Source organism: Salmo trutta, chromosome 12 (assembly GCF_901001165.1).
Source record: "Salmo trutta chromosome 12, fSalTru1.1, whole genome shotgun sequence".
NCBI classification, from domain to species: domain Eukaryota; kingdom Metazoa; phylum Chordata; class Actinopteri; order Salmoniformes; family Salmonidae; genus Salmo; species Salmo trutta.
Genome location: NC_042968.1, coordinates 142,152 through 430,509, shown reverse-complemented (window position 1 = coordinate 430,509; position 288,358 = coordinate 142,152). Strand labels below are relative to the sequence as shown.

Here is a 288,358-nt window from a genome sequence, read left to right as displayed (position 1 = left end):
AGGAAGTGTTATAAAAACATAAGGAAGTGTTCAAGGATGAGTTGGGCACGTTGAAAGGATGAAAACTAAGATAGAGGCTTATTTAGATCATTGCCAGGACAACAAAATCATGGAACCAGTGAAGTTCTCAGACTGGGCAGCAACATTAGTCCCAGTGTTGTAACCAGATGGTACTGTAAGATTGTGTGGTAACTATAAAGTAACTGTAAACAGAGTGTCATCACTAGAATAGTAATCCCATTCCTAAAATGGAGGACATTTTCACATCCTTAGCTGGAGGAGAACATTTCATCAAACTAGACATGAGTCATGCTTACCAGCAGATTGTGCTAGATGAAGATTCAAAGAAATATGTCACAATGAACATGCACAAGGGACTATTCACCTATGCCAGTTTACCCTTTGGCATCAGATCCAGTCCCGCTATCTTCCAGCGCACTATGGAGAAGATTCTACAGAGGACTACACAGTGTATCTCAATGATATTTTCCTGGCAGGAAGAAATTATCAGGACCACATCTAAACACTGGACAGAGTTTTACAGCGGGTGGAGGAGTCTGGCCTACGCTTGAAATGGAATAAGTTCAGATTCATGGAGAAGGAAGTGACATTCCTAGGACACAGTGTGGACGCTACTGGACGGCTTCCAGTGCCAGAGAAAGTAAAGGCGGTGCAGGACGCACCAATGCCTACCACAGTCACAGAACTGAAATCGTATCTGGGCCTATTAAACTACTATAATAGTTTCCTCCGAATCTGTCGACACTATAGGCTCCTATGCACAAGCTGCTGTGGAAGGACAAGCCATGGTGTTGGGGATCAGAACAAACAAAAGGCCTTCAAACTGTCAAAAGAACTGTTGCAGTCGAGCAAAGTGTTAGTGCATTATGATGATGGAAAAGAACTGATACTTTCCTGTGATGTCTCTCGCTACGGGGTAGGGGCGGTATTGTCTCATCGCATGCCAGATGGGGGAAGAAGCCAATAGGGTTTGCATCACGCACTCTCTCACCTGCATAGAATAACCACAACTTGATAAGGAGGGGTTAGCTATCATTTTCGGGGTGCAGAAGATTCATAAGTATCTATATGGGAGAAAGTTTGAAATCTGTACAGACCATAAGCCTCTTATCAGTCTGTTGAATGAAATGAAAGCAGTGCCACAGATGGCATCTCCTAGAATAATGAGATGGGCAGTAACACTACGAGCATATGAGTATGTTATTACTTACAGAGCACCCACTGATGACCTCCCAGCAAATCCAGAGCTGAACAGAGAAAGATCCAGTCCTATCGAGGGTCCATGAGTACACACTGAGGTGGCCAGATCACAATGTGGGACCCGAGTTTGCTCCATACAAATAGAGACAACACGAGGTCAGTGTCCAGGACTGTGGGGAGCCCGTGTGCTGTGGGGAGCCCATGTCATCGTTCCAGAGAGAGGACACACAGCGATGATGGAGCAGCTACATCAGAGTCATCCCGGCATGACCAGAATGAAAGGCTTGGCCAGGAGCTACATGTGGTGGTCTAATATGGACTCTGACATTGAAAGGAAGGTAAAGTCATGCACCACATGCCAAGAGCAAAGGAAAACACCTGCTAGTGCACCAGTCCATCCATGGGAGTGGCCCAGTAAGCCCTGGAGAAGGCTACACATAGACAATGCAGGTCCTTTCATGGGGAAGATGTTTTTGGTGATAGTAGACGCTTACTCAAAATGGCTGGATGTATATCTAGTGAGCTCAGCTACATCTGCTGCTACCGTGGAGTGCCTCAGGAACAGTTTCAGTATGCATGGCATTCCAGAGATGATTCAGACAACACTATGTGTTTTGTATGTGGGAACAGTAAGGAGTTCATGACAAAGAATGGAATCACACATGTCACTACATCACCACACCATCCTGCACCGAATGGTTTGGCAGAGAGAGACGTTCAGACGTTCAAAGAGCTAATGAAGAGTGCAGGCAACTTGATGGAGACACATCTGAGTAGAGTGTTGTTTAGCTATCATGTCACGCCACAGTCAACCACCGGACTTTCACCGGTTGAGATGATGATGGGGAGGAAGTTGAGGTGCACGTTAGACTTGATACACCCAGACCTAAAGAGTAAGGTGCAGGCAAAGCAAGCAGGACAGAAAACTTACCATGACAAACATGCAAAAGCTCGCTGTTTTGCAGTCGGAGACTCAGTGTACATTATACCAAGAACTTTGGGTATGGACCTAAATGGATACCTGGGTTGGTTCAAGATATCACAAGGCCCGTATCGTACACTGTGCTAGTGGGGGATGGTAGAGGAGTACGTAGGCACGTTGATCAACTGTTCAGCAGACAGGAAACAGATTATGCAAAGCCAGTGACAGGCAACAGAGACGAGGACAGCAAACAGGAACAGGACTATGCAGAGCCAGTGACATGCAGCACAGAGCTCAGTCCAGCAGGCGAGAAGTTAACACAGGACACAGGTACTCCACGGTCACCAATGGACAATGTACTTGTTAAAACCTCTTACATCTAGATGTTCCGCTAGCGGAACGTCTGCTCCAATATCCAATGATGGGCGTGGCGCGAAATACAAATTCCTCTAAAATCCGAAAACTTCCATTTTTCAAACATATGACTATTTTACAGCTATTTAAAGACAAGACTCTCGTTAATCTAACCACACTGTCCGATTTAAAAAAGGCTTTACAGCGAAAGCAAAACATTAGATTATGTCAGCAGAGTACCCAGCCAGAAATAATCAGACACCCATTTTTCAAGCTAGCATATAATGTCACAAAAACCCAGAAGACAGCTAAATGCAGCACTAACCTTTGATGATCTTCATCAGATGACACACCTAGGACATTGTTATACAATACATGCATGTCTGTTCAATCAAGTTCATATTTATATAAAAAACTGCTTTTTACATTAGCATGTGACGTTCAGAACTAGCATACCCCCCGCAAACTTCCGGGGAATTTACTAACAATTTACTAAATGACTCACGATAAACGTTCACAAAAAGCATAACAATTATTTTAAGAATTATAGATACAGAACTCCTCTATGCACCCGATATGTCCGATTTTAAAATAGCTTTTCGGATGAAGCACATTTTGCAATATTCTAAGTACATAGCCCAGCCATCATGGGCTAGCTATTTAGACACCCACCCAGTTTAGCCTTCACCAAAATCATATTTCCTATAAGAAAAATGGTCTTACCTTTCCTGTTCTTCGTCAGAATGCACTCCCAGGACTTCTACTTCAATAACAAATGTAGGTTTGGTCCCAAATAATCCATCGTTATGTTCCATCAACGACGTTTTGTTCATGCGTTCTAGACACTATCAGAATACTAAATCACGGTCACGAGCATGGCGCATAACGTTACAAAATTTCTAAATATTCCATTACCGTACTTCGAAGCATGTCAACCGCTGTTTAAAATCAATTTTTATGCAATTTATCTTGTAGAAAAGTGATAATATTCCGACCGGGAATCTGCGTGTCTGTAAACAGAGGGAAAAACAGAAAGGCGGGGGCGGGCAGTGCCCGCGCCTAAGCCTTTTGTCTGCTGATAGACCACTTAGCAAAAGCGCTCGTGTGTTTCAGCCAGGGCTTTGAATTACGTCATTCAGGTTTTTCCCGGGCTCTGAGAGCCCATTGGAGACGTGGGAAGTGTCACGTAACAGCAGAGATCCCTTGTAATAGATAGAGATGACAAAGAAAGGGAAGAAATGGTCAGACAGGGTACTTCCTGTACAGAATCTTATCACGTTTTGGCCTGCCAAATGAGTTCTGTTATACTCACAGACACCATTCAAACAGTTTTAGAAACTTTGGAGTGTTTTCTATCCAAAGCTAATAATTATATGCATATTCTACTTTCTGGGCAGGACTAATAATCAGATTAAATCGGGTACGTTTTTTATCCAGCCGTGAAAATACTGCCCCCTAGCCATAAGAGGTTTTAACCTGTTATGGATAGGGGGCAGTATTTTCACGGCTGGATATAAAATGTACCCGATTTAATCTGATTATTACTCCTGCCCAGAAACTAGAATATGCATATAATTATTAGCTTTGGATATAAAACACTCCAAAGTTTCTAAAACTGTTTGAATGGTGTCTGTGAGTATAACAGAACTCATTTGGCAGGCCAAAACGTCACCCCGCTCCTCCGCTCTCTCCACTGGCTTCCAGTTGAAGCTCGCATCCGCTACAAGTCCATGGTGCTTGCCTACGGAGCTGTGAGGGGAACGGCACCTCCGTACCTTCAGGCTCTGATCAGGCCCTACACCCAAACAAGGGCACTGCGTTCATCCACCTCTGGCCTGCTCGCCTCCCTACCTCTGAGGAAGCACAGTTCCCGCTCAGCCCAGTCAAAACTGTTCGCTGCTCTGGCACCCCAATGGTGGAACAAGCTCCCTCACGACGCCAGGACAGCGGAGTCAATCACCACCTTCCGGAGACACCTGAAACCCCACCTCTTTAAGGAATACCTGGGATAGGATAAAGTAATCCTTCTAACCCCCCCTTAAAAGATTTAGATGCACTATTGTAAAGTGGTTGTTCCACTGGATATCATAAGGTGAATGCACCAATTTGTAAGTCGCTCTGGATAAGAGCGTCTGCTAAATGACTTAAAATGTAAATGTAAGATTCTGTTCAGGAAGTACCCTGTCTGACCATTTCTTCCCCTTCTTGAATCTCTCTATCCATTACAAAGGATCTCTGCTGTTACGTGACACTTCCTACGGCTTCCATGGGCCGTCAGAGCCCGGGAAAAAGCTGAATAACGTAATTCAAAGCCCTGGCTGAAACACACGAGCGCTTTTGCTAAGTGGTCTATCAGAGGACAAAGGGCTTCATGCTCGTGCCCGAGTCGACCCCGTGATTTATTTTCTTTCGGCTGTTTACCTAATTGCAGATTCCCGGTCAGAATATTATCGCTTTTTTACGAGAAAAATGGCATAAAAATTGATTTTAAACAGCGGTTGACATGCTTCGAAGTACGGTAATGAAATATATGGAAATCTTTTGTCACGAAATGCGCCATGCGCGCGACCCTTATTTACCATTAGGATAGTGTCTAGAACGCACAAACAAAACGTCGCTGATGGAACATAACTATGGATTATTTTGGACCAAACCTACATTTGTTATTGAAGTAGAAGTCCTGGGAGTGCATTCTGACGAAGAACATCAAAGGTAATCAAACTTTTCTAATAGTAAATCTAATTTTGGTGAGTGCTAAACTTGGTGGGTGTCTAAATAGCTAGCCCTGTGATGCCGGGCTATCTACTGAGAATATTGTAAAATGTGCTTTCACCGAAGAGCTATTTTAAATTCGGACATATTGAGTGCATAGAGGAGTACTGTATCTATAATTCTTAAAATAATTGTTATGTTTTTTGTGAATGTTGAAGCCAGTTGAATCCCGTGGCGCGTCATTCAAATACCTTAGAAATGCTATTACTTCAATTTCTCAAAAATATGACTTTTTACAGCATTTTAAAGACAAGACTCTCGTTAATCTAACCACACTGTCTGATTTCAAAAAGGCTTTACAACGAAAGCAAAACATTAGATTATGTCAGCAGAGTACCCAGCCAGAAATAATCAGACACCAATTTTTCAAGCTAGGATATAATGTCACATAAACTCAAACCACAGCTAAATGCAGCACTAACCTTTGATGATCTTCATCAGATGACAATCTTAGGACATTATGTTATACAATACATGCATGTCTGTTCAATCAAGTTCATATTTATATCAAAAACCAGCTTTTTACATTAGCAGGTGACTAGCATGTGACTAGCATTCCCACCGAACACTTCCGGTGAATTTACTAAATTACTCATGATAAACGTTCACAAAAAACATAACAATTATTTTAAGATTTTAAAATAGCTTTTCGGTGAAAGCACATTTTGCAATATTCTAAGTAGATAGTCCGGCATCACAGGGCTAGCTATTTAGACACCCAGCAAGTTTAGCACTCACCAAAGTCAGATTTACTATAAGAAAAATGTTATTACCTTTGCTGTCTTCGTCAGAATGCACTCCCAGGACTTCTACTTCAATAACAAATGTTGGTTTGGTCCCAAATAATCCATTGTTATATCCAAATAGCGGCGTTTTGTTCGTGCGTTCAAGACACTATCCGAAAGGGTAAATAAGGGTTACGAGCACGACGCATTTCGTGACAAAAAAATGTCTAAATATTCCATTACCGTACTTCGAAGCATGTCAACCGCTGTTTAAAATCTAATTTTATGCCATTTTTCTCATAAAAAAGCGATAATATTCCGACCGGGAAATCGTTTTTTATTGCAAAGAGAGTGAAAGTAAAAGCATGCAATCCCCTCATGCACGAGCCTCAGTCTGATGGCCCTCTGATAGAGCACTTGCCAAACGCGCTAGTGTGTTTCAGCCTGGGCCTTGAATTACGTCATTCAGCTTTTTCCCAGGTTCTGAAAGCCTATGGGAGCCGTAGGAAGTGTCAGGTCATGCCAGAGATCCCCTGTTTTTGTTAGAGATGATCAAGGAGGGCAAGAAATGGTCAGACAGGCCACTTCCTGTACAGAAACTTCTCAGGTTTTGGCCTGCCAAATGAGTTCTGTTATACTCACAGACAGCATTCAAACAGTTTTAGAAACGTTAGGGTGTTTTCTATCCAAAGCCAATAATTATATGCATATTCTAGTTACTGGGCAGGAGTAGTAACCAGATTAAATCCTAGGTGTGTCATCTGATGAAGATCATCAAAGGTTAGTGCTGCATTTAGCTGTCTTCTGGGTTTTTGTGACATTATATGCTAGCCTGAAAAATGGGTGTCTGATTATTTCTGTCTGGGTACTCTGCTGACATAATCTAATGTTTTGCTTTCGTTGTAAAGCCTTTTTGAAATCGGACAGTGTGGTTAGATTAACGAGAGTCTTGTCTTTAAATAGCTGTAAAATAGTCATATGTTTGAGAAATTGAAGTAATAGCATTTCTAAGGTATTTGAAAATCACGCCACAGGATTCAACTGGCTGTTACATAGGTGGGACGATTTGGTGCCACCTGCCCTAGAGAGGTTAAGAGAGGAGGCAAGGGTCTGGTCAATAAAGTTCCCCGCGGCACCGGAATCCACTAATCCTGTAGACATAGTAAATGTGGGACAGTCAACTAGTGTGATCAACATCAAAAAGGGTTTGGCAGAAAGGGATGAGGGGATACTCATACCTGCCCCTGGAGGTGGAAGATCACTTGACCGTCCCTCTGCTCTCATGGATCCCAAATTTGAAAATATCGGACACTGCTAGAGTTGGTGCCCTCGTTGACCACAAAAAAGCCTGAGCCCCAGCTGTCTCCATCTGCATCGGAGGGAGGCATGTGACCCCTACCTCTATGGGTTCAGGCTCTGATCCAAAGTGTTCACTGAGGGAGGGAGAGAAGCGATGAGAGTGACGATGCTCCCGAAGAAGGTTATTGTGGTGGAATTATTCTAATCAAATGAGACATTTAGATTTCCTCAAAAGAATTGAACTTTATTATTTAACCTGTCTGGGAACCGTGGGACGTTTGCGTCCCACCCTAGTCAACAGCCAGTGGAATCGCGTCGCGCGAAATACAAATACCTCATAAATGCTATCACTTCAATTTCTCAAACATATGACTATTTTACACCATTTTATAGATACACCTCTCCTGAATCGAACCACGTTGTCCGATTTCAAAAAGGCTTTACAGCAAAAGCAAAACATTAGATTATGTTAGGAGAGTACCCTGCCAAAAATAATCACACTGCCATTTTCAAAGCAACTAGCATGCATCACAAATACCCAAAACACAGCTAAATGCAGCACTGACCTTTGACAATCTTCATCAGATGACACTCCTAGGACATCATGTTACACAATACATGCATTTTTTGTTCGATAAAGTTCATATTTATATATAAAAACAGCATTTTACATCGGCACGTGACGTTCAGAAAATATTTTCCCTCAAATGCTTCCGGTGAACAGCGCTACAATTTACAAAATTACTATTCGAAAACACTGGTAAAATATAAAATTGTCATTCAAAGAATTATAGATTAACATCTCGTGAATGCAACCGCATTGCCAGATTTAAAAATAACTTTACTGGGAAATCACACTTTGCAATAAACGAGGTGCTATGCTCAGAAAAATAGGCTAGGCGATACAGGTTAGCGCCATCTTGGAGTCATCTAAAATCAAATATACTATTGTAAATATTCACTTACCTTTGATTATCTTCATCAGAAGGCACTTCCAGGAATCCCAGGTCCACAACAGATGTAGTTTTGTTCGAAAAAGTTAATAATTTATGTCCCAATAGCTCCTTCTTGTTAGCGCGTTCTGAAGGCTACTCATAATGTACGAAGCGCGCGGGACTTGTCCTCACGAATGTGCAATTTTTTTTTTATTTACGTTTATTCAAACATGTCAAACGTTGTATAACATAAATCTTTAGGGCCTTTTTCAATCAGAACTTCAATAATATTCAAGGCGGACGATTGCATTGTCTTACGAAAGAGTACCCACGGGCACGCGCATCATAGTAGTAATGGCCCTCCCTCTATGACAAACTTTCCAGGCCTCTCGTTCGGTCAGTTTTTACCGGAGAAGACTCAAACCACTTTGTAAAGACTGTTGACATCTAGTGGAAGCCTTAGGAAGTGCTAAATGAATCCTAACTCACGGTGTGTTTCATAGGCAAAGTGTTTAAAGTGATTCCACAAATCAGATTTCCACTTCCTGTTAGGATTTGTCTCAGGGTTTTGACTGCCATATGAGTTCTGTTATACTCACAGACACCATTCAAACAGTTTTAGAAACTTTAGAGTGTTTTCTATCCAAATCTACTAATTATATGCATATTCTCATTTCTGGGTAAGAGTAGTAACCAGTTTAAATCGGGTACGTTTTTTATCCGGCCGTGAAAATACTGCCCCCTATCACCAACAAGTTAATTACTGCAGTAATGGAGTTGCTAGTTAACTACCCTGGAGGGGATCACTGGGAACTCAACTAGTGGGACTAAGTCAAAGCATTTTATAGCAAGTCCATCCTCCTGGATGTTCATGACAAATCACAGATGAGAGAATTTATACAAAGGTACATCGTGCTCTCATGCAACAGACATCAAGATTACGTTGCAACAGGTTTCTGTCTCTAGGTCATTTACTGCTTGTTTATACAGAAATACTAATGTAACAGACACTAGGTCATTCCCTAAAAGTATTAAGTTCAGTGTTCATCTGCCATATGGGAGAGGGAAATGAGATTGGGTCTCCCTGGCACTGACAGACAGGCACACAGACACCAATCATGGAATGAAATGTTGTCTTATCACCAAACCATTGTAAATCTACTGTCAGCATTAAAATCTCAGCGGCTCCTCTCAATTCACACAGACTTCTAAGAACAATATTCTGTTGCCTATTATATATAGCAGACAGTGTGAATGTATTAATATAGGGATACACTCTGATATAAAAGTAATGTGACTAACATAATGTTGTAATTCCACGACAGTTATCCATCGCAATGATTGAGTCCAAGAACAGGATGTCATCTCGACAGGTCAGTTCCGTCTGAACCTCCTTGCGCAGTCCTCTTCTGAATAGCGTACAAAGTGCCAGCTCATTCCATCCGCTGGATGCTGCAACTGTCCGGAAGGTGTATGCTGCTACTGTCCTGAAGGTGAGCGAGTACTCGGCAGCAGTCTGGTCCTCCTGCCATAGTTGGAGTAGGCGCTCACCCTCCTCTCTGCCCGCCCTTCGGTGGATGATCAAAGATACCTCTGAACCAAACCATGAACCCCTCAAACGAATCCAGCTCCTCCTCTCCTCTCACCCAGACGGCCGTGGCCCATTCCAAGGCCCGTCCAGTCAGAAGAGAAATAACCGTGCCAATCTTGGACCTCTCGGTGGTAGGAGCTCCCATCTGGTGCGCAAAGTAGAGGGAGTGCAGTTGTGCCAGCTGGTCGTGGTGATGATGAAGTAGGTCTCCCTGCTCGTCGACCGTCTGGGAGATTTTCTGATTTCCTGCTGCTTCCCTTTTGTGAGGCAGTATTCTGTAACGTAGACGCTGGGAGTCGAGAAGCAAGTGCAGGTGGTAAATTTAATATAACAAATGACATTGACCAATACAACATTGGAGTAGCATCTAGACATAAAAAACAGAAACAATACTGCCTGGGGAAAGAACCTAAGGGGGCGCCAGATAAAGGGGAGGTAATGAGTGAGGTAATGGAGTCCAGGTGTGCTTAATGATGAAGCTCAAGTGCGCATAATGACGAATGCCTGGTGCGCGTAATGATGGCCAGGGCCAGTGGTTAGTAAACCGCCGACGTTCAGTAGACGTGACAAAGTGACTGCTTTTTCAAACTATTTAAATACAGACCTCAGAAGGTAACTACATTTTACAAGTGACATCTCTTCATAAACTATTGAATTGGTTGCCATCAACTAATGGCAGGGCTTTATCTAGAACTGCATGTTACAGATAGAAATGTAATTAATAGAGCACACACAATTTCCTAGACTATTTAAATCTATATTTGATATTTGATCTACACAATGAATGTATATATCTAAATGTCCGTTCTCCAATGTATAGATAATCAGGTCAAACCAATTAACCAATGGTGTTATGTACAGATAGGTATACATAAGTCGTGCTTCTACACCTGCATTGCTTGCTGTTTGGGGTTTTAGGCTGGGTTTCTGTACAGCACTTTGAGAAATCAGCTGATGTAAGAAGGGCTATATAAATAAATTTGATTTGATTTGTGACACTCAATTACTGTATGACGCCTTCAACATGCCACTGAAAAGTTCGAAATCTGGACTTCATTTTATGATACCTGAAAATACTGCCAAGAAATTCAAAGCCATTTGAAAAAAAAATGCAAACAGCAAGTTAAATGCTCAGAAAAAAACATTGAACCTCTTTGTCCATCTGAGGGTAAGTGTTCTGGTTTCAAACACTGTACCATCTGTAAAGGGAGAGTTTATTTGGAATACAAATGAAAATGATATTCCATCTACCTTGGCTGCAGTTGGCAGTTTTGGGATATTTACAGTGCATTCGGAAAGTATTCGGACTCCTTCCATTTTTCCACATGTTGTTACGTTACAGCCTTATTCTAAAATGGATTAAATAAAATACAAATCTCATCAATCTACACACAATACCCCATAATGACAAAGCAAAAACAGGTTTTTACAAATATTTGCAAATGTAAAACAGATACCTTATTTACATACGTTTTCAGAACCTTTGCTATGACACACGAAATAGGGCTCAGGTGCATCCTGTTTCCATTGGTCATCCTTGAGATATTTCTACAACTTGATTGGAGCCCACTGTCAACTGTGGGACCTTATATAGACAGGTGTGTGCCTTTCAAATCATGTCCAATCAATTGAATTGGCCACAGGTGGACTCCAATGAAGTTGTAGAAACATCTCAAGGAGGATAATAGAAACAGGATGCACCTGAGCTCAATTTCAAGTCTCATAGCAAAGGGTCTGAATACTTATGTAAATAAGGTATTGTAACGGCTGTCTGTGGAAGTAGACCAAGGTGCAGCGGAGTTAGTGTTCATCTTTGAATTTTAATTAACGAACGAACACTATACACACAAAACAAGAAAACCGACACCTAAACAGTCCTGTCAGGTGCAAAACACTAAACAGAAACAATCCCCCACAAAACCCAAAGGAAAAACAGGCTCCTTATGTGTGACTCCCAATCAGCAACAACGAACTACAGCTGTGCCTGATTGGGAGCCACACACGGCCCAAAACAAAGAAATACAAAAACATAGAACGCCCACCCAATGGAACACCCTGGCCTAACCAAAATAAAGAACAAAAACCCCTCTCTATGGCCAGGGCGTTACAGGTATTTCTGTTTTTTATATTTAATACATTTGCATCAATTTGTAAAAACCTGTTTTCGGTTCGTCAGTGTGGGTTATTGTGTGTAGATTGATGAGATTTTTATTTAATCCATTTTAGAATAAGGCAGTAACGTAACAAAATGGTCTGTAGGTTCTGCCAAGCGTCAAGCGCTATCGATGAAATGATCAGGGCGAAAAGGAAGGTGAACAGGGAAGGTTTCCTCTAGAGAGCACCCAGACATTTTCATCTTATGAAAACATCACACATCTGCCATGTTTAATACACCTATTGAAGTGATAATCAGCATATCCCTACGCAGGAGAAACGTCGCTCAGGTGCTCATTTCCCTGATGCAAGCCAAAGTGAATTGAGATTCTAACTGTTTGCTCAGCTCATGCCCTTATCCAAAGAACCTCCCATTGATTACATTTGACACCTCCCGCGTCTTCACAGCTTGATTTTATCTTCGCAGGGCAGAAGTATGTTGGCTTACACACGTAGTGACAAAAAGCACACAATTCCCCTATGGTTCAACACCTACTCACTTGGATGACTCTCATGCACCCCGACATTCATTGTGCTTATTGGCAAAGAGCCCATCTGCAAAATAATCTTATGAAATGCAATACATTCAGCTATGAGTCAGTAGGACGTCTGAATCAATACGGCCCCCAGAATATCTGATTTGCATAATACAAAGCGAGCATCTGCTTTGACTGTCTCTTATTACTGCGGTTAGTAAACGTATCTTATTACCCGCTAAATTAGGAGGAGGTAGGACAAAGAGAAGTTCATTTTTGACTCCTACAAATGTAGGATCTTAATTTGATTTACCTTTGAGGACATTTAAGACTTGTATTGTATTTGAGGTTTAAAAAAGCATCTAAAGTTTCTGATTTCCACGTTGAAATTTCAGACTTGATTTTACTTTACGAAATACCCCTACAAATATATGCATTAATTATAATCCACATAATAATTCACATTTCCTATTGTTGGAAAATGGCTCAAATTAAGATCCTACATTTGTACATTATACAGTCCTGTCACTGTAACTCCCAGTTACCTTTGGCTCGCACTGAGAAAAACAAGTTACATGCTCAGGGGTACAGGGGGGGACGGACAACAATACTGTCAAATTAGTTCATACTGTAACTTAGTCCCAAAGCGACTTCTCTTCAGAAACTATTGGATTGGCTGTCATCAATTTATGGCAGGGCTTTATCTGGAACTGCATGTTGGATTGGCTGCCATCAACTAATGACAGGGCTTTATCTGGAACTGCATGTTGGATTGGCTGCCATCAACTAATGGCAGGGCTTTATCTGGAACTGCATGTTGGATTGGCTGCCATCAACTAATGGCAGGGCTTTATCTGGAACTGCATGTTGGATTGGCTGCCCTCAACTAATGGCAGGGCTTTATCTGGAACTGCATGTTGGATTGGCTGCCATCAACTAATGGCAGGGCTTTATCTGGAACTGCATGTTGGATTGGCTGCCATCAACTAATGGCAGGGCTTTATCTGGAACTGCATGTTGGATTGGCTACCATCAACTAATGGCAGGGCTTTATCTGGAACTGCATGTTGGATTGGCTGCCATCAACTAATGGCAGGGCTTTATCTGGAACTGCATGTTGGATTGGCTGCCATCAACTAATGGCAGGGCTTTATCTGGAACTGCATGTTGGATTGGCTGCCATCAACTAATGGCAGGGCTTTATCTGGAACTGCATGTTGGATTGGCTACAATCAACTAATGGCAGAGCTTTATCTGGAACTGCATGTTGAGGATAGAAATACAATGAATAGAGCACATACAGTTTCCTAGAATATTTAAATCTATCTGACATATTTGATCTACACAATACATTGATATATGTACATTTCCATTCTCCTAACCAGGCCCAATGTGTAGATAATCAGTTCAAACCAATCAACCAATGGTATAAATAAATACGTATAAATAAGTTGACACTCAACTACTGTATGACACTTTCAACATGCCACTGAAAAGGTCAACATCTGCAATTCATTTTATGATACCTGAAAATACTGTTGAGAAATTCAAAGCCATTTGCAAACATTGCAAACAGAAAAAACATTGAACCTCTTTGTCCATCTGAGGGTAAGTGTTCTTGTTTCAAAGACTATGCCATCTGTAAAGTTTAAACAGAATACCACTGAACATGATGGGGGTGGCAGGTAGCCTAGTGGTTAGAGCGTTGGACTAGTAACCGAAAGGTTGCAAGATTGAATCCCTGAGCTGACAAGGTTAAAATCTGTTGTTCTGCCCCTGAACAAAGCAGTTAACCCACTGCTCCAAGGCCGTCATTGAAAATAATAATTTGTTCTTAACTGTCTTGCCTAGTTAAATAAAGATATATATTTATAAAAATCCCATCTACCTTGTCTGTAGTTGGCAGTTTTGGGATATTTACAGTTCATTAGGAAAGTACTCAGACTCCCTTTTTCCACATTTTGATACGTTACAGCCTTATTCTAAAATGTATTAAATAAATATACAAATCTCATTAATACCCCATAATGACAAAGAGAAAACAGGTTTTTACAAATTTTTGCAAATATAATACAAATAAAAACAGATCAGATGAGACCCGTGATCAGATGAAGATGTACAGTGCATTCAGAATGCCTTTGGAAAGTTTTCAGACCCCTTGACTTTTCCACATTTTGTTACAGCCTTATTTTAAAATGAATTAAAATATATATGTTTTTACTCATCAATCTACACACAATACCCCATAATGACAAAACGAAAACAGATTTTGTTGCACACAAAAAGAAAAGTACCTTATTTACATAAGTATTCAGACCCTTTGCTATGAGACTTGAAATTGAACTCAGGTGCATCCTGTTTCCATTGGTCATCCTTGAGATGTGTCTACAGCTTGATTGGAGTCCACCTGTGGTAAATTCAATTGATTGGACATGATTTGGAAAGGCACACACCTGTCTATATTAGGTCCCACAGTTGACAGTGCATGTCAGAGCAAAAACCAAGCCATTAGGTCAAATGAATCGTCTGTAGAGCTCCGAGACAGGATTGTGTCAGAGCTCAGATCTGAGGCACAGATAGATCTGAGCAAGGGTACCAAAGAAATGATGAAGCATTGAAGGTCCCCAAGAACACAGTGGCCTGCATCATTCTTAAATTGAACAAGTTTGGAACCACCAAGACTCTTCCTAGAGCTGGCTGCATTGCCAAACTGAGCAATCGGGGGAGAAGGGCCTTGGTCAGGGAGGTGACCAAGAACCCATTGGTCACTCTGAAAGAGCTCCAGAGTTCCTCTGTGGAGATGGGAGAACCTTCCAGATGGACAACCATCTTTGCAGCACTCCACCAATCAGGCCTTTATGATAGAGTGGCAAGACAGAACCCACTCGTCAGAAAAAGGCACATGACAGCCCACTTGGAGTTTGCCTAAAGGCACCTAAAGACTCTCAGACAATGAGAAACAAGGTTCTCTGGTCTGATGAAACCAAGATTGAACTCTTTGGCCTGAAAGACAAGCGTCACTGGACGCGTCATCTGGAGGAAACCACCGTATGCTACGGTGAAGCATACTTTTGGATTTATTTTGTTGCTACGGTGAAGCATGCTGTGGGAATTTAGCAAGTCTCTTCTTCTTATTGGTGTCCTTTAGTAGTGATTTCTTTGCAGCAATTCGACCATGAAGGCCTGATTCACTCAGTCTTCCCTGAACCGTTGATGTTGAGATGTGTCTGTTACTTGAACGCTGTGAAGCATTTATTTGGGCTGCAATTTCTAAGGCTGGTATTTTTTTGTTATGTGACTTAATCAACTCTCTGGGATTAACTGGCCTTATCAACTTGATCTGTTATTAGCTAGATAGCCAATTTGATGTAGTCCATCAATCAATCAATGTAACCTATCATGTCTGTTAGCAGAAATCATGATTAAACACTCTTAAAAACAATGTTGAAAAGGGGATAATGTTAGCTACCTTCGCTAGGTAAACCTATGTTCATTGGAGAAAATAGTACATGAGGTCTATTAATCATTATTTTTAGCCAATTGTTCAAAGATTCTTGCGGTAAGCTTGCAAAGTAAAGATTATCATCTAAGAGTACATCTGCAAATATACCCTTCTATTGACAGGCAGAGCCCACAAACGTTGGGAAATGAACTTAAACCACTCATACTCGTCAGGTATAGTTACCTTTTATTTTATATTACACAAATATCCATTTAATGGTGGCCAATATTGAGAGATACCGTGACATGATCAATTGATGTTTACTTGTTATTAAAAGCATGCAGTTACTTGCTGTATATCTCTGATGGTAAATGTGCACAATTGTTTTGCATGGAATAATCTGACATTTGTGATGATATGACAAACAAATAGTTAACATTTATTTAACAATAATGAAAGCGGCATGTAGTTGTCAACTGTTTTAGAGGAGCTGAGGGTGTCCTTGCCCCCCAGCAGGCAAATCGAATGGGCTGCACCTTATTGTGATGTTTATTGATAACGACCTATTGGTCTTGACCACCTGGATACTAACCCACCCTCGCTTGCCTTAATCATTATCCTGTTAATTGGGAACATTAGCTGGTTCTGATCACAGCCGCAGGTTTTAATAATGTAAATTAAGCCAAGAACAGCAAATGGCTGTTCTCCAGGAATACATATTTACCTCGAGCCAGCACGTTCAAATCGGCCTAGTACAGATTTGTCGTCATGGATATGCTAATTAGCACAACTCTGTGATTTGATCCAAAATTACATTTTGCATCGTTGATTTGTCATGATGACCTACATTGGATTATCTCTCATTCAGAACTGGCTGGTCTAGTCTGTACCAGGGGTGAAAGTAGAATACATGTATTCCCGGTATGCAACTTCCTATATGTGCACGCACTTGCGTGTATGGGCCTAATCATAAAATAACATATAGAATCTGTATTAATTCAATAGGATCTCTGTGGGCCTAGTCGTAAAGATTTGCCATTTAACTTTTATTGTGGCATAAAAACAACCAGTAATGATGTTTCCATCTGATTGTCAAACAATCACTTAAAAAGTGCTCCTTTGATAGGCTACCCTCACAAGTTCATCCAATCTCTGCCTTGGCAAAATGTCATTGTTCTCGTGGAACCATATCACATTTTGGAGCATAGGCTATACCACCCATTTTCAAGTCCAATTGGTATTGTTGCATGTCTCTGACATGTGGTAATGATAAAACGTGGTGTAATAGCCTTCAGTTTTCTTGACATTCTTAGTAAAAAAGTCACCACAAATACATGCTTTATTGCTATGCTGACAATTCTGTGAGAGTTTATTTTAATGTACACATATTAGCCATTTATTTGTAGTTCATACATGTGTATATACACTCAGTGCCTCAGTTTATTAGGTACACCATTAAAACTCGATTTTCAACCACTCCACACATTTCTTGTTAACAAACTATAGTTTTGGCAAGTCGGTTAGGACATCTACTTGTGCATGACACAAGTCATTTTTCCAACAATTGTTTACAGACAGATTATTTCACGTATAATTCACTGTATCACAATTCCAGTGGGTCAGAAGTTTACATACACTAAGTTGACTGTGCCTTTAAACAGCTTGTAAAATTCCAGAAAATGATGTCATGGCTTTAGAAGCTTCTGATAGGCTAATTGACATAATTTGAGTCAATTGGAGGTGTACCTGTGGATGTATTTCAAGGCCTACCTTCAAACTTAGTGCCTCTTTGCTTGACATCATGGGAAAATCAAAAGAAATCAGCCAAGACCTCCACAAGTCTGGATCATCCTTGGGAGCAATTTCCAAATGCCTGAAACTACCACGTTCATCTGTACAAACAATAGTACACAATTATAAGCACCATGGGACCACACAGTCATCATACCACTCAGAAAGGAGACATGTTCTGTCTCCTAGAGATAAACGTACTTTGGTGCAAAAAGTGCAAATCAATCCCAGAACAACAGCAAAGGACCTTGCGAAGATTCTGGAGATAACAGGTACAAAAGTATCTATATCCACATTAAAACGAGTCCTAGATCGACATTACCTGAAAAGCCGCTCAGCAAGGAAGAAGCCACTGCTCCAAAACCGCAATAAAAAAAGCCAGACTACGGTTTGCAACTGCACATGGGGACAAAGATCGTACTTTTTGGAGAAATGTCTGGCCGTAAGAACTGTTTGGCTTGTAATGTCCATCATTATGTATGGAGGAAATAGAAAATAGATGGCATCGTGAGGAAGGAACATTTTGTGTATATATTGAAGCAACATATCAAGACATCAGTCAGGAAGTTAAAGCTTGGTCGCAAATGGGTCTTCCAAATGGATAATGACCCCAAGCATACTTCCAAAGTTGTGGCAAAATGGCTTAAGGACAACAAAGTCAAGGTATTGGAGTGGCCATCACAAAGCCCTGACCTCAATCCTATAGGAAATTTGTGGGCAGAACTGAAAAAGCGTGTGCGAGCAAGGAGGCCTACAAACCTGACTCAGTTACACCAGCTCTGTCAGGAGGAATGGACCAAAATTCACCCAACTTATTGTGGGAAGCTTGTGGAAGGCAACCCAAAACGTTTGACCCAAGTTAAACAATTTAAAGGCAATGCTACCAAATACTAATTGAGTGTATGTAAACTTCTGACCCACTGGTAATGTGATGAAAGAAATAAAAGCTGAAATAAATCACTCTCTCTAATATTATTCTGACATTTCACATTCTTAAAATAAAGTGGTGATCCTAACTGACCTAAGACAGGGAATTTTTAGTAGTATTAAATGTCAGGAATTGTGACAAACTGAGTTTAAATGTATTTGGCTAAGGTGTATGTAATCTTCCGACTTCAACTGTACATATGTAATACTGGATCAAATAATGATGTAGTAATAACGGCTTACTGTACCTCTCTCCACTGATCTCCACAGTGACCTGCTCAAAGGTTTCCAGGACAAAGATTTGCACACCTCCTACACCACCTCCCATTGGTCTTGGGTCAGAGCATCAACAGGCATCTCTTACAATCAGGTTGATTGTGTGGGCAAGACATGAATGATGGGTCCATTTAAAAAATGTCATGGCTTTGGTTATGTTAGCTGCATTGTCGCTAACACAACAGACCATTTTCCATCTACTTGCCATTCTCTGGCCACTCTCAACAGTTCCTCTGCCAAGTTCTCTGAGGTGTGTCTGTTGCTGAACTCAAAGCAGTCCAGAAGACAGACATCGAAAAATAGACATCGAAAAATCTTCAATGAATTGACATGTAACCGACATGTAAGAAGTGGTTAGCCTTGATGTCAAGAAGTCAGTGGTAAGGCAAACTGCACTAGCTTTTTAGACTCTTTCCTGCACTGAAGCCTGTGTGCTCTCGTACAGTTGTAGAATAAGTGCTTTTGAAAGGGTTTTCCTTCTTGGAATTGTGTACATTGGATTTAGACTATTGCTATAATTTCTAAAACCTCTGTCCTCGATCGAAAATGGCTGGAAATCATTTTAGCCAATGCAATATCAATTTGGCACTGTTTTGCTACAGACATAGACTTTGGCATAAACTGGTCCATAGAAGACTGAGTTGCTGTGGGTCATGGAGTAGGCCTACTTGACTGAGTGGATACATATCCACGTGTGGAGGTGCTGCCTCCACCACTATCACTATCACTATCAGGGCCGCTAGTTTCTCGAAGCTCCACTACAGCTAGCTTCACAGTTGGGTGCACAGTTCGCATATGCCGGGTTAGGTTGTTCGTAGAACGGCTTTATATGAGATGTTGTTTTGTGAAATTCTACACTTTGCTCTAACATTGTCTACATTATTAAAATGCATCCAAATGCTACTGTGCTTCTGACTCATTTTCCAGCTGTTGTTTTCATAGCGGTTCTTCCTCTCTCTCCTAGGCTGCTAAGTGTGTGACTGTGAGTGAGTTGGCTTGGCCCTCCCTCATGCATCTTTGGTTCATTGGTTGACACTGCGTGTCTGATTGACAGAAACAACAGGTGAGGCTGTTAGTCTGAGCAGACAGTCAGAACGAATGTGTATGCGCTTGATCATTTAGGACTATATTCTTTTGTTCTTTGAATTAGTTAATTCTATTCATTTCAATCGTTTCATTATTCATGTCTTTATTTGTTTTATTATTATAAATAGATACGACTCTTCTGATATGCGAGCTGGCTCCCAATGTTCACCTACAAGAGCCGGTTCTTAGAGCCGACTCGTTCGTGAATGACCCATCACTACGATGAGTTACTAAAGATACACCTAACTGCTGTCCGTATATGTCCCTGCTAAAAAAAAAAACAGCATAGACCAACAAATTTCAAACTGGTCCATGCTGGTCCATGGTGGACGGATACTGGTCAAGCTAGTCTGACCAGCCTGGTCTAGCTGGTCAAGCAGGTCTGATCAGAATGGTCTAGCTCAGTGGTTCCCAACCTTTCTCAGTTACTGTACCACCAACCAAATTTTGTTCTGCCTTTGAGTACCCCTGAAGTACCTATTCATGTGCATTTTACCAGTAGACCTCATGAGTCTTCTCAGTAGGTAACTTAGTGCCTAGTGCCTAGTGCTTAGTGCCTAGGCATCACCAAATATTAATGACAGTTACCTGCCTTTTCGAAACCCTGGGTCGCGGCCCTTTTACATCAACACTAATGGCTTTCAAACATTGTCACGTCTGATTTGGACTGGCGGATAGGCGGAATCAAATGCAGGAGACAGAGGTGCTGGAGGTGAGTGTATTTTAATACAACTGACACACACAAACGCCGAAAAGCACAGGGCGCTATACAAAGTTCACGTATTTTTAACTGCGCCCATAACACACAAAATATAATTCCAAGGCGCAAAAAGGCAAGGAGCGCAGCCCGGTAAATCCCTCGACAAAACTGTCGGTAACACAACGTAGACAATAAACAATCCCGCACAAAATCCCAACTGCAAACACACATTAAATAAGTCCCCACTAATGACATACACAAAACAGGTGCGGAACAGACAGACAAAACTAAACGACACAGAAACAACGATCGGTGGCAGCTAATAGGCCGGCGACGACGACCGCCGAGCGCCGCCCGACCGAGGAGGGGCGCCACTCTCGTTGGAACCTGTGACAAACATGGTCTGCATGAAATTAATGACCCAACCGCACAAATATGCCTTTTTAATATTTAACCTGTTATGAAATGCCATTTAACATCGATAGAGTGGTTTCCATAGTCTCTTCAGGAGACCTTTACTGCTTTTTTCATCAAATTTGCATGTTTTTCAAAAAAAATTCAGTTAATGAAATACTGTAGTAGCCTGTGTTTCCACAGCGAGCTTTAAAGGGGCAATGCCCTCTGTGAGGCAAACTAAAAGGGGAGGTTGATAGTCCCCTTGGGCTGTTATCTACTGGGGGTTCAGGCTTGATTAACTATGTTCTGTGGAGACTCCTGAGGTAGACCGTCTAGCACCACTGCTGGACTATGAGACTCCACCAGCTCTAAGACCAGATACTTTTGTATATATAGTGTATGTGGACACCCCTACAAATGAGTGGAATTGGCTATTTCAGCCACACCCGTTGCTGACAGGTGTATACAATCGGGCACACAACCATGCAATCTCCATAGACAAACAGTGGCAGTAGAATGGCCTTACTGAAGAGCTCAATTACTTTTAAAGTGGCACCGTCATAGAAAGCCATCTTTCCAACAAGTCAGTTCATCAAATGTATGCCCTGCTAGAGGTGCCCAGGTCAACTGTAAGTGCTGTTATTGTGAAGTGGGAATCTCTAGGAGCAAATCTTGAAGTGGTAGGCCACACAAGCTCACAGAACGAGATCGCCGAGTGCTGTAGCGCATAAAATCATCTGTCCTCGGTTGCAACACTCACCACCGAGTTCCAAACTGCCTCAGAAAGCAACGTCATTACAAGAACTGTTTGTCGGGAGCTTCATGAAATGGGTTTCCATGGCCGAGCGGGCTAAGCCCCTTACTGCCAGTGAAGGGAAATCTTAACACTACAGCGTACAATGACAATCTAGACAATTCTGTGATTCCAACTTTGTGGCAACAGTTTGGGGAAGACCCTTTCCTGTTTCAGCATGACAATGCCCCTGTGCAGAAAGCGAAGTCCATATAGAAATGATTAATCAAGACCGCCGACTGCGAGTCAGGCCTAATCTCCCAACATCAGTGCCCGACCTCACTAATGCTCTTGTGGCTGAATGGAAGCAAGTCCCCGCGCAATGTTCCATCATCTAGTGGAAACCCTTCCCAGAGTAGTGGAGGCTGTTATAGCAACAAAGAGGGGACCAACTCCAAATTTATGCCCATGATTTTGGAATGAGATGTTCAACGAGCAGGTGTCCACGTACTTTTGGTCATGTAGTGTATGTAAAGCACGTGCTCTCGCTTTTTAGGACTTAGAATAACTTTCAGGGAGGGCTCAGGGAGGTTGGATGGTTTGAATTTCTTTATTTTCAGTCAGGTACAGATTAAAATCATGTATGTCAGTACTTGTGGACAACAGCCCAATACAAAATAGCTTATATCGGTGCATGTATATGGTGCAAAACTCAAGAAGGTTGGTTCTTGGTTGGTTAAACGTCTCCATTTCATCATGTGTTAGTTGGGCCATTGCTGCAGTAGCTCACCCACCATTGTAATGAGAAGATTGCAAGGTTCTGAATCTCAATTAAATGTCAACCATTTTCCAACTTCAACATTGATTCCTATTAGGGTTACATACTTATTCACAACAGTATCTCGCACCATTAATAGTAATGCAGCAACCTGCATTCATATAGCATTTAATACGCAGTTAATTTGATGTATTCCTCATGGCTCTTTCTCAGACACTATATATACAAAAGTATGTGGACACCCCTTCAAATTAGTGGATTTGGCTATTTCAGCCACAACTGTTGCTGACAGGTGTATGCAATTGACTACACAGCCATGCAATCTCCATAGACAAACATCGGCAGTAGAATGGCCTTACTGAAGAGCTCAGTGACTTTCAACGTGGCACCGTCATAAGATGCCACCTTTCCAAGTCAGTTATCTTAACGCTACAGCATACAATGACATTCTAGACGATTCTGTGCTTCCAACTTTGTGGCAACAGTTTGGGGAAGAACCTTTCCTGTTTCAGCATGACAATGCCCCAGTGCACAAACGAGGTCCATACAGAAATGATTAGTCAAGATCGCCGACTGCGAGCCAGGCCTAATTGGCCAACATCAGTGCCGACCTCACTAATGCTCTTGTGGCTGAAGGTAAGTAAGTTTCCACATCAATGTGGAAATCCTTCCCAGAAGAGTGTTATTATAGGTATTAGGCTGTTATAGCAACAAAGAGGGTACATGCCCATATTAATGCCCATGATTTTGGAAAGAGATGTTTGACAAGCAGGTGTCCACATACTTTTGGTCATGTAGTGTATGCCATGCACAAGCCATTATATCATTGAACCTGCTTTAAGCTCACATATCTCCATGGAGGATGGACAGTTTGGTTAACAACTTCCCCCAGTGTGTTAACCTTGCTCGTATACTCCAGATACAAGCCCCATATAGAGACATGGAGGGGACTGCCAGGATGACAGTCATTTGACGCCTCACACATCAATCTCTGGGAAAAGGCACGACGAAAGGAGGGTACCGTGATTGATTGCACCGCTGATGTATCAGGGACCACAAGGAATTCTGGGTAACGTATTAACAGCGAGGTGAGAAGTTGAGAGGGGGAGATGTACGGAACAGATAGAGGAGAGAGAGGGTGAGAGGAGGAAGGCGGCGGTCCGCTACGGTAATGGCATGGGGGCTAAGTCAGGCGTGAAGGGCTCCTAACACGAGTCGCAGTGGATGGGAGCGGGGGCAGGGATGAAATGTGGCAGGATTTTAAGACAGACGTGGGGGAGTAGTCAATGCTGATGGGAGACCAGCCATTGGAAACAGCTTGATTACAGAGGTTGGTAGAGGTATACTGGTGTGGGGAGTGTAGAGAGTTGGATTGTAGCCTAGTGCATGTTGGTTACCAATCAATGTGGACATTGTCTTTACTTTAGTGCCCTTGAGCGAGATATCTGACCTTAAATGTGCCAGTAATATAGTGGACAGTTTTAACTGCAATGCACACTACATTTTCAGTCATAAAATGCATATAAAATAAAAACACATGAATACTGTATGTGTTATTTTTTTTTAAAGCTGAAGGGTGTGTGGAATATATCCTGATGATATTAATCCAATCGCGTAAATCAAATTGCAGTGACACAAAAGATATGGGACATTTTGTAACTAGCTATATTTATTGGAATTGTCACACATAATGGGGGCAAAGAGCCATCATGAGGGGCTTGGTCCAATGCCAAGGCATAGATTTACACTATAGAATGACTCTGGAGGGTACAGGTTGTTCTCGGTGCTAATCCGTTCACACAGGCTTGTCGGAGTGAGGATTGGACAGCCCTGATGGAGAGAAACAATTTGTTCGCACCTTCAGGCATGGTCCCTAGTGTCTTCTGCTAATGCTAATTTCATAAAGCAGCAGGAGTAGTTTAGCCTTTTAATGACCACACTGGATTATCAGACCACGTCGAGTGATGTCAACCACATTTTATTTCAAAATACTTTCAGAAGAGTTTTGCATGTTCAATTACCCAAACGTCTGTGTGGCAAAAGTTACATGCCTTGCTATAGATTACACATGGAGTTATCCCATCTGAGATGTCTGCATGTAACAAAATACTTGACATAGGAAGTATTTAGTTCATATAAATTCTTTATGGAACGAGCAAATACTTACTCAAAATCATGTATAAAAATTATTTAACATATGGTTAGATGAATGTCATGTATCCACATTGAGAATGGGTTGATTGATGTCTTCTATCAAAGAGCAAATTAATCTTGCTGTAGTATTTTAATCACAAGCAAGCCATCTACAAGCCATCTACATCAGTAAACCAGCACAACCGTGATAGGATTAGGGTTGCTACAATCTACAATTTGATTATTTCCTCCCAGAGCAGAGTCCATGTTTTTTTTTTCAATTAAATGAACCACTGTCTATAATGATTAACTGACACTTAAAATACTGCATGAGCTCATAATAGCAATAAAGCATAACAACCAGTATGGAAGCATGTAAAGCCACCCTCCATAACCTGTTCAAGAACGGATTTCTGTCCTGATTTTATATTATTTATTGTTTTTCAGATAGATGGTATTGTTGAACAGGGATGAGGAGGAACCATTTTTACATTTACATTTTAGTCATTTAGCAGACGCTCTTATCCAGAGCGACTTACAGTAGTGAGGGCATACATTTCATACAATTTCATACATTTTTTTTCTGTGCTGGCCCCCCGTGGGAATCGAACCCACAACCCTGGTGCTGCAAACACCATACTCTACCAACTGAGCTACAGGGAAGGCAAGGGGCCATGTGTAGTCCGGAGTAGGCTGTGTTCCCAGTTGACCAAAGTAAAGCACAGGGGAGATTACATCTAGTGAGGGTCATATCTTCCAGCCTATACTCCTACTCCACAGGGCCGGTCTGCCACTACAGTTCACCGTGATGATGTCAGGCAGGTTTATAGGCAGCCATCACTCTACTAGAACAAACGGATCAGAGGTCATCTGAACCTTTCTCTTGGCTGTGTCCCATATCACCTGGAGTACCCTCACCCAATCCTTATTTGCTGAAATATTTGCTCTCTTGTGTACTTTTGACATGTAATCTATCGCCTGCAGCAATGGGAACATATGATAAATCTTCGCTGGAACCTTCCCTGAGTGTGTTTTATGTGTTTCCTCATCTCCACAACAAAATATGCTTGGATTTCCATTTAATACTGGGCTTCCATGATAAAACAGGAATACAGGATACAGGAAGCATGGAGGAGTGCGATCTTCTTGAGCTTTAAGGCCCCATTCTCATTGGAGAACTTTCAATATTGTGGTGTGCATAACCATTGTGAGGCATCTGGGACTAGAAGCCCTATAGGGGAAAAACAGGCTATATGTACTGAAATAGAATCCAGAGGAGGCTGTGTTCAACACTGAAAGTGAGCACCGTAGCAGTGTTGGTGCAAGATTTGGGCCCAGGTCCTTATTTTTCAAGTACTCTAGAGATTATTTGCAGGTGCTCTGGTAATTTACAACAAAAGTTAAAACTCAGAGAAAGTCCTCGAGACTGGATTTGCTTCCAGGGGTGGACTTAGTGATTTGGACAACCCAGACAGAGGCCATTTTGAATTTTGAATGTTACCTTTATTTAACTAGGCAAGTCAGTTAAGAACAAATTCTTATTTTCAATGATGGCCTAGGAACAGTGGGTTAACTGCCTTGTTGAGGGGCAGAACAACACATTTTTACCTTGTTTGCTCGGGGATTCAATCTTGCAACCTTTCGGTTACGAGTCCAACGCTCTAACCACTAGGCTACCTGCCACCCCATCAAATGAGTTTTTCCTTTCCATAGAGGGGTCATATCAGTGTGCAGCCCAAACTTCTCGGACGCTACAGACGTTTTCGTGTGATGACCGATTTTCGGGACGCCTCCTGGTTTGACAAACATTGCTGTAGCTCAGCCATCAGATGTGGAAGGACGACATTGGCGGATGCAGTGAATTTAGACGCGCCCATGCAAAAAAGAGTCATCTCTAGCTTAAACAGACGGATCGTGATGGGGATATTTTGTATTATTTATTTATTATGCCTGGGGGGGGGGCTCAAGCGTATAAATTATTCATTAATTTATTTTTATGCCCATCTCATGAGGCCCCTTGATGATGTGAGGCCTGAGGCAATTGCCTCTTCTGTCTAATGGTAAGTCAGCCCGTGCTTGTTTCACACCACTTTTTTTGTGCGAGTATTTCAACATTTCGACCTTTGTCATAGCAAGAACATGGGTAAGAATATATATTATATATATATATATATATATATATACACACTACCATTCAAAAGTTTGGGGTCAACTTAGAAATTTTCTTGTTTTTGAAAGAAAAGCACATTGAGAAACAGACCCCTCACAAGTTCTCAACTGGCAGCTTCATTAAATAGTACTCGTAAATCCCCAGTCTCACCGTCAACAGTGAAGAAGCGACTCTGGGATGCTGGCCTTCTAGGCAGAGTTGCAAAGAAAAATACTTATCTTAGACTAGCCAATAAAAAGAAAGATTAAGATGGGCAAAAGAACACAAACACTGGACAGAGGAACTCTGCCTAGAAGGCCAGCATCTCGTAGTCGCCTCTTCACTGTTGATGTTGAGAGTGGTGTTTTGCGGGTGCTATTTAATGAAGCTGCCAGTTGAGGACTTATGAGGTGTCTCTTTCTCAAACTAGACACTCTAATGTACTTGTCTTCTTGCTCAGTTGTGCACCGGGGCCTCCCACTCCTCTTTCTATTCTGGTTAGAGCCAGTTTGCGCTGTTCTGTGAAGGAAGTAGTACACAGTGTTGTACGAGATCTGCAGTTTCTTGGCAATTTCTACCATGAAATAGCCTTCATTTCTCAGAACAAGAATAGACGGACGAGTTTCAGAAGAAAGGTCTTTGTTTCTAGCCATTTTGAGCCTGTAATCGAACCCATAGATGCTGATGCTCCAGAAACTCAACTAGTCTAAAGAAGGAGAGTTTTATTAGTTCTTTAATCAGAGCACAGTTTTCAGCTGTACTAACATAATTGCAAAGGGGTTTCTAATGATCAATTAGCCTTTTAAAAGTATAAACTTGGATTAGCTAACACAATGTGCCATTGGAACACAGGAGTGATGGTTGCTGATAATGGGACTCTGTACGCCTATGTACAGTTGAAGTCGGAAGTTTACGTACACCTTAGCAAAATACATTTAAACTCAGTTTTTTCACAATTCCTTATATTCAATCCTAGTAAAAATTGTCTTAGGTCAGTTAGGATCACCACTTTATTTTAAGAATGTAATGTGTCAGAATAATAGTAGAGTGAATGATTTATTTCAGCTTTTATTTCTTTCATCACATCACCAGTTGGTCAGAAGTATACATACACTCAATTTGTATTCGATAGCATTGCCTTTAAATTGTTTAACTTGGGTCAAATGTTTCGGGTAGCCTTCCACAAGCTTCCCACAAAAAGTTGGGTGAATTTCGGCCCATTCCTCCTGACAGAGATGGTGTAACTGAGTCAGGTTTGTAGGCCTTCTTGCTCGCATATGCTTTTTCAGTTCTGCCCACAAATTTTCTATAGGATTGAGGTCAGGGCTTTGTGATGGCCACTCCAATACCTTGACTTTGTTGTCCTTAAGCCATTTTGCCACAACTTTGGAAGTGTGCTTGGGGTCATTGTCCATTTGGAAGACCCGTTTGCAACCAAGCTTTAACTTCCTGACTGATGTCTTGAGATGTTGCTTCAATATATATCCACAAAATGTTCCTTCCTCACGATGCCATCTATTTTGTGAAGTGCACCAGTCCCTCCTGCAGCAAATGACCCCCACAACTTGATTCTGCCACCCCCGTGCTTCACGGTTTGAAAGGTGTTCTTCAGCTTGCAAGCCTCCCTCTTTTTCCTCCAAACATAATTATGGACATTATGGCCAAAAAGTTGTATTTTTGTTTCATCAGACCTGATGACATTTCTCCAAAAAGTTTGATCTTTGTCCCCATGTGCAGTTGCAAACCGTAGTCTGGCTTTTTTTATGGCAGTTTTGGAGCAGTGGCTTCTTCCTTGCTGAGCGGTCTTTCAGGGTATGTCGATGTAGGACAAATTTTACTATGGATATAGATATGTTTGTACCTGTTTCCTCCAGCATCTTCACAAGGTCCTTTGCTGTTGTTCTGGGATTGATTTGCACTTTTTGCACCAAAGTACGTTCATCTCTAGGAGACAGAACTCGTCTCCTTCCTGAGCGGTATGACGGCTGCATGGTCCCATGGTGTTTATACTTGCGTGTTTTTGTTTGTACAGATGAACGTGGTACCTTCAGGCATTTGAAAATTGCTCCCAAGGGTCAACCAGACTTGTGGAGGTCCACAATTATTTTTCTAAGGTCTTGGCTGCTTTCTTTTGATTTTCCCATGATGTCAAGCAAAGAGGCACTGAGTTTGAAAATAGGCCTTTAAATACATCCACAGGTACACCTCCAATTGACTCAAATGATTTAAATTAGCCTATCAGAAGCTTCTAAAGCCATGGCATAATTTTCGGGAATTTTCCAAGCTGTTTAAAGGCACAGTCAATTTAGTTTATGTAAACTTCTGACCCACTGGAATTGTGATACAGTGAATTATACGTGAAATAATCTGTCTGTAAACAATTGTTGGAAAAATGACTTGTGTCATGCACAAAGTAGATGTCCTAACCGATTTGCCAAAACTATAGTTTGTTAGCAAGACATTTGTGGAGTGGTTGAAAAACGAGTTTTAGTGACTCCAACATAAGTGTATGTAAACTTCCGACTTCAACTGTAGATATACCGTTAAAAATCTGACGTTTCCATCTACAACAGTCATTTACAACATTAACAATTACTACACTGTGCTTATGATCAATTTGATGTTATTTTAATGTAGAAAAAATGTCTAAGTGACCCCAAGCTTTTGAACAGTAGTGTATATATATATATATATATAAAACTTCACAAAACCTTACACTCTACATAGTTCCTCCAAGGGATAGCAGTGTTGTGGTGAGGCCGATGGACAATCTGTCCTGAACCTGCATGTATCTTCACAGCAAACATCTCAAATTTGACCTCTAGCAAGAATACACAGTACACCTCAAGGTATGTTCTGATCTTACCACAGGTTATCAGGGAAGGCGAGAAAGGTGGGAACAATTGGAAAGTGGAAAGCAGAAAGGAACAGGAGGGGAAGTACTAAACAACCAAGGGCAGAAAGTACTAAGGATCTCCCTTGAGGAAGAATGGATGTAGCTGATTTGAAATGGTGTAGATTGAGGACTCACTCTCTCTTCCTGGCCCTCCTCAATTCTTACAAGGAGAGGTATCAGGATGACGTCTAGACTAGGCTCTAGTGTAAGGATACTTCAGTGCAGGGGGGTGTTTTGAACTATGACCTCATTGTGAGACAATGGTTGTGGTATGTTTCTGAGCTCTCCTAAACGGGGACTGCTTGTTGCTCCTTCTTGGTTATAGGACTAAAATAATTTGTACCTGCATCCAAGCGCCATACAATTGGAAAGGAAACCTTTGGCTTTAGAGCAATCAAACGATGTGCTGACAGCTCAATCTGGAGGTGATTGTTAATGTTTGCAAAACAATTCAATTAGCTTATGTAAGCTATTCTCCAAAGCTCTCAAGCTGAAATATAATGATTGAGATTGAAGAATGTTTGAGGTCTTATGGAGCTGGGTGAAGTCGAGATACAAAGATACATAATAAAGAGTTTATGAGCAGAGAAACATCTACAGATAACAGAGATAGTGATAACATAGTGAGATTGGTTGACTCATCTGTTTCTGGTTGCATATCTGAAGATGTATTGTGAAGGTATTTTTAGTGCCTATTAATTCCGGTATTGGGGTTCCATCCTTTCACTGCAGTACATGTCAGTCACCCTGGCCCAGTTTCAGTCTACTTGAACGACAGAAGTCTCATTCTATTTGAATCATTAAAAAAATTATAATAATACATGGCTTATATAGTGCTTTTCAAGGACCCAAAGTTACCTTACAATTATATAAATGAAAAAGCAAAACAACAAAACATCAGACTAAACAAGACATGAATAATGAAAGGGGTGGGCTCAAAGAAGGGAAAGAGTGTGATGTATCATTGTGTGGGGAGGGTTGGGATTAGGATATGGGGTAGGCCTTGTCAAAGATGTGGGGCTTTAGGAGGGACTGAAAGATAGTGATGGCTGGACAGAGGGAGTTCCAGAGCCTGGAAAAGGCCCTGTCACCGAAGCTCCGGAGCTTCGAGCTGGGGATGACACGATGGACTGTTGTGGTGGACCGGAGTGTGCGTGTGGGTTGGTGGGGGAGAAGAAGGTCTGAGAGGTACAGGGCCTTGCAAAAGTATTCATCCTCTTTTGAGTTTTTCCTATTTTGTTTTATTACAATCTGCAATTTAAATTGATTTTTATTTTGATTTCATGTCATGGACATACACAAAATAGTCCAAATTGGTGAAGTGAAATGAAAAGAAATGACTTAAACTAACTAATAAAAATTCAAAAAAAATGGAAAAGTGGTGCGTGCATATGTATTCACCCCCTTTGCTATGAAGCCCCTAAATAAGATCTGGTGCAACCAATTACCTTGAAGTCACGCAATTAGTTTAATGTGTGCATTCCAAGTGACACATGATCTGTCACATGACCATAGTATATATACATCTGTTCTGAAATTACCCAGAGTCTCCAACACCACTAAGCAAGGGGTACCACCAAGCAAGTGGCACCATGAAGACCAAGGAGCTCTCCAAACAGGTCAGGGACAAAGTTGTGGAGAAGTACAGATCAGGGTTGGGTTATAAAAAAATATCCAAAACTTTGAACATCCCACGAAGCACCATTAAATCCATTATTAAAAAATGGAAAGAATATGGCACCACAACAAACCTGCCAAGAGAGGGCAGCCCACCAACACTCACAGACCAGGCATGGAGGGCATTAATCAGAGAGGCAACAAAGAGACCAAAGATAGCCATGAAGGAGCTGAAAAGCTTTACAGTGGAGATTGAAGTACCTGTCCATAGGACCACTTTAAACTGTACACTCCACGAAGCTGGGCTTTACGGAAGAGTGGCCAGAAAAAAAGCCATTGCTTAATGAAAGAAATAAGCAAACACGTTTGGTGTTCGCCAAAAGGCATGTGGGAGACACAAACATATGGAAGAAGGTACTCTGGTCAGATGAGAGTAACACCTCTCATCACCCCGAGAACACCACCCGACCACAGTGAAGCATTTTATCGTCAGGGACTGGGAAACTTGTCAGAATTGAAGGAATGATGGATGGCGCTAAATACAGAAATTCTTAAGGGAAACCTGTTTCAGCCTTCCAGAGATTTGAGACTGGGACAGAGGTTCACCTTCCAGCAGGACAATGACCCTAAGCATTATGCTAAAGCAACACTAGAGTGATTTAAGGGAAATAATTTAAATGTCTTGGAATGGCCTAGTCAAAGCCCAGACCTCAATCCAATTGAGAATCTGTGGTGTGACTTAAAGATTGCTTTACATCAACGTAACCCATCCAACTTGATGGTGCTGGAGCAGTTTTGCCTTGAAGAATGGTTAAAAATCCCAGTGGCTAGATGTGCCAAGCTTATAGAGACATACCCCAAGAGACTTGCAGCTGTAATTGCTGCAAAAGGTGGCTATACAAAGTATTGACTTCGGGGGGTGAATAGTTATGCACTCTCAAGTTCATTTTTTTATTATTTATTGTTTGTTTCACAATAAAAATATTTTGCATCTTCAAAGAGGTAGGCATGTTGTGTAAATCAAATGTTACAAACCCCCATAAAATCAATTTTAATTCCAGGTTGTAAGGCAACAAAATTGGAAAAATTCCAATGGGGTGAACTTTCGCAAGCCACTGTAAGAGGGGGCAAGGTGGTGAAGGGCTTTGTAGGGCAGAAGGAGGATCTTGTCATCAATGCATTGGGAGACAGGGAGCCACGGAGGACAGGGGTGATGTGGTGCCAGGACTTAGTGTGAGTGAGGAGTCGGGCTGCAGAGTTTTGAACCATTTGGATTTTTTGGAGGGAGCTTGAGTTGATGCCGGAGAGTAGTGAGTTGCAGTAGTCAAGACGGGATGAGATGAATGCGTGTATGAGAGTTACAGCGCCAGGACGGGAGAGGATGGACCTGAATTTGGCAATGTTGCGGAGGTGGAAAAATGTGTTGTGGTCAAATGAGATATCGGAGCCCAGGATGACTTTAAGGTTGCGTGTATGGAGGGAGGTCATTACAGCAGTGTCGTCAATTGTGAGGTTGCCAGCTTTGGTGAGGGTGGATGTGGTGCCTATGAGGAAGAGTTCGGTTTTATCACTGTTGAGCTTCAGAAAGTTTTGTTGGATCTATGTCTTTATTGTAGAGAGGCAGGATTCAATGTGGGTCAGATATGGGTTGAGGAGGGATTTGGTGCTGAGGTAGATCTGGGTGTCATTGGCATAGCAGTGGTCAAGGTTCAAGTGACGGGAGATCTGACCAAGAGGGAGGATGTAGATAATGTAGCCAGCAGCATAACACTGCTGGCTTGCTTCTGCAGCTAAGCAGGGTTGATCCTGGTCAGTCCCTGGATGGGAGACCAGATGTTGCTGGAAGTAGTGTTGGAGGGCCAGTAGGAGCCACTCTTTCATCTGGTCTAAAAAATATCCCAATACCCCAGGGCAGTGATTGGGGACACTGCCCTGTGTAGGGTGCCATCTTTTGGATGGGACGTTAAACGGGTGTCCTGACTCTCTGAGGTCATTAAAGATCCCATTGCACTTATTGTAAGAGTATGGGTGTTAACCCTGGTGTCCTGGCTAAATTCCCAATCTGGCCCTCAAACCATCACAGACACCTAATCATCCCCAGCTTACAATTGGCTCATTCATCCCCCTCCTCTCCCCTGAAACTATTCCCCAGGTCATTGCTGTAAATGAGAATGTGTTCTCAGTCAACTTACCTGGTAAAATAAAGAAAGAAAATGAAGAGTAAGGGACCAAGCACAGAGGGGACACCCTGTATAACTGCAGCTGAGTCTGAGGTGGGGCTGTTGAGGGAGTTGAAGTTGGTCCAGTTTTTGAGGAATGATTGTAGCCAGGATAATGCAGTTCCATCAAAACCCAAGCCCTCTAGCCTGGTGAGGAGGATCTTATTGCTCACTGTGTCAAAAGTGGCACTCATGTCTAGGGGAATCAGGATGTTGAATGCACCAGCATCAGCGTTGGTGAGGTCAATGAAAACTTTGAAGATTGCTATGTCACTACTGTGGAGGGGGTAGAAACCAGACTGGAGGGGCTCAAACAGGTTGTTGATTAACTACATGAAGGTACGGTGTATGAAACCATAGTCAAAGGAACATTTTGTAGAAGTACTTGGAATTTTGGATTGGTCTCATGTACCAAACTGTGATGATGTTGATCAAGCTTGGTATCTTTTTAAAGATCTGTTTCTGTCTGCACTTAACTCTCTGGCTCGGATGAAACAAATTCAAATCAAACAGCAATCAGGGAAATTAATAACTTCCGAGATCTTAGACCTTATAAGGAAAAAAGATCACTACATGGCCAAATTCAGAAGGACAAATCTACAACAATGTTATGATGGTTATATTAACTGTAGAAAGCAGGCAAGATGCAAAATGGACAAGGCCAAATCCCAGCATTACATAGACGTTAATGACAATTTACATCAGCCTCATAAACTGTGGAAAACGTTAAGACATTGGCTCAAAAACTTCCCATAAGGTAATATCCTGTAGTATTGGCCTGGATATTGATGCTGTTTTATGCTATGAGCAGGCAAATGTTGCAAATTATTTTAACACATGTTTTACTACTATATCCTAATCTTTGGTTAAGAAGTTATCGACCTGCTGTGGACATGATGGCTCGTCTTTCATTAACAACTTTTGCCATAGCAAAGGTATCACAAAGGATTTGCTTGAGCTGTGCATGGTAACAGAGGACAAAGTTTCCAATCTACTATGCTTAATCAGCACAAACAAAATAACTGGGCTGGATAAACTTCCTGCAAGATTCAGAAAGGATAGTGCTTGTGTCACTGCTAAAATGATAACCCATATTGTAAACCATTCTATTACTAGTGGTACATTTCCCAATGATCTCAAAACAGCCTGGGTGGTTCCGCTCCACAAGAAGAGCAGTAAAACAAATGTAGAGAACTACAGGCCTGTGTCAATCCTCAGCACCTTATACAAAGTTGTTGAAAGATTTGTTTTTAATCAACTTGAGGGATACCTTCTTGAGCACAAACTTCTTTATGAACACTAATCTGGCTTTAGAACAACTCATTCCACTGGTACTTGCCTTATTCACCTTTTTTACCACATCAAGCAGGAAAGTGAGAAGGGGAACTATACAGGCATGGTCATGTTAGACTTGCAGAAAGCTTTTGACACTGTGGACCATGATATTCTCCTGATGAAACTGAAATGCATTGCTCTAAATGATGTGGCAGTGAATTGGTTTAGGTCTTATCTGACCAACAGAACACAAGTATGTAATGTTGATGATGTTCTGTCAGAGGCCAAAGAAATATCCTGTGGAGTACCGCAGGGATCCATTTTAGGGCCTCTCTTATTTCTTATATAGGTTAATGATATGCCAGATACAATAAAGTGCAATCTCCTGCTTTTTGCTGATGACTCAGCCATTCTGGTATCAGGGAAGGATACAGTTTACATAGAGGAGACCCAGAGTAAGGAATTTTATTTTGTTAGAGATTGGTTGACTGACAACAAATTGTCACTACATTTGGGAAAAACGGAATTGATTTTGTTTGGAACAAAACGTAAATTGCTTAGGACTCACAAGATAAAGGTAAACTGTGCAGGCAAAGCAATTGAATCTAAAACAATTGTAACTTATCTTGGTGTGTCAATAAATCAATCCCTTTCTGGAGACCTGATTGCTGCTAAAATAAAATGGCGAATAAATTGAAATTTTAACATCAAAGTTAAGAAACTGCTTGTCTCAACCTTGATTCAGTGTCATTTTGATTACGCCTGCTCTGATTGGTATAGTGGGCTATCAAACATGCTGAAACAGAGAATGCAGGTCATGCAAAACATTGTTATCAGGTTTATGCTGAATTTCCCCCCTAGGACGCACATACGGGTACAGGAGTTCCGGGAGGTGGGCTTGTTGCCTTTGGAGTCCAGAGTGGACCAACTTAAACTTAAGTATATGTTTGACATCTTAAATGATCGTGCCCCAGGTTATATGAAAAATCACATACGGTCTTTAACCACCACAGTTACAATTCCAGAGCTAGTGTTATGTCTTGTAAAATCCCAAGAGTAAACAGTACTGCGAGGAGAACGTTTTTCAATACAGGCATTTGTTTATAGAATAGCCTCCCCTTGGAGATCAAGCAAAGAAAAAGTAGAAATAGCTTTAAAAGCAGGCAAAGGTTTTCATTTGGACAAGGTTGTCTAAGTAAGAGAAACCACTCTACTGTCCCTTGTGCCCCCTACTGCTGGTCATGTGTATTTATTTGAATGATAGGTATGATGTGCAATTAATATATTGTTTTATTGTGAAATGAATATGGTTGACTTTTAAGGTTAGGGAGACGTGCAGTGAATAGTACCACATTGTAGGATGTCAATATAGATGAATGTATTTATGGTTGTTTGTAATTTTGTCTTCCCTTTTTTTATCATTATATGTGTTATTGTTTTTACCATCAAGGACCACTTTGGGAAACAAGCATTTTAATGAATACTTTCTAGTGAGGGGTCCTCTGGGTCCACATTGTCCTTTTTTTCTTCTATATGTCTGTTACCCAAAATTAATTAAATTCAATAAAAAAAGAGGACAGAACACAAGGATTGTGGTCATGGAGCAAAATGTTTTGTAAGCAATGTATTCAAATGAGAAGACAGTAGGGAAAGACACTTCAGTTATTTTGATTTTGGAGTTGTAAAGTGAGGCCGCCACACGGCCGGTGGAGCGGGGGTGACCCAGGTAGCCATAACCAGTGGAAGGAAGAGAAAATATATCACCAGGTTGTTTCCAAGTTTCAGTTAGGAGAAGGAAGTCTAGCTTGTTGTCAGATAATAGTTAATGGAGCAAAGGGACTTTGTTGTTCATTGATCGAGTGTTGAGGAGACCAAGTGTTGTGAGACAGGTGAGTTTATGGATAGTGGAATGAGAGGGTGAATGTGATGAAATTAATAGAAGGATTCATGCACTGCTTTTGTGTATTCGGAATAAGCGGAAGAGTAAATATCCAGGTCTACAATTAAGAAAAGTTATCAAAGCTCAAATGGAAATCGGATAGAGCATATATTAAGCTATATTAATGCCATACAACTCTCCTTCCGTGGCCTCCAACTGCTCTTAAATGCAAGCAAAACTAAATGCATGCTCTTCAACCGATCGCTGCCCGCACCACCCCCCGCCCGTCTAGCATCACTACTCTGGACGGTTCTGACTTAGAATATGTGGACAACTACAAATAACTAGGTGTCTGGTTAGACTGTAAACTCTCCTTTCAGAATCACATTAAGCATCTCCAATCCAAAGTTAAATCTAGAATCGGCTTCCTATTTCGCAACAAAGCATCCTTCACTCATGCTGCCAAACATACCCTCATAAAACTGACTTCCTACCGATCCTTGACTTCGGCTATGTCATTTACAAAATAGCCTCCAACACTCTACACAGCAAATTGCATGTAGTCTATCACAGTGCCATCCGTTTTGTCACCAAAGCCCCATATACTACCCACCATTGCGACCTGTATGCTCTCGTTGGCTGGCCCTCGCTCTCGTCGCCAAACCCACTGGCTCCAGGTCATCTATATGTCTTTGCTAGGTAAAGCCCCGCCTTATCTCAGCTCACTGGTCACCATAGCAGCACCCACCCGTAGCACACGCTCCAGCAGGTATATTTCACTGGTCACCCCCAAAGCCAACTCCTCTTTGGCCGCCTTTCCTTCCAGTTCTCTGATGCCAATGACTGGAACGAATTTCAAAAATCACTGAAGTTGGAGTCTTATATCTCCCTCATTAACTTTAAGCAGCAGCTGTCAGAGCAGCTTACCGATCATTGCACCTGTACATAGCCCATCTGTAAATAGCCCACCCAACTACCTCATCCACATATTGTTATTTATTTTTTTGCTCCTTTGCACCCCAGTATCTCTACTTGCACCTTCATCTTCTACACATCTATCACTCCAGGGTTTAATTGCTAAATTGTAATTATTTCACCACTATGGCCTATTTATTGCCTTACCTCCCTAATCTTACTACATTTGCACACACTGTATATAGACTTTTTTATTGTGTTATTGACTGTACGTTTGTTTATCCCATGTGTAACTCTGTGTTGTTTGTGTCACACTGCTTTGCTCTATCTTGGCCAGGTCACAGTTGCTGGCCTACCTGGTTAAATAAATGTGAAATAAAAAATAAATAAAAATGATGCAGTACCACCATGGTTGAAAATATGAATAGTGGTACTCATTGATGTGTTTTATTGGATTTGCCCCAACCATAACACTTTGTATTCAGGAGATACTTAATTTCTTTGCCACATTAGAGACTATCTAATGAGATCAAAACCTGTCAGGTCACATGAAGGGGCAGAGGGAGAGAGAGCAAGAGAGAATGTACAGACAGACAACTGAGAGAGAGAGACAGCGAGACACAGAAAGACAGATAGAGAGAGAGAGAAGGGGGTGACAGAAATGCAGAGATGATAGAGGGGGAGATAAAGAGTGACAGTGAGCGAGAGGAGAGAGAGAAATAATAAACAGACGGGAGACAGATAACAACAGAGGAATAGAGGCAAAGAAACAATGACAGAGAAGCAAAGAGAGGGAGAGAGAGAAGCAGATGTACCCACAGACAGAGAAGTGGGGTAACTAAGAGTTAGAGTGTGGAGAGAAGGAGGGAGTGATAAAGAGGGAGTGAGAGATGGTGACAAGAGTTATTTTCCACCAAGGACACACTCAGGTTACAACATCCAGTAGGCCATTGAGTAATCTGCAGCGTTCACCTTTTTATATACTTAATACAGTATTTGGTATTTTATTAGGATCCCCATTAGCTGTTGCAAAAGCAGCAGCTACTCTTCCTGCGGTACACACAAAACATGAAACATTATATAGAATGACATAATACAGAACATCAATAGATAAGAACAGCTCAAGGACAGAACTATATACTATAGATAGGCACACATAGCCTACATAGCCTACATATCAATGCACACACACAAACTATATAGGTCAAACTATCAAAAAACAGATAAAGCACGAGATGTTGCTTTATCTGTTTTTTGAAACCAGGTTTGCTGTTTATTTGAGCAATATGAGATGGAAGGAAGTTCCATGCAATAAGGTAATACTATACGCTTTCTTGAATTTGTTCTGGATTTGGGGACTGTAAAAAGACACCTGGTGGCATGTCTGGTGGGATAAATGTGTGTGTCAGAGCTGTGTGTAAGTTGACTATGCATACAATTTGGGATTTTCAACACAATGTTTCTTATAAAAAGAAGTGATACAGTCAGTCTCTCTTCAACTCTTAGCCAAGAGAGACTGGCATGCATAGTATTTATATCAGCCCTCTAATTACAATTAAGAGCAAATCCTGCCGCTCTGTTCTGGGCCAGCTGCAGCTTAACTAGGTCTTTCCTTGCAGCACTGGACCACATGACCGGACAATAGTCAATATTAGACAAAACTAGAGCCTGCAGAACTTGCTTTTTGGAGTGTGGTGTCAAAAAAAGCAGAGGATCTCTTTATTACGGCTAGACCTCTCCCCACTTTACAACCGTTACATCTATATGTTTTGACCATGACAGTTTACAATCTAAGGTAACACCAAGTAATTTAGTCTCCTCAACTTGTTCAACAGCCACACCATTCATTACCAGATTCAGCTGAGGTCTAGCACTTAAGGAATGATTTGTACCAAATACAATGCTCTTAGTTTTAGAGATGTTCAGGACCAATTTATTACTGGCCACCCATTCCAAAACAGACCTTAACTCTTTGTTAAGGGTTTCAGTGACTTCATTAGCTGTGGTTGCTGATGCGTATATGGTTGAACCTAGAGAGCTGTCCTGCGGTACGCCACACTTTACCTGCTTGACATTAGAGAATGTCAAGCATGCCTCAGCTTCTATTCTATGAGAGAGAGAGAGAAAGAGAGAGAGAGAGAGAGAGAGAGAGAGAGAGAGAGAGAGAGAGAGAGAGAGAGAGAGAGAGAGAATTACAATAGCGATGCTATATACAGGGTTGCCTGTACATGCAGGTAGGGTTATTAAAGTAACTATGCATAGATAATAACAGAGAGTAGCAGCAGCGTAGAAGGGGGGTGCAAATAATCTGGGTAGCCATTTGATTAGCTGTTCAGAAGTCTCATGGCTTGGGGGTAGAAGCTATTTAGAAGCATTTTGGATCTAGACTTGGCGCTCCGGTACAGCTTGCCGTGCGGTAAGCTCCCCTGCCACTAGGGCCTTCCCCTGACACCGCCTGGTATAGAGTTCCTGGATGGCATGAAGCTTGGCCCCAATGATGTACTGGGCGGTACGCACTAGCCTCTGTAGTGCCTTGCGGTCAGAGGCCAAGCAGTTGCCATACCAGGCGGTGATACAACCCATCAGGATGATCTCGATGATGCAGTTGTAAAACCTTTTGAGGATCTGAGGACTGGCCCCGTGTTGATGATCAGCATGGCAGATGTGTTGTTACCTACCCTTACAAACTGGGTGCAGCCCGTTAGGAAGTCCAGGATCTAGTTGCAGATGGAGGTGTTTAGTCCCAGGATCCTTAGCTTAGTGATGATCTTTGAGGGCACTATGGTGTTGAATGCTGAGCTGTAGTCAATGAATAGCATTCTCACATAGGTGTTCCTTTTGTCCAGGTGTGAAAGGGCAACGTGGAGTGCAATAGAGATTGAATCATCTGTGGATCTGTTGGTGCGGTGTGCAAATTGGAGTGGGTCTAGGGTTTCTGGGATAATGGTGTGGATGTGAGCCATGACCAGTCTTTCAAAGCATTTCACTCACGCTACAGACGTGAGTGCTACGGGTCGGTAGTCATTTAGGCAGGTTACCTTAGTGTTCTTGGGCACAAGTACTATGGTTGTCTGCTTAACTTCTTGGGGCTATGTGGGATGTTAGCGTGCCACCCGTGGCGCACCCTATCAAGAGCAGGTGCATTTCAAGAGCGGCAAATTTGAAACCAAATAAATGTCAAAATTCAAATTTCTCAAACATACAACTAACTTACAGCCTTTGAAAGATAAACATCTCCTTAATCTAACCACGTTGTCCGATTTCAAAAAGGTTTTACGGGGAAAGCATAAAGTTAGGTTATGTTAGGAGAGTACATTGACAATAGCTGTGTGTAATGTATTGTCGATTCAAAGACAGGCGTCACCAAAACCATAAAATCAGCTAAAATTATGCACTAACCTTTTACAATCTCCATCAGATGACACTCCTAGGACATTATGTTAGACAATGCATGCATTTTTAGTTCTATCAAGTTCATATTTATATCTAAAAACAGCGTTTTACTATGGCGTTGATGTTCAGGAAATCGTTTCCCTCCAAAACCGGCAGTCAAGTCATGACAACAAAATAATTAATTAATATTAGAAAACATTGGTAAAATATTATATTGTCATTGAAAGAATTATAGATTTACATCTCTTGATCGCAATGGACTTGCCAGATTTAAAATGAACCTTACTGGGAAATCACACTTTGCAATAATCTGAGCACTGCGCCCAGAAAAATACGCATTGCGATACAGACTAACCGCCATGTTGGAGAGATCTAAAATCGAAAATACTATGTAAATAATCCATTACCTTTGATTCTCTTCATCAGATGTCACTTCCAAAGAATCCCAGGTCCATAACGAATGTAGTTTTGTTCAAAAAAGCTCATCATTTATGTCCAAAAACCTCCGTGTTGTAGCACATGATCTAAGCCAGCCGGACTTCACTTCACTTCAAGAACGGAAAAAATATATTTTCGTTCGTTCAAACATGTCAAACGTTGTATCGCATAAATCATTAGGGCCTTTTTTAACCAGAACATGAATAAAATTCGAGGCGGACCATTGGGTTCTCTTTTAAAACGTTTCGGAATGAGAGTACCCACCATCAACTCGCACGCCAGGTGTCTAATGGGCCATCACAGTTCCAATGCTCTTATTCGGTCAGATCTCACTGTAGAAGACTCAAAACACTTTGTAAAGGCTGGGGACATCTTGTGGAAGCAATAGGAAGTGCCAAACATTCCTCACCCCCTTTGTTTTTCAATGGTATAGGCTTAAAGTCAATTCAACACATCAGGTATCCACTTCCTGTCAGAATCTGTCTCAGGGTTTTGCCTGCCAAATGAGTTCTGTTATACTCACAGACACCATTCAAACAGTTTTTGAAACTTTAGGGTGTTTTCTATCCATATATAATAAGTATATGCATATTGTAGTTACTGGGTAGGATTAGTAACCAGATTAAATCGGGTACATTTTTTTATCCAGCCGTGAAAATACTGCCCCCTATACCCTAACAGGTTAAAACATGTTGGTATTACAGGCTCAGACAGTGAGAGGTTGAAAATGTTAGTGAAGACACTTGCCAGTTGGTCAGCGCATGCTCGGAGTACACATCCTGGTAATCCGTCTGGCCCTGCGGCCTTGTGAATATTGACATGTTTAAAGGTCTTACTCACATCGGCTGCGGAGAGCGTGATCACACAGTTGTCCGGAACAGCTGATGCTCTCATGCATGTTTCAGTGTTACTTGCCTCGAAGCGAGCACTTAAGTTATTTAGCTCGTCTGGTATGCTCGTGTCACTGGTCAGCTCTCGGCTGTGCTTCCCTTTATAGTCTGTAATAGTTTGCAAGCCCTTCCACATCCGACGACCGTCGGAGCTGGTGTAGCACGATTCAATCTTTGTCCTGTATTGACGCGTTGCCTGTCTGATGGTTCGTCGGAGGGCATAGCAGGATTTCTTGTAAGCGTCCAGTTTGAGTCTCGCTCCTTGAAGCGGCAGCTCTACCCTTTAGCTCAGTGCAAAATGTTGCCTGTAATCCATGGCTTCTGGTTGGGGTATGTATGTAGTGTCACTGTGGGGACGATGTCATGGACTTATTGATGAAGCCAGTGAGTAATGTGGTGTACTCCTCAATGCCATCAGAAAAATCCCGGAACATATTCCAGTCTGTGCTAGCAAAACAGTCCTGTAGCTTAGCATCTGCTTCATCTGACCACTTTTTTTATAGACCGAGTCACTGGTGCTTCCTGCTTTAATTTTTACTTGTAAGCAGAAATCAGGAGGATATAATTATGGTCAGATGTGCCAAATGGAGGGCAAGGGAGAGCTTTGTACCAGTCTCTGTGTGGAGTAAAGGTGGTCTAGAGTTTTTTTCTCTCTGTTGCACATTTAACATGCTGATAGAAATTGGGTAAAACTGATTTAAGTTTCCCTGCATTAAAGTCCCCGACCATTAGGAGCGCCGCCTCTGGATGAGCGTTTTTCTGTTTACTTATGGCGGTATACAGCTCATTAAGTGCAGTTTTAGTGCCAGCATCGGTCTGTGGTGGTATGTAGACAGCTACAAAAAATACAGATGAAAACTCTCTAGGTAGATAGTGTGGTCTGCTGCTTATCATGAAATAATCTACCTCAGGCGAGCAAAACCTTGAGACTTCCTTAGATATCGTGAACCAGCTGTTGTTTACAAATATGCATAAGTCCCCGCCCCTTGTCTTACCAGAGGCTGCTGGTGAGATATGTTCCCAAATCAGATAATGTTTGTATTAGGGTGCACAAAACATTCCTTTGATGTTCCAAGAATGTTGAAAGAACAGCCTTATTTAAAGGTTCCCAGAACATGTAATTAGGTTGTGGGAACAATGTGGGTACATTACAAGAGATAGGTTCCCAAAACACAAAATATGCTCAGTTGTGATGACATTCACACAATGTTTAAGTTAGGTTGCAGAGGACATTGCTACAATGTTGTAAGACCAGAACACCTGGTCTAAGTTCTTTAAAGGTTCCCAGAACATTTAATTAAGTTATGGGAGTTATCTTGAAAGAATATTCTTGTGATATTCACATAGGTTACACAGAAAATTCACACAATGTTGCACAATGTTCCAAATAAGTAAATTTTTATGATGTTCATAGCATATTTGTTTTGGTTTAACATACTATTTGATTGATGTTCACGCAACTTACATTTTACCTTGTCTTGGAGGTCCTCGGAACATTTCAAGAACATTTAGAGAATGATATATTTAAGTTTGACCTAATATTACCACAACATTCTCCGCATGCAAATCTGTAGCTCCTTAAAGCATAAGAAAGCAGATTGGAATACATACCTGCTATGTTTCTCTCCAGATTTAACCTGTTGAGGATCTTATCCCGATCTTATCCCGGTATTGGGATTCATTGTCATGTGACCATGGCGGGGAATTCAAAACTGCAAGAGTAATCATTTCAAAAAATCAAATAATCAACTATTTTCCTCCATTTGAAAGATATATCTCCTAAATCTAACCACGCTGTCCGATTTTCAGAGGCATTACGGAGAATGCATAAAGTTAGGTTATGTGAGGAGAGTACATTGACAATAGCTGCGTGTAATGTTTAGCCAATTCAAAGAAGGGCATCAACAGACAGAAAACTAGCTAGAATTATGCACTTACCTTTGACAATCTGCATCAGATGACACTCATAGGACATTATGTTATACAATACATGCATTTTTAGTTCCATCAAGTTCATATTTATATCCAAAAACAGCATTTACAGTCGCGGTGAAATTCAGAATTTTTTTCGGCTCAAATGCACCCAGTGAATCCAGCATTACAAATCACGGAATTACTATTCGAAAACATTGGTAAATTATAATATTGTCATTCAAAGAATAATATATTATCATCTCGTAATTGCTACCGAAGGGCCAGATCTCAAAATAACTTTACTGGGAAATCACATTTTGTATAAACTGGGTACTATGCTAACAACAATAAGCTATATGCTAAGCTAAGCTAAGCTATACCGTTAGCATTAGCATCATCTAATATCGATAATAACATTCTAAATATCCCCTTACCTTTGATTATCTCCATCAGAAGGCGCTGCCAGAGATCCCAGGTCCAGAACAAATGTGGTTTCTTTTGACAAAGTTCATAATTTATGTCCAAATAGTTAGCGTTCAGTAGGCTCCCACAAAATGAGGTGGGCAGTGTAAAGTCACGTCGAAAAACTAAAGAAAACCTAGTAAATAATCTATTTACGTTTGTTTAAACATGTCAAACGTTGTTTAGCACTAATCTTTTGTTCCATTTTTAACGTGAAACATCAGTAAACATCAGTAATATTTTCACACAACCTATCAAGTGTCTAGAATAAACGATAATGACAAAGGCACTCTTCTCAGATTCATGCGCAGGCGCAAAAAATTAAGTGATGACGTGTCAACTTGTAAGCTTTCTAATTCGGTGTGTATTTATCACAGATGCTTCAAACAACTTTCTAAAGATCGTTGACATCTAGTGGAAGCAGTAGGAGTTGCGAACTGAATCCTTTCTCACTGTGGTATCTTTAAAACAATGACACTAAATAGTACAGTCACAAAATTCTCTTTTTTTTTTATCTATTTTTCACAGGTTTTTGCCTGCAATATGAGTTTTGTTATACTTACAGACACCATTCAAACTGTTTTAGAAAATTCAGAGTGTTTTCTATCCGAATGTGTTAATAATATGCATATCCTAGCTTCTGAGTTGGTGTAGGAGGCAGTTAAAAATGGGCACATATTTCTTTCAAAATTCTCAATACTGCCCCCGTGGCCCGTAGAGGTTAAAGGCAATTCACATTTGAGGGTGATATATTTCATTCATAGGACATTTGAACAGGATTTTTTAGACTGCATATGTTGACAATCTACACATGGGATTGATTTGAACCGGCAATGTCTGGTTCCCAAGCCAGGTCTTCTATCCTCTGCGCCACCAGTGTAAATATGGGTCCAGAAGTACGCAAAATATAAAGATGATGGGTGAAGTGATAGTGAATGACCCAGTTACCAGTATATACCTGGGTTAGTTATGTCCGTGAAGGCTAAAAAGGAAGCACGGAATTCCTGATTGATCGTACTGCTATGTCTATATACTTAAAAAAGAAGATGTAAGGGAGCTTCCCTGGTGTTGCAGAGGCTTAAAGGCCTTGCTTGAAAATACTGCAGGTTCAAACCTCACGTGTCGATTGTCAACATATGAAGTGTAACATAAGTGTTTGCATGATTAAATGCCATCTGAATTACATTCAAATGTTGTGTGTCTATGTAACCCTCTCGCCAGGCTCGAATTTGTCTCTCACAATATTAACTTACGTAGAGTATCTCAACAGCATGGGATGTTAGGTGAGAAGGACATTTCCAATAAGAATCCCTATTGTAAACTATCTAGGGTGATGACAACTAGGGTATTAACTTCAGATAGAATGATTACAGATGTTTGTTATTGTATAAGAATATGCTTTAAATGCATTAAATTCATTAAATTCTTTGCCACATTAGAGACTATCTAATGAGATCAAAAGCTGTCAGGTCACATTAAATTCAATTTGAAACAGTAAATGACTCCACCAATGCAACATACATAAGATTCAAGATGTGTATTATTACATTTACAAAGCACCACATGAAAATAAATACAAATAATAAACCCCAATGAGTCGTGCACAACCCATGTCCAAATTATTTCAAGCTTGCTAACCCCGTTAGTGCGCGTTGGAGCTAAAAAAAAAATTACGACACACATAAAGTCCAGAAGCACCCCACCGTTGTGGTTTCTCACTACTCGTAGAAAGTCCCTCGGGGAAGTATGGCAGTTCCTTGCAGATTTCCTCACAAGATCCACAGCAAGCACAGCTATCAATGCAGACAGTACTCTTTAGCTGTAACCGATATCCCATGGGAACATGATATCGTTAATCTTTCCCAAGCAATTCTCTCTCGGTTTAACCTCAAGGCTGTCCAATACCTCCACGATGAGACAGTAACTTCAGTCTTTACTAAGTCTTTCTTAACAAAATTATAACAACTCTCTTATAAAATAAAATCGGTATTTCCCTTCATGTCTTAGTAGGTATGGGTTTTGTTCTATGTTTATCGTCTTCTTTTATAATTCTTCTTCACCAACGGTCATAATGTAATGTCCATCCTTTTCTCAACGTCTCCCTCCCTCTCTTTTTTTCCCAGGCCTCCCGTTAACCAGGTCCACTCTCCCATTGGCCACAGCTTAACAAGCAACCTTATTGGTCAAAACTTAAACTTAAAAGTAAACCAACCTATTCACTTATACATTAAAGAAATATTTCTCCAAAAGAAATGCATTAACAACATTACAATTCAGGAGCAATTCAATCACCTTTTAAATATAATACCAATTAATTATAACAAATAAACTCAATTCTTGGTTCTAACAAGGGTATTACATCTATATCACCTTGTACTACAATGGTCTTCAAATACAAATTGCAATTACAGTAAATCTGGAGAGAAACATAACAGGGATGTATTCCAATCTGCTTTAAGGAGCCACAAATTTGCCTGCTGAGAATGATTTGGTAATGTTAGGTAAAACTTCAAAATAACATTTTCTAAATGTTTTGAGGACATTCAAGACAAGGTAAAATGAATATTGCGTGAACCTCAATAGAAAATTATGTTCAATCTAAAACAGATACAGTGCATGTGGAAAGTATTTAGACCCCTTGACTTTTTCCACATTTTGTTATGTTACAGCCTTATTCTAAAATGGATTAAATAAATTGTTTTCCTCATCAATCTACACACAATACCCCATAATGATAAAGTGAAAACAGGTTTTCAGAATTTTTGCAAATGTATTAAAATAAAAAACAGAAATGCATTATTTACATAAGTATTCAGACCCTTTGATAGAGCCTCGAAATTGAGCTCAGGTGAATCCTATTTCCATTGAGCATCCATGAGATGTTTCTACAACTTGATTGGAGTCCACCTGTGGTAAAGTCAATTTATTGGACATGATTTGGAAAGGCACACACCTGTCTATATAAGGTCCATAGAGTTGAAAGTGCTTGTCAGAGCAAAAAGCAAGCCATGTGGTCGAAGTAATTGTCCGTAGAGCTCCGAGACAGGATTGTGTCGAGGCACAAATCTGGGGAAGAGTACCAAAACATTTCTGCAGCATTGAAGGTCCCCAAGAACACAGTGGCCTCCATCATTTTTAAATGTAAGAAGTGTGGAACCACCAAGACCCTTCCTAGAGCTGGCCGCCCAGACAAACTGAGCAATTGGGGGAGAAGGACCTTGGTCAGGTAGGTGACCAAGAACCCGATAGTCACTCTGACTGATCTCCAGAGTTCCTCTGTGGAGATGAGAGAACCTTCCAGAAGGACAACCATCTCTGCAGCACTCCACCAATCAGGCCTTTATGGTAGAGTGGTCAGACGGAAGCCACTCCTCAGGAAAAGGCACATGATAACCGTTTGGAGTTTGCCAAAAGGCACCTAAAGGATTCTAAACCATGAGAAACACGATTCTCTGGTCTGATGAAACCAAGATTGAACTCTTTGTACTGAATGCTAACCGTCACATCTGGAGGAAACCTGGCCCATCCCTACAGTGAAGAAGGGTGGTGGTGGAAACATCATGCTGTGGGGATGTTTTTCAGCGGCAGGGACTGGGAGACCAGTCAGGATCGAGGGAAAGATTCACGGAGCAAAGTACAGAGAGATCCTTGATGAAAACCTGCTCCAGTGTGCTCAAGACCTCAGACTGGGGCAAAGGTTCGCCTTCCAACAGCACAATGACCCGAGACAAACAGCCAAGACAAAGCAGGAGTGGCTTTGGGACAAGTTTTGAAAATCTTTGGAGAGACCTGAAAATAGCTGTGCAGCTACTCTCCCCATCCAACCTGACAGAGCTTGATAGGATCTGCAGAGAAAAATGGGAGAAACTCCCCAAATATACAGTAGGTATGCCAAGCTTGTAGTGTCATACCCAAGAAGACTCGAGCTTGTAATCGCTGCCAAAGGTGCTTCAACAAAGTACTGCGTAAAAGGTCGGAATACTTATGTAAATGTTATGTTTAATTTATTATTATTTTATTTCTTTACAATGTCTAACACAAAGTATTTTTGCTTTGTCATTATGGGGTATTGTGTGTAGATTGATGAGGGAAAAAAAAATACTTTATCCGTTTAGAATAAGGCTGTAACGTAACAAAATGTGGAAAAATCCAAGAGGTCTGAATACTTTCCTAATGCACTGTATGCTATTAATGTCATAATAACTGACTCATTTGGAGATTGTGGAACATTGTGCAACTTTGTGGGAATGTTATGTGCAACCGTGAATATCACAAGAATATTCTGGCAACATAAAAGGAATGTCCTCTGCAACTTAAACATTGTATGACTGTCATCACAACAGAGTATATTTTGTGTTTTGGGAACCCATCTCTTTTAATATATCCACACTCTTCCCACAACTTAATTAAATGTTCTGGGAACCTTTAAAGAACTCAGAAAGGCTGTTCTGTCAACATTCTTTGAACAACAAAGGAAAATGTTTTGCACCCTGATACAAACATTATCTGAATGTCAGAACAACTCTTCCCACAACCTAAAGAAACATTCTGTTAACCTTTATAGAACAGACAAAATGTGTTTTGGGATCGTTCTTGTAACATCAGGTGAATATTTTTTTGCACCCTAAAAGAAACATTGCATAATCATCTGCACAATCTGGACAGCATTTGTGTTTTGGGATCATATATTTTGTGATGTCTCCACAATGTTTTCAACAGACTGTTCCCACTACCTAATGAAACATTCTGAGAGCCTTTAAAGAACAGACAAAATGTGTTCTGGGAATGTTCTTGCAGCATCAGGTGAATGTTTTATATTAAAATTGTATCATCATCAGCACGAATGGACAGATTTTGTGTTATGACAACATTTGCTGCAACCTAACGAATGTTCTGGGAACTTTTACAGAAACAATTTTTGTTTGCTAGGAAAAAATTACTGGTGCATTGTGTTAATATATTATCTGCAAACCTAATGAGAACTTTTAGGGAATGTTATGTGGTGGTTGTTACGGAGGTTCTGCACACCGTTGTAGTGAATGTCCTATATCGACTTAACCTGAAAGGCCACTCAGCAAGGAAGAAGCCACTGCTCCAAAACCACCATAAAAAAGCCAGACTACGGTTTGCAACTGCACATGGGGACAAAGGTCACTATTTTTGGAGAAATGTCCTCTGGTCTGATGAAACAAAAAAAAGAACTGTTCGGCCATAATGACCATTATTATGTTTGGAGGAAAAAGAGGGAGGCTTTGAAGCCGAAGAACACAATCCAAACTATGAAGCACGGGGGTGGCAGCATCATGTTGTGGGGGTGCTTTGCTGCAGGAGGGACTGATGCACTTCACAAAATAGATGGCATCATGAGGTAGGAAAATGTTGTGGATATATTGAAGCAACATTTCAAGATATCAGTCAGGAAATTAAAGCTTGGTCGCAAATGGGTCTTCCAAATGGACAATGACCCCAAGCATACTTCCAAAGTTGTGCCAAAGTTGCTTAAGGACAACAAAGTCAAGGTATTGGAGTGGCCATCACAAAGCCGAACTGAAAAAGTGTGTGCGAGCAAGGAGGCCTACAAACCTGAATCAGTTACACCAGCTTTGTCAGGAGGAATGGGCCAAAATTCACCCAACATATTGTGGGAAGCTTGTGGAAGGATACCCGAAACGTTTGACCCAAGTTAAACAATTTAATGCAATGCTACCAAATACTAATTGAGTGTATGTAAACTTCTGACCGACTAGGAATGTGATGAAAGAAATAAAAGCTGAAATACATAATTCTCGCTACTATTATTCTGACATTTCACATTCTTAAAATAAAGTGGTGATCCTAACTGACCTAAGACAGGGAATAAAAAATAGTTTAAATGTATTTGGCTAAGGTGTATGTAAACTTCCTACTTCAACTGTAGTCTCATTATTGTTATTTTATTGTGTTCCTATTTCCTATTTTTTTGCAAATTGTTCGTACTTTTTAGCTCTGCATTGTTGGGAAAGGGCACATAAGTAACCGTTTCACAGTAAAGTATACACGTGTTGTATTTTATTTATTTTGTATTTATTTAACATTTATTTAACTTGGCAAGTCAGTTAAGACCAAATAGTTTTTTACCTGATGTATTCAGCCCATGTGACAAATACAGTACAGTTTTTAGCAAAAACATTCTTTAAATGTTTTGAGGATGTTACCATCCTAAATGTTGGATAAAACTCTATCTAGAACTTAATGGGAATCTTAGCAAATGCTCTAGGAATGTTTCCGTTTAGCTGGGATTGCTATAAAACCCATTGAGGGTTCAAGTTTATTTTATAGTCTGCTATGTACGTGCTATTAACTTCACAGGATTACATGTTAGTGTCATTGGGATTCATTGAAACATGCATTTCCTACCAGTTAGTACCAGGTACAGTAGTAACCACTTCGGTTGAATTACTTCAGTTCAGGGTAAGCACCAAAACATAATCCTTCTTACCACACATTTTCCTAGTAATTACCAATTAAAAACCAGTTGAAACATGCCTTAAATGAAATGTCACCAACATAGAACAGGTAGTTATCAATTTGGTTGAATTACTTGAGGGAAAGTACCATTTCCTTTGCAAATACTAGCTGAAACAAGTCTGAAAAACAGCCAATCCTCTCTACCCTGTGAGCCCTTTCCAACTTTCCAGAGCACTATATAGGTAGCATTTAGCATATGGGCACAGATGCATGTCGCATTGCAAACCAATTACAGGTCTAATGTGATTAGCCCTGCCATTATAACGCTTCCTAGATTAGCCCAACCCCGCAGACACAAGATACGGGCGGCAGAAGCACGATGACAGCCACCGCTAGCATCCTGTCAGCTCCCACTTCCTTAACATTCAGCAGCTGGCCTGGGGAGTGCCGACTCACAAGGACCCAATTTATTTATTCACTTAAGTAACCACACACACACCACCACCTACTGTGACTTCACCTGTCTTCTTGTGGGTGACACACACGCACACACACCATCCACGTGGGATGACAGTTACTGTCAGTCGTGTTTTCGTCATTCATATCGTCCCTACACTTGTCTTCTTATTTAGTCCACATTTTGATTCCTTAAACACTATTAATTTATGTCAACGTCGCTCAATTTGACACTTAGCCTGGCATATTGACAGTCAGTGCTGTTTCTATTTTTTCCTGTGTCTTTTAGGCCTAAGGTTAGGGATGGACTGTGTCTCTGTATGGGAGGTCTAGGAAGAATTGACTCATACCCTTTTCGCAATAGCGTGCAGACCTGAACCATTCTTTTCTGGCTCAGATATACATTTTATTATGAATTTTCATGCTTCCTCTCTACACCCACCATAGTTGCTCTAACTTTGCTGGAAAGGACAATGCCTGTACAATACCTTTCTGGTGGATGTGTAACCAGGCCAGCACAATACTGCTGAATTTGACTGCTCAGTAATGTGAAAAGGGTATCATATTGAAGCCATGTGGTTCCAGAAACATGAGATGGAACCCAAAGAGACAAAATGGCTTGGTCTTGAAAGGTTTTTGTCAGTTGTGACATGGGGGTCTACTTGGAGCTCAATGGAAGTTTAGCCTCTCCTCATCTTCCTAGGGCTTTCAGAGCCTACAAATCTCTCTCCGTCCTTCTCTCTGTCTCTCTTACTATCTCTCTCTTCATATTCCTCTCTCTCTCCTCGATCTTTCTCTCTTTCATTTTGAGCCAGGCTGGCTGTCTCACAAGGCATGAATCAGTTCGAGAGAGTTGTGAGAGAGGTTCATTGACTGTGTGTTCCTGCCTGTCTCAACGCTTGCTGTGCTTCTGTTGGTGTTTCTAGGGCATGTGAAATTGCCACCCCAACACAAATCCCTCGCCTCACTAGTAGTGTGAGTCGCTCCTTTTTTCCTTCCTGGTTTGTTTGTTTGTTTGTTTTGCTTCCATTTCATCCTCTGTAAAAAATGTATACAATGAAATAGCTGAGGGTTCGCTTTGACTGTTGCTCTCTCACACTAGCTAATTTGCTTAGCATAGAAAGGCGGGACAAATCGCTTTTGTGACTCACCTGTGAACAACTTTGCTAACGCTTAACCTTGAGTGAAGCTTCATAGTCCCGTGTGGCTCAGTTGGTAGAGCATGGTGTTTGCAATGCCAGGGTTGTGGGTTCGATTCCCACGGGGGACAAGTATGTAGAAGAAAAAAAAATGTATGAAATCTATGCATTCACTACTGTAAGTCGCTCTGGATAAGAGCGTCTACTAAAATGTAAAAAATGTATATGCAATAGTGGTCAGTAAACTATGTTATTTTCATGAATTCTGGGAAATAAAGGTCCATAGTTCAACGAGAGATGTGATTTTAGATGCTGCTCGATGTCACGACCACAACAAACAGTCAAAACAGTTGTACTCACCTTTTACCTGAATGAAACTTTGAATGGAAGATTCAGTTATTTGCAGAACTTTGAGTTGAGCATGTCAGATTTAGCATTTTCTATTGGTTTCCCTTTGACCACACAGAGCAAACCCAACCATCGCATGGCCCTCACCTTTTCTCATCCAATCACATGCCCCGGTTATAGGATGGGCGCAGCAGGTTCCCAGCCCCCTCGACAGATAACATTCAAATGTGTCCCATTTCATTTTGAGGAAGTAGCATTCACACAGTCTGGCTTGTCAAAGCGGTTGATCTTATCAACGGTTTTCTCTGCACGCCGGGCCCCACTTGTTGTTCAGTATGCTATTGGACAGTCAAAATCAATGTGGCTTTAATAGATACCCTGATCCTGGAATCTCCAAACCACCTCCTCTACCTCCAGACCTCTTCCAGCCACATCGATTTCAATCGATTTCATCTCAGGGATATAAAAAGCCAATGTGATGTTAGCCATCCACAGTCCCTGCATGATCAAAGTCTGTTTGGCTGTATGTGTGTCTGAGGGAAAATCCCATTATAATATTAAGCCATGTCTCCATACTAGGCTATTATAATCCTCCCCTGTTGCTAAGGATACATACTGGGACTCTACTGGGTAGTTAACCCCTTTGAGTTACTGGGACTTTAACCTAGAATGGTTGTGCTTTAACCAATTATATTGTTGCTGTCATGGACTTTAGTGTGGATTTAGCTTGATTCTGCCAGACTATAAAGTTTGCATTATAATAATTGCTATACTGTATAATGTAAACTGCTGTACAGTTTACAGTATAATTCACATTTGATTGATTGATGCTACATTCAGTGTTGCATGAAGACTGCCATTGGCAATACATTATGCTTACATGTTGAAGTAGTTTGAGTTTATTGATTCTTGCTCACAGATAAAACGGCAGAATATACATCATAATGAAATTGTGTGGAGAATAGCAAAAGAAAAACAAACTTAAAATATAATATAATACATTTCATAAAATAGAATACAGGACACTTAAGACATTGCAGGACATTTTTCACGATGGAAACTGAAATGTTAAATAGGGATTGTTAAACATTGTTTTTGGGGGGGAAAAACATTTGTGTTATTGTACAGTCTGACAGCAATGGGTAGAGTGGCGGTTCGTATGGGCAGTGATACAGGACAGTTCGTGGCTGTTTCTTTGGAGCCTAGTCGTGCAGTCGAACTAAACGACAAAAAAAATGTCATGATGTCACAGCTACCATATGATACAAGGTAACCTCAGTATCACAGTGTTTTTAAAATAAACGCAGGGAAATTATAGAAGGATTACCTGGGGGAAATGTTATTTTACCTGACACGGAAACATTTTGGTTCCGATTTATTTCCCTGTCAATTTATGTTGTTTGGATTGTTGTACTAGGACTGTTCATTATTTTCATAATCTACTGATAAGATGGGAATGGAGAATGATTGTTTTGCACGTCGGAGCAGTTTGCATGTAAATCATGCTGTGACAAGGCAATCAAGTCCTGAGAAGAATAAATACATTTCACACAGGGGGAAGAGTCCATTAAACTGTGACCCTGATAGTCCTGCAGTGCTGCAAAACACACAAACACTCTCTCTCTCTCTCTCTTGCACTCTCTCTCTCTCTCTCTAGCTCTCTCTCACACACACACACAAAAACACACACCCACACAAACAGTGCAAAACAAGGCTGCCTGGAGTGACAGGTCTATCATTATGTCCTGTTGACTTCATGATGGCCTCTGAATGAAACATGTCTCTTCAAGGTAGGAAAAGTCTGTGGGGACTTCACTGTGATGCCAGTGCTGCAGTGCTGCCAGCTGAGACAGCAGTGTGTGTGTGTGTACAGTTTCAAGACAGTGGCCAACAGCACGCCACATCTATTTAAAGCTTCCAGACATCCAAATATATTAACATTGACCTGATTATTTACCTTATCTACTATAACCTACTGTACCAGCCATATACTATACTGTTATTACCATAGACAAAGGATGGTGGGCAAGAGTTCATCTTGCTAGCACATTACAGTCAATGACATTGGATGTATACACTGTAAACTAATGTGTATGGATAAAAAGCTAATGACAAACAAACATGGCCAATCCGATTACGACCTTAACAACCCACCAAATGAACACAAACAGAGCGAGAGCGCATTATCCAAAATAAACCCCCTCTAAAAATAACTAAATTATGAATAGCATGATGAAATGTATTAGATTAATTGGAAACGGGCAGTAGTCTAGCTAACTGAGTCTTCCGTCTGTTTTTGTTTCCGTACAATGAGGGTAAATTGTGGTCTGTGGATGGGCTTTGAGAAACGCAGGACTACACAAAGCCGCAAAGGTCCGTTTGTTTAAGCTCAGTGACAGGTCGTTATCATTACAGTCCCTTTTGAGACTCCGTTCCAAATTGCACCCTATTCCCTATATAGTGCACTACTTTCTACCAGGGCCCATAGGGTAAAATGAAGTGTGCTACGTAGGAATAGGGTGCAATTTGGGACGCATCCACTGAGAGTCTAAATGAGATTTATAAAACGGTTGTTTGGATCCTGGATGCTGATTGGACAAGCAGCCCATACAGCTGTGCTGTATTTGCCGTCACAGACACACTTTTGCCTGGTAAAGCCTGTTGCATGCCTCCCAGTCGAAGCAGTTCACACATAGAGTACCAGTAAACATTTTGGACACACCTACTCATTCAAGGTTTTTCTTTATTTTTACTATTTTCTACATTGTAGAATAATAGTGAAGACACATCAACACTATGAAATAACACAAATGGAATCATGTAGTAACCAAAAAAGTGTTAAACAAATCAAAATATATTTTATATTCCAGACTCTTCAAAGTAGCCACCCTTTGCCTTGATGACAGCTTTGCACACTCTTGGCATTCTTTCAACCAGCTTCACCTGGAATGTTTTTCCAATAGTCTTAAAGGAGCTCCCACATATGCTGAGCACTTGTTGGCTGCTTTTTCTTTACTCTGCAGTCCAACTCATCCCAATTGTGTTGAGGTCGGGTTATTGTGGAGGCCAAGTCATCTGATGCAGCACTCCAAAAAAATAAAAATTATAATCACTCTCCTTCTTGATCAAATAGTCCTTACACAGCCTGGAGGTGTGTTGGGTCATTTTCCTGTTGAAAATCAAATGATAGTCCCACTAAGCGCAAATCAGATGGAATGGTGTATTACTGCGGAATGCTGTGGTAGCCATGCTGGTTAAGTGTGCCTTGAATTCTAAGTAAATCACCAGCAATGTCCCCATCATAGCACCCCCACACCATCATACCTCCTCCTCCATGCTTCATGGTGGGATCCACACATGCAGAGATCATCCGTTCACCTACTCTGCGTCTCACAAAGACATGGCGGTTGGAACCAAAAATGTCAAATTTGGACTCATCAGATCAAAGGACAAATGTCCACCTGTCTAATGTCCATTGCTCGTGTTTCTTGGCCCAAGCAAGTCTCTTCTTATTGGTGTACTTTAGTAGTGGTTTCTTTGCAGCAATTCAAACATGAAGGCCTGATTCACGCAGTATCCTCTGAACAGTTGAGGTTGAGATGTGTATTTTACTTTTATTTGGGCTGCAATTTCTGAGGTTGGTAACTCTAATGAACTTATCCTCTGCAGCAGAGGTAACTCATGAAGCTGGTTGAGAGAATGCCAAGAGTGTGCAAAGCTGTCATCAAGGCAAAGGGTGCCTACTTTTATGAATCTCAAATATAAAATAACACTTTTTTGGTTTCTAAATGATTCCATATGTGTTATTTCATAGTTTTGATGTCTTCACTATTATTCTACAATGTAGAAAATAGTAAAAATAAAGAAAAACCTGGAATTAATAGGTGTGTCAACCTTTGACTGGTACTGTACACTAAATTAAGAATTCATTTTGAATTAAGAATTGAAAATCATTCTGTCAAAAGACATGCAATGTTAAGACTGAGTTTTAGTTACGATATTAAAACATTAAGATTTCAATTGATTAACTAATGATTCATCTGTATTTTAAACATTAAACAACAGTGATGTCACTAAAAGGGTAAATTATGTACAATGCATGGGAAACAAGAGTTAACCATATACATCCATTTAAGTACCTACAGTAAGTGTGTGTGTGTCTGTGTGTGTGTGTTGTGCGTGCATGTGCACGTTTGTAATTGAGTGTTTACCGAGTAGCCACGTCCACAGCTACTGTACTTCCTCATGTTGATCCAATAGAGAGGGGAGAGGCCACATGTGTCATAGGTAAATATTACAGGAAATGCACATGGTTATGGTAGATGACTGGACAGAGAGAGGGGAGGAAGGAGAGAGAGAGAGAGAGAGAGAGAAAGAGGGAGGGATAAATCATTGGTCAGTAGCCCGGAGCCAAAGTGAAATAAGCCGCAATTTGCTTAATAAAATTATGGACCACGTTGAACTACACAAAGGCAGGCGGTGGCTGGCTGGGGAGAGCATTCGCTTCAGGATCTCCTCTGCCCCTAACTTGCACACAGGAGCTAGCATTGGTGTGTGAAGTGTGCACACATCCATTCTGACTCTGACACACACACACACACCTGCACACTCCATTTCAGCCACCTCTCGCATTGAGGTGCAGGGTGTCATCTACGCACGCCACCTGTCAGCTTTAGAAAGAGTCTCCACCAAAAGCTTGTCCACCCATAACCCGGCGGAAAATACCCAGGGGTGGGAACTGAAAAGGGGCATGCACCACCAGGCTAAGGAAGAGGGGGACCCTCCAAAATTGCAAGGGGAGGAGGAGGGGAACTCGAACCCCACAGGCTCTTCAGGAACCCAGTCTACCCCCTCTCCCCCCTCTCCTGAGACCACTATGGAGGGGGAAACTCAGCTGGAGGAAGAGGGGACCCCTGCTCTGACCCCCTACCCCAACAGTAGGCACGGGGGATCCTGTCGCCCAGGGTGTCTACTAGTGGCCCTGATCTTGATGCTCATCTCTCTCCTCGGCAGCTGGGCGGTGGTCCACCTCACCCTAGGATCTCGCGGAACAACGCCCTTCCGGATCCAGGCCAGTTACGACCAGCCGATCGAGCAGGACGCCACCGCCACCATCGAACCGGGCTTCACCACTACCATCGGACCGGGCTTCACCACCAACTGCACAGTGGGTAAGTGAACGTCTAAGCTAGCAATTGCTGTGTTGTGTGTCTGCACGCTGTGCTGTGGAGTGGGTAGAAGTTGAGGCTGAAGACTGATCCAAGATCAAATATTTGGGTTCTACTAATAGATCCTTATAGAGAAGGTTAGGATTTGGAGTTGTCTAATCTGGTCCTGGATATGTGGTTATATGGGCAGTGTCTACCTCAAATGGGTGCTCTACATCCACATCTATGTAGATAACATAGCTGATTCTCTGTAAAAGTGCTCATCTGCTGTTTCCCCTACTTTATTTAAATCAAACAAAATGTTATGTGCCGAATACGACAGGTGTAGACTCTACAGTGAAATGTTACTTATGAGCCCATTCCCAACAGTGCAGATTTAAAAAGTTAGACACATATTTTTAAAGAAAAAAATGAAACAATAGCACAATCAAAACAATAAATACATGTTAATTAAAACCAAAATGCCTGTCTTTGAAGGCATGTGAAGTATACATTTAATTATTCTGTAGCCTTGAATCGAGTGTCAAAGGTTCCTTGCTCACATCTTTACACTTCCTTTTTGTTCAATTTACTTTTGTGTTCCAAGCACAATGCTCTCAGTGATGTGTTGAACATTACTAAATAAAATAACTGAATAAATAGCTTAAATGTAATATTTACGTAATATGAATGTTATATGTTATTATTTCATCTTATTATCATTATTTCATGTTATTTGTCTTTGGAATGAAACACTTAGTTCAATTAGCTACTACTGTATTTGATTCTGGGGAATACAGTGAACTTTGGAAACAGTTGTTGCTTTCATAGCTAAAGTTTTGATGACACAGCTATGGGTGTTTGAAATGCCTTGCAAATGTTTTAAACTGAAGATTTTAACGGACGCCGTTCTGGATGCTAACCCAATTACTGTATGTTGCGGAATTACATGCACGGATGGCGTGCTACAGGGGAGAGTATCGCTCTATTTGAACCTTGGGAGGTCCTTAAATTAGGTTAATCCTGCTGATTCAATTTCCTCAAAACTGAATGCAGAAAAGTAGGGACCCTTGCTTTGAGGTTTCGAGGAAGTGTACATTATTAAAGAAATGTCGTCTAAGATGTGTATTTCAAAATTGTAACAAGTTGAGTTATGGTTTTCCACTTTGGGTTATTAGAACAGGCAAATCACTGTTACAGCAGCTATTGTATGTCAGTAAAAGCAGAGAAACAGAATGTGGACAGGTACTTGATGGGATGTCCGCACTAAATTGATATGCTCAAGTGACCAAGCGTCACCATGGAGCTCGACTGTTTAGGCACAGACTTTAGACAAAAGTCAATTGAGAGAATGTCCCAAACTCTTAAGTTAACTATGTTTTTCAGAAATCTGTTTACTGAGTTACTAGATAGAAGCTGCAAACAGAGTAGTCTGCAAGTACTAAACTTTAAGAACCATTGCACTACAAAGTGCAGACAACTTATCTTCTAACAAGCAGTGACAGAAAAGTTTAGGAGGAAGTCGCAACCTTCAGTTTGATACACAGTTTCCCCTTTAAATAGTTCTACTGCATCGCTCTGAGTCTTAACACCGACAAGAAGAGATACAAGTTTACTGTGGAGAACTATATCTATCCAAGAAACAATGGTCCTAGAAACGTGTAAATCCAAACCCCTTTCAACTCTAGGTTTTTACAAATGCTCGAACACCACAGACATTTTATCGAACTGTACTTTGTATCATCTTTTTGGAAAAAGATGAATGTCTCCCTATAAAGGCCATTATTGTCCTCCATGTCTTCTGTTTGAAGCGAAAGGAAGGTACATTTAAATCTACCAGCCTTTATTGAAAGGGAACCATATCACTCTATGGACAGGCTGAGACTGATTGTTCAAGCAGAATGTTTCAGTGTTTTTAGTCCAGAAAATAAATATATTTCTTTGACTCTGAAGTCTTAAGGCTCCAATTTTCTGATTCAATTTCAGAGGTGCTTTTATATATTTTTTGTTAAAATCAGAGCAGTTCAATATTTCTGTCAGAAAATCTACTGATTTATAATGTTTGAAGTGATATTATTTCTGGCAGCTGTCTAATTAATCCCGAAACTCACAGATGTTATCAAATGAAATGCACCTGACTGATCCATTGAGTTATCAGAGATGCAAACATATTGAATGCTCACACACATCAATGCAAGCAAATGTATTGTTGTCTGTATTACTTCCTCATTTTTCCACATGCAGCACTTTACATTCAATGCAAAAATCTATTTGATGATCCCACCACACACACACACATACACACACACACACAAAAGCAGCCACCCGCTCCACACATAAAACTCATCCCTACTATTTGCGTAACAGTGCCTCTCAGACCAACAACAGAAAAGAAAAGATTGCTGTTGCTCATGCAAATCCAAGAATTAGACAAGACTCTAATTGTTCTCCTGTTGGGTAGCTCACAACGTCCCCATTCTGGGGCCAACAACACACACACACTATGTTCTTTCCTAAATCAGCACCTGGGTACATTTCAACAGTACACCAACCCACCTCCGCATGTCTCTCCAAGCTAAACCTTAATCCATCGCACTAGCTCTCCACAACAGCTATCAGCTGATCAACAATGGAGGCGAACGGTGTGCAGTGTACTGCTCGTCCCTCGAGCACCTGCCGGTAGCCCTGGCTCGAATTACCTGCCTTTGCTTTGTGTTTGATAAGGCCCACTCTCAAACTCAAATCCCTTGTGGGGGTTTGCTTGTTTGCCTTATTTGTTCCAGTCTCTGCTTCCGTAACGAGTTAATTGGGACAATTAGTGATCACTATTGTGAAGCTTCGGGGGGGCTAAGGCTGATAGGAGCTTGTGGTTTTTGTCATTGTTTTAATTCTGTCCCTGTGGTTTTGTCACGTATACTCCCTCTCCGGCGCATGAGGTTGTCAGGCTGCTCATTATTATGCATACCTGTCACCATCGTTACACGCATCAATGCCTCATCAGACTCACCTGGACTCAATCCCCTGCCTGATTACCTTCCCTATATATGTCACTCCCTTTGGTTCTTTCCCAAGGCGTTATTGACTCTGTTTGTGTTTCATGTCTGTACACTACTCGTGTTTCTTGTTTTGTCCATGTTAGTTTATTTACCAAATTATTCACGCCCTGTACTTGCTTCCCAAATCCCAGCGTACATGTTTGTAGTACGTTGGGGTTAAGAGTTGCACAACAAAACTTGTATTTGTGCCTCATTCTCGGTGTGTAGGCCACGATAAATACAATATTTGATCTAAAGAATTTATGTAAATTGAACATGTAGTTTACAGCAGTCTTTTGAATTTGTGACCGTGCCTCAGATCAAATACGTTACAATTTGAGAGAACCCGCAAATGCTAAGATCTACAGATAGTTCTTAAATCTGACACGCTCCTTCCTTTTGTGGCGTTTTCCCTGCATAGCGATTACTGAAGCCGTGGCTTGGTGAGATATTCGTCAGCTAACAGCCACACAGGCCAAATTAATCAAGCAATGTGTCCTTAAGCTTTTTTTCATCCTGCAACGCTAATTAACTCATCTGCCAAGGGGCCAAAAAGTGATTCCCATGCATTACCCAAAAAGCAACTTGAGTGCTGGCGCATCTATCGCTTAGGCTCATTGTTCCCTTTGACAAGTCAAAATGTCTCCGGTGACACGTCTGCATTTCTCACCGGCTGTTGTATTGGCATACAGATGAGCTTGTTATTCAGGAGAATCGCAGCCTCCCAGTTTGTCTCTCACAAAGCAAACAGGAGTGTTAGCGAAAGAAAGGACTGGCAGATAAGTTCATTAACAGATTGTGTCAATAATAAATGTGTTTAAGTTTGTGTCTGTCTGTGCCATAGTAAAGCACAGGGGCATATGACAATGACCCTGGTTGCTTATGAACACTGGATCATCACTTGTCATACCATATGTTAAGTCCTGTTTACACTCCTGTTTTTACACTTCTAGTTTTTTCGCTTTGCAGATATTTCTATTACTTACACATTGTCACCAGTCATTTTCACAGATGGATAAGTACACCAGATAAGGCAACAGCAAGTCCCTTCGGGGGACTTGAAACTCTAACCTCCTCTACCCTGGCCCATTTCCCTAACCATTACAACATGCTGCTGCAGGCCTCTAACGGGGCGTTACTGCAAGTATATACTCAGTGATTTGCTACACAGTGGCGGGAGGGTTTCACCTTACCCATCAATCACTTCTATTCTGGGGAGCCGGGGGAGTGAAATTAGTTAGGAGACGGGTGGTGGAGTGGATAGAGTGTCGGATATAGGGATGAATTGATGAAAGGGCAGGTTGTGGTAGAAGGGTAAAAGGCTGGACACATTGTTGGAGAACTGTAGACTCATATCCATTGAAGCATAGTGTAGTAACAAAAATATTTCTCACATAAGGTATGTGCACCATGATATGTACTCTTGTACTGTTATGTGGAATTGTTCTACATTGGATAACAACAATGAGCTCCAATAGACTGTTACTGCACATACCACATATTTTCACACATCAGACTATTCTCGATTTAATCTTGTCTTTACATCTATTAGTATATAATTACATTTGAAAAATGCCAGAGATACAGTATTATTATTATTATTTGTTTTATATATTGTAAGGGCTGTCGTCGGAAGAAGACCAAAATGCAGCGGAGTTAGTGTTCAACATATTTAATTATTGCCGTAACACTATTCAAACAAAACAAGGAACTGACAGCCAACACAGTCCTGTCAGGTGAAACACACTAAACAGAAACAATTACCCACAAAACCCCAACGGAAAAACATGCACTTATGTGTGACTCCCAATCAACAGCAACGAACTTCAGCTGTGCCTGATTTGGGAGCCACACACACGACCCAAAACAAAGAAATACAAACACATAGAAACAGAACATAGAACGCCCACCCAACGTAACACCCTGGCCTAACCAAAATAAAGAACAAAAAACCCCTCTCTATGGCCAGGGCGTTACATATATTAATAAGGGGGTAGATCAACTTTAACATTGCAGATAAATTGTGGGTTCTATCAGTAAAATGTTCTGCATCCCCCATATACTGTAAATATATACAGTACCAGTCAGAGGTTTGGACACACCTACTCATTCCAGGGTTTTTCTTCATTTAAATGTAGAAAATAGTAAACATAAATAAAAACCCTTAAATTAGTATGTGTGTCCAAACTTTCGATTGGTACTGTATATTATTTTAAATCTATATATTTTTTAGAGATACTGTAATAAAAAAAAATATTCACATGACACCAAAAAGATGACATTGGCGATTCTAGTGTTAAGCACCCTCTATCAATTATCAGTTTTTTTCACAATACTAGCATCTTGTTGAATTGCTCTGGAATCAAAGCTACCGGTCTATTGTAAACAAATGAATCACCTAAGAATGATGGACACAGAATAGGTATTTATCCTCTTGCTGAGATCGAGTACAGACATAGGTAGTGTCCCAAATGGTACATTATTCCCTACATAATGCTCTGGTCAAATGTAGTGCACTAAATAGGGAATAGGGTGCCATTTGGGAAACAAGCATAGATGAGAATGAGATAAAATAAATGAGTGGTAGGGACGGAATTTAGAGACCCAATTGTAATCCAATAAGGATTGATTGACAATTGTTGGCGTAATTGAGATTTTATTGTCTCTCATGTCAATCAGCCTAGTAAATGTTAGGCCCAATAGCTAGCTAGTGAAACACTCATGAATAAATACATGCATTGGGTTTGTAGATATAGCCTTAGCCAAGTGGAAAGAATATAGTGATCAAGGGACCTGAAAAAAATCACAATACATGACATGGGTATTGCTGAATGGAAATAGTAAGAGGGAAACACAATGTAGCACACAGAAACTATTCCAGTGTGTGTGTGTGTGTGTGTGTGTACTCCTGCAATTGTAACATACATACATTTATGTATGTTAAAGCGTTTTGTGCTTTTTTAGGATTAAGATATATCTTACCCCACTGAAAATTGTATTTTTTTAACTTACAAAACACTTTAATAGCATGAATTAGTGATGTTTTGCTTTTAATCTCACTTATCCTCAACTTGCTAAAATATCCACCCTCTGTCTATATCTTGCGGCTCTCAGCCTCATCTCCTCTTCTATCCCTCTGATCTCCAGCCTTAGGCCCTTCCACAAACAACTTGTGAGAAATGTCCCTCTCTTTACCAATACAAACCATATCCGTATTACAAACCCACCCTCTCAGATGTAATCATAGCTGCGGGTCTTATTTGATAATATTGAGGAAGTCTTCAATTGCCCTGGGCTAGTTGGGTGAAATGTTAATACAAAGACGGATCCAAATAATGGAGACTGAAATCATTGATGTTTATTTAACGACCTCAATGTTTTGTTTTGCTGTCTTTATTAGGTGGTAGAACTAGGCCTACACTTAAATGATCTGAACTTCTGAGGTGTTTTTGGGTAAATATTCTGTCTTCCATTGACTCTGCTTGATTGTAAGGTGGTGAAGGTGGCTTACTTCCTTCCTGCATGATTCAGTTACTGACAACCACACATTATGCATGGTGCTAGAATGCCTTAATAAATCTAAAATGAAAATGAAAAATAACCTTTCATATTTTCATGGTCATCAATGGTCCCACTTGACATTAAGTGTCGTTCAAACCTATATAATAACATGGTGATAACATACATGATGTTAAGTAGTGTGATTACAGTGTCGGTACATATTGTTACATAGATAAAAAAAAAAACTCCATTCCTGTATGTCTTCTGGCTTGACATGACCTTTGCAACAGAAAACAACTAACAATTACATGTCACATGCACTCAAAATATACACAAAGAGGTCATGCTTGTTCATAATAGTATTTCATCATAATAGTATTTCATCATAATACAGAATTCAAGTGCAGTGTTAATTTGATAACGTTGCTTTGGTGATTGACTATAAACCGTGAAAATCAGTAGACTAGATAGTGGATCCACCCCCAAATGCCCCCATACTTTAAAATCACTCCACATGTGTGATGATTTTCATTTGAAAGGGAGCGAGGAGCATCGCTAGCTCCTCTGTGACCCAACAGAGAAAAAAACTGTACATCAAGGACAGGGGACCACCAATGTATCAAAGCTGACTCAGTGTAGCACATGGCTTTACAAAAAGACAGAGAGCCCACCCCGTCACACTCCCACCACTCTATGGTGCTTTGATGTACCTTGCCACTCTATACACTTTGGTAACTTCATTGTTTTTTGCTATACCCTCACTCTCACAGAGGGCTAGGTGTGTCCACGTTAACAGTGAGTCTCACCTCGAAGGCTTCAAAGAAGGTGAGAAAAGACAGAATAAGACAGTAAAGATGTCTCTTTGCACTGTATCTGCAAGACACTGAGTATGTCTCTTTCAAATGTATTTCTGGCCAAGGCATGCATCTGACATGTGACGTATGTAATGAATAGGATAGATGGAGGACAAAGTCAACAAGGTAAACCAAAAAATGGGTACAATCAAAATGTGCAGGGACATGTCAATTTAAAGATAAATATTTTATTCAGTTGATTGAAAATGCACCATTGCATATTACATAATTATTACTGTTATTTTCCCTTACTTGAATGAAGTGTTTTAGTGGGCAAAGTTCTTCATATACTTGACATTGCTAGCAGTTCATTGTTGTACTAATTAATTCCATTGTAATCTTGCTTATTTTACATTGCCATAGAACTAAGTAAACAGTCATCATTTCAATCCATGAACATCATTTCTGAGACACACTGTACACAAAAGTATGTCAAAATGAAACGAAGATGCTTCTTTCCATTTATTTTCCATTTTGTCACATTGGTCTCCACACTCGCAATGCACCCGGAATAGATCCCCTTCTTCTCCTACTGAGTGGCTTCCTCTGACAGAGATGGATCATGATTGGGCTGTAGTCTGACCAATAGAGCGTGGCTCTGGGCAGTTAATTGAATTCTTGAGCGAATGCATCCTGTCCTGTCCACTGTCCAGAGGGAGCGTCAGGGGCATCCATCTTAGGATTCCGCCGACTGTAAATCTCCATGAATATCTCCCCATTCTGCCACCAGAGATTTGTGTGATTGAAGTGCTCACCCTTGTGTGACCCCTGAGAAGCCCCCAGAGTCTCCTGGGTGAGAGTGGACAGCCCAGTATGAAAACAAAGCAGTCGTGTAGTGGTAGTGCTTAATTTAACTGTCCTGATTTAGTAGGTATTTGCTAGTCTTTATAGGGAAACATTGTGGTACAAATGTGTACTTTCTGATACATTCAACACAATTGGTAACTACCATGTATCAAATGGAGAGTCCACTATTGAAACAAGGCAGTGGTGTGTTGGTAATCAGAGCCATAATATAGACTACAGTATATGTGGCTCTGGTTGTAGTTCTCAGTTTTACTGTCCTGTTTCAGCAGGTGTTGTGGTACGAATTGGTACTTTCTGGTCGTTCTTTCATCTTTCAACAGAATTGGTCACTACATAGTACAAAGTGCTTGTTTCCATAAATCCCAAAGAAAACCTACTATTAAATAATTATTGGATTATTACTATGTGTCACGTCCTGACCAGTAAAGGGGTTATTTGTTATAATAGTTTGGTCAGGACGTGGCAGGGGGTATTTGTTTAGAGTGTTTCGGGGTTTGTTGGGCTATGTGTTTAGGTAGAGGGGTGTTTGTTTAGAGTCTTCCGGGGTTTATGGTTATGTTCTATGTTAGTATATTTCTATGTTCTGGTCTAGTCTTTTTAGTTCTATGTTTAGGGTTATTGGATGGACCTTCAATTGGAGGCAGCTGTACCTCGTTGCCTCTGATTGAAGGTCCTATATAGAGGGGTGTTTTTGTAATGGGTTTTGTTGGAAGTTGTTTTTGCACTGCTGTGTTTGGCCTGTTCGTTATCTTGTTTTGTTATTTAAGAGTTCAATAAAAGTTAAAATGAGCACTCAACCCGCTGCGCCTTGGTCTACTACATACGACGATCGTTACACTATGTTACCATGAAAATATTAAGTACAATACCAGATAATAGGAGACTGTAAATTAAACCGTAACCATTGTCCATATTGGCAATAAGAGTTGTGGGATAATGGCTTAAAACAGAGAAATAGATAACTTGGATGGGATCGTAAAGAATAAGAAAATAATTCAAATTGTTTAGAGATATATTAAGACAAGCAATATATTACATATGGGAATTTATATAGAATTACAACCGCACAAGAAAATAAATTGTCCAGTTCTGTTCATAATATACATGCAACTCTGGAGTACTTCTACTCATTGACTCACGCAAATGTTTTAAAGTCATTATAATGACAAACACAATTAGGGATGTCCAAAGCATTATTATTGGTGTAATGTTGTTTGTAAGGAAGATAACTAAGGTACCTTATTAGAGGCTTGTTAAAGAACAAACGTCATCCCTAGAGTACAAGCTAGACTTGATGGAGTTGTGTACAGAAAACCTTTCAATAGTTTCTCCAGATGTCGGGCCAGACAATAATTGTGATTAGAGGTGACTCACCCTCTCATGCCAAATTACAAAAACAGAAATGCATCACCCCAGAAGTTAACTTTCACATCTGCCATAGACTTGTTGTTGTACCTTAGTTTATGACGTATGCTACAATAGACAAACTTACTCAGTTAGTATTCAAATCACTGTTAAATTCTTAACCCAGCCACAGTGAAAGTTGAATTACATTCACATTTACATTTAAGTCATTTAGCAGACGCTCTTATCCAGAGCGACTTACAAATTGGTGCATTCACCTTATGATATCCAGTGGAACAACCACTTTACAATAGTGCATCTAAATCTTTTAAGGGGGGGGGTTAGAAGGATTACTTTATCCTATCCCAGGTATTCCTTAAAGAGGTGGGGTTTCAGGTGTCTCCGGAAGGTGGTGATTGACTCCGCTGTCCTGGCGTCGTGAGGGAGCTTGTTCCACCATTGGGGTGCCAGAGCAGCGAACAGTTTGGACTGGGCTGAGCGGGAACCGTGCTGCCTCAGAGGTAGGGGGGCCAGCAGGCCAGAGGTGGATGAACGCAGTGCCCTTGTTTGGGTGTAGGGCCTGATCAGAGCCTGAAGGTATGGAGGTGCCGTTCCCCTCACAGCTCCGTAGGCAAGCACCATGGTCTTGAATTCAAATGAGGTCTCGGAACTTCTTGTTTTTATGTGATCTTGCAATGAAAATATTTCCCCCAGACGTACTTACCGGCCTGATCTCAATCTGTCTCTTTTAATTTGTCATATTGAGCATGTCACATGTAAATCTTTTGGCAAATGTGGGTTGGTGTGCTGTTCTGTATTTTGGTGGTCCATCCATACAGACTTAGAGGCTGTCCTAATATGGACACCTTATATCCATATTGGCATCATCCGTGTATTATTCCTAGTTGTTTAGAGTGGGTTCAAAAGATCTTGATGTTACTAATATATTACACTTTTCTTAATAGGACACCAGTAAGGTCCAAGCCGGCATGCCTGACTAACATTCTTGACACAATATGATATTAATAGAGTTTAATATTGTTGTTCATTACTTAGCTGTTAGTTATTTTGGCACTTTTCAAAGAGCAAAAACTACTCCCCACTGACACTAACTTCATCAAATCTATCAAAGACAAATTCTTATCATCATTCTTCTTGACAGCTTGATGATGGCTGCAGAAATCATAAGGGGGAGAAATAAGCTCTAGGCTACTAGTATTCCATCATTCCTTGTCTCGCAGTTTATTTTCACAGTGCATCATTACTTTAACAGAGCCAGACAATCAGCATTTCATAACAGAGCCAAGCTATCACCATTCCTTATCGGCACATACATTTTCCCCTTGTGGCTTCTGTATAATATACCAGCAAGAAATAAGAAATCAAATGGCAGGACCAAAACAGTGGCTTCCTGATTCTGGGCGGTGATACGGGAAATGTCATTATAAGGTGAAACTTGTTTGTGACCTGTGAAATGTCTAAACCTTGAGACGGTATGAGAAAGAGTGATTCATATCCTGTTTTCATATTGTACGGTGAACCTAGGGGGCAAACCAGCCTTAATATTGTTAGAATATTTATAGTAAAGTTTTATTGTCACGTGCACAAGTACAGTGAAATGCTTTTTTTTGCAAGCTCTTTCCCAACAATGCAGTAAGCAATACCAGTAGTAAAAATATGATACTATAAAATAAAGTACAGTAAAACAACAAGAACAGGAGAAAGTAAGTAAGTTATATAAAAATAAAGTAGAGTAAAACAAAAACAAGAACAGGAGAAAGTAAGTAAGTTATATAAAGGGTCAGTTCCAGGGTCAGGTCCATTACCATATTTACAATGTGAAGGGAACTGAAATGGTAGGGGTAGATATTACATTTACATTACATTTAAGTCATTTAGCAGACGCTCTTATCCAGAGCGACTTACAAATTGGTGCATTCACCTTATGATATCCAGTGGAACAACCACTTTACAATAGTGCATCTATATCTTTTAAGGGGGGGGGGGGGGGTAGAAGGATTACTTTATCCTATCCCAGGTATTCCTTAAAGAGGTGGGGTTTCAGGTGTCTCCGGAAGGTGGTGATTGACTCCGCTGTCCTGGCGTCGTGAGGGAGCTTTTTCCACCATTGGGGTGCCAGAGCAGCGAACAGTTTGGACTGGGCTGAGCGGGAACCGTGCTTCCTCAGAGGTAGGGGGGCCAGCAGGCCAGAGGTGGATGAACGCAGTGCCCTTGTTTGGGTGTAGGGCCTGATCAGAGCCTGAAGGTATGGAGGTGCCGTTCCCCTCACAGCTCCGTAGGCAAGCACCATGGTCTTGTAGCGGATGCGAGCTTCAACTGGAAGCCAGTGGAGAGAGCGGAGGAGCGGGGTGACGTGAGAGAACTTGGGAAGGTTGAACACCAGACGGGCTGCGGCGTTCTGGATGAGTTGTAGGGGTTTAATGGCACAGGCAGGGAGCCCAGCCAACAGCGAGTTGCAGTAATCCAGACGGGAGATGACAAGTGCCTGGATTAGGACCTGAGTGGCTTCCTGTGTGAGGCAGGGTCATACTCTGCGAATGTTGTAGAGCATGAACCTACAGGATCGGGTCACCGCCTTGATGTTAGTGGAGAACGACAGGGTGTTGTCCAGGATCACGCCAAGGTTCTTAGCACTCTGGGAGGAGGACACAAGGGAGTTGTCAACTGTGATGGCGAGATCATGGAACGGGCAGTCCTTCCCCGGGAGGAAGAGCAGCTCCGTCTTGCCGAGGTTCAGCTTGAGGTGGTGATCCGTCATCCACACTGATATGTCTGCCAGACATGCAGAGATGCGATTCGCCGCCTGGTTATCAGAAGGGGGAAAGGAGAAGATTAATTGTGTGTCGTCTGCATAGCAATGATAGGAGAGACCATGTGAGGATATGACAGAGCCAAGTGACTTGGTGTATAGCGAGAATAGGAGAGGGCCTAGAACAGAGCCCTGGGGGACACCAGTGGTGAGAGCGCGTGGTGCGGAGACAGATTCTTGCCACGCCACCTGGTAGGAGCGACCTGTCAGGTAGGACGCAATCCAAGCGTGGGCCGGAGATGCCCAACTCGGAGAGGGTGGAGAGGAGGACCTGATGGTTCACAGTATCAAAGGCAGCAGATAGGTCTAGAAGGATGAGAGCAGAGGAGAGAGAGTTAGCTTTAGCAGTGCGGAGAGCCTCCGTGACACAGAGAAGAGCAGTCTCAGTTGAATGCCCAGTCTTGAAACCTGACTGATTAGGATCAAGAAGGTCATTCTGAGAGAGATAGCAGGAGAGCTGGCCAAGGACGGCACGTTCAAGAGTTTTGGAGAGAAAAGAAAGAAGGGATACTGGTCTGTAGTTGTTGACATGGGAGGGATCGAGTGTAGGTTTTTTCAGAAGGGGTGCAACTCTCGCTCTCTTGAAGACGGAAGGGACGTAGCCAGCGGTCAAGGATGAGTTGATGAGCGAGGTAAGGTAGGGGAGAAGGTCTCCGGAAATGGTCTGGAGAAGAGAGGAGGGGATAGGGTCAAGTGGGCAGGTTGTTGGGCGGCCGGCCGTCACAAGACGTGAGATTTCATCTGGAGAGAGAGGGGAGAAAGAGGTCAAAGCACAGGGTAGGGCAGTGTGAGCAGGACCAGCGGTGTCGTTTGACTTAGCAAACGAGGATCGGATATCGTCAACCTTCTTTTCAAAATAGTTGACGAAGTCATCCGCAGAGAGGGAGGAGGGGGGAGGGGGAGGAGGATTCAGGAGGGAGGAGAAGGTAGCAAAGAGCTTCCTAGGGTTAGAGGCAGATGCTTGGAATTTAGAGTGGTAGAAAGTGGCTTTAGCAGCAGAGACAGAAGAGGAGAATGTAGAGAGGAGGGAGTGAAAGGATGCCAGGTCCGCAGGGAGGCGAGTTTTCCTCCATTTCCGCTCGGCTGCCCGGAGCCCTGTTCTGTGAGCTCGCAGTGAGTCGTCAAGCCACGGAGCAGGAGGGGAGGACCGAGCCGGCCTGGAGGATAGGGGACAGAGAAAATCAAAGGATGCAGAAAGGGAGGAGAGGAGGGTTGAGGAGGCAGAATCAGGAGATAGGTTGGAGAAGGTTTGAGCAGAGGGAAGAGATGATAGGATGGAAGAGGAGAGAGTAGCGGGAGAGAGAGAGCGAAGGTTGGGACGGCGCAATACCATCCGAGTAGGGGCAGAGTGAGAAGTGTTGGATGAGAGCGAGAGGGAAAAGGATACAAGGTAGGGTCGGAGATTTGGAGGGGAGTTGCAATGAGATTAGTGGAAGAACAGCATCTAGTAAAGATGAGGTCAAGCGTATTGCCTGCCTTGTGAGTAGGGGGGGAAGGTGAGAGGGTGAGGTCAAAAGAGGAGAGGAGTGGAAAGAAGGAGGCAGAGAGGAATGAGTCAAAGGTAGACGTGGGGAGGTTAAAGTCACCCAGAACTGTGAGAGGTGAGCCATCCTCAGGAAAGGAACTTATCAAGGCGTCAAGCTCATTGATGAACTCTCCAAGGGAACCTGGAGGGCGATAAATGATAAGGATGTTAAGCTTGAAAGGGCTGGTAACTGTGTCAGCATGGAATTCAAATGAGGAGATAGACAGATGGGTCAGGGGAGAAAGAGAGAATGGTATGTATAGGGGTAAGGTGACTAGACATCAGGATACACTATATATACAAAGTATGTGGACACCCCTTCAAATTAGTGGATTCTGCTATTTCATCCACACACATTGCTGACAGATATATAAAATTGAGCACACTGCCATCCAATCTCCATAAACAAACATTGGCAGTAGAATGGCCTCACTGAAGAACTCAGTGACATAGGATGCCACCTTTCCAAGAAGTCAGTTTGTCAAATTTCTGCCCTGCCAGATCTGCCCCAATCAACTGTTAATGTGAAGTGGAAACGTCTAGGAGCAACAAAGGCTCAGCTGCGAAGTGGTAGGCCACACAAGCTCACAGAACAGGCCCGCTGAGTGCTGAAGCACATAGCGTATAAAAATTGTCTTTCCTCGGTTACAACACTCACTACCAAGTTCCAAACTGCTTCTGGATGCAACGTCAGCACAATAACTGTTCATCGGAAGCTTCATGAAATGGGTTTCCATGACTGAGAAGCCTAAAATCACCATGCGCAATGCCAAGTGTTGGCTGGAGTGGTGTAAAGCTCGCTGACATTGGACTCTAGAGCAGTGGAAACGCGTTCTCTGGAGTGATGAGTCACGCTTCGCCATCTGACAGTCCGACGGACTAATCTTGGTTTGGTGGATACCAGGAGAACGCTACCTGCCCCAATGCATAGTGCCAACTGTAAAGTTTGGCGGAGGAGGAATAATAGTCTGGGGCAGTTTTTCATGGTTTGGGCTAGACCCCTTAGTTCCAATGAATGGAAATCTTAACGCTACAACATACAATGACATTCTAGGTGATTCTGTGCTTCCAACTTTGTGGCAATTGTTTGGGCAAGTCCGTTTCCTTTTTCAGCATGACAATGCCCCCGTGCACAAAGCGAGGTCAGTACAGGAATAGTTTGTCGAGATCGATGTGGAAGAGCTTGACTGGCCTTCACAGAGCCCTGACCTCAACCCTATCGAACACATTTGGGATGATTTAGAACGCTGACTGCGAGCCAGGCCTAATCGCCTGACCGCACTAATGCTCTTGTGGCTGAATGGAAGCAAGTCCCATCAGCAATGTTTTAACATCTAGTGGAAAGCCTTCCCAGAAGAGTGGAAGCTGTTATAGCAGCAAATGGGGGACCAACTCCATATTAATGCCTACATACTTGTGAATATTAGTACGGGCATTTTCAGCCCTTTCCTATGTAGTTTATTAGAGATATACATAATATGGAAAAGGTATGAGAGAGCCAAGCCTATGAACCCATAGGCTTGGCTCTCTCATCCATTCCAGGCTTTTGGGAGGGAAGGTGGACAATGTCCCCAAACGCTCTGGTAGCTTTCATAGCTTGGATTAGTTATTTCCTCTTTTGGCGCATAGCTTTAGAATAGTCCTCGTTTAGGATAATGTATGTTCCTCTTAAGTTCTTGGCTCTTTCCAGAACAGCTACCTTGTCCTTGAACCTCAGCAACTTGACCACTATCGGCCAGGGCCTATCACCAGGGCCGGTGGTAGGTTTTCCAGTCCTGTGGGCACGCTCCACCTCAATCTTCCTGTGGTCCATCTTCAGTTTCTCCGAGATCATTTCCCTCACTTTGTCCTAAGACTCCGTCCAGGTCTCATGTGGAGACTCTGCAATTCCATCTACAAGATGGAGTGGGACAACATTCCACAGGCCACAATCAACATCCTGATCAATTCTATATGAAGGAGATGTGTGGCGCTGCATGAGGCAAATGGTGGTCACACCAGATACTGACTGGTTTTCTGATCTACCTTTTTTTAAGGTAGCTGTGAGCATCTGTATTTCCAGTCATGTGAATTCCATAAATTACTGCCAAATGTATGTATTTCAATTGGGTGATTTCCTTATATAAACTGTATCTTAGTAACATCGTTGAAATTGTTGCATGTTGAGTTTATATTTTTGTTCAGATCCCTCCCAGTTTCACAACATGGTAGCATATCATATGTACAGTGAGGGAAAAAACGTACAAAATCAGGGGATCAAATACTTTTTTCCCTCACTGTATATAAAGTATATGTGTGTGTATATGTATACAATGTATACGTTTTTGTTGTAAATGGTAGGGGAGAGTGGGGTAAGTTGAGCCATCCTTATTTCTAGGAAACCCAAAATCAATCATTTGAACAAATATTTAGGAAGAGGTCATCATTTCATGAGGTCTGTGAAGGAAGAAACCACACAGAAAAAGTGGTAAGCAGGTTAAGTCCAAATAATGGATTTTCACCAAGTCAAATGAATTTATTGTGTTTAAGCAGGGGTGTCAAACTCATTCCATGGAGGGCCTAGTGTCTGTGGGATTTATTTTTCCTTTCAATTAAGACCTAGACAACCAGGTGAACGGAGTTCTTTACTAACTAGTGACCTTATTTCATTAACCTCTCTGGCGCATGTGGGACGAACTCGTCCCACCTACGTAACAGCCACTGAAATCCAGTGGCGCGATTTTTGAATCGTTAGAAATACTATTACTTCAATTTCTCAAACATATGACTATTTTACAGCTATTTAAAGACAAGAATCTCGTTAATCTAACCCCACTGTCCGATTTCAAAAAGGCTTTACAACGAAAGCAAAACATTAGATTATGTCAGCAGAGTGCCCAGCCAGAAAAAATCAGACACCCATTTTTCAAGCTAGCATATCATGTCACATAAACCCAAACCACAGCTAAATGCAGCACTAACCTTTTATGATCTTCATCAGATGACACACCTAGGACATTGTGTTATACAATACATGCATGTCTGTTCAATCAAGTTCATATTTATATCAAAAACCAGCTTTTTACATTAGCATGTGACGTTCAGAAAAAGCATAACCCCCGCAAACTTCCGGGGAATTTACTAACAGTTTGCTAAATTACTCACGATAAACGTTCACAAAAAGCATAACAATTATTTTAAGAATTATAGATACATTACTCCTCTATGCACTCGATATGTCCGATTTTAAAATAGCTTTTCGGATGAAGCACATTTTGCAATAATCTAAGTACATAGCCCGGCATCACAGGGCTAGCTATTTAGATACCCACCCAGGTCAGCCTCCACCAAAATCACATTTCCTATAAGAAAAATGTTCTTACCTTGCTTGTTCTTCGAACAATACACTGCCAGGACTTCTACTTCAATAACAAATGTAGGTTTGGTCCCAAATAATCCATCGTTATTTTTTTATTTTTTTATTTTATTTCACCTTTATTTAACCAGGTAGGCAAGTTGAGAACAAGTTCTCATTTACAATTGCGACCTGGCCAAGATAAAGCAAAGCAGTTCGACAACATACAAAAACACAGAGTTACACATGGAGTAAAACAACATACAATCAATGATGCAGTAGAAAAAAAATAAGACTATAGACAATGTGAGCAAATGATGAGAGATAATGGAGGTAAAGGCAAAAAAATGCCATGGTGGCAAAGTAAATAAAGTATGGCAAGAAAAACACTGGAATGGTAGATTTGTAGTTTGAAGAAAGTTAAAAGTTAAAATATAAATAATATGGTGCAAAGGAGCAAAATAAATAAAATAAATAAATACAGTAGGGGAAAAGGTAGTAGTTTGGGCTCAATTAAAGATGGGCTGTGTACAGGTGCAGAGATCTGTGAGCTGCTCTGACAGCTGGTGCTTAAAGCTAGTGAGGGAGATAAGTGTTTCCAGTTTTAGAGATTTTTGTAGTTCGTTCCAGTCATTGGCAGCTGAGAACTGGAAGGAGAGACGACCAAAGGAGGAGTTGGCTTTAGGGGTGACCAGAGAGATATACCTGCTGGAGCGCGTGCTACAGGTGGGTGCTGCTATGGTGACCAGTGAGCGGAGATAAGGGGGGACTTTACCTAGCAGGGTCTTGTAGATGACCTTGAGCCAATGTGTTTGGCGACGATTATGAAGTGAAGGCCAGCCAATGAGAGCATACAGGTCGCAGTGGTGGGTTGTATATGGGGCTTTGGTGACAAAATGGATGGCACTGTGATAGACTGCATCCAGCTTGTTGAGTAGGGTATTGGAGGCTATTTTGTAAATGACATCGCCGAAGTCGAGGATTGGTAGGATGGTCAGTTTTACGAGGCTATGTTTGGCAGCATGAGTGAAGGATGCTTTGTTGCGAAATAGGAAGCCAATTCTAGATTTCACTTTGGATTGGAGATGATTGATGTGAGTCTGGAAGGAGAGTTTACAGTCTAACCAGACACCTAGGTATTTGTAGTTGTCCACAAATTCTAAGTTAGAACCGTCCAGAGAAGTTATGCTGGATGGGCGGGCAGGTGCAGGCAGCGATCGGTTGAAGAGCATGCATTTAGTTTTACTTGTGTTTAGGAGCAGTTGGAGACCACGGAAGGAGAGTTGAATGGCATTGAAGCTCGTCTGGAGGGTTGTTAACACAGTGTCCAAAGAAGGGCCAGAAGTATACAGAATGGTGTCGTCTGCGTAGAGGTGGATCAGAGATTCACCAGCAGCAAGAGCGACATCATTTATGTATACAGAGAAAAGAGTTGGCCCAAGAATTGAACCCTGTGGTACCCCCATAGAGACTGCCAGAGGTCCAGACAGTAGGCCCTCCGATTTGACACACTGAACTCTGTCAGAGAAGTAGTTGGTGAACCAGGCGACGCAATCGTTTGAGAAACAAAGGCTACTAAGTCTGCCGATGAGGATGTGGTGATTAACAGAGTCAAAAGCTTTGGCCAGGTCAATGAATACGGCAGCACAGTAATGTTTCTTATCGATGGCGGTTACGATGTCGTTTAGGACCTTGAGCGTGGCTGAGGTGCACCCATGACCAGCTCTGAAACCAGATTGCATAGCGGAGAGGGTGCGGTGGGATTCAAAATAGTCGGTAATCTGTTTGTTGACTTGGCTTTCGAAGACCTTAGAAAGGCAGGGTAGGATGGATATAGGTCTGTAGCAATTTGGGTCAAGAGTGTCACCTCCTTTGAAGAGGGGGATGACAGCAGCTGCTTTCCAATCTATGGGAATCTCAGACGACACGAAAGAGAGGTTGAACAGGCTAGTAATAGGGGTTGCAATAATTTCGGCAGATAATTTTAGAAAGAAAGGGTCCAGATTGTCAAGCCCAGCTGATTTGTAGGGGTCCAGATTTTGCAGCTCTTTCAGAACATCAGCTGAATGGATTTGGGAGAAGGAGAAATGGGGGAGGCTTGGGCGAGTAGCTGTGGGGGGTGCAGTGCTGTTGAATGCAGTAGGGGTAGTTAGGTGGAAAGCATGGCCAGCCGTAGAAAAATGCTTATTGAAATTCTCAATTATAGTGGGCTTATCGGTGGTGACAGAGTTTCCTATCCTCAGTGCAGTGGGCAGTTGGGAGGAGGTGTTCTTATTCTCCATGGACTTTACAATGTCCCAGAACTTTTTAGAGTTGGAGTTGCACGAAGCAAATTTCTGTTTGAAAAAGCTAGCCTTGGCGTTTCTAACTGCCTGTGTGTATTGGTTTCTAACTTCCCTAAAAAGTTGCATATCGCGGGGGCAGTTCGATGCTAATGCAGAACGCCACAGGATATTTTTGTGTTGGTTAAGGGCAGTCAGATCTGGGGAGAACCAAGGGCTATATCTGTTCCTGGTTCTAAATTTCTTGAAAGGGGCATGCTTATTTAAGATGGAGAGGAAGGCATTTAAAAAAAATAACCAGGCATCCTCTACTGACGGGATGAGGTCAATATCCTTCCAGGATACCAGGGCCAGGTCGATTAGAAAGGCTTGCTCGCTGAAATGTTTCAGGGAGCGTTTGACAGTGATGAGTGGAGGTCGTTTGACCGCTGACCCATTACGGGTGCAGGCAATGAGGCAGTGATCGCTGAGATCTTGGTTGAAAACAGCAGAGGTGTAATTAGAGGGCACATTGGTTAGGATGATATCTATGAGGGTGCCAGTGTTTGCGGCTTTGGGGTTGTACCTGGTGGGTTCATTAATAATTTGTGTGAGATTGAGGGCATCAAGCTTGGATTGTAGAATGGCTGGGGTGTTAAGCATGTCCCAGTTTAGGTCGCCTAGTAGCACGAGCTCTGAAGATAGATGGGGGGCAATCAGTTCACATATGGTGTCCAGAGCACAGCTAGGGGCCGAGGGGGGTCTATAGCAGGCGGCAACGGTGAGAGACTTGTTTTTGGAGAGGTGGATTTTTAAAAGTAGAAGTTCAAATTGTTTGGGTACAGACCTGGATAGCAGGACAGAACTCTGCAAGCTATCTCTGCAGTAGATTGCAACACCGCCCCCTTTGGTCGTTCTATCTTGTCTGAAAACGTTGTAGTTAGGGATGAAGATTTCACAGTTTTTGGTGGACTTCCTAAGCCAAGATTCAGACACAGCTAGGACATCCGGGTTGGCAGAGTGTGCTAAAGCAGTGAATAAAACAAACTTAGGGAGGAGGCTTCTAATGTTAACATGCATGAAACCAAGGCTATTACGGTTACAGAAGTCATCAAAAGAGAGCGCCTGGGGAGTAGGTGTGGAGCCAGGCACTGCAGGGCCTGGATTCACCTCTACATCCCCAGCGGAGCAGAGAAGAATAAGTATGAGGGTACGGCTAAAAGCTATAAGAATTGGTCGTCTGTGACGTCCAGAATAGAGAGAAAAAGGAGCAGGTATCTGGGGGCGATAAAATAGCTTCAAGGTATAATGTACAGACAAAGGTATGGTGGGATGTGAGTACAGAGGAGGTAAACCTAGGCATTTAGTGATTATGAGAGAGATATTGTCTCTAGAAACATCATTGAAACCAGAAGATGTCATAGCATGTGTGGGTGGAGGAACTGAGAGGTTGGATAAGGTATAATGAGCAGGGCTAGAGGCTCTACAGTGAAATAAGCCAATAAACACTAACCAGAACAGCAATGGACAAGGCATATTGACATTAAGGAGAGGCATGCTTAGCCGAGTGATCAGAGGGTCCAGTGAGATTCAGACAGCTAGCCGGGCCATAGGTAGCAAGCTGGTGGAAGATGGGAGGGAGGTCTGTTTTTAGCCGCCTCGTGCGTTTCCGTCTGTGGGTTAGTGGGGTTCCGTGTGGAAGGGGGGACCTGTCCAAGTTGGCAAAATAGTTAGTTATAGTGGCCCAAGAAAAGTGTCCGACAGACCTATTCAGATCGCAGCCGAAAAGACAGCTAACGATTAGCCGGCCGCAGATGGGCGATCAGGTTACGTCGCGACGGAGGGGCCAGTTGGACAACTCCCTCGGGCAGATAACGTCGGTGATCCAGTCGTGAAGACCCAATGGGGCTCCGCATCGGCAGTAAAACGGGTCAGGATAGGTGAGTTGTAGCCCAGGAGACACTTCAGCTGGCTAGCTCAGGAATAGCCCACGAGTGGCTGACGGAACTCTTCAGCTGGCTAGCTAGCTAGCTCCGTAATAGTGTGTGTTAATTCCGAGACCGACGTTGCCAATAGTCACTCAGGTAGCAGCTAGTTAGCTGCAAGATCCAGGTGTAAATGTCCAGAGCCTGCGGTAGAAATCGAGGAAAGGAGAGAGAATAGGTCCGATATGCTCTGGTCTGAGTCGCGCTGTACAAAAACTGGCGATAGCTTTTCGAGCTAATGGATAGCTGAGGACAGCTAACCGTAGCTAGCTGAACTTCAACGTTAGCCAGTGAAAATGGCTAACCTCTGGCTAGCTTCTGTCGTGGAATTCAGATGAGGTAAATAATACTTTCTTTTTTTTTTTTAATTGATGAGGCGGGTTGCAGGAGAGTGCTTTGAGGTTGAGTATTTAGAATAAAAAAAATGTAAAAAGATAAGTGAAGAAAAAATATGTAAATATATATATATATATATACGGGACACGACAGGACGTCTGAACTGCTACGCCATCTTGGAACAAGACGCCATCACAGCGACGTGACAGCGACGTTTTGTTCGTTTTGTTCGTGAGTTCTAGACACTATCAGAATGCTTCTTCACGGTGTCGCGCATGGCGCATTGGCGTGACAAAAATGTCTAAATATTCCATTACCGTACTTCGAAGCATGTCAACCGCTGTTTAAAACCAATTTTTATGCCATTTATCTCGTAGATAAGTGATAATATTCCGACCGGGAGTATGCATTGAGCCTAAACAGCCGAATAAAATTTCTCCTCAGGAGCGACTCGTGCACGCGCCTCATTCAAAGGTCCTCTGAGCAGCCACTAACAAAAGGTGATAATGTGTTTCAGCCTGAGGCTCCCTCGTAAACCTTCAGTTATTTCCCGGGCTCTGAGAGCCTATTGGAGCCCTGGGAATTGTCACGTTACAGCTAAGATCCTTACTTTTCAATAAAAAGACGCACGACTCCTTGTCAGACAGGGTACTTCCTGCTTGAAACCTTGTCAGGTTTTTGCCTGCCATAGTTTTAGAAAATTCAGAGTGTTTTCTATCCAAACCTGAACAATAATATGCATATTCTAGCTTCTGAGTTGGTGTAGGAGGCAGTTAAAAATGGGAACATATTTTTTCCAAAATTCTCAATACTGCCCCCTATCCTCAAAAGGTTAATCAAGTACAAAGGAGGAGTGAAAACCTGCAGACACTCGGCCTTCCATGGAAGAGTTTGACACGTGCGTTAGAGGTTTAATGATGCTTATATCTAAACCAAGGTAGATCTTTTTAAGATTGTTCTGTACATAAGTTGGGGTCTCAAAAAGCTTCGATATGTGGTCATAAACCTAGCATGAAAGTGAATCCTTGTAGCTGTGTGGGCTAATATAGTCAAAATGTTTGCCAATGGCCATGGGGAATGGAAAAGGAAAGGGGATACCTAGTCTTTTGCACAAGTGAAAGCATTCAACCGAAATGTGTCTTCCGCATTCAATGGTTGAGTCAATGGCAAGTTGAGCAAATTGAAGTGTTCTTTCCAGGCGTAATGCAAGTTATTTTCGCTGGGATATGAAGTAATAACAGGGCCAATGTTAAAAGTGTTTAAAAAAATAGAAAGTGTATGTTTGGTGTTAAGACTCTGTTAAAGGATGCAAAATTATATTGCAAAATTGTTATTGTGTTGAATTGTGTTTGGGAAATAAAGATAGACATGGTAATATTTCATTCAGTAGAGAAATGTGTAGGCGACTTAACTTACCCTGTCCTGTCGCTCAACTTATCCTATATGTTTTGAAACTGTAATGTTTACATGAATTCTGATCATTTCCAGGGATGCAGTATATTTCAGGATGTTGTGTAACAGTCAAAAGTTTTGACACAGCTACTCATTCAAGGGTTTTTCTTTATTTTTACTATTTTCTACATTATAAAATAATAGTGAAGACATCAAAATGATGAAATAACATATATGGAATTAAGAAAATGTCTTAACTTACCCCACTCTCCCCTACATAGTACCAGTTTGGCATACGTGTCCATTTTAAGACAACCTAAAGCCTCAATCATGTCATTCTGATGATGATTCATTGCTCTCTGTTGACAGATATGTTTCTATCTCTGTCTTTGCTTCTCTCCAGATCCCTACCCAATCCACAACATCACCCTCCAGGGCCAGTACCATTGTAACCAGGGCCCAGGGGTCCCTCTGGGACAGCTGTGTGACTTCAAGATGGACTGCCCGCTCGGCGATGACGAAGGGAACATGTGCCGTGAGTACAGCCTATCTACTGGTGTATGTGGGGGGGGGGGTCAGCATGCCTCTGCCATGCTTCGCTAGTGCTTCTCACCCTTGACATTTTCTGCGGTTGTAATTTTTGATTCTGTAACACATTCGTTATCTCAAGGCTCAGGAATAGTTGTTCTGCCAACGTTGGGTTAGAAAGTCCCCTTGCCCTGGATAATTTGGTATATGTGTGTGGCTGGATATGTTTGTGGGCAGGGTTGTCATGCCCATTGAAATGCACAGTCCTCAGTTTTTTTCATTTGTACACTGAAAATATAGAAAATAGTGTTTCTTTAAGGCATGATTACTTGTGTGTGTGTGTGTGTGTGTGTGTGTGTGTGTGTGTGTGTGTGTGTGTGTGTGTGTGTGTGTGTGTGTGTGTGTGTGTAGTTTACCATTTATACATATATAATTGCATGTGTGTCGATACACATATCTCTGGAAATACATTTGAAGGGAATTCCGGAAAAGCATACAGAATGTTAATTTATACTAAATGACTGACCTTCCATGTACATACATATGAAGCTGACCAGAATTAATATGCCCCCACAGTGCATGATAAGCCTCCTGTGTGCCACTTATTAGCATGATCGCTGCTCCCCTGTGCTTATAGGTTGACAAACTGGGGGGGCTAGCGAGACAAGAGGCTTTTTCCCACTGTACCCGCTGGGCACAGACGTCAGTTCAATGTTTAGTTTTGATTTACATTTGGTTGGATTGTCAACTAACGTGAATTCAACGTTAAACAAAAATAAAAGAATCACCACGTCATTAAATTTAGGAAAAAAGTATCAATTTGCCTTAAGTTGATGACTTTTTTCAAATTCAATCGTCATCATATTCAATTTTCTGGTGGAAACTAAGTTGATTTAACCAGTTTTTGCCCAGTGGGGAATAGCTGTCAAGCTATCAATGCTAATTAGCCTAGAGTGCTAACCCAGGAGGTAGTGTACATTTGAATGTGCTGTGTGTTGGAGATGCCCCAGAGAGACAACCAATTCCATGAAAGGGATTCTGAGTAGAATTTGTTGAATTAAGCACCACTTAAAACATGAAATGCATGGAAATCAGTATATGTGAAAGCCAGAGGTTGCACAGCCTCATATTCACTGGAATTGATGATGCCATGGTCTTTCTACAGTGAGTGACTTGAGAGGTGTGCATAACATGATTAGGACGCTCGTTACGCATCCAACACACATCCAATATCAAATGTTCGCTCACGCTTTGTGGCAAATGCTCTGCTGTATCTTATCTGCGAATATTGCCAGTCAACCTTGTCAAATGTGGAGTAGTTATTTGTCCATGGTTACGATAACACTAGTTACATCATTGGTCTCATTTATTGGATTGACTGTATTTGACATGAGAAGTGGGTAAAACCAAAACATGAAAGAGAAAGTACCAAATTATATTACTCTACTTTTGTAAAAGCAATGGATCACCAGCCCTTTTCCTGATGATTGCAACATGATAGTAAGGACATAAAGGCTGAATGAACTGTGTTGGGAACCTAGAGCTCTCCCCTCTCTGTCTTTGTCTGTCTCTCACTCTCACTCTCTCGCTCTCAATCTGTCACATCTGAGAAGGAATTACTTACATTTTTTATTTTCTATTAAACAGTGATTCATGTGTTTTTTGTATTTCTCTCCATTTACTCTCCTCCCATGATCTTTTCTCTCACTCTTTCTCTTCTTCTTTCCTCTCTCTTTCTCTGTCACTCACTCCCTCTCTCTTTCCCATTTCTCCCTCCTTTCTAGGGAGAAATGGGAAAGAGAGAGGGAGTGAGTGCTTGCGTCCCACCCTAATCAACAGCCAGTGGAATTGCGTCGCGCTAAATGCAAAACCTCATAAATGCTATAACTTCAATTTCTCAAACATATGACTATTTTACATAGTTTTATAGATACACATCTCCTGAATCGAACCACGTTGTCCGATTTCAAAAAGGCTTTACAGCAAAAGCAAAACATTAGATTATGTCAGCAGAGTACCCAGCCAGAAATAATCACACAGCCATTTTCAAAGCAACTAGCATGCATCACAAATACTCAAAACACAGCTAAATGCAGCACTAACCTTTGACAACCTTCATCAGATGACACTCCTAGGACATCATGTTACACAATACATGCATTTTTCGTTCGATAAAGTTCATATTTATATATACAAACAGCATTTTACATCGGCGCATGACGTTCAGAAAATCTTTTCCCTCAAATGCTTCCGGTGAATTAGCGCTACAATTTACAAAATTACTATTCGAAAACATTGTTAAAATGTAATATTGTCATTCAAAGACTTATAGATTAACATGTATTGAATGCCATCGCTTTGCCAGATTTAAAAATAACTTTACTGGGAAATCACACTTTGCAATAAACGACGTGGTATGCCCAGAAAAAAAGTCTAGGCTATACATGTTGGAGCCAACTTGGAACGATCAACCATCAAAAATACTATTGTAAATAATACCTTACCTTTGATTATCTTTATCAGAAGGCACTTCTAGGAATCCCAGGTCCATAACAAATGTAGTTTTGTTCAAAAAAGTCAATAATTTATGTCCCAATAGTGTTAGCGCACTCCGAAGGCTAGTGAAAATGTACCGTGTGCGTCTGACTTGTCGTCAGGAATGAGCAAAAAATCTATATTTAAGTTCGTTCAAACATGTCAAACGTTGTATAACATAAATCTTTAGGGGCTTTTTCAACCAGGGCTTCAATAATATTCCATTGGGACGGTTGCATTGTTTTTCAAAACGTTTCGAAAAGGGAGAGTAGTCATGGGCGCCGACGTCACAATGGTAATGGCCCATCCCCTGTGACCAAGTGCCACAGCCTCTCTTTGGGTCAGTTACTACCATAGGAGATTCAAACCACTTTGTAAAGACTGGGGACATCTAGTGGAAGCCATAGGAAGTGCTAAATGATTCACAAGCCCCTGTGTGTTTCAATGGCAAATGTTTGAAGTGATATCCACACATCAGATTTCAGTTTCCTGTCAGGATTTGTCTCAGGGTTTTGACTGCCATATGAGTTCTGTTATACTCACAGACACCATTCAAACAGTTTTAGAAACTTTAGGGTGTTTTCTATCCAAATCAAACAATTATATGCATATTCTAGTTACTGGGCAGGAGTAGTAACCAGATTAACCTCTCTAGGGCAGGTGGCACCAAATCGTCCCACCTACGTAACAGCCAGTTGAATCCTGTGGCGCGATTTTCAAATACCTTAGAAATGCTATTACTTCAATTTCTCAAACATATGGCTATTTTACAGCTATTTAAAGACAAGACTCTCGTTAATCTAACCACACTGTCCGATTTCAAAAAGGCTTTACAACGAAAGCAAAACATTAGATTATGTCAGCAGAGTACCCAGCCAGAAATAATCAGACACCCATTTTTCAAGCTAGCAAATAATGTCACAAAAACCCAGAAGACAGCTAAATGCAGCACTAACCTTTGATGATCTTCATCAGATGACACACCTAGGACATTATGTTATACAATACATGCATGTTTTGTTCAATCAAGTTCATATTTATATCAAAAACCAGCTTTTTACATTAGCATGTGACGTTCAGAACTAGCATTCCCCCCTGCAAACTTCCGGGGAATTTACTAACAATTTACTAAATTACTCACGATAAACGTTCACAAAAAGCATAACAATTATTTTAAGAATTATAGATACAGAACTCCTCTATGCACTCGATATGTCCGATTTTAAAATAGCTTTTTGGTGAAAGCACATTTTGCAATATTCTAAGTACATAGCCCAGCCATCACGGGCTAGCCATTTAGACACCCAGCAAGTTTAGCCTTCACCAAAATCAGATTTACTATAACAAAAATGTTATTACCTTTCCTGTTCTTCGTCAGAATGCACTCCCAGGACTTCTACTTCAATAACAAATGTTGGTTTGGTCCCAAATAATCCATCGTTATATCCAAACAGCGGCGTTTTGTTCGTGCGTTCACGACACTATCCGAAATGGTAAATAAGGGTCACGAGCATGGCGCATTTCGTGACAAAAAAATTCTAAATATTCCATTACCGTACTTCGAAGCATGTCAACCGCTGTTTAAAATCAATTTTTATGCAATTTATCTCGTAAAAAAGCGATAATATTCCGACCGGCAATATGCGTTTAGCTAAATAGAGGAAAAAAAAGAAAGACGGGGGCGACCAGTGCACGCGCCTAATGCCCATTGTCTACTGATCGGCCACTTGACAAAGGCGATAATGTGTTTCAGCCTGGGGCTGGAATGATGACATTCAGCTTTTTCCCGGGCTCTGAGAGCCTATGGGAGCCGTGGGAAGTCTCACGTTACCGCAGAGATCCTTTGTTTTGGAAAGAGATGTCAAAGAAAGCCAATAAATGGTCAGACAGGCCACTTCCTGTAAAGGAATCTCTCAGGTTTTTGCCTGCCATATGAGTTCTGTTATACTCACAGACACCATTCAAACAGTTTTAGAAACTTTAGGGTCTTTTCTATCCATATCTAATAAGTATATGCATATTCTAGTTACTGGGTAGGAGTAGTAACCAGATTAAATCGGGTACGTTTTTTTATCTGGCCGTGTAAATACTGCCCCCTAGTCCTAACAGGTTAAATCGGGTACATTTTTTATCCAGCCGTGCAAATACTGCCCCCTATCCCCAACAGGTTAAATATGGTCATAGAGGACCAGCAGGGTCAATCCTTGTCATACAAAGAGAAAAAATGAAGAGCAAATATTGATGAAATATATTGGTGCTCATCAGCCATTGGACATAAACATTACACAACAAGTTGGAAATCGCAAATTCAACAATGTGGTTTGAATGGTTTGGATGGAATAAGTGGCTAACTGCAAGCCTTGCAAAGCAATCACGGCCTAATAATTTGGTCTATTTTCTCCTCTTAATTTTGCATACTTTTCTGACTTGGTGGTGTACATGTAGCCTATGAACTGTTTTGGAGAAGTGTAATCATGAAATATTATAAGAGCTTTCATTGTTTGCTTATATGCCCCCTTTATATATCCTACAGTTCTGACTTGGTGTACAGGGAGAACACTGTAAGAATGGCCCATGTTCGCTGTACATTTAAAAAGTGCTGAACAAATAGTTATATTGACTACGTCCGTCCTAGCATGCTCATTAATGTCTTAATCGAAATTACGGATTGCCTCTTCTCCGCTTGTCGTCCCCTTATGCCATAGTTTGTAAATCTCAATTGTCATTTGTTTAACCTCTCTGGTGTATGTGAGACGCTAGCACCCGCGGGACACACTATTCAACAGCCAGTGAAATAGCAGGGCGGCAAATTCAAAACAACAAAAATCTCATAATTCAAATTTCTCAAACATACAGCTATTATATCTAATTTTAAAGATACACTTCTCATTAATCCAACCACATTGTACGATTTCAAAAAGGCTTTACGGCGAAAGCATAACATTAGATTATGTTAGGACAGCGCTGAGACAAGAAAAACCACACAGCCATTTTCCAAGCAAGGCATCTCAAAAAACAGAAATACAGCTAAAATTAATCACTAACCTTTGACGATCTTCATCAGATGACACCCCCAGGACTCAATGTTACACATTACATGTATGTTTTGTTCGATAAAGTTCATATTTATATCCAAAAACCCCATTTTACATTGGCACGTGATGGTCAGAAAATGTTTTGCCTCCAAACCCCCGGTGAATGAGCACATCAATTTACAAAAATACTCATCATAAACGTTGATAAATTTACAACAGTTATTGAAAGAATTATAGATACACTTCTCCTTAATGCAACCACTGTGTTTGATTTCAAAATAGCTTTACGGCGAAAGCACATTGTTCAATATTCTGAGTACAGAGCTCAGCCCTCAAAGCAAGCTATACAGTTACCTGCCAAGTTCTGGAGTCAACAAAACTCAGAAATAGTATTATAAATCTTCACTTACCTTTGCTGATCTTCGTCGGAATGTACTCCCACTTCCACAATAAATGTTCATTTTGTTCGATAAACTCCATATTTATGTCCAAATACCTCCGTTTTGTTCATGCGTTCAGAACCCTATTCCAAAGGCACAATGCGCGAGCGCAAAACCATAGACGAAAAGTCAAAAAGTTCCATTACTGCTCGTAGAAACATGTCAAACGATGTTTATAATCAATCCTCAGGGTCTTTTTATCATAAATATTAGATAATATTCCAACAGGACATTAGCGTATTCATTACAGAGGAAAAAGTAAAAACAGCGCTCCTGCATGACAGCGCAGTAAAGACCTCATTGGTCTTAGGCAGTCCACTGGTTGAATGGGCTCTTATTCTCGCCCCAGTAACAGTAGAAGCATGAAAAGGTTCTAAAGACTGTTGACATCTAGTGGAAGCCTTAGGAAGTGCAAAATGAACCCTAAGTCACTGTATACTGTATAGGCAATCACTTGAAAAACTACAAACCTCAGATTTCCACACTTTCTGGTTGGATTTTTCTCAGGATTTTGCCTGCCATATGAGTTCTGTTATACTCACAGACATCATTCAAACAGTTGTAGAAACTTCAGAGTGATTTCTATCCGAATCTACTAATAATATGCATATCCACCCTTCTGAGCCTGAGTAGCAGGCAGTTTAATTTGGGCATGCCTTTCATCCAGACGTCAAAATACTGCCCCCTACCCTAGAGAAGTTAAGCAAGTCAGCCATATCAGCTATATATTTTTTTAAAGGCAGTAAATTAGCTTGAATGAACTGTTTCGCTGTCAGATAAGGCTCTGCTGATAGCCAGGTGTACCAGTGGTAAGGTGTTGGGACTGCTGTTCGGTCTTTGCTGTTAGGACAGCTTGATGTAGGCCCTAACAGTTTGTGGGCACCATTTGTCACCGTTATAGTGCAATTAATGTATTATCTAGTGTTGTGTTGTGTAGTGGCTTTGCTGGCATGCATCCCAATTCTATTTCAATTGGGATGCCCCAAGATTTACATGCTAAAATCGCCACTGGTTAACAGCATGCATCCTTGCTGAGATAACTTGGCAAATTCTATGTGAAACATGTCTAATGGTCCTACTAGAAACCTTGGACAACTACCTGCCACCTATGAAGTGGCTTTTAGGCAGTTATATACTGTATACAGTACAGACACCCCCATTCGCAGCAGGCTTGAATCACCTCCCCTTTTTCTCTTATTTTGATTTCTCAGATTTTCTTTCTCCTCCCTCTCTCCGACAACCCAGCCCAGAGGTCTAACTCAGAGGTCTAGCTACATTCATGTCTTTCAGACTTGTGAAAGCTAGTTGCTTGGATGGCTCCCCACTCTTTCTTGCTCTCTCGCTCGCTATCTCTCTCTCCTAGGTCAATTCATCTGCAGCTACAGCTCGTTTGAGGCTACTCACTCTCTTCTCCTCTCTCTACCGCTATCTCTCAATTTCAGGTCAGTTTCTCAATGGCAGCTATTGCTCCTTCGAGGACGGTGAGTGCGGATGGCAGCCAATTGCAGCCAAGGGATCCTCCTGGAGGCGTGTTCGCACCCTTCCAAAGAAGGTGTGGCCTAGCTGTCCATCATCCTCAGGTGACTCATCAGTGCTTTTTAAAGACATGTCGTCACTTAAATCTCTATATATATATACAGTTGAAGTCGAAGTTTACATACACCTTAGCCAAATACATTTAAACTCAGTTTTTCACAATTCCTGACATTTAATCCTAGTAAAAATGTGCTGTTTTAGGTCAGTTAGGATCACCACTTTATTTTAAGAATATGAAATGTCAGAAAATAGTAGAGAGAATGATTTATTTCAGCTTTTATTTCTTTCATCACATTCCCAGTGGGTCAGAAGTTTACATACACTCAATTAGCATTTGGTAGCATTGCCTTTATATTGTTTAACTTGGGTCAAACGTTTCGGGTAGCCTTCCACAAGCTTCCCACAATTAGTTGGCTGAATTTTGGCCCATTCCTCCTGACAGAGCTGGTGTAACTAAGTCAGTTCTGTAGGCCTCCTTGCTCACACACACTTTTTCAGTTCTGCTCACAAATGTTCTATAGGATTGAGGTCAGGGCTTTGTGATGGCCACTCCAATACCATGAATGTGTTGTCCTTAAGCCATTTTGCTACAACTTTGGAAGTATGCTTGGGGTCATTGTCCATTTGGAAGACCCATTTGCGACCAAGTTTTAACTTCCTGACTGATGTCTTGAGATGTTGCTTCAATATATCCACATAATTTTCCTACCTCATGAAGCTATCTATTTTGTGAAGTGCACCGGTCTGTCCTGCAGCAAAGCACCCCAACAACATGATGCTGCCACCCCCGTGCTTCACGGATGGGATGTTGTTCTTCGACTTGCAAGCCTCCTCCTTTTTCTCCAAACGTAACGATGGTCATTATGGCCGAACAGTTATTTTTTTGTTTCATCAGACCAGAGGACATTTTTCTAAAAAGTACGATCTTTGTCCCCATGTGCAGTTGCAAACCGTAGTCTGGCTTTTTTATGGCGGTTTTGGAGCAGTGGCTTCTTCCTTTCTGAGCGGTCTTTCAGGTTATGTCGATATAGGACTCGTTTTACTGTGGATATAGATTATTTTGTACCTGTTTCCTTCACATCTTCACAAGGTCCTTTGCTGTTGTTCTGGGATTGATTTGTACTTTTTGCACCAAAGTGCGTTCATCTTTAGGAGACAGAACGCGTCTCCTTCCTGAGCGGTATGACAGCTGCGTGGTCCCATGGTGTTTATACTTGCGTACTATTGTTTGTACAGATGAACGTGGTACCTTCAGGTGTATGGAAATTGCTCCCAAGGATGAACCAGACTTGTGGAGGTCTTCAAGTGTTTTTTTGAGGTCTTGGCTGCTTTCTTTTGATTTTCCCATGATGTCAAGCAAAGAGGCACTGAGTTTGAAGGTAGGCCTTTAAATACATCCACAGGTACACCTCCAATTGACTCAAATTATGTCAATTAGCATATCAGAAGTGTATGGTGTATAGTGTATGTACATTTCTGACCCACTGGAATTGTAATACAGTGAATTATAAGTTAAATAATCTGTCTGTAAACAATTGTTTGAAATAAAGTAGATGTCCTAACCGACTTGCCAAAACTATAGTTTGTTCACAAGAAATTTGTGAGTGGTTGAAAAACGAGTTTTAATGACTCCAAACTATGTGTATGTAAACTTCCGATTTCAACTGTATATATATATATATATATATAAGAACACCTGCTCTTTCCATGACATAGACTGACCAGGTGAATCCATGTGAAAGCTATGATTCCTTGTTGATCTCACTTGTTGAATCCACTTTAATCAGTGTAGATGAAGTGGTGGAGACAGGTTAAATCATGATTTTTAAACCTTGAGCCAATTGAGATATGGAATGTGTACATGTGCCATTGAAGGTGAATGGGCAAGACAAAATATTTAAGTGCTTTTGAACGGGTATGGTAGTAGGTACCAGGTACAACGGTTTGTGTCAAGGACAGCAGCTGTTGCTGGGTTTTTCCCGATCAACAGTTTCCCGTGTCTATCAAGAATAGTCCACAGTACAAAGGAACTCCAGCCAACTTGACACAACTGTAGGAAGCATTGGGGTCAACATGGGCCAGAATTACTGTGGAATGCTTTCGACACTGATGAATTGAGGCTGTTTTGAGAGCAAAGGGAGGGAGTGCAACTCAATATTAGGAAGGTGTTCCTAATGTTTGGTATACTCAGTTTATTGTCACTAAACTCAGAAAAAAAAGAAACATCCCTTTTTCAGGACCCTGTCTTTCAAAGTTAATTCAGAAATATCCAAATAACTTTGCAGATTTTCATTGTAATGGGTTTAAAAACTGTTTCTCATGCTTGTTCAATGAACCATAAACAATTTATGAAAATGCACCTGTGGCACAGTCGTTAAGACACTAACAGCTTACAGACGGTAGGCAATTAAGGTCACAGTTATGAAAACGTAGGACACTAAAGAGGCCTTTCTACTGACTCTGAAAAACACCAAAAGAAAGATCCCCAGGGTCCCTGCTCATCTGCATGAACATGCCTTAGACATGCTGCAAGGAGGCATGAGGACTGCAGATGTGGCCAGGGCAATAAATGGCAATGTCCGTACTGTGAGACGCCTAAGAAAGTGCTACAGGGAGACAGGATGGACAGGTGATCGTCCTCGCAGTGGCATTCCACGTGTAACAACACCTGCACAGGATCGGTACATCCGAACATCACACTTGCGGGACAGGTATAGGATGGCAACAACAACTGCCCGAGTTATACCAGGAAGGCATAATCCCTCCATCAGTGCTCAGACTGTCCGCAATAGGCTGAGAGAGGCTGGACTGAGGGCTTGTGGGCCTGTTGTAAGGCAGGTCCTCACCAGACATCACCGGCAACAACGTCGCCTATGGGCACAAACCCACCGTCGCTGGACCAGACAGGACTGGCAAAAATGTTTTTCACTGACGAGTCGTGGTTTTGTCTCACCGGGGGTAATGGTCGGATTCGTGTTTATCGTCAAAGGAATGAGCGTTACACTCTGGAGCGGGATCGATTTGGAGGTGGAGGGTCTGTCATGGTCTGGGGCGATGTGTCACAGCATCATCGGACTGAGCTTGTTGTCATTGAAGGCAATCTCAACGCTGTGCGTTACAGGGAAGACATCCTGCTTCCTCAGGTGGTACCCTTCCTGCAGGCTCATGACATGACCCTCCAGCATGACAATGCCACCAGCCATACTGCTCGTTCTGTGTGTGATTTCCTGCAAGACAGGAATGTCAGTGTTCTGCCATGGCCAGCGAAGAGCCTGGATCTTAATCCCATTGAGTACATCTGGGAGCTATTGGATCGGAGGGTGAGGGATAGGGCCATTCCCCCCAGAAATGTCTGAGAACCTGCAGGTGCCTTGGTGGAAGAGTGGGGTAACATCTCACAGCAAGAACTGGCAAATCTGGTGCAGTCCATGAGGAGATGTACTGCAGTACAGGTTAACCTGTTGAGGCCAGGGGGCAGGATCTTATCCCGGTATTGGGATTCATTGTCATGTGACCATGGCGGGGAATTCAAAACTGCAAGAGTAATCATTTCAAATAATCAAATAATCAACTATTTTCCTCCATTTGAAAGATATATCTCCTAAATCTAACCACGCTGTCCGATTTTCAGAGGCTTTACGGAGAATGCATAAAGTTAGGTTATGTGAGGAGAGTACATTGACAATAGCTGCGTGTAATGTTTAGCCAATTCAAAGAAGGGCATCAACAGACAGAAAACTAGCTAGAATTATGCACTTACCTTTGACAATCTGCATCAGATGACACTCATAGGACATTATGTTATACAATACATGCATTTTTAGTTCCATCAAGTTCATATTTATATCCAAAAACAGCATTTACAGTCGCGGTGAAATTCAGAATTTTTTTCGGCTCGAATGCTCCCAGTGAATCTAGCATTACAAATCACGGAATTACTATTCGAAAACATTGGTAAATTATAATATTGTCATTCAAAGAATAATATATTATCATCTCGTAATTGCTACCGAATGGCCAGATCTCAAAATAACTTTACTGGGAAATCACATTTTGCAATAAACTTGGTACTATGCTAACAACAATAAGCTATAAGCTAAGCTAAGCTATACCGTTAGCATTAGCATCATCTAATATCGATAATAACATTCTAAATATCCCCTTACCTTTGATTATCTCCATCAGAAGGCGCTGCCAGAGATCCCAGGTCCAGAACAAATGTGGTTTCTTTTGACAAAGTTCATAATTTATGTCCAAATAGTTAGCGTTCAGTAGGCTCCCACAAAATGAGGTGGGCAGTGTAAAGTCACGCCGAAAAGCTAAAGAAAACCTAGTAAATAATCTATTTACGTTTCTTCAAACATGTCAAACGTTGTTTAGCATTAATCTTTTGGTCCATTTTTAACGTGAAACATCAGTAAACATCAGTAATATTTTCACACAACCTATCAAGTGTCTAGAATAAACGATTATGACAAAGACACTCTTCTCAGATTTATGCGCAGGCGCAAAAAATGAAGTGATGACGTGTCAACTTGTAAGCATTCTAATTCGGTCTGTATTCATCACAGATGCTTCAAACAACTTTCTAAAGATCGTTGACATCTAGTGGAAGCAGTAGGAGTTGCGAACTGAATCCTTTCTCACTGTGGTATCTGTAAAACAATGACACTAAATAGTACAGTCACAAAATTCTCATTTTTTTTAATCTATTTTTCACAGGTTTTTGCCTGTGGTAATAATATGCATATCCTAGCTTCTGAGTTGGTGTAGGAGGCAGTTAAAAATGGGCACATATTTTTTTCAAAATTCTCAATACTGCCCCCGTGGCCCGTAGAGGTTAATGCAGCTGGTGGCCACCAGATACTGAATGTTACTTTTGATTTTGACCCCCCCCCTTTGTTCAGGGACACATTAATTCATTTCTGTTAGTCACATGTCTGTGGAACTTGTTCAGTTTATGTCTCAGTTGTTGAGTCTTGTTATGTTCATACAAATATTAACACATTTTAAGTTTGCTGAAAATAAACGCTGCTGACAGTGAGAGGACGTTTCTTTTTTTGCTGAGTTTATCAATCATATGGGCCATATCCACAAACCCTAGCTATCCCAAATCACTCTGTTACCCCTTAAGGCGTCTGCATGCTTCCCAGCTGAAACAATTTGGTTGAGTTTGTGCATATATGACAACATTCTGTGACGTTTTTTTTCGCTTTGGACTTCGGTGAGGGTTTTTTCGGCTGTTAGGGCACACATTATTTTTCTGGAGGCAAACCCGAAGTTTGGAGCCTAAGTTTACGCCTCTTTGTACTGTGATTGGTCAACAGTACGTAAATTTCAATTAAGTCTGTATTGTCGTTCAATGAAAGACGACTCATTTTCATTCATAGAAAAATCCTGCACCAAATGTCTTAGATGTAAAATTGTGCGACTAAGAACTCTTCGGCAAAAATGTAAAAATGTATGACCGACTTCGTGAGTTATCTTCGATTAATGTGTATACTGGCTATGGAGTCTCAAAATGGACAACCTGTACTATTGTTGCTTTTTTCTCATTTTCCAAGCAAAGTTATTTTAAGTGAGTATGCGAGCACACTTGTTCGGTTCAGCTAGCCGAGTTCGGCTAAGGGCCAGCCGAAATGAAAGCATGCTGAAGCCTGTACTTGTGTACAGATGCTGTATCTTCATTTGACCCAGTTTCTCACAGCAGGAAAATAATCCTGCAGCAACAGGACATTTTTATTATTATGTGGATTATAAATGAGGCGTCTCTATAGACCCGGGTTCGATCCCAGGCTGTGTCACAGCCGGCCGTGACCGGGAGACTCATGATGTGGCACACAATTGGCCCAGCACTGTCCAGGTTAGGGGACAGTTTGGCCGGCCAGGATTTCCTTGTCCCATCGCGCTCTAGCGACTCTTTCTAGCAGGCCGGGCGCCTGCAAGGATGACACATCGGTGTGGCTGGCTTTCGGATTAAGCAAGCAGTGTGTCAAGAAGCAGTGTGGCTTGGCAGGGTCGTGTTTCGGAAGATGCATGGCCCTCGATGTTCGCCTCTCCCGAGTTCGTAGGGGAGTTGCAGCGGTGGGACAAGACTGTAACTACCAATTGGGGAGAAACAGGGATTAAAGTAAAAAATGAAAAAAATATGCCCAACATATATCATAGAAGCTTGTAAAATCTTCTGTTGTTCAAATTACTTTTTTTTCAAAGCACAGATATTTAACAGATTTATGTGTGATTGTTTATTTATTTGTGTGGTGTGTGATGTGTGTCTTCCAGGTGCCATGTTCAGTGTGGATGGAGGACAGTCCAAGGGTCAGCAGGGGTCCGCGTTGCTCAGGAGCCCTCTCTTCCCTCCTCCCCTACGGAACTCTCCATGTGAGGTGAGAGCAAAGGAGTGTTCTTTCTCCTACACACACACACACACACACACACTCACAGACAGGGAGACAAAAAGAAACACACACACACACGCTAAGCCCTCCTGTTGTGTGCAGATGTGGTCTTTTAAGTCTAAGCGAACAGACTTACACAACCTCTGTGTCCCAAATGGCACCTTATTTCCTTTCCAGTACACTACTGTTGACCAGAGCCCTATGTAGGGAATAGCGACAAAGCGACAAAGTGTGTATTAGCACATAGAGAACAAACAAAACATGAATGAATGGACAGACAAATTATGTAAGAGAGGAGTGTCTGGAAGCAAACAGGCACACTGTGAAGAAAAATACTGTAGTGTTTCTATTGAAACTGGTTTGAAAAACTAAGTTATTGATAATGGCAGTATTGCTGAATGACTGAACATTCATTTTTAGATATAATAAGAAGAGTTCTCCTTACTTAATACATCTAGATGTTCCGCTAGCGGAACACCGCTAGCTATCCAATGATAGGGCGTGGCGCGAATTACAAAACATTTTTCAAACATATGACTATTTTACACCATTTTAAAGACAAGACTCTCCTTTATCTAACCACATTGTCCGATTTCAAAAAGGATTTACAACGAAAGCAAAACATTAGATTATGTCAGGAGAGTACCCAGCCAGAAATAATCACACACCCATTTTTCAAGCTAGCATATAATGTCACAAAAACCAAAACCACAGCTAAATGCAGCACTAACCTTTGATGATCTTCATCAGATGACACTCCTAGGACATTATGTTATACAATACATGCATGTTTTGTTCAATCAAGTTCATATTTATATCAAAAACCAGCTTGTTACATTAGCATGTGATGTTCAGAACTAGCATACCCACCGAAACTTCCAGTGAATTTACAAAATTACTCACAGTAAACGTTAACAAAAAACATAACAATTATTTAAGAATTATAGATAGAGAACTCCTTTATGCAATCGCTATGTCAGATTTTAAAATAGCTTTTCGACAAAAGCACATTTTGCAATATTCTGAGTACATAGCCCGGCCATCACGGCTAGCTATTTTGACACCCACCAAGTTTGGCACTCACCAAACTCAGATTTACTATAAGAAAAATTGGATTACCTTTGCTATTCTTCGTCAGAATGCACTCCCAGGACTTCTACTTTACACCCAATGTTGTTTTGGTTCCAAATAATCCATAGTTATATCCAAATAGTGGCGTTTTGTTCTTGCGTTCAAGACACTATCCGAAGGATGACGCGTCGGCGCATATCGTGACAAAAGAATTCAAAATATTCCATTACCGTACTTCGAAGCATGTCAAAAGCTGTTTAAAATCAATTTTTATGCGATTTTTCTTGTAAAATAGCGATAATATTCCGACCGGGAGACGTTGTTTTCGTTCAAAGACTGAAAATGTAAAATGGACTCTTCACGTGCATGCGCGTACCCGTGTCATTGTTCTCAGATCGACCACTTTCCAAATGCGCTACTGTTTCTCGCCAAGGGACTGCAGAGTCATCATTCCCCGTTCTGGCGCCTTCTGAGAGCCTATGGGAGCCTTAGAAAATGTCACATTAGAGCAGAGATCCTCTGTTTTCGATAAAGAGGCTATAGAAGGCCAAGAAATGGTCAGAGAGGGCACTTCCTGTATAGAATCTTCTCAGGTTTTGGCCTGCCATATGAGTTCTGTTATACTCACAGACACCATTCAAACCGTTTTAGAAACTTTAGGGTGTTTTCTATCCAAAGCTAATAGTACACGGAAACTCTCTTGAAACTGTTTCAGCCTTCCAGAGACTTGAGACTGGCACGGAGGTTCACCTTCCAGCAGGACAATGACCCTAAGCATTCTGCTAAAGCAACACTCGAGTGGTTTAAGGGGAAACATTTAAATGTCTTGGAATGGCCTAGACAAAGCCCAGACTTCAATCCAATTGAGAATATGTGGTATGACTTAAAGATTGCTGTACACCAACGGAACCCATCCAACTTGAAGGAGCTGGAGCAGTTTTGTCTTGAAGAATGGGCAAAAATCCCAGTGGCTAGATGTGCCAAGCTTATAGAGACATCCTCCAAGTGTCTTGCAGCTGTAATTTCTGCAAACGGTGGCTCTACAAAGTATTGACTTTGGGGGGGTGAATAGTTATGCACGCTCAAGTTTTCAGTTGTTTTGTCTTATTTCTTGTTTGTTTCACAATAAAAAATATTTTGCATCTTCAAAGTGGTTGGCATGATGTGTAAATCAAATGATACAACCCCCCCCAAAATAAATTTGAATTCCAGGTTGTAAGGAAACAAAATAGGAAAAATGCCAAGGGAGGTGAATACTTTCGCAAGCCACAGTATCTTACATACAACAGGCTTTTAAAGGACAAAAGAGTTTGGCCAACACCATGTTTTCATTTTTGTCATGGAAAATATTTGGCGATACGGGTATCGTCACAGACATAGGATGCACAAGGAGAGAATCTATGGGAGACAGAAAACGGAAGGGAAAAAAGAAAGTGAAAGAGAGGAGAGAGGGGGACATAAAGTGGGCCTCTGAGCGACAGCTACTGAGATATGTCTGAAGTAAAGTTCAGTCCTATAACAGTGCCTAAAGCTACATTCTAGCTAGCCGAAGTCAGCAGTTCCTTGTCACGGGTCTAAAGATTAGCCATGATTCCAGATTAGCACCTCAATCTCTCTTTACATGACCCTGAGCTGTCCAATGTATCCTACCTGTCTGCTTTGTCTGCCGCAGCACCCAATCTCAAGAGTAGATTGGCTTGGGCATTAGTAGCAGATCATGTCCATCTTCAAGTAATGCCGGACATACACGGTTTGACTTCTATAATCTTGATGTCAGGGAACTTCTCACAGTTTTGCAAAGGTAAAATCTGTATCAATGACAATTAAGTGAGGGAGTACACTGTGATAGAAGACCTTGTACTACACATAGAAATTATAGTTTACATTTTGATTCGAGGGAAACCATAGTCAGCTCTGCATATTGGAGAGACAGAAATATAGCATTTAGACGGGAGTATTGTTGTTCCATTAGATTGAGAAAAATATGAGCAATATGAATAGGGAAATTTGTACGACCTGGTGTACAGCTGAGACAATTTATGAATCTGTAGGTGTAACTATAACTTCCATTTAAAGAAAGATACCCTCAGACTACCTCTACAGTTTTATCAATTGCAATGTTTAGACCCAAATGTCTTCCATGAAGGTCTGGCTGGAGTAAAACCTTTCCGATCAAAATATTACACTGCTTCTAAACTAGTAATTATGACAGTATAACATCACAATCTGATGATTTGAGATGTCAATGTGTGTCTCAGTCAAGTCCTATTCAGACTCATAATATAGCTTGATTTCCCTAACAGGTAAGGTTCTGGATGTGTTCCGGAGGTGGCCAGAGGTGGGCGCTATCTTTGTGGCTGGTGGAGAACAGCACAGGACCAGAGGAGCAGCGCAGACTGTGGCACTCTGCCAGCGAGCCCAAGACCGAGAGAGGCTGGAGACTCATTATGCTTCCTCTCTACGGACTTGTTGACTGGTACGGCGAATCAAGTTGCTCCATTGACAGACTGAAAAGTGATTTGGCCAATCACGGCCTTTGGAAAAACAGAGTGCAGTGTATGAATATGTAACACGGTCAAAATGGGGCACTGCTTCCTTAGATTGTGAGATCATAGAATCATACTACAATTGAAACATGCATCACGTCAAATCATAAAAGAACCAGCAAACCACAACGATGCATGTGCTTGTGTTTTTTTGGGATGAAAGAAAATACATATCGCCTTTCAGGTCCAAAGACACAGTAATGAATAGCGTGTTTCTTCAGTTCTTCCTTCCGAATGCACATTTTCAGTATTTACATTCCATTTTAAGATGAGCCTCCCTTTCAACATGGGTCCCAATGGGTTTACTTGCCCTATACGATGGGCCTGCTCACTGTATCACCCTGTGGTTTTAAAACAGGGTAGTAAAAATCGATAGAGACCTCCATTCATCCACCTTTTCCTATAATTAGCTATGGCACTTGATTTTTCAGTTCTTCAGTGTGAAGAGCTGAAATAAAAAATTAAAGAAAAAGAAGGAAAAAGGTTGGATGACTTGTTTCATCTCGGCGTGCTTGATTGAGCTCTCTTTATCATTGGAGCCAAGCTAATCATAGTCTTCAGAGACTGATTCAATTTCTATTTACGGTTTTATGGAGTTTGTTCTGCTCACGTTCTTAATTAAAAGGCATGTCCTTGCACCTTATGAACTCAAGTGGATTTTCTCACAAGCAAACTCCCAAATGAGTCTTAATTTTGATAGGATTTTGTTCCGTAACAAAATAAAAGGAAGTATGTGGATGTCTTCAGATTTGGCTCCCAACAGTAGTCTGCCATTTATATTCTCTCTCCTCTGTGTTCTGCAAATGGAAGAGAAAAGAGCGGTAGGTGAAAGTCACTGTTACTCAGAAAAATGATGTTTTTTAGAAAATGGGTTATTCTACCAACTCTATGTGGCGCACATGCCTGGGAAAATAGGTAATTCATTGTAGTAGATTCGTACATTCAGTACAGGGTCACAGTAATGTAAATTGTGGTCTTTGTGGTCATCCATCAGTGTTCTATTATTTCCAGTTTCTAATAGCACACTATTATGACATATTCTACTGTAGTACTGGCGTAAAACTCATTATTCAGGTTGCGATCAACAATGTTATTTTTGAAGTATGTATTTGTGCTAGTAGAATACTTGAGTTATGTCCTAAAGAAGGATAAGGCAGTGATATCATACATCTCAAGATACTGTTTGGAAGTATATCTACACTCATTATAAATACTCTATCTTTGGGTTTGATTCAATTCGTATTGCCGAAGTTCAGCGCTATAGCACGCTTGAAATTTTAACGTAATTTCCATTTGAACCAGCATATGCAGCTTTTACCGCGGAACAACTGCCATTAAATGTAAATCGTGCTACAACGCTGAACTTCAGAGTTATGGATTGAATCTAGCCTTTTTTCTTATCCTAGACTTGAATGATACACTTAATTAAGGAAGTGTATCACCACCGGAAGCAGATATACTTCATCTTCCCCTAATCTCAAGGACTTGAGTGATGCAGCTTGTGGTCATTGATGTTGTGTTCTAAATCCAGATTGTCTCTACTGTTCAAAGATCAGATTTGGTTTCTCCTCAGGTTCTGGCTCCAGTTCAGCGCTGACAATGGACTTGGTCCAGGATCAGCCATTTGTCTGGATAATATCTCCTTCAGTATGGACTGCTTCCTGGCCTGTGAGTATTTCATTGATGTTCTACAGCACACAGAATTTGTTATTTGACTTAAGCCTTTATTTTTTTATGACAGACAAAACAAGGGCTTTAGACCCAATCAACACATAACAAGTAATACATTCATATCTCCTCAACTTATCCACAATACCCGCTTACAGATGCCGTATCCTGCACAGCAGTAAATGCACCCTTCTAGTGTATTCAAGGTTTAAAAAGGATTCTAGAGTTTAGAATTTCCACTATAAAATGTTAAAATTGATTTGCTCTAACGAGACATGTATCAACCCCTACCAAAAAATGCCATTAATTATAATCCAAATTATAATTCACATTTCCTATTGCTGTAGGATGATTTTACTGCTGTGAGAAACTGGAAACTATACTGGACAAAAACATAAATGCAACATGCAATAATTTCAACAATTTTACTGAGTTCATATAAGGACATCAGTCAGTTTAAATAAATTAGGCCCTAATCTATGGATTTCACATGACTAGGTAGGGGTGCAGCCCTGGGTGGGGATTGGAGGGCATAGGCCCACCCACTTGGGAGCCAGGCCCAGCCAATAAAATGAGTTTTCCCCATTAAAGGGCTTTTTTAGACAGAAATACTCCTGTCCGGGTGACTGGTCTCAGACAATCCCACAGGTGAAGAAGCCGAATGTGGAGGTCATGGGCTTGCATGGATACATGTGGTCTACGGTTGTGAGGCCGGTTGGACGTACTGCCAAATTCTCTAAAACAACGCTGGAGGTGGCTTATGGTAGAGAAATTAATATTAAATTCTCTGGCAACAGTTCTGGGGGAAATTCCTGCGGTCAGCATGCCAATTGCACGCTCACTTAAAACTTGAGACATCTCTGGCAAAACTGCACAGAGTGTCCTTTTTTTGTCCCCAGCACAAGATGAACCTTTTTTTACCTTTATTTAACTAGGCAAGTCAGTTAAGAATAAATTCTTATTTTCAATGACAGCCTAGGAGCAGTGGGTTAACTGCCTTGTTCAGGGGCAGAACAACAGATTTTTACTTTTGCAGCTCGGAGAGTTGATCTTGCAACCTTTCGGTTACAAATCCAATGCTCTAACCACTAACCTGTCTAACCTGTCACCCCATGTAATGATTATAATGTTTAATCAGCTGATGGATTATCTTGGCAAAGGAGAAATGCTCACTAACAGGCATGTAAACAAATTTGTGCACAAAATTTGAGAGAAATAAGCTTTTTCTGCATCTAACATTTCTGGGATCTTTTATTTCAGTTCATGAAACCTGGGAATAACACTTTACATGTTGCATTTATATTTTGTTCAGTATAAATACGGCGTCTGTAAACAGAGTTTACTTGTTTAAAGCAACAATTCCAGACTTTCAATAGCAGAAGACAATTAACAATTTATTTAAGTAAATTAAGAACATATTATTATTTACATTGACAATCTGTCACAATTATAGTGAGAAATTAGAAATCATGGCTGTAAGCTTCAACTATATGTTAAAATATCTACATTTTTGGCCTGTTTTATTTTTTGGGCTGCAGTGTATAAATTCTTCATGATGTTTACCAAAAATACAATCAATCATGCACAAATAACTTGTCTGTATATGCCTTGATATCTGAGAAGGATTTTCTCCTACTATGTCCATACTTTAACGATTTTTATGTTCTGGTTATGTATTTGAACAAAATACATAATAAGCACATAATTTTATATATCTTACCCTCTAGCCCAGCTCTAGACAAAATACATATCTTGAATTATGACTAAAGTCAAACATTGACATTATTTACTTATTTCTTCACCTCTGGTATCCGTGGTGATATATACACTTATCTCTCCTACAGTATATCAGTATAGACAATCTCTCACTGTCCACGATATGGGTGAATTCCGGGAGCTTAAGTGTCCACATATTCTCATACATATTAAAGGTCAAAACTTGTCTTGCCTTTCCCGCTTTATCCATAATGATAATTGGGATGTTATATCAGTGGAGAAACAAGAGCGTCATGACACTTGCATCTCACATTTGGAATAAAGAAAAGAGAGAAAGACATGCTCTGTATCCCTCTGTCTTTCGCTAACTCTCTAAAGTAACTGCTCTAACTGCCCAGAATAGCAAGCTGGGGAGCTCTGCCACTGATGCCGCTTCGAAGACGGACAGTGAGTCAGTCATTAAGGAAAAACAGGTGTAATTTAAATGACGAAACCTATCTGCTTTGCTTTATCTTGGCCAGGTCGCAGTTGTAAATGAGAACTTGTTCTCAACTGGCCTACCTGGTTAAATAAAGGTGAAATAAAAAAAATATAAAATAATGCTCAGTCAGGTAGGCAGGAAGTAAATTATGAATCGAGCTCTGGCTCTGATAAGGATATGAATTCATATTGAAACAGGAATGGGGTGATTGTGTAGTTCACTGTTATTCATATAGTATTAAAACAGGTGTAAAAATGGGCCACAGTACCATTGCAATCTCCCTATATCAACACTACCTCATATGTCCCACTTTATATGTATATACTTTATTCTAGTCATGGCTCATCTTTTATAACTACTGCTGTACACACCTTTTCAGTTCACATACTGTCCATACTGTCTGTCTATACACCATTCACATACATATACAGTATATTTATATTCCGGACTCTGGTCCAGAATCTACTTTTCTGCACTTCTATCCGTTTTGCGATGGGGTTTAGTACCATGTATTTACATACTGTAGTTGTTACACTGTTTATACACACTGCATATTTATTTATATTCTGTGTTCTTGACATAGCTGGCTCCCTCGAATATATCTTCTGCTGTACCTATCATTCTTAGTACATCTTGTATAAATGAATCCTGTTTATATACACGTATAGACCGCATTAGGATTACTGTTGGATAATGCTATTTGAGCTGTTAATTGGATTCATGCCGACATTTCTTGATTTCTTGTTTTAAAATCAAGAAATGTTTTATTATTTGTGCACTGGTTTGACATTTTACTGCATTGTTAGGAGCTACTGTAGTAACACAAGTATTTTGCTGCACCCACTATAACATCTGCTTGTCACGGCTGTTATAAGGAACGGACCAAGATGCAGCGTTTTCGTAGTTCCACAAATTTATTGACCGTGAAACTAAATGCCATACATAAATAAACTTGAATTACAAAAACAACAAACCGTGACGCAGAGAGGGAAAAAACACACTACTCAAAATATAATCACCCACAAGGACAGGTGGGACAAACATCAACTTAAGTATGGCCTCCAATTAGAGACAACAACAACCAGCTGCCTCTAATCGGAGGTCATGCCAAACAACAACCCACATAGAAATACAACAACTACAACCTGAACATAGACATACAAAAACAGATCAACACCCCTGTCACGCCCTGACCACTCTACCATAGAAAATAACAACTTATTATGGTCAGGACGTGACACTGCTAAACTTTGTACATGACCAAAATAAATGTTGATTATCTTTGATTTTAGGATCAGTCTATCTACAGTGCCTTCAGAAAGTATTCATACCCCTTGACTTTTCCACGTTTTGTTGTATTGCAGCCTGAATTCAAAACTGATGAAATATTTTTTTCATACAATACCAGATAATGACAAAGTGAAGACATGTTTTTAGAAATGTATTCACACCCCTTTGCTATGACTCTCCAAATTGAGCTCAGGTAAATCCAATTCCTTTGATTAACCTTGAGATGTCGCTATAACTTGATTGGAGTCCACCTGTGACCAATTCAATTGGACATGATTTAGAAAGAAACCCACCTGTCTATATAAGGTATCACATTTGACAGTGCATGTCAGAGCAGAAACTATACAATGAAGTCCAAGGAACTGTCCATAGATCTCCAAGAATTGTGATGAGGCATATATCTGGGGAAAGGTATAAAACAATTTCTACAGTGTTGAAAGTTTCCAAGAGCACAGTGGTCTCCATCATTGGGAAAAGGAAAAATATGAAACTACCCAGACTCTGCCTAGAGCTGGCTCTGAACAAACTGAGCAACCAGGCAAGGACCTTGGTCAGGGATGTGACCAAGAACCACTGACAGAACTACAGAGTTTCTTGATTGAGATGGGAGAACCTGCCGGAAGGACAACAGTCTCTACAGCACTTCACCAATACGGGCTTTATGGGAGAGTGGCCAGACGGAAGCTACTCCTGAGAAAAAGGCACGTGACAGCACGCCTGTACATTGCAAAAAGTCACATGAAAGACTGAGATCATAAGGCAAAAGATTATGTGGTCTGATGAGACAAAAATGTTACTATTTGGTCTGAATGCAAAGCGCTATGCCTGGAGAAAACCAGGCACAGCTCATCACCTGTCTACACAATCCCTACCAATGAGAATAGTGGTGGCAGCATCATGGTGTGGGGATGCTTTTCAGTGGCAGGGACTGGGAGACTGGTAATGATAGAGGGAACAATGAATGGAGCCAAATACAGGCAGGAAAATCCTTGATGAGAACCTGCTTCAGAGTGCAAACAACCTTAGACTGGGGTATATTGTGTAGATTGGTAGATTGCATTTAATCCATTTGGAATTTGGGATGTAACACAACAACATGTGGAATAAGTCAAGGGGTATGAATACTTTCTGAAGTAAATGGGTTGACATTTTCCAGGAAATATTTGTGCACCAGTTTTGTTTTCGGAGTAATTTGCACATTAACACAGCACTGCAGCATATCTATCTCCTCCAGATGGCATCTAATCTGGCCTGGGTATCCACTACAAAAACCCATACTTGTTGTTGTCAAGTTTTTATCACCTATCAATCAACTGGGAACGATATTGGGATAAAGTGACGCTAGGCTAATTGCAAATATTTTTTTTAAGAGTGTCAATACAGGACTAAGATCAAATCGTACTACACTGGCTCTGGCGCTCGTTGGATGTGGCAGAACACAGCCGAGAGCTGCCCAGTGACACGAGCCTACCAGATGAGCTAAACTACTTCTATGCTCGCTTCGAGGAAAATAACACTAAAACATGCATGAGAGCACCAGCTGTTCCGGAAGACTGTGTGATCCGCAGCCGATGTGGGTAAGACCTTTTAAACAGGTCAACATTCACAAGGCTGCAGTGCCTGACGGATTACCAGAACATGTACTGCGAGCATGCGCTGACCAACTGGCAAGTGTCTTCTGGCAAGTGTCTTAAGTTTAATCCACCTGAAAAGACAGAACAAAGAATACAACAAATACTGTGGTTAAACTCAAATATACTAATTGATAAAAAAAAAATAATTGATGAAATGTTTAAAAAAGGTATAATTTTAGGGAATGATATCATAAATAGGACTGGTGGAGTTATGACACACATGCAGTTAACACAGACATATGGAAAATATGGAAATGTCTGCTCTACCCAAAATTACAACCAACTAATTGCAGCATTACCACAAAAATGGAGGAGGCAAGTTGAAGGGGAAAAAAGGAACTTGTCTGTCGGCCCTGCATTAAAGAACGTAAATGGTTAAAGAAAAGTGTGATAAATAAAAACATATACCAATTTAATTTAAGGACCAAAAAATGTACAGATGTGCCATATAAATTGCAAAATAGTTGGGAAGAGATTTTCCATGGCACATGGTTTATGAATTGACACGCAAAACGTCGGATTCAAAACGTTGAATTGTTCTATTTAAATTACATACAAAATTCTTGCAACCAATAGAATGTTATATATATATGGGGGATACAATCTTCCCAGCTCTGCAGATTTTGCTGTGAGGAGGCCGAGTCATTAGATCATTTATTTTGGTATTGTCCATATGTAGCTCGTTTTTGGTCACAGGTCCAGGAATGGCTGAAGTATTGCAACATTTGCCTAGAACTAACGCTGCAGATATCAGTACTGGGTGATTTTGAAAAGCCACAGTCAATCAATCAATAATATAATAATTATTTTCACAAAAATGTTTATATTTAATTTACAATCTGTCGAAGCTATGAGAATAGAAAGGTTCAGTACTTTTGTGAAACATCACAGCACAGTTGAAAAATATATGGCAAATAGAAATCCAAAATGGATGGTGTTAAGAGATAGATGGAAGGGGTTGAATGGAGCTGAAGGGTGGGACTAAAAACAAGATAAACAATGTAAAACATACGGGGTCTGTAAAATGTATATAGGTTCAGAAATGTTGTGAAATAGCACCGTTACAAATAGAAATCAAACTGGATGGACATCAGAAATAGAGGAAGGACAAACAAACAAAATATAACTATTGTAAAATACATTGTGTCTGTAAAATATGTATAATATGTATAAACTGAAGGTAGAAGCCTAAGTGTTATTGTTTATTAGTTTACTCCAATTGGGGGAAGGGTGGTAAGGTTTGCGGGAATAATAAAGGTATAGTCTAAAAAAAGTATGTATATCTATACAGGTATGTGTATGTATGAATGTTTATGTATGCATATGTATGGGTATGTACGTGTTTGTATATGGACATGTATATTTACCCCAAAAAGATATGGGGGATTGGAAATGATGCAGACAATTACATTGATGGAAGCAGCAATCTTTCCGCAATATTACGCTGATCCACCCCTATATATATTAAGTCTTCACTGACATTTTCAATCTCTCCCTGTCCGAGTTTGTAATACCATTAAGCAAACCACCATAGTCCCTGTGCCCAAGAACAATAAGGTAACCTGCCTAAATGACTACCAACCTGTAGCACTCACGTCTGTAGCCATGAAGTGCTTTGAAATGCTGGTCATGGCTCACATCTACACCATTATCCCAGAAACCCTAGACCCACCTGAATTTGCATACCACCACAACAGATCCAAAGATGATGCAATCTCTATTGCACTCCACACTGCCCTTTTCCACCTGGACAAAAGGAACACCTATGTGAGAATGCTATTCAATGACTACAGCTCAGCATTCAACACCATAGTGCCCTCAAAGCTCATCAATAAGCTAAGGACCCTGGGACTAAACACCTCCCTCTGCAACTGGATCCTGGACTTCCTGACGGGCCACCCCCAGGTGGTAAGGGTAGGTAACAACACATCTGCCATGCTGATCCTAAACACAGGGGCCCCTCAGGGGTGTGTGCTCAGTCCCTTCCTGTACTCCCTGTTCACTCATGACTGCATGGCCAGGCACGAATCCAACACCATCAATAAGTTTGTTGATGACACAACAGTGATCACCGACAACGACGAGACAGCCTATAGGGAGGAGGTTAGAGAATAACAACCTCTCCCTCAACGTGACCAAGACCAAGGAGATGATTGTGAACTACAGGAAAAAGGGCACGCCCCCATTCTCATCGACGGTGCTGTAGTGAGCAGGTTGAGAGCTTCAAGTTCCTTGGTGTTCATATCACCAACAAACTAACATGGACCAAGCACACCAAGACAGTTGTGAAGAGGGCACAACCAAACCTATTCCTCCTCAGGAGACTAAAAAGATTTGGCATTGGTCCTCAGATCCTCAAAAGGTTCTACAGCTACACCATCGAGAGCATCCTGACTGGTTGCATCACTGCCTGGTATGGCAACTGCTCTGCCTCCGACAGCAAGGCACTACAGTACAGAGGGTAGTGCGAACGGCCCAGTACATCACTGGGGCCAAGCTTCCTGCCATCCAGGACCTCTATACCAGGTGGTGTCAGAGGAAGGCCCTAAAAATTGCCAGACTCCAGCCACCCTAGTCATAGACTGTTCTCTCTGCTACCACACAGCAAGCGATACCGGAGCACCAAGTCTAGGTCCAGGAGGCTTCTAAACAGCTCCAACCCCCAAGCCATAAGACTCCTGAACATCTAATCAAATGGCTACCCAGACAATTTGCATTGCCCCCCCTTTTTACACCGCTGCTACTCTGTTGTTGTCATCTATGCATAGTCACTTTAATAACTCTACCTACATGTACATATTACCTCAACTGACCGGTGCCTTAGCACATTGACTCTGTATCAGTACATTGACTCTGTACCGGACTCTGTAGCCCCCTGTATATAGTCTCGCTATTGTTATTTTACTGCTGTTCTTTAATTACTTGTTACTTTTATTTCTTATTCTTATCCGTATTTTTTAACTGCATTGTTGGTTAGGGGCTCGTACGTAATTATTTCACTGTAAGGTCTACACCTGTTGTATTCTGCGTGTCACGGTTGTCGTAGGAATGAGCGGACCAAAGTGCAGCGTGTGTGTCGTTCCACATTTTATTTATACTGTGAAACTATGCAATACATAAATCAACTTGAATGACAAAAAAAAAAAAACGTGACGCAGAGGTGAAACAGACACTACTCAAAACTAATCTCCCACAAACCCAGGTGGAAATATCCCTACTTAAGTATGATCTCCAATTAGAGACAACGAGGACCAGCTGCCTCTAATTGGAGATCATCCCAAACAAAACCAACGTAGAAATACAAAACATAGAAAAACACCCCCTGTCACGCCCTGACCTACTCTAGCATAGAAAATAACATCTTACTATGGTCAGGACATGACACTGCGCATGTGACTAATAAAATTTGATTTGATCTGATCAAATTTGATTTGATTTGATCAGTCTGCACGATCAGCATTAGATTAGCATTAGCTTGATGGATCTTTCTCACATTGTGATGCGACCCAAAATATGTTGGAGTGGGAAAACATAGGCTACCGCATGCACATTATGCAGAGTATCCACTGTAGGTCACTGTAGCGACTCCCAAACGAGTGTTACTGGGAATGTGGCTCCCACTGTTTTTCTTGGGCTGGCACACATGACTGGATCATCAGCGCAATGTCCCTCCCTAGGATTGGAGAGTGCCAAGGACTGCATTTGGTTGGGAACAATTGGCTGCTCCTGGCCAAAGGTAATAAAAAAAGCAGATTTCTGCAAATGGCCAATCTGTCATTTTAAGAGGTGCATTAGTCATGGTGCAGACCACCCACTTGAGACAATCCCACATAAACTGAGATATAATCATTGTATATTTTAAACATTACTCAACACAGACAGGTATAATGCTTTATCAAGGGTGTGCAAGGAATTCTAAGGAAATCTAATTTGACGTCCCCTCCCCACATTGCATTCCCTTACACACACCCTATCCGTAGGCGTTGCTGTGCATTATAATGCATCTATTTAACCCATGTATGATCAGCCATTTTGATTCAATTGAAAACTTTCTACATAGACTTATAATCCTTATAATAGTGCATTATAAAGGCATGCTTATAAAAATTGGTAAAACTGAATGGCTCTTGGCATTGAGGAAAGCGTTAAGAACAAATTATTTTTTACAATGAAGGCTTAGGAACAGTGGGGTAACTGCCTTGTTCAGGGGCAGAACAACAGATTTTTACCTTGTCAGCTCAGGGATTCAATCTAGTAACCTTTCGGTTACTGGCCCAATGTTCTAACTACTAGGCTACCTGCCTAACATAGCATAAATCATGGCACAAAGTGTATATTTTCAGGAAATCTGCTGTAAAACTGCACACAAAAAAAGTTATCTAAAGCAAAAGTATTTGTTTACCTCTTGTTAATAAAATACTTTTTCTGCTAAAGACCCCTCTGTGCCTATTAAATTATAGTTTTTAATCCCGGTGCTGTTCTATTCAGGATAAGTGTATCTATAAAATGGTGTAAAATAGTCCTATGTTTGAGAACTTTGAATTATGACATTTTGTGGTTTTAAATCTGGCGCTCTGGTTTTTCACTGGCTGTTGAATAGTGTGGGACAATTTCGTCCCACCTCCCCTAGAGAGGTTAACAGGTGTGCCTTGTTAAAAGTTATTTTGTGGAATTTCTATCCTTCTTAATGCATTTGAGCCAATCAGTTGTGTTTTTACAAGGTAGGGGTGGTAACAGAAGATAGCCCTATTTGGTAAAAGACCAAGTCCACATTATGGCAAGAACAGCTCAAATAAGCAAAGAGAAACGACAAGAAATGTGAAAGTTTCTTCAAGTGCAGTCGCAAAAAACCATCAAGCGCTATGATGAAATTGGCTCTCATGAGGACCGCCACAGGAAATGAAGACCCAGAGTTACCTATGCTGCAGAGGATAAGTTCATTAGAGTCACCAGCCTCAGAAATTGCAGCCCAAATAAATGCATCACAGAGTTCAAGTAACAGACACATCTCAACATCAACTGTTCAGAGGAGACTGTATGAATCAGGCCTTCATGGTCGAATTGCTACAAAGAAACCACTACTAAATGACAATAATAAGAAGAGACTTGGGCCAAGAAACACGAGCAATGCACATTAGACCCGTGGAAATCTGTCCTTTGTTCAGATGGTTGTTTCCAACCGCCATGTCTTTGTGAGACGCAGAGTAGGTGAACAGATGATCTCCGCATGTGTGGCTCCCACAGTGAAGCAGGGAGGAGGTGGCATGATGGTGTGGGAGTGCTTTGCGGTGACACTGTCTGTGATTTAGTTAGAATTCAAGGCACACTTAACCAGCATGGCTAACACAGCAGTTTTCAGCGATACACCATCCCACCTGGCTTGGGCTTAGTGGGACTATCATTTGTTTTTCAACAGGACAATGACCCAACACACCTCCAGGCTGTGTAAGGGCTATTTGACCAAGAAGGAGAGTGATGGAGTGTTGCATCCGATGACCTGGCCTCCACAATCACCTGACCTCAGCTCAAATGAGATGGTTTGGGATGAGTTGGACCACAGAGGGAAGGAAAGCAGCCAACAAGTGCTCAGCATATGTGGGAACTCCTTCAAGACTGTTGGAAAATAATTCCAGGTGAAGCTGGTTGAGAGAATGCCAAGAGTGTGCAAAGCTGTCATAAAGGCAAATGGTGACTACTTTTAAGAATCTCAAAAAATTGATTTGTTTAACACTTTTTTGGAGGGGGGGGTATTTGGTATTGCTATTTGGATCCCCATTAGCTGTTGCAAAAGCAGCAGCTACTCTTCCTGGGGTCCACACAAAACATGAAACATAATATAAAATGACATAATGCAGAACATCATTTGACAAGAACAGCTCACTACATACATAAAAAAGGCACATGTAGCCTACATATCAATACATAAACACAAACTATCTAGATCAAATGGGGGGGTTCCATCCAAGAAATGTTCAAGTTAAAGCTACTGCATTTCTATACAATTTAAAAACTCTAAAATGCTATTTGGAGAACAACAAAAACAAGCAAAAATGACCCCAGACATTATCACATTGGTTGCTGTAGCTTCATTCTCCTCAGTCGATCTACAAACACATAGCCTATTAGCTATACAATTAGTCGCTACACATTAATTGAAATGCATTCCAGGTGACTACCTCATGAAGCTGGTTGAGAGAATGCCAAGAGTGTGCAAAGCTGTCATCAAGGCAAAGGGTTTGCTACTTTGAAGAATCTAAAATCTAAAATATATTTTGATTTGTTTAAAACTTTTTTGTTTACTACATGATTCCTTAGGTGTTATTTCATAGTTTTGATGTCTTCACTATTATTCTACAATGTAGAAAATAGTAAATATTAAGAAAAGCCCTTGAATGAGTAGGACTTTTGTCTGGTACTGTATGTTAAAAGTTTGGTGATAAAAGGGACGAAGTGCCCTTACTTTGACTTTTTGCAAATCCAATCAGTTTTCCACATTAATTCAATATCATCACATACATTTTTTGGGTTGAAAGGGCGTGGAAACAACGATGATTCAGATTATGCCCAGTGGATGGCTACCGCCCTGCCTCCCATATGTACTGTATAAGCACATACAGTGCATTCGGAAAGACTCCTTGACCTTTTCCACATTTTGTTAGTTTATAGCTATTCTAAAATGTATAAAATCACTTTTTTCCCATCACTCTACACACAATACAACCATAATGAAAAGCGAAAACAGGTTTTTAGAAACGTTTGCACATTTATTTATTTTTTAAAGTACAGAAATACATTATTTACAAAAGTATTCAGACCCTTTGCTATGAGACTTGAAATTGAGCTCAGGTGCATCCTGTTTTCATTGATCATCCCTGAGATGGATCTACAACTTGATTGGAGTCCACCTGTGGTACATTCAATTGATTGGATATTATTTGGAAAGGCACACACCTGTCTATATAAAGGTCCCCAAGCCATAAGGTCAAAGTAATTGTCCGTGGAGCTCCCAGAAAAGGGTTTGTATCTAAGCACAGATCTGAGAAAGGGTACCCAAACAATTTCTGCATCATTGAAGATCCCCAAGAACACAGTGGACTCCCTAGAGCTGGCCTCCCGGCCAAACTGAGCAATCGGGGGAGAGGGCCTTGGTCAGGGAGGTGACCAAGAACCTGATGGTCACTCTGAAAGAGCTCCAGAGTTCCTCTGTGGAGATGGGAAAACCTTCCAGAAGGACTACCATCTCTGCAGCACTCCAACAATCAGGCCTTTATGCTAGTGGCCAGACGCTTAAAGGACTCACAGACCAGGAGAAACAAGATTCTCTGGTCTGACGAAACCAAGATTCAACTCTTTGGCCTGAATGCCAAGCTTCACGTCTGGAGGAAACCTGGCACCATTGCTATGTTGAAGCATGGTGGTGACAGAGAGAGATCCTTGATGAAAACCTGCTCCAGAGCGCTCAGGACCTCAGACTGGAGCGAAGGTTCCAACAGGACAATGACCCTAAGCACACACCCAAGAGAATGCAGGAGTGGCTTCGGGATAAGTCTTTAAATGTCCTTGAGTGGCCCAGCCAGGGCCGGGACTTGAGCCTGATCGAACATCTCTGGAGAGACCTGAAAAATAGCTGTGCAGCGATGCTCCCCATCCAACCTGACAGAGAAACTCCCCAAATTAAGGTGTACCAAGCTTGTAGCCCTAGGACCATGCCTCAGGACTACCTGGCTTGATGACTCCTTGCTGTCCCCAGTTCACCTGGCTGTGCTGCTGCTCCAGTTCCAACTGTTCTGCCTGCAGCTATGGAACCCTGACCTGTTCACTGGACGTGCTACTTGTCCCAGACCTGTTGTCCCAGACCTGCTGGAACCCTGACCTATTCACCGGACGCGCTACCTGTCCCAGACCTGCTGTTTTCAACTCTCTAGAGACAGCAGGAGCAGTAGAGATACTCTCAAAGATCGGCTATGAAAAAGCCAACTGACACTTACTCTTGTGTTGCTGACTTGTTGCACCCTCGACAACTACTATGATGATTATTATTATTTGACAATGCTGGTCATTTATGAACATTTGAACATCTAGGCCATGTGCTGTTATAATCTCCACCCGGCACAGCCAGAAGAGGACTGGCCACCCCTCATAGCCTGGTTCCTCTCTAGGTTTCTTCCTAGGTTTTGGCCTTTCTAGGGAGTTTTTCCTAGCCACCGTGCTTCTACGCCTGCATTGCTTGCTGTTTGGGGTTTTAGGCTGGGTTTCTGTACAGCACTTTGAGATATCAGCTGATGTAACAAGGGCTATATAAATACATTTGATTTGATTTGATTTTGATTTGTAGCGTCATACCCAAGAAAACTTGAGGTTGTAATTGCTGCTAAAGGTGCTTCAACAAAGTAATGCGTAAAGGGTCTGAATATGGTAAAACGATTTTCCCCAGCAATCTCTGGTGGGTTTAGGCCAGGTTGACAGGCCTGCTAATAACTAACTCTAACAGCCTGACTGGCCATGGTCCTGACCTGCAGCTCTGCAGTGCTCCAGAGTAAGCACACTGAGTCCCGGCCAGGCTGCAGTGGAATACCAATGTCCCAAGCCTCTATTGTCTACAACACCACATCTCGACATCATGCTTCATATGCTAAGAGTTTTGATTCTGCGGGTCTTGTTAATGAGTTTCTTAGACTTGATGAAAAATAGATTTATCTAATCTCTATGGTATTGTAGTTGTTTGGGTGTTGTGAAGTACTACTATGCCGTCCGTATGGACCGTCAATGCCTATGTTTGTTAGAATTAAGAGTTATAGTTGGAGCATCTTGGTTTGCATTCCCAGCAAACATAATACACAGCCCATTATGTACTAACTATTTACAAATAAACACTTCATATTTATTTGCATTTTGGCTACGAAGTAGTCAAATGTTTGGAGATCATATTTATTTGAGGGTCGGGGGAATGAGCTATTAGTGAGATTTCTCCACCCTGGAGCTGGGATTGCATAGTTCTGCCTCTCAGTCAAATTTGCAGTGGGTTTTGAATATGCAGACCACCAGCTAGAGCGATAAACATATTGGCCCATGTCAAAGCATCAGGATATTACATTTACAGAAACCTAATCTGTCAAATGATGTAATAACAAATTTACTTTTTAAGAGAATCATGCTATTAATATCAGCAACACATTACATTTACAAGTACTTATCAGGAGTGACCACAACCACATCTCACATTGCAAGTAAAACTTTCCTTAAAGCGATGTTAGCTGTTGAAACAATTAAGGTTTCCTCCCCACCACTGTTTTGGTAAAAAGTTGTGGATGTGGTTGGAGAAATGTAACTTAACAATTCAAAGACAGAGCTTTGGAGACAGGGAGTGACCATCCATGATATCCATGACATCAAAATTATAGTTTTAACCTTGTTTTTAGACTATACAGTGTTTATCTTTACTGTTAACACTTTATTTTAAGTGGCACTCCAGTCTCCTTTTTACCTCATTTAACTCCTGAATTACTTAAGAAAAGGCACGTCTCAATAGGTGGTCCAGGGAAGTCATGACATAGCACAAGTGGAGGGTGGTTCTTTCCTCGTTTGTTCTCTATTGCTCCTCTATTGTTCCTCAAGCAAGAGGGGAGACCAATGAGTTCAAAACGTCCCATCAAACCAACTCATTGAATGCCCTATTCCTTTACGTTTGCAGTTGTATCTAAAAAGCACTATTTTGCTCAAAACATATCGTTTTTTACCTTTTAGCATGTGTACTTTACTGTATTTATACTTGGGATAACAGGAAAAGTTAAAACATCAATGGAGTATGTCCAATTTATAAGGCATTTAAAAACCATTTGTAAGGCATTTACAAACAGTTTGCTCACAATTGATGAATCATTACTCACACATTTGTAAATGTTAGCAAGTTAGTTATTCACAAATGTATACATATTTCCTTAAATATCCTGTGTTGTGCGATTATTATTTTACAAGGTACTGCTGGAATGTCTACCAATGAATGGCATGTCCATGTTTTTTTGAGAAATGACACCTGTCATTCAAAACATTTAAAATATTTATTAAAGTATAAATAGCACTCACTAGATTCGGGGCTGCAAAAACATTTTACTAATGACTAGTAAATGATTTATAAATGTGGGAGTAATGATTAATAAATGATGGACACTTAAATAATTACTCTAATAAATGGTGAACACAATCTGGTTCTATCATTGCCATGGCGCCGGATTAGCAGCCTAGGCTCCTGTAAAGTATTTTTGATTAAATTATAATTTTTTGCTAATTTGTTAGTTTTTCGTATGGCATGATGGGCAAGTCAGTTGGTTTAGCCTAACTAATGGTTCACTGTCATAAAGAAGCTTAGCTAGCTTTCTAGCAAACTAGTTAGCTATGTTTTGATTCAAAGTAAGGGGATAGTGTTTGAAGTTGGCATGCTTGTTGCTGCTTCCTGTTGTCATTAATATTTTTATTCATAGCCCAGTGTCAAAAGACCGGTTTTAATGTCCAAAATCATAATCAATATAATAAGGTGTGACATGTTGAAGACAAGACATACAAATTACTCTCTACACACACGTCACACTTGTGTTCAGATAACTTGTATTTTGCTAAATCAGTATCTTTTAAACTGTTCACTCACCAATATTTACCAGGCGGTCACTCTAGACCGGAAATTATTAGCTTGTTCTTAATCACTCACATCGATATATATAATGAAACTGGGACAATAACTGCAGCGACATGTACCGTTTGCGCTTTTCTAACAGACACACCTCAATGTACTTGGGTATACTGCATACCAGTTGATAAATGAGGGCCTGTAGTAGCCATTTATTAACTCAGCCAATGCGAAGAAGGTAACAACACTTTTTTGACTGGATAATTTCAACGAATCATCATATCACATTGGTTTCTAAATAACAACAGGGGTTGGCTTTCATTGGAATAATAGCTTAACCCTCAAATCCACTAATTCATGTGATGCCAGAGACATTAATAGGAGGAGCGCCCACAATTTTTCTTACCACCGTTGTCTGAAAATCACAGCTACCCACTATGGACAGGCTCATATGACAAAGTCACTGGTACTAAACCAAAGATATTGACCTGTTTCATGCTCTTGAATTTGTAAGATTGTGATGAATAGAAACTTTTAAACTAACACCACCAATCTGATGTAAAAAATGTGTATTTCCTGTAATCCTTGTGTGGTGAAAAGGTTAGTTTGTTTAACGTACTGAGACGTTCAGTCTACCATAGGGAATTTAGCTTTTTTTTTTATACATATATATATATTTTATATTTTTATATATATATTTTTATTCATAACAAAGTACACATTTATTTATCGCCCTAAAGTTTTTTAAATGTATTTTATTAACCGATCCTTCGGGGACAAATATATATATATATTTGTTTTACAGGTTTTCTACTACATATACATACATTGTATATATACATTTTGTATATACATTTTACACATACATTTCACATACACATTTTGCATACATGGCACTTTTATATAAAGCAGTAACATAACAATAATACAAACACAAGCTCTTTAATTCCAACCCCGAAGCCACTCTCAGCCCATCCCACTGAGCAGTATAGACCACTCTCATTTGGTTTCCATGTGCCATATATTTTTCAATTGGGCTGTGATGTTTTACATATTTTTTTTTATTTTCTAATCGTATAGTATACACATTGTGTATATATACATTTTGTATATACATTTTACACATACATTTCACATACACATTTTGCATACATGGCACTTTTATATAAAGCAGTAACATAACAATAATACATTACCAAACACAAGCTATTTAATTCCAACTGGAAGCCACTCTCAGCCCATCCCACCGAGCCGTATAGACCACTCTCATTTGGTTTCCATGTGCCATATATTTTTCAATTGGGCTGTGATGTTTTACATATTTTTTTTACATTTCTAATCGTATAGTATACACAGATTGTGAGGTAAAGATGAAAACCTTTCTTATGAGTATTACTGCATTATTTATTGACTGACTGAGATCATGTGACAGATTATGTGACACTTAGATTGCACACAGGTGGACTTTATTTAAGAAATTGTGTGACTACTGAAGGTTATTGGTTGCACCAGATCTTTTTTAGGGGCTTCATAGCAAAGGAGGTGAATACATATGCACGCACCACTTTAATTTTTTTTTTTAAACAAGTCATTTTTTTCATTTCACTTCACCAAATTTGGACTACTTTGTCCATTACATGAAATCCAAATAAAAATCAATTTAAATTACAGTTTGTAATGCAGCAAAATAGGAAAAATGTCAAGGGGGTGAATACTTTCGCAAGCCACTGTATGTCTACTTCACCATCCACCCATTTTATTAGTAAACTATGAGGTAGTTTAAGCACAGTGTTTTTTAACGATCCAATACGTAATATGGTACACTTGTCATAATTCAGGTTAAGTCCAAAGAGGCTAGCCAAGTGATCAAGCTCTTCAATGAGACTGTGCAGTGTTCCAGATTGCGGACTTAAGAAAAAACTTGAGTCATCGGCCTACCTTGACACTTTTGTTTTTTTCCCTGGATTTCTAACCTTTTGATATTATTGTTGGATCTCATTTTAATAGCTAGCATTTCAATGACCATAATATATAGATATGGAGACAACGGACAGCCTTGTTTTACTCCTTTTAAAAACTCAATACTTTCTGAGAAGTAACCATTATTTATTATTTTACATCTGGGTTGCTATACATAACTTTAACCCATTGTATAAGAGATTCACCTAAATTAAAGTAACCCAGGCATTTATATATTAATTCTAGTCATACTTTATCAAGCAAAGGGTGTGAATACATACGCACGCACCACTTTTCTGTTTTTTAATTAACATTTTTTAAACAAGTTTTTTTTTTCATTTCACTTCAACAATTTGGACTATTTTGTGTATGTCCATTACATGAAATTCAATTAAAATTTAATATAATAGAAAAACACCAAGGGGGATGAATACTTTTGCAAGGAACTGGACTTGTCCTCTTGCTCATTTGTGCACCAGGGCCTCCCACTCCTCTTTCTATTCTGGTTAGCTCCCGTTTGCACTGTTCTGTGAAGGGAATAGTATACAGCATTGTACAAGATCTTCAGTTTCTTGGAAATTTCTGGGCATAGAATATCCTTGATTTCTCAGAACAAGAATAGACTGACGAGTTTCAGAAGAAAGGTCATTGTTTCTGGCCATTTTGAACCTGTAATCGAACCCAAACATGCTGATGCTCCAGATACTCAACTAGTCTAAAGAAGGCCAGTTGAATTGCTTCTTTAATCAACACAACAGTTTTCAGCTGTGCTAACATAATTGCAGAAGGGTTTTCTAATGATCAGTTAGCCTTTTAAAATGATAAACTTGGATTAGCTAACACAACATGCCATTGGATCATAGGAGTGATGGTTGCCGATAATGGGCCTCTGTACACCTATGTAGATATTCCATAAAAAATATACAATTTCCAGCCACAATAGTCATTTACAACATTAACAAAGTCTTCACTGTATTTCTGATCAATTTGATGTTATTTTAATGGACAATTTTCTTTCTTTTCTTTCAAAACAAGGACATTTGTTAGTGACCCCAAACTTTTGAATGGTAGTGTATATGGAGGCCAATTCGATGGTGGTCCGATCGCCTTCAGTCTCAGGGTTTTTCAGCCTCCATATATCCACCATTTCTAATGTATCCATGATCTTCATGATCTCCTTAACTTCTCAGGGCTGTGTGGGACGCTACTGTCCCACCCACGGTTCACACTATACAACAGCCAGTGAAAAATCAGAGCGCCAAATTCAAAACAACAAAATGTCATAATTCAAAGTTCTCAAACATACAAGTATTATACACCATTTTAAAGATAAACCTCCCCTTAATCCAACCACATTGTCCGATTTCAAAAAGGCTTTACGGCGAAAGCATAAAGTTAGATTATGTTAGGACAGTGCCAACACAAGAAAAACCACACAGCCATTTTCCAAGCAGGAGAGGGGTCACAAAAACCATAAATACAGCTAAAATTAAGCACTAACCTTTGACGATCTTCATCAGATGACACTCCCAGGACTCAATGTTACACAATACATGTATGTTTTGTTCGATAAAGTTCATATTTATATCCATAAACCCCATTTTACATTGGCGTGTGATGTTCAGAAAATATTTTTCCTCCAAAACTGCCGGTGAACCAGCACAACAATTTACAAAAATACTCATCATAAACGTTGATAAAATATTAAACTGTTATTCAAAGAATTATAGATAAACATCTCCTGAATACAACCGCTGTGACAGATTTCAAAAAAGCTTCACGGGGAAAGCACACTTTGCAATAATCTGAGTACGGCGCTCAGAAAAATACAACAGGCAATACAGATACCCGCCATTTTGGAGTCATCTAAAATCATAAATAGCATCATAAATATTCACTTACCTTTGATGATCTTCATCAGAAGGCACTTCCAGGAATCCCAGGTCCACAATAAATGTTTTTTTGTTCGATAAAGTCCATAATTTATGTCCAAATACCTCCTTGTTGTTAACGCGTTCAGTAAGCTACTCCAAATGTAGGAAGCATGCCCAAAATTTCACGACGAAAAGTCAAAAAAAGTTCTGTTTACGTTTGTTGAAACATGTCAAACGTTGTATAGCATCAATCTTTAGGGCCTTTTTGACATAAAACTTCAATAAAATTCCAACCGGACGATTCCAATGTCTTGAAAAACGTTATGGAACACACCTACCTCATCACGTGCGCCACAAAACTCATGTCATTTTCTGAGTCACCAACTTCCCGGCCTTCTTGTTCGCTCTTTGTTCACCGCAAAAGCCTGAAACTAGGTTCTAAAGACTGTTGACATCTAGTGGAAGCCTTAGGATGTGCAAAAGTTTTAGAAACTTCAGTGTTTTCTATCCAAATCTACTAATAATATGCAAATATTTGACTCTGGGCCCGAGTATTAGGCAGTTTACTCTGGGCACGTTTTTCATCCGAAAACGAAAATACTGCCCCCTATACCTTGACAGGTTAAGTTCTTGACGGTGTGATTTCCTTTACGATCCATCGAGGTACTGAAAACCGTATTATAATCTCCCACGATAATAATAGATGTATTCATTTGTATTAATTTGTAAAATCCCCCCTTTGAGTTTCTTTGCCCATGACAAAAATACATTTTCCCTCCCAGTCCTTTTACCACCCAACCGCATCTATATTTGTAGAATGAGTTTCCTAATAGATAGATATTATATTCTTTCTCTTTTTTACAATCTGCTGAGCCATTACAATTGCAATTGTCATTACTTATTTCCCCAATTACCATAATGATAGCCAAGTTTCAAATATACTTACCACAACGAATGTTTGTAAACTTAACATAAAAAAACACCATGTGTAATGACAGACACTGGGAGATGAGAAGCAAGTACAGGGAATGAATATTTAATAAAAAACAGACATGAAACAAAGGACGGACAGCGTCTGGACAAGGGAAACATAACAACATTAATGCTGACACGGGGAATGAACTGAGGAATAGACAGATAAAGAGGAGGCAATCAATAAAGTGATGGAGTCCAGGTGAGTCCAATGAAGCTCTGATGCGCGTAACGGTGGTGACAGGTGTGTGTAATAATGGACATACACACTATTTTGTGTATGTCCATTACATGTAATCCAAATAAAAATCAATTTAAATTACAGGTTGTAATGCAACAAAATAGGAACCATATCAAGGGGGTGAATACTTTTTTATTCTGACAAAAAAAGGAAGAAGGAAAAAGGAACATAGATTCTAACAGACGCTATTGACTGCAAGTCAAAATGAGTCTTAGGCATTACCCTACCCATAAAGTAGTACCCAAGTTTAACTTATAATCGACTCTGACACAGCCTTGGCACGATAGCCAACAATACATGCAGTACTGACAATCCAGAGCGAGTAAACCTGTAAAACCAACCCTCCCTCCACCCATACACATTTTGACTTTATTCCAGGGTCGTTTCTCTATCACCTTGGCTGTTTTACACCCATGTCTATATCATTAGGATCAACAATATAAAAGGTTGCATAAATAGCTTATATAGAAATATCTAATATACCTCTCGCTTAGAGAAGTGCTTCCTATAAGACAATTACTGTGTTAGTTCTACCATTAACTTTAATCAGACACTCGCTAATAGAGACAACAACCCTGTTGACAACACCTAATCCATTTGCCGGTGTGTATCAGAACAATAATAATCCTTTACATTTTTTATATTGAGATTTATTTTTTAAATGTAAAAGGGTAATGACACCAATTCTTTTAGGATCGGGTAGGCCTACTCCATTAAAGAACATAGGCAGGTTTTTAATTCTATAATTCTTTATCCTAGCTCTACATTAGATCTTGTCACGTCTGCTTCCGCTCCCCTTCTTTGGCGCTCATTGTCACCAGTTTACTTATTATTATTACGCACACCTGTCACCATCATTACGCACATCTGTGCCTCATGACACTCAGCTGGACTCCATCACTTCTATGATTATCTGTCCTATATCTGTCACTCCCATTGGTTCTTTCCCCAGGCAGTATTAGTTATATTTCTCATGTCCAGACGCTACTCTTGTTTTGTATTGTTCCATGTTTTTTGTATTATTAAATTCACCCCGTGTACTTGCTTCCTGACTCCCAGCGTCTGCGTTACAGATCTATTCATATTTATTAGGTTTTTATCTAAGGGCACACTATATAACAGCTTTTAAGTCATAATATACTCGACCTCTACAATTAGGCCATATCATATAACAACAACAAAAAATACTTTGTTATTTCTAATGTACAATCTTCAAATTAAATAAATTAACAATCAAAAAGAAAAATGGTCAGCCTTCCCCATCTTCTCCTTCCCCTAAATTAAAACCTGATATTACGCACACATAGTTCAAGTTTCTATACAGCATTAATAAAAATTACATCATGCAAAAAAAATGTTATGTAAAAAACTAATTCATCCATAATTGTACAGTGAAATGCGGTGCAAATATGTATCGGGGACTACTTCAGCAGGAGGTAGCTATCACTCTCAGCCACATTGTAATCTTTGAGCCCTTGAACATTTGGTTGTTTACATATAATTATCCACCAATAGAAGAACATTCTGCTTCTCTGCTTGGAGCCTTTTGAAAGTGGGGTACAGGGCATGTCTTCTCTCCACTATTTCATGGGGAAATTGTTCATTACCTCTTATGGCTAGGGGGCAGTATTTTCACGGCTGGATAAAAAACGTACCCGATTTAATCTGATTATTAGTCCTGCCCAGAAACTAGAATATGCATATAATTATTAGCTTTGGAGAGACAACACTCCACAGTTTCTGAAACTGTTTGAATGGTGTCTGTGAGTATAACAGAACTCCTATGGCAGGCAAAAACCTGAGATGCTTCTTTTCAGGAAGTACCCTGTCAGACCTTTTATTTTCTTTGTTTGACATCTCTCCCAAAAACTAAGGATCTCTGCTGTTACGTGACACTTCCCACGTCTCCAATGGAGTCTCAGAGCCCGGGAAAAACAGGAATGACGTAATTCAAAGCCCTGGCTGAAACAAAGGAGAGCAAAAGCTAAGTGGTCACTCAGTGGACTAAGCCTTACGCTCGCGACCCGCCCCGCCCCTGGCTTTCGGTTTTTCCCTCAGTATACAGACAGGCAGATTCCCGGTCGGAATATTATCGCTTTTCTATGAGATAAATTGCATAAAAATTGGTTTTAAACAGCGGTTGACATGCTTCGAAGTACGGTAATGGAATATTTAGAATTTTTTTGTCACATTCTGCGTCATGCTCATGGCCGAGATTTAGCGTTGGGATAGTGTCTAGAACGCACGAACAAAACGTCTTGATGGAACATAACGATGGATTATTTGGGACCAAACCTACATTTGTTATTGAAGTAGAAGTCCTGGGACTGCATTCTGACGAAGAACAAGCAAGGTAAGAACATTTTTCTTATAGGAAATGTGATTTTGGTGAAGGCTAAACTGGTTGGGTGTCTAAATAGCTAGCCCGTGATGGCTGGGCTATGTACTTAGATTATTGCAAAATGTGCTTCATCCGAAAAGCTATTTTAAAATCGGACATATCGAGTGCATAGAGGAGTTCTGTATCTATAATTCTTAAAATAATTGTTATGCTTTTTGTGAACGTTTATCGTGAGTAATTTAGTAAAATCACCGGAAGTGTTCGGTGGGAATGCTAGTTCTGAACGTCACATGCTAATGTAAAAAGCTGGTTTTTGATATAAATATGAACTTGATTGAACAGACATGCATGTATTGTATAACATAATGTCCTAGGTGTGTCATCTGATGAAGATCATAAAAGGTTAGTGCTGCATTTAGCTATGGTTTGGGTTTATGTGACATGATATGCTAGCTTGAAAAATGGGTGTCTGATTATTTCTGGCTGGGTACTCTGCTGACATAATCTAATGTTTTGCTTTCGCTGTAAAGCCTTTTTTAAATCGGACAGTGTGGTTAGATAAAGGAGAGTCTTGTCTTTAAATAGCTGTAAAATAGTCATATGTTTGAAAAATTGAAGTTTTCGGATTTTAGAGGAGTTTGTATTTCGCGCCCCGCCCATCATTGGATATTGGAGCAGACGTTCCGCTAGCGGAACGTGTAGATGTAAGAGGTTATTAATAGAGAATGGTGTGTTCTTCATTTCCCTACCCTGTTGTAAGAAGGCAATTTTCATTTTGTGTGTGCTAGGATAGCTACGATCGGATGGGGCCTTCCCTCTGCTCTGCCACCTGTTTGTCCATCATTTTGAACACCTTGACCTTTTCATTGTTTTATTATCATACCGTGCCCTCTCTGTAGTGTCTTTCAGGGAGTCCATGGTAGTTTTCAATATCTTATTTTCTGCTCGTATAACTTCCATCATTTTTGGAGACATAGTTATAAAAATGTCCCATTCCAATGTTAAATTTAGAATTTTAGACCGTGGCTTCCCTTCAGTTTCACTTGTAGAGCTCGAGGAAAGGTCTTCTCTTGTTCGCTTCGATGTATCGGATTCTTTTTCGAGAATATCAAAATGCTGATCAATAAATAGTTCAAGGTTCTCTATATTATCCAGAATGTTTGTTTCGCAGTTATCAGCTAATCCTCAGTTTTTATGATTAATTCATGGGACAAGCTCTGCCTACCACGCCGCCACCTGCCACGACATCAACCAGTCTGAAACCAGCGTGATCCAGTATGGATCGAATGGAGTACGCCGGGGCCCCCTCAATGTCCAGAGGGGGCAAAGGAACCTCCCGCACCTCAGACTCCTGGAGCGGGCCAGCCACCACCGGCCTGAGGAGAGACACATGGAACGAGGGGTTAATATGGTAATCTGGGGGAAGTTGTAACCTGTAACTCACCTCATTCAATCTCCTCAGGACTTTAAAGAACCCCACAAACCGCGGACCCAGCATCCGGCAGGGCAGGCGGAGGGGCAGGATTCGGGGTAAGGCTGATCGAGACCCACAGACGTTCCATGAACGCCCTCCAGACCCTCGAAGTGAACTGGGGACCCCGATCAGACACTATGTCCTCAGGCACCCCGTAGTGCCGGAAGACGTGTGTAAACAAGGCCTCCGCAGTCTGTACGGCTGTAGGGAGACCGGGCAGTGGGAGGAGATGGCAGGACTTAGAGAAACGATCCACAACAACCAGGATCGTGGTGTTTCCCTGTGATGGGGAAAGATTGGTCAGGAAATCAATCGACAGGTGTGACCATGGCCGCTGTGGAACAGGTAAAGGGTGTAGCTTACCTCTGGGCAGGTGCCTAGGAGCCTTACACAGGGCGCACACCGAGCAGGAGGAAACATACAACCTCACGTCCTTAGCCAAAGTGGGCCACCAGTACTTCCCACTCAGACAGCGCACCGTCCGACCGATGCCTGGATGACCAGAGTAGGGTGACGTGTGGGCACAATAGATCAGCCGGTCACGGACAGCAGACGGAATGTACAGACGCCCAGCGGGTCACTAGAGGGGAGCGGGCTCTGCACGCAACGCCTGCTCAATGTCCGCGTCCAGCTCCCACACTACCGGCGGCACTGGGGCAGGAGGCCGGGAGTATGGGGGTGGGATCCATGGGCCGCTCCTCTGTGTCATACAGCTGGGACAGTGCGTCTGCCTTACAGTTCTGGGAACCTGGTCTGTAAGAAAGGGTGAAAAAAAACCGGGTGAAAAACATGGCCCACCTTGCCTGGCGAGGGTTCAGTCTCCTCGCCGCCCGGATGTACTCCAGATTGCGGTGGTCAGTCCAGATGACAAAAGGGTGTTTAGCCCCCTCAAGCCAATGTCTCCACGCCTTCAAAGCCTTGACGACAGCCAACAGCTCCCGGTCCCCCACGTCATAGTTTCGCTCCGCCGGGCTGAGCTTCCTCGAGAAGAAGGCACAGGGTCGGAGCTTCGGTAGCATACCCGAGCGCTGAGAGAGCACGGCTCCTATCCCAGCCTCGGACGCGTCCACCTCCACTATGAATTCCAAAGAGGAATCCGGATGGGCCAGCACGGGAGCCGAGGTAAATAGAGCCCTCAGGTGACCAAAGGCCCTGTCCGCATCAGCCGACCACTGCAAACGTACCTGTCCCCCCTTCAGCAGTGAGGTAATGGGAGCCGCTACCTGACCAAAACCCCAGATAAACTGGCAAACCCTAGAAACCGCTGCACCTCCTTTACCGTGGTGGGAGTCGGCCAATTACGCACGGCTGAGATGCGATCACTCTCCATCTCCACCCCTGAGGTGGAAATGTGGTACCCTAGGAAGGAAACGGACTGCTGGAAGAACAGTCATTTCTCAGCCTTGGCGTACAGGTCATGCTCCAACAGTCGACCAAGCACCTTGCGCACCAGGGACACATGCTCGGCGCGTGTAGCGGAGTATATCAGAATGTCATCAATATACACCACTACACCCTGCCCATGCAGGTCCCTGAAAATCTCATCTACAAAGGCTTGGAAGACTGATGGAGCATTCATCAACCCGTACGGCATGACGAGGTACTCATAATGTCCTGAGGTCATACTGAACGCCGTCTTCTACTTGTCTCCCTCTCGGATATGCACCAGGTTGTAAGCACCCCTGAAATCAAGTTTGGTGAAGGAGCACGCCCCGTGCATTGACTCAATCGACGTGGCGATAAGAGGTAGCGGGTGACTGTACCTCACAGTTATCTGATTAAGACCTCGATAATCATGACATGGGCGCATACCTTCCTCCTTCTTCAAAAAAAAAGAAACTCGGAGCGGGGGAAGTGGAGGACCGAATGTACCCCTGACGCAGGGATTCGGAGACATATGTTTCCATAGCCACCGTCTCCGCCTGTGACAGAGGATACACGTGACTCCTGGGAAGTGCAGCATCTACCAGGAGATTTATCGCACAATCCCCCCGTCGATGGGGTGGTAATTGAGTCGCCTTCTTTTTGGAGAAGGCAAGAGCCAAATCGGCATATTTGGGGGGAATGCGCACGGTGGAAACCTGGTCTGGACGTTCCACTGTAGTAGCACCTACGGAAACCCCTAAACACCTCCCCGAGCACTCTCGCAACCAACCCGTGAGAGCCCTCCGTAGCCATGAAACAGTGGGGTCCTGACAAGCTAACCAGGGCAGGCCTAGCACCACAGGAAACGCAGGAGAGTCAATGAGAAAGAGACTGATTCTCTCCGTGTGACACCCCCCCGCGTCACCATTCCCAGAGGAGCAGTGGCCTCCCTAATTAACCCTGACCCTAATGGTCGACTATCCAAGGCGTGAACTGGGCAGGGTGTAGCCACAGGAACAATGGGAATCCCTAAACTATGGGCAAATGATCTGTCAATAAAATTCCCAGCCGCGCCTGAATTGACGAGCGCCTTATGCTGGGAATGTGGGGAAAACTCAGGAAAAGTGACGAACAAAAACATGTGTGCAGCAGAGGGCTCTGGGTGAGAATGGTGCTTTCTCGCCTGGGGTGACGCCAGAGTGCCCTGCCTGCTGCCTCAACCCCCAGAAGAACCAACCCAGCACCGACCGGCAGTGTGACCTCTGCGGCCACAGATGGTGCATGAGATGGAACCTCCTCCAGTCTCCCTTAGCGCAGCACCTCTCAACTCCATGGGCATCGGAGCGGCGGTGCTGGGGGATGGAACCAACAGACCCCGATCTGGACGTCCGCAGGTAGCCAGCAGGTTATCCAGCCGAATGGACAGGTCCACCAGCTGGTCGAAGGTAAGGGTGGTGTCCCTGCAGGCCAACTCTCGACGGACGTCCTCGCACAAACTGCAGTGATAGTGGTCGATCAGGGCCCTGTCGTTCCATCCCGCTCCGGAGGCTAGGGTCCGAAAGTCCAAAGCGAACTCCTGTGCGCTCCTCGTCCCCTGCCGTAGGTGGAAAGTTGTCCACCCGCCGCTCTGCCCTAGTGCGGGTGGTCGAAGACTGGCCTGAAACGACGGGTGAACTCCTCAAAGTGGTCCAGCACCGCATCTCCTTCCACCCACACGGCGTTGGCCCACTCCAGGGCTTTCCCCGAGGGGCATGAGACGAGGGCGGACACCCTCTCACTACCCGAAGGAGCTGGGTGGACGGTTGCCAGGTATAAATCCAACTGCAGCAGGAACCTCTGGCAGCGAGCAGTCGTCCCATCGTACTCCCCGGGAGGGTGAGGCGAATCCCACTGGAACCGGGAGCAGAGGGAGTGAGTAGTGAAGGCCCCTGTTGTGCTGGGGGAGGCGCTGGAGGAACTCCCTGTCTCTCCCAGCGGTCCATGATTTGGACAACGCGGTCCATTGCGGCGCCGAGATGGTGGATCATCGCCTCTTGCTCCAGGACGCGATCCTCGACCCCTTATGGCTCCATATGGCTGGTGTGGAATTCTGTAAGGGTTGCGGAACTGGTGGCAGTGAAGTCAGATGTAGGAGAGCAGAAATAGGTAACAGCCAGAGCAGTTTAATACAAAACCCACGGCAATACAAATAGAACCTGGGTACAAAACCTGATGCGCACCAGTAACATAGAGTACAAGCACTTACAAACAAACAATTCCACACAAGGACATGGGGGGAACAGAGGGTTAAATACACAACAATTAATGAGGGGAAGGGAAACCAGGAGTGTAAGAAAACAAGACAAAACAAATGGAAAATGAAAAATGGATCGACGATGGCTAGAAGACTGGTGACGCCGACCGCTGAACACCGCCCGAACAAGGAGAGGAAAAGATTTCGGTGGAAGTCGTGACATATGCGCACACACTTAATCTGGTGATGTCACAAGGTGCTGGTAATCTAAAATAATGCAATATTTTTTTTCTCATCTTGGTGGCGAATTAGCGTTTTTCTGAAGATCTGTTACACAAACAAAACTACTGGATGAAATATGCCAGCGAAGACTACCCAGAGTGGTGCCAATACAATGGAACTTCTCCTCACACTTAGTTTGCACTGTGTTTGAAAAAAAGGCTGAACTCATTGAACTCTTTGAATACATAGTGGACCACCACAATAACTTTGATGAAGACACCGTTCACAGCGCAGATGGATACATGATGCACCTGACAAGCTTTGAGTTCTACTTCCTGCTATCCACGTTCTACTCCATATTTGCATACTTTGTCGTGCTGTTTGGAATATTGCAAAACAGCGATTCTGACATGCAGTTCTGCTTGTCCAGGGTGGACAACTTCTGCAACACCACAGAGAGGGAAAAGTAAATTTCGATTCCATCTACGAGGACACTGTGAGTGAGACTGTAGTTCCAAGGGGGCGCACAACACATATGCAAGGAGACATTCGCAGGCAGTACCAACAGCAACCAAGTGCTATCACCGACAACATTGTCACTCAGCTAAGAAACAGGTTCAATGACCATGAAAGGCTTATGTTCCTTGCCCTCCTTGACCTACAAAAGTTCCCAATATATAGGGAAAAACCAAACTTTCCAAACGCTGTGTTCTCAAGTCTCAAAGAAAGCTATGGCCCTAATTTTGATTTGCCGCGACTTAAAACAAAACTCACCGTTTTGTACTCAATGTCTGACTTCTTGGCTAAGAGCCTGTCTGATCTGCCCCACGTTCTCCAGCAGAAGAGACTAATTGATAGTATGCACCAATTGTATCTGCTTACCTGTCTAGTTTTGACCATTCCAGTGTCCACTGCATCAGTAGAAAGAACATTTTCTGCACTAAAAAGGATCAGGACATATTCCAGGAACACCACTGGACAGGCCTGACTCTCAGCCCTGGCTTTGATCGCAATCGAAAAATAACTTATTTCGGTTTTAAAATCAAAACACAAGCTATATGAACCTGTCATTGCCCATTTCATAAAGAAGGACAGGAGAATGGACTTCGTTTTAAAATGATAATCATAATGGTGAGTGAACTTTTTGTTTCATCTACAGCTTGCTTTTTTGTTGCTATCTCGTTCATATCATTTTGAATACAATGTGTAAAATATTATTTCAACTTTAGATCACTGGTTGTGTGGTAAAAACAAGTTAATGACATTGCAATTGGAAGTACTGGGTACATGGCATTTCGTGTTGTGGTGCATTTTTTTATTGTTGCATGCTGGAGATAGAACATCGAATAAAGCTCTCTGACAGCATGTACTGTCTGTGGTCTTGAAACAATGTGAGTAGTTGTGTGTTTGAATTTATTCCGCCGCTATTTGAGGGACTGTTTGTTTTGGCAAATGTTTCTTTGAAACGACGCAATCGTATTTTCTTCTAACGTGGTTCCTGCTATTGATATTTGCAACCATTGTGTACGTGTGCTGCTTCTGTGAGCCACAGGTGTGAGCCACAGGCGAGGCTTAGGACCGTTTGACTCTGTCATCAAAGAATTGCTTCTCCTACATAGGTCTGCAAAATAAAGGTCTCAAGTCATGCTCTGTATACACAGGCATCCAAGGTCTCTATTTATCTATTTGTATGACGTCAGTTCTTTTTCCGCAACTGAGGGCCTAGCTCCAATAGTTACGGTTCGCCACTGGAAGGAACTATCCAGCCTTCCATGATCATCCATCTATTGAACTTTTAGTTTTTTTCAAAATGTAGTTAAAAAAATTGCATATAAGCTTATATTTTGGGTTCTGGTGAGCTACGACAGTTGAACTAAAACCATGAAGCATTTATAAGTTATTCTTAAAGAATCAATGGGTACATATTATTATTTTATAAGTCCAAAAATGGATGTAGCAACTGCTGATTGCCCCTTTAACAAAGCAGCTATCAGAAAAATCGGTGATAGTAAGAAGAGACAAGTGCAAGTGTTCATGCAAGAAAGACAAGCACAACAGCATTGACAGATGGGCTCTATTTTAACAAACCTAACGCAATGATAAATCTTAGTGCTGGCGGTAGCGTTATAGGTTCAGGGGTGTGTCAGAAATAATGTTTATATTTTCACAACTGGAATTATGGGCACAGTAGCTCGCGGTGGAGGGAAAGGGCTGGGTTTTGATGAATAAACATGTTGTGAGTGTGTCGAGGCTTGGCCCCTCACTGGCCAATCAGAATGTGCTCCATGGCTAAATATGTGGTTGATTCAAGTTGTGTATTTACGGTGTTTTATGTATTATGTTGTCATCAATTCCAATTCGAATGTTAGTCCATTATTGCCTAGTTCATTAAATAGTCTTCCCCGAATTTGAACATGTTTGCAGTCCATATTGTGCTAATTGCATTGCTTTTATATGGAAATACATTGTTAAAATGTAGGCTACAGCATTCACACTGATATATTATTATACTTTTATTTATTTAACCTTTATTTAACTAGGCAAGTCGGTTAAGAACAAATTGTGATTTACAATGTCGGCCTACCAGGGAACAGTGGGTTAACTGCTTTGTTCAGCGGCAGAATGACAGATTTTTACCTTGTCAGCTCGGGGATTCAATCCAGCAACCTTTCGGTTACTGGCCCAACACTCTAACCACTAGGCTACCTGCCACCCCAAATGTAGGGGCTAGGCCTACTGTAAATTGCAGTCTGGACATAGATATGCCAAACAGTCAATAGGAAAGATTACATTCACTAGGCTCTTGATAAGGCCTAATAAGGCAGTGTATAATTCTAATCATGTTCTAATAAAAACAAAACAAAAGCTTGTTTTAAGTAGGCTATGTCTAAAAACAGTTAGGCCTGTAGGCACCATAATTGCTTTCCGTGGGCGTATAAATACAGACAAGGCAACAAGGGTTTTACGCACATCCACATTTTTCATGTGAGCTGGATAAAGATCCACTATAACGAGAAAGGGGGAATGCCACTCACCGTTATACTGCTCGCATATGTAATGTTTTATAAACATCATAGGACCATCTTACAGATCAAATTTGTACTTCTCCAGAAATAGCAGATTAATTTGCATCCCACTGGGCACACACTGGTTGAATCAATATTGTTTTCTTGTCATTTCAATTAATTGACATAGAACCAACGTGGAATAGATGTTGAATTGATGTCTGTGCCAGTTGGGATTGCATTCGAGCCATGTACATTCTCTCCCTATACCCATGGACGGTGAATCTTTTTAATACGTTTGGTTTGTAATCAAATTAAATGAAAAACAACATGTTTTTTAAACCAACAACAATATTTCTAAATACGATTGGGTCAGAAGAATAATATCATGAATCACTTCTCATGCCATTCTCATGCACACATCGCCATACATTTCTTTATGCATAACATTAGCATGTCTATACAAAATACTAGGCTCCAGTCAATATTATCGTTGCGTACGTGCGAGGCACATTCTCAAAGAAATCTTCCGTTGATATGGCATTATAGGAGGACTGAATAGTGAAGAGCATGTTTTTGGTAATCGGAGAAGGGGTAAAAAATGGGTATGGATAACCTACTTGAACAAGCAAAATGCAGGTATGTAAATTGTGAATAATGAAAAATTATGACGGCAAAAACCTCCAAAATATTCCAAAGCACTCTCAGTAGACCATTTAAAGCCTTTATTCATGCTGGCTAATGTCCAGGATAAAAAGATGCACCTATGCGCTGCTGCTAAACCAGCTTTGATTAAGGGGAAGGTAGGCTATGCTTTTTTTTTGTCATATTAAACAAAATGGGGGGAAACCAATAGTTAAAAAAAAAAATCTTTCAAAGTATGAGATTTACCACCACAAAAGTCACATCTGTCCTTCCATGGACACTGTGCATCACGGCTGGATAGGCTGCGCTTCCACTCTCAAAATCCATGCATTTATTAACAGTGTTACCGTTAAGACCTGCTTTTTGTTGGTCTTAAAGCTGCAAAGTGTAACTTTTTGGGCTACCCGACCAACTTCACATAGAAATCAGAGTTATACTGTAGATCTGTCATTCTCATTGAACGCAAGTCTATGAAGTAGTAGATATGTTCGATGTGTGCTATTTCTATACTTCCTGTTCATACGTTTAATTTCAGCTTCTTTTATTTTCACTTTTGTACACCAGCTTCAAACAATGTAAAAAATGTATGAAATGTATGCATTCACTACTGTAAGTCGTGACTAAAATGTAAATGACTAAAATGTAAAATGTAAACTGTACATTTTGTCACATAAAAACAAACTTAAAAGTGACAATTTCATGCAGCACTAATGGGATGGTATAAAAGGTGCAATATGCACTACATCATTTCCTGGTTGCTAAAACACCTCAAATATTGCCACCCCTCCCTCTCAGAGCAAGCGAGCTGATGTAAAACAGGTAAATTGCCAAACCTGGAGTTAGGGCTGGAAAATGCCAGTGCACCAGTTTTTATATGGCAAAATAGCAAATTAACTTGCGTTTGACACTTGTGCCTCCTTAGTGCCGGCCGAAAATAAAGCTCAAGAACTGTTTGCTTAAGCTGACAAAGAACTTCTGTCAAATGAAGTATGAAATCAATCAAAGTTTAAGAAAATCTTGTTAGTAATATAGGCAACATAGTGTAGGAACTGTTTGTGTTGACCTGGCAAAGAAAATGGACGTCTGTCCCATGTTTTCCACAACAAGCTCTCAGTCTGACTCCAGAATTATACATTCTTCCACATTCTCCATACATAAAATTTCGAAGTTGCTCCAAATGTCAAATTTCAAAGTGTTTTTGTTGCTCCTGCTGCTCTGTAGCGTTCCATTTCTCCAAAGGTCAAATTTATAAATGAAGGGTTAAATTTAGGCACTCAACCCGACATCCTCAGGACATGGATAGTTGTCTAATTTCGACCTCAATCTTGAACGACCTGGCTGGTTGGCATGCTCTAGAGTCGGTACGTTCAGTGCACAGCTGTGGTGGGAGCCCCCTGCCATATTGTGATGAACGAGAGCAGTTCAGCCTAAGGAGGTAGTGGTGGCGGAGGAGCTGGGTGGAGGGAACTGAAAGGGATGTGTTTTTAGGAGATGATTAAAGAGGCAAAGATGAAAGGTAGACATTTTTCACAATGTCCCATAATGCTTGTGGAACGATTTGTGGGGGAAAAGGGATGATATGTCTTTTCAGCAAGCCAGTAAAAGCTGGCAAGCCAACACGACGCAGGAAACTCATATGACCTGTCATCATAATTAAGAAACATGCAGTCGGCTCTCGACTTGATATTCAGACAAGCTAGTCGCAAACAGAGTCCTCTGTACTCTTCCCAGAGATGGATAGATTATGTATCTGGAGCTAAATGGTGCGGTCCTTTAGCTCTGTGTTAAAACTTCTTATGGATGGTGGCAGTATTGAGTAGCTTGGATGACTGACATGCCCGGAGTAAACTGCCTGCTACTCACTCCCAGAAACTAAGATATGCATATTATTAGTAGATTTGGATAGGAAACACTCTGAAGTTTCTAAAACTGTTTGAATGATGTCTGTGAGTATAACAGAACTCATATGGCAGGCAAAAACCTGAGAAAAAAATCCAACCAGGAAGTGATTGTAGTTTTTCTATCTAATCCCTATTCAAACTACAGTGTCTGTGGGGTCATTTTGCACTTCCTAAGGCTTCCACTAGATGTCAGTCTTTAGAACCTTGTTTTATGCTTCTACTGTTGCTGGGCAAAGAATAGGAGCTGTCTAAACCGGTGGACCAGTGAGTTTTTACTGCGCCCTCACGAAGGTGTGCTGCTCCTTCTTTTTCCTCTGTAATGAATACGCTATTGTCCGGTTGGAATATTATCGGAGATTTATGTTAAAAAGACCCTAAGGATTGATTGTAAACATGGTTTGACATGTTTCTACGAACAGTAGAGGAACTATGACTTTTTGTCTCTGGTTTTACGTTCACGCGTTATGCCTTTGGATTAGTGATCTGAACGCACAAACAAAACGCAGGTATTTGGACATAAATATGGAGTTTTTTTAACAAAAATAAAATTTCTTATGGAAGTGGGAGTCCTGGGAGTGCATTCCGACGAAGATCAGCAAAGGTAAGTGAAGATTTATAATACTAATTCTGAGTTTAGTTGACTCCAGAACTTGGCGGGTAACTGTATAGCTTGCTTTGATGGCTGAGCTCTGTACTCAGAATATTGAAAAATGTGCTTTCGCCGTAAAGCTATTTTAAAATCTGACACAGCGGTTGCATTAAGGAGAAGTGTATCTATAATTCTTTCAATAACTGTTGTACATATTATCAACGTTTACGATGAGTATTTTTGTAAATTGATGTTCTCATTCACCAGAAATTTGGAGGAAATACATTTTCTGAACATCACGCGCCAATGTAAAATGGGGTTTATGGATATAAATATGAACTTTATTGAACAAAACATATATGTATTTTGTAACATTGAGTCCTGGGAGTGTCATCTGATGAAGATCATCAAAGGTTAGTGATTCATTTTAGCTGTATTTCTGTTTTTTGTGACGCCTCTCCTTGCTTGGAAAATGGCTGTGTGGTTTTTCTTGTTTAGGCGCTGTCCTAACATAATCTAATGTTATGCTTTCGCCGTAAAGCCTTTTTGAAATCGGACACTGTGGTTGGATTAAGGAGAACCTTATCTTTAAAATGGTGTATAATACTTGTATGTTTGAGAAATTTTAATTATGAGATGTTTTTATTTTTTTATTTGCCGCCCTGCACTTTCACTGGCAGTCGTCATATCGATCCCGCTAACGGGATCAAACCATAACAGGTTTTAAGTAAGTAATATAAAAGGACCAAGTTTGTTTTGTCTAAATTAGTGGCATTATGTTGGAGGAAAGGTAAGTGGTTTGTTTGTGCGACCACACCGTTCTCGAGTCGCTACCTCCATCTGGGCTAGCCTTATTTCTTTCTTCATTCTCAAAGAAAACTAATTGACGACCTGGTGCCAAAACAGAAAATGCTTTGTTTTGGTGATTTATTTTTGTCATATCATAAATTTGTTTTAGATGTTCACTCTGCAAGACATTTAATATAGAACAAAATTCCCGCTGTGCAGTGGCTCCACTGCTACAAGAAAAGGCTCTATATAGAACCAAAAAGGGTTGAAAAGCACCTTTTAGCAATATACTGTAACCAACTGGTTAATTGATGACTGTGGAGGCTGGTCTCTTGAAAGACAGGGGCCTGGTGACCACACATAGAGTGGTTACAGAGGTTTGTGATTGCAGCAGAAAGTGGCGAAATAAGGCCGCGGGATGTGGGAGATGGAGATCAATAAGATATCATAGACTCTCTACTCTCCAGTGGTGTGGTGACCACAGCATTGACCTCTGAGTCCTGCCACCTGGTTGAACACCATTGGTAGGACTTTGTTTCTTATTTTTTACAGTACTGTTACATATTTACTAGGGTACGTATCTTTACCTATTCGACAGAATTCAAAAAAACTATTGGTAACCAATTGGCGCCTAATGCTGCTTGATTTAATGAAGTAATTTTTGTGCTGCCATTTTACTATGCAATTTCTTAGTAAATTGCGAGTTATTTCTGTTCAGGAGTTCTGCCGATGTGTGCATCAGTTGTCTTTTACAACTTATAATGGTCTTCTAACTTAAAGAGTTTCTGATCAGAGTCAAAACAAAGTTTTATATAAAAAAATGTGTCTTCAGTGGAAATTAAAGGTGAAGAAAGACATTTGGAGTGCTCATGAAATTCTAATACAGACATCCAACAGATAGATCCAAGTCCCTTTCATAGACAAAATGTCACAGTTGCTCAAAGAGTATGTTCACAAGTGAGTGGCAGAGGCAGGTATGATATAACCTGGCTATTAACAATTGAATGGATCTCACATGGATCTGACAAGGACTCTGGTGTGATGCTGTTTTTCGCACACCGACACTGACAATGGATAGTTCATCAGAACTACTCTTCCAACTTTTAAATGGAACATTTCGACTTTAGAAAGGTTTTAGAGACTATTAACCACATTGGTTTCCATTGCTAATAACCATACCATGCAATTGTAAATGACTATTTCAGCAGTTTAATTCAACAATCATGCCTTTTTTGTTACCTTTTTATGAACGGTTGGTTTGTTGTATAATTTCTTGAGGAACGTAAAATCCCTTACGATCAGAGGTGGTAATTGGTCTCAGCAGAAGAAATAGCCAATCAGAGACTGGGATTTACCCCTGGTCCTGGCAGCTGATTAATGGAAAGAGCATTATCCTCTTCCCCACTGCACCATAGTCATTGTGTCCAGTATGCAGTCCAGTATGCAGTCCCATATTGGCATAGCCCTCCTGACAGGCCCAATTTACAGCCTCTGAAAAGTCTAGTACCTAATATCTAAAGGAGCAATACCTAATAAACTCTCCGTTTACCTGGGAAATGTATTTCTGAAGTTGATGGAGAAAAGGGATAGATTGAGGTGGTTGGTCTGTCCAGAGGCTTGATTGGGTTGAGCTAGTGATATGAAAGCCCCGGATCCAATTAGCTTAGTGACCTAGGGATGGAGGAAGATGGGGAGGATTTGGATTTAAGCACCCCCTACCCACCACCACTATATCAATCTCTATCGGTCTTGAGGAAAGAGTGCCCCCTACTGGACAAACCGACAGCGTATAACTTCAGATATCCCAGGGGAGAACAACTGCCCTGTGTCATTGAAGCCACAGTTCACGGCCGACCGCGGTACTGCAGGCATTGTTTGCAGAAAACAGTACCACCATTATAGTGAATGGAAAAATGACAATCTTCGTTGTCAATCTTTGTATAAAAACATTTTACGAGGACAATCATGGTACCAATAATTGCTTCTAATACACCAGATGTATGTCTCCAACTGATTATTTTTAAATCGTACACAGAAGAAGTTATAAGGATCATTTCGTTTCTAATGGCAGTTTGCATTACCCAGGTCGGCCTTCAACTTGAGTTTCTCAATGAGAGCACTGAGCTAGCCTGCAAAGTCACTTCCTGGAGTAGCTCAAACTGCGCATGTTATGTCTCCATGAGACACCATCTTAACCGACTTAATTTGGCTTCAATGCGCTATTGAGTCTTCACATAGGAATGAATGGTGTCACATAACCAATGGCTTTGTCCATTCATATATACAGTCATTGGGTTATGCAGCCAAATATTCACCTAGTTTAACCCTGGGCCATGTTTATTAGGGCAAAAACTTAAAGTGTTTAAAATGTTTTGTAACGGAAAATGAAAATGAGGTAGTCTAGGTAGTCCCCATCTGTCTCAGTTAGTTTTTATTTCATTTGGTCCTTAATGAACACAACCCTGCTTATCTTCAACTGTTTAGCATTTAGAGAGCTGTGGAAAGATATGGCTTGCAAAGAATGTCACTAAATTGCTATTTGTCTGTTTCTCTCCTCAGCCAATGGCGAATTTCCTCCTACAGTAACCGGCAACACTAAACTGCCAATGAAACCAACCAATCAGAACATCAAAACAACCACCCCGTCCAATGGAAACTCAAGAACCTTGTCAGAACATCCAACTCTGACTGCCTGTAAGTGTCCACCCGTTGTCGTATAGTTGTGAGTATCTCAGGCATAGGCGCTCTATTTGTAGTATACAGAAAAGGCAGTCTGAGAGGAAAGATGATACATTTTTGTCTCTGATCTCAAGCTAGAACAATGGTCTCTGATCCCACACACAGACACTCTCTCTTATCCTCTCCCTGCTTGCTCACTGACAAGCATGCGCGCGCGCACACACACACACACACACACACACACACACACACACACACACACACACACACACACACACACACACACACACACACACACACACACACACACACACACACACACACACATACACACTTACCCAGGAAGACTTCTACTCACACTCACTCCACACGTGCTGTGAAAAGGCACAGTGCTTTTTTCTCAAACAAAGTAAGTGTGCCACCTACTGGATTCATCCCCACGTCTGTAACTGTACATCTCACTTTGGATTAAATGGAGCAGGACGGACAGTTTTGATCTGCAAAACGCTCCAATTTGCTTCCATGGAATGTCAATGTAGCTCCTTTCACCGAGTTGACATTTTCTACCTTAGATTCTTCCAAGCACCGAGCTACTGCATAAATTAACTGTGGATAGTGCAGAGCTGGAATTGGCTCCTTTTAAATACATTTTACACGGCACGCAACACTGACTTTCCAGGAGTATAATCATTGAAGTAATCATGTATTTTGTCTTGTCGCTTTGTCTTCGAGCCAATAGCACCACTGCAGACAAAATAAATACCTATCTGGCTGTTGATGCCAGTGCCCTTATACTCTGGGAATCTCAGAGTAATTGCATTTATCAACATCTTGTTTACTACTCCAAGCAACAAGATGATGTTCATGACATTCCCTTCAGTATCATTGCAAAGAGTGAAATGCACAGTTCAATCAAGACTTGTTAGCCACGATCTCATGCTAACACACTAGGGAGTGTGTTAGCATGAGGCTGTGGCTAACATTCTTTTGCCAATAAAATGTGAATGCAGCTACTTCGTTGTTATTCTGGCTATTTGACAAGACAGTAAATTAGCCGTAGTTGGCTAGCTAGCAAGCACTGTACAAGAACGTTTCCAGCCAGTATGGCAATGGAACATTTAGAAGGATCAACTGGGTCGCGTCCATAGATACAGAACAAAAAGACTGAATGACTGGTCGGCTTGGGTAGCAACCCTAGATTTGTGTCTGGACTATATCTTGTGGAAAGATGAAATAGTATGAACAAATTCATCAAAATAACGTTTTTATTGAAAATGTGTCAATCATTATTTTAATATGTTGGTAACCCGTTGTATAAAAGTGATAATGCCCTCGAAGCTGGTGTTTGGAGGATATATTGTCACGGTTTGCCAATATATCCTCCAAACACAGGCTACTCAGGCATTATCACTTAATTGACATGCCTGATCCGATATGCATCAACCTGGTAACAGACTTTTTGTAACCAACTGTGAAGTGTTTTTTATTGGTGGTTAAGATAGGAGGAACCAGAATGTGTCTATTAAATAAGAGCTGTGTCAAACACAGCTCGCCTAGCCACAACATCACACAATCATTGAATCTCAAATATCATCTACGTTTTTTGACGATGTGTTATTCAATGATGAGTGTTGATCATTTGTTGATAATGGTGATTTTTTTCCTTGGAATATTGGTATAGGTTTCCAAAACTGACTGGATCTTAACCAAGACCGTATACTAGTCCTCCACATATGGTGTTTAAATTACAATGGCTATCTAATATCTTGGGTGTTCAAAAAAGCAGGACTCTGATTTTGGGGTCAGCCTTCTTTTTGTCCCTTGGCCTTGGATTATCATAGGTATTCTCCCAGGAGATTAATAAGTGGACTTGCATTTATGGCTTGGTCTTCTGATAGGCAACTTTTATTGTGGCTTTAATATTCGTTCTGCATCTCCCTTTGGCTTGATGCCTGTAGGGGAAACGATTGAAAGCCTGATGAGTGTGTGTGAGTGCCTGATGAGGGTTTTAGGTCACTGAAGCAGCTCTCCTCCTTCCTCAACATGCTCAATGATTAACCCTAGGAAACATCAATGTCTTTTCCATCTCTCCTCATTGCTCTCTGCTCTTCTTCGCACCTCTCTCTCTGCTCTTCTTCTTATCTCTCTCTGCTCTTCTTCATACCTCTCTCTGCTCTTCTTCGCACCTCTCTCTGCCTTTCATCGCACCTCTCTCTGCCTTTTTTTTCGCACCTCTCTCTCTGCTCTTCTTCGCACCTCTCTCTCTCTCTGCTCTTCTTCGCACCTCTCTCTCTCTGCTCTTCTTCGCACCTCTCTCTGCCCTTCTTCGCACCTCTCTCTGCTCTTCTTCGCACCTCTCTCTGCTCATCTCTCGCTCTCTCACCTTTTTTACTGTCCCATCTTGTTCGCTCTCTTTTTCAGACTTTCTTTTTCTAACCTTTCTTGCTTTCAGCCCCTTCTTACTCATTTCCACTGTTTTGTCTCTCACTCTGCTTTCTTTTGGTTCTTTCCTTTTCCCACTCTTTCTCTCGTTTCCCCTGCTCCTTCCCTCTTTCTCCCCTGCTTTTTCTCACCTCTCTCTTTCTCTTTATCCCCTTCTTTTTCTCTCCTCATTGTTTCTCTCGCCCATCTATATGTATTGATCTGTTGCCTGAAGTCTCTCTGCACCTTTATTTTTCTGAAACCCGACCCTACAATGAGGTGTGTACTCAGACAGTGTCTGTGTCTGAAATGGCACCCTATTCACTATATAATGTACATATGGTTCTGGTCAAAAGATGTGCACTATATAGGGAATAGGGTGCCATTTCGGACGCAACCACTCTCTCACTGCTGACTCATCGTTTTCTATGGGGGAAACAACAGAGTTCTCTCACAGACTCTCAGTTGATGAGCTCACTTCACTTTCTCACCGTGATTACTTGGCCGCCAGATGGGAAAGGGATGCGTCACTAACTTCAAAATGAGTATGTATGTGAGTGGGTGCAGTAGTTTTGTATGTGGTTGTGTTTGAGAGAAAGTGTGTATGCCTATTATTTTACAACACCAAGGACAGAGGAAGAGGAGACCGACTGAAGCGATCTGATTGGCTCCTGTCAGCAGAACAGCAAGTGATTGACAGCTGCACCAAACAAAATCGGTCCATAATGACTATGCAGATCCTCGGGGGGGAAGATTTTTTTTGTCTCTTACAGTTGTTATTAGTCGCTAATTAGCCACATTCCACACGCAGAATACATAATTGTTTACTAGTCGTTAAATCAAATGGTGGTGTTGAGTCGTTTGTTTGTGAGCTGTTGTTATTCCATGGCTGTGGCCCAAATGGAACTCTATTCCATACAGTGCCAGGACCCATAGGGCTCCATATAGAGAATATGGTGCCATTTGGGACACATCCCGTGTGTTTGGAAGAGGTATTAATCACCTGGACAGACATGTGACTGATAATGAGCACCACAATACAACCTACTGTGTGTGTGAGTATGTTGAAATAAAATACTGTAATTAAATAGACTGGGGACTTCTTAGAGACTCCATTTCAACTCATACTCATCTTCCTTCATGCATCAATATGTGCCAATCAAAGTGGAACAACCTTTTAGGGTTATATTCCAATGCAATGACCATACTAGCAGTGTGCATATTGAGTCAGAGGCATTAAATAGCCATCTGTCTCTGGTGAAAGACAGATCAAACTATTTCATGCTCATTAAATTTTACAAGAGTCCTATCCTGAACATACTGCTGTATAAAACAAGTATTGGGAACCGTGTACCATAAAGTTTGACCCCTTCACATTTCTGTAGTATAGAAACAGTATGAATATGCACAAACACAACAAATAGCAAAACACCATTAGAACATCAGATTAAAGTTTTGATTCGTCATGAAATAGCAGCAATAGATCAGCAGCATAAATCATAAATCAACTCAAAATTGTATGCAGTAAGGCTTTCTGTATTGGTTATACCCAGCAATCAAAGCAAATCAAAAGTCAACAGTCAATTCAATGGTCACAAAACAAAAATTTGATTCAGTTGTTAAAAACTTCTTACGACAACCCGATCCCGTTAGCGGGATTGAGTTTGACAATAGCCAGTGAAAAATCAGAGTGCCAGATTCAAAACCACAAATCTAATCATTTCAATTTTCTCAAACATAGGACTATTTTACACCATTTTATAGATACACTTCTCCTGAATCGAACCACGTTGTCTGATTTCAAAAAGGCTTTACAGCGAAAGCAAAACAATAGATTATGTTAGGAGAGTACATAGACAGAAATAACCACACAGCCATATTCCAATCAAGCATATATGTCACAGAAAGCCAAAACTCAGCTAAATGCAGCACTAACCTTTGATGATCTTCATCAGATGACACTCCTAGGACATCATGTTACACAATACATGCATCTTTTGTTCGATAAAGTTTATATTTATATGTAAAAACAGCATTTTACATTGGCGCGTGACGTTCAGAAAATATTTTCCCTCGGTGAATCAGGACATCAATTTCCAAAATACTCGTCATAAACGTTGATAAAATATTAAACTGTCATTCAAAGAATTATAGCTGAACATCTCCTTTATGCTAACGCTGTGAAAGATTTCAAAATAACTTTACTGGGGAAGGCACACTTTGCAATAATCTGAGTACTGTGCTCAGAAAAATACACTACGCAATACAGATTGCCACCATTTTGGAGTCATCTAAAATCATAAATAGCATTAGAAATATTCACTTACCTTTGATGATCTTCATCAAAAGGCACTTCCAGGAATCCCAGGTCCACAACAAATGTTGTTTTGTTCGATAGACTCCATAATTTATGTCCAAATAACTCCATGATGTTCGCGCGTTCAGTTCAGCTACTCCAAATGTAGGAAACGCGCCAAAACTTTCACGAAGAAAAGTAAAAAAATAATCTATTTACGTTTGTTCAAACATGTCAAACGTTGTAAAACATCAATCTTTAGGGCCTTCAGAAAGTGAAAATTCAGTAATATTCCAACCGGACGAAACCAGTGTCTTGAAAAACCTTTTGGAACAGAGCTACCTCTCGCGTGAAGGCACGCCAATGAACTGATGGGTCATCAACTTCCCAGCCTTCTTGTTTGGTCTCTGTTCATCGTAGATGCCTCAAACCACTTTCTAAAGACTGTTGACATCTAGTGGAAGCCTTAGGAAGTGCAAAATGATTACTGAGTCACTGTGTGTTCGATAGGCAATGACTTGAATTGAGGCCACCCATCAGATTTCCACTTCCTGGTAGGATTTTTTGTCAGGTTTTTACTTGCCATTTGAGTTCTGTTATACTCACAGACATCATTCAAACAGTTTTAGAAACGTCAGAGGGTTTTCTATCCAAATCTACTAATAATATGCATATCCTAGCTTCTGAGTTTGAGTAGGAGGCAGTTTAATATGGGCACGTATTTCATCCGAAAGTGAAAATACTGCCCCCTACCAATAAGAGGTTTTAAGTTAGTTCAATTCAGTTAAATGCAGATCATTTAGTTCTTTCTATAAAAAATTAAATCCACAAAAAATAAATTATAATCTAATAGGAATTGGAGGAGAGACAATCAGCAATGCAGAACTTAATCTGATGTGCTAACTACTCATTGGTGTCAAAAATAAATCCTTATGTGGGAGTCTAAAGGGGATTTTCAGGTGAATAAAAGAGAAGAGCAGTCGCAGATGAAGTCAATCAAAATTAATCTGGTTTAAGTTGCAACATGGGGACACCTCCCGCACAGAAGCAGAGAAAATGTCTAACATGCACTTATATATTAATCAGAGAGTAACATATGTTCTGTTAACACCAGCCCAAGCAGGTGGGAGGAAGTCACAACATCATTTGTTACAGAATCACAGGTAAATTATCAGTGTACTTCCAGTCTGATGTCAATCACTATAAACCGATATGAGATTAATACATAACAAACAGCATTAAGTGTAGTGACCATCAACCCGTGACACAAATGATCCAAAGGAACAGGTTTATACAGCACATTTACTGAGCAATTTTACTTTCAAAGTTTTCAAACAAACATTTCCCCATTGTTACTCACACCATGGCCTTTTGCGCTCCCATTCCTGTGTGTGACCATGTGGGAGCACATCTTGAGAGAGAGAGAGAGAGGGGGTCTGTTCACCAACCAAGAATACACAAAACAGCATATTGATCTGCAAAAATATACTCAGTGTACAACGTAAAACACCAGATAATGCATGCAGAGCAGAAATAGGCCGATACCCGCTAATTAATTATCAAAATCCAGAAAAGATCTGTTAACCTCTCTGGGCTAGGTGGGACGCTTGCTCAACAGCCAGTTGAATCCAGTGGCGCGTTATTCAAATACCTTAGAAATGCTATTACTTCGATTTCTCAAACATATGACTATTTTACAGCATTTTAAAGACAAGACCCTCGTTAATCTAACCACACTGTCCCATTTCAAAAAGGCTTTACAACGAAAGCAAAACATTAGATTATGTCAGCAGAAATAATCAGACACCCATTTTTCAAGCTAGCATATAATGTCACATAAACCCAAACCACAGCTAAATGCAGCACTAACCTTTGATGATCTTCATCAGATGACAATCTTAGGACATTATGTTATACAATACATGCATGTCTGTTCAATCAAGTTCATATTTATATCAAAAACCAGCTTTTTACAGTAGCAGGTGACTAGCATGTGACTAGCATTCCCACCGAACACTTCCGGTGAATTTACTAAATTACTCATGATAAACGTTCACAAAAAACATAACAATTATTTTAAGAATTATAGATACAGAACTCCTCTATGCACTCGATATGTCCGATTTTAAAATAGCTTTTCGGTGAAAGCACATTTTGCAATATTCTAAGTAGATAGCCCGGCATCACAGGGCTCGCTATTTAGACACCCAGCAAGTTTAGCACTCACCGAAGTCAGATTTACTATAAGAAAAATGTTATTACCTTTGCTGTCTTCGTCAGAATGCACTCCCAGGACTTCTACTTCAATAACAAATGTTGGTTTGGTCTCAAATAATCCATTGTTATATCCAAATAGCGGCGTTTTGTTCGTGCGTTCAAGACACTATCCGAAAGGGTAAATAAGGGTTACGAGCACGACGCATTTCGTGACAAAAAATTTCAAAATATTCCATTACCGTACATCGTGCAAATACTGCCCCCTAGCCCCAACAGGTTAAATTCTACAACCACCTAAAAGGAAGCGATTCCCAAACCTTCCATAACAAAGCCATCACCTACAAGTTGGTCTGCAAGCTGGTCTTGGGGCTCTGTTCACTAACACAAACAGACCCCACAGAGCACCAGGACAGCAACCCAATTAGACCCAACCAAATCATGTGAAAACAAAAATATAATTATTTCCAATGTGACAAGTAATTAACAAAAAAACTGAGCAAACTAGAATGCTATTTGGCCCTAAACAGAGAGTACACAGTGGCAGAATACCTAACCACTGTGACTGACCCTAACTTAAGGAAAGCTTTAACTATGTACAGACTCAGTGAGCATAACCTTGCTATTGTGAAAGGCCGCCGTAGGCAGACCTTGATCTCAAGAGAAGACAGGCTATGTGCATACTGCCCACAAAATGAGGTGGAAACTGAGCTGCACTTCCTAACCCCCTGCCAAATTTATGACCGTATTAGAGACACATATTTCCCTCAGATTACACAGATCCACAAAGAATTTGAAAGCAAACCCAATTTTGATCAACTCCCATATCTACTGGGTGAAATACCACAGAGTGCAATCACAACAGCAAGATTTGTGACCTGTTGCCACAAGAAAAGGGCAACCAGTGAAGAACAAACACCATTGTAAATACAACCCATATTTATTTGTATTTATTTTCCATTTTGTACTTGAACTATTTGCACATAATATGACATTGGAAATGTCTATTATTTTGGAACTTTTGTGAGTGTTGTTAGGTTCTAAATAAAGAGTAAAAACTCACGGACAATTAGTAAAGCTCAAACCAAGTTTATTCACCCAAAGGGTCAGATAGCTGAACAGACAAAGACATGTTCCCACTAGCACGAGTATATATACCCCAATTTGGGTGAAATCTCCTCCTTCCCTCTAAACATTACATCTTTATTGCAAGGCAGGAAGTTAAGTGGTGTGGGTAATTAACAGTTGCTTCTCCCTTAATGTGACCTGACCTCGGCCCCCATTCCTCACTAATCCACATCTCTCCATCCTTATCATTGACCTCAAACGTGATTGCCTTTCCTTTACTCAGTACATTCCAAGCCCCTGGCTCATATCCAACCTTAATTGACCCCAACATATACATTCCTCCTACAGATAACCATTCCTTTCTGGTCCACAGGATACCTGATGATTAACAATATTTCAAGTTTAGAAGTCAGAACCAATCAGGGTAATATTTAATGTACATTTTTATTGTTTATTTCACTTTTGTTAATTATCTACTTCACTTGCATTTTCAATGTTAACATATGTTTCCCATGCCAATAAAGCCCTTGAATTGAGTTGAAATGAATTGAAATTGAATTGAGAGTGAGAGTGACTTACATGTAACCTTGTAGTCTTCAACCATAGATGTTGACCATGAACACATACACAATTTAGTGGTCATGGACAGTGGTGTAAAGTACTTAAGTAAAAATACTCGAAAGTACTACTTAAGTAGTTTTTTGGGGTCTGTACTTTACTTTACTATTTATAATTTTGACAACTTTTACCTCAGTACATTCCTAAAGAAAATGATGTACTTTCTACTCCAAACATTTTCCCTGACACCCAAAAGTACTAGTTACATTTAGAATGCTTAGCAGGACAGGAAATTGTCTAATTCACACACTTATCAAGAGAACATTCCTGGTTAGCCCTACTTCCTCTGATCTGGCGTACTGACTAATCACAAATGCTTAGTTTGTAAATGATGTCTGAGTGTTGGAGCGTGCCCCTGGCTATCCTTAACTTAAAGAAAATGTTGCCGTCTGGTTTGCTTAATATAAAAAAAATTGAAATTATTTATACTTTTACTTTTTATACTTAAGTATATTTTAGCAATTACATTTACTTTTGATATATTTCAAACCAAACCCTTTTAGACTTTTACTCAAATAGTATTTTACTGGGTGAATTTCACTTAACTTGAGTCATTTTCTACTAACGTATCTTTACTTTTACTCAAGTATGACAATTAGGTACTTTTTCCACCACTGGTCATGGTCAATGAATGATTTGCCCCAATTGCATAATAAGAGGCCATATCTAGCATTGACAACACACCCTGTTCCTTTCCTTTCTCACTGTTCAGCCATGTATGTTGACCATGAACACAACCACAAGGTGGCGGTTGTGGTCAACAATTTACTAGTGTATCTGATCATACCCCAGTTACATAATCAGAAACCACATCTAACATTGACCATACACCTTGTTCCTCTCCTTCCCTTTCTTCTTTTTCAGCAAAGCGTGACCTGTGTGTGTGTTTGTGTGTAGCTGTGTGTGCATGCACGTCTGTGTGTGTGGCTGAGTCCACGCCTACGTGTGTGTATGAGCATGATCTCCATAGGTTATCAATCGGCCCCAGCCCTGGAATAATAGAATAAGTAGGGCTGAATTTACTTTGGACAACGACCAACAAGTTTGTAGGCGGTTGCTGTTCCTGGGTTGAAAATGACAGATTCGGCCTGGGGGCTTCACAGCTTCTTCACAGCTTCTTCTTCAGTATTTGGTGGAGAGAAGACTGGCTGAATACATTTACTTCTACTGGATATTTTAAAGCCTTTGCACCTCTAGCCTTAGAACTGGTCAGAATTGAAGGAATGATGGATGGTGCTACATTTAGGGAAATTCTTGTGGGAAACCTATTTCAGTCTTCCAGAGATTTGAGACTAGGGCAGAGGTTCACCTTCCAGCAGGACAATGACCCTAAGCATACTGCTAAAGCAACACTCGAGTGGTTCAAGGGGAAACATTTAAATGTCTTGGAATGGCCTAGTCAAAGCCCAGACGTCAATCTAATTGAGAATCTGTGGTATGACTTAAAGATTGCTGTACACCAGCAGAACCTATCCAACTTGAAGGAGCTGGAGCAGTTTTGCCTTGAAGAATGGGCAAAAATCCCAGTGGCTAGATGTGCCAAGCGTATAGCGACATACCCCAAGAGACTTGCAGCTGTAATTTCTGCAAAAGGTGTCTCTACAAAGTATTGACTTTGGGGGGGTGAATAGTTATGCACGCTCAAGTTTTCAGTTTTTTTTGTCTTATTTCCCTGTTTGTTTCACAATAAAAAATATTTTGCATCTTCAAAGTGGTAGGCATGTGTAAATCAAATGATACAAAATCAATTTTAATTCCAGGTTGTAAGGCAACAAAATAGGAAAAATGCCAAGGGGGTGAAGTCTTTCGCAAGCCACTGTATCATTCTTTACTCCCTAGTCATTTCTAAACTGGTTAAACCATACTGAACACTGCACTTACCATTTTTTCAATTCACTACAGTGAAACATGGCAAAATCAGTTTGAATGCCCAACTAACTCAAACTTTTCTCCTCATTTGCAGTGTAATCCCAGGCTGTAGTGATTGGAGGTTATTTTTTTGCCTAGATTTGCATGAGATTAGTCTTGTCAGAAAAACGTGGCTGGACCACAACACTGATCGAGTCACTAAATCCTGATTTGGGGGAACGATGGAAATGGTGCCATTCCCATGGTCCAGTGTGGATGTCAGAAGAAAAACTTAACCCCCAAAAATTATTGACCTGAACATTTTCAGGAACTGCAAAAAAACTCCATATTTGACAATTCATACACATACTAATCTCGGTTAACTTCTTTGGGCTATGTGGGACGTTAGCGTGCCACCTGTGGCGCACCCTATCAACAGCAGGTGCATTTCAAGAGCGGCAAATTTGAAACCAAATAAATGTCAAAATTCAAGTTTTTCAAACATACAACTATCTGGCACCCTTTGAAAGATAAACATCTCCTTAATCTAACCACGTTTTCCGATTTCAAAAAGGTTTTACGGCGAAAGCATAAAGTTAGGTTATGTTAGGAGAGTACATTGACAATAGCTGTGTGTAGTGTATTGTCAATTCAAAGACAGGCGTCACCAAAACCATAAAATCAGCTAAAATTATGCACTAACCTTTTACAATCTCCATCAGATGACACTCCTAGGACATTATGTTAGACAATGCATGCATTTTTAGTTCTATCAAGTTCATATTTATATCTAAAAACAGTGTTTTACTATGGCGTTGATGTTCAGGAAATCGTTTCCCTCCAATACCGGCAGTCAAGTCATCACAACAAAATAATTAATTAATATTAGAAAACATTGGTAAAATATTATATTGTCATTCAAAGAATTATAGATTTACATCTCTTGAACGCAATGGACTTGCCAGATTTAAAATTAACCTTACTGGGAAATCACACTTTGCAATAATCTGAGCACTGCGCCCAGAAAAATACGCATTGCGATACAGACTAACCGCCATGTTGGAGAGATCTAAAATCGAAAATACTATGTAAATAATCCATTACCTTTGATTCTCTTCATCAGATGTCACTTCCAAAGAATCCCAGGTCCATAACGAATGTAGTTTTGTTCAAAAAAGCTCATCATTTATGTCCCAAAACCTCCGTGTTGTTAGCACATGATCTAAGCCAGCCGGACTTCACTTCACATCACGAACGGAAAAAATATATTTACGTTCGTTCAAACATGTCAAACGTTGTATTGCATAAATCATTAGGGCCTTTTTTAACCAGAACATGAATAAAATTCAAGGCGGACCATTGGGTTCTCTTTTAAAACGTTTCGGAATGAGAGTACCCACCATCAACTCGCGCGCCAGGTGTCTAATGGGCCATCAAGTTCCATGGCTCTTATTCGGCCAGATCTCACTGTAGAAGACTCAAAACACTTTGTAAAGGCTGGTGACATCTTGTGGAAGCAATAGGAAGTGCCAAAATATTCCTCAGCCCCTTTGTTTTTCAATGGCATAGGCTCAATGTCAATTCAACACATCAGGTATCCACTTCCTGTCAGAATCTGTCTCAGGGTTTTGCCTGCCAAATGAGTTCTGTTATACTCACAGACACCATTCAAACAGTTTTAGAAACTTTAGGGTGTTTTCTATCCATATATAATAAGTATATGCATATTCTAGTTACTGGGTAGGTGTAGGAGGCAGTTAAAAATGGGCACATATTTTTTCCAAAATTCTCAATGCTGCCCCCTAGCCCGTAGAGGTTAACCCAGAACTAAAGTCTTCGGTAATAGGTCAGATGCTCAATTAAGTTCTGGGTCCATACATGATCAGAGAAGAGATAGGATCAGAACCAGAATGAAGAGCTCCACCCTCTCTCTTTGTAAATTACCTGAAAGTCTGTGCGCCAAATGTCCCTTTCCCTGGGAAATCATGATTTGTCCAAAACACTGTAAGTAATGCTGCTCCTAATGCTGCTCGTTATCTCACTCATCCCGTTGTATCATGAGAGATCTACAGATACCATTTATGTTTACGTAGTCTGTCCATGAGAGATTACAAACATACAAACATGCAACTTCAGAATCTATTTGGAATACATGTTCTTGATCCTAGAGTCATGAAATGTTCAGAGTACATATAGGGGATTCATTGCCATCAAATCATTTGAAAAATGTAAATGGACAGAAAATGGAGTTTGGAGATTTTCTTCAGACAGTGATGATAGTATTGGAATTTTTTACTACAGTGAAACATGATGAAGATGCTTATTTTATTTATTCCGTTATATCTCGCTAGCAATCAGGAGTTAGACGAATAGGATGGAATTTTTTTTCTGCCATTTCAGTATGTTGGGGTTTATTGATGTGAGACTATAGTGTTGGGGGTTTGTTGAAGTGAAATGAAAGATGAGGCACAATTTGTGTGATGAGTTTGAACAGTGTTCTGAATGATGAGTGTCTTCATTTGCCTGTGTAATCAATGTGTTTTACAGACACCAAATGGGCCTTTCACACTTGTGGGGCAGGGGGTTCAGAGGGGCCCACCCCAACCCAGTGTAGCAGCTCATATCGGAACAGCAACATCAACGTTACCGTGGCAACCAGAAGCCCATTCAAAGGCATCCAAATCTGGAGGGTGCCGGAGACCGGCAGCTACAGGTAAATCAAAACAATGGCTACATCTCAATAGTGTTAAGTGGTTTCCTTTCATGGTAGGTGTAACATATAGGCTGAATCTCAATAGTCTAAATTGGCTTAATTGCATGATAGGTGTAACATACAGTATAGACTGAATCGTGATAGTCTGAATTGGCATTAACGGTAGGTGTAGCACAGTCTCAATCTCAATAATCTAAATTGGCCTCCTTTCATAGTAGGCGTAACAAAGGGGCTGCATCTCAATAGTCTAATTTGACATCCTTAGGAGAATGTCCAATACAGATTTGCTTTAGACACTCATGCACAGACACACTATCTATATATCTCTCTCTCTCTCACTCTCCCAAACCTCAAGCGGCCTTCAAAGAATCCATAGCCTCGCTCTCTCGTCCACGGACAGCAATCGTCTATCCTTTCCACCTCCTTAAATGAGCGGGGCATTACTGGCTAACCAGAGTCTTTGGGTTAGAGAGTGTGGCTCTAATGGTTAATTAAATAGCATGACTCACACACTTATTACACCCGGCTCCAGTAACCCACAGTCACAAGGTGATTAAGAGGCTTCATATATATATATATATCCCTCTCTCTCCCTCTCTCTCTCTCTCTCTCTCTCTCGGCCATCTGTTAATTGCTGCAGATACACTGATATATGCATGTGTATGCCCTCTATATCTGTCTGCACCTCAGGTTGTTCCCTGTGTCAGCATTGATGTCGTTATTTTTTTTTCCCCTGTCCAGACGCTGTTCCTGTTCTATTTCATTTTCATGGCCATTGTTTATGAAATGTTCTCCCTGTACCTGCTTCTCGTCTCCAGCGTCGATCCTCACAGAATGCTGACACAACTAAAGGAAGCATCAGGGAGTTTTTGTTTTGGTTGGTGATGTCGGGTCCAGGTGCCGTCGCTGATGGAATCGGGGGTTCCGCTAATGGAACTCGTCGGGCTTCCACGCCTTAGCTGGCTTGAGAGGTCTTCTTGCCTCGGTTGGCGTGGCAGGCGCCCACCCCACATCATACTTCAGCCAGCCCATCAGGCTCCCATGCCTTAGCAAGTTCGTCAGGCTCCCATGCCTCAGCCAGCTTGTCCAGTGCCCATGCCTCGGCCGGCCTGTCAGGCTTGCCCAGGTGGAACACCGAGTGGCGCCCCTCGAGGGGGAGGGGGTACTGTCACGCCTGTCCCGCTCCCCCTCTCTGGCGCTGAATATTGGACTCAACTGGACTCCATTATTTTGGAGATGACCCCCTCTATATCTGTTTTTTCCCCTGTCCAAACGCTTTTAATATTAACAACATTAAAGATCAGCGCCACTGTTCGCCCACAGCGCCGATGTTATTGATATTGTTTTGTTCATGAAACAGAGAGAAGTATGCAGCAGTGCATATTCTGCTGTGCAAGGATGTCAGAGGAATAAAACAGTGTTCATTGTTTGCAGTACCTTATTTGTTGTTGATATATTCTAAACGGCCTTGGCAGTTTCACCAATTAAGTATTTTAGCTTTAAAGGTGCAAAATGTAGAAATCAATCTGCCATTACCTGGTTGCAAAAATGTTGTTTATGTGACAAAACAAGTAGAGAGAATCACTCTGAAATATATATACAGTACCAGTCAAAAGTTTGGACACATCTACTCATTCAAGGGTTTTTAAAACTTCTTTGGGATTGGCGCCCCTTCCACGGGACGGTTGAGCTAACGTAGGCTAATGTGATTAGCATGAGGTTGTAAGCAACAAGAACATTTCCCAGGACATAGCCATATCTGATTTTGGCAGAAAGCTTAAATTCTTGTTAATCTAATTGCACTGTCCAATTTACAGTAGCTATTACAGTGAAAGAATACCATGCTATTGTTTGAGGAGAGTGCACAATTTTGAACATGAAAAGTTATTAATAAACAAATTAGGCACATTTGGGCAGTCTTGATAGAACATTTTGAACAGGATTGCAATGGTTCATTGGATCAGTCTAAAACATTGCACATACACTGATGCCATCTAGTGGCCAAAATCTAAATTGCACCTGGGCTGGAATAATACATTATGGCCTTTCTCTTCTCAGTTAGATTTGAGTATGTCATTTTCGGCAAAGATATGGTTTCCGGATACTCCCCTAAAGCCCAGCTCATTGGATATTTAGCTAGCTTTGTTTGACAACAGCCAGTGGAAAATCAGAGCACCAAATTTAAAACAGCTAAAATCTCATAATTCCATTTTCTCAAACAATCAACTATTTCACACCATTTTAAAGTTAACTTCTCATTAATCTAACCACATTGTCCGATTTCAAAAAGGCTTTACGGCGAAAGCATAAAATTTGATTATGTTAGGACATAAACTTCACAAAAACCCAAAACACAGCTAAATGAAGCACTAACCTTTGACGATCTTCATCAGATGACACTCCTAGGACATTATGTTACACAATACATGTATGTTTTGCTCGATAATGTTCATATTTATATCCAAAAACAGCTTTTTACATTGGCGCATAATGTTGAGAAATGTTTTCCCTCCAAACCTTTTAGTGAATCAGCACAATGAGCACACATAGTACGTAAATGCTCTACGTAAACATTGATCAATATAGAAGTGTTATGCACAGAATTATAGATACACTTCTCCTAAATGCAATCGTTTTGTCCGATTTCAAAAAAGGTTCACGGCGAAAGCACAATTTGCAATAATCTGAGTACAGCCCAGATGACACCAACAACAAGCAAACAGAAACCCGCCATCTTGGAGTCAATAACACTAAGAAATTACATTATAAATATTCACTTACCTTTGATTATCTTCATCAGAAGGCACTCCCAGGCATCCCAGCTCCACAATAAATGTTCAATAAAGTTCATATTTATTTCCAAATAATCCATTTTGTTCGCGCGTTAGGTTCACTATCCAAATCCACTACGCGCGTGCTTACTTAGTCCAGACGAAAAGTCAAAAGTTATACTACAGTTTGTAGAAACATGTCAAACGATGCATAGAATCAATCTTTAGGTTGTTTTTATCATATACCTTGAATAAAATTCCAACCGGACCTATCCGTTCTCTTTTGGAGTGAATATGAACTCAGCTCGCTCCCAAGTCATTGTGCGTGACTTGAGCCCATGCCTTATAATGGGACACCAGTTTACCATAGCTGGTATTCCCTTCAAATTCACCATAGAATCTTCAAACACCGTTCTAAAGACTGCTGACATCTAGTGGAAGCTTTAGGAAGTGAAAAATGAACCCTAAGTCATTGTATACAGTCAAGGCAATCACTTGAAAGGACTACAAGCACCAGACTTTCCACTTCCTGCTTGGATTTTTCTCAGGTTTTGACTGCCATATGAGTTCTGTTATACTCACAGACACCATTCAAACAGTTTTAGAAACTTCAGAGTGTTTTCTATCCAAATCTACTAATAACATGCATATTCTAATTTCTGGGACAGAGTAGTAACCTGTTTAAATTGGGTACGTTTTTCATCCGGCCATGAAAATACTGCCCCCTAGCCCTAAGAGGTTTTAAGCTTTCAGCCGATATGAGACACTTCTATGTACCGACATTTGTTTTTACTCTAAAACTGCGATCTTGATATAACGCGCTGAATGATTTACAACTGTCCCGTTGACGGAAAGCCGATCTTTAGGACAACAATAAGAAGAAGAGACTTGCTTGGGCCAAGAAACACTAGCAATGGACATTAGACCAGTGGAAAAATCTGTCCTTTTGGTCTGATGAGTCCAATTTTTAGATTTTTGGTTCCAACCGCCGTGTCTTTGTGAGATGCAGAGTAGGTGAATGGATGATCTCCGCATGTGTGGTTCCCACCATGAAGCATGGTGGAGGAGGTATGATGGTGTGGGGGTGCTTTGCTGGTATCACTGTCTGTGATTTATTTAGAATGTAAGACATACTTAACCAGTATGGCTACCACAGCATTCTGCAGCGATACGCCATCCCATCTGGTTTGCTCTTAGTGGGGGCTATCATTTGTTTTTCAAGAGGACAATGACCCAACACACCTTCAGGCTGTGTAAAGGCCATTTGACGAAGAAATAGAGTGATGGAGTGCTGCATCAGATGACCTGGCCTCCACAATAACCCAACCTCACCCAATTGTGATGGTTTGGGATGAGTTGGACCACAGAGTAAAGGAAAAGCAGCCAAGAAGTGCTCAGCATATGTGGGAACTCCTTTATGACTGTTGGAAAATCATTCCAGGTGAAGCTGGTTGAGAGAATGCCAAGACTGCAAAAATGTCATCAAGGCAAAGGGTGGCTACTTAGAAGAATCTAAAATCTAAACCGTATTTTGATTTGTTTAACACTTTGGTTACTACATGATTGCATATGTGTTATTTCATGGTTTTGATGTCTTCACTTGTATTTTACAATGTAGAAAATAATACAAATAAAGAAAAACCCTTGAATGAGTAGGTGTGTCCAAACCTTTGACTGGTACTGTATATATAAAGATCGTATTTTCAGTTGTTTGAAGCTGGAGTACATAACCAAAATTAAAAAGACTCAAAAGCTAACCTTAGGGACGGGAAGCATAGAAATAGTGCACATAGAACGGATCTACAGCTTATCAGACTTGGTTGCTATGGGGATGACAGATCTATAACTCACATTTCTATGTACATTTGGTGGGGTAGCGCACAACGCTACATGCTAGACCTTTAAGTTAAATTATTTATAATGCCTTATGCACTGGCGGTTCATGCCTTTCCGTTTGTGTGTATGTCCAAAACAGGATCACAGCTTGTGGGGCGGCTGGAGGTCGCAGTGTATTGACCATGGCCAAGTCACATGGTGTCCAACTCACAGCAGACTTCCTGCTTCAGGAGGGTGAGTTGCTTCACATCCTGGTGGGCCAAAAAGGAGAGGACGCCTGCCCCAATGTGAGTACCATCTTCCCCAAAACTATTCTGAATAAATGTCAAGGCTCAACACTTTCACACTTATGCCTCATCCCAAATCAGTCACTATCTCCTACCTCCTAGGAAGGCACTTAGATCTAAAAGGACTGAGTAGATCCAAAAAACATTTCTCACCCCAGGACACTTCAACTGTTTACTTTTCATGGAAAATTAAGGAAAAGGAGCACTCTGTTTCTGCATCGATCAGAAAGATTTATTGACAGGACAAACCATCACCAGTTAAATGGTTCTGGGTTTATTCATATTTTTTGGGGGGGATGAATTGCGTTCGGGTATACCTTTTTCCAGGACTCTGTAGATCTAAGAGGACTATATCTATAAGAAGGGCCTGATAACTTAGGGGAAAAAACAAATACAATGAAGACAGACCAAGGTAAAACCAGGGTTCTTAGTCCAGTGTATTTGGGGCTAAAGTAATGCTTAATTTTGCCTTCTTATAAGCCAGGTGGAATCGTTGCTTTATCACTTATACACCTATACACAATTCTGTCAGATCTTCAGAAGTCCATAAGTATTCTATTATAGACTACAGCATGGCCTAACTGGATCCAAACTGGAAGGTTGAAGTCTCAGGGATATGGCAAAAGGAGAACATCCTCAAAACCCCTCTCACACCATAAGGGAGCACGTTTGAATTGATATCCCATCAATTGCCTTGCCATTTCACCTGTAAACTTTGTTGGAATGAATTTACTCTCATTCCATCATGTTGTTTTTGGCCTCATCCCAGATTTGTCTTATACTTTGGAGTTCAAATATATTGGAGAAAAATGTCAGACAAGGAAAAGCAGAGAGGTGGCCCAGACACATTGTCAATGGGGAACTGGAGTCATTTGAGGTCTCAGACTCTCAGTTCATTTCTATCAGGTCTATAGTCCCGAAGGGAGTAGATACTCTCAAAGATGGTTGGTGCTTTTAAAACGGATTAGTTCAGGGTGTTGGTGTGTTCAGTGTTTCTCAAACAGCCTCCCCTTTGTAGGAGTATTAATATCCTTTTAGGCTTTTACACACCACGCACACACACACACACACGGGGTGGCAGGTAGCCTAGGGTTAAGACCATTGGGCCAGTATCCAAAAGTTCACTGGTTCGAATCCCAGAGTCAGCAAGGTGGCAAAATCTGCCGTTCTGCCCTTGAGCAATGCAGTTAACCCCCAACAACTACTCCCCGGGCGCCGATGATGTGGATGTCATTTAAGGCAGCCCCCTGCCTTAAAGTGTTGGGTTAAATGTGGAGGACACGTTTCAGTTGTATCCCCTTACACACACATACAAACTATATGCCTCAACCCTAGCAGGATGGCAAGAGAAACAGGTGGGGGTTAGGGATAATTCTGTGTGTAATTGAGCTCTCGCTGCTCCCATACTGGCCAAGGTGGATGAAAAGTTTTGGGTTGGAAGGAAGGGGCTGACTTGGCTGTTTGGTTATTAGTACCTGTCCTCAACACCGCTAGTCGTTTGGCTCTCGATACGTCTCTCATTTGTTACAATAGCCCAAGTTGCCAATGGGCAGATTGGGTAGAATAACACACTAGATGCAGTAAAAAGCCTGGTCCCAGATCACTCTGTGCTGTCTTGCCAACTCATATGGTCTTGGTCACATCTGGTTTGGCTGAACAATGACTGTTGAAGTTGGCAAGACACCACAAACAGACCTGGGAATAGGCTACCAATTCTAACTAAAGATCTGAGCATGGAACTTGACTTCAGCGGATATCTTCCATTGACATCAATGCATGATTTATGAGGAAGTCTGGATTGCACAGATATACAGTGTCTCAGCTTAGTTATTTTGCCCTGAATAAAGAAACTGAGGGATTCACTATTTTTCTATTCTCATTGGTAGACCAACGAGATCCTAAACAAGATCTGTGTGGAGCAGATGCCATTGGAAAACAAGACGCAGGTCAAAGGGGGTGGGGGCGGAGGAGGCGGAGGCGGAGGCGGAGCCACCTATGTGTTCAAGGTAAGGAGAGAAGGCCGCATCCCAATAGTCTTATAAAGCTTTCCCAGTTTTCTTGCCCTCCTTGATCACTGATATGGCTAAAGATGAATATAATATTGCTTTCAACTGTCAGATATTATTTTATTTTTTTCACCTTTATTTAACCAGGTAGGCTAGTTGAGAACAAGTTCTCATTTGCAACTGCGACCTGGCCAAGAAAAAGCATAGTAATTCGACACATACAACAACACAAAGTTACACATGGAATAAACAAAACATAAGTCAATAATACAGTAGAAAAAAGAAAACAAAAAGTCTATATACAGTGAGTGCAAATGAGGTAAGATAAGGGAGTTAAGGCAATAAATATGCCATAGTGGCGAAGTAATTACAATATAGCAATTAAACACTGGAATGGTAGATGTGCAGAAGATGAATGTGCAAGTAGAGATACTGGGGTGCAAAGGAGCAAGATAAATAAATAAATACAGTATGGGGATGAGGTAGATAGATGGGCCGTTTACAGATGGGCTATGTACAGGTGCAGTGATCTGTGAGCTGCTCTGACAGCTGGCGCTTAAAGCTAGTGAGGGAGATATGAGTATCCAGCTTCAGTGATTTTTGCAGTTCATTCCAGTCATTGGCAGCAGAGAACTGGAAGGAAAGGCGACCAAAGGAGGAATTGGCTTTGGGGGTGACCAGTGAGATATACCTGCTGCAGCGCGTGCTATGAGTGGGTGCTGCTATAGTGACCAGTGAGCTGAGATTGCTTTGCTAGGCTTTACCTAGCAGAGACTTGTAGATAACCTGTAGCCAGTGGGTTTGGCGACTAGTATGAAGCGAGGGCCAACCAACGAGAGCGTACAGGTCGCAGTGGTGGGTAGTGTATGGGGCTTTGGTGACAAAATGGATGGCACAGTGATAGACTGCATCCAATTTGTTGAGTAGAGTGTTGGAGGCTATTTTATAGATGACATCGCCGAAGTCGAGGATCGGTAGGATGGTCAGTTTTACGAGGTATGTTTGGCAGCATGAGTGAAGGATGCTTTGTTGCGATATAGGAAGCCGATTCTAGATTACATTTTGGATTGGAGATGCTTAATGTGAGTCTGGAAGGAGAGTTTACAGTCTAACCAGACACCTAGGTATTTTTAGTTGTCCACGTATAGAAAGTCAGAGCCGTCCAGAGTAGTGATGCTGGACGGGCGGGCAGGTGCGGGCAGTGATCGATTGAATAGCATGCATTTAGTTTTACTTGCATTTAAGAGCAGTTGGAGGCCACGGAAGGAGACTTGAATGGCATTGAAGCTCGTCTGGAGGTTTGTTAACACAGTGTCCAAAGAGGTGCCAGAAGTATACAGAATGGTGTCGTCTGCTTAGAAGTGGATCAGAGAATCACCAGCAGCAAGAGCGACATCATTGATGTATACAGAGAAGAGAGTCGGCCCGAGATTGAACCCTGTGGCACCCCCATAGAGACTGCCAGAGGTCCGGACAACAGGCCCTCCGATTTGACACACTGAACTCTATCAGAGAAGTAGTTGGTAAACCAGGTCAGGCAATCATTTGAGAAACCAAGGCTGTTGAGTCTGCCAATAAGAATGTGGTGATTGACAGAGTCGAAAGCCTTGGCCAGGTCGATGAATACGGTGCAACAGTAATGTCTCTTATCGATGGTGGTTATGTCGTTTAGGACCTTGAGCGTGGCTGAGCGGAAAAGGTACGGTGGGATTCAAAATGGTCGGTAATATGTTTGTTAACTTGGCTTTCGAAGACCTTAGAAAGACAGGGTAGGATAGATATAGGTCTGTAGCAGTTTGGGTCTAGAGTGTCACCCACTTTGAAGAGGGGGATGACCGCGGCAGCTTTCCAATCTTTGGGAATCTCAGATGATACGAAAGAGAGGTTGAACAGGCTAGTAGTAGGGGTTGCAACAATTTCGGCAGATCATTTTAGAAAGAGAGGGTCCAGATTGTCTAGCCCGGCTAATTTGAAGGGGTGGAAGGAAGGAAGGAATCTGATGAGGAACATTAGTTAGGAAAATATATTAAAGGAAGGGAGATATTAGATGATTTAGATTTATGAATGTTTTTGTTTTTTTACTCCTAAGTCCTTCAGCTGTTCCTTTTTAATTGAAGCTGGGCTGAAGCGGGTCAAAACACACATACATTAAATGTATAATATATGCTAGAGCAGGAGTATTGAAGTATTATTTGTTACGGTCACACAAATTTCCTGGTTGGCAAAGTTCCAGATGAATATTATCATTTATCGGCGTAGTAACAAACCCCCACCTCGCAACCCATGCGAATCAAAACTGTTCACACCCAGGGCCTCCCGGGTGGCGTAGCGGTCTAAGGCACTGCGTCGCAGTGCTGAGGCATCGCTACAGCATCGGTTCGATCCTAGGCTGTGTCACAGCCGGCCTTGACACAGCCTGACCATGCGCCCCATAGGGTGGCTCACAACTGGCCCAGCGTCATCCTGGTTAGGGGACGGTTTTTCTGGGGGGGATCTCATTATGCTCTAGAGACTCCTTGTGGCAGGCCAAAGCCTGCAAGCTGACTTTGTATGGTGTTTCCTCCAACACATTGGTTCGGCTTGCTTCCGGGTTAAGAGAGCAGTGTGTTAAGGAGCACTGCGCCTTGGCAGTTCATGTTTCGGAGGATGCATAAGGCTCGACCTTCGCCTCTCCTTTGCCTTGATGACAAAACAAATGATAGTCCCACTAAGTGCAAACCAGATGGGGGGGTGTAACGCTGCAGAATGCTGTGGTAGCCATGCTGGTTAAGTGTGCCTTGAATTCTAAATAAATCACTGACAGTATCACCAGCAAATTACTCCCACATCACACCTCCTCCAAGCTTCACTTTCAAAGTTAATCCATTCACTTACTCTGCGTCTCACAAAGACACGGCAGCTGGAACCAAAAATCTCAAATGATTACTCATCAGACTCATCAGACCATCAGACCAGATTTCCGGCTGTCGAATGTTCATTACTCGTGTTTCTTGGCCCAAGCAAGTCTCTTCTTCTTATTGGTGTCCTTTAGTAGTGGTTTCTTTGCAGAAATTCGACCATGAAGGCCTGATTAACACAGTTTCCTCTTAACAGTTGATGTTGAGATGTGTCTGTTAATTGAACTCTGTAAAGCATTTATTTGGGCTGCAATTTCTGAGGCTGGTAACTGTAATGAACTTATCCTCTGCAGCAGAGGGTCTTACTTTCCTGTGGCGGTACTCATGAGGGACAGTTTCATCATAGCGCTTGATGGTTTTTGCGACTGCACTTGAAGAAATGTTCAAAGTTTTAGAAATTTTCCGGATTGACTAACCTTTATGTCTTAAAGTAATGACGGACTGTCGCTTCTCTTTGCTTATTTGAGCTGTTCTTGCCATAATATGGGCTTGATCTTCTGTAAACCACCCCTATCTTGTCACAACACAACTGATTGGCTCAAATGTATTAAGTAGAAAAGTAAAAAGGTAATTCCAGAAATTAACTTTTAACAAGGAACACCTGTTAATTGAAGTGCATTCCAGGTGAATGCCTCACGAAGCTGGCTGAGTGTCACGGTTGTCGTAGGAAGGAGCGGACCAAAGTGCAGCGTGATTATCGTTCCACATTTATTTTCACTGTGAACCTATGCAATACATATAAATAAACTGAATAACAAAACAACAAACCGTGACGCAGAGGTGAAACATACACTAACTCAAAGACAATCTCCCACAAACCCAGGTGGGAAAAACACCTACTTAAGTATGATCTCCAATTAGAGACAACGAGGACCAGCTGCCTCTAATTGGAGATAATCCCAAGCAAAACCCAACATAGAAATACAAAACTAGAACATAACAACATAGAAAAACGAAACTAGAAAAAAACCCTGTCACAGCCTGACCTACTCTACCATAGAAAATAACAGCTTTCTATGGTCAGGACGTGGCACTGAGGGAATGCCAAGAGTGTGCAAAGCTGTCATCAAGGTAAAGGGTGGCTACTTTGAAAAATCTCAAATATATTTGTTTAACACTTTTTTGGTTACTACATGATTCCAATATTTCATAGTTTTGATGTCTTCACTATTATTCGACAATGTAGAAAATAGTAAAAAATAAATTAAAAAAACTTGAATGAGTAGGTGTGTCCAAACTTTTGATGATACTATATATATATATATATATATATATATATATGTGTGTATATGTATTGTCGTGTCTTTGGCTATGCCGGATTAAGTGATATGACATGCTAACTTATAAAATGATTTCTCTAATTAATATTACCTGATTAAGCTAATCATGTAAATGTAATTAACTAGAAAGTCGGGGCACCACGGAAGAACGTTTATAGAGCTGTTATCTTCCGAATAAACTCTTAAAATATTTTACATCGATAGCAGTCAATATTAACCCTTAACTTATTTTCAGTCTCATAATGAAATTTGTAAATTCTTGGTTATCTTCACGAACCCTGGCTAACAAGTTGAATCAGCAATACAAAATTGGGTTTAATTATTTATTTACTAAATACCTAACTAATCACACAGAATTACAAATGCACAGAATACCAATGATTTTATACAGAAATAGTCCCGGTGGACGGAACCTGGTTACACAAAGGAAAGGGGGTTGGCCTTGAATGAAAGGGCGGGAAGACTTAGGAACCACAAACAGCAGCTATGCTATCGTAAATACATTATCTTATGCATTCTAAATTACCGCCCATTTGGAAAAGGAAAATGCAATAAATATTTACTCTGAGCTGCGCTTCGGTAGATTGGTCGTAGATGCTGGCCGGGTTGGCCAACAGATCTTCCTGTAGTGGAAGAATGTCAATGGTGGTAAATTGGATACGTGGTGGTATCTTCGTCTGGTTGTTAGACTGGATCCGTCGTCCGTCCTTTCCTAGCCCCCGTCGACAGCGGCATCTGCTAACTCAACGGCTAGGAAGTATCACTTCTGTAGTGAATAAGCTCAAAGTTCATACCAGTTCATACCATAGCTCACGCCGAGGTTGGCTTAGTTCTGTCCTTTACATGTGTGTCCTTCTAACGTAGAGGCTGCAGACCTCCCGTACTGGAACTCCTGGTTATCTTTTCGTCAAAGGCTTATATAGTGGAGAGGGGGGACGGAGGTGTTTCATCGTTTATAACCCCTGTCTCTTCACAGGGTTGGGCCACTGATCGAGCAAGGCACTTTCCTTATGAAAACCCAATTCTCTCATTTGGAAGCTAAAATTACATTTAATCTCCTAACAAACAATTTCAATATCAAACATTTCAATTGCATAACAATTCCATGTGACTCTGATAACTAGAGGGTGTATACTTTCTCAGGTACAGTTTATGTCGTCCTGTCATCAATCATAATGTCCCAGATAACCATGAACTGACCTCCATACTCATTACGTTATCAAGCATATTTCCAACTGGTTTTATTACCAAAATATGGTTCCTTTCCCCATTTGTTTGATGTTCCCAGACTCTCTATATTTAACAGGACAGCAGTCCTTCAGTAGGGTCAGTAAGAGAGGGGAAAGGAGAAAGGTATTTATGGGGGGGGGTCATAAACCTTACCCACAGGCCAACGTCATGACAGTATAAAGATTAAGGATAACGTCACACTGACAAATTTGCCATGTTAACAGGTGCAGAGGGGTGTCCACATCCCCCTGATCATCGCAGGTGGGGGTGGGGGACGTGGGTACAGCAGCCAATCGGACAGCCAGGATGAGTTGATGGACGACCCCAATGTACCAGGGCGCAACGGGAAGTCTGGAGCAGCAGGTAAAACACTGTGTGTATTGTGAAGAACTGCTTGACTATATGTGTGTTTCCGTGTGCGTGCGCCAGACCTGGGATGTCTATAGTTGTAACTATGGTTTGTGGAATGTAACAACATTTCGGGGGGATCGAAGTTACTTTGGAGATGACTACAACAAACAATTACAACTTAAAACTATTTTAATACAGATCTGAGAAAGCAACTACTTTTTCAAACTACAGATCTCAAGAAGTGACAACTTTTCTGAAATTATTGGATTGGCTGCCATCTACTAATGCAGGGCTGTATCTAGAACTGCTTGTTGAAGATATAAATATAATGAGTAGAGCACACAATGACCTATACTATTCCAATCTATCTGACAGTCATACAGTATTTGATCTACACAATACATTTGTATCTGAACATTCTGTAAATGTCCATTCTTCTGAATGTCCACTGACCCAGGTGTACATAATCAAGTCAAACCAACTAACCAATGATATGTTGTACAGATAAATACGTTTTGTTGCTCAACTACTGTATGATTCAACATGCCACTGAAAAGGTAAAAAGCTGCAATTTATTTTATGATACCTGAAAATACTGCAGAGTAATTCAAAGCCCATTGCAAACAGCAAGTTAAATAATTACATAGCACATTTTCCAGTGGTAAAACAAATAATTACACAGTGTGGACTTACATAGACACTGGAACAGTAACTTAATGCACTGCTTAATTTAAAGCCTCATCACATACAGTATTTCCCAGAGTGCTTTGCCATTCAAGTAAATTGTAGAGTTACCACCCATGACTGTAGTTGTTAGTGACAAATACAAATGGTTGTTGCATTCATACATTTTCAGTCCTATGGACTTCACCAAGTGAGATCCTAAGTTTTTTATTTTATTTTATTTATTTCACCTTTATTTAACCAGGTAGGCAAGTTGAGAACAAGTTCTCATTTACAATTGCGACCTGGCCAAGATAAAGCAAAACAGTTCGACAACATACAACAACACAGAGTTACACATGGAGTAAACAACATACAGTCAATAATACAGTAGAAAAAAATAAGACTATATACAATGTGAGCAAATGATGTGAGATAAGGGAGGTAAAGGCAAAAAAATGCCATGGTGGCAAAGTAAATAAAGTATAGCAAGAAAAACACTGGAATGGTAGATTTGTAGTTTGAAGAAAGTTCAAAGTTCAAATCTAAATAATATGGTGCAAAGGAGCAAAATAAAGAAAATAAATAAATACAGTAGGGGAAGAGGGAGTAGTTTGGGCTAAATTATAGATGGGCTATGTACAGGTGCAGTGATCTGTGAGCTGCTCTGACAGCTGGTGCTTAAAGCTAGTGAGGGAGATAAGTGTTTCCAGTTTCAGAGATTTTTGTAGTTCGTTCCAGTCATTGGCAGCAGAGAACTGGAAGGAGAGACGACCAAAGGAGGAGTTGGCTTTAGGGGTGACCAGAGAGATATACCTGCTGGAGCGCGTGCTACAGGTGGGTGCTGCTATGGTGACCAGTGAGCGGAGATAAGGGGGGACTTTACCTAGCAGGGTCTTGTAGATGACCTGGAGCCAATGTGTTTGGCGACGATTATGAAGTGAAGGCCAGCCAACGAGAGCATACAGGTCGCAGTGGTGGGTTGTATATGGGGCTTTGGTGACAAAACGGATGGCACAGTGATAGACTGCATCCAGCTTGTTGAGTAGGGTATTGGAGGCTATTTTGTAAATGACATCGCCGAAGTCGAGGATTGGTAGGATGATCAGTTTTACGAGGGTATGTTTGGCAGCATGAGTGAAGGATGCTTTGTTGCGAAATAGGAAGCCAATTCTAGATTTCACTTTGGATTGTAGATGATTGATGTGAGTCTGGAAGGAGAGTTTACAGTCTAACCAGACACCTAGGTATTTGTAGTTGTCCACAAATTCTAAGTTTGAACCGTCCAGAGAAGTTATGCTGGATGGGCAGGCAGGTGCAGGCAGCGATCGGTTGAAGAGCATGCATTTAGTTTTACTTGTGTTTAGGAGCAGTTGGAGACCACGGAAGGAGAGTTGAATGGCATTGAAGCTCGTCTGGAGGGTTGTTAAAACCTCTTACATCTACACGTTCCGCTAGCGGAACGTCTGCTCCAATATCCAATGATGGGCGGGGCGCGAAATACAAACTCCTCTAAAATCCGAAAACTTCCATTTTTCAAACATATGACTATTTTACAGCTATTTAAAGACAAGACTCTCCTTTATCTAACCACACTGTCCGATTTCCAAAAGGCTTTTCAGCTAAAGCAAAACATTAGATTATGTCAGCAGAGTACCCAGCCAGAAATAATCAGACACCCATTTTTCAAGCTAGCATATCATGTCACATAAACCCAAACCATAGCTAAATGCAGCACTAACCTTTTATGATCTTCATCAGATGACACACCTAGGACATTATGTTATACAATACATGCATGTCTGTTCAATCAAGTTCATATTTATATCAAAAACCAGCTTTTTACATTAGCATGTGACGTTCAGAACTAGCATTCCCACCGAACACTTCCGGTGATTTTACTAAATTACTCACGATAAACATTCACAAAAAGCATAACAATTATTTTAAGAATTATAGATACAGAACTCCTCTATGCACTCGATATGTCCGATTTTAAAATAGCTTTTCGGATGAAGCACATTTTGCAATAATCTAAGTACATAGCCCAGCCATCACGGGCTAGCTATTTAGACACCCAACCAGTTTAGCCTTCACCAAAATCACATTTCCTATAAGAAAAATGTTCTTACCTTGCTTGTTCTTCGTCAGAATACACTGCCAGGACTTCTACTTCAATAACAAATGTAGGTTTGGTCCCAAATAATCCATCGTTATGTTCCATCAAGACGTTTTATTCGTGCGTTCTAGACACTATCCCAACGCTAAATCTCGGCCACGAGCATGACGCAGAATGTGACAAAAAATTTCTAAATATTCCATTAGCGTACTTCGAAGCATGTCAACCGCTGTTTAAAACCAATTTTTATGCAATTTATCTCGTAGAAAAGCGATATTATTCCGACCGGGAATCTGCCTGTCTGTATACTGAGGGAAAAACCGAAAGCCGGGGGCGGGGCGGGTCGCGAGCGTAAGGCTTAGTCCACTGAGTGACCACTTAGCTTTTGCTCTCCTTTGTTTCAGCCAGGGCTTTGAATTACGTCATTCCTGTTTTTCCCGGGCTCTGAGACTCCATTGGAGACGTGGGAAGTGTCACGTAACAGCAGAGATCCTGAGTTTTTGGAAGAGATGTCAAACAAAGAAAATAAAAGGTCTGACAGGGTACTTCCTGAACAGAAGCATCTCAGGTTTTTGCCTGCCATAGGAGTTCTGTTATACTCACAGACACCATTCAAACAGTTTCAGAAACTGTGGAGTGTTTTCTCTCCAAAGCTAATAATTATATGCATATTCTAGTTTCTGGGCAGGACTAATAATCAGATTAAATCGGGTACGTTTTTTATCCAGCCATGAAAATACTGCCCCCTAGCCATAAGAGGTTAACACAGTGTCCAAAGAAGGGCCAGAAGTATACAGAATGGTGTCGTCTGCGTAGAGGTGGATCAGAGATTCACCAGCAGCAAGAGCGACATCATTTATGTATACAGAGAAAAGAGTTGGCCCAAGAATTGAACCCTGTGGTACCCCCATAGAGACTGCCAGAGGTCCAGACAGTAGGCCCTCCGATTTGACACACTGAACTCTGTCAGAGAAGTAGTTGGTGAACCAGGCGACGCAATCGTTTGAGAAACCAAGGCTACTAAGTCTGCCAATGAGGATGTGGTGATTAACAGAGTCAAAAGCTTTGGCCAGGTCAATGAATACGGCAGCACAGTATTGTTTCTTATCGATGGCGGTTACGATGTCGTTTAGGACCTTGAGCGTGGCTGAGGTGCACCCATGACCAGCTCTGAAACCAGATTGCATAGCGGAGAGGGTGCGGTGGGATTCGAAATAGTCGGTAATCTGTTTGTTGACTTGGCTTTCGAAGACCTTAGAAAGGCAGGGTAGGATGGATATAGGTCTGTAGCAATTTGGGTCAAGAGTGTCACCTCCTTTGAAGAGGGGGATGACAGCAGCTGCTTTCCAATCTGTGGGAATCTCAGACGACACGAAAGAGAGGTTGAACAGGCTAGTAATAGGGGTTGCAATAATTTCGGCAGATAATTTTAGAAAGAAAGGGTCCAGATTGTCAAGCCCAGCTGATTTGTAGGGGTCCAGATTTTGCAGCTCTTTCAGAACATCAGCTGAATGGATTTGGGAGAAGGAGAAATGGGGGAGGCTTGGGCGAGTAGCTGTGGGGGGTGCAGTGCTGTTGAATGCAGTAGGGGTAGTTAGGTGGAAAGCATGGCCAGCCGTAGAAAAATGCTTATTGAAATTCTCAATTATAGTGGGCTTATCGGTGGTGACAGAGTTTCCTATCCTCAGTGCAGTGGGCAGTTGGGAGGAGGTGTTCTTATTCTCCATGGACTTTACAATGTCCCAGAACTTTTTAGAGTTGGAGTTGCACGAAGCAAATTTCTGTTTGAAAAAGCTAGCTTTGGCGTTTCTAACTGCCTGTGTGTATTGGTTTCTAACTTCCCTAAAAAGTTGCATATCGCGGGGGCAGTTCGATGCTAATGCAGAACGCCACAGGATATTTTTGTGTTGGTTAAGGGCAGTAAGGTCTGGGGAGAACCAAGGGCTATATCTGTTCCTGGTTCTAAATTTCTTGAAAGGGGCATGCTTATTTAAGATGGAGAGGAAGGCATTTAAAAAAAATAACCAGGCATCCTCTACTGACGGGATGAGGTCAATATCCTTCCAGGATACCAGGGCCAGGTCGATTAGAAAGGCTTGCTCGTTGAAATGTTTCAGGGAGCGTTTGACAGTGATGAGTGGAGGTCGTTTGACCGCTGACCCATTACGGGTGCAGGCAATGAGGCAGTGATCGCTGAGATCTTGGTTGAAAACAGCAGAAGTGTAATTAGAGGGCACATTGGTTAGGATGATATCTATGAGGGTGCCAGTGTTTACGGCTTTGGGGTTGTACCTGGTGGGTTCATTAATAATTTGTGTGAGATTGAGGGCATCAAGCTTGGATTGTAGAATGGCTGGGGTGTTAAGCATGTCCCAGTTTAGGTCGCCTAGTAGCACGAGCTCTGAAGATAGATGGGGGGCAATCAGTTCACATATGGTGTCCAGAGCACAGCTAGGGGCCGAGGGGGGTCTATAGCAGGCGGCAACGGTGAGAGACTTGTTTTTGGAGAGGTGGATTTTTAAAAGTAGAAGTTCAAATTGTTTGGGTACAGACCTGGATAGCAGGACAGAACACTGCAGGCTATCTCTGCAGTAGATTGCAACACCGCCCCCTTTGGTCGTTCTATCTTGTCTGAAAACGTTGTAGTTAGGGATGAAGATTTCACAGTTTTTGGTGGACTTCCTAAGCCAAGATTCAGACACAGCTAGGACATCCGGGTTGGCAGAGTGTGCTAAAGCAGTGAATAAAACAAACTTAGGGAGGAGGCTTCTAATGTTAACATGCATGAAACCAAGGCTATTACGGTTACAGAAGTCATCAAAAGAGAGCGCCTGGGGAGTAGGAGTGGAGCCAGGCACTGCAGGGCCTGGATTCACCTCTACATCCCCAGAGGAGCAGAGAAGAATAAGTATGAAGGTACGGCTAAAAGCTATAAGAATTGGTCGTCTGTGACGTCCAGAATAGAGAGAAAAAGGAGCAGGTTTCTGGGGGCGATAAAATAGCTTCAAGGTATAATGTACAGACAAAGGTATGGTGGGATGTGAGTACAGAGGAGGTAAACCTAGGCATTTAGTGATTATGAGAGAGATATTGTCTCTAGAAACATCATTGAAACCAGAAGATGTCATAGCATGTGTGGGTGGAGGAACTGAGAGGTTGGATAAGGTATAATGAGCAGGGCTAGAGGCTCTACAGTGAAATAAGCCAATAAACACTAACCAGAACAGCAATGGACAAGGCATATTGACATTAAGGAGAGGCATGCTTAGCCGAGTGATCAGAGGGTCCAGTGAGATTCAGACAGCTAGCCGGGCCATAGGTAGCAAGCTGGTGGGAGATGGGAGGGAGGTCTGTTTTTAGCCACCTCGTGCGTTTCCGTCTGTGGGTTAGTGGGGTTCCGTGTGGAAGGGGGGACCTGTCCAAGTTGGCAAAATAGTTAGTTATAGTGGCCCAAGAAAAGTGTCCGATAGACCTATTCAGATCGCAGCCGAAAAGACAGCTAACGATTAGCCGGCCGCAGATGGGCGATCAGGTTACGTCGCGACGGAGGGGCCAGTTGGACAACTCCCTCGGGCAGATAACGTCGGTGGTCCAGTCGTGAAGACCCGATGGGGCTCCGCATCGGCAGTAAAACGGGTCAGGATAGGTGAGTTGTGGCCCAGGAGACACTTCAGCTGGCTAGCTCAGGAATAGCCCTAGAGTGGCTGACGGAACTCTTCAGCTGGCTAGCTGGTTAGCTCCGTAATAATGTGTGTTAATTCCGTGACCGACGTTGCCAATAGTCACTCAGGTAGCAGCTAGTTAGCTGCAAGATCCAGGTGTAAATGTCCAGAGCCTGCGGTAGAAATCGGGGAAAGGAGAGAGAATAGGTCCGATATGCTCTGGTCTGAGTCGCGCTGTACAAAAACTGGAGATAGCTTTTCGAGCTAATGGACAGCTGAGGACGGCTAACCGTGGCTAGCTGAACTTCAACGTTAGCCAGTGAAAATGGCTAACCTCTGGCTAGCTTCTGTTGTGGAATTCAGATGAGGTAAATAATACTTTCTTTTTTTTTTTAAATTGGTGAGGCGGGTTGCAGGAGAGTGCTTTGAGGTGGAGTATATGAATAAAAAAATGTAAAAAGATAAGTGAAGAAAAAATATGTAAATATATATATACACGAGACACGACAGGACGTCTGAACTGCTACGCCATCTTGGAATTACATGAGTGATTATGTTATCATAAAAGAATATATAATTTAACACAATAGCATATGTATTTCATAAGGCCTTATTTTGAGGGCCTATTTTTAGCCTAATACAGGGGCCTGAAACTCATACACATCACTTTGAAACAAAACCATGCCCATCATTATAATATTTCCGAAGTATGCTCTATTCCAGGTCAATTTTTTAAATGTATTATTTTTTTGTTTCAATATCTATGTTTGATTGATTACTCTTATGCTACACAAAGATAAATAACATACATTTTTCTAAACTAATCCAATCAGTTAGATTTTTTGCGCTTGTTACAATTTATGTAATAGATTATGCTATTATAAAGCAACTTCCAGAGTTCTATGTAACAACAATGTTTTGTAATAATCACAAAGTTATTATACATATATATTGTCACGACTTCCACCGAAGTCGGCTCCTCTCCTTGTTCGGGCGGCGTTTGGCGGTCGACGTGACCGGCTTTCTAGCCATCGCCGCTCCATTTCTCATGTATCCATTTGTTTTGCCTTGTTCCCTGCACACCAGGTTTTCATTCCCTAATTACACTGAATGTATTTAGTCCTCTGTTCCCCTCCATGTCTTTGTGTGTAATTGTTTCTTGTTATGAGGGTATTGTCAGGCGCTATACTTTTGTTATTAAGTTCCGTGTTTTTTGGCACACTAATATTGTTATGTGCTGTCATTTTTTGACCGGAATTAAAGTGCGCCTATTTACTACATTCTGATCTCATGCACCTGACTTTGCCTCCGTACACACCCTTGACATGTATTAACTTGTTATCAAGTGTTACTGTATTATGTCTCACTTATGAAAATACACTGAGTATACCAAACATTAGGAACATCTTCCTAATATTGATTTGCACCCCGTATTGCTCTCAGAACAGACTCAATTTGTGAAGGTCTCAATAGCGTTCCACAGGCATGCTGGCCCATATTGACTCCAATGCTTCCCACAGTTGTGTCATGTTGCCGGATGTCCTTTGGGTGGTGGACCATTGTTGATACACACAGTAAACTGTTGATCGTGAAAAACCCAGCAGTGTTGCAGTTCTTGACACAAACCTGTACGCCTGGCACCTACTACCATACCCTGTTCAAAGGAATTTAAATCTTGAGTCTTGCCCATTCACCCTAGGAATAGCACAAATACACAATCCATGTCTCAACTGTCTCAAATCTTAAAAATAATTATTTAATCTGTCTCCTCCCCTTCACCATATTGCCACTCCTATTTGCCATATCTTCAATTCAAGCCTACTAGAAAGTGTGTGCCCTCAGGCCTGGAGGAATGCAAAATAATAGTAAAGCCCCCTTTACTGGCTCAAATATCTGACCAATTTGCCTGTTACCAACCCTTAGTAAACTTTGGACCAGATACAATGCTATTTTACAGTAAACAAATTGACAACAGACTTTCAGCACGCTTATAGGGAAGAACATCAAATCAAATTGTATTTGTCACATGCGCCGAATACAACAGGTGTAGACCTTACAGTGAAATGCTTCCTTACAAGCCCTTAACCAACAATACCTAAAATACCTTACAAGCCCTTAACTAAAAAAGAAGAAATAAAAGTAACAAATAATTGAAGAGCAGCAGTAAAATAACAATGGTGAGGCTATATACAGGGGGTACCAGTGCAGAGTCAATGTGCGGGGGCACCGGTTAGTCGAGGTAATTGAGGTAATATATACATGTGGGTAGAGTTATTAAAGTGACTTATGCGTAGATAATAACAGAGAGTAGCAGCAGCGTAAAAGGGGGAGGGCAATGGAAATAGTCTGGATAGCCATTTGATTAGATGTTCAGTAGTCTTATGGCTTGAGGGTAGAAGCTGTTTAGAAGCCTTTTGGACCTAGACTTGGTGCTCCGGTACTGCTTGCCGCACGGTAGCAGAGAGAACCGTCCATGACTAGGGTGGCTGGAGTCTTTGGCAATTTTTAGGAACTTCCTCTGACACTGCCTGGTATAGAGGTCCAGGATGGCAGGAAGCTTGGCCCCAGTAATGTGCTGGGCCGTACGCACTACCTTCTGTAGTGTCTTGCGGTCGGAGGCCGACCAGTTGCCATACCAGGCAGTGATGCAACCAGTCAGGATGCTCTCGATGGTGCAGCTGTAGAACTTTTTGAGGATCTGAGGACCCATGCCAAATCTTTTCAGTCTCCTGTGGGGAATAGGTTTGTCGTGCCCTCTTCACAACTGCATTGGTGTGTTTGGACCAATTTAGTTTATTGGTGATGTGGACATCAAGGAACTTGAAGCTCTCAACCTGCTCCACTACAGCCCCGTAGATGAGAATGGGGGCATGCTTTTCCTGTAGTCCACAATCATCTCCTTTGTCTTGATCACGTTGAGGGAGAGGTTGTTGTCATGGCACCACATGGCCAGGTCTCTGACCTCCTGCCTATAGGCTGTCTCGTCTTTGTCTGTGATCAGGCCTACCACTGTTGTGTCATCGGCAAACGTAATGAGGGTGTTGGATTCGTGCCTGGCCGTGCAGTCATGAGTGAACAGGGAGTACAGGATCGGACTGAGCATGCACCCCTGAGGGCCCCCTGTGTTGAGGATCAGCGTGGTGGATGTGTCGTTACCTACCCATACCACCTGGGGCTGGCCCATCATGAAGTCCAGGATCCAATTGCAGAGGGAGGTGTTTAGTCCCAGGGTTCTTAGCTTAGTGATGAGCTTTGAGGGCACTATGGTGTTGAATGCTGAGCTGTAGTCAATGAATAGCATTCTCACATAGGTGTTCCTTTTGTCCAGGTGTGAAAGGGCAGTGTGGAGTGCAATAGAGATTTAATCTTTTGTGGATCTGTTGGGGCAGTATGCAAATTGGAGTGGGTCTAGGCTTTCTGCGATAATGGTGTTGATGTGAGCCATGACCAGCCTTTCAAAGCACTTCATGGCTACAGATGTGAGTGCTACGGTTTGGTAGTAATTTAGGCAGGTTAGCTTAGTGTTCTTGGGCACAGGGACTATGGTGGTCTGCTTGAAACATGTTGGTATTACAGACTCGGACAGGGAGAGGTTGAAAATGTCAGTGAAGACACTTGCCAGTTGGTCAGCGCATGCTCGGAGTACACTTACTGGTAATCCGTCTGGCCCTGCAGCATTGTGAATGTTGACCTGTTTAAGGGTCTTACTCATATCGGCTGCGGAGTGTGTGATCCCATAGTCATCCGGAACAGCTGATTCGCTCATGCATGTTTCAGTGTTACTTGCCTCAAAGTGGGCATAGAAGTTATTTAGTTCGTCTGGTAGACTCGTGTCACTGGGCAGCTCTCGGCTGTGCTTCCCTTTGTAGGGGAAGGCGAGGGAGAGCTTTGTACGCATCTCTGTGTGTGGAGTAAAGATGGTCTAGAGTTTATTTCCCCCTGTTTGTACATTTAACATGCTGGTAGAAATTAGATAAAACAGATTTAAGTTTCCCTGCATTAAAGTGCCAGGCCACTAGGAGTGTCGCCACTGGATGATCATTTTCTGTTTACTTATTGCGGTATACAGCTCATTGAGTGCGGTCTTAGTGCAGCATCGGTCTGTGGTGGTATGGAGACAGCTACGAAAAATACAGATGAAAACTCTCTAGGTACATGGTGTTGTCTACAGCTTATCATGAGATACTCTACCTCAGGCGATCAAAACCTTGAGACTTCCTTAGATATCATGCACCAGCTGTTGTTTACAAATATGCATAGACAGCCACCCCTTGTCTTACCAGAGGCTGCTGTTCTATCCTGCCGTTATAGTGCACAACCCGCCAGCTGTATGTTATTCATGACGTTGTTCAGCCACGACTCGGTGAAACATAAGATGTTATAGTTTTTAATGTTCTATTAGTAAGATATACGTGCTTTTAGTTTGTCTAATTTATTATCCAGCGGATTGTACGTTGGCCAATAGTACGGATGGCAAAGGCAGGTTATCCACTTGTCGGCGGATCCTCACAAGGAACCCCGATCTCTTTTCTCGATACCTCTTCCATCTTTTTCTTCTGCAAATGATGGGGATGAAGGCCTGTTCGGGTGTCTGGAGTAAATCCCTCTCGTCTGACTCATTAAAACCTGTTAGGGATAGGGGGCAGTATTTTCACGGCCGGATAAAAAACGTACCCGATTTAATCTGGTTACTACTCCTGCCCAGAAACTAGAATATGCATATAATTAGTAGATTTGGATAGAAAACACTCTAAAGTTTTAAAACTGTTTGAATGTTGTCTGTGAGTATAACAGAACTCATATGGCAGGCCAAAACCTGAGAAGATTCTATACAGAAAGTGCCCTGTCTGACCATTTCTTGTCCTTCTAGGGCATCTCTATCAAAAAAACAGCATCTCTGCTGTAACGTGACATTTTCTAAGGCTTCCATTGGCTCTAGGAAGGCGCCAGAAAGTGGAATGATAGCTCTGCAGTCTCTGGGCGAAAAACAGCAGGGGTTTTTGTGAGTGGTCCTTCTGGGAACAATGTATTTTAAACAGCGTTTGACATGTTTCGAAGAACGGTAATGGAATATTTTGAATTTTTTTGTCACGATATGCGCCGGCGCGTCACCCTTCGGATAGTTACCTGAACGCATGAACAAAACGGAGTTATTTGAATATAACTATGGATTATTTCGAACCAAAACAACATTTGTTGTTGAAGTAGAAGTCCTGGGAGTGCATTCTGACGAAGAACAGCAAAGGTAATCCAATTTTTCTTATAGTAAATCTGAGTTTGGTGAGTGCTAATGTCCTAGGAGTGTCATCTGATGAAGATCATCAAAGGTTAATGCTGCATTTAGCTGTGGTTTTGGTTTTTGTGACATTATATGCTTGCTTTGAAAATGGCTTTGTGATTATTTTTGGGAGGGTACTCTCCTGACATAATCTAATGTTTTGCTTTCGCGGTGAAGCCTTTTTGAAATCGGACAGTGTGGTTAGATTAACGAGAGTCTTATCTTTAAAATGGTGTAAAATAGTCATATGTTTGAGAAATTTTTTAGGTGTTTGTATTTCACGCCACGCTATACTATTGGATATTGGAGAGGCGTTCCGCTAGCGGAACGTCTGTCCCTAACAGGTTTTAAAGAGACATTCTTTGTCCAGCTCAAGGTGTGTAATCGCTGTTCTGATTCCCAGAAGCTCTTTTCAGTCATAAGAGACGTTAGCAGCAACATTATGTACAAAAAAATTGAAAAAAACTAACAAAATAGCACAGTTGGTTAAGCATCCCTAAAACAGCAGCCATCCCCTCCAGCAGCCATCCCCTCCGGCGCCATCTTCAACATTCAACAAGCACAGCAGTTACACAAATGACTGATGATTGGCTGAGAGAAATTGATGATCAAAAGGTTGTGGGGGCTTGTTTTTTAGACTTCAGTGCGGCTTTTGACATTATTGATCATAGTCTGCCGTTAGATAAATGTATGTGTTAACCTGTTAGGGTATAGGGGGCAGTATTGAGAATTTTTTGAAAAAATATGTGCCCATTTTTAACTGCCTCCTACACCTACCCAGTAACTACAATATGCATATACTTATTATATATGGATAGAAAACACCCTAAAGTTTCAAAAACTGTTTGAATGGTGTCTGTGAGTATAACAGAACTCATTTGGCAGGCAAAACCCTGAGACAGATTCTGACAGGAAGTGGATACCTGATGTGTTGAATTGACTTTGAGCCTATGCCATTGAAAAACAAAGGGAAGGAGGAATATTCTGGCACTTCCTATTGCTTCCACAAGATGTCCCCAGCCTTTACAAAGTGTTTTGAGTGTTCTACAGTGAGATCTGACCGAATAAGAGCCATGGAACGTGATGGTCCATTAGACCCCTGGCGTGCGATTTGATGGTGGGTACTCTCATTCCGAAACGTTTTAAAAGAAAACCCAATGGTCCGCCTTGAATTTTATTCATGTTCTGGTTAAAAAAGGCCCTAATGATTTATGCGATACAACGTTTGACATGTTTGAACGAACGGAAATATATTTTTTCCGTTCTTGAAGTGAAGTGAAGTCCGGCTGGCTTAGATCATGCGCTACAACACAGAGGTTTTTCGACATAAATGATGAGCTTTTTTGAACAAAACTACATTCGTTATGGACCTGGGACTCTTTGGAAGTGACATCTGATGAAGAGAATCAAAGGTAATGGATTATTTATATAGTATTTTCGATTTTAGATTCCTCCAACATGGCGGTTAGTCTGTATCGCGATGCGTATTTTTCTGGCGCAGTGCTCAGATTATTGCAAAGTGTGATTTCCCAGTAATGTTAATTTTAAATCTGACAAGTCCATTGCGTTCAAGAGATGTAAATCTATAATTCTTTGAATGACAATATAATATTTTAGCAATGTTTTCTAATATTAATTAATTATTTTGTTGTCATGACTTGACTGCCGGTATTGGAGGGAAGCGATTTCCTGAACATCAACGCCATAGTAAAACACTGTTTTTAGATATAAATATGAACTTGATAGAACTAAAAATGCATGCATTGTCTAACATAATGTCCTAGGAGTGTCATCTGATGGAGATTGTAAAAGGTTAGTGCATAATCTTAGCTGATTGTATGGTTTTGGTGAAGCCTGTCTTTGAATCGACAATGCATTGCACACCGCTATTGTCAATGTACTCTCCTAACATAACCTAACTTTATGCTTTCCCCGTAAAACCTTTTTGAAATCGGTAAACGTGGTTAGATTAAGAAGATGTTTATCTTTCAAAGGCTGTAAGTTAGTTGTATGTTTGAGAAATTTGAATTTGTACATTTATTTTGGTTTCAAATTTGCCGCTCTTGAAATGCACCTGCTGTTGATAGGGTGCGCCACGGGGGGCACGCTAACGTCCCAGGTAGCCTCAAGAAGGTAATGCTTTACACTCCCTGCTATATAGTAGATAAAGTTACCTGTCTAACATAACGCAGATAGTGTTCTTTAATGGATGCCTCTCCAACATAATCCAGGTAGAATTAGGAATTCCCCAAGGCAACTTTCTAGGCCCCTTTCTTTTTTCTTTCTTTACTAACGACATGCCACTGGCTTTGTGATGACTCAACACTATAGATGTCAGCTACTACAGCGACTGAAATGACTGAAACACTTAACTTCTTGGGGCTATGTGGGACGTTAGCGTGCCACCCGTGGCGCACCCTATCAACAGCAGGTGCATTTCAAGAGCGGCAAATTTGAAACCAAATAAATGTCAAAATTCAAATTTCTCAAACATACAACTAACTTACAGCCTTTGAAAGATAAACATCTCCTTAATCTAACCACGTTGTCCGATTTCAAAAAGGTTTTACGGGGAAAGCATAAAGTTAGGTTATGTTAGGAGAGTACATTGATAATAGCTGTGTGTAATGCATTGTCGATTCAAAGACAGGCGTCACTAAAACCATAAAATCAGCTAAAATTATGCACTAACCTTTTACAATCTCCATCAGATGACACTCCTAGGACATTATGTTAGACAATGCATGCATTTTTAGTTCTATCAAGTTCATATTTATATCTAAAAACAGCGTTTTACTATGGCGTTGATGTTCAGGAAATCGTTTCCCTCCAATACCGGCAGTCAAGTCATGACAACAAAATAATTAATTAATATTAGAAAACATTGGTAAAATATTATATTGTCATTCAAAGAATTATAGATTTACATCTCTTGAACGCAATGGACTTGCCAGATTTAAAATTAACCTTACTGGGAAATCACACTTTGCAATAATCTGAGCACTGCGCCCAGAAAAATACGCATTGCGATACAGACTAACCGCCATGTTGGAGAGATCTAAAATCGAAAATACTATGTAAATAATCCATTACCTTTGATTCTCTTCATCAGATGTCACTTCCAAAGAATCCCAGGTCCATAACGAATGTAGTTTTGTTCAAAAAAGCTCATCATTTATGTCCAAAAAGCTCCGTGTTGTTAGCACATGATCTAAGCCAGCCGGACTTCACTTCACATCACGAACGGAAAAAATATATTTACGTTCGTTCAAACATGTCAAACGTTGTATCGCATAAATCATTAGGGCCTTTTTTAACCAGAACATGAATAAAATTCAAGGCGGACCATTGGGTTCTCTTTTAAAACGTTTCGGAATGAGAGTACCCACCATCAACTTGCGCGCAAGGTGTCTAATGGGCCATCACAGTTCCAAGGCTCTTATTCGGTCAGATCTCACTGTAGAATACTCAAAACACTTTGTAAAGGCTGGGGACATCTTGTGGAAGCAATAGGAAGTGCCAAAACATTCCTCACCCCCTTTGTTTTTCAATGGTATAGGCTTAAAGTCAATTCAACACATCAGGTATCCACTTCCTGTCAGAATCTGTCTCAGGGTTTTGCCTGCCAAATGAGTTCTGTTATACTCACAGACACCATTCAAACAGTTTTTGAAACTTTAGGGTGTTTTCTATCCATATATAATAAGTATATGCATATTGTAGTTACTGGGTAGGATTAGTAACCAGATTAAATCGGGTACATTTTTTTATCCAGCCGTGAAAATACTGCCCCCTATACCCTAACAGGTTAACAAAGAGCAGCAGGTAGTTTCAGAACGGGTGGAAAGGAATAAGTTAGTCCTAAATATTCCAAAAACTATAAGCATTGTATTTGGAACAAATCATTCACTAAACCCTAAACCTCAACTAAATACTGTAATAAATGATGTGGAAATTGATCAAATTGAGATTACTAAACTGCTTTGAGTAACACTGGATTTTAAACTGTCATGGTCAAAACATTTTGATACACCAGTAGCTAAGATGGGGAGAAGTCTGCCCATAATAAAGAGCTGCTCTACCTTCCTAACAGCACTATCAACAAGGCAGGTCCTACAGTCCCTAGTTTTGTCACACCTGGACTACTGTTCAGTGGTGTGGTCAGGTGCCACAAAGAGGGACTTAGGAAAATTGTAATTGGCTCAATTGGATGTACACAGACAGCTACCATTAATAATACATCTCCTGGCTCAAAGTGGAGGAGAGACTGACTTCATCACTACCTGTACTTGTGAGACGTATTGACGTGTTGAATATACCGAGCCGTCTGTTTGAACTACTAGCACACAGCTCAGACACCCATGCATACGCCACAAGACATGCCACCAGAGGTCTCTTCACAGTCCCCAAGTCCAGAACAGTCAATGGGAGGCGCACAGTAGTACATAATGCCATGAATACATACTCTATTCCACATTAAGTAACTCATGCGAGCAGTAAAATTTTATTTAAAAACAGATAAAAAAACCTTATGGAACAGCGGGACTGTGAAGCAACACAAACATAGGCACATACACATTCAGTTGAAGTCGGAAGTTTACATACACTTTAGCCGAATACATTTAAACTCAGTCTTTCACAATTCCAGACATTTAATCCTAGTAAAAAATCCCTGTTTTAGGTCAGTTAGGATCACCACTTCATTTTAAGGATGTGAAATGTCAGAATAATAGTAGAGAGAATGATTTATTTCAGCTTTTATTTCTTTCATCAGATTCCCAGTGGGGCAGAAGTTACATACACTCAATTAGTATTTGGTAGCATTGCCTTTAAATTGTTTAACTTTGGTCAAACGTTTCGGGTAGGCTTCCACAAGCTTCCCAAAATAAGTTGGGTGAATTTTGGCCCATTCCTCCTGACAGAGCTGGGGTAACTGAGTCAGGTTTGTAGGCCTCCTTGCTCCTTGCATACTCTTTTTCAGTTTTGCCCAAAAATGTTCTATTGGATTGAGGTCAGGGCTTTGTGATGGCCACTCCAATACCTTGACTTTGTTGTCCTTAAAACTTCTTTGGGATAGGGGGCAGTGTTTTCACGTACGGATGAAAAGCGTGCCCAAAGTAAACTGCCTGTTAATCAGGCCCAGAAGCTAGGATATGCATATGCATGGTAGTAGTGGATAGAAAACACTCTAACGTTTCTACAACTGTTAAAATAATGTCTGTGAGTATAATAGAACTGTTTTGGCAGGCAAAAACCCGATCACAATCCATCTTGGGAAATTCGTTTGGGGGGTCATTGTGTTTTCCAATGCTTTTCTATGGGAAACCTGATTTATTAGGGCCCAGATCCTATGGCTTCCACTAGATGTCAACAGTCTTTAGAAATTGTTCGATGTTTTTCTTTTGAGAAATGAAGAAGTAGTGCTATTCTTTCTACGTGTCACTCAGGTCTCTAGTATTTTGGTGCGCGTGTTGTTTTTCTTCAGTATTGGAAACTGTTTATCCCGTCTTAAATGTTATTGATTATTTACATTTTAGCGTACCTGAGGTTGGATTAATAACATTGTTTGAAATGTTTGGACCAAGTTTACAGGTAAGTTATTAGATACTTTGTAGTCATGTTGGGCGAGTTGGAACCGGTGTATTTCTGAATAAAACGTGTCAAATAAATGGACATTTTGGGGATATAAAGAAGGAATTTATCGAAGAAAATGACCATTCATTGTGTCACTGAGACGTTTGGGATTGCAAAACGAAGAAGATCTTCAAAGGTAAGGCATTTATTATTTTGTTATTTCTGACTTTTGTGTCGCACCTGCCTGGTTGAAAAATGATTTTCATGTGTTTGTATGCGGGGTGCTGTCCTCAGATAATCGCATGGTGTGCTTTCGCCAAAAAAACTTTTTGAAATCTGACACAGCGGCTGGATTAACAAGAGGTTAAGCTTTATTTTGATGTATTACAGTTATATTTTCGTGAATGTTGAATATTTATATTTCTGTAGTTTGAATTTGGCGCTCTGCAATTTCACTGGATGTTGTCAAATCTATCCCGCTAATGGGATGGGCGCTTTAAGGGATCCCTAAGAGGTTTTAAGCCATTTTGCCGCAACTTTGAAAGTATGCTTGGGGTCATTGTCCATTTGAAAGACGCATTTGCGACCAAGCTTTAACCCCCTGACTGATGTCTTGAGATGTCGCTTCAATATATCCACATAATTTTCCTACCTCATGATGCCATCTATTTTGTGAAGTGCACCGGTCCGTCCTGCAGAAAAGCACCCCACAACATGATGCTGCCACCCCCGTGCTTGAAGGTTGGGATGGTGTTCTTCAGCTTGCAAGCCTCCCCCTTTTTCCTCCAAACATAACGATGGTCATTATGGCCAAACAGTTCTATTTTTGTTTCATCAGACCAGAGGACATATCTCCAAAAAGTACAATCTTTGTCCCCATGTGCAGTTGCAAACAGTAGTCTGGCTTTTTATGGTGGTTTTGGAGCAGTGGCTTCCTCCTTGCTGAGCAACCTTTCAGGTTATGTCGATATAGGACTCGTTTTACTGTGGATATAGATACTTTTGTACCTGTTTCCTCCAGCATCTTCACAAGGTCCTTTGCTGTTGTTCTGGGATTGATTTGCACTTTTCGTGGTACCTTCAGGCGTTTGGAAATTGCTCCCAAGGATGAACCAGACTTGTGGAGGTCTACAATTATTTTTCTGAGGTCTTGGCTGATTTCTTTTGATGTCCCATGATGTCAAGCAAAGAGGCACTGAGTTTGAAGGTAGGCCTTGAAATACATCCACAGGTACACCTCCAATTGACTCAAATTATTTAAATTAGCCTATCAGATGCTTCTAACGTCATGACATAATTTTTGGGATTTTTCCAAGCTGTTTAAAGGCACAGTCAACTTAGTGTATGTAAACGTCTGACCCACTGGAATTGCGATACAGTGAATTATAAGTGAAATAATCTGTCTGTAAACAATTGTTGGAAAAATGACTTGTGGCATGCACAAAGTAGATGTCCTAACCGATTTGCCAAAACTATAGTTTGTTAACAAGAAATTTGTGGAGTGGTTGAAAAACGAGTTTTAATGACTCCAACCTAAGTGTATGTAAACTTCCGACTTCAACTGTACGTAGGCATAGGTATACACACACATATAAAATATGCACTAAACACACACATACACATGGATTTTGTGCTGTAGATATGTGGTGGTGGAGTAGGGGTCTCAGGGCACACACTTAGTGTGCTGTAAAATCTGTTGTGAATGTATTGTAATGTTTTTAAATTGTATAATTGCCTTGATTTTGCTGGACTCCAGGAAGAGTAGCTTCTGGGGATCCATAATAAATACACATCTACACTGATTGAAGTGTATTTAACAAGTGACACCAGTACGGAATCATAGTTTTCACCTGGATTCACCTGGTCAGTCTATGTCATGAAAAGAGCAGTTATACTCAATGTTTTGTATCCTCAGTGTATGTGTTACGACATTTTGAAGCTGCAAAAGTGGTCTTTTCTAATGTTGAGGTGATTCCATGTCCCTCATGCATTTATTCTAGCTATAGGATATTTTAAGATGAATGTCTAGGAGACCTCCAAACCATGTATTTCATACACCGAACAAAAAATGAAACACAAATTGCAACAATTTCAACGATTCTACTGAGTTACAGTTCGTATAAGGAAATCAGTCATTTGAAATATATTAATTAGGCCCTAATGTATGGATTTCACATTACTGGGCAGAGGCACAGCCATGAATGTGCCTGGGAGGGCTTAGGCCCACCCACTTGGGAGCCAGGCCCAGCCAATCAGAATATGTTTTTCCCCACAAAAGGGCTTGATTACAGATGACATAAATACTCCTCAGTTTCATCAGCTGTCCGAGTGGCTGGTCTCATACGATCCCACCGGTGAATAAGCTAGATGTGGAGGTCCTGGGCTGGCATGGTTATACATGGTCTGCGATTGTGAGGCTAGTTGGACATACTGCCAAATTCTCTAAAACGATGTTGGAGGCGGCTTATGGTAGAGAAACTAACATTCAGTTCTCTGGCAACAGCTCTGATGGACATTCCTACATTCTTGAGACATCTGTGGTACTGTGTTGTGTAACAAAACTCCACATTTTAGAGTGGCCTTTTGTCACCAGCACAAAGTGCACCTGTGTAATGATCATTCTGTTTAATCAGCTTCTTGATATGCCACACCTGTCAGGTGGATGGATTGTCTTGGAAATGGAGAAATGCTCACTAACAGGGATGTAAACAAATTTGTGCACAAAATTAGAGAGAAATAAGTTTTTTGTCTGTATGGAACATTTCTGGGATCTTTTATTTCAACTCATGAAACATGGGACCAACACTTTACATGTTGCGTTTATATTTGTGTTCAGTGTATATTTAGACAAATTCAACTAACTGTTGTAGTTTTTGGGGGGTTTGAAATATACTGCTAAAAAAAATAAAGGGAACACTTAAACAACACATCCTAGATCTGAATGAAAGAAATAATCGTATTAAATACTTTTTTCTTTACATAGTTGAATGTGCTGACAACAAAATCACACAAAAATAATCAATGGAAATCCAATTTATCAACCCATGGAGGTCTGGATTTGGAGTCACACTCAAAATTAAAGTGGAAAACCACACTACAGGCTGATCCAACTTTGATGTAATGTCCTTAAAACAAGTCAAAATGAGGCTCAGTAGTGTGTGTGGCCTCCACGTGCCTGTATGACCTCCCTACAACGCCTGGGCATGCTCCTGATGAGGTGGCAGATGGTCTCCTGAGGGATCTCCTACCAGACCTGGACTAAAGCATCCGCCAACTCCTGGACAGTCTGTGGTGCAATGTGGCCTTGGTGGATGGAGCGAGACATGATGTCCCAGATGTGCTCAATTGGATTCAGGTCTGGGGAACGGGCGGGCCAGTCCATAGCATCAATGCCTTCCTCTTGCAGGAACTGCTGACACACTCCAGCCACATGAGGTCTAGCATTGTCTTGCATTAGGAGGAACCCAGGGCCAACCGCACCAGCATATGGTCTCACAAGGGGTCTGAGGATCTCATCTCTGTACCTAATGGCAGTCAGGCTACCTCTGGCGAGCACATGGAGGGCTGTGCGGCCCCCCAAAGAAATGCCACCCCACACCATGACTGACCCACCGCCAAACCGGTCATGCTGGAGGATGTTGCAGGCAGCAGAACGTTCTCCACGGCGTCTCCAGACTCTGTCACGTCTGTCACGTGCTCTGTGTGAACCTGCTTTCATCTGTGAAGAGCACAGGGCACCAGTGGCGAATTTGCCAATCTTGGTGTTCTCTGGCAAATGCCAAACGTCCTGCACGGTGTTGGGCTGTAAGCTCAACCCCCACCTGTGGACGTCGGGCCCTCACACCACCCTCATGGAGTCTGTTTCTGACCGTTTGAGCAGACACATGCACATTTGTGGCCTGCTGGAGGTCATTTTGCAGGGCTCTGGCAGTGCTTCTCCTGCTCCTCCTTGCACAAAGGCGGAGGTAGCGGTCCTGCTGCTGGGTTGTTGCCCTCCTACGGCCTCCTCCACGTCTCCTGATGTACTGGCCTGTCTCCTGGTAGCGCCTCCATGCTCTGGACACTACGCTGACAGACACAGCAAACCTTCTTGCCACAGCTCGCATTGATGTGCCATCCTGGATGAGCTGCACTACCTGAGCCACTTGTGTGGGTTGTAGACTCCGTCTCATGCTACCACTAGAGTGAAAGCACCGCCAGCATTCAAAAGTGACCAAAACATCAGCCAGGAAGCATAGGAACTGAGAAGTGGTCTATGGTCCCCACCTGCAGAACCACTCCTTTATTGGGGGTGTCTTGCTAATTGCCTATAATTTCCACCTGTTGTCTATTCCATTTGCACAACAGCATGTGAAATTTATTGTCAATCAGTGTTGCTTCCTAAGTGGACAGTTTGATTTCACAGAAGTGTGATTGACTTGGAGTTACATTGTGTTGTTTAAGTGTTCCCTTTATTTTTTTGAGCAGTGTATTTTGTCTGTAATGTCTTTTTCGTTATATGACGGACCCCAGTAAGACTAGCTGTCATTTTTGTCGCCGGGTAATGGGGATCCTAATAAATAAAATAAAAGCAAGTTTTCAGTGGCTTGTGCCCAGGAGTATCCTTTGGAGTGGATAGTCAATGTTAGTTTACAGTATTGCTAAATTGGCTTGTATACAGTTATTATTTGTTTCCTGTTTTTGGTCGCAGCAAGGACAATTGAAAGTTTGATCTTTAGGGTTGAAGTTTGAGTTGCAAAATGCAAGGGATTTACTGTAGAATGTTGCATTGGCTAAGATACACCAATGTTGGGTGTATTCCAGTTTTGCTTGTGTAGTTCTGTTTATGGCAATAGAAAATATTATTGAGTGTATTGTCCAACAGTAACAGTTTGAGTTTGTATTCAATTCATTCATTTAATTGGATTGGTAGTTATGTTTTAGTGTCTATATGAGGGTATGTCTGCCTGGGTGTACTCCAGGTAGACATCTGTTAAGTAAATAGTTTGACAGTCCTAAGAAAATGTGTTTGCTCCCAGATAGAAACATACATTAACATGCACACATCTATTTAAAAAAACATTTATTCTCAGTGCACTTCTTGTACTTCTATTCCATCCCTGATGCAAGTGTTTCATAGCCCCGCTACCTCTGTGCATAGTCATATTTATCTTTCTTACTAGTAAAACAAGACAGGACAAGACGACAACCTTGCATGTCTATTCCTTCACAATTTTTCTCTCTCCTGTTCTACCCTGGGTGCAAACACAATGCCTCTCCATTACCGTTATTTTTTACACATCTCAGTATCCATTATTCACTTGTTTTGAGTCGACTGCACCTCGCAGAACATAATATATTGATTAGGCTGTTCAGTAGGCCTTAGGTTTACTGCGAGTGAGCCTAGTGAGCGCGGAATGAAATATTCACTCTGCCTGTGCTGTTTGTTGCTGGCATTCATAGGGTGTTCTTTTTTATAGGTTTTGGATTTACTTTGTTTGTTTCATTCTCTCTGTAACCAAGAGGAGAAAGAGGAGGAGAAATTAGGGCAAGACGTAAGACGGGAGAGTGTGTGTAGGTTTAATTGAGGGTTTTTAGTGCTGACTACAGCTCGAGCCTGCTTGTGACAGGAGAGGGGGAGGCCCCTACTACAAATTACTGCCAAGTCTCTGTCAGATACAGAGGTATTTACTGTCTTTTTTGGATCGGTGCCAGATGAATTCCTTGTGATGTTATTTCAGACAATGGACCTGAGTGTGAATGGGTGGATGTTAAAACTTCTTCAGCCTACCATCCCGTTAGCGGGATCATTTTCCAGCGAAAACTCCTAGCGACATTAGCATAACGAAATTCAATATTTTTTTTTTTTCAAATATAGGGCTGTCTCATATCGTTTTATAGATACACCTCTCTTGAATCGACCCTCGTTGTCCGATTTCAAAAAGGTTTTACAGGAAAAGCACAATATTAGATTATGTTAGAGGAGTACATTGTAAAAGTCGCATCATATGAATTTTCCGAGCAAGCACACCCATCACATATAACCAAAAAACAGCTAAATGCAGCACTAACCTTTTACAAACTTCATCAGATGACACACCTAGGACATCATGTTACACACAGCATGCAATCTTTTGTTCAATAAAGGTCATATTTCTATATAAAAACAGCATTTTACATCGGCACCTGAGGTTGACTAACTATTTTCCCATATAATGCGTCCCGGGAAACAGTGCTACAATTTTATAAATTACTATTCGAAAACGATTTTTTTAATATATATTGTCAATCTAAGATTTATAGATGAATATCTCTTGAAAACACCTGTCAAAACAGATTTTAAATTAACTTTACAGGGTAATCACACTTTGAGATCAAATGGGATGCGATACCCAGAAATTGAGCTCGAAAACCTAGCTCGGCGCCATCTTTGAACATTTGAGCAAGTAACATCTGATATTGTATAATATTGGCAATAATCCCTCACCTTTAGTTGTCTTCATCAGAAAACACTTCCCGATGTCCCAGGTCCATGACAAATGTATTTTCGGTCGAAAAAGTCCATGCTTTATGTTCCATTAGCTTCCTGTCGTTAGCGCGTCCTAAGGCTGTAATCAAATGTTGTTCCGTGCGCGGCACCTGTCTAACGCAAAATGACTGTTTACGGTTAGTTAGGTTCGTTCAAACATGTCAAACGTTGTATAAAATAATCGTCAGGGCCTGTTTCAACAAGAGAGCCAATCAGATTCGAGTGGGACGATGTCATTGTGTTTCAAAAGGCTTCCAAAGGTGGGGGCAGACACGGCCGCCGACGTCACAATGCTCATGGCCCTACTACTCTGACCAATTGCCACATCGTCTCTTTCACTGAGTTTCTACCGCAGAACCCTCAAAACACTTTGTAAAGACTGGGGACATCTAGTGGAAGCACTGGAAAGTGCTCAATTTTCATTTTTTTACGTTGTGATTTATAGGTAAGGCTGTGAAGTCGAGTCCACAATTCAGATTTCCACTTCCTGGTTCAATCGGTCTCGGGGTTTTGACTGCCATACTCACAGACACCATTCAAACGGTTTTAGAAAATTTAGGGTGTTTTCTATCCATATAAAATAAGTATATGCATGTCTTAGCTTCTGACTTTGATTAGTAGGCCGTTGAAAATGGGAACGATTTTTTTCCAAAATGCGCTGTGGCGCCCCCTATCCTAGGGTAAATCCAACAGGTTAAGGAGTTTGAATCAAATAATAATAATATTATCATCGCCCATCCCATGAAAACGTCCTATATCTACATTATATGGTGCCCCGTTAAAGACTTACTTGCAACTTTAAAATACAATGATAAATTGATTGATTGGATATCCAAGAAGTGTCTGTAAATATGTGTATATTATTTATTTCAGTGTATAACTGTCTTGGGGTTTTTCCTTTGTGTCTTTGTGTGTCAGGTGGAGGCGGAGGTTGGAATGACAGTAACCCTGGGTCTCAGGGCGGGAGACCCCTCATACTAGGAGGCCAGGGGGGACAGCCCTGCATTAAGTTCAGCTGGGAGACCCGAGGGGGTTTCGGGGGAGGGGGAGGTGCCTGTACAACCGGTGGTGGAGGAGGGGGCTATAGAGGTAGGTGAAAACATATTTACAGTAAATATACAGTATATAGCATTGTAACATGAATATATAACAATATCAATATGACATTACATCTCCAGTGTTGTCTTAACATATTAATGTAGGTTGTCCCTTTACCATTTGTTGGTCCAACAAATTATCATTACCTGTCATTACATATTTCATCAGGTAGCACTTTAGATTAAATTAAAAAAAATTACCATTAAGGTACTCTGTAATAAGTTCACTGACTAATTGTGTTATTTTATTACCACCACCATCCCCTCCTTTTCTCTAGGTGGCAACACCTCTGAAGCTAATGACCCAAAGCAGGATGGAGACGATGGGTCCTCTTTCATCAGCCCAGAGGGAGAGACCTTCCTGGACCCTCTGAAAGGTAACAGATTATGAAATGAGAGACAATCACACTAACACTTTCTATGAACTATAGGGCTGCAACCGGCAAGGTAAAGGTTAGTGAGGTGGACCAGTAGCCAGAAGTTGCTGGTTCAAGCCCTGGGCAGGGCGATAAAAGTGAGAACTGAACCATGATGGAGCATGTATCCTGTTGACCATGTCCGGTGTCTGTGCCTGTAGGTATGGAAAGTGATGGAGAGGTGATCATCGGCCCCGTGCTAAACTGTAGCCACTGTGAGACGGGCGACTGTCACAAGAACGAGGAGGGGACCTTGTGTTACTGTGACGTGGACTTTGTACTGGCCCGTGACGGAGTGTCTTGTATCAACTCATCAACAGGTCAGAGACACTCTCACTCCCATGCACGCACGCACACACACACACACACACACACACACACACACAAACTGCAATTGAACACATTGTTTGGATCCACAGTTGTGGACAGTAAGTACAAATGAAACAGATATTTGAAAAGTCATACAAATAGTTAGTTGACACACACACACACACACGAATGAGCACTGTCGTGTCTTGACTATCATTAATAGTGTTTGACTGTTATTTTATAAAATTATTACATACCACGTTAAATTTTTACGTGATTAAATTAATTATATAACAATTAATTAAGTAGTAATCTGGGGCACCATGGAAAAAGTTATTTAACGAGTTACTATCTCTCCCGACTAAACTCTAAAAATATACATATCTGTTACATCAGTCACAGTCAATTCATTAATTCTTATTTACCTTCAGTCTCATTCTGATGTCGCAAAACTCTTGTATATCTACACGAACCTTAGCATAAATGATGAATCAGCGATATACAAATTGGCTTAATTATTTATTTACTAACTAACTAAATAATCACACAGAATTACATAAACATACAAACAGGAGAGCTTACACATTGATTGCTACACAATGCAATGAAAAATCCCTAGAGGACTAAACTGATATGACAGCTTGTTACACAAAATGGCAGATTCAAAAGAGAAGGAAAGGGAGAGACAAAGGAATTCCACTAATGTACATAGAGCTGATAACTATGCTCAAGGAAATGCAAATACTTTGCACATGAACGGCCGCTCATTTGAAAGAATTGCAATGTACATATTTACGTGTGTATGTCTTTGCACATGAACGGCCGCTCATTTGAAAGAATTGCAATGTACATATTTACGTGTGTATGTCTTTGCTGTCTGTCTGTTGAAAACACTCAATCCATCTACAGGGAGTAATTTGACAGAAAGTCTCAAGTTGTAAGTCTCTGGTTGTCCACCAGAGATCATCATGTCTTTTGTAGGCCTAGCTTCTTGGTTTCAGGTGTTTGTGAGAAAGGATCTTGCCGAGGAAGTGTTCGCTAGAATGGATCTCAGTCAAGTTTACTAGACTAAAGTACTTAAACCGCTGCAAACTGAATGTTCCTGTGTAGTCTTCTTTGACAGAGAGAGTTTCAGAGTTTGTAACCATTTCGTACCTTTCAGCTCATGCTGTCGGTCACGCTGGTCTAATGTAGAGCTATAACCATTTTACGTAGCAACCCGACAATGTACTGATCTCTAGAGCTTTACATTTCTTAACCATTTCAGCATGTGGACTGCATCCTCACGTTCTCTGGTCTAATGAACATTTCGTTAGCAGTCGTTTATGAGCACTTACCTTTGGAGGGCAGATCCATCATGTTGCCACAATGTCTGTGCTCACATGGCCGTGGTTATTGACTTGGTAAAACTTTGATTTGAAAAACAAATCTCATTTAGAAGGATATCACATTTCTTCTTCTCACAAATAGTTTCATACTTAATTATATACAGTTGAAGTCGGAAGTTTACATACACCTTAGCCAAATACATTCAAACTCCGTTTTTCACAACCTCCGTTTTCCTGACATTTAATCCTAGTAAAAATTCCCTGTCTTAGGTCAGTTAGGATCACCACTTCATTTTAAGAATGTGAAATGTCAGAATAATAGTAAAGAGAATTATTTCTTTCAACTTTTGTTTCTTTCATCACATTCCCAGTGGGTCATAAGTTTACATACTCTCAATTAGTATTTGGTAGCATTGCCTTCAAATTGTTTGACTTGGGTCAAACGTTTCGGGTAGCCTTCCACAAGCTTCGCACAATAAGTTGGGTGAATTTTGGCCCAATCCCTCCTGACAGAGCTGGTGTAACTGAGTCAGGTTTGTACGCCTCCTTGCTCGCATACACTTTTTCAGTTCTGCCCACAAATGTTCTATAGGATTGAAGTCAGGGCTTTGTGATGGCCACTCCAATACCTTGACTTTGTTGTCCTTAAGCCATTTTGCCACAACTTGCTTGGGGTCAACGTCCATTTGGAAGACCCATTTGCGACCAAGCTTTAACTTCCTGACTGATGTCTTGAGATGTTGCTTCAATATATCCACATAATTTTCCTACCTCATGATGCCATCTATTTTGTGAAGTGCACCAGTTCCTCCTGCAGAAAAGCACCCCAACAACATGATGCTGCCACCCCCGTGCTTCACGTTTGGGATGGTGTTCGTCGGCTTGCAAGGCTCCCCCTTTTTCCTCCAAACTCAATGATGGTCATTATGGCCAAACAGTTCTATTTTTGTTTCATCAGACCAGTAGACATTTCTCTAAAAAGTACGATTTTTATCCCCATGTGCAGTTGCAAACCATAGTCTGGCTTTTTATGGCTGTTTTGGAGCAGTGGCTTCTTCCTTGCTGAGCAGCCTTTCAGGTTATGTCGATATAGGACTCGTTTTACTGTGGATATAGATACTTTTGTACCTGTTTCCTCCAGCATCTTCACAAGGTCCTTTGCTGTTGTTCTGGGATTGATTTGCACTTTTCGCATCAAAGTACATTCATCTCTAGAAGACAGAACACATCTCTTTCCTGAGCAGTACGACAGCTGCGTGGTCCCATGGTGTTTATACTTGCGTACTATTGTTTGTACAGATGAACGTGGTACCTTCAGGCGTTTGGAAATTGCTGCCAAGGATGAACCAGACTTGTGGAGGTCTTGGCTGATTTCTTTTGATTTTCCCATAATGTCAAGCAAAGAGGCACTGAGTTTGAAGGTAGGCCTTGAAATACATCCACAGGTACACCTCCAATTGACTCAAATTATGTCAATTAGCCTATCAGAAGCTTCTAAAGCCACAAAATCATTTTCTGAAATTTCTCAAGCTGTTTAAAGGCACAGTCAACTTAGTGTATGTAAACTTCTGACCCACTGGAATTTTGATACAGTGAATTAAGTGAAATAATCTGTCCGTAAACAATTGTTGGAAATTTGTGGAGTGGTTGAAAAACGAGTTTAAATGACCTATATGTATGTAAACTTCTGACTTCAACTGTAAGCTCCACATCATTTAGATGTAAATCTGATAACTGGGAAATATACACATTCAGAGATACAGTTATGTTGTCATACCGTCCTTAATGAGATCCCAAAAAAAGAACTGTTCTTTAAGTACCCACGGACCTTTCAAACTGTTTGGGTTACAGAAATATTTTTTCATTATTCAATCTTTTGATGTTACCGTACTGCAACGTCTCTCTGTGGTAACAAAGGCATTTAACTTCCATTTCTGAATGAGTGGGAGAGAGTGTTTTCCTGCAGGTATTTACAACCGTCATAAATCTGTGGTGGGAGGGGGGGGGTGAATTTGGTGAATATGATCCTCACCCAAAAGAGAAAGTCTAGACAGCACACACACACAGTGTTTGATATGGGTAAGTTTAGGCTCTCAGATGGGCAATCAACAAGCAATTGTCTGGACTTGAACAGAAAAGTGAACATTCACACATTTGCAATGTTTTTTATTAAACCGATATATAGCAATATTGTATTGATAAAATGCAACAGCATTTAGTGCCCAAGACTAAAATTCAGTTAATGTTGTGGTGCTCTTCAAATAAGATGTATTTGACCCAGATCTGATCTCTTCTCTCCCCTGACAGAGGTGTCTCCCCTGCCTCCCCAGCCCTCCCTGTCCCAGTTGGCCCTGGTTCTGTCTGTGGGGACTTCAGCCCTCATTGCTGCCCTGCTGTTGGCTGTGTCTGGAGTCATGATCAGTAAGTGGTGAAATGCATAGGATACAAACGCAGACTTATGCGGGGACACAAATGCACGCACACTTTTAGAATGAGGAACATAGGTATTTGGGGTTATACATACATACATACATACATACATACATACATACATACATACATACATACATACATACATACATACATACATACATACATACATACATACATACATACATACATACATACATACATACATACATACATACTGTGCGCACACAACTAACACCATTGCATCTGTAACGCTCGTCGTAAGGAGTAGACCAAGGTGCAGCGAGTTGACTACTCATGACAAACATGTATTTTAACTCAAAACACTATACAAAACAATAAACAATGAAAAACGAACGTCATGTTCTGCAGGCTTTACAGAGCTGTGCAAAAACAAGATCCCACAAACCCAGCTGGAAAAAAAACCCTACTTAAGTATGATCTCCAATTAGAGACAACGAGGACCAGCTGCCTCTAATTGGAGATCATCCCAAACAAACCAACATAGAAATACCAAAACTAGAACCTAACAAAATAGACAGAAAACATAGAATAAACCACCCTGTCATGCCCTGACCTACTCTACCATAGAAAATAACAGCTTACCATGGTCAGGATGTGACAGCATCTTATCACATGTTATGTGCACACAAGCACATGTACAGTTCAAGTCAAAAGTTGAGACACACCTACTCATTCCAGGGTCTTTCTTTATTTGTACTATTTTCTACATTGTAGAATGATAGTGAAGACATCACAAATATGAAATAACACATATGGAATCATGCTTGCGTCCCACCTAGTCAACAACCAGTGGAATCGCGTGGCGCGAAATACAAATACCTCAAAAATGCTATAACTTAAATTTCTCTAACATATGACTATTTTACACCATTTTAATATATAAGAAGGAGAAACAAAATAAACACGTATACAATTAACAGAAACGACACTAACAGTTCTGTCAGGTGACAAAACAGAATACAACTACCCACAATCCAAACACACCCCTAATTATAGGACCTTCAATCAGAGGCAACGATAGACAGCTGCCTCCAACTGAAGGCCCCAACACCAATTAACTAAACATAGAAATACAAATGACTAGACAGAACATAGAAATAAACTAACATAGAACAATAACCAAACCCTGGACTAATAAATCAAATACCCCTCTCTACATGGACACATACGCACAACCACCCTGAACCACATAAAACAAATACCCCCTGCCACGTCCTGACCAAACTAAACACTAACAAATAACACCTTTACAGGTCAGAACGTGACAGTAGGTACAGTTATTAAAGTGACTATGCATAGATGCTAAATCTTATGCTAAATCTTATGCTAAATCTTTTCAGTCTCCTGAGGGAGAATAGGTTTTGTCATGCCCTCTTCACAACTGTGTTGGTGTGCTTGGACCAAGTTAGTTTGTTGGTGATGTCTAATGTCCATTGCTCGTGTTTCTTGGCCCAAGCAAGTCTCTTATTATTAGTGGTGTCCTTTACGAGTGGTTTCTTTGCAGCAATTCATCAATAAAGGTCTGATTCACGCAGTCTCCGCTGAACAGTTGATGTTGAGATGTGTCTGTTATTTGTGCTCTGTGAAGCATTTATTTGGGCTGCAATTTCTGAGGCTGATAACTGTAATAAACTCATCCTCTGCAGCAGAGGTAACTCTGGGTCTTCCTTTCCTGTGGCGGAACCACTTGGGAGCCAGTTTCATCATAGCGCGTAATGTTTTTTGCAACTGCACTTGAAGAAACTTTCAAAGTTCTTTAAATTTTCCGTATTGACTGACCTTCATGTTTTAAAGTAACGATCTACTGTCATTTCTCTTTGCTTTTGTTCTTGCCATACACCATCCCTTAAGAAGGAATGAAATTCCACAAATTGACTTTTAACAAGGCACACCCGTTAATTGAAAGGCATTCCAGGTGACTACCTCATGAAGTTGGTTGAGAGAATGCAAAAATGTGTGCAAAGCTGTCATCAAGGCAAAGGGTGGGTGCTTTTTTGAAGAATCTCAAATATAAAATATATTTTGATTTGTTTAACACTTTTTTGGTTACTACATGATTCCATATCTGTTATTTCATAGTTAATGTCTTTACTATTATCCTACACCCTTGAATGAGTAAATGTGTCCAAACTTTTGACTGGTGCTGTATGTGCATACACACACACACACAGGAATATTGATGCACACACACACAAACACATCATTGCATTTACTTTCTTTACAAACACCCACTTGTCCACACTCTCACTTACAAAGGCTGTAGATTCCCTGTAGACTTCTACACAGAATCCGAAAGCACTTACTTTCTGGAATAAATACCCTTGGAGGGGGGGGGGCATCATGCCGTCAAGCCACACATCACATCAGCAGCAGCATGACGTACAGGTGGGGGAAGAAGACGTGTGGCGGCATTGCAACGATGAATGACACATTCACATGCGAGCGCACACACACCCACTCACACACACTGATGAATGAAAGACACTAACAATGGACAACCAGTTAACTGGCAGTTGACAGAGCTCGTGCATTACCACTTTATAAAAATATAAGTTCACATACTGTAAATTCAGCGACTTATGTGTTTGCAGCCCTGGTCGGAGCCATTTGTTTGTCTGCTGCAGCGCTCTAGGATGTTAATGTGTGTATGTGTACATGTGTATAAGAGGGGGGAGGGGAGTGTGTGTCGCATACTGTATGTGGCTGTCCTACTGGTTGACTTTTGCAAATGTCATGTGGTGTGTTTGTTTTCATGTGTACATATTACATAGTTTATTTGTATTCTGCATATACATATGTTCTTGACATACTATGATAATATTTGGTCACACTTTAAACAGAGTATGCCTTCTAAAGGTGTAGTGAACCCTTTATAAGGCCTACGTAGATACTTCAGTATTATTTCATAAGCACATTTCATACCATATACATTAAAGGGTGGCATAAGGGTCATGACACATTTGGCAAAGCACCTGAAGAAAGCACCTGTTATTATCACCCGTCATATGTTTTACGTTTGCATATAACACGTCAGTTGATGATGTACCGGCATGGGTCCTTTTTTACATCCCTTCACATATCTGTCCATATTTCCTCATAGTATATGTATATTCTTGTCTATGCAGTGTACAGACGTAAGCATACAGAGCTACAGTCCATTCAGCTGGAGCTACAGAGCCCGGACTGTAAACTGAGCAAGCTGAGGGCTTCAACTATCATGACCGACTACAACCCCAACTACTGCTTCGCTGGGAAGTCCGCCTCTGTCAATGACCTGAAGGAGGTGCCCCGACGCAACATCTCCCTCACCAGGTACACTAGCCTTCAAAAAGTCATAAACAACAACAACAACAACAATTAGAATAAGTTTACTTCAGCTGTCTTAAAACTTGCCTCACCCACTACCACCTGGGTGATGCCACAGCAGTCATTTTGAGCTAGAACTCTCACCACACATCAGGGTGGTGTTCACTAGGGGGCCGATTCAGACTTAGGAAATGTGCACATTTCTTACGCACACCTTTCCTACCCATTTCTCAGTTGTTGATATTCAGACTTACCTATGCAGGTGCATAATGCGCTCTACAGGTGTGGCTACCTTGCGGGCACTGAATAAATGTAATCCAACCACTGAAAAGCCTCCCACTTGCTGGTCAACACATTTTCTCCTGGAGTTTTCATTCAATAGGGTTTTCAGCGCATTTATCTTAAGCCATCCCGTTAAATATTGTCACGTCCTGACCAGTATAAGGGGTTATTGGTTATTGTAGTTTGGTCAGGACGTGGCAGGGGGTATTTGTTTTATGTGGTTCGGGGTTTAATGGGATATGTATTTATGTAAGAGCGGTGTTTGATTTATGTGTTCCGGGGTTTTTGGGTAATGTTCTTGTTTTGTATTTCTATGGTTTTCTATGTTGTGTATTTCTTTGTGTTGGCCTGGTATGGCTCTCAATCAGGAACAGCTGTACATCGTTGTTGCTGATTGAGAGTCATACTTAGATAGCCCTGTTTCACCTGTCCCTTTTTGGGAAGTTGTTTGTGCATTACTGTGCGTTCGTGCGTTTTCTTGTTTAGTGTTTTAAATTAAAAGTTAGAATGAGCACTCAACCCGCTGCGCCTTGGTCCCTTTCATACGATGACCGTTACAAATACGGTGTAACTTTAATACAAATTTTTTGGACAGACTCACTACAATACATCAAGAGAACAGGTTCAGAATATAGGGATCAATGAAAAAAAGCCATTTAGATATATGCTTAATTGTTTCCATTTCAGCTTCAACTGGTCCACTTGAAAATACACTGATCTTGTCGATTATTTAGTCAAATTCTTGGGTTAGGAAAGTATGTATCAATAAAAATAAACATGTTTGGAGATCCTTTACGCACTAAATGTATTGATGAATCAAAAATACAGTCGTTTGATTCATCCTGAAAGTTTCCATATTCAAGTTCAATCCATGAAATATTGGAATTGTACAATAGGGGTTGAACAATAGTCCTATAAACCTACCCTAATCCTCACTAATCATGGAACTATATGACAACAGTCCAGTCATCGTGAACCGTGCACAAGGGTCCATGTTTAAACTGCTACATGTGGTCTGAATTCCATAATGATTCAAATGGGCTACATGTCCCAAATTGTCACGGATCCCTCTGGAACTTTCATTGCGCATACCTGGCCCCTATTCCTACTGATTGCATTTGTATATATGTGCCCTTTGTTCACCACGGTGCTGTCGATTATTGTTACAATGTCCGTTGGTGCGTGTGAGTACCTGTCCTGTGTGTTTTAGCTTTCGAGCCTTTGTGGATTGCGCAGATGATTACGGGTCTCGTCCCGTGTGTTAATCATTGTGCTCGTGTGCTATTTATTCAAGGTACTCCTCGCTCTATTGTTTTGGGTTTCTACCCTTTGTTTTTGTTATGTGTTTGTTTGGTCTTCTTCCCAGTGCCTTTACACTGCATGCCGTAATTTAGGGTATAATAAAAAAAAATATTACGCATTCCTGCGCCTGTCTCCCGAATCATTGTTACCAACATGACACAAATTATTACACAATGTGAGCCTTATATGATCCACTATTGCTAGCGACTCTCAGGAACAACTACGAAGGAAACTAACACTAAGGTGTCAGTTATAAATGTATGTGGGCATTACTGACAGTGGCTGCCGATAGTGGCTAATATTTAACATGATACAAATTGTAAAATAGCCTAAAACTGAGAAAAACCCTTGCATATAATTAAAACATTCTAAAGCGCATTCAATCAACTATGCAGGTTTGGTGCTGCAGAGGCCTATAGCTTGGGTCTCCAAATTTCATCCCCGCAAATTATGAGGGCATACAATAAAAACTCTGAATAACGGCACAGCTATTTTTAGTCTACTTCACTGTTGAAAAGGGGCCACAAATACATGTCATGTTGATATGATTTTCAGTTTGTTTCTGTATGGTTTCTCACTTGTGTCTAGAGATTATAAGGAAAACTCATCAAAAACTATTTCTTTGTGTATTTACAATCCCCTTCTCCAAATGGATCACTTTTTATCTCTCTCTTATTAATAGCACTTAGCAATTTTTAATTACAGTGCATGGAGAATGCTTGTATTTCCATCAGAACATTTTTTTTAATGCTTTTTCCACTTGGAACTGGTAGGTTCGCTCGACCTTATTCATGATTTTCTCACGCTTAAAGGTGGTACAATTATGAGGGAATTGAGTCACTGTCAAAATACGGCATATCTGTAGACACACCTCCGCCACACCTTCATGTCTTTGATATCCACCCCAAACGAATAGTTGGTGAATAGCATAATATTCTCATGCTTAAGTTCAAGGTCAGGATAGAGAGAATATTGCATAAAAAGGGAATTGTTCCATTTACGTGCACAATAACTCTTGACAGAATTCCCCACTAGGCACATAGCGCCTATTGAAAGTGTACACACACCTCGCAGTTGTCACATTTTGCTGCCTGAAACTTCTATCTAAAAAATTATTAAACTAGATGTTTTTCCTACAGATCTACACAATCTACTACACATTTTCAAAGTGAAAGAAAAAGTATATACTTTTTTTAAATGAATAACTTAATAACAAACTTAAAACGAAAATGTCTTGATTGCGAATGTCTTCACAACCCAGAATTGATACTTGGTGGAAGCCCCTTAGGCAGCAATTTCAGCTGTAAATCATTTTGAATAAGATTCTACCAACTCTACACAACTCTTAGGGTAACATACAGTGCATTCGACAAGTATTCAGACCCCTTGACTTTTTGCCCCAAAATGTTTAAATACAGCCTTATTCTTAAATGGATTAAATACATTTTTATCCTCATCAATCTACACACAATACCCCATAATGACAAACTGAAAACAGGTTTTTAGAAATGTTTGCACATTTATTAAAAATAAAAAAACAGAAATACCTTATTTACATAAGTATTCAGACCCTTTGCTTTGAGACTCAAAATTGAGCTCAGGTGCATCTTGTTTCCATTGATCGTCCATGAGATGTTTCTACAACTTGATTGGAGTCCACCTGTGGTAAATTCAGTTGATTGGACATGATTTGGAAAGGCACACACCTGTCTATATAAGGTCCCACAGTTGACAGTGAACTTCAGAGTAAAAACCAAGCCTTGAGTTTGAAGGAATTGTCCATAGAGCTCCGAGACAGGATTGTGTCGAGACACAGATCTGGGGAAGGGTATCAAAAAAAAATTGTTGGTGATGTCTAATGTCCATTGCTCGTGTTCCTTGGGCCAAGCAAGTCTCTTCTTATTATTGGTGTCCTTTAGTAGTGGTTTCTTTGCAGCAATTCAACCGTGAAGACCTGATTCACACAGTCTCCTCTGAACAGTTGATATTGAGATTTGTCTGTTACTTGAACTCTGTGAAGCAGTACTTAAGATGTCCGAGAAGGTTAGATCACTGTGAAAGGCTAAGTTAGCCACCTGGTACACATACTGTCTGTGACGACCCTCCCACTCTGTCTGCCGTATTCTCTCTTTTTGTTCTTGTTTCCTTGTTGGGATGCCGGTGGGCGGAGCTGGGAGGGTCGTCAGCTACATGGGAAACACCTGGGTCCGGGTGTGTCCCAGGATAAAGGCACCTCTTCCACATTTATTGAGGAGACTCTCTCCACGCAGACGTTGATTTTGGTTGTGTAGTTTTGTGGCTTTTTGGTTATTTGCTTTGGCACCTTTCAACACCCTGCATTATTACATTCAGGTATGCAAAACACTCACTTACACTACTGATTACTGATTACACACACCATTGTTAATTACTTAGTTACTTTATTTAATAAATATATATTTTGATACTCCTTGTCTCCACATTGTCTCCCTTTTGTTGTGAACTCTGAGCCGGTTCGTAACAAGTGGGGGCTCGTCCGGGATATTGAACGGATTGTGTTTGGGAGAAAACGTGGAGGTATGTTAAATTCTGTAGGTGCTTTGTTTGTATATTTTGTTAGTTTGAGTTTGGTGCTCAGTACTGGTTGCTTTTGTTTGTTTGGTTTGTGTGCTGTGTTGGAGAGAGTACATTTTTTAGTTTCCAGGCCCCTGCCCAGCCTGGAAAAGCTTGTTCTACTTACTGTTGGGACATTGCTCTGAGGAGGTGAGTGCAATCAGCTGTGTACCTCAGTGGGAGATTTGGATAGGGTAGTGAACCTTACCACCCGGAGCTATAGCCTTTTTCCCCTGATAGGCTTAGCGACGTGTTTCATTTTGGAATATGTTGGGCATTGTTAATGTTTGTTATTTTTGTGTGGTGTCTGTGGACTGAGCAGTTGTCTCAGAGGGCACATCCGTGGCTTGGTGGAATCTTCCAAGCGTGCTGGGGGGTTACTTCCTTGCCAGCGGGCTACAGTGCATAATTACCCACTGCATATCTGCATGAAGATTAGGGTTGAGTTATTGTAGGTTTTGGGGAAGCTCCATATCTCATCTTTTCTGTGGTGCCCGGTGTGATTGTATTTTCTCTTGTGGACTGGTGTGCTCAGCAGAGGGGTTGAGTGAGAATTCTTTTTTTTTTCTCTCTGACTATGGCGTCTAATGTAGACGAGTTCATTCGCTTTCCATCAGAGGAACTGTTAGACTTATGTACTAAAGAACAGCTGTTGAAGGTTGCTGAACACTACAAGGTTGAAATTAGTGATAAACGTCTAAAAAATTCTATTAGGTTAATATTGAAGGCCAATCTGATGGAGAGTGGTATTCTTGACGTTACCACTGGGGCAGCCTCTGCTGAGGACTCGCCGTCTCCCCGATATGTCACAATTACCGCTCCATCGGTTAGTCCTAGTGGTCTTCTTTTTGAACAGCAGAGAGAGCTGCTTCTGTTACAGCTAGGGCACGATCGTGTAAAATATGAGAAGGAATTGGAATTTAAACAGGATATGGAGCGTGCTAAAATCAAGCTGCAACAAGAGCGACTAGAGTTGGTTAGGGAAGGAAAGCTCTCAGGGGAGAGTTTGCTCTGGGAAGGTGACGCAGATTTACTTAGGAGTCGTTCCTCTTTTGGTCATGCCCCGGACACATTTGACATTGTTGGGAATTTATGGTTGTTGCCTCAGTTTAATGAAAGGGACCCTGAGACATTCTTTTCGTTGTTTGAGCGTGTTGCTGACGCTAGGAGTTGGCCTGGTTCTGACCGAACTTTAATGTTGCAGTGTGTGCTGACTGGTAAAGCGCAGGAAGCATATTCAGCTCTTAGTGTAGCCGACAGTGTCAGTTATGATAAGGTTAAAACGGCGGTGTTATAGATTTACGAATTGGTTCCTGAGGCTTACCGCCAACAATTTAGAACTTTAAAAAGGGATGATAAGCAGACTCATGTTGAGTTTGCGCAAGAATTATCTTCACAGTTTAATCGCTGGTGTTCCGCCTCTGCAGTTATGACTTTCCAAGGGCTGTGTGATCTGATTATGTTAGAGCAATTTAAGGACACAGTCCCTGATCGTATAGCGACGTACATTAACGAACGGAAAGTTAAAACTGTCGCTGAAGCAGCGGTTTTGGCAGACAAATATGTTTTGACTCACAAAACTGATTTTGTAGAGCCCCGTATTCGTAGTGAGTGGAGACGTTCGGAGAGATTTGGACCTCGCTCACCGAGATACTCTGATTCACGGGCAGAGTTTTATTCAACTAGGGTTGAGCCTGACTCCCGTGGTAAAACTGACTTTGGTCAAGAGTGTCACTCTTGTCAAAGCTCAGGTCATTGGAAAAACGAATGTCCGGTTCTTAGGTCTAAGGATAAATTCAGTACAGGTACTTTTGTTAAATCTAAGCCTACGGCGTTAGCTGCACCTGTTCTACATCAGTTCACTCCTGACACATTGTCTCATGAACAGGGGCATGTGAAAGTCCATATTGATCCAGACTATTTACCTTTCATTACGGAGGGTTTTGTGTCTCTGTTAGGAAGTAAGAACCTAGTACCAGTGAAGATCCTAAGAGACACAGGTGCCTCTGAATCATTTGTGTTGGAATCTCTGTTACCCTTCTCTGCTGAGACTGATTCAGGGAATAGTGTGCTAATTAGGGGAATAGGTTTGAACACTCTATCAGTTCCATTGCATAGACTAATGTTGGATTGTGGACTGGTGAAAGGTGAGGTTGTTGTGGGGGTGCGTCCTTCATTGCCTATTGAGGGTATCGACGTTATCCTTGGGAATAACTTGGCCGGTGAGCGTGTGTGGCCTGTTGTGTCTCCATCTCTAGTGGTTTCCACTACACCGTCAATTGTAGGGATTCCTGATGAGAGTCTGCGGAGTTTCCCAGAGGTGTTCTCTGCGTGTGCAGTGACGTGTTCTATGATCCATGGCGACCTAGTTACTGCGTCGGTAAATGAGAATACCACAAAGAAGTCTCTCACTGTTTTCCCTGTTATCCCATTATCTGTACCCCGCTCCGATCTAGTCGATGCGCAACAGACTGACCCCACATTAGAAAAGTTGCGTGACCAAATTGTGCCTGTCGAACAGTTGGGAGATGTCGCACATGGATATTTTCTCCTAGAGGATGTCCTGATGAGAAAATGGATGTCTCATGGTAGTTGTTTTCTGGGGGAGGCGATTAGTCAGGTTGTGGTACCAGTTAACCTCTCTAGGGAAGGTGGCACCAAATCGTCCCACCTACGTAACAGCCAGTTGAATCCTGTGGCGCGATATTCAAATACCTTAGAAATGCTATTACTTCAATTTCTCAAACATATGACTATTTTACAGCTATTTAAAGACAAGACTCTCGTTAATCTAACCACACTGTCCGATTTCAAAAAGGCTTTACAATGAAAGCAAAACATTAGATTATGTCAGCAGAGTACCCAGCCAGAAATAATCAGACACCCATTTTTCAAGCTAGTATATAATGTCACATAAACCCAAACCACAGCTAAATGCAGCACTAACCTTTGATGATCTTCATCAGATGACACACCTAGGACATTATGTTATACAATACATGCATGTTTTGTTCAATCAAGTTCATATTTATATAAAAAAACAGCTTTTTTTACATTAGCATGTGACGTTCAGAACTAGCATACCCCCCGCAAACTTCCGGGGAATATACTAACAATTTACTAAATTACTCACGATAAACGTTCACAAAAAGCATAATTATTTTAAGAATTATAGATACAGAACTCCTATATGCACTCGATATGTCCGATTTTAAAATAGCTTTTCGGTGAAAGCACATTTTGCAATATTCTAAGTAGATAGCCCGGCATCACAGGGCTAGCTATTTAGACACCCACCAAGTTTAGCCTTCACCAAAGTCAGATTTACTATTAGAAAAGTTTGATTACCTTTCCTGTTCTTCGTCAGAATGCACTCCCAGGACTTCTACTTCAATAACAAATGTAGGTTTGGTCCAAAATAATCCATAGTTATGTTCCAACAGCGACGTTTTGTTCGTGCGTTCTAGACACTATCCCAATGGTAAATCACGGTCACGCGCACGGCGCATTTCGTAACAAAAGATTTCTAAATATTTCATTACCGTACTTCGAAGCGTGTCAACCGCTGTTTAAAATCAATTTTTATGCCATTTTTCTAATAAAAAAGCGATAATATTCCGACCGGGAATCTGCAATTAGGTAAACAGCCGAAAGAAAATACAGCACAGGGTCGAATCGGGCACGCGCCTAATCCCTTTGTCCTCTGATCGGCCACTTGGCAAAGGCGATTTTGTGTTTCAGCCTGGGGCTGCCTCGACATCGTTCAGGTTTTTCCCGGGCTCTGAGAGCCTATTGGAGCCGTAGGAAGTGTCACATTACAGCTAAGATCCTGACTCTTCAATAAACAGAAGCAAGAACAACAACACCTTGTCAGACAGGCCATTTCCTGCATGAAATCTTCTCAGGTTTTTGCCTGCCATAGGAGTTCTGTTATACTCACAGACACCATTCAAACAGTTTTAGAAACTTTAGGGTGTTTTCTATCCAAAGCCAATAATTATATGCATATTCTAGTTACTGGGCAGGAGTAGTAACCAGATTAAATCGGGTACGTTTTTTATCCGGCCGTGCAAATACTGCCCCCTATCCCCAACAGGTTAATAACTGCCTTGTTCAGATTTTCACCTTGTCAGCTTGGGGATTCGATCTTGCAACCTTTCGGTTACTAGCTCAACGCTCTAACCACCAGGCTACCTTCCACCCCAATGACCCTAAGCATACTGCTAAAGCAACATTCGAGTGATTTAAGGGGAAACATTTAAACGTCTTGGAATGCCCTAGTCAAAGCCCAGACCTCAATCCAATTTTGAATCTGTGGTATGACTTAAAGATTGCTGTACACCAGTGGAACCCATCCAACTTGAAGGAGCTGGAGCAGTTTTGCCTTGAAGAATGGGCAAAAATCCCAGTGGCTAGATGTGCTAAGCTTTTTGAGACATACCCCAAGAGACTTGCAGCTGTAATTGCTGCAAAAGGTGGCTATACAAAGTATTGACTTTTTTTGTCTTATTTCTTGTTTGTTTCACAATAAACAATATTTTGCATCTTCAACGTTGTTGGCATGTTGTGTAAATCAACCGATACAAACCCCCCAAAAATCCATTTTAATTCCAGGTTGTAAGGCAATAAAACAGGAAAAATGCCAAGGGGAGGGAATACTTTTGCAAGCCACTGTATGTTGTAGTGTGTACTGTGTGTGCATTATGAAGGCATTATGGAGGGATGCTTTCGCTTTACTTTCGGTCTATAAGACATGATTTTACATATATGTATCTCAAAGTTTGTGAGCCCTTTTGTTTGTCTGGGTGCGTGTGTGTGTGTGTATTTCCTTGTATGTGTATAGGGGTCTGGGACATGGTGCCTTCGGTGAAGTGTATGAAGGGATGGCAGCGGGGATACCTGGAGAGCCCAGTCCCATGCAAGTAGCAGTCAAGGTGAGCCCTGACACAAACAAAAAACAAGAAATAAACAAACAAACTTACACACAGAATATACTGGGCATCATTCATCTGTAATATCAGCAAGAATGTGTGTGTATTGGGTACGTATGAGCATTTTATTCACAAACATTTCAGTGTTTGAGCTTATGTTGATTTTTTTATTTAACCTTTATTTAGGCAGGCGAGTCCTATTGAGACCCAGGTCATTTTTTTGATGGAGCCCTGCAATGAGCCCCACTGTGCAGATTTATCCTTAGTTCTGCACATCTGTCTACACAGCATTGTCTATGTTCTCTCTGAATGTCCTCATTGTGTGTTCTGTGTGCGTCCCCTGTAGACACTCCCTGAGGTGTGCTCTGAGCAGGATGAGCTTGACTTTCTTATGGAGGCTCTCATTATCAGGTAAAACAAACCACGTTTCCATCCACAGTTTTTATGCAAGTAAAGTTATACCATATGCAAATAAATCACAACAGGTGTGATGGAAACACACATAAACAATGTTGACAGACAATTTATTCGTTCGACATGGTGGGATCTTCTTGTGTCGGTAAAATTAATTATGCGACAATTGCGGTAGAATCTATTTTATGCGCAATTATTTATATAATAAACCATCATATCGAAGTAAACTTGGAGCCACCCGATGATATGCTCCATTGTGCTACCACTACAACGTGGAAAAGCATTAGAGTTTATAGGAAGATGAAATAGTTTTGATTAACTTTCCTAGTGGTTAAGTGATGGATGGTGATGAGCTTCATGCACATTTCTAATAAATATCTAGGGTTTTATTTGAATGCTCGTGACACAATGATAAACACTTGGCTGCCAATTATCAAATACAAATGACGTTGGTCTCATTCCATTTCATTATATAACCTACCCCTATTTCGTCAGCTAACTGTTGTCTAGAGAGCATGCTCCAAAACCAGATGGGGTGCATACGATATGCTATAAAACGCAACAGCTTTTGTGACAAAACTGTCAGTGAAGTTGAAAATGTGATGGAAACCCATCTAACTTATGTTTTTTTATTTGGTACATGGGACTTTAACCACAAAAGTTATTTTTATGTGAACTACCTCATCACGCACAGCCTTTTATCCATAACAAATCAATTTGATGGAAACACATCACTTATGGAAACATTTTCATATTGTTTTTATGCAGATTTTTGAATATTAACATGAAAATCTGTCGCCAATTGGATGGAAACCTAGTTACAGTACACAAACCTAAGCACACGCATGTACTCACACACTCTCTCTCACACACATATACATACACACACACACACACATACACACACACACACACACACACACAGACATACACACTCACAGCTTTTGGTTGAAGACATATTGCAAATGTGCTCCATGGCAGACCATTCTTCAGCAACCATGTACTGTAATCTCGCTTCCTTTTCAACCCTCTCCTTCTCCCTTTCCTTTCCCCTTTCCTCCCTCTATCTCCACCCTCCTTCCCCCTCATCCCCCACTCTCTCCCTTCTCCCCCCTTTCCTCTCTCTCCTCCCTCCTCTCACTCTTTCCCCCTCTCCCTCTCCCTCTCCTCCCTCCATTCCTTCCCCCCTCTTTTCTCCCTCTCCCCCTGCAGTAAATTCAGCCACCAGAACATAGTGCGGTGTATCGGGGTGAGTCTACAGGCCCTACCACGCTTCATCCTATTGGAATTGATGGCTGGAGGAGACCTCAAGAGTTTCCTGAGAGAGACGCGGCCCAGACTGGTCAGTTCAGTTGCCAGTTTGTCCCGTATATTTCAAAATGTACAGTGCGTTAGTTCAGAGCGGTAGTGCTTTAGTGCACAGCTCAAGTGTTTTTGTTGTAGGAATATGTTGTCTTGCTCTAAGTCACAACAGCCAGAGATGGTACCTTGGAGCAGAGATTTCTGAAACCTTAAAGTAAGTTTGACTACATTTGCCAAATTGTTAAAAGGTTTGAAAAACAATAGTAATAAATGCAACACTTGGACAGTGGATAACTTTTAGTTTTTTTGAATCACATATTGACTGGATAATAGCACTTAAACATTTTTACTGGCAATGGACAAATAAAGAACGAAGTTCAGGGATTTTGGTGGAATTCAGCTATTCATTTTATTGTAAAATTTTGTTTCTTAGAATGCACTCATATATACAGTATATGGTATCAGGTATTCTTTTAATATTTTGTTTGAATAAAATTATATGTGCCTCATTTGCATAAATACACTAGCTATATTAGCATATACACTACATGACCAAAAGTATGTGGACACCTGCTCTTCTGGGAAGGCTTTCTAAAGTGGCTTGCGAAAGTTTTCACCCACTTGGCATTTTTACGATTTTGTTGCCTTACAACCTGGAATTAACTTCTTGGGGCTGTGTGGGACACTAGCGTGCCACCCGTGGCGCACCCTATCAACAGCAGGTGCATTTCAAGAGCGGCAAATTTGAAACCAAATAAACTATCTTACACCATTTTAAAGATAAACATCTCCTTAACCTAACCACGTTGTCCGATTTCAAAAAGGTTTTACGGCGAAAGCATAAAGTTAGGTTATGTTAGGAGAGTACATTGACAATAGCTGTGTGTAATGTATTGTCAATTCAAAGACAGGCGTCACCAAAACCATAAAATCAGCTAAAATTATGCACTAACCTTTTACAATCTCCATCAGATGACACTCCTAGGACATTATGTTAGACAATGCATGCATTTTTAGTTCTATCAAGTTCATATTTATATCCAAAAACAGCGTTTTACTATGGCGTTGATGTTCAGGAAATCGTTTCCCTCCAATAACCGGCAGTCAAGTCATCACAACAAAATAATTAATTAATATTAGAAAACATTGGTAAAATATTATATTGTCATTCAAAGAATTATAGATTTACATCTCTTGAACGCAATCGACTTGCCAGATTTAAAAATAACCTTACTGGGTAATCACACTTTGCAATAATCTGAGCACTGCGCCCAGAAAAATACGCTTTGCGATACAGACTAACCGCCATGTTGGAGAGATCGAAAATCGAAAATACTATGTAAATAATCCATTACCTTTGATTCTCTTCATCAGATGTCACTTCCAGGAATCCCAGGTCCATAACAAATGTAGTTTTGTTCGAAAAAGCTCATCATTTATGTCCAAAAAGCTCCGTGTTGTTAGCACATGATCTAAGCCAGCCGGACTTCACTTCACGAACGGAAAAAATATATTTACGTTCGTTCAAACATGTCAAACGTTGTATCGCATAAATCATTAGTGCCTTTTTTAACCAGAACATGAATAAAATTCAAGGCGGACGATTGGGTTCTCTTTTAAAACTTATTGGAACGAGAGTACCCAACATCAACTCGCACGCCAGGTGTCTAATGGGCCATCACCATTCCAAGGTTCTTGTTCGGTCAGATCTCACAGTATAAGACTCAAAACACTTTGTAAAGGCTGGTGACATCTAGTCGAAGCAATAGGAAGTGCCAAAACATTCCTCAGCCCCTTTGTTTTTCAATGGCATAGGCTTAAAGTCAATTCAACACATCAGGTATCCACTTCCTGTCAGAATCTGTCTCAGGGTTTTGCCTGCCAAATGAGTTATGTTATACTCACAGACACCATTCAAACAGTTTTAGAAACTTTAGGGTGTTTTCTATCCATATATAATAAGTATATGCATATTCTAGTTACTGGGTAGGATTAGTAACCAGATTAAATCGGGTACATTTTTTTATCCAGCCGTGAAAATACTGCCCCCTATACCATAACAGGTTAAAATGTATTTCTGGGGGGTTTGAATCATTTAATTTACACAACACGCCTACCACATTTATAATGTGTAATAAACAAGAAATAAGATAACAACAAAAAAACTGAAAACTTGAGCATTCATAACTATTCACCCCCCAAGTCAATACTTTGTAGAGACACCTATTGCAGCAATTACAGCTGCAATTCTCTTGGGGTATGTCTCTATAAGCTTGGCACATCTAGCAACTGGGAATTTTGGCCATTCTTCAAGGCAAAACTGCTCCAGCTCCTCCAAGTTGGATGGGTTCCGCTGGTGTACAGCAATGTTTAAGTCATACCACAGATTCTCAATTGGATTGAGGTCTGGGTTTTGACTAGGCCATTCCAAGACATTTAAATGTTTCCCCTTAAACCACTCAAGTGTTGCTTTAGCAGTATTCTTAGGGTCATTGTCCTGCTGGAAGGTGAACCTCCATCACAGTCTCAAACCTCTGGAAGACTGAAACTGGTTTCCCTGAAGAATTTCCCTGTATTTAGCGCCATCCACCATTCCTTCAATTCTGACCAGTTTCCCAGTCCCTGCCGATGAAAAACATCCCCACAGCATGAAGCTGCCACCACCATGCTTCACTGTGGAGATGGGGTTCTCGGGGTGATGAGAGTTGTTGGGTTTGCCCCAGACATAGCATTTTCCTTTCCTTGGAGTTTTGGTGGGCAGCCCACTCTTGGCAGGTTAGTTGTGGTGCCGAATTCTTAAAAAAATAATAATGGATTTAATGGTGCTCCGTGGGATTATCAAAGTATCTGATATTTTTTTGTAACCGAACCCTGATCTGTACTTTTCCACAACTTTGTCCCTGACCTGTTTGGAGAGCTCCTTTGTCTTCATGGTGCCACTTGCTTAGTGGTGTTGTAGACTCTGGGGACTTTCAGAACAGAGAACATGTGACAGATCATGTGACAGATTGCATACAGGTGGACTTTATTTAACAAATTATGTGACTTCGGAAGGTAATTGGTTGCACCAGATCTTATTTAGGGGCTTCATAAGAAAGGGGTGAATACATATGCACAGACCACTTTTCTGTTTTTTATATTTTTGCATTTTTTGAAACAAATACTTTTTTAAAATTTCACTTCACCAATTCAGACTATTTGTGTATGTCCATTACATGAAATCCAAATAAATATCAATTTTATTACAGGTTGTAATGCAACAAAATAGGAAAACGCCAAGGAGGATGAATACTTTTGCAAAGCACTGTGCTAGATGTTGGAACATTGTTGTGGGGACCATTTCTGTATGGACCTGTCAATCTGAAACAGGAAAGGGCCTTCCCCAAACTGTTATCATTACATTTACATTTACATTTAAGTCATTTAGCAGACGCTCTTATCCAGAGCGACTTACAAATTGGTGCATTCACCTTATGATATCCAGTGGAACAACCACTTTTCAATAGTGCATCTGAATCTTTTAAGGGGGGGGGGGTTAGAAGGATTACTTTATCCTATCCCAGGTATTCCTTAAAGAGGTGGGGTTTCAGGTGTCTCCGGAAGGTGGTGATTGACTCCGCTGTCCTGGCGTCGTGAGGGAGCTTGTTCCACCATTGGGGTGCCAAAGCGAACAGTTTGGACTGGGCTGAGCGGGAACCATGCTTCCTCAGAGGTAGGGGGGCCAGCAGGCCAGAGGTGGATGAACGCAGTGCCCTTGTTTGGGTGTAGGGCCTGATCAGAGCCTGAAGGTATGGAGGTGCCGTTCCCCTCACAGCTCCGTAGGCAAGCACCATGGTCTTGTAGCGGATGCGAGCTTCAACTGGAAGCCAGTGGAGAGAGCGGAGGAGCGGGGTGACGTGAGAGAACTTGGGAAGGTTGAACACCAGACGGGTGTTCTGGATGAGTTGTAGGGGTTTAATGGCACAGGCAGGGAGCCCAGCCAACAGCGAGTTGCAGTAATCCAGACGGGAGATGACAAGTGCCTGGATTAGGACCTGCGTCGCTTCCTGTGTGAGGCAGGGTCGTACTCTGCGAATGTTGTAGAGCATGAACCTACAGGATCGGGTCACCGCCTTGATGTTAGTGGAGAACGACAGGGTGTTGTCCAGGATCACGCCAAGGTTCTTAGCACTCTGGGAGGAGGACACAAGGGAGTTGTCAACCGTGATGGCGAGATCATGGAACGGGCAGTCCTTCCCCTTCCCTTTTTTTATCACAAAGTTGGAAGCACAGAATTGTCTCGAATTTCATAGTATGCTGTAGCGTTAAGATTTACCTTCACTGGAACTAAGGGGCCTAGCCCGAACCATGAAAAATAGCCCCAGACCATTATGCCTTCTCCACCAAACGTTACAGTTGGCACTATGCATTGGGGCAGGTAATAATCTCCTGGCATCCGCCAAACTCAGGTTCGTACTGCCAGATTGTGAAGCGTGATTCATCACTGCAGAGAACGCGTCCAATGGCGGCGAGTTTTACACCTCTCCAGCTCACGCTTGGCTTTGCGTATGGGATCTTAGGCTTGTGTGCGGCTGCTCGGCCATGGAAACCCATTTCATGCAGCTTCCGATGAGCAGTTCTTGTGCTGACGTTCTTCCAGATGCAGTTTGGAACTCGGAAGTGAGTGTCGCTACACGCTTCATCACTCGGCGTCCCCGTTCTGTGATTTACCACTTCGCGGCTGAGCAGTGGTTGCGCCTAGACGTTTCCACTTACAGTTGACCACGGCAGCTCTAGCAGACCAGAGATTTGACGAACTGACTTGTTGGAATGGTGGCATCCTATGACGGTGCTACATTGAAAGTCATTGAGCGCTTCAGTAAGTCTATTCTACTGCTAATGTTTGTCTAGGGAGATTGCATGACTGTGTGCTTGATTTAATGCACCTGTCAGCAAAAGGTGGGGCTGAAATAGCCAAGTCCACTCATTTAACTGACTTGCCTAGTTAAATAAAGGTAAAATAAAATTAAAATTGTTCTGCTGGAAGGTGAACCTCTGTCACAGTCTCAAATATCTGGAAGACTGAAACAGGTTTCCCTCAAGAATTACCCTGCATTTAGCGCCATCCATCAATCCTTCAATTCTGACCAGTTTCCCAGTACCTTCCGATGAAAAACATCCCCACAGCATGATGCTGCCACCACCACGGGGATGGTGTTCTCGGGGTGATGAGAGGTGTTGGGTTTGCGCAAGACATATCATTTTCCTTGATGGCCAAAAAGCTCAATTTTAGTCTTATCTGACCAGAGTACCTTCGTCCATATGTTTGGGGAGTCTCCCACATGCCTTTTGGCGAACACCAAACGTGTTTGCTTATTTCTTTCTTTAACCTCTATGGGACCGGCGGGACGAAATCGTCCCACCTACGTAACAGCCAGTGGAATCCTGTGGCGCGTTATTCAAATACCTTAGAAATGCTATTACTTCAATTTCTCAAACATATGACTATTTTACAGCATTTTAAAGACAAGACTCTCGTTAACCTGTTTGGTATAGGGGGCAGTATTGAGAATTTTGGAAAAAATATGTTCCCATTTTTAACTGCCTCCTACACCAACTCAGAAGCTAGAATATGCATATTATTGTTCAGGTTTGGATAGAAAACACTCTGAATTTTCTAAAACTGTTTGAATGGTGTCTGTGAGTATAACAGAACTCCTATGGCAGGCAAAAACCTGACAAGGCTTCAAGCAGGAAGTACCCTGTCTGACAAGGAGTCGTGCGTCTTACCTCTTTTTATTGAAAAGTAAGGATCTTAGCTGTAACGTGACAATTCCCAGGGCTCCAATAGGCTCTCAGAGCCCGCGAAATAACTGAAGGTTTACGAGGGAACCTCAGGTTGAAATATATTATCGCCTTTTGTAAGTGGATGCTCGGAGGACCTTTCAATGATGCGCGTGCATGAGTCGCTTCTGAGGAGAAATTTTATTCGGCTGTTTAGGCTCAATGCATACTCCCGGTCGGAATATTAACACTTCTCTACGACATAAATGGCATAAAAATTGGTTTTAAACAGCGGTTGACATGCTTCGAAGTACGGTAATGGAATATTTAGACATTTTTGACACGCCAATGCGCCATGCGCAACACCGCGAAGAAGCATTCTAGAACTCACGAACAAAACGTCGCTGTTGGAATATAACGATGGATTATTTGGGACCAAACCAACATTTGTTATTGAAGTAGAAGTCCTGGCAGTGTATTCTGATGAAGAACAAGCAAGGTAAGAACATTTTTCTTATAGGAAATGTGATTTTGGTGGAGGCTGAACTGGGTGGGTATCTAAATAGCTAGCCCTGTAATGCCGGGCTATGTACTTAGATTATTGCAAAATGTGCTTCATCCGAAAAGCTATTTTAAAATCGGACATATCGAGTGCATAGAGGGGTAATGTATCTATAATTCTTAAAATAATTGTTATGCTTTTTGTGAACGTTTATCGTGAGTAATTTAGTAAAATCACCGGAAGTGTTCGGTGGGAATGCTAGTTCTGAACGTCACATGCTAATGTAAAAAGCTGGTTTTTGATATAAATATGAACTTGATTGAACAGACATGCATGTATTGTATAACACAATGTCCTAGGTGTGTCATCTGATGAAGATCATCAAAGGTTAGTGCTGCATTTAGATATGGTTTGGGTTTATGTGACATGATATGCTAGCTTGAAAAATGGCTGTGTGATTATTTCTGGCTGGGTACTCTGCTGACATAATCTAATGTTTTGCTTTTGTTGTAAAGCCTTTTTGAAATCGGACAGTGGGGTTAGATTAACGAGATTCTTGTCTTTAAATAGCTGTGAAATAGTCATATGTTTGAGAAATTGAAGTTATAGCATTTCTAACGATTCAAAAATCGCGCCACTGGATTGAAGTGGCTGTTACGTAGGTGGGACGAAATCGTCCCACATAGCCCAGAGAGGTTAATCTAACCACACTGTCCGATTTCAAAAAGGCTTTACAACGAAAGCAAACATTAGATTATGTCAGCAGAGTACACAGCCAGAAATAATCAGACACCCATTTTTCAAGCTGGCATATAATGTCACATAAACCCAGAAGACAGCTAAATGCAGCACTAACCTTTGATAATCTTCATCAGATGACAACCCTAGGACATTATGTTATACAATACATGCATGTTTTGTTCAATCAAGTTCATATTTATATCAAAAACCAGCTTTTTACATTAGCATGTGACGTTCAGAACTAGCATACCCCCCGCAAACTTCCGGCGAATTTACTAACAATTTACTAAATTACTCACGATAAACGTTCACAAAAAGCATAACAATTATTTTAAGAATTATAGATACAGAACTCTATGCACTCGATATGTCCGATTTTAAAATAGCTTTTTGGTGAAAGCACATTTTGCAATATTCTAAGTAGATAGCCCGGCATCACAGGGCTAGCTATTTAGACACCCAGCAAGTTTAGCCTTCACCAAACTCCGATTTACTATTAGAAAAGTTTCATTACCTTTGGTGTTCTTTGTCAGAATGCACTCCCAGGACTTCTACTTCAATAACAAATGTTGGTTTGGTCCCAAATAATTCATAGTTATGTTCAAACAGCGCCGTTTTGTTCGTGCGTTCAAGACACTATCCGAATGGTAAATAAGGGTCACGCGCACGGCGCATTTCATGACAAAAGATTTCTAAATATTTCATTACCGTACTTCGAAGCATGTCAACCGCTGTTTAAAATCAATTTTTATGCCATTTTTCTCGTAAAAAAGCGATAATATTCCGACCGGGAATCTGCAATTAGGTAAACAGACGAAAGAAAATAAAGCACAGGGTTGACTCGGGCACGCGCCTAAGCCCATTGTCCTCTGATCGGCCACTTGTCAAAGGCGATAATGTGTTTCAGCCAGAGGCTGCCTCGATATCGTTCAGCTTTTTCCCGGGCTCTGAGAGCCTATGGGAGCCGTAGGAAGTGTCACGTTATAGCAAAGATCCTCAGTCTTCAATAAACAGAGGCAAGAAGAACAACACCTTGTCAGACAGGCCACTTCCTGCATTGAATCTTCTCAGGTTTTTGCCTGCCATGTGAGTTCTGTTATACTCACAGACACCATTCAAACAGTTTTAGAAACTTTAGAATGTTTTCTATCCAAAGCCAATAATTATATGCATATTCTAGTTACTGGGCAGGAGTAGTAACCAGATTAAATCGGGTATGTTTTTTATCCGGCCGTGTAAATACTGCCCCCTAGCCCTAACAGGTTAAATACACAACAAGTAAATGAGGGAATTGAAACCAAGTGTGTGGAAAAACAAGACAAAACACATGGAAAATGAAAAGTGGATCGGTGATTGCTACAAGACCGGCGACGCCGACCGCCGAGAGCCGCCCGAACAAGGAGAGGACCCGACTTCGGCGGAAGTCGTGACAGTACCCCCCCCCTTGACACGCATCTCCAGCAGCGCGCCGACGCCGGCCTTGGGGACGACCCAGAGGGCGAGGCGCAGGGCGATCCGGACTGAGACGGTGGAACTCCCGCATCATTGAAGGGTCCAACACTTCCTCCACCGGAACCTAGCACCTCTCCTCCGGGCCGTACCCCTCCCACTCCACGAGGTACTGAAGGCCCCTCGCCCGACGCCTCGAATCCAGTATCTACTATTATTTGACCATGCTCGTCATTTATGAACATTTGAACATCTTGGCCATGTTTTGTTATCATCTCCACCCGGCACAGCCAGAAGAGGACTGGCCACCCCTCATAGCCTGGTTCCTCTCTAGGTTTCTTCCTAGGTTTTGGCCTTTCTAAGGTGCTTCTACACCTGCATTACTTGCTGTTTGGGGTTTTAGGCTGGTTTCTGTACAGCACTTTGAGATATCAGCTGATGTAAGAAGGGCTATATAAATACATTTGATTTGATTTTGATATAGAGCGAACGGAGTATGCCGGGGTCCCCTCGATGTCCAGAGGAGGAACCTCCCGCCCCTCAGACTCCTGGAGCGGGCCAACCACCACCGGCCTGAGGAGAAACACATGGAACGAGGGGTTAATACGGTAATCAGGGGGAAGCTGTAACCTATAACAAACCGCGTTCACTCTCCTCAGGGCTTTAAATGGCCCCACAACCCACGGGCCCAGCTTCCGGCAGGGCAGGCACTCCCAGGACTTCTACTTCAATAACAAATGTTGGTTTGATCCCAAATAATCCATAGTTATATCCAAACAGCGGCGTTTTGTTCGTGCGTTCAAGACACTATCCGAAAGGGTAAATAAGGGTTACGCGCCCGACGCGTTTCGTGACAAAAAAATTCTAAATATTCCATTACCGTACTTCGAAGCATGTCAACCACTGTTTAAAATCAATTTTTATGTAATTTTTTTTCTTAGAAAAGCGATAATATTCCGACCGGGAAAGCGTGTTTATGTTCAGAGAGAAAGAAAGTAAAAGCATGGTACGAGCCTCAGTCTGATGGCCCTCTGATCAAGTTTTTCAGCCAGCGGCTGGAATTACATCATTCAGCTTTTTCCCGGGTTCTGAGAGCCTATGGGAGCCGTAGGAAGTGTCACGTTACAGCAAAGATCCAAAATTTTCTTTAAACGGAGCCAAGAAGCTCAAGGAATGGTCAGAGAGGGTACTTCCTGTTTGGAATCTTCTCAGGTTTTAGCCTGCCATATGAGTTCTGTTATACTCACAGACACCATTCAAACAGTTTTAGAAACTTTAGGGTGTTTTCTATCCAAAGCCAATAATTATATGCATATTCTAGTTTCTGGGCAGGAGTAATAATCAGATTAAATCGGGTACGTTTTTTTATCCGGCCGTGAAAATACTGCCCCCTAGCCATAACAGGTTAATGCCTGCTCAATGTCTGCGTCCAACTCCCACACTACCGGCGCCACCAGGCAGGAGGCCGGGAGTTTGGGAGTGGGATCCATGGGCCGCTCCTCTGTGTCATACAGTCTTGACAGTGCGTCTGCCTTCACGTTCTGGGAACCTGGTCTGTAGGATAGGGAAAAAACAAAACGGATGAAAAACATGGCCCACCTAGCCTGGCGAGAGTTCAGTCTCCTCGCTGCCCGGTTGTACTCTAGATTGCGGTGGTCAGTCGAGATGAGAAAGGGTGTTTAGCCCCCTCAAGCCAATGTCTCCACGCCTTCAGAGCCTTGACGACAGCCAACAGCACCCGGTCCCCCAAGTCATAGTTTCGCTCTGCCGGGCTGAGCTTCTTCGAGAAGGCACAGGGGCGGAGCTTCGGTGGCATACCCGAGCGCTGAGAGAGCACGGCTCCTATCCCAGCCTCGGACGCGTCCACGTCCACTATGAACGCCAAAGAGGGATCCGGATGGGCCAGCACGGGAGCCGAGGTAAACAGAGCCCTCAGGTGACCAAAGGCCCTGTCCGCCTCAGCCGACCACTGCAAACGTATCAGGCCCCCCTTCAGCAGTGAGGTAATGGCAGCCGCTACCTGACCAAAACCCCGGATAAACCTCCGGTACTAATTGGCAAACCCTAGGAACCGCTGCACTTCCTTTACCGTGGGAGTCGGCCAATTACGCACGGCTGAAATGCTGTCACTCTCCATCTCCACCCCCGAGGTGGAAATGCGGTACCCTAGGAAGGAAACGGACTGCTGGAAGAACAGGCATTTCTCAGCCTTGACATACAGGTCATGCTCCAACAGTCGACCAAGCACCCTGCGCACCAGGGACACATGCACGGCGCGTGCAGTGGAGAATATCAGAATGTCATCAATGTACACCCTGCCCGTGCAGGTCCCTGAAAATCTCATCTTCAAAGGCTTGGAAGACTGATGGAGCATTCATCAACCCGTACGGCATGACGAGGTACTCATGATGCCCTGAGGTCGTACTGAACGCCGTCTTCACTCGTGTCCCTCCCGGATACGCACCGGGTTGTAAGCGCTCCTGAGATCTAATTTGGTGAAGAAGTGCACCCGTGCATTGACTCAATCGCTATGGCGATGCGCGGTTGCGGGTAACTGTACCTCACCGTGATCTAGTTTAGCCCTCGATAGTCAATGCACGGGCGCAGACCTCCCTCCTTTTTCTTCACAAAAAAGAAACTCGTGGAGGCGGGTGAAGCGGAGGACCGAATGTACCCCTGATGCAGGGATTTGGAGACATATGTTTCCATAGCCGCTGTCTTCGCCTGTGATGGGATACATGTGACTCCTGGGAAGTGCAGCATCTACCAGAAGATTTATCGCACAATTGCCCCGTCGATGGGGTGGTAATTGAGTCGCCTTCTTCTTGGAGGGCTCTCGACCACCCCGTGAGAGCCCTCCGTTGCCAAGAAACAGTGGGGTCTTGACAAGCTAACCAGGGTAGGCCTAGCACCACGGGAAACGCAGGAGAGTCAATGAGGAAGAGATTGATTCTCTCCGTGTGACCCCCCTGCGTCACCATACCCAGAGGAGCGGTGGCCATCTCTAATCAACCCTGACCCTAATGGTCAACTGTCTAAGGCATGGACGGGGAAGTTTCACAGTCATGGGAACAATGGGGATCCCTAAACTAAGGGCGAACGATCTGTCTATAAAATTCCCAGCCGCTCCTGAAACAACTAGCGCCTTATGCTGGGAATGCGGGGGAAAAAAATCAGGAAAAGTAACATACACAAATATGTGTGCAACAGGGGCTCTGGGTGAGAATGGTGCCGGCTCACCTGGGTGACGCCAGAGTGCCCTGCCTGCTGCCTCGATCCCCAGAGGAACCAACCCGGCACCGACCGGCAGTGTGACCTCTGCGGCCACAGATGGTGCACGAGACGAAACCTCCTCCAGTCTCCCTACGCACAGCACCTCCCAGCTCCATGGGCACTGGAGCGGCGGTGCTGGGGGATGGAACCGACAGAACCCAATCTGGATGTCCGCGGGTAGCCAGCAGGTTATCCAGCCGAATGGACAGGTCCACCAGCTGGTCGAAAGTGAGGGTGGTGTCCCTGCAGGCCAATTCCCGACGGACGTCCTCACGCAAACTGCAGCGATAGTGGTCGATCAGGGCCCTATTGTTCCATCCCGTGCCGGCGGCCAGGGTCCAAAAATCCATGGCGAACTCCTGGGCGCTCCTCGTCCCCTGCCTCAGATGGAAGAGACGTTCACCTACTTCTCTACCCTCGGGTGGGTGGTCGAAGACTGCTCGGAAGTGGCGGGTGAAATCCTCAATGGTCCAGCGCCGCATCTCCATCTCCCCACATGGCGTTGGCCCACTCCAAAGCTTTCCCAGAGAGGCACGAGACAAGGGCGGACACCTTCTCACGGACTGAAGGAGCCGGGTGGACGGTTGCCAGGTAGAGGTTGAGCTGCAACAGAAACCCTGGCAGCGTGCAGCCGTCCCGTCGTACTCCCGGGGAAGGGCGAGACGAATCCCACTGGGACCGCATGAAGGGGGGGACGAGTAGTGGATACCCCAGTTGTGCTGGTGGAGACGCTGAAGGAACTCCCTGTCTCTCCCAGCGGTCCATAGTTTGGACAACGAGGTCCATGGCGGCGCATCACCGTGTGCTCCCAGACGCGCTCCTCCACCCCTATTCCAGGGGCACCTGCTCCTGCTGACTCCATATGTGTGGAGTGGGATTCTGTAACCGGGTGCGTAATGGGCGGCAGAGAAGTCAGGCGCAGGAGAGCAGAACTGGGTATAAACCGGATATTTATTAAGCAAAACCAATGGCAACCAGAACGGCGTCCAGAAGATAAATGGGCACAAAGATAACCCATTGTGCGCTCACGGGGAACGTGCACAAGCACTACAATAAACAATCCCACACAAAGACATGGGGGGAACAGAGGATTAAATACACAACAAGTAAATGAGGGAATTGAAACCAGGTGTGTGGAAAAACAAGACAAAACACATGGAAAATGAAAAGTGGATCGATGATGGCTAGAAGACCGCCGAGCGCTGCCCGAACAAGGAGAGGACCCGACTTCGGCGGAAGTCGTGACAAAAATGTCCTCTGTCTAGGCCTACCTGCACACACCTGCACTGTCTAGACTGCATCATTAATTACTGTTGTTGTCACGTTCTGTTGTATAATTCAACAAGTGTGTCAATAGCAGGATACTCTCGGATTTAAAATCAACATGTGTAGATTATACCGATCTATACATACTTTACATAATGTCACTATAATCCAAGTGTTCATTTTTGGAAGTCGTTTTCATTGCATCTCAATAGTAAACATTTCAATTTCTATTCAATTATTACTTTTTTCAATTCCACAAAAAAATGAACACCCATCAAAAGAAATATATTTTTATTTTCTTGCTTGTGATGTACTGTAAGTGTACGATGCGCTAACTCCCAGATGAAGCTTGTGATGTACGATGCGCTAACTCCCAGATGAAGCTTTAGCATTCTTATAGATTCAACAGAAAGACAATATTCCATTGAGCCATTACTGGGTGTGTTTGATAGAAAGGTCATTACAAACATTAACATAACGTTAATGAGAAAGAAATTACAGGCACAAGCAAGAGTATGAAAGAGTCACAGGAGTAAAATGAAAGCAATCAATCCAGCGAGATTTAATAAGTGACAAGTGAATTGTGCACCCCTCAAACACAGGAAATATATTCTGAAAACGGCAGATCCTCAGGTGGGCGGGGCATGCATGTTGCTAGTTCTTTGTTAGTCTTGGTTGTGGAGCTTTGCTTACATTGATTATTAAAAGGGTCCGATCCTTAATTAAGATAGAGGTACTTCAGAGTAAACTAACTGTTTCAATCTGAAAGCTAACAGAGGAACAACAAAGGATGCAACAGCTGTTTGGCTGCTGTGCTCTGCAGTAAATCTGTCACTGTTTTGTTTAGGAATCTGTTTGCCAATTGGTCCACCTATCTGCATGTCTGTCATGTCTTCTTTTATCAGTCTAATTCTTTGTCTTTTTGTATGTCTATCTTTTTTTGTGTGTAGAAGCTTGAATGTCTGTCCGTGTGTCTGTCTGACTGATTTGATTTACTGTCTCTGTCTGTCTGTCTGTCTGTCTGTCTGTCTGTCTGTCTGTCTGTCTGTCTGTCTGTCTGTCTGTCTGTCTGTCTGTCTGTCTGTCTGTCTGTCTGTCTGTCTGTCTGTCTGTCTGTCTGTCTGTCTGTCTGTCTGTCTGTCTGTCTGTCTGTCTGTCTGTCTGTCTGTCTGTCTGTCTGTCTGTCTGTCTGTCTGTCTGTCTGTCTGTCTGATACACAAATGTACAGTCAATAACACAATAGAAAAATCTGTATACAGTGTGTGCAAATGTAGTAAGGAGGTAAGGCAATAAATAGGACAATAGTGGTGAAGTAATTACAATTTAGCCATTTACACTGGAGTGATATATGTGCAGATGAGGATGTGCAAGTAGAAATACTGGTGTGCAAAAGAGCAGAAAAACAAAAACAAATATTGGGATGAGGTAGGTAGTTGATTGGATGGGCTATTAACAGATGGGCTGTGTACAGCTGCAGTGACACGTCTGACCTCTGATTGCCAACAAGGCTTTTGCCACCAAGTACTAAGTCATGTTTTGCAGAGGGGTCAAATACTTATTTCCCTCATTAAAATGGAAATAATTTTATAACATTCTTGACATGCGTTTTTATGGATTGTTTTGTTGTTATTCTGTCTCTCACTGTTCATATAAACCTACCATTAAAATTATAGACTGATCATTTCTTTGTCAGTGGGCAAACGTACAAAATCAGCAGGGGATCAAATACTTTTTCCCTCACTGTATGCAGCGTTTACCATGAATACAGTCTCTGAGAACACGGGAACATTGTCTTTAAATTTCAATTCCGCTGTAGAGCGGGTCTTCAGCTCTACGGATTGAATCAAGCCCTATGTATATGTGAGCCTGATCTCTTCCTCTCTATCTGGTATCTCTCTATAGGAGCACCCTTCTAGTCTATCCATGGAAGACCTGCTCAACGTGGCCAGAGACATTGCACAGGGATGCCAATACCTGGAGGAGAACCAGTTTATACACCGGTAGGCCTACTGTGGTAGAGAAACATACTGTACATGGATTTATGTGTGTGCAGTGTGCACATAATGTATAGTCAAACCCACACAATATGCAATGACAGACAAATACACTCTCACACACAAACACTAATTTCACGCACACACAAACACACAAATAGCAGTGCACACACACACACCACAAAGACACAGTCCCCCACCCAAACAAAAACAGATGGGAACAGAATGGTTTGCCTGCTTCCCCCGGCAACCCCAGAAATCGCCTTGCTCAGTCTCCACGGCGTCCGTACCTGTGACAGAATTTTCCCTTTAACCCGCAACTTCCTGCAAGTCATCCAATGACAAACGAGCCCAATTAAAGCTAATTTACCCCAAAATGTGCAGTTAACTATTATACCACCTAATGGCGTCACAGGAGTGTAGCTACACACACACACACACACACACACACACACACACACACACACACACACACACACACACACACACACACACACACGAACACAACACACAGAAGCACTAGGCTACACACACTACACACACACCAGCTCGACTCCTTATTACAATTCCCAGCCAACATCATCATTCTTGAGGCCACTACGTGTGAGTACGTGTCACTAGACTACATTTTCTTGAGGAAAACCTGCATTGACGACATGCTCTCTTGGAGCGCATTAAGTATCAACTGCAATATTTCGAAGAGTGTGTTTGCTGCTTTGTCATACCACTGAAATTCTGCAGCCTCTTAAGTCATATTACAATCCCATTCAACATAAATGTATGCATATGCTAAATCTGCCTGTGAATAACATTGTTTTGTTTAATCCGAATTCAAACAGTTCAGATTAACCAACTTAATGTTCAGTTAACGCTTAATGCATTAATACATTAATATGTTATTCCGATAATCACACTCAATTGTTTTAAGGGTGGGAGTGGAAACCAACATCCACACAACACAATGGGCTACATACACTACACGATTCTCACAGATATGTGTTTTGAGTTCTCTGTTTGCCCTTATTCTACCATGGGGATAAGATACACACTTTTTAAATGTAACCTTTATTTAACTAGTCAAGTCAGTTGAGAACAAATTCTTATTTACAATGATGGCCTACTGGGGAACAGTAGGTTAACTGCCTTGTACCATGTCAGCTCAGGGACTTGATCCAGCAACCTTTCGGTTACTGGCCCAACTCTCTAAGCACTAGGTTACCTGCCGCCACACACATACAGACGCTCAAGCGCGCTCGCACACACGCACACCGATCGACGGATGGACAAGCGCACACACACTAACACAGACAGACAGACAGACAAGCACACACACAGACAAACAGACAGACAAGCGCACACACACTAACACAGACGGACAGCCAGATAGACAAAGCGCGCACACTAACACAGACGGACAGACAAGCGCACACACTAACACAGACAAGCACGCACACACTAACACAGACAAGTACGCACACACTAACACAGACAAGCGCGCACACACTAACACAGACAGACAAAGCGCACACACTAACACAGACAGACAGACAGACAGACAGACAGACAGACAGACAGACAGACAGACAGACAGACAGACAGACAGACAGACAGACAGACAGACAGACAGACAGACGCGCACACACTAACACGGAAGGACAGACAAGCGCGCACACACTAACACGGAAGGACAGACAAGCGCGCACACACTAACACGGAAGGACAGACAAGCGCGCACACACTAACACGGAAGGACAGACAAGCGCGCACACACTAACACGGAAGGACAGACAAGCGCGCACACACTAACACGGAAGGACAGACAAGCGCGCACACACTAACACGGAAGGACAGACAAGCGCGCACACACTAACACGGAAGGACAGACAAGCGCGCACACACTAACACGGAAGGACAGACAAGCGCGCACACACTAACACGGAAGGACAGACAAGCGCGCACACACTAACACGGAAGGACAGACAAGCGCGCACACACTAACACGAACACACCCCTGTAAGGTTCTTCTTGTCTTGTCACTTTGCAGGGACATTGCGGCCCGGAACTGCCTGCTGACCACCAAAGGACCGGGGAGAGTGGCCAAGATCGGGGACTTTGGAATGGCCAGGGACATTTATAGGTACTGCCATCATAAAAAGTCATTAAACCCAGCTACTATAAAAGTATATGTGGACTGGGGTGGTCTGGCGGTCTGGGCCGTTGCCTCTGGAGCACATGTACGATATATTGCTGCCAGCATGAGTTGGAGTCTGGCCTGTTGCTACTTCAGCACCATCTCTCCTAAGTTTCAACTCTATCTCTTTTCAAACATGACAAAATACCAAAGGAGTGGGACTGCCCCACTCCTTAAAAAAATAAAAATAATTGTCACGCCTGCTCCCGCTCGCCCTCTCTGGCGCTCGAGGGCTCCAGACTGCCCTTCATTACGCACACCTGTCACCATCATTACGCTCACCAGCGCTCAATGGACTCACCTGGACTCCTTCACCTTGTTGATTGCCCCATCTATATCTGTCTGTTCCTCAGTTGGTTCCCCATGGTTACCAACATAATTAGAGCAGTACAACTCAATATTTTACATTTACATTTACATTTACATTTAAGTCATTTAGCAGACGCTCTTATCCAGAGCGACTTACAAATTGGTGCATTCACCTTATGATATCCAGTGGAACAACCACTTTACAATAGTGCATCTAAATCTTTTAAGGGGGGGGGGGTTAGAAGGATTACTTTATCCTATCCCAGGTATTCCTTAAAGAGGTGGGGTTTCAGGTGTCTCCGGAAGGTGGTGATTGACTCTGCTGTCCTGGCATCGTGAGGGAGCTTGTTCCACCATTGGGGTGCCAAAGCAAACAGTTTGGACTGGGCTGAGCGGGAACCGTGCTTCCTCAGAGGTAGGGGGGCCAGCAGGCCAGAGGTGGAGGAACGCAGTGCCCTTGTTTGGGTGTAGGGCCTGATCAGAGCCTGAAGGTATGGAGGTGCCGTTCCCCTCACAGCTCCGTAGGCAAGCACCATGGTCTTGTAGCGGATGCGAGCTTCAACTGGAAACCAGTGGAGAGAGCGGAGGAGCGGGGTGACGTGAGAGAACTTGGGAAGGTTGAACACCAGACGGGCTGCGGTGTTCTGGATGAGTTGTAGGGGTTTAATGGCACAGGCAGGGAGCCTGTTTGTTATACCCGTGGTATACAGTCTGATATACCATGGCTTTCAGCCAGTCAGGATTCAGGGCTCAAACCACCCCTTGGTAACCAGTTTAAGGGTCCTCAGGGGTTGGTGATATATGGCCAATATACCACGGCTAAGGGCTGTGTCCAGGCCATGGTATATTGGCCATATACCACACCTCCTTGGGCCTTATTGCTTAAATATACCACTGTTTTCAGACAATCTGTATCCAGGACCCAAACTATCCAGTTTATAATTCTGTTTATTACTGCCCGTGTCTGTTGCTAGTGACACAGTCCATTTCCTCGTCTGGGAAACACAGTCGATTACAAATAATTTTTTTACAATCTGAGTGGGATCCATGGCTATACAGTTTAGTAATGGCTGCCATGATGGCACCAATAGTTTCTAAGCCAACTACTTTATGTGTCACGCATGTGTGTAGAAACGGACCAAGGCGCAGCATGAGTATCGTTCCACATCGTTATTATATTGTGAAACTTAGCCAAACAATAAACTATAAAACAAACCGTGACGACAGAGGTGCAACATGCACTAACTCAAAATAATCTCCCACAAACACAGGTGGGAAAAACAACTACTTAAATATGATCCCCAATTAGAGACAACGATGACCAGCTGCCTCTAATTGGAATCATACAAAAACCCCAACATAGAAAAAAGAAACTAGAACACAACATAGAAAAAAGAAACTAGATTAACCCCCCAGTCACGCCCTGGCCTACTCTACCATAGAAAATAAGAGCACTCTATGGTCAGGATGTGACATTATGTCTAGTTGTAGAATGCCAATTCTATCTAGAATGTCAATTTGAAGATTGCTGGGGGCATTTAATTTCAATTTGATGGCTTTTGGTGCAAATGATAATGTCTCACAAACATAGGAAGGCTAGGAGGTTAAAAGTAGAAGCCACATTTTGGTTGGACCTTGTGTACAATTGACAAATAAAGCGATCTTAATCTTAATTTTACAGTTTATTATCCTCAAAATCCTTGTGATTACATACTGACTTGAGGTGTTTTCCCAGTTGCAATTCCAATCCACACTGCACCGTTCACAAATGCACAACCCAATGAGGAAATCACCTCCACCACCCACATCTCAGCCTGCCATCACAAGGAATTGGAGGATAAGTGTTGTACAAAAAATGCTACAATTTAATATATAATTCTATAGTAAACTGTGGTATACTGTAGAAAACTATACTACACACTGTAGTATCCCTCGCTCATCAGGAGTAGTACTTACTATGGAATGTTATAGTATACTTGGGCTTCCGAGTGGCGCAGCAGTCTAAGGCACTGCATCTCAGTGCTTGAGGTATCACTACAGACACCCTGGTTCAAATCCAGGCTGTATCACAACCGGCCATGATTGGGAGTCCCATAGGGCAGTGCACATTTGGCCCAGCGTCATCAGGGTTTGGCCGGTGTAGGCCGTCATTGTAACTAAGAATTTGTTCTTAACTGACTTGCCTAGTTAAATAAAGGTTAAACAAATACTGTGGAATACTATACTAAATAGTATTATGTGCAAAAAAACTCTGTAATAAATATTACAGTAAAGTCCACAAAAACATTAGTCTGCAAAAACACTACACTTTAACTATAGTAAATACTACAGTATTTAGTTTGCACATTCCTCTCCCCCATATCACAATTTGTGCCACCCATAAGTGAGAAACCATATATTGTGTTCCCTACAGGTTATAGAAAAGAGCCGACGTCCTAAACTATCCATTCAGACCCCAGTCCTACCTACCTACAAGTTATGGAAAATGTGCTCTTTCAGTATTTCTTTAGTAGGTTTCCTGAAGGAGAAAGCCTTCACTTCTATGTCAAGGATAATAAAACAAAAACGCTACAGTAAATAGTACAGTATAGTACAGTCCGCAAAAACACTACAGTAAATACTACAATATACTACAATCCGCAAAAACACTACATTAATTGCTATAGTATATATACATTTTATTTTACTACAGTATTTATACAATAATTAAATGTAAATACTACAGTATATTACAGTGAATACTACAGCATAGTCAGCAAAACACTACAGTGAAAACTATGTCTGTGTGCCTATGTCTGTGTGAGTGTGTCTGCGTTTGTGCGCACATGCATTTGTGTGTGTGCGCACACCTTTGTATGTGTGTGTGTGTCTCTGTGTGTTAGATAACAATCATAGGGGACTATACATTAGACTAGCTGGCTCTAATCTCTGATGTCGATTTTCAGTGTGTGGCACTAAGACTTCGCCCAGCCTGGAACCATGGTGCTGGGAAATTAGTGGTGGGGGTACCCTGTTATCTGACGCTCATGTATTTTCTTCTTCTCTCTCTGTGCTTCCTGATGTGAGACCCCCTGCTAAGAGCAATGTGCATCGCAAATGGTACCCTATTCCCTATAAAGTGCACAATTTTTGACTAGGGTGCACAGAGCGCTAGTCAGAAGTAGTGCACTATGTAAGGAAAAGTGCCACTTGGGACGCATGTTCTGGTATCGGAGGTTGGGGTTAAGATTGAGAGGCTCACAGGGGAGTTGTGTGGTGGAGAGGGGAAGTGACGAGGCTTAATGTCAATGTTTTCTCTGGGAGCAGGGACACACACACACTGCCTTTCTCTATTTCTTGCTCTGCCTTAAAGACATCTGTACTGCATGGTCGAATAAAGGAGTATGACAACGTTACTGTCGTTATAAATGTCCAATGTTTACATCCACATTAGCATTTCATACATGGTACAAACTTGTGTCACATGTAATGATATCCCCATACACCCCACTTACAGTGGGGGGAAAAAAGTATTTGATCCCCTGCTGATTTTGTACGTTTGCCCACTTACAAAGAAATGATCAGTCTATAATGTTAATGGTAGGTTTATTTGAACAGTGAGAGACAGAAAAACTACAAAAAAATCCAGAAAAACGCATGTCAAAAATTTTATAAAATGATTTGCATTTTAATGAGGGAAATAAGTATTTGACCCCTCTGCAAAACATGACTTAGTACTTGGTGGCAAAACCCTTGTTGGCAATCACAGAGGTCAGATGTTTCTTGTAGTTGGCCACCAGGTTTGCACACATCTCAGGAGGGATTTTGTCCCACTCCTCTTTGCAGATCTTCTCCAAGTCATTAAGGTTGAGGCTGACGTTTGGCAACTCGAACATTCAGCTCCCTCCATAGATTTTCTATGGGATTAAGGTCAGAAGACTGGCTAGGCCACTCCAGGACCTTAATGTGCTTCTTCTTGAGCCACTCCTTTGTTGCCTTGGCCATGTGTTTTGGGTCATTGTCATGCTGGAATACCCATCAACGACCCATTTTCAATGCCCTGGCTAAGGGAAGGAGGCTCTCACCCAAGATTTGACGGTACATGGCCCCGTCCATCGTCCCTTTGATGCGGTGAAGTTGTCCTGTCCCCTTAGCAGAAAAACACCCCCAAAGCATAATGTTTCCACCTCCATGTTTGACAGTGGAGATGGTGTTTTTGGGGTCATAGGCAGCAATCCTCCTCCTCCAAACACGGCGAGTTGAGTTGATGTCAAAGAGCTCCATTTTGGTCTCATCTGACCACAACACTTTCACCAGTTGTCATCTGAGTCATTCAGATGTTCATTGGCAGACTTCAGACGGGCCTGTATATGTGCTTTCTTGAGCAGGGGGACCTTGCGGGCGCTGCAGGATTTCAGTCCTTCACGGCTTAGTGTGTTACCAATTGTTTTCTTGGTGACTATGGTCCCAGCTGCCTTGAGATCATTGACAAGATCCTCCCGTGTAGTTCTGGGCTGATCCCTCACCGTTCTCATGATCATTCCAACTCCACGAGGTGAGATCTTGCATGGAGCCCCAGGCCGAGGGAGATTGACAGTTCTTTTGTGTTTTTTCCATTTGCGAATAATCGCACCAAATGTTGTCACCTTCTCACCAAGCTGCTTGGCGATGGTCTTGTAGCCCATTCCAGCCTTGTGTAGGTCTACAATCTTGTCCCTGACATCCTTGGAGAGCTCTTTGGTCTTGGCCATGGTGGAGAGTTTGGAATCTGATTGATTGATGGCTTCTGTGGACAGGTGTCTTTTTTATCAGGTAACATGCTGCGTTTAGGAGAACTCCCTTTAACTTCTTGGGGCTATGTGGGACGTTAGCGTGCCACCCGTGGCGCACCCTATCAACAGCAGGTGCATTTCAAGAGCGGCAAATTTGAAACCAAATAAATGTCAAAATTCAAATTTCTCAAACATACAACTAACTTACAGCCTTTGAAAGATAAACATCTTCTTAATCTAACCACGTTGTCCGATTTCAAAAAGGTTTTACGGGGAAAGCATAAAGTTAGGTTATGTTAGGAGAGTACATTGATAATAGCTGTGTGTAATGCATTGTCGATTCAAAGACAGGCGTCACCAAAACCATAAAATCAGCTAAAATTATGCACTAACCTTTTACAATCTCCATCAGATGACACTCCTAGGACATTATGTTAGACAATGCATGCATTTTTAGTTCTATCAAGTTCATATTTATATCTAAAAACAGCGTTTTACTATGGCGTTGATGTTCAGGAAATCGTTTCCCTCCAATAACCGGCAGTCAAGTCATCACAACAAAATAATTAATTAATATTAGAAAACATTGGTAAAATATTATATTGTCATTCAAAGAATTATAGATTTACATCTCTTGAACGCAATGGACTTGCCAGATTTAAAATTAACCTTCCTGGGAAATCACACTTTGCAATAATCTGAGCACTGCGCCCAGAAAAATACGCATTGCGATACAGACTAACCGCCATGTTGGAGAGATCTAAAATCGAAAATACTATGTAAATAATCCATTACCTTTGATTCTCTTCATCAGATGTCACTTCCAAAGAATCCCAGGTCCATAACGAATGTAGTTTTGTTCAAAAAAGCTCATCATTTATGTCCAAAAACCTCCGTGTTGTTAGCACATGATCTAAGCCAGCCGGACTTCACCTCACATCACGAACGGAAAAAATATATTTACGTTCGTTCAAACATGTCAAACGTTGTATCGCATAAATCATTAGGGCCTTTTTTAACCAGAACATGAATAAAATTCAAGGCGGACCATTGGGTTCTCTTTTAAAACATTTCGGAATGAGAGTACCCACCATCAACTCGCGCGCAAGGTGTCTAATGGGCCATCGCCGTTCCAAGGCTCTTCTTCAGTCAGATCTCACTGTAGAAGACTCAAAACACTTTGTAAAGGCTGGGGACATCTTGTGGAAGCAATAGGAAGTGCCAAAACATTCCTCACCCCCTTTGTTTTTCAATGGTATAGGCTTAAAGTCAATGCAACACATCAGGTATCCACTTCCTGTCAGAATCTGTCTCAGGGTTTTGCCTGCCAAATGAGTTCTGTTATACTCACAGACACCATTCAAACAGTTTTTGAAACTTTAGGGTGTTTTCTATCCATATATAATAAGTATATGCATATTGTAGTTACTGGGTAGGATTAGTAACCAGATTAAATCGGGTACATTTTTTTATCCAGCCGTGAAAATACTGCCCCCTATACCCTAACAGGTTAAGAGTGTGCTCCTAATCTCAGCTCGTTACCTGTATAAAAGACACCTGGGAGCCAGAAATCTTTCTGATTGAGAGGGGGTCAAATACTTATTTCCCTCATTAAAATGCAAATCAATTGATACCATTTTTGACATACGTTTTTCTGGATATTTTTGTTGTTATTCTGTCTCTCACTGTTCAAATAAACCTACCATTAAAATTATAGACTGATCCTTTCTTTGTCAGTGGGCAAACGTACAAAATCAGCAGGGGTTCAAATACTTTTCTCCCCCCACTGTATAGTGTACTAGTTCTGGTGTAACATTACCCATCCTTTAATTTGAAACAACAACGATGTTCAATGTTTCTCTCAGCCCATTGTGACCCCCACCCGTTGTCTTATTGTTTAAGGCCCAAGAATTAACAAAGGACCATACTTGGGATTGGGCTTACCTGTCACTCTTAGGGCTTGATCTCCAGCTAAGAGAGCTGGCTCAGGTGAAACGGTTTCAGACACAGCTCAAGTATCAGGAGCAATGGGAACAAGTTCACTGTTTTCCCTTTCCCCTGCACTCTCCCGTTTTCCCCCACAGTTTTGTTATCAGGGTCCAGTTCTTGCCCCAATGGTTCCACACATAGTTTGTGCCTTCTGAGGTGAAAATGTAACTGTTTGTGAGGGACTGCCACTCATGACAGCTAACCTGTCATGGCCACAGGTTGTCTGCATCCTGATAGTTTGTCCAGGCTCCAGTGAACTGAGCTGCCATGCAGTCATAGTACACATCTCCCGACATTCTCTGTTGTGTCAGAGCCTCCTTCACCTGTCTCACCATCAGTGGGCAAAGCATATTTTACATTTTTTGTCATTTAGCAGACATTCTTATCCAGAGCAACTTATAGTGAATGCATACATTTCATACATTTTTTTCTCCGTACTGGTCCCCCGTGGGAATCGAACCCACAACCCTGGCGTTGCAAACACCATGCTCTACCAACTGAGCCACACAGGACCATATCTGTGGTCATGGGAAGCATTGTCCTACTCCTCCTGGAGAACAATCTCTGCGCAGGAGACTGCAAGCCTTCCCAGAAAAGGTTGAGCACACACAGCAGCATGGATATTTGATTGTCTGTGACACTCTGCCAATAACTGATTGGCTGAAGGCACAGCACGCTCCACCAACCCGTTAGAATGAGAATGCTCATCCTGTCTTTAAAATTCCATGTTGATGCAAAATCCTTGAAGGTCATACACACAAACGGGGTCACATTGTCTGTCATCAGACACTGGGGAACCCCATGGACAGTGAAGTGCCTCTTCAGTTTTCCAATCACAGTGATGCTCATCATATCTGACAGGTATTCCAGTTCAAACTAGCTTGAAAAGTCCAGGACCAAATGGGGTTTAAGAGCACACCTCCCCCTCTATGTCAGCTTTTATTGAGGGCCAGTACATAGTCTCCCTTGCTCTACATTTTGTTGCCTCGGCCCCTGGGTTCAGTTGGCCTGTGTAGAATTGTTGTAAAGATAGGGGGATCAACAGCCTTTGAAACCGCAATATGAGCCCATTCTGTACCGTAAACTCTTCTTTCATGGCATAGTAGGGGTGCTCATTCTGGGGACATTCTAACGATTTTGGCCAGCAATTTAGAATGACTTCTCTGAGGCGCTGGCATGTGACAGTGTTGCAACCGCAGACCTTAAATGCGGTTGCAACGACTAGAGTACAGAACCTGCACAGCAATGAAATCACAGAACTCCTCCATCTCCACCATAGGGAGGTCAGCCCGTGACAAGGCGTCAGGCTACATACAGCTCCTTGCCTCTACAAATCTAAATTATAGCGTTGAAGCTTCATAATTCCCTGCAGACGTGAGGATGCAGTGTGCAGAGCCTTCTGCAGGATCGTGATCAGAGGTTGGTGGTCCGTCTCCACCACTAGTGCTTGCCCCTATATGAAATCATGAAACTTTTTACTGGTGAAAACAAACACATCTCCTTCTCTATCTGAGCCTAACGTGTCTCCATGGGCATCAGTGCTCTTGATGCAAACGCCACTGGCCTATATTTGTTATAGACATACTACTCCGAGACCATGCTGGGACACAGATATCACCACTGGTTTGCCCATATCATAGTACTGGAGAACCGGCTGGCATGATAGCAGCTCTTTCAGTTTGGTGAAGGCAGCATCAGGTTGCTCCTGCCAGCACAATTCAGTATCAATCAATTAATCAAATGTATTTATTAAGCCCTTCTTTCATCAGCTGATGTCACAAAGTACTGTATAGAAACCCAGCCTAAAACCCCAAACAGCAAGCAATGCAGGTGTAGAAGCACGGTGGCTAGGAAAAACTCCCTAGAAAGGCCAGAACCTAGGAAGAAACCTAGAAAGGAACCAGGCTATGAGGGGTGGCCAGTCCTCTTCTGGCTGTGCCAGGTGGAGATTATAACAGAACATGGCCAAGATGTTCAAATGTTCATAGATGACCAGCATGGTAAAATAATACTAATCACAGTGGTTGTCGAGGGTGCAACAGGTCAGCACCTCAGGAGTAAATGTCAGTTGGCTTTTCATAGCCGATCATTCAGAGTATCTCTACTGCTCCTGATGTCTCAAGAAAAGTACAAACTTCCGGCGCCGACAGAGATGGCCGCCTCGCTTATCGTTCCTATGAAACTATGCAGTATTTTGTTTTTTTCTGTGTTATTTCTGACATTGTTACCCCAGGAAATCTTAGGTTTTATTACATACTGTCGGGAGGAACTATTGGATATAAGAGCAACGTCAACTCACCAACATTACGACCAGGAATACAACTTTCCTGAAGCGGAACCTTTGTTTGGTCCACCACCCAGGACAATGGATCTGATCCCAGCCGGCGTCCCAAAACAACGGTGCCACAGAAGGGGCAGACGGAGTGGTCTTCTGGTCAGGCTCCGAAAACGGGCACATCGCACACTGCGCTCGAGCATACTACTCGCCAATGTCCAGTCTCTTGACAACAAGGTAGACGAAGTCCGAGTAAGGGTTGCCTTCCAGAGAGACATCAGAGATTGTAACGTTCTTTGTTTCACGGAAACATGGCTCACTCAGGATACGTCAGAGTCGGTACAGCCACCTGGTTTCTTCACGCATCGTGCCGACAGAAACAAACATCTCTCTGGTAAGAAGAGGGGCGGGGGTGTATGCCTTATGACGTGTGGCTCAGTTGGTAGAGCATGGTGTTTGCAACGCCAGGGTTGTGGGTTCAATTCCCATGGGGGACCAGCATGGGAAAAAACATTTATGAAATGTATGCATTCACTACTGTAAGTCGCTCTGGATAAGAGCATCTGCTAAATGACTAAAATGTAAAATATATGATTAATGAGACGTGGCGTGATCATAACAACATACAGGAGGTCTTGTCCTTTTGTTCACCTGACCTAGAATTCCTTACAATCAAATGCCGACCACATTATCTACCAAGAGAATTCTATTTGATCATAATCACAGTCGTATATATCCCCCCCCAAGCAGACACATCGACGGCCTGGAAATAACTTCATTGGACTTGGATTTGACTCTATGTAAACTGGAAACCACATATCCTGAGGCTGCATTTGTTGTAGCTGGGGATTTTAAGAAGGCTAATCTGAAAACAAGGCTCCATAAATTTTATCAGGATATTGAATGCGCGACCAGGGATGGCAAAACCCTGGATCATTGTTATTCTAACTTCCACGACAAATATAAAGCCATCCCTCGCCCTCCTTTCGGAAAATCTGACCACGACTAATTTTGTTGCTCCCAGCCTATAGAGAGAAACTAAAACAGGAAGCGCCCGTGCTCAGGTCTGTTCAACGCTGGTCCGACCAATCGGATCCATGCTTCAAGATTGCTTCGATCATGTGGACTGGGATATGTTCCGCATAACGTCGGACAATAACATTGACGAATACGCTGATTCGATGAGCGAGTTTATTAGCAAGTGCATCGGTGATGTTGTACCCACAGCGTCTATTAACCTGTATGGATAGGGGGCAGTATTTTCACGGCCGGATAAAAAACGTACCCGATTTAATCTGATTATTACTCCTGCCCAGAAACTAGAATATGCATATAATGATTAGCTTTGGATAGAAAACACTCCAAAGTTTCTAAAACTGTTTGAATGGTGTCTGTGAGTATAACAGAACTCATTTGGCAGGCCAAAACATGAGAAGATTCTGTTCAGGAAGTACCCTGTCTGACCATTTCTTCCCCTTCTTGATTATCTCTATCCATTACAAAGGATCTCTGCTGTTACGTGACACTTCCTACGGCTTCCATGGGCTCTCAGAGCCCGGAAAAAAGCTGAATGACGTAATTCAAAGCCCTGGTCTATCAGCGGACAAAGGGCTTCATGCTCGTGCACGATACGACACCATTATTTTATTCTATCGTCTCTGAACGGATTCAACGACTCCCGGTCGGAATATTATCGCTTTTTTACGAGAAAATTGGTTACTACTCCTACCCAGTAACTAGAATATGCATATAATTATTGGCTTTGGATAGAAAACACCCTAAAGTTTTTAAAACTGTTTGAATGGTGTCTGTGAGTATAACAGAACTCATATGGCAGGCAAAAACCTGAGAAGATTCCTTAAAGGAAGTGGCCTCTCTGACAAGATCTTGTTCTTCTTGTCTCTGTTTATTGAAGACTGAGGATCTTTGCTGTAACGTGACACTTCCTACGGCTCCCATAGGCTCTCAGAGCCCGGGAAAAAGCTGAATGATATCGAGGCAGCCCCAGGCTGAAACACATTTGCGCTTTTGGCAAGTGGCCGATAAGAGGATAATGGGCTTAGGCGCGTGCACGAGTTGAGCCCGTTCTTTATTTTCTTTCGTCTATTTACCTAAACGCAGATTCCCGGTCGGAATATTATCGCTTTTTTACGAGAAAAATTGCATAAAAATTGATTTTAAACAGCGGTTGACATGCTTCGAAGTACGGTAATGGAATATTTAGATTTTTTTTGTCACGAAATGCGCCGTGCTCGTAACCCTTATTTACCCTTTCGAATAGTGTCTTGAACGCACGAACAAAACGCCGCTGTTTGGATATAACAATGGATTATTTGGGACCAAACCAACATTTGTTATTGAAGTAGAAGTCCTGGGAGTGCATTCTGACGAAGAACACCAAAGGTAATCAAACTTTTCTAATAGGATATCGGAGTTTGGTGAAGGCTAAACTTGCTGGGTGTCTAAATAGCTAGCCCTGTGATGCCGGGCTATCTACTTAGAATATTGCAAAATGTGCTTTCACCAAAAAGCTATTTTAAAATCGGACATATCGAGTGCATAGAGGAGTTCTGTATCTATAATTCCACAGGATTCCACTGGCTGTTACGTAGGTGGGGCGATTTGGTGCCACCTACCCTAGAGAGGTTTTAAGTACTTTTCACCACTGGAGACGAGACCAAAAAGACAGAATGCTCATAAAAACCTGAACTAAAATGTAAAACTTGATTCTTGCATTACAGGCATTACCGTACTTCGAAGCATGTCAACCGCTGTTTAAAATCAATTTTTATGCAATTTTTCTCGTAAAAAAGCGATAATATTCCGACCGGGAATCTGCAGTTAGGTAAACAGACGAAAGAAAATAAAGCTTGGTGTCGACTCGGGCACGCGCCTGAGCCTATTGTCCTCTGATCGGCCACTTGTCAAAGGCGATAATGTGTTTCAGCCAGAGGCTGCCTCGATATCGTTCAGCTTTTTCCCGGGCTCTGAGAGCCTATGGGAGCCGTAGGAAGTGTCACGTTATAGCAAAGATCCTCAGTCTTCAATAAACAGAGCCAAGATGAAACACAACTTGTCAGACAGGCCACTTCCTGCATGGAATCTTCTCAAGTTTTGGCCTGCCATATGAGTTCTGTTATACTCACAGACACCATTCAAACAGTTTTAGAAACTTTAGGGTGTTTTCTATCCAAAGCCAATAATTATATGCATATTCTAGTTACTGGTCAGGAGTAGTAACCAGATTAAATCGGGTACGTTTTTTATCCGGCCGTGTCAATACTGCCCCCTAGCCCTAACAGGTTGGAGGCCACGGAAGGAGTGTTGTATGGCATTGAAGCTCGTTTGGAGGTTTGTTAAAACCTCTTAGTGACCCCTTAACACGCAAATCCCGTTAGCGGGATCGATTTGACAACAGCCAGTGAAATAGCATAGCTCCAAATTCAAAACAACAAAAATCTCATAACTAAAATTCTCACACATACAAGTATTATACACCATTTTAAAGATAAGATCCTCGTTAATCCAACCACAGTGTCCGATTTCAAAAAGGCTTTACGGTGAAAGCAAAACATTAGATTATGTTAGGACAGCACCTAACAAGAAAAACCACACAGCCATTTTCCAAGCAAGGAGAGACGTCACAAAAACCAGAAATACAGCTAAAATGAATCACTAACCTTTGATGATCTTCATCAGATGGCACTCATAGGACTTCCTGTTACACAATACATGTATGTTATGTTCGATAAAGTTCATATTTATATCCAAAAATCTCAGTTTACATTGGGGCGTTATGTTCAGTAATGTTCTTGCCTCCAAAACCTCTGGTGATTTTGCACAGAGACACATCAATTTACAGAAATACTTATCATAAACTTTGACAAAATATACGGTGTTATGCACAGAATTATAGATACACTTCTCCTTAATGCAACCGTTGTGTCAGATTTAAAAAAATCTTCACGGCGAAAGCACACGTTTGCAATAATCTGAGTATGGCGCTCAGCCATCAACCACAAGCCAAACAGAAACCCGCCATCTTGGAGTCAATAAATCTCAGAAATAGTATTATAAATATTCGCTTACCTTTGATGATCTTCATCAGAATGCACTCCCAGTTCAACAATAAATGTTTGTTTTGTTCGATAAACTTCATCTTTATGTCCAAATACCTCCATTTTGTTTGTGTGTTAGGTTCACTATTCCAGGCGCACACTTGCTAACTCCAGACGAAAAGTCAAAAAAGTTATACTACAGTTTGTAGAATCATGTCAAACGACGTCTAGAATCAATCTTTGTTGTTTTTAACATAAATCTTCAATAAAATTCCAACCAGACAATTCCCTTCTCTTTAGAAATGAAGATGGAGTAGGCTCGCTCCCAAAGCTGAGCGCACGACTGAACTCGTGCCTTATTCTGGGACACCTGTTTCCAGAAGCTCTTGTTGGCTCCCTGCTCACAGTAAAAGCCTGAAACAACATTCTAAAGACGGTTGACATCTAGTGGAAGCCTTAGGAAGTGCAACATGACCCCGTTAACACTTCAAATTCAATAAGGATTCACTTAAACTACAAGCCTCAGATTTCCCACTTCCTGGTTGGATTTTTCTCAGGTTTTTCCCTGCCATATGAGTTCTGTTATACTCACAGACATCATTCAAACAGTTTTAGAAACTTCAGAGTGTTTTATATCCAAATATACTAATAATATGCATATCCTATCTTCTAAGTCTGAGTACCAGGCAGTTTAATTTGGGCACGTTTTTCATCAGGACGTGAAAATACTGCCCCCTATCCCTAAGAAAGGCCAGATGTACACAGAATGGTGTCGTCTGTGTAGAGGTGGATCACAGAATCACCAGCAGCAAGAGTGACATCATTGATGTATACAGAGAAGAGAGTCGGCCCAAGAATTGAACCCTGTGGCACCCCCATAGAGACTGCCAGAGGTCCTGACAACAGGCCCTCCGATTTGACACACTGAACTCTGGGAAGTAATTGGTGAACCAGGCGAGGCAGTCATTTGAAAAACCAAGGCTTTTGAGTCTGCCGATAAGAATGTGGTGATTGACTGAGCCGAAAGCCTTGGCCAGGTCGATGAAGATGGCTGCGCAGTACTGTCTTTTATTGATGGTGGTTATGATATCGTTTTGGACCTTGAGCGTAGCTGAGGTGCACCCATGACCAGCTCGGAAACCAGATTGCATAGCGGAGAAGGTATGGTGGGATTCAAAATTGTTGGTGATCTGTTTATTAACTTGGCTTTCGAATGCTTTAGAAAAGCGAGGCAGGATGGATATAGGTCTGTAACAGTTTGAGTCTAGAGTGTCTCCCCCTTTGAAGAGGGAGATGACCACAGCAGCTTTCCAATCTTTAGGGATCTCAGACAATACGAAAAAGAGGTTGAACAGGCTAGTAATAGAGGTTGTAACAATTGCGGCAGATCATTTTAGAAAGAGAGGGTCCAGATTGTCTAGCCCCGCTGATTTGTAGGGGTCCAGATTTTGCAGCTCGTTCAGAACATCAGATATCTGGATTTGGATGAAGTAGAAGCAGGGGGGGCTTGGGCAAGTTGCTACGGGGGGTTTAAGACCTGTTGGCCGGGGTAGGGGTAGCCAGGTGGAAAGCATGGCTGGCCGTAAAAAAAATGCTTATTGAAATTCATAGATAATGTGATAATGAAAATGACAGTGTTTCCTATCCTCAGTGCAGTGGGCAGCTGGGAGGAGGTGGTCTTATTCTCCATGGACTTTACAGTGTCCCAAAACTTTTTGTAATTAGTGCTACAGGATGCACATTTTTGTTTGATAAAGCTAGCCTTTGCTTTCCTGACTGTGTATATTGGTTGCTAACAGTTGCTAACTGACTGTATATATTGGTTTCTGACTTCCCTGAAAAGTTGCATATCACAGGGTCTATTCAATGCTATTGCAGTATGCCACAGGATGTTTTTGTGCTGGCCAAGGGCAGTCAAGTCAGGAGTGAACCAGGGGCTATATCTGTTCTTATTTCTACATTTATTGAATGGGTAATGCTTATTTAAGATGGTGAGCAAAGCACTTTTAAAGAACAACCAGGCATCCTCTACTGACGGGATGAGGCCAATATCCTTCCAGGATACCCGGGCCAGGTCGATTAGAAAGGCCTGCTCGCTGAAGTATTTTAGGGAGCGTTTGACAGTGATGAGCGGTGGTCGTTTGACCACAGACCTATTACGGACGCAGGCAATGAGGCAGTGATCGCTGAGATCCTGGTTGAAGAAAGCAGAGGTGTATTTGGAGGGCAAGTTGGTCAGGATGATATCTATGAGGGTGCCCATGTTTACGGATTTAGGGTTGTACCTGGTAGGTTCCTTGATCATTTGTGTGAGATTGAGGGCACCTAGCTTAGATTGTAGGACAGCCGGGGTGTTAAGCATATCCCAGATTAGGTCACCTAACAGTACGAACTCTGAAGATAGATGGGGGACAATCAATTCACATATGGTGTCCAGGGCACAGCTGGGGGCTGAGGGCGGTCTATAACAAGCGGCAACAGTGAGAGACTTGTTTTTGGAAAGGTGGATTAGAAGCTAGAACTGTTTGGGCACAGACCTGGATAGTAAGACCGACCTCTGCAGGCTTTCTCTGCAGTAGATTGCAACTCCGCCCCCTTTGGCAGCTCTATCTTGACGGAAAATGTTGTAGTTCGGGATGGAAATTTCAGAACTTTTGGTGGCCTTCCTAAGCCAGGATTCAGACAAGGCTTGGACATCAGGGTTGGCAGAGTGTGCTAAAGCAGTGAATAAAACAAACTTGGAGAGGAGGCTTCTGATGTTAACATGCATGAAACCCTTGCTTTTGCGGCTACAGAAGTCAACAAATGAGAGTGCCTGGGGAATAGGTGTAGTACTGGGAGCTACAGGACCTGGGTTAACCTCTACATCACCAGAGGAACAGAGTAGGAGTAGGATAAGGGTACGGCTCAAGGCTATAAGAACTGGTCATCTAGTGCGTTGGGAACAGAGAATAAAAGGCGCAGATTTCTGGGCGTGGTAGAATAGATTCAAGGCATAATATACAGACAAGGGTATGGTAGGATGTGAATAGAGTGGAGTTAAAGCAAGGCATTGAGTGACGATGAGAGGTTGCGTCTCTGAAGGTAGCAGTTAAGCCAGGTGAGGTCTCCGCATGCATGGGGGGTGGGACACGAGCTATCTAAGGCATGTTGAGCAGGACTGGGGGCTCTACAGTGAAATAAAACGATAAGAACTAACTGGAACAGCAGTAGACAAGGCATATTGACATTAGAGAGAGGCATAAAGCGATCACAGTTGTTGGTCGGGAGAGCTAAGACAACAACAGGTAAATGGCGATGAATGGGCAGAGAGGGTCAGTTAGGTACACACAGGACCTGAGTTCGAGACTGTGGCTGACAGATAAACAAAATGAGGTACGGTGTTAATGAACAGTCCAGCAGGCATCAGCTGTGTAGCCAGGTCCATAGATCCATAGGGTCCAATGAGCAGCAATAGGTGAGTCAGGGAGCCGTTCGGTAGTCGCTACTACACTAGGCAAGCGGGAGACACGGTGTTCAGAAAGCTAGCGGACCGGAGCTAGCAGATGGGTCTTTGGCAACATCGCAACGGAAAAGCCTGTTGAAACCACATCGGACGATTGCGTCGGCAGACCAGTCGTGATGGATCGGCAGGGCTCCGTATCGGCAATAAAGGGTCCAGACCAATTGGCAAAAGAGGTATTGTAGCCCAAGAATTAGCTGGTATACTCTGTCGGCTGGCCAGGAGATGAGTCTACCTTGAGGCTAGCTCAAGGCTAACTGGTGCTTGCTTCAGGACCGAGGCGTTAGCCAACAATAGCCACTCGGTTGCAGCTAGCTAGCTGTGATGATCCGGTGTAATGGTCCAGAGCTTGTGGCAGGAATCCGGTGATGTGTTAGAGAAAAGCTGTCCGATATGCTCTGGGTTAGTATCGCGCTGTGCAGACTGGCAGGTAATTGTCTGAGCTAAAGCTGGCTGGTGTCTGAGCTAAAGGTGAGGACCGCTAGCAGTGGCAAACAATGACAAGAGCTAGTTTGCTGGCTAGTTGCTGATGGAGGTTCCAGTTATAAGGTATAAAAAATAGCAGATCCGTACCACATTAGGTGAGGCGGGTTGCAGGAAAGTATATTTAGTTCGTAGATGGAAAGTGAGATTAAAATATATACGAAAAAAATGAAAAACAGACTATTTATAGACTCAACACGGGACAAGACAAACACACGTCCGACTGCTATGCCATGTTGGATAGACCAGTTCTAAGCAAATAGATCCAAGTTTACCAATAAAAAAATCTACTTTGATTGAAAAACAGTGCATTCTGAAAGTATTCAGACCCCTTGACTTTTTCCACATTTTGTTACATTACAGCCTTATTCAAAAATGGATTAAATAAATAAAAATTCCTCATCAATCTACACACAATATCCCATAATGACAAAGCAAAAACTGGTTTTTAGAAATGTTAGCAAATTTGTAAAACCTGAACATTCAGACCTTTTGCTGTGAGACTCGAAATTGATCTCCAGTGCTCCGTTTTTTTTAAACTTGCATGGAGTCTAGCTGTGGTAAACTCAATGACTGGATATGATTTGGAAAGGCACACACCTGTCTATATAAGGTCCCACAGTTGACAGTGCATATCAGAGCAAAAATAAAGCCATGAGGTTTTGTCCACAGAGATCTGAGACAGGATTGTGTCGAGGCACAGATCTGGGGAACGTTACCAAAACATTTCTGCAGCATACAGCCTCTTCGTCGCAAAACTTAAAAAGATAAATTTGTCTAGCTGTGTCCAGTCCAGGTTCTGCATGTACAGGCATCTATTTGAGGTAGGATGTCAGCTTTGCGCAGCAGCTAAAGCCTGTTCCCGACTGAGTCCGAACGCTTCTTGGCGACAACATCAGGCTCCAGAGCATTGAAGCTGTAAAACAGGAAATTGTTTTTTTTTTAAGACTTGATCTGTGGCAGCGGCCTGAAGTACGAAGTCAGGTGTTGTTGCCAGCCATAGCTTTCCACCAGTCCAACCAGCTGTGCGATGTTGACCCCTGTCACAGTGCTGTGTATCACAACACCAGCAATCTCAGACAAAGTGTTCACTCTGGTCTTTCTGAAGAGCTGCTTGATGAGAACGAAACACCAGTCGGGGGCTAACTTGGTGTGGCCTGTGATCAGGAAGTGAAGGTCCAGAGTGTGGTTGAGCTTGTGCATGGTCCGCCAGGCACAGTACCAGAGCACAAACTTGTTCATGTTTTGGCCACTGCAGTTATCACGATTCAGGTCCACACGTGTTTCCCCAACTCCGTAGTTGGTGAAGAAATGGTGCATGTAGTTGATGACTGCACTGCTGCCTTTGCTGGATAACATGCTTTCACCAATCAAGTAGTTGAGTTGTTGTGGCATTCCTTCACAGCAGACACCAAACAAGCCACACTTGCGAGGAGTTAAAAAGTTGATGGGACCTGGCTGCATAGGGTCAGAAGGATGGTACACCTGCAAACAACAGAATAACATTAATATAAATTGCAATTAACTGTCTCACCCCTGTCAATCTGTCTTTACACAGCTCAGTGAAGGGTATTTTCCTGCCTCCCATATATACAGCTCTGGGGGAAAAAAATTAAGAGACCACTGCAAAATTATTAGTTTCTCTGGTTTTACTATTTATAGGTATGTGTTTGGGTAAAATTAAAATGTTTGTTTTATTCTATTTATTTCACCTTTATGTAACCAGGTAGGCCAGTTGAGAAGAAGTTCTCATTTGCAACTGCAACCTGGCCAAGATAAAGCAAAGCAGTGCGACAAAAACAACACAGAGCTACACATGGGATAAATAAACGTACAGTCAATAACACAATGGAAAAGTCTGTATACAGTGTGTCCAAATGAAGTAAGAAGTAAAGGCAATAAATAGGCCAATAGTGGCAAAGTAATTACAATTTAGCAATTTACACAGGAGTGATATATGTGCAATAAAGTACTGACAACATTTCTCCCAAATTCCAAATTAAATATTGTCATAGTCTGTGTATGTAGGTGGCAGGGAAGTCAGGCGCAGGAGAAAACAGAGTGGTTAAAAAATGGAGTACTTATTTCCAAAATGAACTCCAAAATCCACGTAGAAAAATAATCAGAGTAAACAATAACCCGTCGCACACCAATACATAAACAACACGTACATAACAAACAAGCAATCACCGACAGAGAAATGAGGGGAAGCAGAGGGTTAAATACACAACATACTATATAATTACTGGGATATGAAACAGGTGTGTAAAGAGGCCAGAAAAAACCAATGGAAAATGAAAAACTGATCAATGGTGGCTAGAAGACCGGTGACGTCGATCGCCGGACACCACCAGAACAAGGACGGGCATCAACTTCAGTAGAAGTTGTGACAAATATTGTCATTTAGAGCATTTATTTGCAGAAAATGACAACTGGTCAAAATAACAAAATAATAAAAAATAATATTTCTTTGCATTGAAAATGCCAAGAAAATATGTTCATATTCATTTTTAAACAACACAATACTAATGTTTTAATTTAGGATGAGTTCAGAAATCAATATTTGGTGGAATAACCCTGATTTTCAATCAGAGCTTTCATGCATCTTGGCATGCTCTCCACCAGTCTTTCACATTGATGTTGGGTGACTTTATGCCACTCCTGGCGTAAACATTCAAGCAGCTCGGCTTTGTTTGATGGCTTGTGACCATCCATCTTCCTCCTAATCACATTCCAGAGGTTTTCAATGGGGTTCAGGTCTGGAGATTGGGCTGGCCATGACAGGGTCTTGGTCTGGTGGTCCTCCATCCACACCATGATCCACACCTGTCTGTGTGGCATGGAGCATCATCCTGTTGGAAAAACCAATCCTCAGAGTTGGGGAACATTGTGAAAACGTTCTTCTTTCTGCTCTGACGAAGACAAATCTGCCTGATTCCAGCCTTGCTGAAGCACCCCAAGATCATCACAGATCCTCCACCAAATTTCACAGTGGGTGTGAGACCTGGAGAGGCCTAGAAGCCACAGTGTCTCACACCTACTGTGAAATATGACATGTGATTGAAAATCAGGGTTATTCCAGCAAATATTGGTTTCTGAACTCTTCCTAAGTTATGGCAGCAGGCGTCCTGGTAATACTATTACCATTATCCTCTGCGTAGTTGTTGATGAAGTTCAACACTCGCTGGAAGTCCTCATGCTTCATGTGTAACCTGTGCTTGCTTGGGCCAGCTCTCTTTTTGATGGGAGGCCATTAGACCGTTCACCTTGTATGACTGGTAGAGGAGAGTCAGGCGTGTTCTACTGATGCTGAAAGATAAATTCCAGATACAAATATTTTAGCATTATTATACAATAATGGCATTCTGAGACTACACTACACACAGTCAATCTGGACCCTTTCTAAAATTATCTGCCGAAATTATTGCAACCCCTATTACTAGCCTGTTCAACCTCTCTTTCGTGTCGTCTGAGATTCCCATAGATTGGAAAGCAGCTGCTGTCATCCCCCTCTTCAAAGGAGGTGACACTCTTGACCCAAATTGCTACAGACCTATATCCATCCTACCCTGCCTTTCTAAGGTCTTCGAAAGCCAAGTCAACAAACAGATTACCGACTATTTCGAATCCCACCGCACCCTCTCCGCTATGCAATCTGGTTTCAGAGCTGGTCATGGGTGCACCTCAGCCACGCTCAAGGTCCTAAACGACATCGTAACCGCCATCGATAAGGAACAATACTGTGCTGCCGTATTCATTGACCTGGCCAAAGCTTTTGACTCTGTTAATCACCACATCCTCATCGGCAGACTTAGTAGCCTTGGTTTCTCAAACGATTGCGTCGCCTGGTTCACCAACTACTTCTCTGACAGAGTTCAGTGTGTCAAATCGGAGGGCCTACTGTCTGGACCTCTGGCAGTCTCTATGGGGGTACCACAGGGTTCAATTCTTGGGCCAACTCTTTTCTCTGTATACATAAATGATGTCGCTCTTGCTGCTGGTGAATCTCTGATCCACCTCTACGCAGACGACACCATTCTGTATACTTCTGGCCCTTCTTTGGACACTGTGTTAACAACCCTCCAGACGAGCTTCAATGCCATTCAACTCTCCTTCCGTGGTCTCCAACTGCTCCTAAACACAAGTAAAACTAAATGCATGCTCTTCAACCGATCGCTGCCTGCACCTGCCCGCCCATCCAGCATAACTTCTCTGGACGGTTCTAACTTAGAATTTGTGGACAACTACAAAATACCTAGGTGTCTGGTTAGACTGTAAACTCTCCTTCCAGACTCACATCAATCATCTCCAATCCAAAGTGAAATCTAGAATTGGCTTCCTATTTCGCAACAAAGCATCCTTCACTCATGCTGCCAAACATACCCTCGTAAAACTGACCATCCTACCAATCCTCGACTTCGGCGATGTCATTTACAAAATAGCCTCCAATACCCTACTCAACAAGCTGGATGCAGTCTATCACAGTGCCATCCGTTTTGTCACCAAAGCCCCATATACAACCCACCACTGCGACCTGTATGCTCTCGTTGGCTGGCCTTCACTTCATAATCGTCGCCAAACACATTGGCTCCAGGTCATCTACAAGACCCTGCTAGGTAAAGTCCCCCTTTATCGCCGCTCACTGGTCACCATAGCAGCACCCACCTGTAGCACGCGCTCCAGCAGGTATATCTCTCTGGTCACCCCTAAAGCCAACTCCTCCTTTGGTCGTCTCTCCTTCCAGTTCTCTGCTGCCAATGACTGGAACGAACTACAAAAATCTCTGAAACTGGAAACACTTATCTCCCTCACTAGCTTTAAGCACCAGCTGTCAGAGCAGCTCACAGATCACTGCACCTGTACATAGCCCATCTATAATTTAGCCCAAACTACTACCTCTTCCCCTACTGTATTTATTTATTTTCTTTATTTTGCTCCTTTGCACCATATTATTTAGATTTGAACTTTGAACTTTCTTCAAACTACAAATCTACCATTCCAGTGTTTTTCTTGCTATACTTTATTTACTTTGCCACCATGGCATTTTTTTGCCTTTACCTCCCTTATCTCACATCATTTGCTCACATTGTATATAGTCTTATTTTTTTCTACTGTATTATTGACTGTATGTTGTTTACTCCATGTGTAACTCTGTGTTGTTGTATGTTGTTGAACTGCTTTGCTTTATCTTGGCCAGGTCGCAATTGTAAATGAGAACTTGTTCTCAACTTGCCTACCTGGTTAAATAAAGGTGAAATAAATAAATAAATAAAAAACAGTTCATACACGTAATGTTAGCTAGCCAACCAACAGCAAGCTTTAACCTGGCAATATTTGATTTATTTTACCAGGTAAGTTGACTGAGAACACATTCTCATTTACAGCAACAACCTGGCGAATAGTTATAGGGGAGAGGAATGACTGAGCCAATTGTAAGCTGGGGATGATTAGGTGACGGTTTGAGTGAGAGCATGGCAATTTAGCCAGGACATCGGGGTTAACACCCCTACTCTTATGATAAGTGCCATGGTATCTTTAGTGACCACAGAGAGTCAGGACACCTGTTTAATGTCCCATCCAAAAGACAGCACCCTACAGAGGGCAGTGTCCCCAATCACTGCCTTGGGGTATTGTGATATTTTTTTTTAGACCTGAGGAAAGAGTGCCTCCTACTGGCCCTCCAACACCACTTCCAGCAGCATCTGGTCTCCCATCTCGGGACTGACCAGGACCAACCCTGCTTAGCTTCAGAGGTAAGCCAGCAGTGGGATGCAGGGTGGTATGCTGCTGGCTAATAGAAAGCGGTTGTCATTGCTAGCTAAAGTTAACCAAATAGGTTGAATGTTAGCTAACCCACAGGCTATAACTAGCAATGAAAAATGACATTCTGAGAACTTCACTAAGATTACACACACTTCATACATGTAAGTCAATGCTATCTAGCAAGCCAGCCATCTAACATCCGCTAACTTTAGCTAGCTAACATCAAGCTTTAACTTGGGGTCTTTTGTTTAGACATGTAACAGCAATGTTAGCTAGCTAGCTAAAAAAATATAAACTAAAATCCTAATCCATAGAGTGAATATTATTAGCAACACAAATTGATTGTCATAGCTAGCTAAAGTTAACTAAATAGGTTCAATGCTAGCTAGCAAGCCAGCCATCGAACTCCAGCTGGCTAGCTAACAGCAATCTTTAACTTGCAATGAAAACACCTTTCTGACAAATTAGAAACGTATAATATATGAAACTGTAGCTAGATTCTTACCCGTATACATTGTAACGGTTTTGACTTGAGGTTATCGTTTATAGGGAAAATAGCAAATAAAAAAAAATATATATTTTACCACACAACTATAAAGCGTATCAAATCTTCATACGTCCTTACTTACAACTAACTACATAAATCATCACGGTATACATCACACCAAAACAAATTAAATACCATATACAAAAAGGTTGTAGTCAGTTGGTCAGTCAGACAAGCCAATCCGCCAACAGATCTCCAGCGGATAAAGGCCATGAAGAACAACAGAGAGGTGCTCTTTGAATGCCTCCTTGAAGTTTGAGGTTATGTTTAAAAACACGATTTTTAAATCACGAGGATGCGGAGGTATTCGGGCTGGGCAATATGGCCTAAAAACTGTATCTCAATATTTTTAAACTTATGGGCAATTCACGATATATATATATATATATATATATATATATATATATATATATATATATATATATATATATATGTATATATATGTATGTATATATATATATATATATATATATGTATATGTATATATTTTTAAAATCTTTTCTCTAAATAACTTTTGTTGCACAATTAAAGGTCAACACACTGCTTTTCAAACAGTCAGGAATAATTTAATGAAATCAAAATTATAATTCAAAATTATATCTAGGTTAAATATAAACCTTTCACAACTGTAAATCCCACTAATAATTAAATGATTTAATCAAAATAGTATAACCTGCTTTTTGCAATAATCACTGATCTGGCTTTCAAGTCTGTCTATGAAAATGTAATTCTGACCCGATTCAGGAAACTAGGCGTATGTCGCAAGTCACGACTTCACAGGAGAGCCGTTTGAATTAAAAAATATGTTTTTATCAAAATGCATTTTTTGGCAGGAATGCCTTCTCGAACATGTGAACTTTCATGTTCCTTAAAAACAAACTTGTATGCCATCTGTAAATACAAATAAAATGGTTAAATTACCAGCCTAGTTGATTTAGCCACAGAAAAAGTCAGCAATCTTCCCACTAGCCATGATTGGCTGAGATAATATGTGGGCTGGAGATGCTGAGAGAAGAGTTTGGATTGTTCTGCGGTGCGGAGTAGCATCTTGTGTCTATAAAATGAGCTGCTCTTTATGCATAGATAATCCTTTCTACTGAAGTTTTTTCGAAAGATATAATGTTAGCCATGGAGAACTGCAAATATGTTGCTACTGCTCTCAATAACATTGCTGCCCTGAATTTATCAGGCGCTATGGACAAAGGCCAGTGGGAAAAAGGACGATCGTGCCATGCTGACTCTCTCTGACTCTGAACATTTCATAAAAGGGGTTGCAGTCTGACGTGAAGCTTTCATCCATGTTGTGACGGCCCTGAATTTTTCTGAACCGTCTCAGTGCTTCTCCTTCCAACAGGGCGCTTTCCCTTTAATTCCCAATTAAATAGCCAGCATCAGCTGTGCAAAAGTGAGGTTGTGATGGAGACGTGAATGAGGATGTGGCCAAACCTCAGTTCTGAAGCTTCTCTTCCGCTTGTTTTGTTGCCTTTAAAAGTGTGCTTTGTAGCCTAATAGCAAGTTTACCCAGGATCGGATCCACTCTTTGCGTCCGTGGAAAGAGTTGATCTGTGGTCTGATGTGATGTCATCAGCCTCCACCCTTTTGCTTGAGGAACAATAGAGGAGCAATAGAGAACAATAGAGTAAAGGCCCACCCCCCACTTGAGCCATGTCATGTCATTCGTGGAAGCACCTTTTGTTAAGGAAATCAGGTGTTAGATGAGGTGAAAAGAAAACTGGAGTAGGACTTATACCCGTTACTTTCTCTGTATAGCCTACGTTATACTCTTTTTCTCTTCCTCCATCATTTCCTCCCACTTTTATTCTCATTTACTCACACACGCACACCAACACATACAGACAGACACATGCACATTGATGTGACTCAGGCCTTATTAAAAAACCTCAAAGAGATGGACAGCTTTATGAATTACATGTCTTTTTTATATTAAGCATAAATGGGGAAACATTTGTGTCCCAAAATTGACTGCATGTCTGGCTGGTATGGGGTTTACCCTTTGTGGAATTACCCCTTTGTCAGGATTATGACAACAAATGTCAACTCTGTCTGTACAAGGATCATGGGACATCATCATCACAAAATACCATAAATCCAAGTTGCCTTACATAACACGACCACCAAAGCACCACAGATATACTACAGTATATAAAAACTATATAAACATCAAAACATGCTTCTTTCTTTCAACAGGCCTCCCATGCTTGGCAGTTTTTTAACAACTCCCGTCGCACAGTCCATCAGCTAGAGTTTTTACGAGGCGAATCGCAGGGGAGAGTGAAAAGTGATGGGAGTCTGTGGCTGAACCTAAAAACCAACTAATCCCTTTGAAAACGACATATGTGGCATCAATGTGATTCATATGAAACATTTATTTTAGTGTCAAAATTGACTACAAAGTATAAATAGGATAAATTTGGTCAAAAGGTTAATCTTGTCTAAAACAGAGTTTGGTACCTCAGTGTGTCATAAGTAAATTATTATTTTGCTTTCAAAGGATCACAGATGTTTTAAACTGAAAAGCCCTATATGGATTGACGATGCAAAGCATGCTTCCAGCAGGATGCACAGCCAACTGGTTTGCATGCCCTGCTGAAGGACCATATTATGCAGAATAGGTGGTTGGAGTTCGTTGGTCCCTAGAGGTGGTGAGTATACCGGCAACTAGACCATAGAATGCTGGTTATGTATCTGATTATGTATATTTTGATAATCATTATCACTATCATCGCTATATAGGAGACGTTAGCTAGCTAGCTACCCTAAATAACTAGCTAGCTAACTTTAGCCTACCTGAATACAAAACGGATTTGGCTTGGGAACACAATACATTTCAAAAGAAGGCAAATAATTAGTAGGAAAACCTTTTGTCATGATTGTGATGTTAACAGATTAATTTAAATGCAGTATAACTTTAGCACGCTAACTAAGATTGAGGGGACCGCCGTAATTTAGCTAGTTAACATCAGCATTGCTAGCTATCTGATTAACTTTGCTCGTAAAAGTAATGGCAACATTGGCATCTCTCTAAAGTAAAAGTTGTTTCCTACTAATTATTTTGACTACTTTAGCAATGTCATTGTATTTCCATGCCACTCTAAATGTGTGTACTTTAGACTAAACAGTCACATTAACCTCCAAGGTGCAACCTATGGCTAGTACACAAATAAATATTTGATGCAGCAATTGTGGTACTAGCTAACTCATGTCTGACTACAACATTGTACTAACTATCAGCAACAAACTCAAACCAACCCAGGGCTATAGCAAAACATGCATAGTGTAACTGCGTCACCGGCCTGAATCTAATCCAATCAGTCTATATCTGTAAAGCGTAGAATTAGCTTCCAAACAAGATCACGTCGTTATTTCTCAAACAATCGTTGACCTTGTTTTTCTGTTAGACAACCTTTACTTGTATTGTCTTTTTTATTATTGAATTGAATTGTATCCGTTAATATGGGAAGGGAGAAACCATCTTAATATGTAGGCTACTGACCTATTCAAAGCTTCCTCCGTCATCCGTTCATCTCACTATACATTTGCCTTCAACACCATTGTCCCCTCCAAGCTCGTCACCAAGCTTAAGACCCTGGGACTGAACACCCCCCTCTGCAACTGGATCCTGGATTTCCTGACGTACTGACCCCAGGTGGTGAGGGTAGGCAACATCACCTCCGCCACGCTGACCGTCAACACGGGGGCCCCACAGGGGTGTTTGCCACAATGGCGTGTGCCAAGTTTTTCTGGGGAGAATCTAATTCAGTGTCTTCTGGACTCCACTTTGAAGAGCCACGCCATCACACAACAGACGTCATCAGAGAGTGCAACAGAACAGTGTACTGTCTACACTCGGTTTGTTGTTGTTATGAAATCGGTTTTATTAAATCATTTTTATTCATAGCTGAAGTTTGTATTGCTACTGATTCCGCAATGCGGTCAGCCTTTACGGCTGAGACCGCAAGTTTGTGTTTCGGATTCCTGTTAAGTAACAGTTAGCTGCTAGCCATCATGAAAATGGAGCAGGCTAACGCTAGCAGTTCAAGCCCACCAGTGTTTTTATCCATTGCTGGGCACAAATGCTTCAGGTGTCAGATGATTTCCAGACAATCACAAGATGAAGATAAGGGGGAACTGGAAAATGGACAGGGATATGTCTGCCCTAAATGCACTACCATCAAGCATTTTACAGAACAGATCCTTTGGCTGTTAGCTCGGCTATGAGAAAAGGAAAACCTGCTTTCTTAGTACACTGACCTTGCTGTAACTCAGGAAAACAGAATCTCAGTTTTAAATGCCTCCTATAGCAAAGCTGCCAATGAGTTGGCCGGCGTTGATCTCAATCCAACGGACAGATGTTAAGCTCAATTCTGTGGCCAATGGAAGACTGGATATTCCTAAGGCGTAGGAGATTGGAGAGGTAGTCTGGCAACCCATCTATCTGAGAAGATCCGATCCAGCTATCAAACAGCTTTGCCCCACTTGAGATGGACCTACCATCCCCTGGAGTGAGCACAGATCCTGGGTGTATACCAACAGCCAGCGGCCGCCCAGTGGCATCCTCCTCCTACGGCCACCACAGTTCAGCAGGTTGTTTCCCCATCGCATTCCATCAGTACCACAATCATTTACATTTAAGTCATTTAGCAGACGCTCTTATCCAGAGCGACTTACAAATTGGTGCATTCACCTTAAGATATCCAGTGGAACAACCACTTTACAATAGTGCATCTAAATCTTTTGGGGGGTGGGGGCGGGTTAGAAGGATTACTTTATCCTATCCCAGGTATTCCTTAAAGAGGTGGGGTTTCAGGTGTCTCCGGAAGGTGGTGATTGACTCCGCTGTCCTGGCGTCGTGAGGGAGCTTGTTCCACCATTGGGGTGCCAGAGCAGCGAACAGTTTTGACTGGGCTGAGCGGGAACTGTGCTTCCTCAGAGGTAGGGAGGCGAGCAGGCCAGAGGTGGATGAACGCAGTGCCCTTGTTTGGGTGTAGGGCCTGATCAGAGCCTGAAGGTACGGAGGTGCCGTTCCCCTCACAGCTCCGTGTGGGCAGTTCGATGGTGAGAGATTTTGACCTGCCTTCGGTCTGTGGACCGACTAAGGTCCACAGTCACCCAGGAGCCTGTGTCCATGACATCAACTCTCTCCTGCCCACAGTTCTGGTCAACTACTCCAATATTGACACCATCGTCACTAACGTAGGTTTTAACAACCTTAGTTTTAGGCGTTCTGAGGAATTTAGCGAGGACTGCAAAATGTTTTTAAAGACCCTCTCTGGCCCCCTCCCGTGCTACCAAAGGGGTTCGGAACATTTCAGACGACTCTTTGTCCTAAACAAGTACCTGAAAAAGCTTTGCAATGACAGGAATGTCTCTTTTTGTTGGAGCAACCAGCACTTTTTAAAAGAGATGTGATTCACCCTAACCGCATGGGTTACAGTATTATTTCCGATTTAGTGACTGACAGACAGGGTCTGATAGTGCTCCAGTTCTCCCTGACAGAATAACCAACAGAGGACTTGGATACCATATCAACTCTGTCGTGACGTTGTATTAGTTAATGTGACGACTGTTGCTCATCGAATGATTAACGGTTTATAATTACGTGATTAAATGAATTAAGCAATGAATCAAGCAATTATTAACTCATTAACCTGGGGCACCATGGGAACATTGTTTTGATTGAGTTTCTATTTCCCAAATTAACTCAAAGGATATCAGAATATCGATTACAACAGTCGCTAAATTAATCAGTTTCCTCTACAGTCTCATAATCTGAAAGTCGTATAATCCGGGAATCTGCACGGACCCGGGCTTTACCACTGAATTTACCACACCAATCTTAGTTGATTATTTATTTACTAGCAAGCTAAAATGATGATAAAAATGCACATACACAAAACACAGTCTAGCTATCGATTAGGACTTAGTATAACGGGCCAACACACTATGGCGCTTGTTACCCAAAATGGGGATTTTAAAGAGAGAGAAATAAAGGAAGTACACGAGAGAAATATACATTTGGGTTCATTTGTCAGCCATGCTTATTTAAAATTAGCCTTGCCCCGAACTGCCGCTCTTATGGGTCAGAATATAATGGTGTAATTACGTGTTGGAGTTCTCAGGTGGGAAGCTCCGCGTGGGTCGTTTAGGCTTCTAAATGACGAAGTTCTCCGGTGCAACTCTCTGGTTGTCCTCACGATGTCAGTGTCCTTCTTGGTTAAGTGGTCTGATCCTCACCCTTGATCGGAAAGGGGTCTTCTGAGGACAGACAGCTCTGTAGCTCAGAGCTCACAGCTTCGGCTCGAATGGTGTCGATACCACGATTCAATGGAGAGTGGAGGCTGGGTAGTTCGGCTTGAATTCACCCGCTTAGACACAGCTACTCGTCCGTAGCTCGTGTAGAAAAATATTTCTTTGTCTTCAACCTTGTGTTTCCTTTTGGGGTTCGTCGACTTTGTTAGACCTTGGCTGCAGCTTGGGGTCAATAGTCTACTATGTTAATTCTTCACTCTCCTGTCTTATACCCTCGGGTCAGAAGTGGGTGTAACAGCCTTTAGGGCGATTCTCTGGGCGGACCAAGTCAAAGGGGGCAAGGCTTAGATTTGGCTAAAAATCCGATTTTAGACACTAACTTCACATTTCATCTTTATCAAAACATTCTGTTTGATTTGGATATTTTCCAAACAGCGTACAATGTATAAACATCAGGCATATACTGGGAAAACTCTTAAAGGTACAATGTTTTCATAATAACGTCATCTCTTAACCTTTAAAAACAACTACAAAAGTTACATACATTTTAATATTCCACTTTTCGTCATAACCACCATTGTGGCTGACGGAAACCATTGTTCCAAAGTTCCTTTATTGCATGTTTAAGGTTCTGAGGCCAGTTCTCCATTGTTAGGACAAAGGAATTTCTCTGTATTATGGGCATGAGGTGTCATAAAACCCCCACATCTTCAGACCCCTAGATCTCTCCTCCTCTGTTGGGGGTTTGGGAGATAATCTGTAGGGTGGTGGTCTCCTGTACCCTGACCTGATCAGGACAGTCATGACAGTCCCCCTCTGGTAGGTTCAACTTGGAATGATTCTGCATGTTGCAACCCACCATAAGAATGACCATCGGATGTCCTGGTCTGTGGATCATCAGAGCAGCCCCCCCCCCTTTAGTGGTTCCCCCCTGGTAGGCTTTCCGCAAGCTGTGGATCACCACCAGAATGGATCAAGGAGGTCTGGCAGTGGCTCTGTGTTCCGGCCCGTCGTCCGGTTATCCCGGTTAGTGGACCTAGGCAGTAACTTGGCAGACGTTAATAACGCACAACACTCAGGCAATACATCATTACATTTCCTCCCCAAAGGAGCGGTGTCTTGGCTCTAAGGCTTCCTAAGTGTCAAAGGTAATGAAACGAAAAATTGGAATAAAAACATAAAAGTATACAAAATATGTCTACCACACCTTAATCATCTAATATGGACTATGTTCTATATATGTCCAAGGCCTTGGCTAAATAGCTCTATCATGGCATTGTCTCTAATGTCATGTCTAGGTTGATCCTACTTGCAGGTGGGTAGTTAAGGCACTTGGAAAAACTTGGCCCCTGAAGGCCAAGCTTACATTAGGGACATTACTGGGCTGACCTAGCGAGTTCGGGAGAGGAGGCTGGGACTGGGTCCTGTAAGAGGGTTTCCGGATCCATTGCCACCTTTCCAAAAATCGGGATCGCTTCCGTCCCACGGGTGATCCTAGTATAAGACCTCATTAGGTCTTCCATTGCACGTGTGAGCCTGTGTACGTAGTAGGTGCACACGCCAAGGGAAATGAGACCAAGGATCATGGTAACAGTCAGGATACTGTCCGGCACCGTCCAAGAGCGGGCGACAGACCAATCTTTTGGTCTGTAGTCAGTCGGGTCGACTAACAGTGCCTCATCCAGTACGCTAAGATCGACAGTCATGGGTCCCTCGTACTGGATTTGGTATTGAAGGGCTTGTGGTAACTCAAGGGAACGTTTAGCAAAAGCGTCCGGCATTTCAATCTCTGTGTCTATCCGGTCGTCGGGAAGGTGGTATAGAGCGAGGTCGTCTACGTGAATAATCGCCCCCTCTGGTACCGTAACAAAACCAGTCTGGTTGGGGAGGTTTGATTGGGTGATGGAGTCATGGCGTTCGTAAGTCATAGTGGCGGACGCGAACGGTGTGTTGACCAACCATCGGTTCCCTACCACCTCCACTTGTGTGGTGGTGGCCCCATCCCTGGCTGTTAGTTTGGCTCTACAGCGTTCTTCGCTGGTGATAGCTTTAATACCACAAAGACGCTCAGTGTTATCCCTGACAAATGGTTTGCTAGGACAAAGGTAGTGGACATCTTTGGTTAGAGTACACATTAGCAGGTTAGGGGTGAGATAGAAATCTGGGTTGTTTTCCTGGTAAGCTACAACTGGGGGCGTGGCAATCTTTACGTGGGTACTGTCGCGCCAAAATCCTACATTGAGAACCGTTTTCAATCTATAGATATTCTCCAGTTCAACAACCGGCAGCGTCAGTAGAAAACCCACTTCATTACGATCAACATCAACGTGTATTGGGATGGCCGACCCCAGACTATAGGCCAAATGTGATTGTAACGGCCTTAGTGTGGTTGAAGTAGCTGAGGTCAATATGTCGTGCACCATTGAGAGGGGCACTAGATATGAGGGGATTCTATTCATGGCCAAGTGGTCCATAGAAGAGCTAACTTCACGGAGAAAATCCTCCAGTAACAACCGAACCAATTGGACATGGGCATAGTCATGGTTCATGACCTCTGCTAGCTTTCCTACAGACAGGATAGTTTTGTTCAGGAGAGTAGCGTGTGTGTTGACCACCAGAATAGTGTCCTGGAGAGACTTTCCCACATGTTGCAACCTAAGGGCCTGTGCCTTCATCTGCTGCTGGATAAGTGGCATCTCTTCAGTAATCTCCCTAACATTCCTCTTGACTGTGGCTAGACTGACTGCGTTGACGGCAGTGGTACCTAGGGCAAATAGTGACCCTACGGCTGCCCCTATCGATAGTAGCGCCCCGACGAATCGTTTTTCTCGCCTGGGCTCAGCTAGTTCTGACTGGGTTACTGTGAACTTTTGGAGTTGGGCCAACATATGGGCAGTGTCTAGCTGGGCGTGCTTAATTGCCTGGCTGGTCCAGTCAGCCCCGGCCCAACTCAAATGCGCCGCAGGTGGAATGTGTTGGCGGTACACATTCTCTGCATCTAGGCGGACATATACCCTCTGCGTGTGTACTCTGCAGTTAGTTATGAGGAGTCCTGGATCGTCGCGGAGAACGATTCCCGTAGGGGGTCCGTTCGTGATTACGTCTGCTGGGTTGGTTTTGACCAGGGCGCAGAGTGTCAGGATCATCCAAAGGAACTCCATCCTACAGAAACGCATAATCAGAGGTTGTTGGATTATTTCAGTTATTTGTATTTGTAAACAAAAATTGTTTTGACAACTATTTTTCAGTTTTTCTTATTTTTAATCAGTACAGCGCAGGACGATATCACTAGTGACAACAGATGTATATCTGGTAGCTGGGAAGAGAATAAAAGATATTAGGTGCAACGTACTGGTCTCCTGGAAGGGATCAGCTGAGGGTACTTAAGAATTTTCTTAGTACCTCTGGTTTTTTTCCTAGGGTTTTTATCTATTCGGTGCTGGCTAGCACCCCTTCTATTCCCATGGGGGGAGTGTACAACTTGATTTGGTTCCGGTGGACCCACTTTAATGTGGCGTTTTGTCGACCTTTGCTGATTTTGATCTGGTAAGCTACAGGTGATAGCTTCACCACAATCTCGTGTGGCCCCGTCCAGTGGGGCAGGAACTTTGTTGCGACGCCCGCGAGTTTGGTGTATATGTAGTACCACACCTTATCTCCGACCTCGAACACCTGGTGTGAGGCTTTTTTGTCGTAATAGGTCTTGTCACCTTCTGCACTTCTTTCCAATTGTCCTTGAGCGTACGCAAAGGTAGTCTGGAGATGGTTCCGCAAGTCGGTCACGTATTGATGAGCCGTGTAGGCGGTGGCTGCGGCGACATCTCCCGGTTGGTACAGGAGATGCAGTGGAAGGGTCATTTGCCGGCCCGTCATCATCTCAAAGGGTGTCATTCCCGTAGACCTGTTGCGTGTGGCTCTGATTGCCATCAGTACCAATGGGAGTTTGAGGTCCCAATCTTTGTGGTTGGCTGCCACATATTTCCTCAAGATTCTGACAATTGATTGGTTGCTCCTTTCTACCCCCCCCCGAGCTCCTAGGGTGGTACGCGATGTGGAGTTTAGCTTTGACTCCCAGGAGCTTCCACAGTTCGGTCATTACAGCTGCCGAAAAGTGGGTTCCTCTGTCGCTGTCCACGGTTTCTCCTGGCAGGCCGAAACGACTGAAAACGTGGTTTAGCAAAAGAACGGCAGTGGTTTCCGCTGTGTCATTAGTCGCCGGCAGGCACTCCACCCACTTTGTGAATGCGCAAGTCACTGTGAGGAGGTACTTGTTGCCTCTGGCAGACCTGGCAACTGGGCCGACCCAGTCGATCTGGATCGAGCTCCAGGGGTAAGACACACCCTTGCGTTGCAGGGGTGCTCTGTGAAGTGGCTTGGTGGGTTGAAACTGGCAGCAAACTAGACACCCCCTCACGTATCGTGCCACGTCTTGTTCCATGTGAGGCCAGTGGGCCACCTGTCGCAATGTTTCACATGTAGCCTTGACCCCCCTATGGCCTCCACATGGCTCGTCGTGGGCATGAGCTATCATTATCCCCCTCTGTGTTTTAGGAACCACCCACCTTCGAGCGGTGTCGGTTTCTGAAACATACACCAATAGGTCATCTACAAGTGTGAGGTGCTGTTTAGTTGCGTACAGCGAACGCAAGTCGTGTGAACCTGCCAAAGCCAGTTCGGACACTGGGTGGTTGACAGGATCCGACAGGAATGCCATCAAAGTGGCGAGGGACTCATCTTGGTGTTGCATTGCTACCAGGTCGCCATTCATGAATGAATGCGTTAGCAACACATTATGTTTGTGCGACGACGTTTTCCGTGGTGCTACATGGCTACGCGTTACCGCAGACACCATAGCTTCCTCAGTGGGTTTTTCGTCTCGAGCAGCAAACACCCAAGGGGTGCCGTGAATTGCACCAGATTTCGCCATGCTGTCAGCATGGTCGTTGCCAAGTTTGTCACGACCAGGTGATTTGGAGTGTCCCTTGACTTTCTTCCAATACACCTGTATGTCGTGTTTGGTGATGAGATCATCACAAGCTAGAATGAGCTCTTTGTTTTTCACCTCTTTACCACTTGAAGTAGTCATGTGCTTTTGTTTCCAAAATGGCAAGTGGCATAAGAAGGTGAGTCTCGCGTAGTTAGAGTCGGTGCAGATCGTCAGTTCTGCCAATTCGTGTTTCACCGCTGTTTGCAGGGTGATCAGCACGCCAGCCACTTCTGCAAACTGGCTGGTCTTGTTGCCAAGCTGAAATTGAAGTGGTTTGCACGGAATGTCGTTGTGCCATACCAATCCCACCCCAGCTTGCAAGTGGTCTAGATGGCGGTAAGAACAGCCATCTACAAATGCCATCGGCATGTCGAGACACACGTTCTCTTCGAAATAGTGATGGTTCGAAGGCAATGGCGGAGCGATGTCATGCGGGGGTGGTCCGGAGTCGGTTTCATCGTCACCACAGTGTTGACACACCGCCAAAGCACTGCCCAAAGGCAGGTTCTTTGCTTTTGCGTAGTTGATTACTACATCATGGCTCTGCAGCGTCATGAGCCAAGCCGCTATCCTGCTGTTGTGTACAGCACCCTCACGGATTCGTTGGCTTTTCAGAAAAGTCACAGGCTGGTGACATGTTTCTATGATCACCTTTTGTCCGCCGACATAACTGGTGAAGTGTTTGATCGCCCAGACTGTCGACAGCAGCGCTTTTTCGCAGTCTGAGTATTTGTGTTCGGCGGGGTTGAGTGTTTTGCTCGCGTAAGCAACCACACGTTTGTCTTGGTCGTATTTTTGGTACAACCCAGCGCTAAGGCAGTGCTCTGAGAAACCGACTTCCAAAAAGAATGTCTTGTCTTTGTTGGGGTATACCAGGCAGGGTGCCTCGCAAAGCAGGTTTTTCAAGGAAGCCACCGCTTCGTTGTGAGTGACATCCCAAACGAATGGGGTGTCTTTCTGAAGAAGGTGAGTCAACGGTTTTGACAAGTCGGCGTAGTTTTCGATGAATTGACGGGAGTAATTACATACTCCCAAGAAGCTGCGCACCTCGTGAAGGTTTGTAGGTGTTTTGATGTTGCGGACTGCTTGGATTCGGTTAGACTGTGGCAGGATGCCCTCGGCACCCACCAGAAGCCCAACGTAGTTTACCTTGGTCCTGCACCATTGCCCTTTCATGATGGCCAACTTAGCCCCTGCAGTCCCGAGTTGGGTGAGAACGTGGTCCATTTCATTGAGGTGATGTGACCAAGTCTCACTTCTCATGAGAACGTCGTCCACGTAAATTATCGTCCCCCTAGAGGCTGCGTCTGGCATCGCCTTGTGCAGGAAGATGTTGAACTCTGAGGGGGAGTTCGCATACCCGAATGGGCAACGATTGAACGTGAAGAGCTTGTTCGAGAAAGAGAAAGCCAACTTGTGTTGGTCACGCGGGTCGACTGTCATGGTCCAGAAACCATTTGCCACGTCGACGGTGGAGAAGTACTTGGCGTTTGCCACCTTTGGCAACTCTTGGTCGAGCTGTGTCATTGGCCAACGAGACAACGGAACCAGTTTGTTGAGTTGTCTATAGTCAATGGTAAGACGCCATTTACCCGTTGGTTTCAGAACGGGCCACACGGGAGCACTGTACGTACTGTTACATTCCCTGATTATCCGTTTAGCTAATAAGGAATCGATAATCTCTTGTACTGCTGCGTATGCTGCGAGCGGGATTTTGTATTGTCTAACGAACGTAGGAGTTGCTCCGGGTGGCGTAGGAATACGCACCACATGGATACCCGTAACCCCGCAATCCAGCGAGTCTGTCGACCAGATCTCACTGTGTTTGTTAAACAATTCTCTCAACTGATGGCGTTCAGTGTCATTGACAAGAGCATCAGCCTCCGACAGTAGTTGTATTACCTGTGCATGGAAACCAGGATATGGTTCGGCGACATTGTACAGGTCTTCATCGGGTGGTGACGGCATGTCACCTTTGGAAGAGTCATCGGTTGTTTTCTCACAAGAGCGTAACCTGACTTATTTCACGAAAAATGACTGGCGATTCTTCGCCAGAGGTTACGGATAGCCCAAGCTGAGGTCACACAGGATTCCCGTCTAACGCGGGAATTCACTATGAACAAAGAGGAAAACAAAAATGGCGGCTCCCCTTTGTTAGCTTAGCATCTGGCGCAAGGCTCAGCTTTCCTTGCGCGGGGTTTCCCCCTCGCCGCACAAGGGATGTTCCCTCCAACAAGGGAACGGGTTTACTTGGTGACGTCTCACGTTCAACCCTTAACCTCTCCCCGTTACACAACGCGAGAGGTAGAGAGATAATAACTTCGCTTCGGTCAAACGAATATATCTACTCTAATTTCCGTAATGGCTGGCTCATATGTCCTCTGCTCTAGGAATTACTTATGACCGAGTCAGATCACTCCTGAAAGCGATCGACAGAAATAACACTACGTTAGGCCCAACTAGTATTATTTCTCAGAATGCCTGCATCGGCTGGTACATATGCCCTAGCTCGTAGCATTCAGTAGACCCCCTTCACACTGGCTTTGGTCAGATATACAACAGGGGTCGTTCTCTCCCGACCAGTATCTGGGTCAAATGGAACGACACACACACACTTCTCTCCCGCACTAGTCCTGCCTATAGCTATTAATGGAATGTATATATATTGCTACACAATTGATATGGAATAACACAACAGTGCGGCCTAGTCCTATCTTAGATTCCTCACACGGGGCGCCATATGTCGTGACGTTGTATTAGTTAATGTGACGACTGTTGCTCATCGAATGATTAACGGTTTATAATTACGTGATTAAATGAATTAAGCAATGAATCAAGCAATTATTAACTCATTAACCTGGGGCACCATGGGAACATTGTTTTGATTGAGTTTCTATTTCCCAAATTAACTCAAAGGATATCAGAATATCGATTACAACAGTCGCTAAATTAATCAGTTTCCTCTACAGTCTCATAATCTGAAAGTCGTATAATCCGGGAATCTGCACGGACCCGGGCTTTACCACTGAATTTACCACACCAATCTTAGTTGATTATTTATTTACTAGCAAGCTAAAATGATGATAAAAATGCACATACACAAAACACAGTCTAGCTATCGATTAGGACTTAGTATAACGGGCCAACACACTATGGCGCTTGTTACCCAAAATGGGGATTTTAAAGAGAGAGAAATAAAGGAAGTACACGAGAGAAATATACATTTGGGTTCATTTGTCAGCCATGCTTATTTAAAATTAGCCTTGCCCCGAACTGCCGCTCTTATGGGTCAGAATATAATGGTGTAATTACGTGTTGGAGTTCTCAGGTGGGAAGCTCCGCGTGGGTCGTTTAGGCTTCTAAATGACGAAGTTCTCCGGCGCAACTCTCTGGTTGTCCTCACGATGTCAGTGTCCTTCTTGGCTAAGTGGTCTGATCCTCACCCTTGATCGGAAAGGGGTCTTCTGAGGACAGACAGCTCTGTAGCTCAGAGCTCACAGCTTCGGCTCGAATGGTGTCGATACCACGATTCAATGGAGAGTGGAGGCTGGGTAGTTCGGCTTGAATTCACCCGCTTAGACACAGCTACTCGTCCGTAGCTCGTGTAGAAAAATATTTCTTTGTCTTCAACCTTGTGTTTCCTTTTGGGGTTCGTCGACTTTGTTAGACCTTGGCTGCAGCTTGGGGTCAATAGTCTACTATGTTAATTCTTCACTCTCCTGTCTTATACCCTCGGGTCAGAAGTGGGTGTAACAGCCTTTAGGGCGATTCTCTGGGCGGACCAAGTCAAAGGGGGCAAGGCTTAGATTTGGCTAAAAATCCGATTTTAGACACTAACTTCACATTTCATCTTTATCAAAACATTCTGTTTGATTTGGATATTTTCCAAACAGCGTACAATGTATAAACATCAGGCATATACTGGGAAAACTCTTAAAGGTACAATGTTTTCATAATAACGTCATCTCTTAACCTTTAAAAACAACTACAAAAGTTACATACATTTTAATATTCCACTTTTCGTCATAACCACCATTGTGGCTGACGGAAACCATTGTTCCAAAGTTCCTTTATTGCATGTTTAAGGTTCTGAGGCCAGTTCTCCATTGTTAGGACAAAGGAATTTCTCTGTATTATGGGCATGAGGTGTCATAAAACCCCCACATCTTCAGACCCCTAGATCTCTCCTCCTCTGTTGGGGGTTTGGGAGATAATCTGTAGGGTGGTGGTCTCCTGTACCCTGACCTGATCAGGACAGTCATGACAACTCCTATAGAAATGGCACTATGGTTATTGTGAGTAACCTAATTGATGTTCCTTTAACTCCAACTGAGTTTATACAAATTGTCATCTCCTACCATTCTGATAGATTGGAGACTGTCAGAAAAAGTGGTTGTAATGTTAATAATTTGGTTCTTATTCTATTGGTTACCTTTAGGCAGATGCCCCACAGGCAGAGTGGCCCACACTCATTTAATATGGGACTTTTAAATGTTAGAGCAATCACTAGTTAAACCTTTCTCATGAATGACCTCATTACTGAGCTCAAAGTTGATTGCATATTTCTCACTGAAACATGGCAGTCTTCAGGATGTAGTGCCACTCTTATTGAAGCCTCCTCCTGGACTACAACTTTTCATATTCTATCGAAAAAGGGTGGGAGGACAGCCTCTATATTTACTAATGCTGTCAGCTATAAGGACATTTCATTTGGCAACTTTGGGTCATGCTACACTGTTTAAATGTCAGCCACCAGTGCTAGCTATAACCCTGTATAGGCCAACACTTTCTTTACTGATTTTTCTGAACTACTGTCTATTGTGCTTGAGAACTATGATAAAAATATTGTGTTGGGAGCTTTTAATATTCATGTTGAATGTATTAATCTTTTGAGCTCTATGGACTATATCCAACATCTTTCTCAGCCCACCCATAACCGTTGCCATACTCTGGACCTGGTTATTACCAAGGGGCTTTCTATTGAAATATCCTCTATTGTTGATGTTGCTTTATCTGATCACCACTGGGGATTTATTACTACCTTGTTACCCATAGCACAGGGTAATACTGAATACAGTATTAAGAAACACTGTCTTACATCTGAAGTTGCTACAGATTTTACTGAGTGTACGAACAATATGCCATCACCTACTCTGCCTTCCTCTTGTGATGATTTAGTTGATAACTTTAAAAGCAAATTAAGGGCAACCATTGATGCCATAGCTCCAGTAAAGTTGAAAAAGACCACATCCAAACGGAGACCCCCTTGGATGAGTGAAGAAACAAATCAATTGAAGAGAAATTGGAGAAAGTGGAGAAAGTCAATGTTGCAGGTCCATTATGATATTCTGAGAGAACAACTTGGCATATATAACAAGACAATTAGAAATGCCAGACAGGCTCATTTTTCTAACTTGACCACTAATAATCAGAATAATTAGAGAGCTCTTCTCAACCATTAATGGCCTGATAAATCCATCAGCCCATCCCCCGGCTAGCCGAAGAAATCCATCAGATAATCCCTGGGCTTCAATACCTTTTATGTCAATTGGCCTGGACACTTTGCTGCCGACCAGAGCCCCGCCGATCCATCACAACTGGTCTGCAGACGTAACTGTCCAAGGGGGTTTCAACAGGCTCCCCCGTTGCGACGTCCCCCTGAGGCCCATCTGCTAGCCTGCTCCTAGCCCCGGCCTGCTAGCTGTCTGAATCTCCGTGCCACCAGCTCGCCTAGCTACTCACTGGACCCTATGATTACTCGGCTACACATGCCTCTCCCTAATGTCTATATGCCTTTGCTGTTTTCTTTAGTTATTATTGTCTTATTTCACTGTAGAGCCTCCAGCCCTGCTCAATATGCCTTAGCTTGCATTGTTGTTCCACCCAACACACATGCGGTGACTGCACCTGGCTTAAATGGTACTTCGAGAGACAAAACCTCTCTCATCGTCACTCAATGCCTAGGCTTACCTCCACTGTACTCAATTCTTACCATACCCTGGTCTGTACATTATGCTTTGAATCTATCCTTCCGTGCTCAGAAACCTGCCCCCTTTACTCTCTGTTCCGAACGCACTAGACGACCAGTTCTTATAGCCTTTAGCCGTACTCATATCCTACTCCTCCTCTGATCCTCTGGTGATGTAGAAGTTAACCCAGGGCCTGCAGCCCCCAGCATCACTCCTATTCCCCAGGCACTTTCATTTGTTGACTTCTGTAACCGTAAAAGCATTTGTTTCATGCATGTTAACATTAGAAGTCTCATCCCTAAGTTTGTTTTATTCACTGCTTTAGCACACTCCGCCAACCCGGATGTCCTAGCCGTGTCTGAATCCTGGCTTAGGAAGGCCACCAAAAACCCTGAAATTTCCATCCCTAACCATCAAATTTTCCGACAAGATAGAACTGCCAAAGGGGGCGGAGTTGCAATCTACTGCAGAGATAGCCTGCAGAGTTCTGTCCTACTATCCAGGTCTGTTCCCAAACAATTTGAATGTCTACTTTTAAAAATCCATCTCTCTAAAAACAAGTCTCACCGTTGCCGCTTGTTATAGACCCCCTTCAGCCCCCAGCTGTGCCCTGGACACCATATGTGAATTGATCGCCCCCCGTCTATCTTCAGAGTTTGTACTGTTAGGTGACCTAAACTGGGACATGCTTAACAACCCAGCCGTCCTACAATCTAAGGTAGATGCCCTACATCTCACTCAAATTATCATGGAACCTACCAGGTACAACCCTAAATCCGTAACCATGGGCACCCTCAAAGATATCATCCTGACCAACTTGCCCTCTGAATACACTGTCTTCAACCAGGATCTCAGCGGTCACTGCCTCACTGCCTGCGTGCATAACGGGTCCACAGTCAAACGACCACCCCTCATCACTGTCAAACGCTCCCTAAAACACTTCAGTGAGCAGGCCTTTCTAACCGACCTGGCCTGGGTATCCTGGAAGGATATTGACCTCATCCCGTCAGTAAAGGATGCCTGGTTGCTCTTCAAAGTGCTTTCTTCTCGATCTTAAATAAGCATGCCCATTCAAAAAATGTAGAACTAAGAACAGATATAGCCCATGTTTCACCCCAGACTTGACTGCCCTTGACCAGCACAAAAACATCCTGTGGCATTCTGCATTAGCATCGAACAGCCCCCGCGATATGCAACTCTTCAGGGAAGTCAGGGACCAATGTACTCAGTCAGTTAGGAAAGCTAAGGCTAGCTTTTTCAAACAGAAATTTGCATCCTGTAGCACTAATTCCAAAAGGTTTTGGGACACTGTAAAGTCCATGGAGAATAAGAGCACCTCCTCCCAGATAAAATCTATGATAATCGCTCATTTCAATTAGCATTTTTCCACGACTGGCCATGTTTTCCACCTGGCTACCCCTACCCCAGCCAACACCTCAGCTCCCTCTGCAGCAACTTGCCCAAACCCGCCCCGCTTCTCCTTCACCCAAATCCAAACAGCTGATGTTCTGAAAGAGCAGCAAAACCTGGAACTGTACAAATCAGCTTGGCTAGAGAATCTGGACCCTCTCTTTCTAAAATTATCCGCCGAAATTGTTACAAGCCCTATTACTAGCCAATTCAACCTCTTTTTCGTATCGACTGAGATCCCCAAAGATTGGAAAGCTGCCACGGTCATCCCCCTCTTGAAAGAGGGAGACACCTTAGACCCAAACTGTTATAGACCTATGTCCATCCTCACCTGCCTTTCTAAAATCTTCAAATGCCAAGTTAATAAATAGATCACTGACCATTTCGAATCCCACCGTACCTTCTCCACTATGCAATCTGGTTTCCGAGCTGGTAGTGGGTGCACGTCAGCCACGCTCAAGGTCCTAAACAATATCATAACCGCCATCGATAAAAGACAGTACTGTGCAGCCATCTTCATCGACCTGGCCAAGGCTTTCGACTCTGTCAATCACCGCATTCTTATCGGCAGACTCAATAGCCTTGGTTTATCAAATGACTGCCTCGCCTGGTTCACCAACTACTTCTCAGACACACTTCTTTTCAGTGTGTCAAATCGGAGGGCCTGTTGTCAGGACCTCTGGCAGTCTCTATGGGGGTGCCACAGGGTTCAATTCTCAGTCCGACTCTTATCCTTGTATATATCAATGATGTCGCTTTTGCTGCTGGTGAATCTCTGATTCACCTCTATGCAGACGACACCATTCTGTATACATCTGGCCCTTCTTTGGACACTATGCTAACAAACCTCCAAACGAGCTTCAACGCCATACAACACTCCTTCTGTGGCCTCCAACTGCTTTTAAATGCTAGTAAAACTAAATGCATTCTCTTCAACCGATTGCTGCCCACACCCTCCCTCCTGACTAGCATCACTACCCTGGACGGTTCTGACCTAGAATATGTGGACTAACTAAAAATACCTAGGTGTCTGGTTAGACTGTAAACTCTCCTTCCAGACTCGCATTACGAATCTCCAATCGGCTAGAATCGGCTTCCTATTTTGCAACAAAGCGTCCTTCACCCATGTCGCCAAACGTACCCTCGTTAAACTGATTATCCTACCGATCCTTGACTTTGGCGATGTCATTTACAAAATAGCCTCCAACACTCTACTCAGCAAATTGGATGTAGACTATCACAGTGCCCTCTGTTTTATCACCAAAGCACCATATATTACCCACCACTAAGACCTCTATGGTATTAATGCTAAATTGTAATTATATTTGCCTCTATGGCTTATTTATTGCCTACCTTCCTACATTTGCACACACTGTACATAGATCTTTCTATTTTTCTTTTCTTTTGTGTTATTGATTGTACATTTGTTTATGTGTTACTCTGTGTTTTTGTTGCACTGCTATGCTTTATCTTGGCCAGGTTGCAGTTGTAAATAAGAACTTGTTCTCAACTGGCCTTCCTGGTTAAATAAAGGTGAAATCTTTTTTTTTTATATATATATATATATATTTTTTAATCCTATCCCCAGGAACCTATGTGAACTTTCCTCCACATCTAAATGTGATGAATTTCAAGCATTAGGCTGGGTATCAGTCAAGCAATACCTGTTGAGAAGTTTGATGATACTTAAAGGCACTATGGAGTTATTTTCCCTGGTTGACACAGGCATGCTCAGGAAAGTGATATCACAAATTATACCTGCATTCTCGATCCTATCCCCACCACCTTCTTCAAAGCTGTCACGTCCTGACCATAGAGAGCCTTTTTATTCTCTATTTTGGTTAGGTCAGGGTGTGACTAGGGGGGGTGTTCTAGTCTAGGTTATTTATTTCTATGTTGGCCTGGTATGGTTCCCAATCAGAGGCAGCTGTTTATCGTTGTCTCTGATGGGGGATCATATTTAGGCAGCCATTTCCTCACTGTGTTTTGTAGGATCTTGTTTTGAGTTAGTGCATGTAGCACCGCTGATGTTATGGTTAGTTGGATGTTTCCTTTTGTTTTGTAAGTTTCACTAAATAAAATATGTGGAACTCAGAGCACGCTGCGCCTTGGTCCATCTCTCCACACAACCGGTACAAAAGCAGTTTTTAATTGCATATCTGAAGAAGTGTAAGCTCTGGTTAATCACTCCCTGATCACAGGCACTTTCCCCACTGCACTAAAAACTGCTGTGGTGATATCCCTTCTGAAGAATCCCTTCAATGTTTGGCCAATCTCCAACCTTCCATTCTTAATCAAAATTCTGGAGAAATTGGTTTTCAAACAGATTTTTTAAGTGCCAACTATATTTTTTGGGCCCACCACAGCACAGAGAAATCCTTAGTTAAAGTGGGAAATAACCATAGAACCAACACAGATGCCAAAACAGCTCTGTCCTTGTACTCTTGGATTTAAGTGCTGCGTTGTTCTGGATAGACTGGAGTGGTGGGTTGGCCTCTCGGGTCCTGTTCTAAATTGGTTTAGGACCTATTTAACCGGTGGAGAGTTTTTTTGTCACTCCTGGTGTACATAACTCAGAGAAAATACATATCACATGTGGCATTCCACAAGATTCGATTTTCGGTCTGAAACTGTTCAGTTTATATATGTTACCCATTAGCAGCATTATCAGAAAGCACAGCATTGATTTTTAATGCTACGCAGACGAAACACAACTTTACATTTTTGTGTCACCAGAGGATTGTAGCTCCACAGATAAATTATTAGACTGTATTAGTGATTTTGTATGGCTCACAACTTCCTTCAGCTAAATCAAGACAAGACCAAGGTACTTATTGAGCCAAAGCACAGAGAGAATCTGCCATGAACATTTCAATTCACGGGCTATAAAGATAAAACACCAAGTTAAAAACCTAGGTGTTATTTTAGATTCTGAAATCTATTTCGAATCACAGATTAGGAATGTGACCAAAAGTCGATTTTTACCACCTGAGAAACATTGCCAAGGTGCAGCATCCATGCTTTTATTACATGCAGGCTTGACTACTGTAATGCTCTCCTGTCTGGTCTAACTAAGAAAGCTATTGGTCAACTGCAAAACACAGAATGCTGCAGCAAGGGTACTGACCAAGACCAGACGGACAGCACACATTACACTGATTTTAAGGTGTCTGCACTGGCTGCCTGTGTGTTTAAGATTACATTTTAAGATTCTTCTATTGGTTTTTAAATCCATCCACGATTGTGCACTCTAATACATGTGAGACATGCTTTTAAGTTATGTAACCAGTAGGTCCCTCAGGTCCTCTGGCACTGTCCTTTTAACTACCCCAAAGCCTAGGACCAAGAGGCATGTCGAGGCAGCCATTAGTTACTATGCCCCCAGCCTCTGGAATAGCCTGTCGGCCGAAACTGTGGACATTTTTAAGAGATCTTAAAACACACCATTTTAGCTTCATTCAGTTTTTCTTTGTTATTTTCATTGTTTTTATTAGTTTTTTCTTGTGAAGCACATTGTGTTGCATTCCATGTATGAAATGTGCTGTATAAATAAAGCTTGATTTGATTCAACACAATCATGAAGTTTGCTGACGGCAGTGGTGGGCCTGATCACCGGCAATGATGAGACAGCCTTCAGGGAGGAGGTCAGTGACCTGGCAGTGTGGTGCTGGAACAACAACCTCTCCCTCAACGTCAAGATGACCAAGGAGCTGATCGTGGACTACAGGGCTGCAGTGGAGCGGGTTGAGAGCTTTAAGTTCCTTGGTGTCCAACTCACCTTAAAGGCCTTAAACTCACCTTGAAGGCCTTACAATAGCCCACTCACACGTGCACAGTTGTGAAGAAGGTGTGACAGAGCCTCTTCCCCCTCAGGAGAATGAAAAGGTTTGTCATGGGCCGTCAATCCCTCAAAACATTCTACAAGAACACACCCAAGAAATACCCACATCAAACCACACCCACACGGCAACTCATGTTTAGCATCTGTCATGGCCACCAGAATTTCTAGAGAAGCAAGCCAAAAAACAATGCCATATCAGTGGGCGCAGTTCCAAGTTAACTTTTATCTTCTCAGTGTGTGTTTGGGACCGGTGAAGATGAAACAGGCTGAGGCTGTTATCAGCGGGCAATCTGATAACTCTGCTGCGTATCAGATAACAAGCTCACAGCATGTGTGTGAGACAGTTTAAAACAACTCGGTCTGTGAAAAAATGAAAATAATCCCCCCCTTTCTCTTGAAGATAAGGGAGGACTGAGGACTTTTGTGGGCGTCCACTCATTCTGTTACAGTTATTGTAAAATTCCACTGATTGGATCAGCACGGCACAATATCGCTGTGTAAAAGGAGGATCCAATTATTAGATTTGATGGTGTGTTGTTTCTATGGAAACACTGGTGCGACTGAACTTTGGACCTGCCCTCTCTCTCTTCATCCCTTTCTCTACCTGTTGTGCAGTAAATGGAGTCTTGCAAAAGCACTAACAAAATCAACCGTGTGTGTGTCTGTGTCTCCCCACAGGGCCAGCTACTACAGAAAGGGTGGGCGTGCCATGCTGCCTGTGAAGTGGATGCCTCCAGAAGCCTTCATGGAAGGGATCTTCACATCCAAAACGGACACGTGGTACATTCCATTGTAACGCACTCCCAATAACATTTTAGTTATCTTGAATGTCACCCCCTTTCATTTCACCCCTCCAGTTTACCTCACCCTCTCTCTGTCCTCACCTTCCTCTCTCTGTCCTAATGTAGAATATACTTTTTCACCTTTTGAAAGCCTCACTTCTTCCTCCCTCTCTCTTTCACCCCTGTCACCTTTATGATTCTTTCCCTCCCCCCGTCTCCTTCTTCCTCCTACCTCTCTCCCCCTCTCTCTCAGGTCCTTTGGGGTGCTGCTATGGGAGATCTTCTCTTTGGGCTATATGCCCTATCCCAGTCGCAGTAACCAGGAAGTTTTGGAGTTTGTCACCAGCGGGGGAAGGATGGACCCTCCCAAAAACTGCCCAGGGCCTGTGTAAGTCCAATATACCACTAAAACAATCACACTTCACCCAAACACATGTAGCAGATGTCAGCTAGCAGGCTAGTGAAGATTGAAAAGTGAACTGTCGCTCAGTCAACTTCCGCCCCTTTCTGAACTGACACTCAGACAGGGATGGAACTTATTCTGTTACACACTTAACACACCCTCACACACAGTATACAGTTTTCACTCATGCACACACAGTATGCAGACTTACACAGGGATACAAGCATACAAACACACACACTCGCACACAAACACACCCCAACTTCTCAGACTATCACGTGCTCGCCACCCTTTTCTTCTTTGATAATTTTTTTACACAAAAACAGACAAAGTCCCCATGTAGTAAACTTCATCTTGACTAGCTCACATTACCACAGCATATTACACAAGAGTCAAATCAGCCCTGCTAATAAAAAAAAGCTTGATTTGATGTCTCGGTGGGGTACCCCAGGGTTCAGTTTAATCCCCACTGACTTTCCATCAGTAATCACTCAAACTAGCGGGATGTTACACTTCATTGACTTCATTGTGTGTGAGTTTGTCAAGTGTATTAGTGAATGGGGCAACATGTTTTTTAATTGTGTTTGTCAACGTGTGGTCTCGGATATCCCAGACATTGGAGCATCGTAAGCTAGGCAGCAAAGGCACAAGGTCTGGGGAGGATGTCAGCTTCTCTTGGACATTTCCAAAGGACTCTTCAGACAGCCAACTCTCCAGACAAATGACAAGTTCGGGTAGGCAAGGCTTAAAATGCAGGCAGGAATTGTGCTCATGTTTAGCTAAGGTTGCAAGTGGATATGGCAGTGACGTTATTGGTGACACTTCCCATTTCTGACTTGTCCTCTCTTTCCCAACTGACACCGCAACAGACGTTTTGTACAGACGTTTTAGCTGGAGCATTGATACAGTGCCAGAAGTAAACCATCTGTCTACAGACTAGTCAACTTGTGCGAAGATCAAATAGAAAAAAAAAACATTTTTTGTGTCTCTCTCTCTCTCAGGTACCGGATAATGACACAGAGTTGGCAGCATCAACCGGAAGACAGGCCCAACTTCTCCACCATTTTGGAAAGGATTGACTACTGCTTACAGGTAGGGAGCGTGAACATTGAGAGTCAACACCTCTGCACTTGAAATGTGCTCAAGTATTATTATGACTAACTGCCAAGAGATTATTTTAATATGTTTGACTATTTTAAGAAGTGATATAGCTCATAACCTGTCTGTCCGTATAAAATCTGTATTCCTTTTGGGAATTTCTACAAATTCAGACATTGTTAATGTCATAGTTTGTTGTTCACCATTGTTACTGTCTAATGCTAGTACCATTGCTCCTCTATTCTCTCCAGGACCCCGATGTGGTGACTGTTCCCTTGCCTGTGGAATATGGCCCCCTCCCTGAAGAGGAGGAGCGGGTACCCATGCGCCCTGAGGACCCCATGGCCTCCCCCCTGCTGGTGTCCACTCTGACGCCTGACGGTGCGGGCTCCGCACCGCCACCATCAGCCCCCAAGCCCACCGAGGAGAACCGAAGAGTTGAACAACCCCTCCTCCTTTCCAACCAGCCCCCCGAAACCTGCAAGCCCCAGGCGATGGCTCAACAACCGCAGCCCCACCCCCAGACATTCACCAAGACCACAGCCACCTCCAAGGCGCCTCCCCCCATCTCCACCCAGCAACCTAACCCAGACGGTGGCCACGTCAATCTGGCCTTCACCCAGGGCCACCCTGGGGATAAGGAGGGTCGCAACGGGAAACCCACCAACCTGTGGAACCCCACTTACGGCTCCTGGTTCCTCCAGCTGCAGCAGCAGAAGAAGCAGCAGCAGCAGCAGCAACCGCAGCAACAACAACAGCTGCAGCAAAAGCAGGAAAGAGTGCGCTGTGGAGGTGGGGGAGTTGGAGGTGGGAGGGTGCCGGGCGAGGGGCAGGAGCACAAGGGATTGACTGTGGCCGAGGCGGTGGGGGCCCTGAGTCTCCAGCACCAGCAGCACAAGCAGCAGTTCCAGCCACCATACCCCTTCCATCCACAGCAGCAACAGCATCAAGAACAGCAGATACAGCTGCAGCTCTTACATCACCAGCAGCAGCAACAGCAGGGGTTCTGCAGGCCGCTTTTGCCACCTCCGCCCCCACCCCAGGCTACCTCCTTGGGTACCACTGACCCTACCCCTTCCCCGCTCCTGTTAGATTCGGCCGCCCTACCCCCGGTCCCCCTATTTAGACTTCGCAGATTCCCCTGCGGGAACATCGGCTATGGCTACCAGGAGCAAGGGTTACCCCTAGAGGCAGCCCACCATCACCAGAATCCTGTCTCTGTCAACCCCCCTCCTCCACCGCCCCCTCCCCCGCCACCCGTGGCCCCCCAGAGAGGAGTGGCGGGGACCCAGCTGTCGCTGAGCCACTCGATGACGGCCAAAGCCGAAGACAGCCTCCCTCTGCTGGTCACCATGGGGACGGTGCAGGACCCAAGGCTGCCCCGGATGGAGGGCCACAATGCCACAGTGCTTTAGCCCCTCCAACCCCCAACCTCCACCTTGATTTTTGGCTTCCACCTCGGAGACCGTGTGTACAGACAGATAGGCATACAGCCAGACCTGATGATACACCGTGCAACACTGTGTCAAGACACCTTACGACCAGCCCTCCCGTCTCGACACCTTGGTTTCATCCACCGATTGGATCAAGCCATTGCATTGAGTCCAAAATCTTTCATCCCAATGAGATAAAATGGCTGTGGAAATTACAATGGGGTGTTAAAGCACAGGACCATTAAGAAGAAAAGGTTGTGGGTTGTTGGCTAGGAAAACAGGAACAATGTACATTTTGCAGCACGGTTAGATGTTTCCATTTGGTTGAACTAGCTAATTTCTTTGCAATGTGTTCACGAGCCGCCCGCTCATCTTCGCGGCTCTGTCGATGTCAACGCAGCCTTTCACATGGAGTCATGCTGGTAACATACAAACACATAACGAAGAACCATAACACATCTGCTAGATGTCTAACTGACTGCAGCATTAGCTAACTTCTTCTCTAGCTGTCATTCATTGCAGGTTATCTATTTCATTGGCAATTTAGGCCTTGGCAGTTGACTCACCAATCAGAAACAATTTTCCCAAAATATCGTGAGAGTCGGACACTGGATTCCTGAGTTTTTTTGTGTTTTTTTTTACAATGAAGAAAAAATGTGTGTTGATATTTGCTTGCCTGCTTGTTTATTTATTAATTTGTCTATTTATTATTTGGGAGCTCTATAAATTATTAATACACCAACCTTATCCAAATTATTTTCACATACTGTACATGGGTTAGCTATTTTTTTCACTAATCTGTCCAATGTTGACTTAATTGAATTAATATAAACCTTTGTAAACAATGACCAATGCACTGAATGGTATTTCAGATAGTTGGAATCAGTACTCATGGTGGTGAAGGTTGCTATGGCATGAGGGTGGGAGTGAAAGGGAATTGTTGGGTGGGGTGTAACGGTGCCATGAGTATGTGAGTGGCTGTCTTTGCAATTTAAAGGTGTGTGATTAGGTGTGTTTGAGCGAGAGGGAAAGAAAGACAGACAGAATTTTTTTTCTTAGAAGGGAAATACTATGGAGCTTACTGTATACTGATCTTAAATGTTTATTCAGGCAAGTTCACCTTCCATTTCTCGTTAAATATGTTTTATATGTATACATTATGGCTCTCTATGGAAAGACAGACATTACTGTTCCATGGACTCTTATATGTGGCGATTAATTGAATTGAAAGTGAGATTTTAAATGGAGACATTTTGGAATTGTTTTTTTTGGGGGGGGCTTTTTTCGAAAACATTTTCTTGATTCATGACCCGTAAAAATGTATTAAACTACATTGTTGCCTTAGCCAGCAGCAATTACACCATACAGTACCAGTCAAAAGTTTGGACACACCTACTCATTCAAGGGTTTTTCTTTATTTTTACTATTTTCTACAGTGCCTTGCAAAAGTATTCACCCTCCTTGGTGTTTTTCCTATTTTGTTGCATTACAACCTGTAATTTAAATACATTTTTATTTGGATTGCATGTAATGGACATAAACAAAATAGTCCAAATTGGAGTGAAATGAAAAAAATTTACAGAAAAGTGCTGCGTGCATATTTATTCACCCCCTTCGCTATGAAGCCCCTAAATAAGATCTGGTGCAACCAATTGCCCTCAGAAGTTATATAACTAGTTAAATAAAGTCCACATGTGTGCAATCTAAGTGTCACAGGATCCCAGTATACAGTGGGGAGAACAAGTATTTGATACACTGCCGATTTTGCAGGTTTTCCTAATTACAAACATGTAGAGGTCTGTATTTGTATTATTTTATTATTTTATTTTTATCATAGGTACACTTCAACTGTGAGAGACAGAATCTAAAACAAAAATCCAGAAAATCACTGTGTGATTTTTAAGAAATTCATTTGCATTTTATTGCATGACATAAGTATTTGATCACCTACCAACCAGTAAGAATTCCGGCTCTCACAGACCTGTTAGTTTTTCATTAAGAAGCCCTCCTGTTCTCCACTCATTACCTGTATTAACTGCACCTGTTTGAACTCGCTACCTGTATAAAAGACACCTGTCCACACACTCAATCAAACAGACGCCAACCTCTCCACAATGGCCAAGACCAGAGAGCTGTGTAAGGACATCAGGGATAGAATTGTAGACCTGCACAAGGCTGGGATGGGCTACAGGACAATAGGCAAGCAGCTTGTTGAGAAGGCAACAACTGTTGCCGCAATTATTAGAAAATGGAAGAAGTTCAAGATGACGGTCAATCACCCTCGGTCTGGGGCTCCATGCAAGATCTCACCTCGTGGGGCATCAATGATCATGAGGAAGGTGAGGGATCAGCCCAGAACTACACGGCAGGACTAGGTCAATGACCTGAAGAGAACTGAAGAGAGCTGGGACCACAGTCTCAAAGAAAACCATTAGTAACACACTACGCCGTCATGGATTAAAATCCTGCAGCGCACGCAAGGTCCCCCTGCTCAAGCCAGCGCATGTCCAGGCCCATCTGAAGTTTGCCATTGACCATCTGGATGATCCAGAGCAGGAATGGGAGAAGGTCATGTGGTCTGATGAGACAAAAATAGAGCTTTTTGGTCGAAACTCCACTCACCGTGTTTGGAGGAAGAAGAAGGACGAGTACAACCCCAAGAACACCATCCCGGCCGTGAAGCATGGAGGTGGAAACATCATTCTTTGCGGATGCTTTTCTGCAATGGGAACAGGACGACTGCACCGTATTGAGGGGAGGATGGATGGGGCCATGTATCGCGAGATCTTGGCCAACAACCTCCTTCCCTCAGTAAGAGCATTGAAGATGGGTCGTGGCTGGGTCTTCCAGCATGACAATGACCCGAAACACACAGCCAGGGCAACTAAGGAGTGGCTCCGTAAGAAGCATGTCAAGGTCCTGGAGTGGCCTAGCCAGTCTCCAGACCTGAACCCAATAGAACATCTTTGGAGGGAGCTGAAAGATCGTATTGCCCAGCGACAGCCCCGAAACCTGGAGAAGGTCTGTAGGAGGAGTGGGCCAAAATCCCTGCTGGAGTGTGTGCAAACCTGGTCAAGAACTACAGGAAACGAATGATCTCTGTAATTGCAAACAAAGGTTTCTGTACCAAATATTAAATTCTGCTTTTCTGATGTATCAAATACTTATGTCATGCAATAAAATGCAAATTATTCACTTAAAAATCATACAATGTGTTTTTCTGGATTTTTGTTTTAGATTCCGTCTTTCACAGTTGAAGTGTACCTATGATAAAACAGACCTCTACATGCTTTGTAAGTAGGAAAACCTGCAAAATCAGCAGTGTATCAAATACTTTTTCTCCCCACTGTATATACACCTGTTCTGAAAGGCCCTAGAGTCTGCAACACAACTAAGCAAGCGGCACTATGAAGACCAAGGAGCTCGCCAAACAGGTCAGGGACAAAGTTGTGGAGAAGTACAGATCTGGGTTGGGTTATAAAAAAATATCTGAAACTTTTAACATCCCACGGAGCACCATTAAATCCATTATTAAAAATATATTTTATATTTGAGATTCTTCAAAGTAGCCAACTTTTGCCTTGATGACAGCTTTGCACACTCTTGGCATTCTCTCAGCCAGTTTCACCTGGAATGCTTTTCCAACAGTCTTGAAGGAGTTCCCACATATGATGAGCACTTGTTGGCTGCTTTTCTTTCACTCTGCTGTACAACTATTCCCAAACCATCTCAATTGGTTTGTGGTTGGGTGATTGTGGAGGCCAGGTCATCTGATGCAGCACTCCATCACTCTCCTTCTTGGTCAAATAGCCCTTACACAGCCTGGAGGTGTGTTGGATCACTGATATTGAGATGTGTCTGTGACTTGAACTCTGTGAAGCATTTATTTGGGTTGCAATGACTGAGGCTCGTCTGAGGCTGGTAATGAACTTATTCTCTGCAGCAGAGGTAACTCTGGGTCTTCCTTTCCTGTGGCGGTCCTCATGAGAGCCAGTTTCATCATAACGACTGCATTTGAAGAAACTTTCCAAGTTCTTGAAATGTTCCATATTAACTGATCTTCATGTCTTAAAGTAATAATGGTCTGTTGTTTCTCTTTACTTATTTGAGCTGTTCTTGCCATAATATGGACTTGTTCTTTTGCCAAATAGGGCTATCTTCTGTATACCACCCCTACCTTGTCACAACACAACTGATTGGCTCAAATACATTAAAAAGGAAATAAATTCCACAAGTTAACTTTTAACAAAGCACACCTGTCAATTGAAATGCATTCCAGGTGACTACCTCATGAAGCTGGTTGAGAGAACACCAAGAGTGTGCAAAGCTGTCATCAAGGCAAAGGATGGCTACTTTGAAGAATACATTTTTTTAAATATATTGTGATTTGTTTAACACTTTTTGGATTACTACGTTATTTCATAGTTTTGATGTCTTCACTATTATTCTACAATGTAGAAAATAGTAAAAATAAATAAAACCTTTGAATAAGTAGGTATTCTAAAACTTTTGACTGGTACTGTATATACAAAGTATGTGGACACCCCTTCAAATTAGTGTATTCAGCTATTTCAGTTGGAATCACGATTCTGTGCTTCCAACTTTGTGGCAACAGTTTGGGGAAGACCCTATTCTGTTTTGCATGACAATGCCCCCCATGCACAAAGCGAGGTCCATACAGAAATGTTTTGGCGAGATCCGTGTGGAAGAACTTGACAGGCCTGCACAGAGGCCTGACCTCAACCCCATCGAAAACCTTTGGGATGAATTGGAACGCCGACTGCAAGCCAGGCCTAATCTCCCAACATCAGTTCCGACCACACTAATGTTCTTGTGGCTGAATGGAAGCAAGTCCCTGTAGCAACATTCCAACATCTAGTGGAAAGCCTTCCCAAAAGAGTGGAGGCTGTTATCGTAGCAAAAGGGGGACAAAATTCAAATGAATGCCAATCATTTTGGAATGAGATGTTAGAGAACCAGGTGCCCACATACTTTTGGTCATGTAGTGTATACTGGACAATGTTGAATACAGTGGGGGGGAAAGTATTTGATCCCCTGCTGATTTTGTATGTTTGCCCACTTACAAAGAAATGATCAGTCTATAATTTTAATGGTAGGTTTATATGAACAGTGAGAGACAGAATAACAACAAAACAATCCATAAAAACGCATGTCAAGAATGTTATAAAATGATTTGCATTTTAATGAGGGAAATAAGTATTTGACCCCTCTGCAAAACATTACTTAGTACTTGGTGGCAAAAGCCTTGTTGGCAATCACAGAGGTCAGACGTTTCTTGTAGTTGGCCACCAGGTTTGCACACATCTCAGGAGGGATTTTGTCCCACTCCTCTTTGCAGATCTTCTCCAAGTCATTAAGGTTTTGAGGCTGACATTTGGCAACTCAAACCTTCAGCTCCCTACACAGATTTTCTATGGGATTAAGGTCTGGAGACTGGCTAGGCCACTCCAGGACCTTAATGTGCTTCTTCTTGAGCTACTCCTTTGTTGCCTTGGCCGTGTGTTTTGGGTCATTGTCATGCTGGAATACCCATCCACAACCCATTTTCAATGCCCTGGCTGAGGGAAGGAGGTTCTCACTCAAGATTTGACAGTACATGGCCCCGTCAAATGATGCGGTGAAGTTTTCCTGTCCCCTTAGCAGCAAAACACCCCCAAAGCATAATGTTTCCGCCTCCATGTTTGACGGTGGAGATGGTGTTCTTGGGGTCATAGGCAGCATTCCTCCTCCTCCAAACAAAGCGAGTTGAATTGATGCCAAAGAGCTCCATTTTGGTATCATCTAACCACAACACTTTTACCAGTTGTCCTCTGAATCATTCAGATGTTCATTGGCAAACTTCAGACAGGCATGTATATGTATTCTTGAGCAGGGGGACCTTGCGGGCGCGGCAGGATTTCAGTCCTTCACGGCATAGTGTGTTACCAATTGTTTTCTTGGTGACAATGGTCACAGCTGCCTTGACATCATTGACAAGATCCTCCCATGTAGTTCTGGGCTGATTCCTCACCTGTTCTCATGATCATTCCAACCCCACGAGGTGAGATCTTACATGGAGCCCCAGGCCTAGGGATATTGACAGTTCTTTTGTGTTTCTTCCATTTGCGAATAATCGCACCAAATGTTGTCACCTTCTCACCAAGCTGCTTGGTGATGGTCTTGTAGCCCATTCCAGCATTGGGTAGGTCTACAATCTTGTCCCTGACATCCTTGGAGAGCTCTTTGGTCTTGGCCATGGTGGAGAGTTTGGAATCTGATTGATTGATTGCTTCTGTGGACATGTGTCTTTTTTAGAGGTAACAAGCTGCGGTTAGGAGCACTCCCTTTAAGAGTGTGCTCCTAATCTCAGCTCGTTACTTGTATAAGACACCTGGGAGCCAGAAATCTTTCTGATTGAGAGGGGGTCAAATACTTATTTCCCTCATTAAAATGCAAATCAATTTCTAACATTTTTGACATGCGTTTTTCTGGATATTTTTTGTTTTGTTATTCTGTCTCACTGTTCAAATAAACCTACCGTTAAAATTATAGACTGATCCTTTCTTTATCAGTGGGCAAATGTACAAAATAAGCAGGGGATCAAATACTTTTTTCCCCCACTGTAGGTCTTTACCCACAAAATGCTATTTTGAAGAAATATATGTTCATAAATCTGCATCATTTTTCTATTTGAAGAAGAGTGTTGTAGAATATAAAGTATTCTGAGTGAAAAGTTTGAACCCAAATTGCTTGTGGTCCACTTGTGAGCTAATCTATGGGAAATATTTTGTGAGGATCTAACTTCTTACCCCATTGGTCATCAACCATGTACACATTTACATTCAATGTGCACTGTCAATGCAATCTGCTTTTATACATTCAAAGACATATGTTTTATGTGATCATTACTTCATTATAATGTGCAATCGAATCAACTTTCATGTACGTAAGTCTCAAATGGGTACATGAAGATGAGTGTTAGCCTATGCTAAGCTAAGAGGAAGGTGATTTGAGTGTATCCAGGAAGTGCCAATGTGTCAGTTGTTTGCCTGTCTGCTTGAATATGTTGTGTAAACCCTTTGCTTGTACGCTCTTTCGTAAAGCCTTACAAGCTGTTATAGACAAGTAGTGAAGACATTTGATAATTTGACATACTGACTTATACCGGCTGTATTTCTGCCCAAGAGGGCAAAATAAGAACATGAAATGACACAGAGAATCGATAGAACATTGCTCAAAGTTTCCCAAAAACGATAACATTCAAAATGATTGAATTTTTCCTTTAAGGTGCTCTTATGACAGAGGGTTCACGTAACATGTTGCACACTTTTCCCGATCGGCTGTGTGTTCACATTATATGCGGTTTCATTGCAGTAGCACATATCTCCATTGCTCCTTGTAAAAAACAATTGAACTGCAGCTGTAAAATGTTGTAATTATAAAGTATTGTACCATGACTCTGGTAAACCCTGTAAGTTGCCCTTCAGATAACATCTGCCAAAACTGAATAAATTACTATATAATGACTATTGCTTGGCTGCTACCATACGTGACTTAACTCACTCAGACATACAGCTCAATTCAAACTTGATTTGCAGTATTTTATACAGTAACAGTTAGATAAATGTTTGTTTAGTCCCTATGGCGAATGCAAAACACAGCAACTAGACTCCCTCCACAGGTGAATTAGGACTTCCTATACAATATTGTTAGAGGCCTTTAATTGTTCAGACTTAATTAGATCATTTTCTTGATTACATATTTCTTGGGGAAGTCACGCATCTCGCAAATTCACATATTTTTCATGGACCCCAATAGAGTTAGAGTGTAGCGTAATCGCTTGGAGTAGGGAAGCAGGTGCAGAAGGCAAATTTATTAATAATAATAATAATAGGTAGATTAACAAAACACGAAGCATACTGAACGAGACAAAACCAACTGCCTGATGACTGAGGCTACCGAGGGCTAAATAAAGGGAGAGTAATCAAGGTGATAGTCAGATAAATATTGGTCATGAGGTCCAGGTAATAATCATAGGGAGCAGGTTTGACTAATGGTGCCAGGACCGGTGGTTAGTAGACCCGCGACGTCGAGCGCCAGAGAAGGCGAGTGGGATTAAGCGTGACAGAGGTAGTCACCTACTTCTAGTTTTCACTATAAAGCAGTGTGCAGTAGTTGAATCAACAAAGAAAGTGAAAAAAATACACTTAATACAAAACTGATGGAATTTGGCCCTGATACGAGAACTGTGGAGCCCCATTTCATAATCAAACAAACATATCAGACAGTACGCCCACATGGGAGGTTTGGTACAGCCAAGAAACAAGCGGTGAAATTAGAATATAATCTTTATAGATTTTGGGATTTTAGAAAGACCCTTTTTTACCACTATTCCATTCACTTTATACACACACACACAATTACCAAAATATACACATTCGACATGACCAGAAATTAAAACAAAACTGTTTGTTGCGCATACACGCATACACACACAATGACTTTTATTTGAACCAGCTTCCAAGTGCATTTTAACTCGTGCTTTCCGATAATGTATCGTCTATGAAGGCATAGAACCCAGCAGTACCAAATAACACTGTTACAGAAGTGACTGTTGCAGAAATGACGTATGGCAATTACTGCAACAGAAAAGTCACAGCAATGACCATAACAGAACTGACTGCGGATAGGAAAAGTTGAATTAGCTTTCATACCACCTAGCTTTATCTCCAGACCTCAGGAGAATATCTCAGGCAATCGTGGTTCTGCATGCCAAAGCACTTCAATTGCAGGGGGCCCAACCAGGCATATCAATGGTACATCACATTGGCCATTCAGCACCAGCATCTGGGCTACTGTTGCGATCTACCTTTTTAATTGGGTGGAACATGAAGGTTTTTGTTAAATAAGGTCTCTCTTTTTTTCTACATGTATACAATCAATATCTTTGTTGCCTTCTGACTTGTCAAGAGTAAACTTTACCTGCATAAAACTTTGGAATTCTCTTTACTTAAAGTGGAACTGACTTCATTTTAACTACTTTGCTGATATGAAACAAACAGATAATCATAATGTCAGTAAAAAATATTAAATTCCCAGTTTTTGCTACAAAACAAACTTTATAAGAGGTTTTTAAATAGTTTATATTTGACTCAGCGTTCCATGACATACACTAAGGCATTGTTGGCGAAATAGATGGATACAGTTCAATGCATGATTAATATAATTCACCAATACATTTATTGGTAGTCCAAAAAATATTGCTATCAGGTTGTAAATCACAGCTGTCCTGGTACATTGTTTGCTGTCTCCATTCGGGATGCACTGTTTCACTTTCAATGACTCAATATTTTGGACAAAAACTGACAAATGTAACTAAGGCTGGGCATGTCATTCAATACAATCAAACTAGCAAGGGCAATGATCACAAGTCAGTCATAAAGTGGTTTTAATATGATAGCGTATTCATTTATGTAGCAAGCTAAAAACACAGAGCCTAAAGTTAGCTAGATAGCTAGCTAGCTGCTAGGAGGACGTCATGCCATTGCAGGAGTGGGTGAGTGACTGACTTTTTCCCCTCATAGTTTTTCAGTGGCTATACACAGCTAGAGATGCAGGTGTTATTTGGTAGCTAGCAAGAAATGTGAATCGCTTTGCTAGCTAGCTAGCTAGCTATGCTGAACGACTGTTATCCAGTTAGTTAGCATATCTCTTGCATTTGCAAATTCACTCTGGCTAGTTATCTACTCCGATTTCAGAGCACTCTTGTCTGAGTGTGACAGAGAGCAAAATAACTTATGAATATGGCCGGTGTCAGTAAACGTAGGTAAAAAAAAGTTATAGTTACTCAAGAATGCTCTATATAACATGGAAACAGCCTAACCAGCTCTGCTAGGGTGAGTAAAATGGTCAATTACGTGTTCTCTCATTTGTGTCTGGAAGTAGCAAGCTAGCCAACTTTAGCCAGTTAGCTTGGATGCTTGGTTGGGACTAGGGTTGAAAATTTTCCTGGTATTTTACAAATGATCCATCCCGAGAAAAAAAATCACTTTTCTCCTGGGTAACCCGGTATTTCCCACCAAAACCGTAAGTGTCATTCAAATGAATTATAAAGCGGCCTATGTCTGGATATGATTAGAGCTTTGACTGAAAATTCAAGCCTGATGCTACCTGAGCCTGATGAGCCATACATTAAATACATTTTATGACCCATATGTTTGATATGTTTGATCAATTGGACTGTAAAGTTCCCAAATGTAAGATGACTCCCGTGGAATTTAGCAACATATTTGCAGAAATCCATTCAAGTGTATTTAGTGACTTTTGCCGAATGCGTTCTAATAATCTAAAGTCACTCGGTTGCAACTGCCTGTAAAAACACAGTCCAGTTCAAGTGAATGATGGCAGGCCCTTGTGGCAAATGGCTTGTTTGTATATAGGCCTACTGTGCTTTAGCAGTATGCTTAGGATCATTGTCCTGCTGGAAGGTGAACCTCTGTCCTAGTCTCAAATCTCTGGAGGACTGAAACAGGTTTCCCTCAATAATTTCCCTGTATTTAGTGCCATCCATCATTCCTTCAATTCTGACCAGTTTCCCAGTCCCTGCCAATAAAAACATCCCCACAGCATGATGCTGCCACCACCATGCTTCACTGTGGGGATGGTATTCTTGGGGTGATGAGAGGTGTTGGGTTTGCGCCAGACAGCGTTTTCCTTTATTGCCAAAAAGCTCAGTTTTAGCCTCATCTGACCAGAGTACCTTCTTCCATATGTTTGGGGAGTCTCCCACATGCCTTTTGGTGAACACCAAACGTGTTTGCTTATTTTTTCGTAAAGTAATGTCTTTTTCTGGCCACTCTTCTGTAAAGCCCAGCTCTGTGGAGTGCACGGCTTAAAGTGGTCCTATGGACAGATACTCCAATCTCCGCTGCGGAGCTTTGCAGCTCCTTCAGGGTTATCTTTGGTCTCTTTGTTGCCTCTCTGATTAATGCCCTCCTTGCCTGGTCCGTGAGTTTTGGTGGGCGGCCCCTCTCTTGGCAGGTTTGTTGTGGTGCCATATACTTTCCATTTTTTAATAATGGATTTAATGGTGCTCCGAGGGATGTTCAAAGTTTTTGATATTCTTTGTAACCCAACCCTGATCGATACTTCTCCACAACTTTGTCCCTGACCTGTTTGGAGAGCTCCTTGGTCTTCATGGTGCGTCTTGCTTGGTGGTGCCCCTTGCTTAGTGGCGTTGCAGACTCTGGGGCCATTCAGAACAGGTGTATATATACTGAGGTCATGTGACAGATCATGTGACACTTAGATTGCACACAGGTGGACTTTATTAACCAAATGATGTGACTTCTGAAGGTAATTCGTTACACCAGATCTTATTTGGGGGCTTCATAGCAAAGGGGTGAATACATATGCACGCACCACTTTAACGTTTTTTTTATATATATATATGTTTTGAAACAAGTCATTTTTTTCACTTCACTTCACCAACTTAGACTATTTTGTGTATGTCCATTACATGAAATCCAAATACAAATCGATGTAAATTACAGGTTGTAATGCAACAAAATACAAAAAATGCCAAGGGGCTGTGTCAAGCCCTGACCTGAGAGAGACGGTTTGTTTCTCTATGTGGTTAGGTCAGGGTGTTGGGTGGGCATTCTATGGTGTCTATTTCTTTGTTTTGAGCCGAGAATGGTTCCTAATCAGAGGCAGCTGTCTATCGTTGTCTCTGATTAGGAATCATACTTAGGCAGCCTTTCCCCCCACCTGTAGTTGTGGGATCTTGATTTTGTACTGCTTGTTTAGCCTACCAGACGTGAAGGTCGTAGTCATTGTTTATTCTTTTGTTTGTAGTGTTCTGAGGTAAAATAAATACAACAATGAACACTTACTACGCTGCGCTTTGGTCCACTCCTTTTGACAGCCGTGACAGGGTGAATACTTTCGCAAGCCACTGTATTCATTTTCCAAATGCATGGCAGCTTCCCCACTCCGTATTTCTATTGAATTGCAGTGGTGGAAAAAATACCCAATGGTCATACTTGAGTAAAAGTATTGATACCTTAATAGAAAGCTACTCAAGTAAAAGTGAAAGTCAGCCACTAAAATACTACTTGAGTAAAAGTATTTGGTTTTAAATATACTTAAGTATCAAAAGTTAATATAATTGCTAAAATATACGTAACTATCAAAAGTAAAAGTTTAAAAGTAAAATCACAAAAGTCATTATATTAAGCAAAGCAGACGAGCACCATTTTCTGGTTTTTAAAATGTATGGAATGCCAGGTTCACACTCCAACACTCAGAGATTATTTACAAACGATGCATTTGTGTTTCGTGTGTCAGCCAGGCCAGAGGCAGTAGGGAATTTGACTATTTTATTATTAAAAATGTACGAGTACTTATGGGTGTAAGGGGTACACGGTACATTATTTCCTTTAGGAATGTAGTGAAGTAAAAGTAAAAGTTGTCAAAAATATAAATAGTAAATTACAGATACCCCCAAAAAATACTTAAGTATTACTTTAAAGTAGTTTTACTTAAGTACTTTACACCACTGTCGAATTGTCACAAATGCCTTAGTATACGTAATTCCCAAACCTTTTGAGAATTTATGAAAATGATCATGTCTAAGTGCTCTCTTATC

The 288,358-nt window shown here is 42.0% G+C and overlaps 1 protein-coding gene across 1 annotated transcript; it reads left to right on the top strand.

Annotated features, from left to right (window-relative positions):
- Positions 1–57,937: 57,937 nt before the first annotated feature.
- LOC115202792 (ALK tyrosine kinase receptor-like) lies at positions 57,938–275,691 on the top strand. Its single transcript, XM_029766822.1, has 25 exons — positions 57,938–58,319; positions 81,903–82,034; positions 89,480–89,617; positions 95,856–95,959; positions 99,346–99,518; positions 101,162–101,256; positions 139,168–139,302; positions 152,300–152,465; positions 157,212–157,359; positions 159,246–159,365; positions 164,997–165,135; positions 189,846–190,016; positions 190,303–190,401; positions 190,602–190,760; positions 194,385–194,498; positions 197,657–197,843; positions 206,857–206,947; positions 207,291–207,355; positions 208,571–208,700; positions 223,557–223,654; positions 225,693–225,785; positions 272,672–272,773; positions 273,029–273,163; positions 274,180–274,270; positions 274,528–275,691. Exons 1-25 carry the CDS (start codon positions 58,025–58,027, stop codon positions 275,689–275,691), a joined length of 4,344 nt encoding a protein of 1,447 aa, XP_029622682.1. The 5' UTR covers positions 57,938–58,024.
- The last annotated feature ends 12,667 nt before the right edge of the window (positions 275,692–288,358 follow it).

Bases quoted from the DNA above. Each gene is read 5' to 3' on its own strand.
- LOC115202792 (XM_029766822.1), top strand. From the start codon at position 58,025: ATGGAGGGGGAAACTCAGCTGGAGGAAGAGGGGACCCCTGCTCTGACC. The intron at 139,303-152,299 runs GTAAGTGTCCAC...TGTGTTTTACAG, and splicing joins ACATCCAACTCTGACTGCCT to ACACCAAATGGGCCTTTCAC. The intron at 272,774-273,028 runs GTACATTCCATT...CCTCTCTCTCAG, and splicing joins ACATCCAAAACGGACACGTG to GTCCTTTGGGGTGCTGCTAT.